The sequence below is a fragment of the Zeus faber genome (assembly GCF_960531495.2).
Source record: "Zeus faber genome assembly, chromosome: 3".
Classification (NCBI taxonomy): domain Eukaryota; kingdom Metazoa; phylum Chordata; class Actinopteri; order Zeiformes; family Zeidae; genus Zeus; species Zeus faber.
This window is the reverse complement of record NC_137190.1, coordinates 23529513-23799512: the sequence shown is the minus strand read 5'-3', so window position 1 is coordinate 23799512 and position 270000 is coordinate 23529513. Positions and strand designations below refer to the sequence as shown.

The following is a 270000-nucleotide window of genomic DNA, read 5'->3' as shown; positions in this document are numbered from 1 at the left end:
AAATTCTTACGGTTTGGAAACTGATAAACAGTTAAGAGCAACCTCACAGGTCAGGGCGTCTAATAGCTCAAATGGACGTCAATCTTCACCCTGTGCTTTTCTGCGCCACAGAGGAGGAAGATGGGGAGCTGTCCAAGCTAGCCGAAGTTCCTGCTGCTAAACCCAGCAGAGTCAAGCGACCGCAGCCCAAACTGGACTCTCAGAGGTACGCAAAATATCAAAATATCAGTTTTGAAGAATCCCCTTGGGTAAAAGCCAGTCTAGTATGAGATCAATGATAACCATCTAATATAAATAAGTAACACATGCTATTGGACAACATATGAAGTAAACATGTGATTTGCCCAAAAAAAAAAAAGATATTTATGCACCTGAAATATTTCAATTATTGTACAATTGTATTACACACTGGTGGCTGCGGCAGTACACACACACACACACACACACACACACACACACTACTCCCCTCCACATGCACACACATGCAGTCTAACATCTGTGCAATATGGATATTGATAATTGACTTTTGATTGTATATGCACCTTTTTACTTCTTTTTATAATCATTGCTGCTCTACCATTTTTATTGTTTTTAAACCTTTTATTGCTGTTATACCTTAAACCTATTGCTTTTAATTTTCTGTTTTTAGAATTATATGTATCCGAGCCTCCCAACCTAAGAATTTCTTGAATGATCAGATTGATGTCGCTGTTTTTTCATTCAAGGCTGATTTCCGAAAGAGGACTTCCAGCTCTGCGCACACTGTTTGACAACGTCCATTTCAAGGGCAAAGGCCATGAGGTAGGTTTGGACAAGGACTTAAGGATCACGCTGACTCAAAAAGACACTGTTGAAGGTGCGTCTGCCTCCTTCCAGGCCGAGGACTTGCGGCTGCTGATGCACAAGATGGAGAACTGGGCTCACAGGCTGTATCCCAAGCTGCAGTTTGAGGATTTCATCCAGAAGGTGGAGAAGCTGGGCACCAAAAAAGAAGTGCAGGTGAGATGAACAGACAAAACGTTTTGGCTGGTGATTGCGTCAGAGCGCACGTGTCAGTCACTTAAAAAGGGACTTAATATAATAATAATAATCGTCAAGCATATCAGTATAAATAATTTAGAAATCCGTTGAATAAAAAAAGGACTTATATCGGATCCGATCATCGACCAGGATCACGTGCATTGGGTCAAGGGGCCATCGCTAATTGGCCCAAATTTGAATTTCAAAGGGCAGATGACATTCTTTTTCCACTGCTACACTGCTCAAATAAATTGAAATCTTAAACTCAAATCAGTACAAAAATAAAAGCGAAATGGAATCATGTCACTTTTACCTGCATTCTAAACATAGCCATCCTCAACATTCTGGACATTTTCATTAGGGACTTGTTTTAACTTTTTACTGTTCTTTTTCCCCCTCAGACCTGTCTTAAGAGAATCAGACTGGACATGCCGCTTACGCACGACGATTTCATCAGTAAGGACGGTAAGATGTAAAGCAATCAAGATGGCCGACATATTATTGTGGATAAATTATTATTTGATGCCGTTTATACGAGGACAGTGAGCTGAAAATTAGGACAAAATGTCACTCTCTCTCCCCCTCTCTCTCTCTAGGGGAGGAAGATGCTGGTCCAGCACAGCATATTCTGGAGGAGCCGGATCCCTTTGCGAGCGAGGGTTTCCCTGATGACCGAGGACCAATCCACTCCACCCCCGCCCCCACCCACGCTCCCCCCACCCTGACAGAAGAGCAGCGCAGACGCATTGAGCTGAACAAGCAGCTGGCCCTGGAGAGGAGGCTTGCCAGGAAGCAGCAGCAGCACGCAGGTTAGCGGCATGATGCTAACAGAATGGAGCAGCACATTCTGTCCGTGGGGTTCTTACCCCTTGAAGTGCTTGAATTTCATCCTCGGAGATTTAAGTGCCGGGATACCTTGAAAATAGCCCCACTTGTGCTGAAGTGCTTGAAAAGTCATTGAGTTTTTTTTTTTTTCTTTCAAACTGTAATGTAATAAACATTTCCCAGAATGTCGTGCCAAGGAAATGTTCATTTAATCCAGCGTAGTTGGAAATAGACACTTATAATAAGTAGATGACGATGAGATTAATAGATATTCTAATATAAGTAATTTAGAATATTAATATTATATTTTAATTGATAAAGTGAAAATTAATTATAATTGTTTTGTCGTAAGTTCTTGAAAATGAAGAAATTGTGCTTAAAATAGTAGTCATTGAAATTAATTTTGTAATGCCAGAATTAACCCTGCTAATTATTTTCTTAATTAATTTTTAATACAATATAATAGTGAATTGCCTGTAATATATCCAGCCTCAATACTCAAAATTAAATTATTGTTTTGCTGTCTGTTGTTTGAGAGCGCTGCTTAAACAGGACTGTGGAAATGAATGAAGCAATTCTGCAGATGGGCCAGTTCACACGGCTTTGTAAAACAATGTGCAAGAATTTTGAATTAACAGCTGGAATCCAAAAACATTTTCTTTGACCAAACATTTGTTCACTGCCCTTTTATTTATTTTTTTATAATTTATTTATTTTTAAGGGTGTTGTGGCTCCATCACTCATGCCGCTGTGCAAATCTTTGCGTCTGGCAGATCTGGCCGACTCTCAGAACACCTCGACAGCAGGTTACTCTTCGCAGGCTTCCCCCCAGCGGGACCACCAGGACCTGAACTCTGACCCGGCCCAGAGCAGCAGCAGCAGCAGCAGCAGCAGCAGCACAGAGCTGCACCACAAAGCTCCACCCGAGGACTCTCCACCGCCCCCGAACTCACCCGATGGTGTGAACCCAGAGGTCAGCCCTTCTGCTACCCAAACCGCCAACGGCATCCAGGACGACGATTAGCTGCCGTCCGTCCGTCTCACCCGCTCTGACTTCCACATTAGTCATGGGCAGCACAGGATTCATTTTGTTTTTGTTTGTCTTTGGTCACCACAAACCAAAGCATCCCTCACACTGCTCCTCTGGACTTACACTCGATGTATTTGTTTTGTATGAGGAACTATCTTTAACAAAGCAATAGATGTGTTTTTCTGTGGTGGTATCATTTTGCCGTCACTGGATGAGCAACAGTTGTGACGATCCACTCCTGTGCCACACACTCTACCATCGGCTGCACTCAGTTTGACTTTACCATTAGATTATTGCTGCAACGACGCGGGTTTGTACTTTGTCATCCTTGAATATTATGACTTAAAAATGCGATGTCAGACATTTCCTTTCGGTCTAAAGTTGGTAATTGCATTTAAAAACCAAATTCTAGTTCCTATGGGTTGTGTGGTTTCAAACCCAGATTTGAGAAATTCCTTTGTCGTTGAGGAGGGAAGCAGACAAACCTGAGATTGGAGAGTGATTATGGCGAGTTTTGCCTGTCCCAAAAACTTGCTTGGCATGGCTTTGAAAAGATTTCTACGGGGTTCCTAATGAGAAGGCTAGCTTGGAGAGATTGTTCTGGTTTTATGTTTCCCCATTTAGAAGTGTCTTGTTCAATGTCGCTCCTTAGAAATTACACAATGTTAATGACACTGTTCTGAGTTGTTACCTGAACTTTTCAGAATTTGTTTCATTGAGTTTCTATGTTTGTTTTTTGTTTTTATAATCACACTCAGTCATAATAAAGGCTTATATATTTTTAATTTTAAAGTGTAAATTCATTTCTGTGGCATACATATGGATGATAAACTGTATAGTGATGACCTTAAATCACTAACTGAAGCTTTCAAAGTTATTTAATACAAGACCACCACTAGGATCACTTCTTTACAAACTCCAGTTGAGTGTGTTCTAAATCAGGCACTGGAAATAAATTGATGCAAACTTCTGTATAAAGGTGTTTGTGGATGAGGATATTTTACAAAGTCCACCTCACTTATAGAGAGGTCACCATGGTGGATTGTAGGCTTGGGCAGATTTACGATTAAATCGTCTATTGGTGAATATGGATATTGATGACACTATACAACAAACAAATAATTTGCCAGGAAAAATCCGAGCATTGAAACGGGGAGAGGGGTCGGAGGCTCTCGCCCTCTGCTCAGAGCTGTCGATTAACCACTGGTGATGCGATCTCACTTCCCTGCTCTACAGTCCTGTGCAGAGACTTTAAGAGGGGTAGGTGCTTAAAAATAAAAAAATAAAATAAAAGCCCAACTCCTACTCCAGTTCGAGGCATTTTGCTGCTCTGGGCACATCACGCCCACGATAGTGCGCATCGGGATGCCAGTGATCTGCGCCGATGATTCGTTCCTCATTGATGTACATATCTTGCCCAGACAATCCGCTGCTTCCATGACCATTCACACCTACATGTTAAATGAAAAATAATGTAAACCCAGAGAATCGGAGCGGAGTTGTTTTTTTTTGTTTCCCCTCCAGACAGCAGCGTGCTCCAGGCTCCCGTGACTGTTTATTTATTTATTTTAGATGTATTTATTTCCGTTTGTTTCCTACACATATGAAACAAAAAAAATGTAACAATTGAGTTAAGGGACTTTCCCGCTCTTGTCTTGTTCCAAAAGAACCTGTGGAGAGGCACGGCTCCCTGTTGCCTTCGGCTGCTTTGGGACTTAATTGAGTAGAAACTGATGTTTTTGTGTAAATACTTTTACTTGTAAATAAATCCTGCACTTCTGGAACAGGGAGACCGCATTTGACACATCACATTACATTTTATACGCGCTCCCCGATAAAATAGTAATAGTAATTATCAGCGATCGTTGCCCCCCCCCCCAGTGCTCAGCGATTGGAATTTTGCACGATTGCCTGGAAGTCTAGAGTGTTGTATCAAACATTAAAACATCAAATGCCCCCAAATCTCAAACATAAACCGAGACACTGGAAATGACATTACACTTTAATTCCCCAATAACAAAACTGCAGGGTAGGCCATAGAATTCATATTCACAGCCCGCACTCTGAAGGCCAGCCAAAAAATAGATTTGCGCTAAAATATATACAGTACAACGTCCTTACTGCTAAATTTAAGAACTGCCTACATTATCATGTTGAATTCTAATGGGATCCAATTATCATGTGGTATTATGAAGGAACCACACCAATGTAAAGCTTAATTGTACATTCAGTGCTAAGTAAGAATAAAATCCCAACTTTTCCAACCCGTCGTCCTTATTCCAATCCTAAAAAATCTGAAAATAAAAAATAGTGGCGAGAAGAGGATCAAAAAGAATCACTCTTTATAATCCAACTTTTGGAAATACGATTTTTCCAAGGCAGACCTTATTATAGGTGCGTGTTGCTAAAACTCGGCATATAATATACTCTGGTCTTTAAAAAGTCTAAATATAGTAACAGAATTACAACCATCGGAAAAACACCTCTGCAGCATTTTAAATGTTCATTTGCAGTTGGTACACTTTTTTTGTGCACGGCTCTTTGCAGTTTGTTTGGTTTCATCTTCATCAAGTCTGTACGGACTTAAAATGTACAAAATATACCAGGATCTCAAGGGCTGTTTTTAAGTGTCTTAACTCCCCACCCGTTTCAAGACGGTCCTACGCCGATGTAGCGCAGGCCTGGCCAGTGCTTCCCAGGTCCCCTCCAGCACCCCCAAGGCCCACCAGGTCCACCAGTGCCAGCTCCCTCACCTCCTCCAGGAGGGAGTACAGGTTGGGGCCTTTGCTCTGTCGGAACTCCCGCTCCTCCCTGGAGAGTGTGCACCCCCGGGCCGCCTTCTCCTGGGCCTGCTGCGAGGCCTCCTCCACCAGGCGCACCACCTCCTGTACCAGCTGGCTACGGCCCTGCGGCGGGGCCCTCTGCGGCTCTGGGGGCTGGTGGGGCTTGTTGCTGACCACGTCCATGCGGAGGCTGTCCGAGTGGCAGCGTGACGGATGCACCGAAATGCGGACCTACGCGCGGGGGGGGGGGGGGGGGGGGGGGGGGGAGACGTGTTTCCATGAAAGCTCCCATCTTTAAAATAAAACTAATGTTATGCTGTGGGTTGGAACACGTGGTTCTCTTACAGTGATGTGGTCAAACAGGCTGAAGGTGGTGGTGCCCGAGCTACAGACGGTGCTGATGCGGTCCAGGTATCGCTGGGTGGAGCCGCTCTGCCACACGCAGCCGCCGTCCGGTCCGACGGCCGCCACCTGGCCCTCTCTGTTCCTCACGTACACCGCCCCCTTCAGGCCGTACCTGCCGGTGACAAGCTGAGCTCAGCGTGTGCTGCATCGCATCGGGTGGAGGTGGGAGCGGTGCCGCCGGTTCCAGAGTTACCTACCTTGTAGATTTTACCGCTGCTACCAATGTTTCAACTCAGTTTGGAAGAAATGTTCGCATTTTTCTGTCACTTCGGCATTTCAAATAGCACTGAATAACACCACCCACATGTTGATATTCCCCCCCCCCCCCCGCTGCTGCCGCAAGATTTCCGTCTACGTTCAACATAGTCTGGTCCGCTCACATGAATGTGTTAATCAACAGGATACATTCCCCCCGGTGGAGTCGTTTTCTTACTGTGGGACAAAGACCAACATGCCGTTGGCCCGGATAGCGTACACGACGGCATCGGCCACGCAGCGGGGGTCGGTCTGAGGGTCTTTATCCTTAAAGTACAGACACTGGAACAGCTCCGTCGAGCACTTCTGGGAGCGCTGGGCAGCCTGACGAGGAACGCACACAGAAAGGGCGTAGGAGGGCGACATATTTTTAACCCTTCAATGACTGGCAGCGGAATTCACACCTGTAGGACCGACCTGGTTCTTCCTGTTGATGTGCTGGGCCATTTCCTCCAGCTCCCGGTTGCCGGCCCGCGCCTCGCTGGGACCCAAGCCCCGGTCGAGGGCCGCCGTGAGCAGACGATGCACCACCATGTCCGCGTAGCGACGTATGGGTGAGGTGAAGTGTGTGTAGCGATCCAGAGCCAGACCTAGGGAGAGGGGGTGAAAAGAAGAAATGAACGCCCTGCTGCATGTATAAGCATTATACTGATCAGAAATCTGCCAAAATGGGAGATGATTGAACTGATGTATTATTTTCTTTTTAAAAGAATGTGAAGGCAATTCACTAAACTGACCTTGAGCAAATATTAGCAGATTTCTACGATTGAAGCTATACAAATAAAACCACATGTACTATGTAATTCCACTGCATCTATGATAAAATGCGTCTTGTGTACCGTAGTGGTAGTATTGGTCCTGAGAGCACGACCCTGTGGAGAAGTAGAGTGCGTTGGACATGGCCTGAGTGGCCATCACTCTGAGCAGCCTGTTCACCAGGGGGTCCTGGGGGTCCACGGCACAATCCAGAGAGTCCGCTAAAGCCTTGTTGGACCTGAGGGCACGGAAAAAGCAAATGTGTAAATAAATATACTGCTCACAGTAGCCCTTGATTAAGGATGGAAAGTATAGGACAGTATAGAAATTCTATGTCACCATCATCATCATCATCATGGTTTTCAGTATTATACTGGTATCGTTATCATTGCACCACTAGTTTGACGTGATTTTATTTTATTATTTTTATTTCATATTTTTAAATACCTTTGATGATAGACAGCAAGCTATTTTCCCGAAAAAACCTGCAAATCTTTGAATGCTGTGGTTAAGGTCCTCGATCGCAACGGAACCTTGTATTGATGGTGAAGCCCCTGGCCTTGGCGCTGTCGACGAGCTGGCAGAAGAACTCCTGCCGTGGCGGCGGGTGGTGGCGCAGCAAGGCCTGCTGGGGGAAGCTCTCCTGGATCTTGCGTGCCACCCAGTGGTTCGCATAAATCATACACTCTGCCACGGTCTCGTGGACCTCCAGGGGCTGGCGAGGGACCAGGGCCGTGATGTTCTTCTCCTCATCCAACTGGGCACGCACCTATGTTCACATGGGAGTAGAGCGGCTCTGAGACCACTTGAAAAGATGAGTGACCCTCGATACACATCCAATCGAAATCCTGAAAACGGCACGACATTAAAACCACCACTAATAACCACTAATATTGTGTAGCTCCCCCTCGTGTGCACGCACGCTCGCACACACACACACACACACACACACACACACACACACACACACACACACGATCTAACATCTGTGCAATATACTAGTTAAACCACGTTGTGGTTTAATTAGTAACCTGTTATGGTTAAATTTTGTCACCCCACAAGAAAACCCACAATATGTTATACCAAAATCGATGCAAGAACAACTATCACTTAAAAATAGACAAAAAAACAAGACTGCGATTGGCTCAAAACATATTTTTGATCATTTTTGGACAAAAAAAGAAGCGAGATATGTAAAGGAGCAAAAAACGTTGTTATTGAAAAATGTAGCGAATTTCACATTTTCCAGTGGAGAGCATCTCCGATGGGGTTGTAGATGGTGGATTAGTAAGTCGATCAAGAGTGGAGAAGAGCACTTTACTGTTGTTGATATTGTCACTAATGATTTTTGAGAAGAAAGACTGGCCTGTTTAGTTTCTATGTAGTATTGATTGAGTATCATTGTATCCTTGTAATGATGAACCTGAAGTTTCGTCTTTCTCCACTTTCGTTCTGCCTGGCAACACTCTCTCTTTAGCTAACAACCGCTCCATTTTTCCAGGGGGCTTTTTTGTTTCTCTATGTTTTTAGTTTCAACAGATGCAATGTTATCAATGATATTTTGTATTTTTGAGTTGAAGTTGTTCACAGGATCCTCAGTTGATGATGCCATGAACAGCGGTAATTCATTTACAGTTAGTTAGTTGTTAATGATACGTTTTTTAATTGTTAAGGTACCCCTCTGTTGTACAGGAAAAGCAGACACGTCAAACAATATGCAACAGTGATGTGAAATAGCAACATCCATGACACAGGGTACAGTGATATTAAGTCCTTTTGATATGACTCAGTCCAGAGTGTGCCCTTTATTGTGGGTGGGTCCTGAAACATGCTGAGTGAGGTCAAATGCCTCCAATAGGCTTATGAAGTGTTGAGCATCTGGGTCTGTTTGATTGTCAACATGAATACTAAAATCACCTGAGATAATAACACAATCATAATTAGTGGAGTCTTTGGACAGTAGCTCAGAGAATTCATCAAGAAAGCCACATTTGGATTTTGGTGGCCGATAGACAGTGATGATTAAAATCGGAGCACTGCAGTTTATAGATATTGAAAGGTGTTCAAAAGATGTGAATTCTCCAAGGGGGATTTCCTTGCAGCTATAGATATCAGATATATCAGCAGCTATTCCACCGCCTTTCCTATCAGCTGCAGTGGTTTGGATGAATTTTAAATTAGGAGGTGCTGTCTCAATGAGTGCATCTGTGCCATTTCTGTCCAGCCATGTCTCAGTCAGTAGTGAACTCCAGGTTATGGCTACTTATAAGGTCATTAACTAAAAATGACTTCTTCGTTAGCGACCTGATGTTTAATAAAGTCATTTTTATTGTTCTAGGTGCACGGCTTTGTGGGGGACTAATAGTTGAAGTCCAAACCGGTAATAGCTTATTAAGATTCCTGTGTGTTACAGTGAAGTTACGTGATTTGGGTCTATGGTTTATAATTACAGGAATTTGTAAAGCAGAGTAATAATTGTTAATGTCAGTAGAGTTGATCAGACTCACCAAACTTCAGTAGCGAACAGAGGATTTTAACGTAAGTTCCATGTTCATTGCAAGGAGACGTGATCCGTGAAAGTTTGGATGTACTCCATCATGTCTGAAGACGTTTGGACCGTTTAAGAGGGTGCCAAAGGTGTCCACAAACAGTATGTTGATGGAGCAGCAGTATCCCTTGAGCCATGTGTGTAGCTGAAGGACACACGTGAATTTTACGCCTCCAAAGCTGGGACACGGCAGCGGGCCGGAGACGATGAACCGGTGATCCGACTGTAGAAGAATGTCAATGAGCTTCGTAAAGTCCTCTTGAAGTGTCTCAAATTGTTTGTTCCTGAGATTGTTGGTTCCAACGTGGATGAGAACAGTGGATGCAGACAGGTTTTGATCCAGCAGCTGTGGGATTTTGTAGTCTATATCCTGGACGCGGGTAACCGGGTAGCAGAGGGTTTAACCCACAGGTAGGGTGATGTATCGAACCATGGAGCAGCTGACGATGAGCATGGATGGAGGTCCGGCAGCAGAGGAGTTCTGAGGGACAGCAGCAGCAGCCCAGCCAGGGGAGTACCGTCCTCCCGGAGGCGGCGCAGGCAGGCAGGTCCAAATCAGTGGCTGCAGGGCGGCCCCGACGGGCAGAGATCCCGCTGCGGGAACCGAGGCGGCGCTCTGCGGCGTTGGAAACAGCGGGGTCCGCGGCGGCGTAGGAGCCACCAACCGGCTTGGGAGCGGAGGCCTGGGCAGGTCCATGCATAGTCTGGCGGTAGTGGAGACAAGGCTGGTGGCGATAGAGCACGTCTCGGTGCCCGCAATACCCCGGTGGACTGTAACCCCCCCTCCCAAAGGGGGAAACTCCTGCATATCCCATCGACTATGGGCTCCAGGGCTTGGAATCTGTTCTCCAGCCAGACAGTCTCTGACAGAGTGGCGCTAGGAGCGCACACAATGCCGGCCATGGCTTGCCGCCAGGGTTCAAGGCTCTGGGGTGGAGCAGGTCCGGGATTTGGGCCATGGCTCCTCTATCACAGCTGGCGGGGCGTCAGATGGACCCAACTCATCCACAGCGAGAATGGATCCGGGCCTTGGGAGAGTGGAGTCTAAGTCTGGTCCGATCACAGTTGAGGACATGGAGGAGGTGTGCTTAGCCTGAGTGCTGGCGAGGGAGGTCAGACGCACAAACAGTTCATCCTCCACATCCTCACGCAGGTTGTGGATGTCTTTAAAGACCGACTTCTCAAGAGAGCTAAGTCTGTCGACCAGGCGCAGGCAGTTCCCACAGTCCGAGGAGGTAGGCATCGATGCCGGCATAGTTAGCAATATGCTAAGCTAACAGGCTTACTAGTCTGCTGCTAACCGAAGTCCATGTTCCAAAATCCGAAAAAACAGTTCAGGTGAGGGTCAAAGCCAGGAAATAGTAAGGATATTACAGTGCGAACAATCTGAAATCTGTAATCCAATATCAGGTAAAGTTGGGAGCGATTCAACGAAGTAACGCACTGACGTGAAGTAACGCGCTCACAAAGATAGCCTGAAATTTGACAAGAGCATCTGTAATGATCAGGTTCAATCAGTGTCATCTGCATAACGATGAAGATTGGCTCCGTCCACCGTTTTTTTATGAGGTAATTACGCATTCTGATCTTCACTGAAGTGGTTTTCTTTCCCAGAAGGTAAAGGCCCCTTTATTTTAATAGTGCATAAACTGTACATTCAAATAGACAACATCAATCACATCTGATGGATTCCATCCATGGCAAACCAGTTCATGGACCGTTTCAAATCAAAAACACAGCGATTGTGTAGATTCAAAACAAATGCTTGGAAAACTATTATCCTAGCTCAAATTTCTGACCATGCCGTTTGCCTCCCATGATGGAGGAATCAAACTGCCTCCAACTTCTTTCTTATGCCCGATGAATCAACTCCTACCTCCAACCCCTCCAGCTCCAGCGCTCCCTCTCGGTCCCTCTGGGTGCGGAGGTGTCGGGCGATGTGTGTCAGAGTGTCCAGGGCCTGGGTGAGTTGGGCGACTTTGGCGTCCCTTTCATCGGGGGCGAGACCGAGAAGTTCCGGAACCTCGGCCTCCTCACCATTCAGCAGCGCCTGCGCCAGCTCGTAGTGCAGCTGGTAGGAGGAGCGGATCACAGTGCGACCGTACCACACCCGGTTGGTGGCCAGTGTATGCATGTCCAGCTCCCAAATCACACTCATGGCATACCTGAATGGTCAAACGAAAGCAGATGCATCCAGGAGGACGTGGAGGAGTTTGTGAATATGCTGAATATAACTTTAAAATAATGTTTACACACATACCTTCATAAACAATTTAATATTTAATTAGATAATAATAATGGATTTGTTAGCTTATTAGAAATAACTGTAATAGAGGAATACATTACTGTTCAATATACAACATATATAAAATGAAAAGTTGATCGTTGTTGATGAAATTATTATTTTCAGGTTTAATCCAGTAATATGAAAGGACTTATACCTAGTAAAGATTTATTTATGGCTTGACAGGGGTGTTGATCCGAAGATCTTTGAGTTATCCATCCATACATCTTCTAAATCCACTCATCCACCTCAGGTCTATAGTTACCTAATTATTAATAGTTTGTTCACATTCATGAGCAATAGGCTTTTAACTATTTCAAATTAATATGGCCAATAAAATTTTAAAAATATTACCATGATGCATGCACAGCAAGTAGAGGGAGAATTTGCTGCAGCCAAAATAGTTGGACAAGTACACTGGCAACTGCCCATTATGACATTAAGGACACCAGTTTGGCAGGATTTCACTTTTTCACTGCATGTCATACCCCTGTGCTGTACGCACTGCCGAGTATCTTGATGCTCCCGGCTGCATTTGAGAGAAAACTCAACTTCCGCCTGTGAACCTGCTATCACGATGGCAACTGGGGAATTTAGGGCGATCAAGGCGATACGCAGGGCTTAACCACTATTTAGCGGCACTATGATTAGACCCCATTCAAGCACAAAAATGTGGTATGTCAAATGAGGAGATACTATTCAAAGCTGATGAATGAATTATCAGGGCTTAGTTTATGCGGCCTGCACATTTTATTAATGAAGGAAATTGGAAATGGTGTCCTGCGAACAAAATAAAAGTTTGCATTCTGTAACACCACCTTATGCAGCCCACTGACCTGTCCACGCCTCCCAGCAGAGAGCACAGGTCTGCACTGAGGACGGCTGGCAGCATGTCATATCTGCGGTCAGCCAAATAGTAGGTAGTAGCCCTGGTGTGGAGAGGAGAATTACATTTCTCAATGCAAAAGTCGTTTTTTTGTTATCAAATACAAATACATATCAAATAAATAAACATGCTTATTGTTTATTTGATGACCGGCCTGCGCAATAAACATACAACAATTAGTAGTAATTCACACAGGACTCCTACGAATAAACACAACTGGAGTGTAAAGTAAAAACAGGTTCTCATGGTCATCAGAATTTGCAATAATCAGTTGTATTCATAGTATGGCCATGTTTGGTACTCAACAAGGTACTGTACTACCTCGCTCGTGCCTCCAGGTCTGTGAACGAGCCCTCGGTCACAAAGTGGGTGACGTCGGCGATGTGGACGCCCAGCTCCAGCCGCGTCCCACCGGGGAGGCAGCGCACGGACAGCGCGTCGTCCACGTCCTCGCAGCCCTGTGGGTCGATGCTGAACACTAAGTGGCTCTGGCGGAGATCGTGCCGCACTGCAACCTCGGCTGGGTCCACCTGCCACGGCTTCTCCGAGGAGGTGGTCGGTAGCTCCCTTAGCTGCTCGGAGACAAGGGAAGTTTTAGTTTATAGGTGCAGCCTTATTTATTAGGATTGTGTATTTATTATTATTGCAATACAATGTGAATCATGATAGGGCGCGCGTGCGCACACACACACACACACACACACACACACACACACACACACACACACACACACACACACACACACACACACACACACACACACACACACACACACACACACACACACACACACACACACACACACAAATGTATAAAAAGGTGTTTCATCAAATATTCGACTAGAAGGATAGTGCCGATTAATTCTTTGGAGTATTATGATTGTTGTCAGAAGGAAAGCTGAAAGAATTGCTTATTTAATAGAGTGAGCAATTAGGTAGTTTTCAGAGAGAGACTGAAACATTTTCCAGGAAAGGTTCGATTTGAAATATTTAAAAAGGCCAGGTTTAAACAGGCGTTGAGCGTGTGAGTAAGTTCATAAAAAGGGCTGACATTTTCCTCTCAAAAAGGCAACTCTTGCAATTATGTTTGATGAGAAAGATACATTTCTAAACAGTTGTAGAAGGTATTCAAGATTCATGAGGCTAGGTTTGGAATAAAGATGTAGCATCCATCTTAAGACACTTTTGGTCACATTTCAAGTCACTCAATCCTCAAAGATTTCAAATATTAAATAATTGTGCAATAGCACCTCACAGATCGTTTTAAGAAAAGACAAGTTTTTGAAAAAAAAAAAAAAAAAAATATATATATATATATATATATATAACACTTTTTGCAAGTGGCGACTGTTTGAGAATGTGCTTCTATCGCCATTTCTTTTCCGTCCTTGTTTTTTCACACACCTGGGCTTCAGAGAAGGGTGCTACGTGGATGCAGTTCTCTATAAGGATGGTCTGGACCTCCGTCTCCAGCTCTCCGGCCCGACCCAGCACCCGCACGTTGTGGCCGTTGGGGTAGAGGGACGTGCTTTCCCATGAGTCGATACGCACCACCACCCTGTGGTCCTGGTACAGACACACACGTATTTGGGACACGCTATTTACCCTTGAGCGGGAATAGAAGCAACAATAAGATAAAAATCAACACATATGCAACAAAAACCTTGCACTGACCTGTAGAGCGTCAGCCTGCTGGGTGCTAATTCGGATCTTGGGGACACGCTGGTCCCAGGGGGTGACCAGGATGCGCTGGGAGTTCCTGCTCTGGGACTGGGTCTCCTCCCTGGGAGGAAAGGTCACCACGTAGTCCCTCCAGTTCCTCTGCAAGATCCCCACCACGCCACCTGCGGCCAGTGGACCACTTCAGCAGCAAATAGCTTAAATACCACTTTATACAGATAAATCGGTATGGTTTGTTCAATGCGAATCTCTTTCAAAATGCAGTCTAGTTAGTTAAATAAATTTACAAGAATTAACACGTGCAAAATGACATGTTATCTAAATACTGTAATGTTTATCAATACACTAGATAAGGAAGATGTCAATAGCTTGGTTATAATTTCAATTTCTCTCAGAATTAATGCATGAGTTACTCAATGCCAGTGATTCATTTGTGTTTATGCAGAGAAGCTTTTCGTTTCATAAATATTCACAATTAAGCCATAAAATATAAATAAATAAATAAATAAATAGAAAAACAACAAAAAACAACTCTGAGAGTTCCCTGCATGTCAGAGTCCCACCTGTAGGCATGGGCTGGCTCTGGGCATCCTCTGCGGTCTTATCCTCTCCATGTGCCTCACTCAGAGAAGTGGTCCTCCCGCTCCACTCATTCTTTGGCAGCAGCTCCACCACCACCACGTCGCCGTGCATGGCCCTGTTGCGGCTTTTGCTGCCACGCACCAACACGTCGCTGTTCAACTCTGCTGAGTCGGAGAGGACAAGGCGTGAACAGGGGGACAGCGTGCGGCAGGATGACAGGTTGTTAAGGGACGGGGAAGATGACAAACGCCTGGATTGAAAGAATAGTCATTCACAGGAAAAACACAGAGGGAAACCAACGAAGGAAACTAAAATCAAGTTATATGGAGTGTGGTGTTGTTCTTTGTTGACTTTCTGTGTGCGATATGAAAGAACAGGTTTGAGGATAACAAGACCAGACTGCTTAAAGACTTTATAATGCTTCTATAGACGTGCCATCCAGCACTCCATGAAAAAATGACATTGTCATTCAAGACAATTGCTGGATTTTCCATATATCAACAGACAGGGTGATTATCCAGTTTGGTTGCCGCCATCTTCCGCATTGCTGACATTCCCGCTAAAAAGAAGAATTGATCTGGCTCCTCTTCTCTATAATACTGTCTCTAGCACATATATTTTTTGATTGAAAAGTAGAAACTCCTCTTGTCCTGTTGTTCCGCACCTGTGTTTTTATTCGTGGAGCCTTCCAGTCTGACAAAAGCCTCGTACTGTGCCCGATGCTTGTTGACATTCAGGGTACCCTGCAAATCATATGTGGAAAAAAAAAAAAACAAAGAAAAAAAACAAAAAAAAAACAAAAAACACACACACAAGAAATGAAGGTCTAGTTGCGGCCTGAAGTTGAGAAATGTGAACTTGCAACTCCACAGCTGCTTGTTCTATTCCCCTGAGCAGCAGATCAAAACTGGTCAAATGGTGACACTGGGGCAGCTCAGCATCTCTCCCATCGCTCTTCCATACTCAGGTGAACCCTTTCCATTGGTGGAACCCGAGCCCTGTTCCTGCATTTTGAACATCTCACTAGGGAGCTGTCCGGTACAAACAGAGTCTCAACAAATCTGAGAATAGCTTTATAACTCTAAATAGTCTTGTTTTTAATCTTTCTATTGCTGTGCTTGTGACAAAGACATGGAACCACTGGAAGTTAAACTCACACTTTTACGACAACAAAAATAATATGCTCTCTGTGATTAATGTATAACGTCTTTCAACGTGATCTCCCTTTCTCTCACATATCAACACCAACCACCGTACCTGAATGTATCGTCCGGACTTGATCCCAGCCTCCAGGACCTCGGAGGGGAGGTGTTCGCTGTACTCCTTCTCCGTGCCCTCACACTCCTTCTCCTGGAAGGCCTGAGAGATGGAGCAGTAGAGCTCCTGGGCTGCCTGCAGCTCGGGCCAGAAGCTCTGTAGATAATCCTAATGACAGAGGAACACATGGGACAAAAAATAAATTCCTTAAGTAGTGGTATTGTGGGTAATTTTCCTTTAACTCAGTGGTGAAAGTGGTTTGGTTTAAAGTGGTTTCACAAGAAAACTGACTCAAATGTGTAAATTGATATTTCAGTTCATTGTTGAATGGAGAATGGAGATACAGTGTTGTGGCAAAGCAATAAAATATGGGATATGATTCTTCTACAGTTTGCGCATATGAATGTGTTCAAATGGGGAACATTTTAAATGTATGAAACACAGTAACTAAAATATTACTGAAGACATTATATATGCAAATATTCCCCCCTCTATGTCAACTGGATTGATAACAAAAAAATCTGATTAACTTCAATTATTTGAGTATATCACCAGCAAATGTTTCATATCATGGTCTTGTGGAAACCCCATTAAAACTTCTGTCTTTGAGTATTAACTTTTCTGGCATACACTTCCTTCATTATTTCAATTATAAATTGGTGTTCAGAAAGCTCAAAGCTCTGTTACGGATGAATGAGAAATACTCATCCGTAACATACCAAGCAGGCCAGTGCAAATAAGTTATTTGCCAATCACAGCTGCACTCTAAGCTGTCCACGCTACTGTACAATAATAAGATACAGGACTTAAGGAGTAAACAATTAAGGCCATTGGGAAATACAAAAACCGGGCATAAAGTGATTACTTCAGCATGCCGATATTTGGGTGGACATAAGTCCTTTGATGTTAAGATTTACTCTACTGCTGTGACCCGATGAAACTGCAAACGTCCTCAATCTGATGTTTTCCCGAAGAAAACAGAATGGTCTGGAGGGGGAAAGGAGTTTGATTTGACTTACAGCCAACAATGGCTCAGCATTTTTTTTTGCTAGAAATTGGACATTCATGTGCTGTTGACTAGTTTCATTTTGGTGGTAGAAGATGACAAATTTTCTCTCAAAATTGTTCCATCAAGGGGAGCACCCCTTGAAGGAACAGTTTTGTCAGCATCCTCCTGCTTGTGTAGTATATCATATCTAAAAAAATATGTATAAAAAAAGAGTCAGGAGCGACAAAATATTGGTGGAAAGATTTGGATGTTTGAAACATACCCTGGTCTCGGCCTATAAATCTAGCAGAGAGGGCTTCATCCCTATCAAATCACTCTCCAGGTGCCACTCTGGAGGTCTCATCAATGTAGAACAACATTTAAAAACATATACATATTTGTGCTTAATATGAGGTAATAAACAAATCTAGAGAGCTAGCCTGTGTGTTTAGGATTGCAGTGTGCAGAGCGCGTGGCTTGCCTCCATGGAGATGACATAGATGCCGGAGTTGAGGCTGCTGTACTGGGTCACGGCAGCCTGGTCTTGTGTGATCATCACAACAGGCTTCAGACTGGCCAGGTGGTCGTGGTACCACACTGCTGCATAGTACACACACCTAGGGGAACGACATGCAGACATAAATACACACAGAAAGATACACATATACACATCAGACAAACAAAATTCACAAACAGAAAGAAATGGGAATTCTGAGGGTCTCTGAATACTGAAGATTAATCTCACACTTCATAAGGACATTTACACATGGAAAATGAGTGCAAGCCGGCAAGAATCCCCCACTGTCGTGGATTGCGAGATGAAATGATCACCCCTGTGTCATTCAGATTCAGCCAGCGTGGACTGTCAAATAACGTAATGATGTCACAAAATGCTAATAAGATCTTGTCAACTGTAGAAAGGAAATCTGGTTAACAGAGCAGATTTGGTGTCCCCGCAGTGTGAGTGTGGCCTAAGTGAAACAGACAGAGCTCCAACGAGAACTAACCTGGTCTGCCACTTGTCTTGGCTTTCTCCCTTCTCCCGTGGACAATAGGAATACTCCTGGAACTCGTTGGCAAACAGAACGCACTCATGGCGGGGGTCCTTCAGCAGGCTGCGCAATCGATTGTACTGTCTGATCCACAACAAACAAACCAACAACAAGAAGTAATAATTCAGCACGATTCAACCGCTATGACAGTAGAAAAAAGCTTGTTCCATAATTACTGTTTCATGGTGAGTCACAAAATCGACAGTAACACATCATGAGCATGTGGGGTTTCAATATTTTGTAAATAGTTCAGGCTGCCAAAGAGCTGGTCAACGAGGGGCCTACTTATTCACACTATCCATTGTCAAAAACACTATTGCTAGCGTGTGCAAGAAAGAAGGCTCCATCCCCTTTAGCTTGATCAGCATGGCTTTGTCATGAGGGCGACCTCAATCCACTCTTTATCCATACTTGCTCATGCAGGTTTTAATAAAGGTTAAGTGTAAAAGAAGCTTTTCCAAAATGTGCCCTGACCCACAGGAAGATAGATAGCGGTGCCCTAAATGTGCCTGTAGCAGACTCCTTTTATTTCTTCCAGCGTAACCAGCGTATTTGTTTGAGCGCATCATAATCCATAATTGCATCAGTAGTTAAATCAAATTATTTAAAATTTAAAATTCGTAACAATGTTTCTCTGAATGGAAGCTCAGTTTTTCAAGCTGTATCAAAGATTCAAGAGGTTTATTCATACAGGTAAAATAAATTGGTATGGTCACAAATTGTGTAGCAGTACATAAGAGATCAGACTGTACCTGCGTCCTTTGCTGTGATGCACAGCCTGGCAGGCAGTCTGTGTGAACACAATTCCTCTGAGTTCTTGAAACTCCAGGATCTCCAAATAGTCCACCACTACCCCAGCATCAGGTACCACATAGTGGGTCAGGTCGCTTGAGAGCAACTTTCCTTCTGCAGCGGAGGTTGGGAACAGTAAAGAGTAACAACAGAATGCTCACATCAGTATACTGTATGCTTAGATTATTAACCGTTTCAATGGAAATCCATCTTACTAACAAACCATTTAAACTTAAAGTCGCTATGTCGAATGATTCATTTCCACCTTTATTAACTTACACAGAGAAAAATTTTACAATTTTCCTAAATATTTTAACAATAGTTGTTTGGCTTGCATCAATTTGGCAAATTTCAATTGACATTTAAAGCACATATTATTCTTTCATTTACGCAGACATTGAGAAACTTGCAAATTCAAGGATTCTGTTGGTTGTTATTGGTGTTATTGTATTGTTCATGTATCAGAGAGTTAAAATTAAGACAACTTTTTTGAAGTTATGACAAATCTTTGGACAATGCAGCTCTCTAGTATTGGTAAGTATTATATATTAGTACTATAAGTACAAAGGTAAGTAGCTAGGTATTCGTACAGTAGGTTATGAACGAGATAATTCTATGAAATGTTATTATAACAGTTTCATTCGGGTCAGATAGTAAGTAAGTAAAGTAAGCGATTAGGAGCCGGGATCAATCTAACCATTAATGTGTGAATTTCAGCTTCATAACATCACAAATGTTGGCTCTACTGAAGAAGAACTTGACTCAATCTCGAAAGAAATCTGACGAATTGTTTATGTTGAAACAAAGACCTTGTATATTCGTTACGTAAACATTCACAATAAACAAACCCCGTATTAGCAATTCAAACGAGCTATTCACTTTATAGGCCGAATATTAATATTATTATATCCTAAATAAAAACTGAATTGAATAGATTTCATACTGATTAGGGACCTGCGGACACCCTGCAACCTGGTCCACCAGGCTATTCACTGCTAGCTACCGCTAACTTTGCACTAGTAACTGGTCGTGTTAGTTTACCATTGGCACAGTCCGCCTGACATAGGGAGCTGTAGCAGGGAACACCCTCTCTCAGGTAGTGCTCCCGAACGACACGAACCTTCCGCCCCCGGGAACTCTTCAGGTGCAAAACCTTCTCTGTCTTAATCATATTCCCGCCTCACTGAGCAGCCATGCCGGGCACTCCGGTGTTTACCTCCAGTCAGTAGTAAACGCCGAGCAGGACGCTCGGGATAGGGAGGGAGAACTAGTGCGCATGTGCAGCTACGTTTTCAGACCCCGCCCCAAAGTTGTCGTTTGAATGACATATTTATCTTCTTTTTTTAATTTTTTTTTTTGTATTACTTTTTTCACTTGGTATTTTTATTTTTACGATTTGATTTGTGTTTTGGGTTTAATTCAATTACCACTAGATATGGTTATCGCAATCCTATGTATATTGTGATAATTGGAGAAAGGTTCGACTCCCTTTGGACATTTGGTTCCCCGTGAATCACTCAATAAAAGAGTCGCTCAATAGTTCACGTCCGCGTTCATTTCAGTACGTCGGTGCAGGGGCGTCAACAGGGGTCGAATTACGGAATCGTAACTTAAATTTGTAATTTGTTAATTAAATTCTGCCGAAATTATTTGTTTTGACGGAACGCAAAGGATAAATCAGTCACATTCAACCTTTTGCTTTGGACTCAAATCTTTCGCCGGAGCGACGATCGACTCTCCGCTGCGAACGAATCGTTCACGCTTCTTGGATCCCCAATTGTCATTGTACTGTATCTTTTATTGGCTGCTGATTTTCTACTCTGGCATTGTTTTATGTTTTGTTTTTGGTTTAAAAAAAAAAAAAAAAATAGAAAAAGGAAAATAAAGCTGTTAAGACTCATATCTCTGAGAGGAAATTATAAAAAGAACACGTAGAAATGCTATATTCCAAATACAGTAAAACATCGTTCTTGTCATTGTCTAAGCGTACGGCTATTATTTTATTACGTCCAGGATAACGTTGGATCTAAGTCGGTGGAAGGCACTATGTCATGGTGAAATACTGTGGAAAGCTGGTTGTCGGTGTCGTTCCAACGCATTAGGGGAATCAGCACGAAAGCAGCATGACACCTGCATCACCCTCCAGAGAAAGTTGTGAGAGCGCACCGTACAAGCAGGATTCTAAAAAAATCCACTTCCTTCTTGTTCTGCAGCGAACTCAGAAAGAAGTTTTGCGTAATTGTTGTTTTTTTTCTTCCCCTCGTTTATTTTTATATTTAAACTTTTTACAAAAAAAAACAACAACAACAACAACCTAAAAATATCCCCTGTCGTTATTCGCATACGTTTCTTAAGTAAACGCCACGCTTCCCGGCCTTCGGTTTCGCCCAGTGTTTCCTGAGAGTCGTGCATTCAGGTGTGCTGCGGTTTTCACCTTCACTCCGCACACACGCACACGCAGACGCACGAAGGCTGTGGATAACAACGTAGGTGGAGTCAAACGGATGAATAAACGAATAAATAAACGGTCAACAACAAATACAAACAAAATGAATAAACAGAGATGAAATACACAAAATCTGTTATATATTATCTATGTCATATACTCTAACCACATACTAATCTCATAATGTCACCAGTTACCCGACCAACAAAATACTATAATAATATAGTATGTATAATAATGCAATATAATCGTATAATATAATCAATTCTATAACAGAATAATAACAATAATAACAATAACTCGTAGAACCCGAAGCCGTGAGCTGCAGGTTATCCGGCCGGAAGTGAGCGAGGCACGCTGCTCGCCCCCCCCCCCCCCCTCCCCGGGACCACAGGCTGAGCTGGAGCGCAGAGGAGGGAGGCGAAGTTGGGAGGATGCTGTGGAGCGGCGGCTGTTCCACAAGAAACAGTCCACATGTAGATTAAAGACATTAGTTGCATGTGGTAGTAGTAGTAGTATTTCTTATCACTATTGCCGCAGCATCGGCAGTGTTTAGTTAAAGTCTTTTTTTTTAAATGTATTTATCATTTTTGCAAACAGCCGGGGTCTCCGTTTTTTGGCGGACGAACACTTTTTGACACGGCGCCGGCCCGCCTGACAACTTGACACGGTAGGTTCTAACAATGTTATAACAATGCTAAACTCTTAATGGACGTTTGAGACGCACCTGCTCAACACGCCATAATAATTGGGAGGCGGCTTCATATGCACTTGTCCGCGGTAGAGCGTGTTCGCTGATAATTGAAGGTGTTGTCGAGCCGTCTGGCGTTGCCAAAAAATGAGGCGAATGGATTTTCTACTCACTTCGCAAACACTACAACGCAAGACGGTTCAGCCCCCTGGAGACGCGCTCTGCTTTTCTTTATTCAGATCGTCGATGGTCGTTCGGGTTAAGCGTTCTCCCCAACTCAGGTACAGCCTCAACTAAAGCCGATGTTATTTTCAACAGAAACATTGTGCGACGGAGAAAACACCAAGTCCGAGTGATTACGGGTCATTTTTGGGGATTTCCACGGTAAGCCCGTCACTCTTCGCGTCGTTCCCACCGTGAGGCTGTTTTAAAGTGACTCGGTGTATCAAGTCATGTTTTATTCTGGATTCAAAAACGACTCGAGACAACCGCCACTGTAATGTCCTTCTTAGGACAGTAGTTGGGTTTTCTTTAATCTCACCTATTTTGTAGAAAAACACTCTTGCCACTATGTGCATAATGAATACAATGCGCGGTGATTAGAAAGCGCTGCCGACCATCGCACACATTAGCATTTCGCATTGAAAGGTTTCGGACGGAATAACACTAGTTATCGCCACTAGATGGATATCTTGAGCAAATCTCATGGTGGCCTGCGTTTGTATTTGTGGTAGTTTTGTAATGGATGCAGGCTAGTGTACGCACACACACACACACACACACACACACACACACACACACACACACACACGCAGGCAGGCAGGTAATGTCATAACATTAGAAAATAAACCAATTTCCGAGATGCCTGGCAGATGCTTTGTTGAAGTTAAGCTCAGCTCATATTCTGCTTGGTTCTCTGTTTCTCTCTCTTTTCTAGCAGTGGACGTTTACCTTGGCGTGGTTTTAAATTGTGTTGTGTCGCCAAGGCATTTGTCACTAATGTTCTTTAGCAATAACAGTAATGCAACTTTTGAGGACTGTTGAGCTCTTACTTTAATTAAATAAGTTTTCCGGAGAAGGGTCGTGATTGGGTTTTCAGTTTTGGGGAAAGATCTTTTTGGGACTATGCAAACCTGGTGCCCTCCAGGGTAAGATAGACCTTCATCTGTAGTAAATAGATACAGTAAACAAATGGGACTCATCTATCTATCTATCTATCGGTCTGTCTGTCTGTCTAGTTATCTGTCTTCTATTTATCTTTGTCTATCAATATAATAAATGTAGATCTTTGGCTTTGTTTCTCTTGCTTTAAGTTTTTTTTCCTTCTATGAGAATATAATTATTCTCAAGGAACAATGTGTGTGTCGTGTGACAAATAAAGAATCTTAAATATATTTTAAAAATTGTGAACTCAACGGATTGTATTGTATTCAAGATTATTTGTCACATACATATACATACCTTCATACATATATACAGTGAAATGTCATTTCAACGATGGCACATATTGAGCCTTTAATTCTAGGGCAATTTAGTGGCACTTTTAGGGGCAGGGGTGAAAAGCCAAAGAAAGGGCTCCTCCCTGCTCTTCAGAGGCATTGACTACCAAGGAAGAAACCAATCCAAAACATTGTGCTATTCCTTATGACTTCCCTGAGGCTGAGACTACATTGTCTGACTGAGACCCAGACGATGGAGTGGGGCCCAGGGAAGAAGATTTGTTTCAAAAAACAGCTGATAAAATACACATTTTTTTCTAACTCTTAGAAATATATTTTATATTTAAATCAATGAAGTCATATATGTGATGTATAGAGGGACATGGTGGATAGTACCTATGGTGGACAGGGCTCAGGGGGGAGAGATGACACAAACAGCATAAATCAGTCTAAAATATATCACTGGTTATGTCTTTTTAGCTAAAATTCATCAATCATTTAATTTATCAAGCATTCCTTTGGCCAGATGATAAAGGCAAAGTGATCTGCCATTGAAAGGGACCCTTTTGCATGTGACTGCACGGCACTGGATGCATTTCACATCTTCGTTATAAATATCCTAAATCTTAAATTTTGAAGTGACATAAAGGTGTACTTGGTATTCTCAATACCTGTTGGTCCTTACAAGTCACTCTGTAAAGTTAACTGGATGACTTTAATTTGACTGCAGATGGTCCAACTCCACAAATCGTTATTCCGAAGTTGTACATTTAATGATGTTTGTGCCATTAGATCTACGTAAGTGTGTTGTGTTGTATTGCGCTTTAGATTAAATCTCTCAAGTCTAAAAAGGTAATTAGAATCCAGGTTTATCAAGGGAAGCACCGTAGTGAACATAAATATAAATAAACATCTGCACCATATTTCTTTCAAAGCCATTTCAATGAATTTTCAGCGAAACTAATGGTGAAAACACATACAGTATATGACTACTTGGAGTACCAGTCATCCAAAATTCCATGTACAAGCACAGAAAGCAATTAAAATGGCCATTTGCTCTACGGAATTTTGTAGTGCCGAGTATAAGAGTGTTTGATGCGAATGTAGTACAAACATTTCAGTTTTGCAGTAAAATTGCTCATGTAACAAAAGGTCTGTGAGCTTCAGGGCAGAATGTGATTGTCGACATTGAAGTCCCATGTTTCCAGTCTGGTGAACCCCAACTGGGACTCCTCCATGTTCTACTAGATCAATATATGTAATCAGTGTTGATTAATTAAGAGATCACTGGACATTGTTTCTCAAGGACATGTCGCGGTGCGGCACCAATATGTGGATTGTTCTTCTATACTAGACCAAAACTGGGGCTCAAGCCAAAAACACAAAAAAAGGTCCAAATTATAATTGTAAAAAACTTCACAATGCTTGCCTTTTGAGGTTTAAGTGAGCTTGCTTTGCTTCAATTTAATGGGTTGTTACAGTTTAGCGCCACAACATAAAAGCTTTATATTGGGATAGGACACCCAACTACCCGGAAAAAAGTGTCTAGTCTGAGGCTTTTTGGCTGTGTTATGCTACACTAGTTGACAAAGGTAACTCATGTTGTAGATCTTTGTTGTGAAATTATGTCATAATCATGTCAAATCTGTGGCAAATTATTGTCTCTGAGAGATTTATTTCCTGAGGTTTACCTTTCTTCTTCCTCAATCTTGCTTTGCCAGACATTATTACCTTGTTTAATGGTTGTTTATCATGTTAGATAGAGAGATGGAAGCCTGGCACTTCATTTATGTGGTGTTTCAGAGAATAATCAGCTGGTCACAGAGAGCAAAGATGTTATGAATTATGGAATGACTTTGTCAAGAAGTTCCAGCGCTATTCTCTCATTCTCCGGCTGAGACGATGGCAAAACCCGGTCATGAAATTCAAATAGCTCATGGTGTGGAGGTAAAAGGGAGAGAGCATTAAGGCCAGGAGCCCCTTGGCTTTCTCTGCCTTATTCATCCTGCAACAAAAGGCAAAGTGGGGGGGGGGTAAAATAAAAAGGGAGGAAGAGTGAGAAGCAACATGAAAGACTTCTGAGTGGTCCCGCCTTGTAGGCATAATGGATTGCACAATATTTGGGGAGGAGCTATGGAGTGGACCTCAACAAAACTCCATGAATGACCTTATGGCAACGGGCGAGTGGCACAGACAGACGTTACAGTACACTGTTGCCACGCAGCTGTAGACCAATTGTAAAGTTGGACATGGAGCAATGCATCCTGGGATTGGCTGGCTTGGCTGGTTGAAGGGGTTTTTTGTGTTTTCTTTACTTTGGGGAAGACGATTTGTAAGTCGTGGCGCTATACAAGAAATGCTGCTTGGTATTTTTCAGTATGTTTATTATTTTCCAAAGAGAGTGACCTCTGACCTGCAGGTCAGTGGCCCTTGCCTCAGTTTGGTGTCGGTTTGTGGTGTGGTTTGAGCTACACCTGTCTTAGGTCTCAGTAATTGGGCTCAGGGTCAGGGTGGCTGTATGCCTGTTGCTAGTTCGCGTAAACAACGAGCGACAGGTAAAACACACAGGAGAAGAGCCCTTGTCATGACGTGTTTTACATCTGCTCCAGGCTTGTTCCACCTTGCCCACTCTCTTCAATAAAACTGGTCTGTTTTCAACCCGCTTGCCTGTGTCTTTGTGTTGGAGGGCCCTGAAAAAGCCACTTTGGTGGCGTGCGGCAGGCTAAACTGCCACAATACCAATCAGGATCAATAAAATACTATCTCATCTGTTCTTCATAACAATAACGCTAGAATTCTTCATCTTCTTTATAATATTAACAGAATTACTATGTACAAATAATAATAATAATAATTTATTAAATGAACAAATACTCTGCCCCTTATTTTTTCATATTCAATATCAGCTACAAAGGCTTTTGTCATCATCATTCCATATAAATATTCAAAAGAAATTCCGAACGAAAGAAATTCTAATTTCTTATTCATATTCTTGGATCCCATAATGTAGCTGTACTCAAATTTGGAGTGGTACCTTTCAGAAAAATTCTCAATTCTACTAGTAGGAGTAGCACCACTTTGGTTTGAACAATACATCAATTATATTCTCCACGTTGTAACATCTTGTCTAGTGAAATTATATTTTATGCGTTTTCATCACTATATCACAACAGCAGAGGGTCAGAATCACCATTAAGACAGTGATGAACATCTACCTTGCCAAAAAATGGGAGATCGGAACTGAAATCACACTAGGAACCATCCAGCATCATGGCACAGCCCGGATAGCCAAGTCTTAAATCTGGTGCTCCATCTATCTTGCCCTGCCTTTCCATTTATGAGGAGAGTTGCATGAAATCCAACGCTGAGGTTTGGGTGCTGAGATTTGGGTGCTGAGATTTGGGTGCTGAGATTTGGGTGCTGAGATTTAAGTGCTCGCTGACTTAATGGCTCAGTACTTACTTTTTAGACCCCACCCACCCTCCGCCATGGGATTGGAGCTGTTGTTGACTCCAAGTTAACCAGCTTTGACAACTTCCCTCGTGAGAAAAATACGAGAAAATTAGGCTCAGGGAGCGGAAGGCATTATAGCAGATTATACTAAGTCCAGCTGAGAACAGTGGGGAACGGCTCACTGAAAAGCGATCTTTCTTCATTTCTGACAATCAGTATTTCACGCAAGGTATCAGCGTGGCCAGTGATGGACAAGGCCACGCCGGCTGCCTTGTCTTTGTTGTCTGGTTCGAAATGTTATGCTGAAGCTATGTGATACAACAGCACATTTATTTTACCCTTGCCTGCAGTCATTTCATATGGGGACTCAAGGCAGCTGTGTTTTAATAAATTTTTTCTCTATCGAGATCTTGGACCGTTGTTAATAACTCCTTTGTATCCTTGAGTAGCCTTGAGGAGCATAGGAGGGAAAAATTCAGGATGGTTTGAGGTTAAGTGGCTTATTTATGTCAAACTTATGCAACTCTCCAGTCTTATCTACACCTCTTTTACAACTTCTGCTTCCCTTTCTCGAGCAACTTTGTGGCTTCAAAGCAGGATCTTTATCAAGGTGTCACAATTGCTGTACCACACACTAGCCTACGTTTTAGGAGTCAGTTAGTTGGTCTATTAGAAATAAATTTTTCCTAGGACATATTGTGTGTTATCACCGGGTGTGTTGCATTACATTTCACTGCATATATGTATGAAAGTATGTATATGTATGTGACGAATAAACCTCTTGAATCTTGAATCTTCTGTGGATTTGTTGTTAATATGAGTTGGAATAATTTCCGATGACCTTGGATCTGTTAATGAAGTTAGGATTGCCCCTAGGACGCACGACATTGAGTTGTAAACCTCTCTGAGGCGCTGTGATACCTCAGGTAAAGAAAAAGACAGAATAATATTATTGTTGTGCAAGCGTTAGACAAACAAGCTTTCTATTAATGACAACCTCGCCACACCGACATGTTAGGGATCAACAGACAACACTGCAGAGCCCTGTTAGCTTGAGTATTAAATATTTTATTGGGAATTACTTTAGGATTATTTGCCAATTTATGTAAGAAGAAAAATATGTAATTGGATAATTTATGGCAATAAACCTTGAAAGAAATCACATTGTTTTGTACGTATAGTATCCATGTATTGTTATCCCTTAGTGTATTTGCCAGTTTAAAACAATGCATCTTCAACAATGTTTTATTTTCCACTGTTTCCTCCCAGGAAACAACAGCAATCCAGTTCTCCATCGCCACAAATACACTGCTACTCAATGGAAAATGGCATGCGTTTATATACCCTTTATGTAAAATCCATTTTACTTACTTTATTGGAATTGTTGATCTAATAATTCCGACACAAAAATGAAAGAAAGTCACCATGACTGCACTGTGTGAGATCTCAATCCTTGCTGAGTGAATGTGCGGTTCATATGGTTTCGTTTTTATTTGGTGTCAATATCAATACAAATATTACCTAAAATTCAAACCATTTACCCTAGTTTCACCTTGTTGAGACTACTTTAACAACTGCCCATGAACAAAAATAATTTGCAGATGCCTGCCGAGAAACCTCAAAACTTTTATTTGAATTACTATTCAGCAAGTGGACTTCCAAAGATACTAATACCACAATCCAAAACCATTCCTTCCTTTAACAACAGGACAGCCGAAAACACACACACACACACACACACACACACACACACACACACGCACACACGCACACTTTACTTGAACCCTGCTGCCCTCGTTTCATTTATGTGACGATCAATTATTTGGCAGTTTATCTTGGTGACAAGTGGAGCGTCCTCCACAGGGCTGTGTGTGTGACTTTTTACAAATAGTGCTGATATATCTTCTTATGGCTGTGGACCTCCCTCCAGGGAATATCAGGGCCAGCCCACAGCTTTCTGACTTAACTCCTCTCTGTCTCACTGCTTCAAGGGACTTATCCGGAAAGAGTGTTTCCATTCACGCCGTCAAGTCAATACGCAGTTGATTCATAAAAATTGGGCATCCTAGAATTATTCTATGGATGCATCTTTATAGAAGGTGGGATATTGATCGGGGAGGCTATTCTTCCTTGATTCAAGCGTTAATGTCCGTAATTATTGGTTTAGTTGACCCTTCTTTGCGCTAGATGTGACCAACATAGCTCTTAAAATATATATCCCACCAACTGGATATAAGTGTGTTTGTGTGCGTGTGCGTGCGTGCGTGCGTGCGTGCGTGCGTGCGTGCGTGCGTGCGTGCGTTTTTGTCAAACTATGCAACTACCATTATGCATCAATTGCTCTGAAATAAGAAATTGGATTCCCTCCGGCAGGGATAAAGGATTTATGCCACTGGTAAAAGTTGTACAATTGTTCTCTTCTGGGTCAGCACAGGTAAAACAATTCTCACAAAAAAATCTTGTCCTAAATCCCGCGATCATAAACCGTTTAGTAAATATCTAAAACCCGAAATCGAGAAGAACCCCTCAGCCAAACCAGAGAGTTAAAAAAAACCCCACAGAGAATATGTCACTAAACATCTGGTGCTTCAAAATTGCAAAGATTATTTTCATATCCTTTAACCTTCCTTGGTACATGTGTATTCTTTATGTCTACAAAATCCAGTGGCTTGAAATTCCAGTGTGTGCGCAAAGGTTTCTATAAAGCCCCTTTCCCACATGGAATCCATAACATTGATGGATAGAAAATATCCGGCAAAGGCAGCAGGTAGTCATTCCCACATTGACCTTCTTGATGGAAAAGTTCCGTATGGAGGCTGTTCCCACATAGTTGACTGTACTGTACGTAATGCTCGGTAGAGGGGTGTCTAATATCACGCGAGACGAGGCAACTACAATGCAAATTTAAAGGAATTTCAAATAATCGTAGACCATATGTATATGTATGTGACAAATAATCTCTTGAACTTGAACTTGAACTACATTAATTGATAACATAAAAGATATTTAACGTCACCAGGGGGTGGCGGCATAGCGCGCGGGGACCTACGCGACGTCACACACCTCCGAGATTTTGTAACTTGGCGCGAGGAGCGTTTCTCCTCAATTCATTTCAAAATGGAGAAGTTCGAGGCAAGTTTTATTTTATTTTTTCTCAAAAAAAAACCCTGCACCCCAAACACCCCCATTAATACAATTACAACAAGACCGCACATTGTTCAGTTCTTATCGATAAGACAAAATCTTAATCGATTAAATTCTTATGAGCAATTAATCGATAGTCATTGTTAACATCCCTATAGGCATCAGACTCGGTTTAGTTTTTAGACCAGCGCGCCTCCCCGCCCCTCCCGGATGGTTCCCTCCGCTGACGAAGCCCTCATCCCCGGACATAATAACCCTAACCCAAAGTTATTAAATCAATGTGATCATTTTCAACCTGTCCTACACGCTCCCTCGCCCTGTCCGCTCGCTCCCTCCTGCTCCGTGCTGTAGCGCAGCCGGCGGGCAAGCGAAGCACTGGGGCCCGATGTCCCCGCACCGCACCCCTAACTCTACAAGACACGTCTAGGGTCTGCATGTCTAAGAGGAAAACGAATACAACTTGAGAATATAAAAACCTGTCTCTGTAGAGACTGGACGTGTTTCAGTTTCATCTTTACAGCCGAGCTCTGCGGTTCAGATCGGACTGGCCGTTTTTCCAAATGTTTTTTTTTTTTTTCTACCGGAATTTTAATTTTTTTGTTATATTTGTGTGAAATAAATATAAAAACTCACTATTTGTAAATTATTTGGATTCGGCTCGACCCCAACTTCACGGCAATGTTACTGCTTTCAATCCCACCCACTTCCATTCACAACCTTACCAACATTTTCCTTTTATGGAACATTGACACCGGATTCCTTTTCCACATGTCGCCAATACGGAACATTGCCAGTAGATTTACGGCTTTCAGTGCAAGTGGGAAAGGGGCTGAAGAAAGTTGCATAACACGGACCATTATGCGTTTACTTCCACTCTTAGGCCCATTTATACAAACTTTTACTGTTTGGAACATGAAGCATTAGAACAGCCAAAAACTTTGTCCTGTGATTGGAGGCTATTATTTATCTCTGTGGAGCCAGACATAAAATTCTCTATCCATAATTACAAACACTTGGTTTGAGGTTGATTTAACATATTTAAAAGGTCAGCTTTGCTGTCCGAGGCTATATTATGTGTAAAATAGGGCGGTTTGGGAAAATTATCCAATTGCGATTGCGACTGTATTATTCACTAAACACAAGCAATAAATCTTTCTATCGTATGACCAACAAAACATTGGATACAGTCAACATATAAACTGCTCTTTCCTGAATTGTGATGAATAACATATTTTTATTTAACTATTGAATTGTAAAAACAAAAACCTTGAATCACAGATTATTGACTGATTGGTTTAACTTTAAGAATTGTTGTTGTTTGAATCTGAAAATTAGCATTCAAAAAATATGCAGAGTTTCAGCAAAAAAATCATTTTTATAAAAATGTTGCGCTCGTACTTCCACATACATGTGGCGCTGCTCTCTGTGCTCAGGGACAGCCTTATCCTTGTTAAATTAAAAAAAGGTAATGTGGCCACAGTCGCACCGCAGCCCCGGCCGGAACACTGGGCCTCCCCGGGAAAGTGATTGAAAGCTGCCTGCCGCATCTTCGGTACAGTCAGAGAGGGAGACAGATCGCTCCCTCTCCGTGCCCGCCTTGGGATGGTGCGCTAAGCGGCCGCCTCGCAGCCTTTGCGATTTGAAATCTGCGTTCTATTAAATTGCGATGTCGGTTTGAATTCCATTAATTGTTCAGCCCTAGTGTAAAATACAGCAAGAATGTTAGATTTTAAACACAATATTCATTACAGGTATATGTGACAACTCACACCAGCGCACTAGGTTGTTGGTAGAGTGAAACAGAGGAGTTTGATTAAAATGTAATAATTATATTTATTTGATTCAGCGAAAGCAAGACAGTTGTAGTTTCTCTGTGTGGATGTTCTCCTTATTGGGGAAGATGATTATTATTATCATCTTCATCGTCCTCATCGTCATCATCTGCTCCACTGTGTTACTCCGTCCTACCATCTGGAACTTCACCACACATTTTCCCATTCCTCTGCGTTGACTGAGTGATTTGGCAGGTTTTTACATTGTACCGCTGATTAGGTAATTAGGTACACTTGACACTTGGACATGCGGGAATAGGCAGGAATGGAAGTGCCATCCTTCCCATTCTGCACCGTGTTGTCCTGTTCTACCTGCCAGTCTCCTCAATTTGAAGTACAATTTAATACCTTGTTTCACAAATGATTCATTTTTAAACAATTTGTTTACATTTGGGGTGTTAACAGCATGTGTGACTGAATAGATAGATGGATAGATGGATAGATGGATATATGGATGGATGGATAGATGGATGGATGGATATCTTTATTGATATCCAGAGGGAAATTTCTGTCACAGCAGCTGGCATCAAAAGGGCAATAATAATAATATCATAATAAGAACACAAATAGCAAGAGAAAATGCCAATATGGAATAAACAATAAACCCGAGGATCACCTGAAAGAATTGGAAATATACAGTAAAGCTAAAGTAAAGGTTAAAATAAAAATGGCTATTACAATAACCGACTGAATAATAACCGTCTGTGTTGGATAGATAATATTATAATACGAGTAGAAAAATCTGTACAATGTAAATGGGGTGCACTTACTGTATATAGTCACATGACTCAAAGTGCTTTACAGTGCATACCTCACATTCACTGATGTGGCAGCTGTGCAAGGAGCACGCCAGCTCAATGAGAGTAGTTAGGGGTTCAGTGTCTTACTCAAGGACACCTCAGCACGCTACCAGGAGGAGCCGGGGACTGAACCAGCAACTTTCCAATCACTAGACAACCCCCGCTACCTCCTGAGCTACTGCCCCCTAATACATGCATATATATATATATATCTCAGTACATCTGTCATGTAAACAACAAAGAGTTAAGCCTTTTAAAATTCACGGACAAGGGAAAAAAAAACATGTGACAAATTGTGACCTTTTCAAGATACTTTCCTTTAAAATACACAATGCAAAAATGTACACATCCACTTCCTCTGTTCCTAACCTGACTTAACTTCCATTCAATATTTCGACTGACTAATGAGCCATGTAAACTCAGCAGTTTGACAGAATCAAAATAATGCAAACACATGTAAACATCTCATTGAAAATATCACATTATGATGGTTATTAACGTCATACTAATAAGCGTGTGTGTGTGTGTTCTGTTTGGATCTCAGTCATCAGCTGTAGCGCTTCCAATGTGTGAGTCGCATCGATATGAGTGACAGCCGTACGGCAGCGTGCTCACCTGACAGGCGTCGCTGTTGAAGTGCAAAGCTGACAAGACAGCGCTCTCTGGAGAGAAGTTTCTGCTGGGATGTCTAGAGTTTGCGTCAGTAATAATGGTTCCCACAGACCTTGATGGGGGCTCATCTCCTTTCAGGGACTGCAGCCGCAGACATGGAACAAGGACTTTCAAGTCTGCCATGTGTTTGAATCTAAACAAGAGGATCTTAACAAGGAAAGCAGCGTGAGCGAGCATGCTCATTGCCATGAAGGGTTTGCTGGTTCCCCAGTGACTCGTCCTTTACCCCAGTTCATCACTTATCCTTGATTAGATTTTTTTTGGTTTGGCTCACTCTTACAACGAGGTATGAGGTGGTTTATGCGTGCGACTGAGGTGCACAACAAACTGGCAAACGCGGTCAATAACCCCATCCATTGTGGACGTATGGAGGCATTTTGGGTCAGTCCCATCGCCAGCCACTCCCGCACTCGACCTTTCATTGAGTATGTTTTTTCAAGTACGCTCCTTTGTTTTCAGTCCTTTGGTAAGATTTATAATACAAAAGTGCAGACTGGGATAACCTTTCTCAAGAAACCCCTCAGTGTGTGTGTGTGTGGGGGGGGGGGGGGTTGTGTGTGTGTGTGTGTGTGTGTGTGCATGTGCATGTATAATCTTGAGTTTTTGTTTGTAAATGTGAGACTGCATGAGAAAGACTGAGGCCACATCAACTATTAATGCTCTGCATCCTCATTCAGGCAAAGGTTCAAAGGGAGAGTAACCATCAGTAATTATAGAGCGTGTACTCATTATACAGCATTGTACATTGATCCTGCTTTTAATTTGCAGAATGTGTACTAGTTTGTATATTAATTACACACTTGAAGAGCGTGCATGCTCAATGTCATTTGGGAAAACAGGTTGATAATTAGAGAGATTTCCCCCATCAGCAGATGCATTGCAGAAATTAAATTCTGATGAGAAGAATTATTGTCATAGGTTAAACATGCCTCCTCCCTCTTTTGCGACTGTTTGATGGTTTGGCCAAGGATAGGACCAAAGCGACAAACACAATTGTCAGAATTTAAATCCACATTTTGGGATGTAGAACATGGAGAAATTAACTGCACCCTCTTCTAGTACTTGCATGTGCTTTGCATGCTGTGAAGCCCAGCAAGACATATACCGTACGTATACAGTACATACACTTAAATCTTAAATGTGTCACGACAAATTTTTATGAATGAAAGAGTCCTACATGATAAGGAAATGTGGACAAATCAGATCATGTGTTTTCATTGTTGTCTAAGAGAACAAAATGACACAGGCACACCCGCCACCAGCACCTGGTTTGAGCACGCTTTGTCGAGCAAACCCCCAGCACCCCCCTGGTTACATCCCTCTCCTTTGCTCCCTCATTTACTGCCATAAATATGACAGGAAGAGACCACGTGCCGAATTGCTCTTTCAGTTTTTCTGGACTCGATTAACTGTGTTTTGTCAATACGTTGATATGTTGTCATCTGACGTTTCTATATTTGTTTTTCCATGTACATGTTGTTGTTTGGTTCTATGTTTATTTGTCTCACCCGTGGTGATTCGTGGGTTTTTTTTGGAACAAAAAGCTGTGCTCTTGCAAGGAACTTTATTGTGCTTGTCATGTTGACTCGTTACTTAGCAAACATTCTCAGGATTACAAGGATGGCTTTGTAGAGCATCTACAGGTCACAGAGAGACCAACAAACAAGTATATCGAATCCATGTCATCTCTGGGACCTGTAAGAAAGGTGAAGGTGAAAACTGAAGCCTGTTGCCTTTCTGCCAAAATGGCCCAGCATCAGCATGCTGACACAGCAGCCAAAAAAGTACACACAACTCAGTCCAAAAGTAGTATATGTAAATGTAGTGGAGGTCTATGGAACTTTAGAGCTTACCAGTAATGAGCCAAGAACAGCAGCCGTGTGTGTCTTCTGCTGTAACAAAGTAAATGAATCACCTGTAATTCATTATAATTGGGTATCCATCATAAGACTGGTTAAAGGTTGTTAACTGGATTGTATATACATGATATTGAGCATTTATATTGTTTCAACTAATAACGTTAAATAGTGTAAATTTATTTTGTTAATGCGAATGTTTTGGGAATGGGAATGATTTCTATGGGATATTTTCTTTGGGATAAGATGGATTTAAACTGCACTTCCCCCGCAACTTGATTGAAATTTTATTAAAATTTAAGACGAATAAACACATTTAATCTAAAATGATGCGATAAAAGGACATTATTTGACCAAAAATTCATTATTACATCTATTCAAATGTTTTTTTACATACTGTGCAAACAGTCTTTTGCAGTTCCACAAAGTACAACACTGCTTACTGTATGGTAGGCCTAATCGGCCAAATTATAAATAATTTGCACCGAGGAAATGCGCTTTGCACTTTGTCCTATATGTGGTTGCAGACCTGTAATAATCTTCAGTGAAACATGTATTTTGCAATAGTCTCAATGCCTGAGAAGATGCAACAATGCATTTAAAAAAAAAAAAAAACAACCTTTAATAACCAAAAAAATCCCTGTAAATTATTATTTTTGGAGTGAGCACATTGCCATTGGCAGTTCTTACATAGATTTAATCAATTTCAAGCTTTAAAAATCTTTGAGAGCCTAATTGTTTGCCAGGATTCCCAGGATCAGGACAATGGATGCATTACATTACATTAAATGTACCCGGAGACTGAGAAATATTACAGAAAAGTGAATTATTATGGACAGGTGGGGAAGCACTGAGACAAGAAATAAAAATAAAAATAATAAAAACGTGTGTAACTCATGTTAACATATGTGATTGTCATTGTCATGTCGATATCGGTATGGCAATTAAAAATATATTCAACATGAAATTGTGATGCTGAAGTGAGTTGATTTATTTATTTTTCATTCCATGCCTGTGAGGTTTTTTTTTTTTATCCAGTTTGCCTCCAAATTTAAAAAGTTTCTTGACAGAAACGGGGCTCACTGTTGTAGAGACAGGGGAGAGCAGTCTATTGGTGCTGTCATTTTGGAATAACAAGCAACATATGGTTCCAGATGAGAGGCTCTCAGAGTCTCTGGCCCCTGGGGACCAAAGGATGCACTTACTAATTTACTTAGCTTTAATTGTCGCCGCAAGCTCAAAGGCACCGAAGGATACTGTGTTACGGAGGAAGGAATGTGATTTTTCCCGGAATCAGGACTGCAATGGACAGTGGAGTGCACACCAAACCCCTGCGCTGCTGTGACACTCCCAAGGACATGTGCGATGGCATGCGTAAACCAGTGGGAAGCTTCCAATAGGGCACAATTACTGCCTGCGAGCTCTTGCCAGGAGTTGTTTTGAATACCGAGAGGGACCATGTTTCCCGTTCACTCAGTGATTGAAGTTCACAGGTTAATTGCAACATTGGGGGATGAATCAGCGGGGGTATAGAATAGTTGTTTGGCTACAAAACCATGACTCCAAACAAACAACAGCGTCCTAGTACTGCGCTCATGCAAATGAAGCCAGCTTGTGCAGTATATTCGAGCATTTGTACAGTGCACTACAGTACACTAGTCATTAATTGGAACTATTCAACACAATTCCAGAAAGAAAAAGCGGTAAGGCTAGCTGTACGTTTGGTAGCAGTCTGGAGTGTGGAGAAATGAAACAATTGTAAGTCAGGGTTATCGTCATTGATCAACATTGATTGAGTGGGATCATTTAAGTTGTTGTTTCGTTAATAACGAAATTAATAAGAACGTTGCATCAAACCTTCATCATAAATAGAGAAACACTGTTTTAAATTACCATCATTAGCTCATCGTTATGAGATCCCTCTTCATGTTCACGCCATTCCCAATAACTTTGCAAGACAAAAATGAAAGGAAATGATCTCATCGATAATCAAAGGCAAGAACCGCCAGTTGCTCTATTCCTTGGTTAGTCCCCAGCCGATGCCTGCCACAACCATTTTGGCAGAGAACACCCTAACATCAAAGAACTCAACCGGCAAACTTTCTTCCATTTTGCACGATGTGGGACATAGTCAGATAACGCCGAGTTGCGGGACGACAGGCTGGATTTGGTTGGCCGATGTTAAGGGGAATGTGTTGTCCTGTCGTCCAGATCAGTGCCGTGTGTTGTGTTTGGGTGATGGATTATTTTCAGTCTCCCATTGTCCTCATGGTGCTTCACGGTCCTGGAGGGCAGAAATGCTTTCTCAGCTCTCTCCTTGTTTCTCTTGATCTCATGTCTCTATATCTAACCCCCCGCAAAAAAGGCTTTTACTTGATTCCAATGAGAGGGTAGTTGCAAAACAAATCTAATTTTAGCCTAAGTTAAATGGCCCCAGGAGCCAGAGATGCTATGGACTATGAGAGGGTACTGAGTCAGACCCATATTTTATTACCTGTTATGCTCTCCTTTGAAAGGTGGATATCCTTTTTTTTCTCCCTCATTTCTTTGTTTGAAACCCCAAGAAAGCATCACGCTTATGAAGAGATCTCAAACTCGGTATGTAATTTGCTTACGTAAACCTTACTGACTGTAGTCCACCATTGATGACAAGATCATGTGAGGGAGAGACAGGTCAGAGGCTCCTCTTCCAGCCACTCTGGTAATATGGATGTACAGCGGCAAAATGCGACACTGTGATCGGTGGTGACCGTGGTCACTACAGTATATACAGTACCGCCATGAAATATTCATCCGGGCTTGTCTGATGTCAAGGTGGAAACTCTGTTATGCTTCTTATCACTATAGCCACGGAACAGCGGTTACCTGAGACTCATTATAGAGTATGATGGATCAACTGGCAAAGGAGACCAAACTTGGACATCCGTGTGACAATATGTGCACGATAATGGTCTACTTACCATACCTTCCAGATAATGACACACATACCCGTCACAATTATATTATGACCTTTCAGGCACAGACAGCTACAGTGGCCCTTGCCTTATGTGCCAGTTTCGTTTAGCGAGCTCATTACAGATTCTGCAGCGCTGGAGGTGAGTTCCTACCTCGCCGGTTGTTTACCTGAGAGATAGAGATTTCTGAGCTGTCGATGAGTCTGCGCCACAAGCTCAATTAGGCCTGGACATAAAGTTTGAGCCTACCAGCGACACCACACAGGAACCCCTTAATCAACACGAGTAACATGTCTTGAAGATAGAAAGCACTAAATGGACCAATTTATTGACTAGGCCTCATGGCCATCAATAGCCATCCCTCCAGCCCCGACTTCCCGAGCCGATAGCTGTGCATTGATCAAGGCAAAAGACGGATGAATTGGGGTGATTAGGTTGATTTCACAGATTGGTCCGATGCCAATTGTGCATAGCTATCATACTTAAAGATATAGGACTGAAAAAGGGACCCTGCTTACTCTGGGTCACAGAGGTTAATGACCACCTCTTTACCACAATATAAGCCATTCAGTATGTACAAAATGTAAAAAAAAATATATATATATATATTTACATCTTTGGCTTTATAGATATGTGGGGATAATAACCACTCACCAGGGGTGTTGCTAGGATTTAAAGACATCGAGGGCTTCGAGCCCAAGCGTCACATATTTTGCCATGCGTGACGCGGCACAGATCACGCGGTGCATTTTATTTTTCTTTCAATGAGGAACCCGAGGAAGATAAATACATGATCTGAAATAAAAACACACGGGTGAATTCACAGAGGGATTGCGGCCGCTAAACTTGTGCAGATAACAGAAAAAGCGAGCGTCTAACTCACAAAGCACCAGCAAACGGTGAACTGCACGGCTAACTGCGCTGCCACACAAATAGCGTCTCTCTGCACGGTGCTATTTGCTTGTATTTAAATGAGGTATTGTTCGTACGTTTGCCCCTTCCTATGCAAATGAGCGTCATTACCTAAACTTCCAATTCATTGCCTGCGCAATCAGATACGTCATTAGGATTTGAAAATTAGGGAAAATAAGGGAAATTTGGAGAAGCAGCACAAATTGGCAGAGAGGAGTGGAGAGGACACAGCTCCCTCTCAGGGGCATGGGGACGCGCAGTGGAGCTCCCTACTTGCGTTTTTTATCACAGTATGATATTATTTTCGAGGGCTTTAATGCATTATCGGAAAGACAGATGAATAGATCAGGGGCTATTCATAAAACATTTAGGGCTGGAGCCCCAGACGCCCATCCCTAATGACTGCCCCTGCCACTGACCTTTGGAAATAGTAAAATATGTACCATGTTGAGGTGTAATTGTAATGTCCACAAAGAAACTTTTTTCCGCCTTTATCTCTGGAGAGTATTTTGGCTTCGTTGGAGACTGAAAACCAAAACAATGAGACGATTCTACAAATGCCTAAGCACCATTGGAAATACAGTATCTCACCATTTCATTGCATAGCATGGAATGGTTTCATTGTAGGTTACAAAAATCTTAGTGGATAGAGTTTTAATCATTAATTTTTTTTATTTGCAATTTTGGAAGAAAGTCCTTTGGGATGTTTATGTTTGCAACCACTTATCGCACCTTTTCCCTCTGCTTTCCTACCCAAAAGACGTCTACTTGGATTATCTCCAGCCCTTAAAAGGGGTTTTACAACAACCCCCACATGGTATAATAAAGCTGCCAAATGGCTTGGTTCAAGGTTGGATACATCAGACAAAGAATCGGCGTCTCAGATTACCTTACCGTACCTTCCCTTTCGCTCACCTCCTATCGTACCAAGTTAAAAGAACAAACGCAAACATATTTAAAACACAGTGGGAATACAGCCGTCTTAATGTGGCTAATCTACAAAAAGAAGACTTTGATATTACTTCCTTAAAGTACTGTAATTCCATCAACCTGTAAGCGATGACATAGGGAGACTGAGAATGTATTTGATGATTCACCGATTCAGACCAAAAGTCATTTTGACATTTTAGAGAACTTATTTTTATCACTAAGTTTGAGCAGAAAAAAAGTGTTATTTTTCCATCCTTATTTGATAATGCTGCGATATCACTGAGAGGCGATAAAGGCAGATATTGAATTATTGCCCGGCCTGGCTCTTCGATACTGTTAACAATATGACTTGCAATTATCAAGGGGTCCTGAGAGACGGGTGAGAAGAATCGACTGGTCTACTGTCAGCAGAGTTGAACTATCCATCACGGAAGCGCTGATCGCTGGTCACGCAGTGGGGCGGGGGCGTACAGGTCAATGCAGCGTTCAGTCACAGGTCGAAGGTCTGAATGCTTGCAAAGCTGCAGGAGTCTTTACTGGTGCACTGGTCACCATTTAAGAGCGCAGGGATTTCGTGGCGGGGCGTTTTGTGTATGCACGCAACTGCTCGGTGACTCGAAGTTGAGGTTAACATAGATATTGGCTTGGGATATTATGGGATGGACTTTGTGCTTTGGGTGAAATAGGGGAATGCGTTCCTGTAGAAAAACTCATGTTCACAACACTGAGACTGTTATACCTGAAATGCAACATAACCTACCGCAACATCTATTCTTTGACAGGCAGCTTTGAGCTTCTTTCCCATGGCAAATGTTACAAATTTCATAAGTCCACCTAAAATGGAGGACTGAATGGACACATGGAGGCACGATTTGAGGATGGATATTCACTTTCACTTTCACTATCTCAATTCAAACCAGTGAATGTGCTCGAATAGACTCCTCGCCAGCGGTCTGACAGCACAATCCAACCTTGTTCTGAATGTGATACATGAAACAGGTCACGGAAAAAGTGTTTGACTAACAATAACAGCATTTGTATTGATTTTCTGTCTCCGTGAGTTGGCGCTTACATGAAACAGGAGCTGCTCAAAACGCATACTCGTCAAACATAGACACACACAAGACGCACGGAAGAACCACTAATCGAGTTTCCAGCTAGCCGGTGCTTTAGTTCTTATCTGCCGTTTTAATGAAACAAGGCATCGGTGGTGATCAAATGAAGCTCTATGGCAACAGAGAGCGTCCGTGCCTCCGGGAAAGATCTTCACTCCGAACCGTGGTTGGATGATAGAGATAGCTCACCCTCAGCCCTGGTCACATCAAAACAACCCCAATTTTATCGGAAACCAACATTTACATATCTGTCTATGTGTGAGAGAAAGTGTGTGTGTGTGTATGTGGGGAGGCTATTGTTTGGACGTCTATTAATTCTGTGATTTCTCTCTTCTCTCCTCTGTAATATAGTAATACTGTATATGTACACTGGTTTTACACTGAACATACTATAATAATAGTTTGTTTTTAGTAATAGTTCACACTTATAATTCATACCCTATATTCCCATTACAATAATTTATCGTGTGCATAGTATCGCATTTTTCTTTCTTTCTTTATTTATTTCATTTTCATTAATTTACTTATTTTACGCACCAAACCTCGCCAGAAAAAATCCCTTGTATTTGTAAATGTGCCTGACAGAATAAACAGATTCTGATTCTGATTCTCCACAGGCCGACCTGTTATCCAGTTTCACTTTAGGCTTCTGCCGTTGGATCGTCCGTGTGATTCTGACCCCTGAGCCCTGCACACTTCACCGCTGCAGGTAACCTCTCCTCTGCCTCCACAGGGGCTGTGATGCAATCAGGCTGAAGAGATTAGATGCCAATATTAGATCATAATATTGATTATATGAATTATAGTGTAAGGTAAAGTCCAGAGTCCAGTGTGGCTGTATGTCTAATATGTACACGCTGCCATGAGGTACATTTACATACTGTATATCAGGAATTTAGCAGTCCGAAAAAACGGAGAATAAAAACAATAATACAATTAAATTGAATAAAAAATGAAGTAAAAATAAAAATAGCCAAAAAAATACAAACCAGAAACAGTCAAATATATAACAATATACAAAATCCAAAATGTGCTACTATGCACGGGATACCTTTTTGTTATGGGTATATAGGGTATAAATTATAAATATAAATTATTACTGTGCTATCTTATTACAGTATGTACAGAATAATACCAGTGTTACACCAGTGTTATATGAGATGCTATACTAACTAAACACACAAATGAGAGGACTGGCCCCCACCATCTTTCCCTCTCTCCCTCTCTCTCTCTCTCTCTCTCTCTCTCTCTCTCTCATAGACACACACACAAATACAAACTAACACACATAGACACACACACATACATGCACACAAACATTGACTGACATTCAAAAGACAAAGGCAAAGACAAACAGGAGCCCTTACTTGAAGCATTTCATGTAAATTAAGTTGTTTTACCAAATTGGACTCTTTTACACTGTTCACTCACTTCGTCAGGGCTGACTCAGCATTTCCATGACTTGACGACTTCTGCAATCTTTCAAGTCGATGCAAGGGACTTTTTACATAAATCATTCATTCATCTATCACAACAGACTCGAAAATAAACAGAACAGTGTCAGTGCATAACAGTGGGGAATAGTAAAGGGGGATTGATCATTTATCGTGTTTATTACTGCAGGAACCTCGACATTTGACATAATCCATTCATATTCTTTTATTACTATGTATTCTTTCTGTGAGGTCATGTACATATTCGAGTAGTGCTAGATTGCTGGATAAGTTATGTGGGAGATTCCGCCTTTATTCTGGGCAACACTTCTGGTTTTCCAGTTCTCCTCATAACATCCTTTGCAACATCCTGCAACACATGTTAAAATTGTGTCGTAGGTAAAAAAAAAAAAGCATCAAAAACAAAGAATATCCATAAATTTAGACGACAACACTAGATAGACAGATGTTAGACATGTGCATTTGAGCCATGGCCTTTTTTTTTGTATATAGGGTTAATTTCAAGCAGTGAGAGATTTCTATGAAAACCAATACAATTGCTTGTGTTGAGGCCCTTTCTCCACATTGTGTTTTTGTTAGCAGACAGACTTTTTTTTAACCTGCATGCACTAGAGCGGAGCTCCCATCTGATTCCCTCAGAATACAGTTTTCAACTCTTTGCTGTTGTTTTCTCCTGACCGCAACCCCCCACCCCCCGAGCAAAACATTCAAAATAATTACTTTAATGCAAGGCTGGCTTTATATAACTCACAATCTCATGACATCTTCTGTGGATAGATGTGTACATGTTATTTTTATATTTTATATATATATATATATATATATATATATATATATATATATAATTTTTTTCTCCATCTTCTTCTCATCCCTTTGTTGACTCGCACTGTTTTTTGCTGCTATGACACCTCAATTTAACCCCGGGGATTAATAGAGATCTTATCTTATCTATTTATTTTTTATATTGACACTAATACTGGCTTCATTTGCCTGTTAATTATTGGATGTTGTGACCGTCCCTGTAACTGTGATTATTTATATAGTGTTTTTCACCGTATTGTCTGATATTTAAATGTAAGCGGCTCGGGTGTTAAATGGGGAGGTGTTAGTAATTTTAGCTCCGTACATTAAAATAATAAATGTCCTACTTTGACATCCTCATCTGTATTGATTTTCTGGTTCATTAAACCACTCCTCTGTAACTCATCTGTTCCACTTCATGAAAATAGATAGAACAAGAGAGAACGGATGAGAGAGTGAATGACTCTTTGGTAATTCATGATATAAAGCAACTCGGGGTGAAATTTCCCTTTTTTATCCTCTCTTTCCTCCCTCACTCCCCCGATCTCTCTCTCCCCCCACCTTCTCCTCTTCATCGGGCAGGGAGACTGGGGTGGACGATGGGGCCAAACGGGGCTCAGTCCTCAGTCCTGCCGTGGTTGTGCCTCGTGGTCCTCGCCCCGGGGGTGTCAGCGCTGAACCCGGACGACCCCAACGTGTGCAGCCACTGGGAGAGGTCAGCCTCCGCCGCTCCCTCTCGCCTCCTCTCGTCCTCCCCTCCTCCCTTCAGCCGCTCTTACACGAGGCCACTCAGGATGCCGCGCTTAGCTAATGGACTCCCCTCCACAAATCAAAGCTGAGACTTTGCCAATAATCATAAGCGTTAAGGGGAGGGGGTGGGGGTGGGGTGGGGTTTCCGTCCCAGGCTTTAAATTCAGAGCGATGTAGATGGGGCTGCTCGAGTGCTCTCGATAACCCGGGGCTACGCTGAGTGAAACGAATGGCCCTTCTCATGCGAGGGAATGGGAGTGGACAGGTGCTGTGATCATCTCTCTCTCTCTCTCTCTCTCTCTCTCTCTCTCTCTCTCTCTCTCTCTCTCTCTCTCTCTCTCTCTCTCCCCCTCTCCCCCTCTCTCTCTCTCTCTCGTGGAATGAGACATTAGAAATTGTGGAACTAGACGTTGGCTCTGATTACTATTGACACCTTTAATGTTTTTGAAAAGCTACTGTGAAATTCAATAACAATGACATGGGTTGCTGGGCGCGTTCTTTGGTAACCAGAAACCAGATACTCCCATCAAAAAATGGGAGTATCTGCACCGTCAATTCGCTGCACCTTCTAACCCCTATTCTCCGTCCCTCCAGCTACGCTGTGACGGTTCAGGAGTCCTACGCCCATCCGTTCGACCAGGTCTACTACACCCGCTGTACGGACATCCTTAACTGGTTCAAATGTACCAGACACAGGTACAGGCATTGGTAGATGGTCGATGGTAAACGGACTACATTTACGCTCTGCAATTTTTTCCCAACATTCACCCATTTCGCACCCACATCCACACACCGAGGCGTCAGCCGCTTATTGGGAGGAGTTCTAGCGCAAGGACACTTTACACGGGGAATCGAGCCAGAAATCCTCCGATATGAAATGAAATAATCAATTAGACTCGTTAAATTACTTTATCAGACCCAAGCAGATTGTCTGGGTCTGTTTTGGTGACACTGTTACTCTCATGACTCAGTGAACCACTTAAAACAGCCTCAGTGATAACTGGCCCGTAGCCACCCCAGTTTGTGTTTATCTGCCAGTCACCCGCTGGTCTCTAGCGACTGACTGGCGCCTGGAGGTCGGACAGTGCTGCGTGCAATGTGGTCGCTCCGATGGGTCACCGTGGGGGAATCAGCTTTTTATGACCCTATTAAGCTTTATGGGAAACACCCCCACCTTCATTATTGATGTTGGAACAGAACAGGTGTCCTTGATTAGGCAAGAAAAACGTCTGCTTCACTGTAATACCAGTTTTATTGTACAGAATAAGCCAATCATTATTTTTTAAATTTTTCCGGAAAAGTGTATTCCGTTAATTTTTCAAATGAATAAACACGATTGTAATGGGCCTTTATATTTTGCCATGGATCCAGTGGAAGATTTGTGGGCTGTGTCAGCCGGTGGGTTAATGGTGCTCCAGAGGCCTGAAAATAAGTCACATGCAGCACATACACTGGAACGTATTGATTAAAGCGTGTGTTGAGAGCACCCGAGGGCCCCCGAAATGGAGTCTAAGGTGGAGCAACGGTAGAGAGAGCGGTTGTGATTGAAAGCTAAGAGTCAGACAGACGGTCCTCCTGGGTGCTTCCAAACTGTTTTGATGAACCAGGGAAAACAAACTACCAGCTCATATCAGGACCGCTGCAGCCCTTCAAGGGTAAACCCTCACTGTGGGTGTGTGTGTGTGTGTGTGTGTGTGCGTGTGTGTGTGTGTGTGTGTGTGTGTGTGTGTGTGTGTGTGTGTGTGTCTGTGTGTGTGTGTGTGTGTGTGTGTGGGGGGGGGGGGGGTTTACAGGATCAGCTATAAGACGGCGTACAGGAGGGGTGTGAGGACCATGTACAGAAGACGCTCCCAGTGCTGCCCGGGCTTCTATGAAAGTGGAGACTTTTGTGTTCGTAAGTTTCACCACCTGCAGCGGCCATTCACACCTGCCAGGGCAACGGCAAAACAACAACTTTAACTTCAACAGCATCAAATGCAGTTCAGCTTTGTGTGTTCAGCTTTCTGTCTTATACCAAATACAGAATCGCATAGATATCGTACAAATGTCCATTGAGTTTTACAACTTCTTGTATTCTTACTAAACGCCACTTTGTTCAGTTAAAAGGTCTGGGAACAAGAAACATTCCTACAGCTTGGACATTTATTTTTGGGATCAACAATTTGGTGAATTTAGGCAATGGAATAGTTCCAAAAAATCAAAAAAACGGTCATACTCAACTTAATAAACACTATATAACTATCATGCTTCTCACTTAAAAAAATTGTTAACCTACATTTAATTTTGTAAAAGGCGTTTACGAATCTGCGGTTTTTTTTTTTTTTTGTTTTTTTTTTGTGATTTTTTTTGTGATGATTTTTGTCCTTTTATTTTGCTAATTTAAATACCTGCAAAGCCCAATTCAAGGCGTGTGTGAATAGGAGCTGGTATTCTACGTCTCTGCTTTAACCTGGTGCTTTTATCCTCGTCTGGAGAAATTGTGTAAAAAAACATATGACAATTGTGTTGTCATTCTGAAACGGCCTTTCTCTCTTTCTCTCTTTCTTTCTTTCTTTCTTTCTCTCTTTCTTTCTTTCTCTCTCTTTCTTTCTTTCTTTTTTTTGGTTCGGTTCAGTTCGGTTCAGATATTGGAGGAACAAGACGAATGACACTTTTGTCATTCTTTTGTTTTGCTACTCCGCTGTTTAACCTTTGTTGTGAGATTTTGGAAAGCGGCCCCAAAAAATGGAAAAGAAAAAAAAAAAACGGCCAGTTAAGCGATTGTTTCAGCCGAGCCTCCTCGCTGCGGCCGGGGGGACCCGGTGCTTGGTCCCTGGCCACGTTGGCAAATTGCTTCTTTTATGTCCTTCAGGTTGCCGTTTGGGTCTGATTTTAAACTAAAAAACCAAAATAATCCATTATAGGATCGCAGAGGGAGAGGGAGACAGGGGCGCATGGAGAGGCGCATCAGGACGCCCGCAATCCCATCTGCATCCAATTGCTGGGCTGACGGTTGCCGATAGGAACATTTTGACATATCGCCCAACCCTATTATGTATACGGATGTTTATTTGGATACATTGGCGGCTTCATAAAAATCTGAGCATTCCATATCTGATGTACACATTTCAAATTGTTAAATTGAGTTGTGTTTATTTTCCCAGTGCTTTTGCACGTAAAATGAATTTCATTTGGTTGAATTAGAATGCTATAGGTGCACAGAAAGTGAAAGTCTGCATGGAAGGCTCATTGACTCGGTTTGAGGTGTGTGATACCTACATGTTATATGATACAGGTCAAACGTGTTGTGACCATGGATTCGACTCCAACCCAGAGTAGAAGCAAAACTTTTTCTGGGAATAATACTCCCACCAAGGATAAACCATGAATACAAGCTGGAGTACGTGTCTGAAAAAACAAACTGCAGAAATATGAACCCACTCCCACTTTGTGTCTAAGTTCAGGTTTTTCAATCCCAGAGGTTTGCTGCGACGACAGTAACAGAACACGCATGATCACACGAGAGCATGTATGTGCAATAGGACCATCATCAGACTACCAGCTTTTTCCCCTGTCACCCCGCCAGCTGCGCCGGTCGGTTGCCATGGAAACATGGCATCAAAATAGAAATTAATTGTCTGTTGTCAATGACACATTGATAGATAAAAATGTATGGCTTGTCATTAACAGACACAACTTTTTTGGCTCCAGTTAAAGTTACAGTTACAGCTGAGGTATTATCGGATGATTATCAGGGGATTACCTGTGGGTAAACACAGGATAAGGTTCTGTTGTATTTCTTATAGCAGTGGTTATATCTGACCACGTATGGTAAACATTAAGATTTATATATGTATGGACATTATTTGTATGTAAAGATTGCAGTACTTATAATTCCATATTTGTCCTGGTATGAAAAGTTTTGGAGCTGCTACTTTAGTGTCACCTTATGTGGGTTTCACAACGAACATAAGTGATGTCAATGAAAAAATCAACTGCTCTAAATCACATTTTAGTGCACATTTTTTACTTTTAAGTTTACTTTTCTTGATTCTCTTTTGAATAATAATAATATTCTTGAAAATGTAATCAGGCAAACACTGATATGGTTTTGTCTGACTCTTCTCCACTAAACCACCCTCACTGTCTGCTGTTACAGCCGTCAGAGGTATGGTACATAGGTCATTATTTACGACAAAGTCCCCTCTTCTTCTCATCATGATCATTACCAACTCACCAGTCTTCAAATTTGCCCTATGGGGTCATGAACTCAACAAAAAAATGTCCGACAGGCACACCATCTTAAAACTTGAGATAGGAAGCATATTCAGGCGACTTTGAAGTGCTCATTATCGAGTTCCCACCATATTACTGATTATAGGGAGCCAGGCATTGTTGTATATGAATCTTATTAATATTTAAGATTTTCTTATCAGGTTGAATAGGCAATATTTTCTTGTCCTATGAGGGTCAAAATCTGAACGGAATTGTTGGCGTATATACAGTATATGGAATGGAAATTACCTATAACCTATTTCTCTATCTACCAAAGCCTTGCTTTCCAAGGTGGATTTAATGCTTTATAATGATACAAAATACACTCCCCTATACAATCCTTTAAAAGATTTTTTCAAATTCTTTGAAAAAGGTTATTGCTGAATGAATTGATCTTTTTGAGCTTTGTGAAAAAACAATATTCCCTGAACTTGATATTGTTCACTGTTATAATAATACATGTACAGTCCCAAACTCTGATGCTCTCTATTTTGGACTCACTTGAAAAGCTGGTCCTTTGTAAAATGAATACATTTTTGGAACTCTCACTGTAATTTCTTCCACATTAATTAAATAATTTACAAGTTACTCCATTCCAGAGTCCATTTACACAACCCTAAAATGTTTTTCATGGATAAAAACCCAAATGTATTCATTCATTTAATAAATGATTAACTCATTAATATAGATAAAATTTAAAAAAATATTGCTCGGGGCCTTGGCATCATAGTGGTGAAATCACAAAAGTTATACATTCGACATCGATATTCAACCTCCTATTCAACAACCTAACTCCACGGTGGAAAAAATTTAAAATAAAAAGGAAAAACATTAGCATGAATAAAAATCCAGCCGTTCAGGAAAAGGAAAATCAATTATCCACTCCAGATGGTAACTTCTATAGTGCAATGCTGCCTCCTGTTATTTGGGGGAGGAAGTGAATGGGTGAGCCTGAGGGGGCGAGTGTGTAGAGAGGTGCATTGTGCTTCTCTACTCAAGATTGCCTTGTAAACATCTTCTTTCCATTCTTCCGCTTCTTCCCGGAGGCCATAGAAGTATGACCCTTGATTTTTATTGTGGGATGATGCACCCCCCCCCTCCAAACATACTCACACACACACACACACACACACGCACACACACACACGCACACGCACACACACACACACACACACACACACACACACACACACACACACACACCTAACGCTAACCACTTTGGACAACCTTTTGTTGTGTGATATTCATGGCATGGTGGTTATTGAAAGATATCCTCCTCTGGGTGGTACTGTGGACCATCTTTAGTTTATCAGAAACTCCATGTCTCCCTTTGACAGTTTATCTCACCAGCGTGTGCAGCTATAGCCTATAGGTGTGTGCGATTGTTTTTGTGTTTAATCATGTGAAAAAGATACAATGAAACGGCCATTACTATGAGAGACATGTTCAGTTTGGATGTGTTTTAAGATCCCTATCTCGATCCCTAACTAGATCCCTCTCCATCCCTAACCCTATTCTGCTAGAGATGAGTAGGTGAATCATTTAACGTGTGCCTAATCCTTTCATCCTCCTTAACTAGATCCCTAACTAGATCCCTATCTAGATCCTTAAATAGATCCCTAACCAAATCCTTAACTAGATCCTTAACTAGATCCCTATCTAGATCCCTATCTAGATCCCTAACCAGATCCCTATCTAAATCCCTAATGAGATCCCTACCTAGATCCCTAACTAGATCCCTTGAAGGTCACTATCTAGATCCCTATCTAGATCCCTAACTAGATCCCTAACTAGCTCGCAATCTAGATCCCTTGAAGATCCCTAACTAGATCCCTATTTTGATGTTTTACTCGATCCCAATCTAGATCCCTAACTAGATCCCTTGAAGATCCATAACCAGATCCCTAACTAGATCCCTTGAAGATCCCTTGAAGATACCTATCTAGATTCCAATCTAGATCCCTAAATTGTTCCCTTGAAGATCCATAACTTCCTCCTCGATTGTCCTTTGTCCTGTTCTCCACCCCGCCAGCACGCTCTTTAGCCGGCCTCTTTGACAGCGCCTTTCCGGCTGTCGAACCCTGAGCCACTCGTCCATCCCCATGACCTTTGACCTGTGTCTCACTTCTCCAACTGCCGACCGTCCCTCACCCCTCGGCCTGTTCCTCACGTCCACTCATCTCTGCCACTTACCTAATTTTAACAAGCCATTCAACTCTTTAAACTCATTATTGTTTTATAAATGTTTAATATGATTAAACCATCAGTTTGTTGTGCGATTTTAACAGTTTGCATTGTTTTTTTTTTTATTGTTCCCACGGGGACTTTCTCAGCGGATAAGTCCATTAGGTTCATGTTGTTTATTTCCCAGTACAAACTAATCTGCATATTTAACATTGCACTGTGCATTAGTCACAAGAGACAATATCAATTGGTTTTGATTAATGTGCATCCCGCTCTTAAACTTCAACCACGGTTCATGTTATTTTCCTTACAATTTGCGAGAGCTTGAAATGTCAAATGTTCAATTTATTTCTTGAACAATTACAAAATAATGAGCAGAGATTGTATTTATTGGTGTGCTCAGACATGCTCTGGGTGAAATTACTCACCCAGTGTGGTTTTTCCCAGTGATTCCTCCTGCTCCCACTCCTGGAGCAAAAGGGTAAAAGAGCACTGACTAACTCACTACAACTATTCACACTACTACAATTGAGTAGATATTTATTTTCTGCCATTTACTGTGACCTTCAGTATCCATATTTTTTTACAATTCTATATCATTGACATTACAAATTGAAACCATCAGCGTTTAAATGATTTGACAAGTTTTATATAATGACCAGATATTGGTCAAGTAGTCATACTTCTATTCTGGTACGTGTTTATTCTCTCTTACATTTCTGCTAAACACCACTCCAGCATGCCAAGACAAAAGCAATAAGAAGTGATCGTGTTAATTTGATATCTATAAATCAGAGTGGTATCATCCCCTTTGTAGCTGATTCTGCATTAATCCAGGAGGATGAAAGGATTAGGCACACGTTAAATGATTCAGCTACTCATCTCTAGCAGGATTACAGAAACATGTGTCTCCTGCGTCTTTATCAAAAATTGGCTCTGCATTCCCCAAACATATTCTTGACTCCTTTCAAATACCCTGGATAGAAAACTTAACAAAGTTCACTGTTTTTCTGAAAAGACTGTGTATTCTCAGGGCCATGGTGGTCACTTTTAATCAAGCAATTTTTTCTGTTAAGGCTATTCATTGGCTAATATTTAATAAATTATAAAATAAAATAATGGATAAGAAAGGTTTGGATATTCAGGTTTATTCAACATTAATCAGTATTAAGTTGGTAACACATGCATTTTGATTTCTGTAAACACATTTAGGAGTTGAAATCTCAAGTTCATCTTTTCTTTTTATGGAAATCCTTTTTTTTTTATTTATGAAAACAACAGCCTGCAGGCACGTTTTGCACTTTTATCGACAGACATTCTATCTGTATTTGAGCTCTTGTCCTTAGACGTTTGTAAGAAGTCTTTCAGAATTTATCTCCTGCTTTCCTGCTTTTCAAATATATCTTTACTCATCTTTAAAATTATGCAGTGTAGGAGAATGTCTCAGAGTAAGATTGGGGTGTAAAATGTGGGTAGAAATTATTAATCAATCAATGGATGGATGGATGAATGGACCTGTTGATTTAGCTCAGAGCCTTTCTGTGAGTAAGATACCAAAATGTTAAAATGAAAATTGGAGGTGGGATTGCCAGATGATTGAATGGATGCTCCATATACTGTACATGTGTGTGGTTGTGTCCTCATTTGTGTCCCATGTCTACTGTTAAGCAGTAGACTTTACAATAAGACAAGACTTTAAATGGCCATATGGAATTATTATTATTATTACTATTAGGGATTTATTGTTTTTGTTTGGGAAATATTCTCAGAATTTTGAAGTATAAACTAACTACTATCTGGAACACCAACTTCAGCATAACACATGGTGGTTTACATTTTGTTTGAACCACGTTGTCTCAAAAACCTTGTGGTTGAAGTTTCATCCAAATCGATCCACATATGTAGCAGATATTAGTGAAAAACCGACCAAATTTAAACGATATTACAGACACAGGCCCAATGCATTTAAGCCAAAATCTGTACAACCTGCTATAACTATCTGGAAGATATACTTTGGCAGAACCTACAAACAGGCTTGAGGTGTCGTTTTAACCAATATATCACAAGGATCTGGTGTTTTAAATTTCATCCAAATCGATCAACATACGGAGCAGATATGAATGAAAAACCGAACAACTTTGTCCAAAATTTTCGGCTGTCTTGGTCAACTGACACGTCAGTATTCGTAAATTAAATGAACTAGATGAGATTTACAGTAAGATGCTTCATGAGGACATCATATTATTTACTATAAATGTACAGGTTACGATTGAGAATGTCCAGATGGACCATGTCTAGTGTGCGGCATAGATTGCGTCGCTCTGTACTTGCATCGCTCTGTACTCGCTTTGATTTACATGTGTATTTATATATCTTCTTACCTGGTTGCCGGATTAATAAAAAATACAATAAAAAGAAATCCACAATAAATTGTCAAGGCGTCCACTCCAAACCACTGAAATGTGCGACTGAGTGATGCTTTCAAAATCCAGCGAGATTTTGAAAATTAGAAGCCGTGCAATGGTAATTACTTACAGAAATACCACAACTTTTTTCGTATTACATTGAAAGGTAACTTACTGAAAATGTAATCGAAGGAAAAAACGTGCCCGACACGGCACCAAATGGCCACCTGTCACTGAGAGTGCAGCTCTATTTCCACAGACAACACAGTGAGTTCTAACAATAAGAAGTACTGGTTTACAGGCAAACATGGACGGTTGTTTTAAAGATAGGAGAGTTGCGCTGTGTAGACCGCATAGTGGTGGCACCGCGAGGCGAGCAACCAGGAGACGACAGACTGGGGGGAGCCCATGCGGCGGTCAATGTAAACCCTGAAAATTGTGTTGTGTTTCAGAGAAGCCGGGAAACTGTAAAACGCACCCAACACGACTAAACTGGACCCCGTGTATAACTGTGGTGGGCTGGTCGGGATAAAAAAGTCTATGGCATTTTTTAATTCCAGTCCGTCCATGACCCTGTACCCACCACTGATGAACTGATGCCGAAACCCCATTTTCAATTTTGTTAGTACATTAGTTATTAATTATTAAATAAATATTGGTTAAATGTCAGTCCTTTTGTCGCCTTAATGATATGTACCTGTGGTTTTTATTTGAGGTTCATAACAGTACAGTGTACTAAGCAGTTTTTGGCTCATTAGTTATAGCTATATTTGTTGTTGTTGTTGTTGTTGTTGTTATTGTTATTATTATTATTATTATTATTATTATTTACTTGATACATTTTATTTATAAACAAAAATGCTATTAAGTAACTGAGTTAAATTTCACAATCTGTTTTTTTTCCTATGGCCAATATAATTCACAATTCATAAGTTCTCCACCTGAGATTGAAGGGGCTGAACTGTGTTTAACATAAGGGGTGGGTGATGATTTTGCTGACGGTGTGTGTGTGTGTGTGTGTGTGTGTGTGTGTGTGTGTGTGTGTGTGTGTGTGTGTGTGTGTGTGTGTGTGTGTGTGTGTGTGTGTGTGTGTGGTTGTGTGTGTGATAATTACAAGTGTTAAAAAATTGATGTAGGTTCCCACCCATCCAACAAATTTTATATTGAAGAAAGATGCTAAATAATTTATCTCTGCCTGTGCTTTCTCTCTGATGTGGTTACAAAGTGGTTCTTCTTTGTACATTCTTCTTATTTAGTTACTCGATTCAATTAATACATTCTGATACATGATATATCTTAGTGTGATAGGGTCTCATAAAATAAATACAGTAGAATACTGGGTTTTACCATTATGGTGGCTTTCAGGACTCAAGACTCAATCTATATAAAGCAGCAGTGTGACAAAACACTGGTCACCTTATTGTGCAGGAACAAATGGTACACAAGAGTGTGTAATTTGCAAAGAGCATTGCACTTTTCTGGAAATGGAAAAAACAAGCTTATATTATTATATAATACTTGTATGCACCACTGGTTTTTCAGATATTTTTTTAAGTCTGGGGAGCTGCCATTTCCACACACGCTTGCGTGCGTGTGTGTGTTCATGCATCTGTGTTTATGTTTAGCAGTATGTGTACACCCCTTAATATCTCTTTTATCTCTATCTAATTTAGTGTCTCTTACTCTGTGTTTTGTTGCTTTATTCTTGTGTTTTTTTTGTCTCTGTTTTTTTATTGAGCTCTCCTTTGACTGATTGTCTGGGTGTGTGTGTGTGTGTTTGTGTGTGTGTGTGTGTGTGTTTGTTTAGGTGGGTTTGAGTGAGTTTTTATTTGTCAGTCTCTCTGTCCATATCTTTTTACAGCATGTCCTTATATCCATCTGTCTGGCTACCTGCCAAGGTGTGTGTCTCATACAGTATGTCTCTCTGTCTATACGTCTGTCTTCTCTCTCCTTTCTCTACTCCTGCTCTTTAACTGTCTCTGGGTTCATCCACATTATTACTCTTTCCATCCCTCTGCTATCACACTAATTTCTGCACCAGGTTAATGACAGGAGCAGACCCTGCGAAAACACAGCATCTTTTTCCTATGCCATAATCGATTTCTATACCATTTATTTTTAGGCCATTCCGATAGAGTATGACAACCGTTTAATGCGAGATCATGTCATAACAGTGGAACAACTTCTGAAATAACAAAATGCTGAAATATTTTTGCACTGGTGATTATATATTTTTGAATCCACAGTCAATTACCAATGTGTTCCTTGGAATATATTCAAATTGTTGCAAACAACTTAATGTTGTAATCTAACACAATAGAATTGACATTTTTCAAATAACACTCAATGCATTTTTATTATCAAGTTTCATTTTGTGCTGCATCCACTGGGTAAATGTGTGTAAAAACGAAGTTACTAGTTCTTATCCTAATCAACATTACAGATAGTGAGGGTGGCTCAACAAATCATCTACTGTTCAACAGCACAAAGCGAGCAGGGAGGATGAAGAATCATTCGAAGACCGCATTTTAGATGTCCATGAGAAGGTGCTGTCCGGGATTTACTCTGCCAGTTACAGCAGAAAATGGAATAAACATCCTGCTTATGTCAGATTTAGGTCTAGACCTTACACTATAGTAATGTTTTCTACAGTAACTAATTAAGATTTATAGAAATATACCTTAACGATCCCACTGTTCTATAGCATTCTGTTGAATAAGTCACTCACCATGACTAATTGTTCCCAACATTTCAGTCCGAAGGAGCCACCATTATGAATATCAAGCTCTTCAGAAATAGTTAAACTTGAAGGTGTTCTACAAGGGTCTATATTGGGCCCATTACTGTTAGATTTCTATATATAGGTGACATTTACTTCCAATCCTAATGGTGTAATATTCACAACTATGCTTATGACACAATCAATCACACCAAATTAGTCCTTTCCTATTTACAGTCTGTCTGATGAGCTCCAGAAATCCTTAATTAATCTTAGATTTATGTTCAATTATAAAAATCACTCCCTTTCCCATGCATGCTCATAATAGTGAATTTAAATTTTACCATTTGATGAAAACTTTAGAATTTGGGGCCATAACCATGTTGCCCCCAGTATGGACTCCCTGGGCTCCACCCTGACACCATTAGATGCAGTATGGTGTAATGCTATTCGATTGATCACTCAGTTGTATGAAAAATGTTAGATGGTCATCATTAACATCTAGAAGGAATCTACACGTGATTATTTTCATGTACAACGCCTTGCTATCAAATTGTCATTATCTAACATATCTAAGGTTTCAGCTTACTGCTGGAAAGCACGGCAAACCATCTTGAAAATGGATTCACTGATGATGATATACGCTGATATTTTGAATAGGTGTGTTAAAGGGTCTGTGTTGCTTGAACATTCTTTAACGTGTTTGTTCTCAGGTCTCATTGACTAATTAAAGCTTTCATAAAATATGTTTTGGGTTGTTCTTCACACGTCCTTCTCCTCCTCTCAGCTCTGTGTACTGAAGAATGTGCCCACGGACGCTGTGTGTCTCCTGACACTTGCCAATGTGAGCCCGGCTGGGGAGGGCTGGACTGCTCCAGTGGTGAGTACACATTATCTGATCCGTCCTCTGTGTCCTTCACTAACATTTGTTTTATTACATTTTTAAAAGTGCCCAAAATGTATGTATTCATGTTGGGCTTTTATTTACAAGGTTGTCATTTGATTTGATGGCCTTGGGGACGCAAACATGTATTTTTGAGCCATGGAAACGAGACCTACTATCTTGTATTTGAATATTTTTTGCACTCACACTATTTTCTAACTTATTATCTTGCTGCCATTTATTCTTAATATACAAAGGCTTCTGTTTGCATTTCTGTTTGGTTCTATTTTAAGTAGTGTGAAGATCATTGTAACCATGGTTCAAAAAGTTATATTTACATACAGTAAAGTTACTTACATTGGTAGGTATATATATTGGTTTATGTTATGTAAATAATATTTTCTAAGTAAATGGTTCTGTAGATTAGAGCTGCATTATGTCCTTGTTGCTAGTATTCGTGCAACACTGTACCCATGTAAAATTCACAGAGTTATCACATGTGAAAATAGCTGATACAAGTGAAGTTTGGTAATGGTTAGGGTTTGACCAGTATATTTTTCTTCAGGGTTGATGCCAGTACCAATTATTTTTAATTAGGGCTATCAACAACCATTATTTGGGAAAACTTGGTTTCAAACTATACAGTTATGCAAATGTTTGTTTTTTGTGCTTATTATTTTTGAAAATATTTTTTTTTTTGGTCTGGCACATCAAGTCTTGAGTCATCTGCTTGGTCATTAATTCACTTTCTGTGTTAGTTTGTCTTGTGATAAATACATAAGCCTGTGGTTCTCAACCACTGGTCCCAGACCCCAGACCAGTCTGTGGAATATTCCAATAGTTCATTCAACGGTTTTATGGTGCTTTAGTGTGCTGCCCATTTTAAAACGTCAGAAAACCAAAATAGTCAAGTGTCCGGCATACTTCAGCATTGAGTCTCCCTGCACTTGCCAATTCAGAGTCTGAATTTAACATCATACCCCTATCGCAGCATGTCATTAATGCAGTCATTCAATCTCTAGTCTGTTGTTAAGGCTCTATCTGTTAATATCAGTTCAGAAACCAATACATTTTCTGCTTATTTTTGAGGTTTGGTGTCACTAAAGTCTGACAGCGCTGCCTTCTCATAGCAGTTGGCCTGATTGTATTGATAGATTATTGATCTGAGGGAATATTTTCATCACACTCAGTCTGAATACATCTCTGTGTGGCCAAAGCAATAAAAAAAATACCCTTTATAGTCTGTGGAAATTTGAGTGTTATGTGGCCAAGTGAGTTTGGAAACATTTCTAAGCCTTCAAGCTACAATTGGGTTTGTGGTTGTCGCTGCTGAGCAGAAGTTCTAGGAAGTGTTAGAGGCTGATGTACTTTGCAAACTAATGCGATTCTTGGTTCTTTTGAATAATAAAAAAGTTTGTCCGGGTCTCAGGTGAACGGACCCCCCTTTGTTTTGACTGAGCTCCAGTCTCCTACCGTTTACCTCTTCTATCATTGCTCTGGGGCCAAGGTAGCGAGGCCGACCGTCTGAGACCCCAGTCTGGTAAACCTAACACCTGTTAGACTGAGACGGATGAGTTATTGACTCGCCAATAATGCCTAGTTAAGGAAAACCGATAACCTAACATGTTTCTCTCTGGAATTTCAGAAGGCTTACTTTTTGTCATTTTATATACTTGGCTCCCTGTCTCTGCATTGGACTTTCTTTTCATCACTCTTTGTATTTCCTTGGCTTCTCTTATGACTATCAACCTCTGCTTTGTCTGAGTATTTGCCTTGAGTCTAATCTCAAATATTGTTGAACTATGAACTTTTAAAGGCAAAAATTTGAGCCTCCTTCTATAATTGAATCTCCATTAACATATAAATTTTGCCTCCTCATTCCCCCAGGATACCATTTGCCATTACTTTATTACCAGTCAAAACTGATTCTTTTTAAAGCCAGCCTACCTGTTGGGATATTTTGTCTGCATTACATCCATGCATGCTGTTACCTGTCTCAAGAGACTTTCTCTACGGCCAATAATAGATTCCACCACACGGGGCTTGTCACAAGGACCGAGGCACTAACGTAACAGAGTGTTTTCTGTGATTCAAATGTCACATTATCTCCTCTGTGCTCTGAGTGAAGGACATTGTGAGGAACAGACGCACTGAAAGATGGATACCCACAGGGTTGTCCTTTTATGTTGTCGTCTAGGTAACACGATTAGCGCGTAAGGCAGAGAGCGTAAGCCTCCTGCTGTCTCCGTCTCCAAACTCAACTTAGTCCAGTTAGAGGGGAACTCGGTTGGTATGCCAAGCCACCTAAACAGCTTGGAGAGGAGTGAGTCAAGGCAGTGAGAGGAAAATAATAGAGGAAGTGGAGGGAAAAGTGGCTGGAGGAAGAACAATGGAGATAACTGGAGAAAACCTAAACTGCTCTCACTTTCCAGGTACCTCAGTAATGATAGTGTTTAGCGGTGGATATGTTTCAGGTATGTATAATGTATAACTAGCAATCAATGATTTTTGTTGCAGCAGTCTTGCCGTACTCAAAGGTGCAGCATGACAATAAACTGAATCACTTACAGCTACCCGTCACGTGGAACCACGTGTATGCCATGTCTCCCTTATGCATATCGACAATGGCATGCCATTTCTACCTTCTAATGTGCGGCAAATTCATCCTAAGCTGAACAGGTTTATAGAGTTTTGCAAGTTATTGACATGGCTAAGTCGTGCAATTGTAGTTTGAATTTAAAAAATAGGATTTCCACTTAAGGAATTAAAAAATATATTAAAACAGTAACAGTACAATTAGGGCCCAGGTAAACTATTTAAGAAGAGCCAGGGGGGATTTAATGCATGAAAATAAGTGTATTTGTTTTCAGTAGAGAATATTGTTTCATTGTGTTCTCTGGATTCCCCGGAGAATATTAGATATCAGCAGTTTGAATTATTTAGCCTTATTCAGCCTTCTTGGAAAAGGTGAAACCTAGAGAGAAAGAGAGCGCAAGAAACCTCCACCTTATGACTCTACACTTGTACTGTGGGACTTTGATGCTCATATCGAAGACCGGGAAATCTTTAGGGGCGTCTTAGGGAGGAACAGCCTGCCTGGTCTGAAGCCAGATGGTGGAGTTCTGTGCGAGTTAAAGTTTCTCCGTAACAACACCATGTTCATCTTTAAGATTGCTAATAGTTCTATGTAGCACCACAAGAACCTTGGGCCAAAGGCCGATGATTCACTTTGTGGTCATTTCATCAGCACAATGTTGACACTTGGGGTAAAGAGAGGAGTGTGGAGGGGGGAAGCTGCCAGATAGACTTGTAGTACTGAAGGTTTTCTGGGAACACATTGACTTTTCAGAATGTGTTAAACTCTCAGTCAACTCTGACAGAGGTCCTCTCGCCTCCCCCAGGGGGTTCAGAACTTGTACAGGATGTCCAAAAGCTTGTATGACTTTTCATGACAGCAACTCAGTGAGAGGTACTGTTGCCAGGGCCTTCCGGTTGGCGTGGGGTCTTTTATTGCGACTGGTGGAAAGACAGGCAAGAGGACTCAATAGCACGACTCGGAGACAGGAACTTTGATGAAAGAAAACAGTCTCTACCTGAACAAGATCGGTTCACAGGTAGGCAGTCAGCAGAGTAAACAATCTGACAAGAAGTAGACAAGGTGAGGCGGTTCGGTACACAAGTAGTCACAGTAGGGCTATACCCTGAAAGTTGACGAGTCTAATCATCAGTCGGAAACCCGTCAGTCGACTAATATGCTTCAAGTCGAGCAGTCATTTTTGTTTTTTGTCAGTCAGTGTGCGTGACAGTAACAGGATAAAATGGATAGAAGCTTACAAAATTTGCAGTGATCATAAATATATCTTTATATGTGTGAATCGTCCACGTCCTGATTCGGACACGAACACGGCTCTCCCCAATCGCCGTGCCCCGTTCCTCCAAATAAAACAACTAAAAACATTGTGGGGACGGGGCACGGAGGAAGGGGGGCGCGGCTCGTGGGGATGGGTTTGGTGAAGATTTTAACGGTACCACTACTCTTACCGATACTGCTTATCAATCTGGTACTCTTATCATTTTTAGTTGGTTTTTTTTAAGAGAAAAACTACAGCAAATTTAAGTTAGAATGAACACTGCTTTATAGTCTGTGCATTACACATGGAGAGGGGGCTAACAGGGCGCAATCTGCGCTCGCCGTGCCATTGTCACTCACTCACAGAAGGGTCTCCTCGCGCATATCTCCATATCTCCGCCGATGGAGCGGGAAAGCGAGGACAGATGTCTCTTCTAATAATACCGAATATGCTTCTTAGAGAAATATCTTAAATCTTATTGCCAGTTAGAAACGGGTTATATAGCCTAAATAAATATAATTTTTAATTTATCCAATACCGTTAACAGTGCCGTAAAGTCAGAGCTTATGGATGCCACGGCCTTTAACCGCCCCCCCGCCGAATTTTCGAATATTCCCATTGAACAGCCGGATCCGATTAGACTGACAAAATTCTGAGGAGGGTACAGCCCGAGTGGTCAGTAGACAGGGCAAACAATCTGGTGGGGAGAAGGCGAAGGCGAGATCCATGAAACGGATAAGGGAACCGAAAATACCAGGAGACAGAGAACTAGGGAAAAACCACTGGAGCGCCTGACACATCGTACAAAGACAGACCGGCACAGAGAGAGGGAAACACACCGAATAAATACACAGGGGAGGGAAGGTAGGCCAGGGACAGGTGAAACTAATCGAGGCAGGGAAGACAATCACACAGGCGGGAAACAACAAAACTAGGAAGGGAAGACCCTCGGGCGGGACATTTCGACTTCTTATTAAGCAGGCGTTGCTGGGGTGGGTTAGGATTTTATAGAGGTCATGGACACCCCAGGAGGACACCAGCAAGTTCCCAGTGAAACTCCAAACTCAACTGGAGATATTTTCCAAAGTTGGAAGAAACACACTCCTAATAAAAACCTAATGAATCAGGATAATTATTAGATTAGATTAGATTACATTAGATTAGGAATCTAAATATAGCTTGAATATATATATATATTTTTTACAACATTTAGCTCATTGAATATCTTCAATCAAAAGGTTTTTTGCATGCATTGCTGTATGAAAGGATGGAACATTGCACAGTCCCCAAAATTTAGGACAAAAACAATGATGAAAGGAAACAAGAATTACAGCAGGTGGTAACAGCCTTATCCTCTTTCTTTGGGAATCCGGAAGGCAGGATTGAAATTAGACGTTAAAGTATTCAAATTTTGAGAATATAAATTTTGTGACAAACTTTCTTTGGTCATGGGTCATTTTAGCAGGCAGTTGTCACTGCTTAGGGGAATGTGTGTTTTCCATTACCTTTCTTCTTCATCCTGTTATGATGCATGCTGCTGTTGGGCACTGGAGTGTTAGTATTTGGAACACCTCAGGCCATAATCCACATCAGATTAGGGGGATGAATGCATCTGGATTCAGGTCTGCCTACCCCTGTGAAGCCCACAGGATGGCTACCCCGGCTCCCCTGCTGCTGCATATGAAGATGCAATCTATTATCAACAAGCTCATTGGTGGGTCATGTGGGTGTAGAAGGTGCTAAGATGAGACGTTATTTTTATACTATTGCTGTAGCCGAATATTGACAGTGGAATTCGGTGATTCTGAATAATGGAGGGGAATTACTGTGCTTATAGAGCATTAATTCATCAGAGAGAGAAGCATGTGAGGACAGCCGCCTTGAAAGTTCTTTTCTTTTCGTTCTGTACTGTGAGAGGGAAGAAATCAAAAGTTTCAACCTCTGACAGCTTTACTCTCCCTTCTGACTCTGATTTCCTTCCCCTTGCCTTATTATTATTAATTATATTATTATTTATTTTTATGCGGTCACCATTATTTAAAACCTGACAAACAGTGTGCTAGCCTCCATTTGTCGTCAAGGAAACCAACAATGCCACAGGAACACCATGCTGATGTTTCCGAGAACCTCTCAAAGCTTTCAATGCGGCTAAGAGTTACTTTTGTTTGTCAGTGCTCTAAGCGGTGGAGTGAAAATCCCCTAATTTGCACGAATCCTGTGGGGGGACCTGGGCTGCCACCCTCCTCGAGGCTGGAGGGTGTAGACCCCGGGGACGGGCCACGGCACCCCGTCAAAGCCGGCGGAGGTCCCTGCACCGCCCCCGCCACCGCTGGGCACAACGGCCCCAATCTTTGCACGGATCCCTTGGGGGAGCTGGTAGAGATAAACCTTCTTACGTCTTGCTGCCATGAATAATATCTATTTATTTTTGTATATATTTACCAATTCCAAAAACATTTATTTTATTACACAATGTGGTGATCTGGCACGGTTGAGTTATCCTCTAATCAATTCATTGCATCCATTCGAAGCGTTTCCTGTTATTTTCAAGATGTATTTTTGCAAGGGGTCACAGTTATGTCACAGTTGACCGGTTGAACCCAAGCGAACACGATCTGTTTGTGATGTCTGGTGGTTGCTTTATTTACTGTATTTAGCTTTTAGCGTTAGCCGTGAGCTGACATGACAGCGTGTGGAGGTGACATTATCCAGATCGCTGTTCTGACATCTAGGGCTGTCAAACGATGATTCAATATTTGAATGCTATTCAAATTGGAAAAAAAAGGACATTTGAACCCCAAAAAAAATGTAATAAAAAAAGTGCAGCGTTTCAGCAGAAATGTATTATTTTTTGATAAAATTGTTGCGCGCATACGTCCACATACATCCTCTTTGTGCGTGCAAGTGAATGAGCTTTCTCTGTGCTGCCTGCAAAACGGCGATTACAGATAAATTGACACATTTTATCTGCAAAGATATGTGGCCGATTAACATCTCACACTGGTCTGGATTTAAAGATTTCATCTGCAAACTTGAGCCGAGGTACACGGTCCCAAGCCACCCTACCATCACCGACAGAGTTGGAATGTCCTCTAGTGCAGAGGTTCTGCCCGTGAGAACGCGGGCTTGATTTTTCCAGACTCGATCTCCGATCTGCAGCAAGAAACAAAGTAAATTAGATAGATCTAAATTCATACAGGAAAATTCGAAACATGATTTTTGGTCAATGTTGATAGCGCAACTGACAACATGGTTGCCCACGTCTCCACTGAAGCCTGACACGTCATTTTTCAGAGCAGATATAGGCAACGTGAGCGCACGCATACATGAATACACACACACACACACACACACACACACACACACACACACACACACACAGGAAGTTAGCAGCAGACACACATGCCCACACCAATGTAATCACACCCTTCAGCGTGCCTTGTCGACAGTGATGTATTTCTCTCCCTTTTCTCCCGTTGGGTTTTCTTCATTCCGTGGAAGTGGGTTGGCCTCTAAGCTGCGCTGCTGGCACTCACGCTGGAAAAGCCTGTCAAGGTGTGCCGGAGCACAATTCATTTTCTCTTTCTGCTCAAATGTTCTTTTCTCCCTTTCCATTTCTTTGACTGACTCTTGTCCGTCTCTGTTGCCGTACACACCCCATGCAGTATGTATGTGCACGGGTGTGTCTGTGTCTGTCTGCATTAGGCCCATGAGCGCGTGACACCAGCGGTTAACAATGTATTATTTAACAGCTCCTTGTGATAAATTTGAACAATTGCTTAATGCACTTGTTTGGGAGGTGAGAGGTAAGAGCTAAACATAGGCAGGTTTTGTTGTTGTTGTTGTTGTTGTTGTTGTTGTTTTTTGAACAAGAATAAACAAGAAACAAGAACGAAGGAACGAAGCAGAGGAAAATATAGGGAGGAAGGGTGATGAGGATTCATTCTTCATTACTTATTACTTCAAACTATTCTATACTATATGATAGCTAGGTAGATGATTTTGGAAATTTTAACAAAATGGTGATAAATCAACCTTAAAATGATCTCCTGGTCATGCTAACAATTACGGTAACACATATTTTTGTCAAAGGTACTAAATTTTACCATATGTTATTTTTGTTCCACTAATTATTCAACTCCAATGCCAACAATCACTAATTACATTATTAACACTCATCCTTGTTTATGAACAAATCACACTCCTGAATCAAGAGTTTTCTGTATGACATAATCTGTCACTCGAATATTTGAGAGACACTCAAACTAGAGGGTAAATGAGACATGCTCCACGGTAGGGCTGAACGGAGCGCAAGGGTTGAATTACTGGAATTCAAACCGACATTGCAATTTAATAGAACGCGATTTTCCAATCGCAAAGGCTGCAATTAAAAAAAAAAAAAAAAAAAAAAAAAAAGTATAGATATATTTTAAATGTTACAACACAATGTCTCATTCTTCATCCCGGGGGAGGGCAGGGGAGTGGGGGTCAATTTGTGCAACTGTCTCCCTCTCCCATGGTTCCGAAGATGCGTGTGCCCGCGATCGGCACACCAACAGTGCGTTTTTGTTTTATTTTGCGTCTCCTTATGGAACACACCGTTCATGATGGGGACACTTTATCCCCCCACCTACCGCCTATAGTGATTGTTTTAACCAAACTTCAGCACTGCCCCCCGGTGAGACCCAGTGGCCTGCGCATGTGTGCCGCTGGCGGAGCCCGAAACACCTGCAGAGTCCGGACGTAGCCTCTTCCAGAATACTGTCAAATTATAACACTAACACTAATAACACTAATTCAAATAGATTGACTTTTTTATATTTTTTTATATTTAATAATCAACTGTTAGTGTGCTGTAAGTCACTCATTACAATGTCGTATACTCATGAATTAATTCATTTCCGCATTTTAAATGCAGCTTCAGACATGGAGGTTAATGTGAAATTCCTCAAAAGTTCTTAAAAAAACAAAACAGGATGAGATTTCCTCAAAAAAATTATGTTTCCTTTGCTGCGCTTTTAAAGAGCGAAGAGCACAGAAATAGCATTCGGCTTTTATCTTTGTGGTCCAGAACATGCAAACACATATTTGCCAATAATTACCTGTATGTGACTAATCCTTCCCATTAACGAAGAAGCTCAGAGATTCTGTTATTTCTGACAGCCTGACAACAACATGACAGCCCAGAAATATATATATATAGATAGATAGATAGATAGATAGATAGATAGATAGATAGATACAAAGTTTAACACTGGACTATGTAAAATATATGTTGTTTATTAAAAATAGTAGATTATTGTTTATTATTATACAGTAGGAGCCACTTGGAGAGGGCAGCTGGAACATGACAGGAGCCAGGCAGATCCATGATTGGGGCGTGGCTGACCCATGCAGGGTCCCTGTCGGGTCCGTGCTTGGATCTTGCCTGTAATTATATCCCCCTCGATGACGTAAATCACGCGCCGGCGCCTGGGAATGCCCTCAGGCTGCATTTGTGGAAAAGCAGTTGCAATGCTTTATCTGTCCTTCGGGAAAAGCAGTGGTTCAAAACGTAAAGAAACTCTCCAATATGGGATAATCTTGCATTTGATCGTGCGTTTTCGCACCACAGGAACCTATTTCATAGTTCTTAGGACTTTTTGGGAGGAACCGTCTATTTTTATTGTGTCCGCACTGCAGGAACTACTGTCGGAACAATCGTTGTTCGTAGAACTCAGTTTTGAGCAACTTTTTTAGCTCCTCCTCCTGGGCAGGGACTGACCGGCACAAGAGGAACCTTGAGTGATGTGAGTGCCGGTGATGGGTCCAGTCCTAAGAAAACGGTCCCTCGGTCCCTCGGTCTGAGTCTGCCTGGTCAAGTGGCATCGCTCTAGGTGGGAACCAGCCCACGTAAGCTCAGTGGTAATTAAAAACATGACAAATTAAAAAAATATAAATAGTATCTTTATTGTCGATGCATCTTTTTAATTTTACAACGTTAATTGAATGAAACAGAAAATCCCAGAGCGAGTGAGCCCTTGCCTTACAAAAGTGGGAACAAACTTTAAAATTTTATCTTGTAAATCCAACATGAGTGAAGATTCAGCAACTGGGTTGATTATTTCGCGCCTCAAATTTGTACAGAAACAAATTTTAGTGGAATGATAAGGTGAGATCAGTGAATGTTAAGGAGTAATTACAACACGGAACTCGTGCTGAAACCCCGATGGATGACGTCACATCAGCGTCGCCGGTGTCAGGTGATTCCCACCCCTATTTGATACAAAGGGTGGGGATATATAATATATATATATATAATTAATACATAATATATGTATTATATATTATAGCCTTATGTATTATAGAATTTTGTACACTGTATACAATTGTACAAATAATTATTATATCCCTGGTGTTGATTTTATTTTGACTTTTATTTATTGATTTTTAACAGGTTATTGTACCATTGTTGTTTTCTGGAATTTGGAAAATCAATCTTTTAAATGGGGGGGCTGATGGGGGACCGTTTCTCAGAGAGAGAGGCTCAAATGCATACATTTGTTGTGATATTTCACAATTATTTTAAGTAAAATAGAAACTAGATAGTTCAAAGACCCTCATTTTGAAATCAAAAGGCCAAAGACTTTAACCTATAAATCAACATACATACTGCTGTTTACATCATAAACTACTCGTCACTTTAATGTATCAAGAATTGCATTTTATACCTGTTTTGTCTTACCTCTTAGTAGTTCATTGCAGTGTTTGTCTTACAACACTGTGTCTATCTTGCCATTTAGTCTGTCACTGCATTGTTGTGGCCCACGACATTAAGATGTCCACTATCAAGTTGACTCACTGTCATTATTGTCTTCATTTTATTTTATCTTTCTTTTAGACAAATACTTTTATATTACTTATACTGCACTACTCCTTTGCATTTTAGATTTTTTTTAAAACTGTTTTTAGATACTGTTTAAATACTCTTTAAATTCTGTTCTTAAATACTGTTTTTCTTGAATCATTACCATGCCCTTATTTTACTTATGATGTAAAGTTGAGTTAGCTCTGAGACTAAGAATCTCATTACTGGTAATGATGCTTGCATTGTTATCAAGTATTTGACAATAGACTTGAAACTATAATTACGTAGACCTAGTTGGAGTGCTCCCATGAAAAAGCTATTGAACTTTGTAATTAAAAAAATGTAAAAAAAAAAAACAGCTTCTGTTTTGAAATGAAAAAGCTGTGCAACATTAGACAAGAACAGATTAAAATAAAGTATTAAGACCTGTTCTCATTCATCTGACAAAAAAACAATTGAACTTTGAAAGATGACCTCTGGTCAAGGTTCAAAGGACAATATCTCAGGTCCACCGAAATCTCTCTCTTAAAATGTAAAATTTAAGATGTGATTGTGTTTTTGTGAAGTTAGCACCAGCTCATGGTGACACACTGTTTCCTGGTGGTTGCCTGGAAAATGGCCGGAAGTTGGTTGCAATTTGGCTGTCAGCCGGCTGGGACAGCCCTCTTCAAGGGGCTCCTACTGTAGTTAGTATTGGAGATAATAGCTGTAGCACAAGTGGTGCAGTTACAGTATAAAACCACACTAATCCCATAATCCCTCAAATAGTAACAAAATCTTAAGTGGAAAGTAAACCGAAATAAATGACAAAATGCAACTAATATATTGAAAATAAAATATGTGCTTTATTCATTCAGCCATCCACATTTGTTGCTATGTGGGTGGAGATTATGAGAAAATGTTTTGTTATACGGTATGGAAGGTCTAGTAGGAGGAGGACTGCAGTGTGTAAATGACTCAATAGCTGATATTAACCAATACTCAGAAGACCACGATGAGAAGATAGATACCGTTTGCTGTAGATATGCAGTGAGAGGAAAAACTATGAGATTCTAGTCCAAGTCAAATCCTATATGAGGTCTAGCCCAAGCTTGCCAAGCACAGCAAAAAAAATGCAGTATGTCCAAGGATTCCCAGTGCTGTTCATGAGCATCAAGTTCAATAGGAAGTTAATACCTGTAGCCCAGCAGGCCAGAGGGCTGGGACTGAGCGGGAACTGGCAATTAGATACTCGATCCTCTGGCCTTTGGCTCACTGTGAACTCTGCTCAGGAGAATGGACTGGAATTTTATGACCAAGTGTCACCAGTCATTGTCGACAACCGAGTTCAACAATACTTAAGTACAGCGTTGTTATCATGATTTGGGTCATTTCAATAGGGAGGAAATGGTAGAAGAGAGGCCAACGGAAGGTAAGATGTATTTAAAGGTGTATTTACAGAGCTCAATGCAAGCTAGGAAACGGGGGATGTTTCAGGAGACCTTTGTATTATTTATACAACTAGTTCAGTGCCCCTTCAAAACATGCCTGTTCGTGAAAGTCATGGGGACTCGCGGTGAAAATCACCCGAGGAATACACTCTTTCTCACGGGAAAAAAAACACACCAAAGTAGCGCTTTTGCATAAATTCGCTGTTCACTTGTTTATTCAAAGTTTATAAATATTACACATGATGCCTGTCCGCACCAAACCTGCCTGTTCGGAACGGGCTGACTGCTTTCACCAGAGGCCCCACACCCGCTGGCTCGCTGTTTCTCACAGGAATTCCCGCCCCCCAGCTGGCTACCTGTTTGCTGTTTATTGAAAGTTTCTTAATATTACACGTGTCGCGTGTCCAAATTGCACCAAATTCGATACAGCACGTCCTTGGGTCCCCAGCAATACACCTGCCAATTGTGAAGTAGATCGGGTGAACGGTTGTCGAGCTAATCGAATGACATACAGACGGAGATTGGACAGACTGAGAACAGAGATTCCTTCCTTTATAGTAAGATGTGTGTGTGTGTGTGTGTGTGTGTGTGTGTGTGTGTGTGTGTGTGTGTGTGTGTGTGTGTGTGTGTGTGTGTGTGTGTGTGTGTGTGTGTGTGTGTGTGTGTGTGTGTGTGTGTGTGTGTGTGTGTGTGCGTTGATATGCAGAGTGGTGTTCTTAAGTCAGGCACGTCGGCCTCTCCAGCTGCTCTCCTCTGGATATTAACCCTACATTTCATTTAAGTCTGCACTGATTAAACACGATGTCTACAGGGACATTGATTGTCCTTCCGGACGTGCACAAGGGCACACAAACACACAAACAACGGCGCACATGAGGCAACACACACCAACATGCATATAGACATTACACATACACACACACACACACACACACACACACACACACACACACAAATGCAAATCTAAGAAATGGACTTAGCAATGCCCCACTGCCAAGTTCAATTAACAGCTGCCGCAGCATCAGCAGGGCCCTGGTATTTAGTCAAAATGAAGTTACCAACAAACTTTTAATCAAATCCCGCCGCAGCTCCTTGGGGGTGACTTGCTGTTTGGATCCGAGAGGCCTGGGTCCGGAAAGCAACTCCGCTGGAGGCTATAGCGCTGAGGTTTTCACATGTTTTTCTCTTTGGTATGGCTGTAAGAAAAATGATCTTCTGGCATTCTCCACATCCTTTTTAATTTTCACCATGCTGCACTAGCGCCGCCTGGCACTGAGTCTGAGCTGTGAAATGCCCTAATGTCACTGCTTGTTTTGGCTATTTAATGCACATGAAGTCAGACGTCAGATCATTTGTACACAAAGACGCTGAAAATGTCAGACACTTGCTATTGATATTATGATTTAATTATTAAGATACCAAAGCTGTGATTTATACCAGAGTTTTTCTGGCGGATGTAACAATAAATCAATATCATCTGATAGAAAATGTGAACAAAAACAACCACAGTTAGAATCTATAATGAAACACGCAGAAGTTGCTTCAAAAACTTGGGGGATAAATCTCAAAGCAATTTTGGAGCTCATGTCGCACTGAAGAATCTCAACGACAATTGAAAAAGCTTTGTTTAATTAGTGTATTAGTGAAAGTATTAGTAACATTGTGAGTTTTTGTTATTATTTACATTGTATATTAAGTATTCACCTTAGAATGAATATTAGTAATTGGTTTTAGTTTAAGAATTACCTGTGAATGTGTTTTTCGGAATCCCTCTGTGTTATGCTTTGCATATTGGCAAAGGATGAAGACTTTTTTTTTTAATTGATAGGCTTTATCCCTGAATACAAATGAAAGATCTGTACTTGATGAGAAGATATATGAATCTTTGCACTGTTGATGCTGTTTCTTTTGTGAGTGCTTTATTATAACTGTTATATATCTGAGATACTGCAAAAAAACACGACGATTTCCCCGACAGTCTCTGTGGCTCTCTACCAGAAATAGTTTAAATAAGTCGAAAGGCAGGAAAAGTAATGGAAAGATAAATAAGATAAATCAGTTACACCTCAAGTTTAACACGATGGTCTTAGTAACTAATTAGGAATAAAAGCCATTAGACGAGCAGTCGCTTTTATAGAGGTTTCACTGCCCGTTATTGATGCAAAATACACTTTGAAGTCAAATTAATTTGGAGTAACATGAATCAAATGGGTGGACTCTGTACAATTGCAAGTGTTTATTAGTTTATGTGTTTTCCTTCTACACATGAATCCACAAAGAAAACTGTAATTCACCCACCCATCCATGCGTTGCGCTTAAACCTAAAAAACATGAGAAATAACAGCTTACTCAATGTTTTAATTACTGAATTACCTTGTGAAATCTCGGGCTCAGACTGTTCACAGAGGTCCATAGACGAGCTCTATCTCATGACGTCATAAACAAACAAACAAACTTAAAAATTAACTGTACACCGATAAGATATGGCAATTTACACTAAACCTACTTCAGTGATAAACAACAGATATAACAGAAAAAACCCAATACAAATACAAGATAAAAAAGACCTAAAAAATGAAAAGGTCATATCCAAAAATATCATAACCTGACATTAAATATGAGCTTGAACAGTAAACAAAATGTTGGCGGTAAGCCCATCAACCCTGCAAGAAACATTTTCCACAGTAAACGTAAACCAACACACAGCAAATCAATCTTATAACGTTGTTCCCCGCACCAAAGAAATGTCAACACCGCGCTCGATCTCTCCCCCTATGCCATAAATCTTCGGGGGTTGATACTGAGATGGAAATGGTTGGGCATCTCACCTCGGAAAGCCTCTTGATTACCCATTTTCCTCCTAATGCCACGCCAGCCCACACCGGCCAAGTCTCATGACAAATAACCCATTAAGACATTAACGAGTTGCCCACTACTCTTCCCTTTAGCCGCCTGCCCTTACCCAACTTCACTTCTCCTCCTCCACAGCCTTGCGCTCTCTCTCTCTCTCTCTCTCTCTCTCCATCTTCCTTTTGCCCTCTCCCCTTCATCACATCTCCTTTCTTCCTCCTCCTCTTACTCATTAATGTCTAATTTTTCCTCTCTCTCCCTCTCCTTTCCTGTTTTTCTTCTTCCACCTCTCTCTCTCTCTCTCTCTCTCTCTCTCTCTCTCTCTCTCTCTCTCTCTCTCTCCCCTTTGACTCCTTTGTGGCTCTCTTTTTTCCCCCTCCCCTACTTCATTTGTAACATCCAGGGATGTTTTTGTTTCGACCACCTCCAACCATCCGCAATTGGACCCATTGAATAAAATAAATCAATTCCTCTTCAGACCGAAGAGCATTTCTACTCAAAACGTCACTTCTCTTGATGCAGAAATATATTTTCAAAAGGGGGCTGCTACCGTCTTTCTTCAGCCTTTTTTCCCCCCCTGCTCTTTATTTGCCGCTGAAGTGGCCTGCACAATGGCTTAGTTCTCGGCGGACCTCTGTTTTAACCTTGAAAGGGGGAAGGGAATAATTCATCTGCCTTCTTCTCCTGCATGATGTTTTGCCCAGAAGAGACGGCTCGTTCCTTCCTCTCATCCACTTCTGTCTCATGATTTCACACTTAAAGCCATTTGGATAGACCTCAAGAGGGGCTGCAGAGTGGCGGCGGAGGGTGGTGTGACCTCCGAACGAGAGGAGAGTTGATTTGCCGACGTCACAGCGGCTTTAAGACGAAATGCAGATCGGCACGGCGGCTGCTCGAGGTTAAGGGCGAGGAGAGGGACTTAATTTCTGTCATTCAACCGCTCTCCAGAGAGTGCAGTCTATATTAGCAATTCTGAAACAATCTTCCAACGAAAAAAGGCATTTGAAAATGATGATCAGCTTTCAAACGACAAAATACATTTGGGCAAAACGAATTGAACTTCTGCTATTTTAGGTCTCTGAGTTTTTTGCTAAAAATACCACTCAGATTATGCATTAGAGCCATTCTATCATACCTCTAAATCCATGGTGTTCCTGACGCTCTGTTTCAGTGGGAGGAGCCACCCTCCTGAGGCCACCGGTTCTCTGAGCCAATGGGGTTTGAGCATGACTTCTGGGTTTCGTTCTATTTACTCTAGAACTTTAACTTATTGCATATTATCAGTCAACCTAAATCTGTTTCTGAACAAATTTGTGGCAGGAAATAAGCAATCCAGTTGCTGAATCTTCACTCATATCAGATCTACAAGGCCTCATTAAGAAGTTTCTTCCGACTTTTGTTGCCGTGCTCCAGGCTTGTGGGAGACACGGACACCGCACCGCGACGCTTTGGGACTCTAGCATGGGGGCATCTTTTTGTGTCATGTAAACGTGGGAAAATAAAATAAAATATATACATCTACAATTAAAACACATTTTTTATGGGTTTCGTTTGGAGAAACGCACAGCACACCGGATGGAGCAGATGACCATGTAAAGAAATCCGTGACGAGCTGACATCAGCTCGTGAAGAGAGTAGAATAAACCTTTGAAAACCGAGCGTTCAGAGCCGCCGGAAGCCTGAGCATTTTGTTCACAGTGATTACTTTGTCATTAGTTTACCTCATTTTTTGACACTTCTATGAACATCCGACATTGTAATATTATATATACCACAGAAAATTAGGAGAAGCATCATAGGTCCCGTTTAAAGGAAAGTTAACTTCACATACTATTTGACAATGTATTATCCAGTCACTATCAGGCACTATTCAACATTTGATCAAGTTGAGAGGCAGCGTGACACCGTTTACAATCGACATATTACACACCTCACAGTGCGATGACCACACCTCCCAGCTTGCCTCCTAAATAGAGCGTCGACCATCGGGCATTAAATGTACACATGACGCTCATGACATCACTCAACATTTTGGTGGGAGGACAGCCACCTGCTGAGGAACATCAGCTTCTCCGCGGAGATGGCCATTGTTTGTACCAGAGCAGATCATTAAAAGACGATTTGCGCACAAGGAATCAGGACGGCAAACGTCTGGACCAAAGCTTTCCAAATCTCATGCATCACTCCGGCACAAATGTGTTGGTGACCGCTAATGACAGCAATTATTTGCTCCTCAAACGCAAGGTAAAACTGCAGCTCCAGATAGTCGGCGAAGAGCCGTAGAATAAGTATAGGCCTGGCTGTTTCCAAATGACAGTTTTTTAGGATTGATTAACTCGATGTCAGCTCAGTGTCTTATTATCGAGACGGGGAAATGGGCTAATTAAATGGGAGATCCTTTACAGACGGCAGCATGCACAAGTACACAACTATGCATACATCTAAGCGCACACTTAGATATACACCCATGCATAAACCCTTCCAATTACAGTATACACACATAAACATACACATGCATGCACACACAGAATCAGTGAGGCCGTCAGTGGCACAGCAAATTGGAGCTGTAAACTGTGTCACCCATGTCAATTGTTGACCCCCTGCCACACAGACACACACACACACACACACACACAGACACGCATGCACGCACAATCGACCCGTTGCCCCTTCCCATGAAATATTTTGGCACTAATTACAATTATTAATTAAATATTGGTAATCAATGTTTTTGGACCCAAGCAGTGTCTGTTTGCATATGGGTCAACCGTGCATCAATTTAACTTTGTGTTTATTGTTCTGAGCCATTTCCTGGACTCTTTTCAATTACCATCCACAGGAGTACACACACACACGCACACGCATACACGCACGCACTCACTCACACACACACACACACACACACACACACACACACACACACACACACACACAGTGCTTCATGCGCCCCTTATCAGCGACCCTCACATGTGTGCGTTGCGAGCGGCTCACCACAGAAAGGGAGCGAGACACCCACACCCATCGTTTCCATTAATAAAATATTGTTTACTCATTTGTCAAGGGAGTGCGGAGGCACCGGGACATCAGACACTTTGCTGATAAAGAAACTTTTTCTCAAAGTACCAGCATAGCCCTGAATTAACCGGTGCTCTGCTGGGTTATGACTGAGTATATATATATATATGTGTGTGCATGGCATCGTGGAGGGATAAAACCCTAAAAGCGATCTCTGGTGGTCGTCTATCACATAAGAAACCAGCCGAGTTTAACTCGTTGCACTTTAAAGCACATTTTGTGCATTCCTTTTCAACACCGATCCCTCCTTTTATACTAAATTGTCGACAAAGGTGGAACTGAATTAAGGATGTCAATGCCGTGCGGTGGTGGAGGTACTCAGGCCCTGACACAAAATGAGTAAAAGTCAAAAGTACCACATAAGTTTAAGTAAAAGTAAATAGCTATTTACTCTTAAATGTACTTAAAGTATTAAATGTAAAATACTTGTCTCTCATATCCAGTGTGCTGATATACCGTAACAGTGCTGCAGTAATAGTGTTACGATAGTTTTTTTCTCTGCAGATGATGCTCATACAGATCCTGACCTCAGTACGCAGCAGGCACGCACGCGTACGTGCTGCGTGCGTGCTGCATGCGTGCTGCGTGCGTTGACTGTGCGGTGGTCTATTGCCGTTCGTTTGAGCGAGGCAGGGGGTCCGGCTGAGGAGGCGTTTTGAGAGAGTGATGTCTGGAAGGCGAGCCGGATGACAGAAACCGTCTGAATTTAGAATCATTAATTCATCGCTGTAACAATCCATTTAGCAGCTCTCACTTCAGAAACCCTCCTGTCCGGGGAGAGAAGTTTCATCTGACATTTGGTGCTTTTGTGATTATTCTTTTTTTTTTATTCCATGCGATGTATGCAGATTTATGTGTGTGTGGTGTGTATGACCTACTCAAATATTTTTAAAACTTTGAAAGCCAGCTTGAGCAAGTCCTTCAGTGTGGCTAATATATTTGCATGTGTGCATATAGTAAATGAAAGATGCAGTGCTACCTCTACTTACAACTGCATCTACTTACGACTAATCCAAGATACGAGTAGCAATAGTCGTGGAAATTTGTATCAACTTGCGACCGGCTGCTCCAAGATACGACCATGGAAATTTGCACTTGGCGCACTTTTTCATATTTACTGTGTTTGTGCTGTGTATTTTGTTTATTTTCGCCCTTCATGAAGAGTCCTAAGAAGAAGGATAATGGGAGAAAGAATAAGGCAATGACTCCCATTGAAACTAAGAAGGAAATTATTGAAAAATATGAGCGTGGTGTATATGGGAAAAATTGCTTCGACATGCGACTGTTTTAACATACGACCGTTCTTATAGAACGAATTACAGTCGTAGGTCGAGGTACCTGTGTAGATAGATCGATAGATAGATAGATAGATAGATAGATAGATAGATAGATTTGCAAATAAAGATAGGAAAAAATGTCAATATACAAATCTAAAATAAACCTCTCTATCAACAATTCACATTTTGGTAAAATAGGATTGTGCAAGTTTGCATAAATATACAGTATCTGAACATATACTCGCACAGCATAAGTAAATATACACGTTAATAGCATAAGGACAACAAATAAATACAGATAGTGAATATAAATATAAATCCCCATATGTTTAAGTATGGCACCCCTCAGCGCTTCACTCTGTATCGTGCCAGTCAAAACCCCCCACGCTGCCTGAGACCCAGAGTGTGATCACCGGGCTGCAGCCAAGACAAACGAGCGCTGAGCAGCTCCATAGATCAACAGATGTCCTTGCAGGGCTACGAGAGACGCTGGGGTTCCACCATTCAGCACTTTTCCTTCCTGACCCATTAAATCCATTTTCCACACATACAAAGGCATGCGCGCGCACACACACACACACACATGTGCCTTCAATTCCATGAGCTTATGTCACCAACAGGTTTGTTTTCAAGCCCGTTATATTTCAGTCATCATGGTAAAATGTTTTACCACGATACTACCGACACTATTGAGAGATGATGAAAGTGTGTCTTGTCCCGCTCGTGGTTGAGGAAGATTTGCGTCAGATGATTCCCAAAGGTATTTTTTATTTTCTGGAATGCAGTGAAGTAGCCTCGTGGATTGTATTTTCACAAATTCACCGCTCTGCTTATTCAGTTTTAATCAACCAAAAGGTAACCCACCGATGAGCACCATGAGAACAGCAAATAAATATCACTGCAAAATTGCAACAACAAAAAAAAACAAACATGCAGATGTGAATTTTAAATACAGCAATTTCAGCATCGTCGTTTGAGCGGGCGCGACTTATCTGCATGTCGCCGTTTCCCCCGTATTCTCACAGATAAGGATGGGTAGTCAGATCGCACCCTAATATGTTCTCTCTGTGATTAGGAGATCAAACGGCTTGTCTGGGCCGAGCTCCACTGCAACCCTGGACCTGCTAACATCATCATAGTGGGGAAGTAAATGAGAAATGCTCTCGCAACCCAGAGCCATAACCTGAAAGACCCCAGTCGGGCAAAGGCAATTAACTCCCAACTCCAATTAGACAGACAGCACAATGGAATTTTGTTACTATAAAAACAAATCAATGACGCTCATTATGGCCAGAAATTCATCTGTGTTTGATGTTCAGCTTTTGTGTTTTCTGCGTGGTTCATTATACGTGCTTGGCCGGACTGTGAGTCGGAAGAGTGTGTATCGTTAAACAGAACCGTTTAATGAAAAGGAAATAGTAAATTGGAGCCCTTATAATTGTTTTTCTTTCCTTTCATTTTTTTTTCCGAGTGAACTATTTTACTTGTGTGTTTGTTTTGTTCTTTTCTTTTCTTGTTGTTCCTTGCTCGCTCGTACCAAATGATCGATTTTGTTCGCTTGCTTGCCACTGACTCTGGAGTTCACCGCTGTTGTAATTTTTATTTTATTTTTTACAAAATAACTTTTATGAGTAGAATTATTTCATGGCTGTTTTTTTTAAATAGCACCATCGATGCAATTTCCAAAGGGAGCAAAAACATCTCTGTTGAGACGGTCAAACTAATCATGCAAGTCTTAATTCGTAGTAGCTGTAGTGGTCATTATGGGCCAGCTATCACATTTTCAGAGTTGAAGCGGCAGGCTGTGCATTAGAAAAAAGACACTCAGCCGGCGACAGCTGAAGTGGATGTGAGTCAGGGGAGAGAAAAGCCGAAATATGTTTACTTTGTCGACTCATCATGGAGTCCTTCCGCTTGTGCAACAGGGATCAGCACGGCTCCCACTGAGCCGCTAAGTCTCTAGTGTCCTTCATGGAGACTCCAGGAATACATTAGAGGATTGCTTCTCTTTCGTTTTTCTATTCTTTTTGTACTTAGTTGCTCTATGTCTCTCTCTCTCTCTCTCTCTCTCTCTCTCTCTCTCTCTCTCTCTCTCTCTCTCTCTCTCTCTCTCTCTCTCTCTCTCTCTCTCTCTCTCTCTCTCTCTCTCTCTCTCTCTCTCTCCCCCCCCTCCTCTCTCACCCCTATCACACACAGTTCCCCGTTCACTATTCACAAGTGCATTCATCTGTACATTCAGACGTACGATTCACACGTACATTCAGGAAAATTTCCTGAATGTGTGAACATTTTCCACACATGCCATCAGAACGCCGGAATAGATGGTGCACCCACCTCCCCGCCAGAGAGCCACGGACAGAGCAGCATCTCCCGGAGCGACGCACGGACAATTCAATAATATTACAATATTGTAACAATAATATTAACAAAATTCACTTGCGTGCAAAAACAGGATATAGGTGGACGTGCAACGGTCTAGGGTCTAAGTGGCATTTTTATTTAGCAAAAGAATACATTATAAGAATATAAAGACTTTTAACCGGTAAAAAAAATTCTCCCCGAAAACATTGTTTTTTTATAGTTTTTGTACAAAATACATATACATAAAAACCCACTTTTTGTGCTTTGTCGATACCGTATTTGGACTGGGCTCCACCCCTACTTCACGTGCTGCTTACTGCTTCCATTCGCAAACACACCTGTACCGGCATTTTTTAGGAAATGTCACTTGGTCTTGAGGTGAGAAATTGCCGGAAGAGATTTCCTGTAACATCTATCCCTGCTCCCATTCACACACAACCCCATGCAGGAACGCTTCCGGAACTTTGCTTGGAAAGACTGCATGCGGGAAACCAGCTTTTCTCTCTTTTTGTATATCTTCCTCCGTCCCTCTCTCTCTACCTCTCCCGCTTTGACCAGGGTCACACTTTGCTGGAATCTCCTCTGATGCTAAACTCTCACACACACACACACACACACACACACACACACACACACAGTTGGTGTGTGTATTTCTATGTGTTGTTGGCTAGTTAAAGCCCTGCTCTACATCAATGGAGGATGTACTGTATATGTTAGAAGCATGATTGTATCGATAGAACCTTTACAACCACATGCACATAGTGGCAACGAAGGCAGAATACTGTTGTTGTTAATTCCTACCACAGTCTAGCGGGTTCTATTGATGAATCCCAGTAATATAATTGGAAGACAATCTCCAACTGTTGCATCTCATAATGTAAGAGTTCATATTCCGCAGACAAGACACATGGATTATATATAATTAAATCGGGATTCCTTTTCAGCGACTGCAGAAGATAATGGTTGTGAGCCGTGGAAAAAAAATAAAAATACATCCCATGTAATGACATAAACCCCAGAGTACAGCATGGTCATTGACTTTAATCTTAATACAGAACATGACAAAGGAAACGGTTTAATGGCAACTGTAGCACATCGAATTTTCAAAACTGATTTGTAATATAATGTCGAACACGCATAGCTGATTCCAGTCATGGCACAAATGTTAATAAGGCTGTGCTTTAATTGCTCCCACTCATATGCTATATTCATTATTATGGAAAACTATGAAGTAGTATGAGTGTTACATATACATACTGTGCGTTCTGTTTAATAGTGAACTTCCAAGACTGCAAGCTTGAGAGGCTATGTCTTTCTCAGTGCTTTAGTGTTTTCCACTTCAATACAGAGGCATTTCCTCCAATCTTCTCTACTAATTTTCATCCATTTAATGGATTGCTTATGGCTGGGACAGACAAAAAAATAATATGCAGAACTCAGAGTTTGGCATATGATTTGGCATTTTGTACAGGACCACAGACTTTCTATTCTTGCAAAGCTGAGGACTTTGGTAAAGTGGCCTCTCAGAAGAGCAGGAGTCAATTTCTCTCTTCAACTCGATTTCTGTTGGTAATGTAAGTTGAAATTAAATATTGCCTGTCCAAAAAGTGCTCATTAGTAAAAAAAGGGTTTTATTGCTGAAATATGCATGTATCCTTACAACTCCAACATCGCTGACAATTTATTTGAAGAAGTTCTATAAACTATACCATATGACCATTATGGTATAAAAGTATATAATATATTTTATATATATATATATATATATATATATATATATATATAAGAATATAACATTACTTTGCTTGCAGCCTATTTTCAGACAGAAGAATAAAAAATAAGCTGTTCTATAATAGAGCTGTTGGCCTCTGAAAGCTCTGCTCTAAATCTTAGTGTTGGGTAGGCCAAGTGCAAAATTCGCTATTATGCAGGATCTGATGAAAAAGATGTTCTAATAGAAGCATGTTATTTTTAAGTCACAATACACAATCGAAGAAGACACAGCTTCTCTAGACAAACACACAGTAAAAATATCGAGTTCCCAGAGAGGAAGCCTTGGCGCTCTGCTTGTATTATGTTTGACCTTCAAACACACCTTAAGGTCATTGCAAAATTTATTTTGTTAAAATCTAGGAATTAAAAGTGCAACTGAAAGCCTAGAATTCATGCTGTAATCTGCAAAGGGAAAAAGGCTTTGGCGAGACATCAAGAAAAATCTTTTGGATTAATATTTGATCCAAGCATTTTTATATCCCTTAATCAGGAAAATTTTGGCCCGTTAATAAGTTTAGCCCGAGTGGCATACTATTATAGAAACACTGTTAGAAATGGAAACCGTCCTGAATTGATAAGTGGAGTCGTTAAGGCCCCTTTTACACCTGCCATTGAAATGTGAAGTCTGTATCTGGATATCTTATCTGGATGAGGAAGTACGCATGTTATTGCAATGGGAATGCTATGGGATCTTCCAGAGCACCTCTGGAGCTGGTCTCCTTGCATTGTGACTCGATCTCAGCAGATGGAAATGCAATCCGTACGGCTCGGCAGCATCCGTGAGAAAAAATTCGCCCACAAGTTGAAAACGCCACCTACCTCTGCCTGTTCCCGCTCTCTCCAAGGACCGCGAAAGTCTATAATGTAATGGAATGTATAATGTAATGGAATGCGTTTCGAGTCATTCGCAAGTTTGCGATCCAATCAGCATCATTGAAGGACTGAGCAATCCACTCCCACTAATCATCACCAGTCCTTTGGCACGTCCGCAAAGAGTGATCTGATGTAGTGGCAAGCAACTGCTGCAAGAAATATTGGTTTTTTCGTCGATGTTGTTTTCAGTGTTATTGCAGTTGTCTTCCTCTGCAAAGGAAAAACAAGTGAAGACCATAGAGCAGCATCGCTTCCTTTAACCCCGGACGCACCACGTTTGTTGAGAGTCCAGCTACCTCACTTGCATACTAAGATCCGACCACAATGCTGGCAGATAATCAAGATAATCAGAACCCTTATTCATCCCAGGTGTAAACACAGAGACCCGTGATGGGATGTCATTACCCAGATAACGTATCTAGATACAGATCACATTTTAATAGCAGCTGTAAAAGGGGCCAAAAAAGCCATGTGCTGTGAACAACACGCTGCGCCCACTGTCCACTCCCTGCAGCACTCTGATCCGGGGCAGCGAGAATTTACAGAAATGTTGAGAAGGAATACGAGGTCCTTGAAGATAAGCAAGGAAAAAGCAAAAAGAAATACACAAAAAACTTCCCCAGCAAGCTCGGTTTCGTTTATTGCCAATTAAAGAGCAGCTTTACCATTGGCAAACCTCAAAATTTTCCGAAAAGAGCTGCTCCGTGCCAGCGTATATTATTCAGCTCTTGAATTTAGTGCAGAAAGTTGGGTACCAGCGTGTCGCTCTTGGTCAAAGTCATTAGTCACTTGATTTGGACTCTTTGCTGCTGAATAATTGAGGCTGCGCGAGGATAAAGGAGTTGACTACGCTGTTTCACTAGTTAAGAGAGAGAAAGAGAGCTCCTGTCTTCCACGGAGAGGAGAGAGCCGGGGTACAGAGGTGAGAAGAGAGAGAGGGGTGAGGGGAGGGAGGAGAAACAGAGGGGGAGAAAATGGAAAGAAAACGGAAATCAATGAATGCAACATTTAAACAGAGAGAAAGAAAGACAGAGAGGGAGGAGTAGAGTTAGAGGATGAGATGGAAGATGGCGGATTTCCACTTTGTCTTCTCATGGTCGTGTCCAACGCTCTGCTCAGTACTGATGAAACATTTAATGTGATGGTTTCTGGTAAACTGCTGCCCGCCTCACGCAAATCAAGTCTCCAAAATTTCGGGTTAGGGTTAGTACTAATACTTTTCATGACTTTCTCTGTTTTCGGCTTCATCCAAAAACATTTTCAGAGCAGCGGAGTGCAGATCGCAAAGATCCCCTGCCCCGTTCCTACAAATAAAAGAGATGAAAACAGTGTGTTTAACTTGCGATATATTTATTTTACTCTGTTTCCTTATTGAACGAAACAAAAAAAAATCCCCGTACATAACGGGGACTGTGGTGTGGGGGAGGTGTGGTTTGAGCAGCACCTGTCTTGGGTCTCGATAATTGGGCCCAGGATCAGTGTGGCTGTATTCCTATCGCTCGTTAGAGTAATCAGCGAGCACCAAGTAAAACCTCCATCCACACACACACAGGAGAGTCATGAGCCCTTGTCATGACATCTGCTCCGGGCTTGTTCCACCTAGCCCACTCGCTACAATAAACTGGTATCCTTCTACTGCATTGCCTGTGTCTGTGTGGCAGGCAAAACTGCTAAAGGGACACTTCAGTACACTAAAATCTGTTTCTGAACAAATTTGAGGCGAGAAATAAACAATCCAGTTGCTGAATCTTCACTCATATTAGAACTACAAAATGTAAATTTAAAGTTTGCTCCGACTTCCATGAGGCAAGGGCTCGCTTCAGCACAGTGCACGGAGATTACGGGGCGCACGTTAAATCAGTCAATTAATGTCGGAAAATAAACAAAATAAAATGTACATCTACGATTAAAAAAAAAAAATTGTATTGGTTCTTTTTTTCGACCGGGGCAGACTGTCTTCAGTGCGCTGTCCACTGTTTCACGCTGATTGGATAATCTCTTGGTTCTTGTAATGACAAAAAAATGTATATCACAAAATGTACAGTATGTCACAAGAACCATCCTTTTCGTTTCCTTTGCGTTTTCAGGTGTGTTCCTGTGTTCCCTTTGCAGTGTGTTTACGGGGTGTGTTCCATGCTTTCAGGGTGTGAGAGTGACTTCTGGGGTCCTCACTGCAGTAACCGCTGCCAGTGCCAGAACGGAGCCAAATGCAATCCCATCACGGGCGCCTGCGTGTGCACCGACGGCTACCAGGGCTGGCGCTGCGAGGAGCCCTGCACAACCAACTTCTATGGGAAGGGATGTCTACTGGAGTGCCAGTGCTTCAACAGCGCCACCTGCCACCACCAGACCGGGCAGTGCCTGTGTGCGCCCGGCTACACCGGGGTCTTGTGAGTGGTCCTTGTGGTTGGGGATCTGCGTTGTTTTTTCTATGAAGTCTGTGTAGAGGTATTTTGGTAATATCTGTACATGTAAATAGATTTTAGATTTTTGTTGTTTTTTCAATATCCGGTTTTACTTTATTTTCTCTAAAGTTCGCCTTTTTCTCATTGATTGATTTTCTTTCTTTGGTCACTTGAGGTGGTAGGTATATTTTCCCATCACAGGGTGCTGTTCTTTTTTGTGAATGTTCATCCATATGGACATTTTACAGACCACAACTAGCTACGCTGCCTTATCAAATTCACCGATGCTGCCTGTCACTTCTTGTTTCTGATCTTTGCATTTTTGCAGGGAAAGGCGGACTCCGCCACCAACAATGGAATCACTGTAGAGAGGAGCACATAGTACATAATACAAACACATTAAATAACTGTTTCTTATAAAGTTCCAGCTAAATAAATATCAGATAGATCTCAAACATGGGATTTTTTTAAACAAAATTATTTTATGTATTACCACTTTAAAATTTGATATGATTTTATTTTTTTTATAATTTTTGTGACCTGTTTGTTTTTCACGTTTCACATTTAGTTCTACTTGTCTCCCCGAGAAATAAGGAAGGATTTGCTTTCCTCCTGAATGAAGGTCTGTTTGTATTTGTTACGATCTTTGGTGTTTTTCACCTCTTCTCAGCTGTGAGGAGCCGTGTCCACCCGGGAGCCATGGCATCCAGTGCGAGCAGCGATGTCCCTGCCAGAATGGAGGAACGTGCCACCACGTCACAGGGGAGTGCTCCTGCCCTGCCGGCTGGGTGGTACGACCCACACCATAGTTCATACAACTCATTATTATTATTAGGGCCTGAGCACCGAAGGGGTTGCAAAGGCCCTATTGTTATTAATTATTATTATGTCTACTAAGTTGTAATTCAAAACTTCACTTCCAAATGTTTCTACTTAATTAGAAACCAAAGGAAGTTTCATCTTGTTTCACCTTTGCTCAACTCCGAAATTATTGATATGCAGCATGAATATGTAGTTAGATAGGTTCCTGGATTAATAGATGGAAAGAAAACAAAAGGAAAGGAAAAAGATAAAACCTCAGAACAGCAAACAATATGTACATATGTTCAGAGAATATACGTTTAATAAAACAATACAGACCTGCACATAACACTCGACAAGAACAATAAAAAAAGATGCAAAAAATATACTATCTCAGGTTACAATATTTAGATAATTTAAATATTATTTATTATAACAAGTTAAATATTCAGATAATTATGATCTAGAATAAACTACTTTTTTTTTCTAAATATTTTTTAACTAAATAATTAACCTATACATTGATGTATGTATTTATTTATTTAGTAATTCATTTATTTATTTATCTATTAACTTGTTTATTTATTAAATGATTTATTCATTCAGTCATTTATTTATGTATTTATTTATTCATATGTACACATACTATATTAACACTCACTTATACATCTTATGTGTCACTGTGTTACGTTGGTTTCCAGGGCTCAGTGTGCGCCCAACCTTGTCCTTTTGGATCTTTTGGAATCAACTGCTCGCTGGAGTGCACATGTCGCAATGGAGGCCTGTGCGACCACATCAGTGGACAGTGTCAGTGCAATGCTGGCTACACCGGAGAGCGGTACATACACTTATTTTTCACATACATATACCATATGTGTTTCAATCTTTTTCACTTCATACATGTTTACCTGCCATGGAAGGCAATTAATTGTGGGTCTGGTGTTTCGGCTCGAACCTAAAGCAGGCTGCACACCACAAGATAATAAAACAGATTCTTTCCCCCCCTTCAGACAATTGTGAGCAAAATCGCAAGTATTAAACATGTCCAATATTCATGATCCGATATCCTGTCGTGCGGGAGGAACCCGGAGGACGACCGAGGACGCCATAGCGGCAAATGCGGACGCTGCAAAGCATAAAGCTTGTGCTGCAACGTGTACAGCCAATCAGTTGTTTTTTCCTTCTGGATTTTCTGTAAAAGCATAGTACATAAAATAGCATAGCTAATTCTAGCCTGTCCTCCGCCAGGTTTTTAACCTTTTTTGAGAGGCGGGACTCTGGTTATATCGCGTAGCCACATTTCCGTCTCAAATCTTTGGTGAATGAAATCTGTTAGTGTGTGATGCTGTTTGGGAAAATTGTTCCTCTCCTCACAGTATGGGAACAAAACTGTAACATTTATCCTGACATGTTTTGTGTGGGCTCTCTCACATTTTCAAAATCTGTTGTAGTGTGGGCCAGGCTTAAACAACAGACTGTGCTGGCTATTCCCATACAGATAATATACTGTATGTGTATGTTTGAGCTAAAGTTCACTTGCTTGGCCATTACAGGTGACATATTATGCTCTTCCTTATTTCCTGTCATATATACAGTAATGTTACAATGTGGGATGTTCATATTAGACACGGCCAAAGTTTCTAATAATGAGGTAAACTAATGACAAAGTAATCAGGTTTACACACTATATACAACGGAACCCGGAAGTTGTGTTTAAACCCCATTGGCTCACAGAACTCGGGGCCTCAGGAGGGGGGCTCCACCCACTGAGACAGAGCATCGTGGAAAAGGATGGTTTAGAGGCATGTTCAAATGGCTAGAATGCATAATCTATGAGTATGGTCGGATTTCCAGCAAAATAATTCAGGAACAAGTCTTGGGGAGGTCAGAGACCTATATTAATTTGTTGAAAAGGAGAATAATAGGTCCCCTTTAAGTTCACATATGCTTTTTCTTAACATGTCATTCCTTTTGGTCAAGTCTTGACCAAGATACTTCAGATAATTATACAACAATGGGTCAGATTCCACTAAAATTTGTGTTCTGTTACCCTGTGATGCACTGACGTCAATGTGATAAATGCAATATTTTTTTTTTATGTATTGTATAGGTATGTGTGTGTTTTTTGTAACATTCAGTTTGTATTTCTTTTTTCATTGCGGTTGTGTACATTACGGTCGGCTGATTTATTATTTAATTGCCGGTTTATCGTCTAAACCCTGCCATCATTTGACATACTGTATGTCATTGGAGGATTTTTACTAAGAATCAATTCTATTCCTCTGTATTTGCATTTATACTTCACATGTCAGCACATAATAGAATCTATTTTATTCCAGACACTGTCTTAATGTCAAAAAATATTTTTCTGAATTTTCTTCGCCCTGTACCTCGCAGAAGAAAAATCTCTCTCTCTCTCTCTCTCTCTCTCTCTCTCTCTCTCTCTCTCTCTCTCTCTCTCTCTCTCTCTCTCTCTCTCTCTCTCTCTCTCTCTCTCTCTCTCTCTCTCTCTCTCTCTCTCTCTCTCTCTCTCTCATTATTCTCAATAGAGCCAAATTACCTCCATTCATTTAGGCCCTCAGACAGGTGAATTAGCCTACATGGAATAATTTCTGGAGTCTACCCCCCTCCTCCCACACTTACACATTTTAATGGAATCAGCCCAGATAAGGGCCAGAAGAAGTGAGCATGATTTAAGCGTGACTCAAAACAGACGTCCGTGCGGAGCTATTTTAATTGAGTGATTTGTCTATTTCTTAATGGCCTCGTTTGCAGACGTGTGGAGAATGATGCACAAAAGTCAACTTCACTTTGGCTTTGACTCATCTTAACCATTATTTCTTTCCTCCTCCATTAATGTGTTCCGTGCCCCTGCTTTGGCTCCGAATTGTGACGATTATAATTCATATAGGCACTTTGTATGGGCACTTTTTTAAGCCTTAACATTGAACACTGCTTGGGGGTCCCGGTGTAAGGTTCAGCCTGTTAACCCCATAATAGTGCAAAGGACATGATGGCACAGGACATTTGTGAAGAAATCTTCTCTTTTATGATAATGGAGTCATACATAAGTAATACTGCGGGCATTGGTGATAATAACAAAGTCCCTCAGTGCTCCCTATAGGTGAGCTGGGTGTGAAATGTACTGGAATCTGTGCGCTATTATCACCTATATGTTGAAACTGCAAATGTGTGATGAATTGTTATGGGGCAGGTAATTCTTTTTTCAAACCAAGAAAATTTGCTGTCTTTATTGTGACCCAGATGCCAGGAGGAGTGCCCCGTGGGCTCCTACGGTCCTCAATGCTCCCATAAGTGTGATTGCCAAAACGGCGCCAAGTGTTACCACATTAACGGGGCCTGCCTGTGTGACGAGGGCTTCAAGGGCCCGAGCTGCCAGGACCGATTCTGCCCCGCCGGGCTGTACGGCCTCGTCTGCGACAAATACTGCCCGTGCAACACCTCCAACACAATCAGGTAATGCTGCCATCCGCTGAGCTGCAGCATCAGCAGCAGGAGTCATTGTCTGGTGGAAATCCCACAAGAGCATTTCCAGGCTTCTTGTCGATTTGCCAAAGCCTGCAAACGCTGCATTACTTAAGTGCTGTGTGTCGTTCAAAAATTACAGACTGACTTTGTTGTTATTGTAATGCCTAAAGGCTATTTCTCACCCACTAATGCCACATCCGTAAATCTATTCATTCATGTTGTGCTTCTACAGCCAGCTGTAGCTTCAAGGCTACATTTTATATTGACAATCTTTGTGCTGCGATATCAAAGAATCCGTGTACTCTGTAGAATAGTATGTATATTATATTTTTACTTCAATTCCAAGGTATCTGCCATGTACTACAGTGTCCTGGATCAACCACTAACACTCAAAAATGTGAATTAGAAATGAACCAAGAAACCAGGTGCTATTCAAGGCGAACCAATGGTCTTCCACTGGGACCCAATGGTCCTCCAGTTGGATCCATGGTACTCCAGTGGGCTCCAATGGGATACCATGGCCCTCCAATGGGATCCATAGTCATCCAATGATATCCACTGGTCATCTAGTGGAATCCCATGGTCCTCCAATAGGATCCAGTGGGTGTTCACAGCACGTGCACAGCAGATATGATGTCCAGCCTTTATCTGAAACTGGATAGGAAATTAAAGATACATCCTAATGTCTCATCCATCATCTTGACCGCCTCGAGCATATTTCTGTAACTGACGGTGATTGTGGCTCCAAGTCTTGTGAAAAAAATTCCAAAAACCCATACCTGATAACTTGGCAGGTGGGAAAGACTTTTAGTTTGAGACATTTTGCATTCATCAGATGCTGGTTCTACTGTTGAATGGAGAATCTAATGGTTTTAAACGATTTCTGCTCCCAGTTGTCACCCACTGTCAGGAGAGTGTACTTGTGCAGCTGGGTGGGCGGGGCTTTACTGCAACGAGACCTGTCCGCCAGGTTACTATGGCGACGGCTGCAATGAGCCCTGTGAGTGTGCCAACGGAGCCGACTGCGATGGCGTCGCCGGAGCCTGTTTGTGTGCACCGGGATACATGGTGAGTGTTTAGACACAGACAAACAAACACAGAAACACACACATCTGACAACAAATCCCCAATCCACAGCGTATGCTTTTGCATATACCACTGTATAACCAGTGTTTCTCAACGTGTGGTCTGGGGACCCCCAGGGGTCCTTCAAGAGGTTCCAAGGGGATTCCCAGCAAAATAGTTTCATTTACCAGATGTTGGTGCCATTAGAGAGTATAATAATGATGTTTTGATCATAGTTTACCTAACTTTCCCAAACCTAGACAGGTATGGACCTTTGGTCTGATATTTTGAGATTGGGGTCCAGAGACTCAATCTTGTCACATAGGGACCATGGCCTAATGCATGTTTAATTGTGGATCCTTGATGTGAAAATGGTTGAGAATCACTGTGCTATAGCACAGTTTGTAAAAAAAAAAAAAAAAAAAAAACTCAAACATGTCATGGTTGAGTTTTCATGATTTTATACATTTGTATAAATAACATTGTGAAGTGGGCCTCAGAAACCCTCTGCCTTGGACACATGAAGGACCAGGTTGGTGTCTTTTCTAAAACTCCAGCATGAAGGTTTTATTGAGGAGCTTCAACAGAAAACTTTGCAACAACTCAACTCTTGAGGCCAAACTAAACAATACAGAAACTTTAGACTCTCCATAGTATTCACAATGTACTCTATGACCTGTATCACTGTTTACTCAACGACGCTGCCGATACATTTTTGCTTAAGCTGAGGTGCATAAAAGCCCTCTGGCCTTCTCACTCACTCCCTCATTCTCTCTAAAACTACGTACAGTGTGTAGGAGAAGGAACCACCAGAACAGGTAGTTTCTCATCTCCAAAACAAGGCTCCCAGCAGCAGCACTGTGCTAGTCTAAACCACAGCAGAGATGTCCCCTCCTGACACTCCGCTGACATAATGAGTTTGGGCTTCACAAGTGCAGGTGCAGAACACAGTTGTGTTGGAAAAGTTAATTTGTGATGACGGAGGATGAACTCTCATTCATGGAACATTGTAAATGTCCAGCTGAGCAAACTATTTGCTCCCATTTTCCCTCACATATTTTGTGATGCGAAACTCAGACACAGTTCATCCGACGGACACGAGGGGGAGGATCCGACTGTCGGACACAATTATGTCTCGGTGAAACAGCAACAAAAGGGGACGCTATCCACGGGTCTAATTCAGCGATGCAGTCGTATTCTAGTTATAGATCTTTATTGAATATTCATAGTCATGTGCAGGGGCGGAACTAAGGGGGGAAAACAATTCCTGGGAAAAACAGAGAACTGACCCCCTCAATTTATCATTGTAAACATAACAACATCATTTTAAATAATCAAGCTCTGTGTCCTGATCGCTCCCTATCTGATGGTACCGACTGTGCCCACAGCGCGGCAGTGATTGGGCGCCCATAATTGGTGCGCCAAAAGTGTTTTTCAGATTTTTTTTTTAAGTAGGTTTTTTTTGTTTTACTCCGTTTCCTTATATAACTTAACAAGCACTGTGTGTGATGGGGACACACTCTCCTTCACTCTTACCGTTCTCCTTCACTCTTACAAGGGGGTATGAGGGGTAAAAGTCCATAGTCCACAACTGTGTGTGTGTGTGTAGGTTTCTTTTGAAAAAAATTCAAAACAATTTTTGGAAATGTCTTTATTTATGTAAAGGAAAACACAAATCTCTGGCACCAGGTGACAACAATGGAATACAATGGCGTAGTGCTCTCAGGCATTCTGCATTGCTTTCAAATATTTATTCTCCTGTAGATCAACTTTTCTCATGAATTATTATCCATGTTAAGTCCACACACATATAGGCACGATTTACTTTTCTGTCCTTTTTGTGTTTGGGGAAGCAACCTCTTTGTGATGTGCACGTGGCATTTATTCACGTCAATGATAAATTAATTATTTTTAATTGATTTATAAACCCAAACTTTAAAAACCCTCATGTGCTTTAGCAAGATTTCTGCTCTCTGCACATTCAAAACATATCATACATACCCGTGTTTTGGGGTGATTTTTAGGAATCATATAGGCCAATCAATAGGCCTCCAACATATTTTCGCCATAAACGATTTAACATTACTCAAATCTATTAGAGAATGAGACCTTGCTTAAGCTTCTAAATAATTCTGGAAAACATTAATCATAATCATATTTTGGGATTAAATAAAGACCCAGTGCTGAAGAAAAAAGAACCACCCCTGTCGGAGGCACTATGAGTAACGTTATAGCGTTTTTTCAAAATATCTTCTCTGCTATATTCATGTCTTTATCGGGGGGGCAAATGCACGTATTCTAAATTTTGAGGGGGGACCTATCCTCTGAGTACCACCCTTAAATCTTGTGTGTGTGTGTGTGTGTGTGTGTGTGTGTGTGTGTGTGACGGATGGATCCAAAACAGATGGATTTTATCAAGACCAAAAAACACAGAAACTGAGAGGGTGCCTCCTATTATGACACCTTTTGAATGCTAACTGTTCACACTGCTGGGACATCTATCAATCTATGAAATGTGTGGTTCTGGGTGTATGTAAAGAGTACAGAGTAGTTCCAAAGAAAAGATAGGATTCCAAAATATGAATCTTTTCATCTGCGTGTGTGTGTGTGATGCGTCCCATCTCTTCCGTCTTTTATGCGTCACTTTGCGTCATCCTCCCCCTTGTTCAAGTCAAAGCAAAGCAGTTGAAACTCAGTAGCAAGTTTCAGACTTTTAGCAATTACAAAAATGTTTTACTGAATATACTAAGAAGTGTGTGTGTGTGTGTGTGTGTGTGATCTCGGCCACCTCTGCTACGACACATTGGGTTTCACAGAGAGACTCACCATATCCATTGTCCATGTCCAATGATGGAGTTTTACAAATTGAATGACCGAACTGGAGTCAGACTTGTGAGCGTAAAGAAATAATAAGTGGACCATTCATAACGTCATTTTTGTGTGTGGGTGTGTGTGGGTGGGGTGGGGGGGTGACCTCCTGGACACAGGGTTTTAAGCATACGCACACAGGTTAAAGCCTAGATCTGAACGCATTAAAACAGTATTTTGGAGCACCCACCTGTGCGTTTCGGAACTTCTCTCAGTTATTCCCTCTTGCGTCCCATGCCGGAGGCGTGCACGGCGCGCGCAGTCCAGATTGGAGACCTTCATCTCAGTGCGGCAGGCGGGCAACCTGGCGGAACACTCGCACAGTTCCGGTGCAGAGAGCAGAAATGCTGTTTGAGAAAGGGACAGCAAAAATCTAAAAGACAGATTGGATGACTGACCAGCGGCATCTTGGAACCTGGTAAATAGACAGCCTTCCAACAGCCCAACAGTGTGTGTCTTCCACAGACAGTGTGTGTGTCTTCCACAGAGAGAAGACACACACACACACACATACATGCAGTGAAGGGAAGGCGATACGTGTGCTCACTGTTCTACTGATGTCGGGACCATAATAGCTCCGAATCGCTTTTGTTCTCGTGCAAAATAAAATTATGAATTAAAAATAAATAATTCACGAGGGCTTTTGGTGGACGAGGCCCCAGGCAAACGTGATTTGGACTTGATAGTACCATTTCATACCTGATCACACCGCGTTACAAATTATTATGCAATGAGATTTTTCTCTGATTTTCCTAAATAGTCGATGCAAATGACAGTCAGTATAATTTTCAGGTCATCAACCATTAGGGTATAATTTGAATGTTATTGAACAAACCTCCCAATGATAACAGTATTTCTTTCAAAAATAAAAAACTCAAAATGCACTGTTCCAAATTATTATGCACAACAGAGTTTCAAAACATTTTATAGGTTTTAAAGAACTGAAAATGGTCATTTGTTGAATGTGCAGCATTAGGAGGTCATATTTACTGAAATCAAAAGCTATTTCAATCAAAAACATCTTAACAGGCCAAGTTACATGTAAACATAGGACCCCTTCCTTGATATCACCTTCACAATTCTTGAATCCATTGAACTTGTGAGTTTTTGGAGAGTTTCTGCTTGAATTTCTTTGCAGGATGTCAGAATAGCCTCCCAGAGCTGTTGTTTTGAAGCAAACTGCCTCCCACCCTCATAAATCTTTTGCTTGAGGACGCTCCAAAGGTTTTCAATAGGGTTGAGGTCAGGGGAGGATGGGGGCCACACCATGAGTTTCTCTCATTTTATGCCCATAGCAGCCAATGACACAGAGGTATTCTTTGCAGCATGAGATGCTGCATTGTCATGCATGAAGATGATTTTGCTATGGAAGGCACGGTTCTTCCTTAGGTACCATGGAAAAAAGTGGTCAGTCAGAAACTCTATATACTTTGCCGAGGTCGTTTTCACACCTTCAGGGACCCTAAAGGGGCCTACCAGCTCTCTCCCCATGACTCCGGCCAAAAACATGACTCGGCCACCTCTTTGCTGACGTCGCAGCCTTGTTGGGACTTGGTGGCCATCCACCAACCATCCACTACTCCATCCATCTGGACCATCCAGGGTTGCACGGCACTCATCAGTAAACAAGACTGTTTGAAAATGCGTCTTCATGTATTTCTGGGCCCACTGCAACTGTTTCTGCTTGTGAGCATTGGTTAGGGGTGGCTGAATAGTAGTTTTATGCACAACTGCAAGCCTCTGGAGGATCCTACACCTTGAGGTTCACGGGACTCCAGAGGCACCAGCAGCTTCAAATACCTGTTTGCTGCTTCGTAACGGCATTTTAGCAGCTGCTCTCTTAATCTCATGAATTTGTCTGGCAGAAAGCTTCCTCATTATGTCTTTATCTGCACCAACCTGTCTGTCTTCTGAATCAGCCACAAACGTCTTCACAGTACGATGATCACGCTTAAGTTTTTGTGAAATATCTAATGTTTTCATACCTTGTCCAAGGCATTGCACTATTTGAGGCTTTTCAGCAGCAGAGAGATCCTTTTCCATATTGCTTGAAACCTGTGGCCTGCTTAATTATGTGGAACGTCCTTCTAAGTAGTTTTCCTTTAATTGGGCTCACCTGGCAAACTAATTATGACAGGTGTCTGAGATTGATTTCAGTGATCCAAAAAGCCCTGAGACACAATACCATCCATGAGTTTAATTGAAAAACAAAAAATTTAATGTTTATGACACTTAAATCCAATTTGCCTAATAATTTGGAACGCGGTGTATGAGCGAATAATTTTAGTTAACTTTGTAGTGTCGCACAGTTTCACCTGTTCTCTGGCTCACCTTTAAAAAAGCTGTTTGAAATTGTCGTCATTACTCACCAACTTCCACATGGTGTAGCATCTGTTATCCAGCTCACCTACCGCTGTGCCACACCGCTTTGTCTCAGCTGTCCCCCCAAATTGTATTTTTTTAAGTGGAGGATTTATATTTAAGAGGGGGTGGTGTTCATTATGCTTGTGACCAAAATCGGTCAGATTAAGTGGAAAAAATATGCAGCAAGAATGAGGTATGAATAATTAAGGGAGATAACGTGTGTGGGTGTGTGTGTGTGTGTGTGTGTGTGGGTGTGTGTGTGTGTGTGTGTTCTCGGTTTTCCTCATTAATCTGTTCATTTTAATGGTAGATGCTTGAAGCTGCATCAACGGAGATCTTTGATGTGGGGTTGCGCGAAAAAAAACCAAACAGTTGAACTTTGCAGCCGTCTGTTCAACAGTTGTCAGCCCTCCGCCTTTCAGATATTAACCACTTGTCACCGAGCTCCGTCCTTAATCAATGAAGTTGTCGGAGTATGAGGGGAGAGAAAGGACATTTTTAAACATTGCTTCAACCTTTTACGATATCAACCGACCGCCTTGATTTGGTCGGACTCTCTTGGAAAAACAGACTCGACACACTCTAAAGGCTAAAGTGACATAATTAGGGTGGCGACCTCAGTGCTAGGAAAAACCCTGTCACCCTGATGGATGACTTAAAATAAATTATGGTTATCATTTTAAAGATTGAAGATACTTTTGTGACCATATTGGCCATATTTTACAGAGGAATTGTTTTCCTCCTGACTTTATAGCTACCAATGGTTCACGTTACAAAAACACCCATGACAACTCCAGGCTCAATTATTATTATTATTTTAATAATAATTTATTCTAATTAATTTAATAAAAACTATAATTAAATGTAGAATAAAATACATGTATAATAATAATAATAATAATTATCATTATTCTGTTTTTTATTTTTATTTCTCTCCTTGGAATTTTTCGGGCTAAAAGTGGCCCAAGACACCCAACGAACCCACGGACATGGTTGGGGTCTCATTAGAACTGGGACGTCTCAGACAACTTGTGGTTCAAGTTTGATCCATATCGATCAATGTTCTACAACCCCACGGTCGGGTGGTGGAATGAGATGATTTTGTGGAGCTTTTTGACATCATCTTCTAATTTGTTATGTGCAGGTTGTGGCTCTGGGGGGGCATGCGCATCGCACAACACACACATTCGTACGATGCAAATGCCCCCCCATACAAACTGTCGGAGCCAATGATGCGTTTCAGGGAAAATTGTAACTCATGTTAGTAGTAATTCTGCATGTCACCAGGACTCTGAAAACCATAATTAGCCACAGAGAGTCTTCACCATGTTGTTACATCAGTCCGTCATCGTTGCCCCACACGGCACACAAGGAAAGACACAAACTCCCGAAATGCAAGCAATTTATTAACCGTCCGAGCAGAGAGGAGAACGCAGTGGATCACCGCTACACGGCCGTCCACAACTCGTATCACAGTCTGCATCACAGACGCTGATCATCATACAGTATATCAGCCTCTAAGAGTGCAGATCTATACCCATTTATGGGAACTCGGAGAACTGTAATTTGTATCTAACACGACCAACCTAGACCCTGTGTATTGATGCCTGCAGCTATATTTATTATTTATTATTATTACTATTGTTATTGTTCCGAATTGTATTATTATTATTCTCCTTGACACTTTTCGGGCTAAAAGTGTCTGGAACAGGACAACTGCTGGAGCTACAGACATGGTTGAGGTCTCGTTAGAACTGGAATGTCTCAGACATCTCGTGGTTTAAGTTTCATCGATCCACATACAGAGCATGAATTAGTGAAAAACCAATTCAATTTGACCGAAAGTAGCCTAATGTTCATGTATCACCCACACGCCAAGGTTCTAAAACTTCTGGGTGGAGGTTCAGGTGGTGAAGTGAGATGGGTTTGTGAAGTAAGAGCATTTGTGACATTCATCCAATTTGTTATATAGGTGTAGGTTGTCGCATCGAATGCACATTCGCACAATGCAAGCTTCGTGGTGTGAACTCCATCAATCTGTAGTGGTTGCAGACCACGTGTGTGTGTGTGCGTGTGCATGTGCATGTGTCTGTGTGTGTGTGTGTGTGTGTGTGTGTGTGTATCCTCTTACCTGCTTGACATTGGCTTGGGCCTTTCGTATAATATTTTATCTCTTTTGCCCTTTTTGTAAATATAAATGCATTTTGTTTGCCTCTAACCCGTCTGTGTCCCTCCTCATTTTGCAGCATTCTGGCCAGTCGTAACACAAACTGTAGGAGTCAAACATATTCTGTGTTTGTGTCCTCACACATGGAGTTTGCTTGCAGCTACAGGGCAAATCGTATCCGTTACATTTTAGTCCCAAAAGTTTAAAAAGTTGATGAAACGTCTCTAAGAGACATGCAGTGTTTAATCAGTTTGAATGGAACCGTGTTGTTGGGAACTTCCACAGGGAGTGATTTCCTTCCACAGAGACACTGTGAGGCAGGACTCTGTGTACCACAGGTAGTAGACAGCCACCTTCTCATTTTTAGGATAAAGTCATAAAACGCAACAAGTGTTTCAGCTTGTATTAGGAATTCTGCGTGTCACCAGGACTCGGAAAAACTTGCGTCACCACGTTATTACGTCAGCCGATGCTGCGTTCAATGGAAACTCGGAAGATTGTAACTCGTTTTAGACGTAATGCTGATGTAAAGACGAGCAACAGCACAGGCTGATGCTACGTTCCAATGGGAACTCAAAAATTTGTAATTGGTTTTGATAAGGGACCCTTTGCTGCCTGCAGCTATATTTATTATTATTATTATTATTATTATTATTATTATTTATAATTAAACATATAAAGTGGTTGATTTAGAACATATTATCTTATTTATGTTGAGCTCTTATATGTTCTTGGCTTAACCAATGAATCTGCTTCATCTAGAAATCATCTGATAAGGTAAAATTATATTTGGTCATATTTGGAAACCTGCTTAACTCACCTTCTTAGTAAGGCTCACCTTTACCCCGTTAGGTTCTGCCTAATATCAGATCAATAGCATTTTAATGGCAGCAGGATGGTGTCAGGCAGAAATAATTATCACAACTTGAAGGTGGAAGATTCAGATCAGAGATGCAGAGATTCAGATGGAGTCTTGCGGAGACGGGAGCGCAGCAAGCATCCCCGCCCCCAGAGTGGTACTTTCCATTAATGCCAAGCGTCCCGTCTGGCGGGGAGAGCAGTGTCCTCTGCTGATTAGACAAGAGCAGACTCCATGTATCCCTGTGGGGACTCTCATCGAAGCTTGTCTTCCTCATTCATTATGTATGTGAAGATGCTGGTCTGTGACTATTATATTTTTCATACAACATTGGGCTTTTAAGTGAACTCCCCTAAAAATCTAAAATCCTGCAGAATTTGTTTTTTCATGAGGGAGTAATAGCACCGACCGACTATGGTTTGAGATTTAAATTGGACATTTTGATATATATATATCAAAGAGTGAGCAAGTTCAGCCTAAGAATCAACAACAGTTGTTCAACAGAAGTTATTTTAAAAGCCCCTGTGACCTATGTGACTCAAGTGAGGATGGCAAACAATACATGAAACAAACCCCTCACAGATTAAAAAGGACTGTACATGCCTCTTTTGATTTAAAAAATAAAGTTAAAGGGGACCTATTATGCTCCTTTTAACACAAGTTAATAGGTTAATAGGTCTCTGAGGTCCCCAAAACATGTGTTTTAAGTTTGTTGCTGAAAATACCACTCAGATTATGCATTCTAGCCATTCTAACATACCTCCACTGTACAGTATAACCCTCTCGTTCCAAAACGGGCTGTTTTTGGGACCCTCCCGAGGCCCCAAGTTCTGTGAGCCAATTGTGTTTGAGCATGGCTGTCGGGTTCCATTTACTCCACTTCACTCATATTAAGTCTACAAGGCCTCATTTAAAAGTTTGTTCCGACTATTGTTGGCGTTCTCCAAGGTTGGGCTCTCGGACACGAGGATTTTTTGTTTCATGTAAACGGTGGGAAAATAAAATAAAATAAATAAATACATCTGCAATGGAACAACACAATTTTTTTATTGGTTTTGTTTGGAGAAACGCACAACGGATCAGATGGAGCAGATGACCATATAAAGAAATCCGTGACTAGTAGAATAAACCTTTGAAAACCGAGTGTTCAAAGCTGTCGGAAGCCTGAGCGTTTGGTCCACAGCGATGACTTTAACTTTACCTCATTATTTGACACTTTGGCCAGATCTATGAACATCCCACATTGTAACATAATACATATCTTGTTGAAATATCGTTGGGAACTGATGGAGCAATGCATCCTGGGGGATCCACTTAACCTTGTGTAAGCTGTGTGCTCTGGGACGTAACTGTACAAAATCAAATGTGAAAATTAGGAACTTTCAGTCCATTCATTGTAAAATAAATTTTAACTGTATTTAAAGTGAAAGGGTTTTCTCACATAAACTACAGTAAAACACCAGCACCTTTTTCAGAAAAGTCAATCTTTTCATTTCTAAGTCTTTTTATCAACTGAGTCAAGAAATGTAAGAAAAGGTCAGTTCAAAATGTTTTCAAACATACCCGTGTGTATCTGTACACCCTGTAAAAACAGTCGTGGATAGGAATAAGCATGACAAAACTCAGAGTTCAGGTTCTGATCAGCGGCGGTCTCTCTCTCTGCAGGGCGATGACTGCTCTCTCAGCTGTCCAGCCGGTCTCTACGGCACAAACTGCACCTCGCCGTGTTCCTGTAGCAACGACATCTCCTGCTCGCACATTGACGGCTTCTGCTTCTGCAGGGAAGGTATTTCGGCTTTTCTGTGGATCCTCTTGTCAACCGCCACTTCAGTCGCCTGAGAACTAACTTTGATGGCAGCTGTGTGTACCAGACCCCACCACTTTGCTGCAAAAAGTACTGCCTTTTTTTTTGTAAACAATGCATTTGTAAACAGAATCCACAGTTTTGAAGAGTTTTTTTGCAATTAGTCACCAAGGAGGATATTTTGTTCCTACTTGTTCCCGTTACTACCGCTGAGTACGAGCGCGCTAAAATATTCATGTGGTTCCTGGGGAACATGGGTAATTAAACTACTATTATTATTAATATTATTATTACTATTATAACTATTATTTGAACAATTGTATAGATGGTATTGTAGCACAAAGTCAAACAGTTCGGAAGCTCAGAGAGTCACCAGAGAAGTCAACGCAATATGATATCTGTGATTTTGATTTTATCCCCGCTCCGCATTGTCCTTCCAGTTGGGCCAGTCCTCCACTGTTCAAAGCCTAGGCTTAAATAGTTGAAATAGTTGAATAATAATGTGGCACACAATCCAACAGAGGAGTTTATCACAGCTCTCTCTGGATGCAAAAATGCATTCAGAGAGAGCTGTGAAAAACACAAACAACTTATAACAATTTATTTGTAAATTATGGCTTAATTGTTGATCCTAAATGTGTTTTTTTTCTTAATTTGATCTATTATCCTTAAAAATAAGTGTTACCCTGATACTTGAATTTTGTTGGAGCAATATATTTCCATGACAGCATCTACCGTTTCTGTGTGCGCGCTATCTATCTGTCTGTCCGTCTGTCTGTTTGTCTGTCTGTCTGTCTAGAATTGAGGCGATGATGCCAATGCAAATGGACGAAAAAGTGATTTTAATGATCTGGTTGTGTGTAATCATTTAAAAGCTTTGCTCCAAGATGTTTCTTATGCTCCATACACTGTCAGGGAATCTTAGGCTCGTCGCAGACACACGCTTGCCTGTCTGAACTCGATAATTATGAAAATGGCCCAAAAATGTAAAGGATTAAAATGAACAGCAGATAATGCAACTGCCTTAATGTCTTGTGTCTTAATGTCCGCGGTGAGAATTGGTGACGGACAGAGGCGGCTTTTGCAATGAGTCTCCTTCCCTCCCATCTTTCTGTGTTCAGTGACTATAGAATGGGCAGCCAATTATTACCTAATGTTTTAATAATATGACTTAACACTAACATTAAATATGCGGTGCCGCAACATATTTTCACATACATTAATTCCTTTCTTGACAACAGTAAAAGTAAATTATGTGCATGGGCAGTTTGGTTATTTAATCTCTCCACTTTCATATTATCTCATCCAGATGATTGGCATTTCAGAACAAATTAATTTTACACAAATTCAAGGTTTTCAGCATCTGCGAGGATTGTCAGAATTATATAACAAAAAAAAACAAAAAAAATAATAACTGCTGTCAAATAGCTATGAAGTTCTTTAGCTGTCATATGCCTTAATGTCAAAAGTAAAATGTATTCATGTGGTGAAGGGAGTAGTACATAAGCATGATCTTATAAATCAGGATATTTTGGCTGTATGCACTTTATCTATCTTCTCTGTGTGCAAGCTTTTAGTTGCGTATGCACACACAGTTTTATGAATGAGGCACCAGGGCACTCATTTATCAAGTGAGATTGATATCATTGGCAGCTGTAATGGCTTGATATGGATATTACTTTTCGTAAACAACTTGGGCTGAGAGTCTTACAGTATGTCGCCTTTATTTCAGCAAAAACAATTGAATGATTGATTGTTATTTGGTTGTATGTTAATTGGTGCAGGTAAAGACTGGCTCCTTTTATAATACATGGCAGTCACATTATAAAAGAAGATAGATAGGAAGCATTTTTCAAAAGAAAAAATTTCCAAAAAAATTCTTCTTTCTGGGCAACTTTCACAGGGTTGTAAAGGAAATGAAATTCACATAAAAGGCTTCCTGTTCACACTCAAATTTGTGATTTTTGGCCACTGGCGTAATCTAGACTAAAACTGGGGTTAGATCCTGTATTGGCCGCATCATGCCGCCAGTTTGCTTGTACAAACAAATACAACATTGTCCTCGCTGCGTAGAGTGTGTTTATCCCCAAGTGGCTGCCCTAAAACGCCACTGGTGTCGTAGTTAAAAAACTGTCCTTTTTTTCTGAAGTTGTGGAAAGCAGAATATTTGGTTGCAAAGTCAAAACATATTAATGACTAAGAGTCATTTGTGCCTGCTGCTTCCATACCACCGCAAAAGTTCCCAATATCATTTTAGGGATTGATTGCACACAGGTTGAAATAAAAACACTCATACTAATACACGAATACACACAAATTCTGCGCAGGACAAATCAAGCTTTTGTTCATAGAAAACGCTACTTTTAAATTAACATATTCATGTGAGCGTATGCATTGGCTCAAACCTTTTTTTTTTTTCTTCCTTAACAGTGCCAAATCTAAAATTCTATATCTTAATTCTGCTGCCAGATGTTGTTCTCAATGCTGTTGTGTTGTATTGTGGCTAATTGTCTAATGGTGTGGGTGCAGGTTGGCAGGGCGTGGACTGCTCCATCCCTTGCTCCAGCGGGACCTGGGGCCTGGGGTGCAACGAGACGTGTCAGTGTTCCAACGGAGCCGCCTGCAACCCGGTGAACGGAACCTGTACCTGCTCTCCCGGATGGAGGGACAACTACTGCGACGCCCCCTGTTACGTGCGTGCTGCACGCCCCCTCCGGCTTGTTCTGAACCGTCGTTATTTCAGCCATAATTTGATCCGCTATTTATTAATTTGCTTTGTGTTCCTGAAGTGACCATAACAAGTACAAACTGTAGATCATTCATTCAAGGCCAGCTGTAGACTAATCTTCGGCGAAAGGTGCAGTTCATGGAGCTCACTCATTGCCATTGCTGTTTAACTTCAACTAGTTCCCTTGGATTTTTTTATATTTCACCAGTTACTAATTTCCTTCAAAAAGTAGAATATGAGCAGTGCTTCCTATTTTTGGTGGGTTAGGGTTAGGGTTAGGGTTAGTGGTGGGTGTAGTGAAAAGAGATTTATCTTTATTAAAATATATTTTCTATATACTCTTGAACCTATTTCTAAAGCTGTGGCAATTCTTACAAAAGATAGAAAAAATTATATAGAAATATAAAAATGAAAAATGTCAATATCTGAGGAAAAGGTGAAATATACAATAAACCTCACAGTTAACTGTGCACAATAAAATGTGGCAGGAACATAGATAAACATAAATAAACCTGACACTTTGAAAATGTAGGCAATATAAATCTGAAAAATTAACTTACACAATAAAATATAAAATATGGCAGGGTGATGGAAAATAAATCTGAACATTGAAAATATTAGCAGTATAAACGTGAGGTATCTACGTAGCAGTGGGAGCAGAATACCAACGATAAACCTAAAAGCTAAAAATGAACAGTACACAGCAAACATACACATTAAGCAGTGATGATTTTTTGTTCAGTTGACTGTAACATGGTGAGGTTGTCCTCTGAACGGGGGGTTTGGTGGCGGCCACAAATGTATACAAAACAAAAAAGGTGGGGGAGATGAATCCCCATTGAGACAGTTGTTTTGCTGTGCTACGGTGCTATTTTGGTGTTTGCTGTCATCAGGAGGGCTCGCACGGGCTGGACTGCAGAGAGCGGTGCGACTGTGTCAACGCGGACGGTTGTGGCCCGGTGACTGGCGAGTGTCGCTGTCTGGCGGGATGGACGGGTGAGTTCTGCTGCGACCATATTGGATCCCCCCCCAGTCAGTGCTGAAATGGACACATGGGAGTTCAACGTACTAAAATGCTTCAGAAAGGTCAGACCTACTGAGCGCGTGATGCACCGGTACAAGTTTTCCAAGGAAACCGGCCATTTTGGGGAAACAATGCAATGGATTTAACTCCATATATCTTGTAACTGAGTGTTTACCGTGTAGGTTTACTGGAGCTGCACTTTAACTGAGGCATCAAACAAACTTCATAGGAACTGACATCAAATCTGTAATTGCTGAGAAGCGATGGAGATGAGATCTGCTCTGATGTTAAACTTCAAAAGGAAATTACCCGTGGATAAAAGAGCAGTATTAAACATGTTTCCATGAACAACTGGCTGTGCTCCTGTAGCACAGTTCTCGTCATTGTGGATGTGGTCCTCGCCAGGGTTTATCGACTGTCATCTTCTTTCCTTTGAAAGTTTGTTTACAATAATGATCGCTGTGTTTGGGTTGCGGCACCGGATAGTTTACCCTATAATTGTCAATCAGTGCGGCTGTGATGAGAAGTGATCAATATGAGATCTGATGAATATGGAAAGGCCTTTTTAATTCACTGCCAGGGATAACTGCCAATGGCTTGACATTGGGGCAAACTTGATAATTATTTTGAAGAAAATCAAAGGTGAAATAGTTGGTCTAAGCAGCATAACTTTGGGTTTGGCGAAAATCAAAAAACTTTGCATTCCTGTGTTATTTTGAATTGAAACCCAGGATGGTGTGATGCTAAAATAATTACTGTGTGTACAGTGATTGTGCTTATGAGATTATTTTGATTTTCACGACCCTTCAATCCAGTTATATTTTCCAAAATCTACATTGGGTAAATTCTCTGCAATGTTGTCCCAGGCAGTTATTTATTCTCCTGTTGACAGAACTCAATAAAGCAGCGTGTTTAAAACTTTCACAGGCGGCAGTAGCTTTCAATTTTGCCGCACATTCACCAGTCAAAGACTAATATCGATATTTCATCAGGAATAGTCCTTAATCGCCACCCTCTCCCATTTCTTCCCAAGCACTGCGGCAAAATTGGGTTAATCCTGAAGAGGAAAAAGTGAAGCCACCTCACACCTACCAGTTCACTCAAATCATTTTAGACGTGAGATCAGGTTCTGAATCCGGCATGTATATTTCTGCCTCATTCCCTCTGTGAACCAGTTCCTTGGAAGAGTTCCTACCTGACAAAAGAAAATGATATACAGTACAGTATATAGAGATATGGATAACTAGACATGTGGACTGTGCGGGAAGGTGTAAAAGCATTCTAGCCACGGCCCAAAGTCAAAGTAAGGTGTAAAGGAGGATCATTAGGACCTTCCCACTGGGGATCATCTACTGAATGTCTATTAGATCCAGTTGGACGGTGAGAGGGACCTCCTTGCGCAGTCTCTCCCGCTACTGTTCCAAAAGATGTTGCTCGCTGGCTCTGAGTCATCGTCAAGGTCAGGGACCCGCTGTCTTATCAAATTAGGGCGGGTCAAGCACGTGTTAACAACGGTGAGGCCAATCCTACATGCATGGAATCAGACAGCACGGACGACTGGCAATTCGGCACTGGCTCCATGGTCTCCGTGCTCGGTTGATTTCCGTGATTTCTATTTCATATTTTATATTATATTATTATTATTATATATATTTAATATTTAGAAAATGAAACAAAAGCATACATTTCTCTCTGGTTCCGGACTAGGCAAACACACCACTAGCACCCTAGGTAATCCGACTTTAATAGTTAATTAATTTCATGTTAGTCCATGTGAGGGTCTGATGAAGGTCCTTTGGGCAAAACTTGCTTTATTTAATAAATGTATTTCAATTGCAAGTTTAGACTGCGGGAGGCTCTCTTTTGAATTTGTTGGTCCAGGTAAATTCAATGGTATTCAATGATATTCTATGGTTCATGGAGAAACTGGGCTGTGATTATCCCCTTTCACAACCTCCTCTGTATTAGCTGTTGTGTTAAGATTTCAATAAAGTTTCATACAGGACTGGAGGCTTACAAAACATTGTGTGTTTAATCTCTTTTTGCTGTACCCTATATTCTGCAGTGCTGGACCCTTGGGAAAAGGCAAACTGATTATTAGCTTTAATGTATTTTGGGGTAGACTCTCACACAAGTCCTACTCTACGTCGACACTCTCTAGGTTATGTATTTTTTAGTTCGGCCTGTTATGTTGTGACTTAAAACTTTTGCTGCTTGGTTCAAGCTGACCACCGAATGCCCTCCCAATTTTTCACCTCTCAATCCCACTCCCCGCCCTAATCTGTACCTTTTGTCTTAATTGTGCAGCATCAGACCTTAATGACCCAGATTGATTGATTTCCACCCGTTTCTCAGTTCTGAGGTAGTTTATTAGTGGAGTTGTAACAGCTGGCCCACTCTTGTATTCTGTCATATTCCATGTCAAAAAAAGTTTGCAATGAGATGTAGACAGCCCAAACTGTAACGTTGGAGAAAGTAAAGAGTCTTCTTGTGTGTTTGCAAACACACCACTTTTTCTTGGTGTGTTTGCAAACACATACATTTCCAATGAGTGTATGTGTCAGTCCATCCTTGCCTGATATCAGATAGAATTGTCAACTCGTTACACTCAGTTTCCATCTTCAGTCGGACATTGCCACCACTCTGATTGATTTCCGTGGGGGAGGGTGATTAGATTCCCCCTAACCGATCACTAGAGACCAACGTATCCGCATTAATCGAATGTCATTTTAAGTCAACACTGACGCGTAGCCATGCCAGCATACGGGTTTTAAGAGTGGAGCGGAGCGAAGTAAAAACAAACTACGAGTGCTGTTCGGATTTCAAAGTAACCTGTACTTTTAATCAATTCATAACAGCCTCGATAGCAGCGTCCATCTTGTCGGAGGCCATTGTAGTTATTGCTCCGCCTTGGTTCCGGGCGGCGCACAGCTGTGACAACTCTTGACAACAGCTTGACAGCAATGTTAATCCCGCCCGCGGCGCTGATTGGCTAATCGCTAGTCCCCCACGGCACTCATTGGACCGATATTTCAACCGAGAAATCGCTGTTTCAATGCATTATACCAGACCAGAAGAATCATTTAACTCGGCGGTGTGGGCGGTTTCAAAGGTCTGGACCCAGGCAAAGTCTGTCCCCCTGTCTGACTCACATCGTCTATTTTTAGACAATGTGAGTCAGACAGGGGGACAATTTGTGTGTGGGCATGTATACTCTTAGGCGCAGCCGGGTTTTGTACTTGAGGCTGTGTAGCTGGGAGTTTTTGCCGAATGTAATGGGAGTCTCTTTGGCAAGACAATTTTCCGGTCGGTCCCCGGTGGCCTTGCCGGGCTCAGATCGTTCTTGGGGCCAGATTTTGCCAAGACAGACTCATCTCTCTCAGGACACCCCCATGCAAGACTGATGAAAGATGCAGACACTTCAACAAATGATTAAAGGGCAATAAAGTCTGAGGCGGAATTTGGGAGAAAAAAAAATGTTATCCCTAAGATGTCTGTGCAAATCAACTGCTATTCATTGGTGAAGATGTGAGAAGAAACACAGTGAATAGGGGACAGTAATTAAAGTGCGACCGAGGAAATGTCGAGATGCTTCGTGTCCTCGTCTGTTTCAACCTGTGACTAAATTCTCTACATCTTCTTTGATTGTCAGCTGTATTTTTTCACTCACAAATACAGGAAATTAACACAAAGGATATAATACGTTTTGCTGGCTTTATAAGTTCATAACCTAAGGGCTGACTCTCTCACTCTTTAGGGAGTGTGTCTTTATTTGGGCAGATGACAGATGGATCCAAAACTGATGGATTTATGTATCTATCTATCTATCTATCTATCTATCTATCTATCTATCTATCTATGAAATGTGTGGTTCTGTGTGTATGTAAAGAGTACAGAGTAGTTCCAAAGAAAGGATAGGATTCCAAAATATGAATCTTTTCATCTGCGTGTGTGTGTGTGATGCGTCCCATCTCTTCCATCTTTCATGCGTCACTTTGCGTCATCCTCCCCCTTGTTCAAGTCAAAGCAAAGCAGTTGAAACTCAGTAGCAAGTTTCAGACTTTTAGCAATTACAAAAATGTTTTACTGAATATACTAAGAAGTGTGTGTGTGTGTGTGTGTGTCTCCTGCAGGTGTTCACTGTGACAGTGTGTGTGTGGAGGGCCACTGGGGGCTGGACTGTTCCTACAGCTGCACCTGTGAGAACGGAGGTTCCTGCTCTCCGGAGGACGGCACTTGCATGTGCATGCCTGGTTACCGTGGCACCAACTGCAGACGCAGTAAGACACCGGGATGCACACACACATACAAATTACTCTAGTAAAAGTGAAAGTACCACATTTAACACATTACATAACAGTATACACCGATCAGCTACAACATTAAAACCACCTGCCTAATGTGTAGTGTCTCTTTTTTTTTTTTTTTATTTGTATTTACCTGTGCTCCCAGCATGCTTGGCATACAACACAGAGTATTTGTATGCCGTTGCATCTAGGACAGAGTTAGTCTGCAATCATCAAACCAGGCCACCTTCTTGCATTACTCCATGGTCCAGTTCTGATCCTCACATGCATGTAGCACAATTTTTGCAACAGTAGCTCTTCTGTGGGATCGGACCAGACAGGCTAGTCGAGACTGTAGAATCTGGTGAACGTGCGTGGGGTAGCGCAGAAAGCAGCACCACACACTTCCTCTACCGGAAACCCTCGTAACAACGGTCACAAGGTAGCCACACCCCTAGTAGAATGCGCTTCAAGACCCTCTGTGAGTTCCTGCCCCACAGAGGAGTAGGCCAATGAGATCGCTTCCACTATCCACTGAGAGAGATGATCTTTGGACAGGGGTTCCCCATGGTTTTTGTCTGAGAGCCATAACAGACAAAAAGCTGGTCGGATGCGTGTGCTCCACATAGACCAATAGCGCCCGGACAGGGCACTCTTGTCCTCCTCTGACTAAAAGGGAGGCGGAGACAACAAAGAAAGATCAATCATGGTCGATTCGAACCCCACTTTTATGTTCTTGGGCTGAAAAAACAGATTGGGTTTTAGGTTAACCCTCCTTTTGTCCAAGGAGAACACCGAGCAGGACTGGTGGACAGTGCGGCCAGGTTTCCCACACGTTCTGCCGAGACAAGTGCCAGAAGCAGTGCTGACTTCAACGACAAAAATTTGAATCCCACCTTCTGTAGAGGTTTGAATGGGGGTTTTGTTAAAGCATTCAACACCAAAACCAAATCCCATTTCGAAGTGACTGCACCGCATAGCCAGCCACCCTGCATGAACCTAGATGCCAAAGTGTGACTACCCGGTGGCTTGCCATCCATTCCATTATGACAGGCCGATATCGCGGTCAGATACATCTTGAGGGTGGACGGTGCCAAGCCTTTATATGCAGGCCTTGTAGGAAACTGAGTATGACCCTAATATCACAGCATAATGGGTAATCTCCACATGCCACACATGCGCTCAAAGGCTAGCAATGGATGTGTAAAGCGCCCTCGTTGACAGGGCTCTAGCACTATGAATTATTTCCACCGCCTCCATGGGTAAACTTTTGTTTAATAGTTGGTCCCGCTCAGGGGCCAGGCGATCAGTTTCCACTTGTTGGGTGCGGGATGGAAGATGTTCCCTGCTGCCTGTAGCAGCAGGGAACATCTGTAGCACCCATGGCATATCCACGATGAGGGACCTCAGGTCGGCGAGCCAAGTCTGTGTTGGCCACCAAGGTGCCAACACAACACGTTCGCCCTGTCCTCCTTCACCTTGTCCAGCACCTGCTGCAACAGTGGGAGGGGAGGGAATGCATAAAAATTAGCCCGAGGCCAGTGGTGAGCCGTGGCATTGTGACCCAGTGGAGGGTCATCGTTCGAATGGAGTACCATAGAGGTCAATCAGCCGTGAAGCGAACAGATCCACCTCGGCTCAGCCGAATCAACGCCAGATCATGTCCGACCACCATCCAGCCCTCGCAAACAGTGCCCCAGCCATACAGGGAGGCATCGTTTTTATCAGCACTCAACAGTGTTACCAGACCCAGCCGGATCCCTTTTATGAGGTTGACGGAGGTCAGCCAAAACATCAGGCCATTAACCTGGGCCAGGCTTTCGATGGCAGCAGACGGTCCAGCAGCACAAATCCTCTCTCCGTAGCGGTTCAGGTCCTCTGCCCCTTCCAGCCTGCGGCTGCTGAGGTGGGCGGAAGGGATTTCTATTCTAGCCCCTCATCCCATCAGCAGGGGGAGGCTGGGATGTCTCACGGGCCGAAGCCTGTCCCCTCTTCGACAATGACGATTTTGGGCGCCATCTGGATCCCAACTGCTTCTGCAATGAGCGCAGGGACCAGGTCCTCCTTCTGCTGCCGCTCTAACTTGTGCGTCATGTTGTCCACAATGGGCCCAAAAAGGCCCGACACCTTCATGGAGCATGCAGGAGCCTGGTCTTTTCTTTCTTAGAAATCTGAGATAGGTTGAGTCACAGGTAGCGCTGCGTTACCACTGAAAACCCCATCACACGCCCTGCGTCCTGCCCTACACCCTTGGCCATCATGAGACAGAAGTCAGTGGCCTTGCCTAGTTTCACGTAGGTCTTAATGTCGGACCCCCCCAGAAATTATTAAGCAGGGCCGCAGCCTGCCCCCCGGCCTTGTAGGATTCCGTCAGCCTACGCGCTTTGGACGGAAGATGAGGCCGTTTTGCTGTGAGGGACGGGTACAGGTGGGCAGCTGCCGACTCCTCCAAGGGGGGCATCGATCGTATCCCAACTCTGGCTCAGTGTCCAGGATCGACCACTGGCTAAATGCTTGGATGAGGTACCGGGTCTTCTTAGGAGCACCCCAAGAGGACCTTACCTTCTTGGTGAAATCCTCCAGCACTGGGAGGGGACCCGGGTGGGAAGGCCGATCCCCAGCCACAGTAAAATACATGTACACCCTGGACAGCAGGGAGGGAGGAGCAGATTTGGGGTCTGCTCATGGGATCCCCAACTTCCCCCAGCCCGCTCCAGGAGGCACAGCAGCTCCTGGTGGAAGGACCCCTGAGATGGTTGCACCTTTGCCTCCTCACCCGGCTCTTCTCCTTCCCCCTCCTCCTCCACCTCGGAGCCCACTGGGCTGCATTGAAGTCCTCCAACTTCGGGTGTGTGGCCAACTTATCCTGATCCACCTGGCATGGATGCTGAGGGAGATCCAGAGAGGCGGGGGAGCGTGGCCTCGAAAAAAGGCCAGAGGATGGGAGAGCCAATTCCTCATCTTCACCCTCCCCCAAGAGGTTCATAGGCCTTTCGGCAGTACGTGAACGACTAGGGAGGGAACAATAGATATCGGCTATGTGTATGGTCGAGACAGCAGGCGCACAGTGGGTAAGTATCCTTGCAGGTCATGTGCTTGCTGCAACCGGCAAGAAGGCTTGCTTCCAACAGTGGAGAGCTGAATAACCAAAGAGGAAGTATGACAGTTGGTGACCCCGTATATATACTAGGGGGTGGGCCATACAGTATGATGGGTGTCCGAGCGGCCCAATCACAGCCTGTCAGGGCCAAGTTGAGACTTGGTTGGTTTAAAGGGGCTTTCAGCTTTATTCAGTTGAACTTTCTGGAGACAGATTAAGGCATAGTAAGAACTCAAGATCGAAATTAGGTAAAACCCCGAATTACCAGCTGGTGGTCGTGCACTACAGCTCACATGTGGCTGATGGATGCGTGGAATCACAGTTCACAGTTTGGGAAAATTGTCTTAATAACAAAGATGTTGTAGCTGAGAAGGAGTGAAACAGCCCACACATATCAACATTCCCACTTAGGCCTTGTCCACGTGTATATAGGTATTTCTGAAAATGTATTTTTTCCTGTCCACTCCAACGGTGTTTTTGAAATATCTCCATCTACATGAGAATGCAAAAACAATTGAAAATGCTGACATAAGAATGCCAGGCCAGTGGGTGGGCAATAAAACACACACAGAAGAACATTGGGAGCATGCGCATTGATATAATAATAATAATAATTATTATTATTATTATTATTATTGTTAATATTATTGTTATTATAGCTGCAGGCAGCAATACACAGGGTCCAGTTTAGTCGTGTTGGGTGCGTTTAACGGTTTCCCAGGTTCTCTGAAACGCAGTACGATTTTCCAAGTTTACTTGAACGCAGCATGGGCTCTCTCGGGCTTGTTGTCTCCTGGTTGCTTGCCTCGCGGAGCAGCCACTATGCTGGACACGGTCCAACTGGACATTCTCATTCAGAATCTGTACATTTATGGAAAATATTATGATGACCTCATAAAGAAGGAGACGTGTGACGTGTCAGTTAGCCAAGACCAACTGAATATTTCAGGTCAAATTTCTTCAGTTTTTCACGAATATCGGCTCCCTATGTAGATCGATTTGGATTAAATTTGAACCACAAGATCCTTGTGACATAGCGGTTTTAAAGCCACCTCAACCGCGTTCTGAGCTTATACCGAAGTATGTGTTCCAAATAATTTTAGCCGGGTTGGACAGATTTCGGCGTCAGATGTACTGGCTCGTCTGTGTTAAAATCCTTCAAAATTCGGTCGGTTTTTCGCTAATATCTGCTCCGTATGTGGATCGATTTGGATGAAACTTCAACCACAAAGTGTGACAGTTTGGTTCAATCCAGTGTTCGTGTTTTATGCCGGGCTGAAAATGCATTAGTGAATACATGTGCACATGCATGAATGTGGAGAACACTTGGCTCCTGGTTTGGGGGTTGGTCACCCTACATCAAACCAAACAGTACTAGCCACACGTAAACACACTGGCAGTCCCCCATTTTTTTTACGTTTTTGGCACATGCTCAATGTTGGAAACAACAATTGCGCATGTGTAAATCGAGGTCATGACATCATTGTCTGGCGCAACCTCCATTTCACCGATCCACATGAATACACAGAAAACTGAGTTTTCAGTGACCTAAAAACCGTTTTGGTGTGGACAGGAGGCCAAAGCTCCTAAAAGAGAAAATACTATGTCTTTAGAAATACGCATATACTTGTGGACAAGACATTAGAGCAACTTAATGAAATCAAATTAAGAGAGCAATTGGCTCTGAGCTGCAGCTAAATCAAATCAAACAAAGCAAAGCTAACGGGTCTAATGGATTGACTGTGGAGAAAGATAATAAGGGGCAACAAACACAGACAACAAAATGAATAAAAACAAACACGTGCCCACAGTCTACTGAAGACAATTTATGGGGCGAGATATTGCATAAAAACTCACTAATTGTGTGTGTGTGTGTGTGCGTGTGTGCGCGTGTGTGTGTGTGTGTGTGTGTGTGTGTGTGTGTGTGTGTGTGTGTGTGTGTGTGTGTGTGTGTGTGTGTGTGTGTGTGTGTGTGTGTGTGTGTGTGTGTGTGTGTGTGTGTGTGTGCGCGTGTGTGCGTGTGTGTGTGTGTGCCCGCCAGCCTGCTCTCCTGGCCTCTACGGGCAGCGCTGCAGCCAGCCCTGCCCTCAGTGTATCCACAGTGACGGAGCCTGTCACCATATCACTGGACACTGCGAATGTCTGCCCGGCTACTTTGGCTCCCTCTGCAACCAAGGTGAGTTGTGTGTGTGTAGGGCTAGAATGTGTTGAAGTGATAATTCAATAATCTTGTTTATTGCAGCGATTTTCAGCTTGCAGTCAAGGAGGGTACTGCAAGTGGGCTGCCAAATCAAGACAAAACATAATTTATTTTTTTTATGAAAAAAATGTGTTTGTAGTAAAGCTTTGATAATGTTTAGAAAATTATTTTATTATATTTTTCTTTAAACTTTCAGAATTTTCACCACTGTGATAAACCAACCTAAAGGAAGTTAATGCCATGGGCACACTACATGACTTTCTAAGTCGTCAGATGACGCAAATGGCCCAATACCATACGTGTGACAGGATACATTTTTTATTATATTTTTGATAACTGTAAAAAACAAATAAAAGCAGAATTTAAATAAGAATTATATTAATAACCTAGAGAAGAAAAGTGAAATAGGTGTGTTCTGCTCTGATTGGCTGTGGCTCGTTGCGTCACTACCGACTCGATCCTGACACGACCAGATATTAAACATGCCTGATATGTCACCAGCGCTCGGATCGCGTCGTGCACAGTTAACACCACACGTTCGTCGCTATGATTTTCCTCCTCCATCCCCAAAAACCTTTCGGCGAGCAGAAAACCAGGTCAGAATCACGTAGTCTAAACTCGGCATAAGGAACACTCCGTCGATGCCATGTGGCGCACCTTCGATCGTCAAGATAAACTCTGAGAACACACCTGTTTCCCCTGTGACCAGTGGTCAGATGTGGCCCAAAACCCCTAGAAAATTCCAGGGGATGGTTATAATAATAAAGTATATTTTGAGGTTAATAATGGTCTACCTCATCCCCCGCCGACATCTAGAAACATCTCACGCCAGCGACAATAACCTTCACTGCATTTAAATTGCCTTGCTCACTTTATCTTATCCAGTTTTGGAAGTTCAAAGTCTTTGTGGGAATGTGAAAGCTTTGTCCTCAAGCCAACAGGTTTTTAAAGAAAAGCCTGAGTCCTTCTTTTTTTTTTTGTTGTTTTTTGCATCAATAATGTGTTGTCATTATTAGAACCTTTGACGGCTGCTCTGGCTTTCTTTAGACAAATTGGTCCAGTCAGCAGAGTTCCTCAATTCTGCCAACCTGTTTGTGAGTCCCTCAGAAAACTCCAAATGAATGACTCGCAGCTGAAGACACACACATACACTCTTACACACACCTTTTCTCACACACACACATAGATACACACAAAAATCTAGCATGAGCTTTTATGAAGATCATCTTTTTGAATGCAATTTGGTGAAAGATAAGGGTAAAAAAAAATAATCAAGGTCATTATTTTCTTAAAATAACCTGATAACACTAAAATCTCCATTCATTTTATATGGAATGATAGACTACATATGTACATGTCCCACGTGTTACCACACAGGTTACTACAGTGTAATGGGTCCGTAGCTAAGTAAAGTTTGTCCTTCATCCTCAGTCTTACCCAGTATTTTTTTGTAAGAGTTTTATAATTAGTTCCTTCATGTTCGTTTTTGCCGGTTGCTCTGCAGGTTAAATGGCAGTTAATTCGCACACCGCCACGTTTGGCTCAAGGTTTCTCACCAAGTAGATTCCAAAATGAAGGAGACAGAGCAGGAGGCCGCCATGAAATATTCATGGTCATTAAACATGGAGGGAGGCTTAGTTAGGCCCTGTCCTACATTAGCCATTCTGCTGGCTATTGCATCTTTGATAACTGGAAGAGCCTTGATAAATCAGGTATCCACCATGTTTTTTTGAACAACTTACCCCCCATTAACCAGTTGCACTGTGTGTGTGTGTGTGTGTGTGTGTGTGTGTGTGTGTGTGTGTGTGTGTGTGTGTGTGTGTGTGTGTGTGTGTGTGTGTGTGTGTGTGTGTGTGTGTGTGTGTGTGTGTGTGTGTGTGTGTGTGTGTGTGTGTGTGTCCGTGTGCACGTGTGTGTGTGTGTGTCTGTGTGTGTGTGTGTGTGTGTGTGTCCGTGTCCGTGTGTGTGTGTGTGTGTGTGATGAATTCATTATGAACTAACCTAAGAGTGTCACCACAACAGTGATGTCCTTGTATTATTTCAGACTTTGCTTTATATGTGATTTTATTGAAAATAGTTAGCAGCCAGATGGGGAACTGTCTTTAAGGCTTGTTGCCTTATTTTACACAAAAAAATGGCCCAATGGGAATGATAATCCCATTAATTGAAATTGTTTAATGTAACAGAAAGTAAAATAAGGAAAGAATGTGGACTCAGAATCAGAAATACTTTAATACTTTAATAATCCCAGGGTGAAATTACTTGAAATGGATTTATGAACAAATATACATAAAAGCATCAGTATATTTCCTGTGTTCCTGTGTCATTTTCACCACATTTCTAAGTAATTCCCTTAGAATGTGTTGAAAAGAAAACGATAATGTAATAATTTATTACATAATGATGTGTTATTATGATGTGTATCTTTTGTAACACCAGAATTTTTATCTCATCTGAAATACATGCCATTTACTGAAGTGAAGTTGCAAATATTTTTGAGTGACTTATGCTCAGGTCAGTGGTCCAGTAGGGTCCAAACGGGAACTTGATGACAACTTAATATTCAATATTTATTCATTATATTCATAGAGTATTACAGCCACATTAATGATGCAATAATGGTAGATCAGTGAGGAAATTCTGTTCCCCAGTTAATTACGACACACCAGTTTTTTGAAGTGTTAAGTCTGGTTGTCCTCAAATGTAATTAAAAGGCGCTTTAATTAGTTCTCGACTTTTGAAGCAACATTTTAAAAGCCCAAAGACAGCAGGAATATAAAATGTCAGGTGTAATCTGGCTGCGGGTTTATGTCCATGATCGTCACTAGTTCTGCCGAAATGAGCAACTCAGTGAAACACGAGACACAGCGATTTTTGGCAAGTTTTTGTCCTGATAAGAAACTCTGTCCTGGTTTGCTCTGAGTTCAGCGCTCGATGCAGACAGACACAGGGTGACAAGTTTGTCTCCCAAAAACAGAACCTTTCCCCGTGCAGTTAATGATCAACGGCATGGCTTTATTTCGGGGGGCCTCAGCGTGAGTTTTCAAAAGAGCAGCATGTATAATGTGATGTAAGAGCTCATTTCTCCTGATCTGAAAAACAGTCGGATTTAAAGGCGAAAGGCGGCAAAAAAAGAATGAGGTCACTCTGCGACCACATTAGATCCAGAAAACATTTTTTTAACTGTATTTTCTGCTTTTGCAGAGAGATCCTAAACCATTGTAAAAAAAACAAAAAAAAAACAACATTCATGCTTTTTGAAATCTTTTTGAAGCTCCAGTATTTTGCTTCTAGGTTGTATCATCGAGATTTACCACTAATTTGTGACACACGCCAACATGAATGTCGTTGGCCGGCCTACGACATAGGTCTTTGCTCTCCAGCTACGCTGTTTCCTAAAACAAGCGTCCAGACTGGACCGTCCGTACATAGAATCCGATTTCTCTGAGCTATTTGCAGTACAGTAGGTGATAGTGTCTGCTGTCCGCTACCTCAAATCAGCTTCCAAATCAAATCAGCATGAGAGTCACTCAGAGTTTTACCGTGTTGTATGTTAAGTGCTTTGCAATTCTGTTTTTCTAATTGCTTAATAAATTACGTGTGTTATTAAATGATAATGTGTGACCTAATAGAGACTGAAAAATGAATGTCACTTTGTTTTTGTGTAATCTTTTTTCATTATAGAGAAAGGATTTGCGTGGTAGCATTTGGAGGGAAATTGATTTCCTATTTAATTTGAAAAGCCGATGGTACAAAACAGAGCATATGTCATATATTTGCAGATTATTTATAAAAGAACCACTCTGTGAGAGTCAACCTTAGAGATGAGTGGCAGCACTTGGTGTTGGAAGTGTTGAGCATCACTGTGGTTTGCAGCTTTTCAAGTGTTTTTGCCATGAATTGTGGTGGTTAAAGGGTTAATTGGAGTACATAGTTTGGATTCACTCAATTCATAGATTCATTCATTGTGCAATTATGAGGCTTTATGATAACTAGTGAGCACACGTTAGCATTGATCATTGATCTCAACTGGATACATACATTTCACTTGCGATAAGTTTTAGCTTAGATTTAATACCATTTATATGGGGGTTCCAGTTTTGCTACCTTGATATCTCTAATTAGCATCCAAATCTATCATGAAGTCATTACCTGATAACTAAAATATAACTGCAATTATACAAAAATGGCAGTTTAAGGCCACCGAAAGGAGTTTGCGACATTAACATATCCGTGTCTATATTTATTTTCATCTGAATAACTTATATCACAGAATTGGACCATGAGACAGGCAATTTCTATATTCCATACTTATACTGTACTATACTAAAGTGCAATACCTTGTCATTTTTAGGTGGTGATATGATGATACAATATTAAAACACACATCAAAGCTATCTTTACGCTGTGGAACACTCCCATGTCTGGTGTTGAAAGGGAAACCATAACGCCTGAAAATCGATTTCCTCGACCTTTACTTATCATATTTATTATCACTGGCAGTACAAATGAGTTCTGACGCATAAATGTCATGGTATCAGCTGTATGGAACATTTTGGAATGCGTGTTCCACTTTCGTCGCTCTCAACCTGTAATCACAACCAAATGAATCGCTTTCGTGCAGGCGCAAACTCTCAGATATCACAAATGCGAGAAAAACATAATTTGTCAGGTTTCTCGCCTCACTTAACAGCCAAGAAATCTCTAGGTAAGGAAATGATGCTTGTTGTGATGTAAACAAAATAACACCTTCCTAACCCTCTTGGTTGTCCAGCCCTAACTCTTTCAAGAGGAAGAAGAATCTTTAATTGTCACACAACACACTACACTTGCAGATGGTGGCCAGTGAAATGAGGCCTCTGCATTCGACCCATCCTGGCTTGTCCTTACTCTGGGCAGCATTTGTTGATGGTACCAAGTGTTCCATGTACGGGGAGAGTACGGGGAGAAAAGCTCCACACAGGGACATATCCCGCCGGAGCACAGGGCCAACAGCAGGCCAGGCGGGAATTGAACCCAGGACCTTCTTGCTGTGAGGCAGCAGTGCAATGCACTGTTATTTTAATTTTTTGATGCGAGCTAGAGGAAGAGTGGGTGGGTCAGATTGGTTTAAAAATGTTTAAAGAGATATTTGTACATTTGTGAAGTGAATTTTGCAACGGGACGCAGCTTGCACAATGGAGAGAGGGTTCTGTCTTCTGGATATATCATGTGCTTATTCTTATTATATGAATTAGAAACCATATCCTCATCAGGCTGCACAAGAGCCTATCACAGTCAAACTTTTTTTTAGAAAGGCCTATTTTTACATGTGGAAAAAAAGAAAACTAAAGACAGGGTTCTTGCCAGGTCCTTGAGGTGCTTGAATTTTATCTGGAATACTGGACGTACCGATCATTGCAAACTAATGATATTCCTCCTGGTTTTGTTGTTCAAATCGTAACGCAATAAAACATTTCAAGAATTGCTTTTGCGACATAGATGATGCCAGGGAAAAGTAAATTTAATCCAGCATGGTTGGAAATAGATTTATTATAGTAGATGACAATGAGATTAATAATGTACAGTATGTATGTATGCATATATATATATATATATATATATATATATATATATATATATATATATATAGCACAACATCAACAGCCACAACATCAAAACCACTTCAGGTGATGTGAATAACATGAATCATCTCGTTCCAATGGCACCTGTCAAGGGGTAGGATATATTAGGCAGCAAGTGGACAGTCAGTTCTTGAAACTGATGTGTTGGAAGCGTGATGATCTGAGCGACTTTGACAAGGGCCAAATTGTGATGGCCAGAAGACTGTGTCAGAGCATCTCCAAAACGGCTGGTTTTGTGGGGTTTTCACCGACGAAAGCACCTGCAATGGACACGTAAGCGTCAGAACTTCACCATGGAGCAATGGAAGGTGGCCCGGTCCGATGAATCACGTTTTTTTTTACATCATATGGATGGCCGGGTGCGTGTACATAGTTTACCTGGAGAAGAGATAGCACCAGGATGCACAATGGGAAGAAGTCATGCTGATGGAGGCAATGTGATGCACTCGCAATGTTCTGCCGGGAAACCTTGGGTCCTGGCCTTCATGTGGATGTTACTTTGACACAAACCACCTATATAAACATTGTTGCAGACCAAGTACACAGCTTTATGGCAACGGTATTCTCTGATGGCAGTGGCCTCTTTCAGTAGCGTAATACACCCTGCCACACTGCAAAAAATGTTCAGGAGCGGTTTGAGGAACATAAAGAGTTCAAGGTGTTGACTTGGCCTCCAAATTCCCCAGATCTCAATCTGATTGAGCATCTGTGGGATGTGTTGGAACAACAAGCCCAATCCATGGGGGCATCACCTGACAACTTACAGGACTTAAAGGATCTGCTGCTAACGTCTTGGTGCCAGATACCACAGGACACCTTCAGAGGTCTTGTGGAGTCCATGCCTCTACAGGTCAGAGTTGTTTTGGCGGCACGAGGGGGACCTACACAATATTAGGCAGGTGCTTTTGTTGTGGCTGATCGGTGTGTGTGTGTGTGTGTGTGTGTGTTTGTGTGTGTGTGTGTGTGTGTGTGTGTGTGTGTGTGTGTGTGTGTGTGTGTGTGTGTGTGTGTGTGTGTGTGTGTGTGTGTGTGTGTGTAAATCATAGACTGTTGACTGACTAATGAGACTAAGATTTTATATTTTAATCAATAAAGATCACACTGAAAATTGATTATATGTCTTGCGTCATTGAAAATGAAAAAATTGTGCTTGAAAAACTCATTGAAAGTCCTTGAATTTGTGTGTGTAAGAGACTAAAGGAGTCTTGCTTGTACGCTGCTATCCTTTCACAAATACTTCAATGTGTGTGTAAATCTGTGTTTTTGTGTGCGTTTCCACCACTATAGCGTGTCCCACTGGGCAGTTTGGTAAAGGCTGCACTGACGTGTGTCTGTGCACAAATAACGGAACTTGCAATCCCATTGACGGCTCGTGTCAGTGCTACCCTGGCTGGAGGGGAGACGACTGCTCTAAAGGTAACACACCACCACTCTTCTTCCCTCTTTCTATCGCCCTCTCTATTTCTCTCTCTCTCTCTCTTTCCATCATACACAGACATTTGCTTTCCTTTAGGACTCTAATTCTTCCTCTCCTGGAACAACCTCACCACTCACTCGTGGAATCGAATGGACTTTTCATTGGTTATGACAGTGGGGAAAAAAATAAAATTAATTTTGAATTTAATTTTATTGCCCCACTGAGAAGAAATACACCAAAAACCAGATTGCGGTGTGGGGATAGTGTGGTTTGACCATCCACGCCTGACCGTGATCTAGGTAATTGGTGGATCCAGGATCAGAGTGGCTGCATACCTGTTGCTTGTTGGTTGGTCTAACGAGCAGTGGGTAAAACCCCTATCCCCTCACACACTCAGGAGAGAGGAGCCCTGTCATGACCTGTGTTCTATCAAGCCCTGGAGCCATACCATCCCCATACACACTGACACCAAACTGAGGCCACGGAGAATACCTGGCTGAAGCCTACCCCTACCCACCAAGCAGAGGACAAAAAAGGGAAAAAAAAAAAGCCTAAAACAGACTCTGAAACACTCTGATGCAGGGTTCCTATACCTTAAAAGGATAGACTCTGACGCAGGGTTCCTATACCTTTAAATGATAAAACACCGGACTCTGAAACTGGGCTCCCATACCTTAAACCAACAAATGTCCAAAAAGATTAACTGGTCCCTTCCAGGGGACCTGGTTCCCCAGAGCACCACAGTCGACTGGCATCCTTCCCCCAGGGTGACCACAGACTGCCCCCTCCTCCCTTCCAGAGAGTGGGGCCTCAGGCAGCTGTGCTGGCTGGTGAAGTCGTGGCCGGACTTGGCTGTTGCAGGGGGCTGCTTGGGGGGTTGTCCTGGCTGCTGGGCTGCTGGATGGTCCCGGCGGTGGCTGCTGGGCGTAGGCCCTAGCTACAGGCAGTTACCCTTGGTGGCTGCTGCGGCTGCTTCTCCCCTGGTCCTCTGCCAGACGCCCTGGATGCTGCTGCTGCTGCCAGTAGGGAGAGGGTTGGTGCTGCAGGGCGTCTTCAGACGGCCCCTCTGTGTCCCTTCCCCGTGCCAGAGAGTCCCTGTTCAGGTGCCAGTGTGGCAGTTTTGCCTACCACCCGTCACCCAAGTGGCGTTTTCAGGGACCTCCGGCAGAGAGACACGAACGACGGGGTTGGAGACAAGTTTATTGTGGAGCGGGGGCTTGATTGAACAAGCCCCAGAGCAGATGGACACAGGTCATGACAGGGCTCCTCTTTCCTGAGTGTGTCTGTAGGGATGGGGGTTTACGTGCTGCTTGTTGGACTAACCAACGAGCAACAGGTATGCAGCCACTCTGATCCTGGATCCACCAGTTACTGATATCCAGGCCAGGTGTGGCTGCTCAAACCATACCATACCACACAGAGTAATTGGGTAAATGAAGAAAAAGATTTTAAAAGTGGTTGAGTAAAAAAAAAAGATATATTAAAAAAATATATTAAGACATTAATAGTTTTGTATTTTGTACAAAAAAAAATATTTTCTTTTTTCAGTATTGTGTGTTAAGTTCAATTTTAAATTTCTTACATAATTCTTAAAAATGCCAAGCGGTCCAATCATAAATGAAGCCTTGTAGGCCTTTAGTTTGTCTAAAACACGGTTGTAACGGTCTTTTGTTGAGCGTGGGGTCGAGAGATGGACCGGGAGGCAGGTACAAATGAAACCAGACTATGCTGGGCATTTATTTAACAGAATAAATGACTTTACGTTTCAGACAAACGTCACACAGCACTGCAATAGGAGCACAGCCTCAATGTCAGGAGAGAGGGGGAGTTGTGCTAGAACCCTGATTTAACGATTAAAGAACAAAAGTTCTTACTACGCCTTAAACTTTCTCTATATATATATATATATATATATATATATATATATATATATATATATATATGCAATACTGCCTGTCATACTTCCTCTTTGCTTATTCAGTCCGTCATACTTCCTCTGACATATTATTCAGCTCTTGAGCAAGCTGGTCAGTGAGGCCACCGATAAGATCATCATTCGTGAAAACAGTCACAACCCAAATGTTTTACTTAATTTCAAACTCAAGTTCTTTCTATTCCATGTTGTATACCCACCACCATCACTGACGGCGAAGTCAGAACCGATGTGTCCTATGCAAGTCCCCAAAGGGGAGACTTAGAACCCGAGTCTGGGTAGTCCTTTCCAACGACCAATTGACAGATGTGACCTCAAACCCCAATTTCAGCATATAACAACCCATTCATAGATTGCAGAGGTAAATTATATTGACCCACCCCCCCCCTTGCAACCATCCCCTTGATTATAAGTCCGCTCCCAGGTTCTGCTCCCAGGTTCTGCCTGCCCTGAATGTGATATGACGGCAGGGAACAGAGGTGGAAATGGGCCCACAGCAAAATCCTTGATGCATGGCTAGGGAGCAGACGCCACCTTGACAATTGATACAAGTAATTGTCACAGTGTTGTTGGAATGTATCAGGACGTGTCCCCTCACCCGCAGTGTTAAGTCTAACAGAGCCAACCCGACTGCCTCCAATTCTGTTTCTGAACATCTGGCCCTCGTAAACAGCGCTCCAGCCGTACAGGGGGGCATCGGTTTATGTCACCGGACCCAGCCCGACCCCTTTCATGAGGTGCACTTCCGCAGGGACAAAGTGAGAGCTGCAGTGAGGACAGTCAACCTCCTTGTTGGAGTCAGTAATGCACACGTTGACCGTGAGTCCAGATCAAGACCCAAATACAGAGAGTGCTGGGCTGGAACTAGAGGGCTCTTTTCCCATGTCACCAGAAAATCCAGGCTGCGGAGATGGTCAAACAGTGCCCCCGTGTGGGAGTGTATCATCTCCTTGGACCCCGCTATTATTTGGAGATCATCCAGATATGAAAGAACCTTTATTGCCTGGGTGCACAGAGGGGTAATAGCTGCCTCCACACAAATAGTGGATATTTTCGGGGCCAGAGGGAGACCGAATGGGAGAACACAATACTCGTACGCTCTGTGCTGAAAGGCGAACCATAGATATTTCCTGTCTTTCCACATTTGGTACTTGAAAGTAAGCATCTTTCAAACCCACCGACGTGAACCAGTCTCCCTGTCAGATAGATTTGAGCAAGTGACGGTGTGTTAACTTTCAAAGCAAAGCTTTCTCAATGTTATGTTTAAAATTCTGAGATCCAGAACTGGTCCTAAGAGGCCGCGCACCTTTGTTGGATTTCTCTGCCAGATTTGCTGTCAGCCTTCACGCTTTGGACGGAAGCTGAGGCCTTTCTGCTGTGAGGGAGGGGCACAGTGTTCATCTACTGACTCCTCCAAGGGGCGTATAGCCAGGTATCCCAACTCCGGCTCAGTGTCCAGGGTCGACTAATGACTGAACGGCTCGATAGGGGAGTGTATGCTCTGAGGAGCATCCCAACACAACCTTATCTCCTTGGTTTAATCGTCCAGCATCAGGAGGGGACGCGGGCGAGAAGGGCCAATCCCCAGCCTCCATAAAACACATGTGCGCCCCGGACAGCATGGAGGAAGCAGGGGTTCGGGGTCTGCCTACGGGATCCCCAGCTTCGCCGCAGTCCGCTCCAGGCGGTTCAGCAGCTCCTGGTAAAAAGGCCCCTGGGACAGTTTGTGAGCGGCACCATGTGCCTCCTCACCTGGCTCTTCTCCTTCCCCCTCCTCCTCCAACTCGGAGCGCTACTGGGCTATGTGGAAGTCCCGCAACTCCTGGGCCTCGTAGGCCTTTCGGCGCTACAGGGACGACTAGGGAAGGAACCGCAGATGTAGACACTCTGGCGGATAATTCCCAGGGGCAGACTCGAGCAATCCACGCAAAAGAACAGGTCTGACAGAGGGCTTGCTTCCAACAGTGGAGAGCTGAATAAGCAAAGAGGAAGACAGGCAGTGACCCAGTATATATACTGGGGGGCGGGCCATATGATGGGTGTCCGAGTGGCCCATTCACAGCCTGTCAGGGCCAAGTTGAGACTTAGCTGGTTTAGTTGGGGTTCTCAGCTTTATTCAGTGGAGCTGTCTGGAGACGGCTTAAGGCATAGTAAAAACTCAAGTTCAAAATGAAGTAAAACCACCAGCTTTTAATCTCCTGCAGCTGTGTCCCCTTCCGGGTTACCAGTGCTGGCTCTGCCCACCTGCAGATGCCGCCATAACCCTCCCTCACTACCACAACGTTTTTTTAGCCACAACAAAACTCCCAAAATGAATACATTTTGTTATAACTGGTTTCAAATTGAGGGTATTAGATATTTTTGTATTTTACATGTCTTCATATCGTGTTTATTTGAATAATAATTGAGTCGGACACTATTGTGTCAGACACAACACAACACAACTGTCCTCATGGGGCAAAAAGAGAAGCCAAAGAAAGGCTGGAAGAAAGAGATCTTTGTGTGAGGTCCTAATGGAACTCATATGATATACTGATATATCTATCGTCAACTAGAACCGAGCACAGTGAGCGGAGCCACTCGATCAATAATGGCAGAGTGACCTATTAACCTGCTTCCCAGCTCCGCACCTCGGGCTGTTGACATTTACAAGAGGTCTGAGGTCAGGCCGTGTGTGTGTGTGTGTGTCTGTGTGTTTCTTTTATACTTGTACTCTTTTGTTCTGTGCTGCAACAACCAAATTTTCTGCTGAAGATTAATAAAGCACTGTGGTTGCGTGTGCGTGTGTGGAAGGGAGGTTGTGAGTTTGTGGCTGTGTGGTTTTTCATCTGTGCACTAAACTCATCCAGCTCTAGTTGAAGTTCAAAGTTGCAGTAGTTCCTGTCACTGAAAGGGCTCCCGGCAACAGGGTGAAGGAACAGAGATGATAATTACAAGTGTAAAAAGAAAACTACACAAAAGAAAAACTGAATATAGTACAAATGCCAATGTGAATGAAATACCTGTTCAAGTTATTGTGTGTATACCGGCAGGCACCATTGATGAAACCAAAGCAACCCGAGTATTTTGTTGCCAAATAAACACTGACTTGTCATCACTCACAGAGGTCCCTAGCATGTGTGTTGTCTTACTTTTCTCTCTGTGTGTGTGTGTGTGTGTGTGTGTGTGTGTGTGTGTGTGTGTGTGCGTGTGTGCGTGTGTGCGTGTGTGCGTGCGTGCGTGCGTGCGTGCGTGCGTGCGTGCGTGTGTGTCCAGTGTGTCCTCAGGGCTCATGGGGCCCAGACTGCATCCATACATGTAACTGTCACAACGGAGCCCAGTGCAGCGCTACTGATGGGGAGTGTCACTGCCAGCTAGGTTGGACGGGGCTCTACTGTACCCAAAGTAGGCCACACACACACACACACACACACACACACACACACACACACACACACACACAAAATACATTAGAAAGACACACTCATCATCATGTAAGCAACATGTAACACTTGCGACTTGGAGCTGAGTTCAGTTTATGTGCAGTGTTTCAGCGGCTCAACAACTCAAATCAACGTTGCCATCCAGTGGCTGGTACTGGAACTCAACTCCTTTCAGTTCCAATGGCAGAAACAACGAGTTGTTTGTTGTAAATCTCTCTATACTGTCAAATTACCTTAGATCGGGCTTTGATACTTAGTGCTTTGATACTCACCTTCATTCCAAAGAACCAAAACAACATTTAGATAGACGAAATAAGGAAATCTGACTATATATATTTTACCTCTTCTAATTTCACCAAAGTTCAGATTCGTCAAACTACTTGTTTGATGTGCTGAAATACCTTCAGAACTCTAAAAATGTACTGTGATACCACCTGTTGCTTGGGTTTTCAAGTCATTGTGATGTGGTTGATAAAGTGTTGTTGGAGATGATGACAGATGTTTTGATAGGGGGCCACATGCTGCATGTAGGCCCACAGAGTTGCATCAGGAGATTTTAAAACTGACAGTATTTTTCCCACACGGCTGTGCGTTAGTGACGCCTATCTCCCGTCTCCCAGGGTGTCCGACGGGCTTCTACGGCAGCGAGTGCGCCGAGGTGTGTCGCTGTCAGAACGGAGCCGACTGTGACCACGTCAGCGGACAGTGTTCCTGCAGGACGGGCTTCACGGGACACAGCTGTGAGCTGAGTGAGTGGAGCGACAGTTTCACAAATTTCAAGACCCCGTGTCAGTCTCATCAGGAATCACGTCAGACTCTATACATAGTGAATGAGTCAGTGATAGCTGCTACCGCTGGGGCGTGATGCCATCTTCTGACAAAATAAAAGATTTACTCACTGTTAAGTAGTGCACCAAATGGATGAAATGAATTCACTTGGCAAATTTGAGGCAAGCAATATGCCAGTTGGAAAGAATGTTTGCAAGAGGGAGTAAAGCATGGAAACTGGAACAAAGTCCAAAATGAGCAAATGTTTGAATGTTTACTTGTGTATCCCCGCCAATAGAATCCAACCTAAACATATTCCTACCCTCTGCTGCAGAGTGTCCTGCCGGGACGTTTGGCTACGGCTGCCAGCAGCTGTGTGAGTGCATGAACAATGCCACCTGCGACCATGTGACAGGAACCTGCTACTGCAGCGTCGGCTTCAAGGGCATCCGCTGCGATCAGGGTTCGGTTCAGTTCGGTCACTAAACATGAATTAAAGTATAAACTGTAAACTGTCAATGTGGAAAAAAATGTTCTAGGTGTTTTTATATGTTGTATACATGGACCATGCACTCCTAATTAATAGAAGCTCAATAGAGTTAGAAAAGTGGTGAGTATACATCTAACTGTTGATGGTTCCCACCCATGAGCCTCCTCTCCCTTGCCCCCATCCAGCCGCTCTGATGATGGAGGAGCTGAACCCCTACACCAAGATCAGCCCGGCGCTCGTGTCGGAGCGCCATTCGGTGGGCGCCATCCTGGGCATCGTGGTGCTGCTGCTGCTCATCATGGCCATGTTGGGTCTGGTGGTGTGGTTCCACTACCGGCAGAGAGAGAAGAGCCACCACGTGCCCAACGTCACCTACACGCCGGCCCTGCGCATCAACGCCGGCGACTACTCCCTCTCTGGTGAGAAGCAGACGAGTAGACACGTAAAGTCTGTAGCGCCCCGCAGCCGACGGTTCAGTTTTCGCTCGGTGTTTTAACCTCTAAATGTCTAAAGCGGGGAAGTTGTGTACAGCAGTGTGTGTGTGTGTGTGTATGTGTTTGAGTGATTGACCCCCCCCCCGATGAGCCGCCGGTGTTACTGTGTTGTGTGGTGGCTGTACACTGCAGGGCTGCAGTGTACAGGCTTGCTCTCTTCTCCAGAGTCCTCTCCCCGCAGCAGCGCAATGGGACACTGCTTCTCCAACCCCAGCTACCGCACGCTGGGGCCCTGCACCTACGCCGCGCACTACGCCAAGCCCGACAAGAGGAACTCCGCCAAGGTGGGCTGCGAATCAACACCTGGCAGGGCGTTTGATTCAGGTTTCTCCAAATTCCCTGTCAAATTCCTTGTCGGTTGTGTCGCCCGAAGGGTCCAGATGGGGCGTTGAAGAACGTGAAATCAGTCATTTTTCAGGTGTTCCTTCCTGGGAAAAAAAGTCATAATACAAAAGAACCTGAGATTGGACCTCCCTAGCATGCATAACAACCTGCTCGTGAGGATTAAAAACATTAACCTCAAATTCACTTAGCGGAATTGCAGAACGTGGCTGAAATCAGAATATGGGTGATTCATTTTCATTTGCATTGAAAAACTTTTTAAACTTTTGTGATCAACTAGTTTAAGCCATGTTATGTCGAACACAGTTTTTCATTAATGTCATGTATTTTATGAATGTAATCTAGTGTTCTCCGTGGGTCTTTATTTCATTGGTTTTCTTTTTTAGATGAAGACCAAGAAAAGTTACAGGAACAGCGCTCCGGAGTGGGGAGCATACTGTAACCTAAATGACCTCGGTCAGTCTGCCTTACAAAGTCATTATTTACATATAATATTTCATACAAAATGAAAATAATGTATTATTCCATTGACTTAGCCGAACACAACGGGACAAATGCATCTCTATTTATTGTAATTTTTGTATTATTTTGGTAATTATGGTTCCAGATGATTAGATGGGTAATAGATTTGCTGCTTTTTGCTGCTGCTTGTACAAAAATTACTTGTGGAACTTTATCCCCTGCTGCTGCAGAAATGCAATTTTCTGGGGTTATTAAAAAGCAACCAAGTTTTAATGAACTCATTTAGTTGCTAAACACTAGACCAGTCACTAGGTCTTTTAGTTTAGAGACCATGTTTTATGCCCGTTTACCTTGTCCTCCTTCACATGGTGTGTAGGTGTGTACTGCTTGGACAGACGGTACAGCTATCACATGGAGCAGCGCTACAAAGGTACCGTTCATATCAGCAAGTCCCTGTATCTTCTGTCTGAATAGTCTCTGAGGAGAACCGTCTGCTTCACAGATAAACCCCATGTAAAACCCTGCACGTCCCTTGTAAAATAGCACATTATGTTGAGATGTAGGGTGGTGAAGTACTTCCTTCTGCAGCTACGTGTAGTTTGATGAAAGATAGCCAATAAGTATTGTTACAAGTCTGGTCCAATTGGATATGAATCCTCCAAAGCAAAATTAGAAGAACAATTAATCTGCGTTTCAACCACACACTGCTGTGACCAGGCCAGTTGTTTTTTTTATTCCACTTATTCCACCTTGAATAAAACCCCTTGTAGAACATTCACTGATTATTGATACGGCTATGGCTTTGCTTTCATTGGAGGTCAGTGAAGTGTCTTCTTTTCTCTTATTCAAGATTCTGGTTTTTACTCCGAGACCTCAAGTTTTCTCTTTCATAGAATTGTAATCCGCCTCGACTGAATAACGAAACTAAAAGAGGTCTGGTTTGTTTTTTTATGGAGTAAAACTGACAGATGTTTTTGCAGAATTAACTGAATAGGTTGTGTAAAAATCGCTTTAATTGTATAAAAAGTGAATCATTGCTATGTATTTTGAATATATATGTGTATATACAGTATATCGGTGTGGGGTTGGGGTGGTTTGAGCAGCCACACCCGACCTGGATCTAGGTGATTGGGATCAGGGTGGCTGCATACCTATTGCTCAGTGTTTGGTCTAACGAGCAACAGTTAAAACCCCCATCCCCACACACACCCAGGAGAGGAGCCCTGTCATGACATAATGTTCTATCTGCTCCTGGGATACTTCCAACTGGCCCACTCTCTACATTAAACTGTCTACAACCCCGTCTGCTGTGTCTCTGTGCTGGAGGTCCCTAAAACGCCACTTGGCACGCGGGTGGTAGGCGAAGCGGCCACGATAGTGTTGAAATTGTTGTATTTTTGAGAGTCGGTGAGCAGGTGTAAGGGGATTGATCAGAACTGCGGGAGGAAATAATGCAGATTCCAATAAGAGCCTCAAGGCACTTGTGCAGTTTTTATCAGGAAAACAAGAAATTGACAGTTTGCATCTTGCTACGATCGTCCTCCTGGAGAGAAGCCGCACTGCGACTGGTGTGTTGACCCATGTGTTTGTCTCTCTGCAGGACAGAAGAGTGTGACTTGTCTCCTCAGTGTGTGTTCCCTCTGCTGGTCTCACACGCCCTTCTGCCGAAGCTCCGCCTCCCCTTCTGAAGCCCCACCCCTTGAAGCCCCGCCCCTTTCTCCTGTCACTAACGCACTGAATGCTGCTTATTTTCCTTATATGCTCTTGTTATCGCTGCTTATCTCCTGATATCTTCTCCAAATGTGCATGCTGTTTTCACCTTGAGCATGTTTACAGTAATGAAAACTTTGTTCATTTGTGTATTTTTAAGATGTTTTCATTGATAAGGCGGTTCATTTCTGTCAATTGGTCTTGATGATCTCCACATCACAAATTAACCTGGTTTTGTTCAGTTCTTGTGTGTGGATATTTCATTGGACAAGAGGTGTGTTTTATCAGAAACTTTAATTTACATAAAACTACTAATACTGTGCTCATCAATCAATATTTACTTTTCCAATGCAGCAAACTGAAGATCACATTTAATTCAGAGTACAATAGAAGTGTGTCCTTAGCACAGGACAGTAGGTTTAGCGTGGAGTCAATGATAACTTTTATTGTAAACAAGAGCGTCATGTATGAGAGCTTCTTTGGACATACAGTACTGAGAGTGTGTGTGTGTGTGTGTGTGTGTGTGTGTGTGGGTGTGTGTGTGTGTGTGTGTGTGTGTGTGTGTGTGTGTGTGTGTGTGTGTGCGTGTGTGTGTGTGTGTGTGTGTGTGTGTGTGTGTGATATCTGTCCTCAGACTACATGAAGGGCTCCCTGTCCAGCACGTGCTCTCTGAACAGTGAGAATCCGTACGCCACCATCAACGACCCGCCGAGCCTGGCTTGCAAGCACACGGAGAGCAGCTACGTGGAGATGAAGTCTCCTGCTCACCACGAGCACATGGCCTACTGCTGCTCCACCGCCATCGTCACCACCACCAACAGCGCTGCACCGCCCGCCAAGAACGTCTATGACATAGGTGGGTCTTGCGGAGAGAGGGGAGTGACGATTTCGTCTCATTGGCTGTACGTTCATGTTTATCCCATGACATCATGAGAATCAGGGAAAAAGATTGACTGAGATTGAGTTAATGAAGGGGGCGCCCTTTTCAAAAAAGAAAAATAGAGTCAAGGTGAGCCCACCCACGCCAACAGGGCATGAAGAGTGAGGTAAGGAGAAAAAGTCGCTACAACATTATATTCTATGTTGTCAAAGACGTAGCAGTAGTGTCAGATATACATCGCTCATTTGCCCAGAAAAGCTCAAACGTGTGAATTTCATCAAGTCACGCTGTTCGGAATGGAATTGAGATTTGCAGCCTGATTCAGAGTCACAGTCTCTCAAATGGCACGACCGCCCTGTTCTCAGACGCGGACGTGTAGGAATTATTTCTGTGTGGTGTTTTGTGGGTTTGGACCACATAACAACTCGGGGAGGCGCAGAGTATTGAAGAGAGTGGTTGGTATTCCCCTTTCACCCTTCTTCTTTCCTCTCCCAGAGCCCACCATTAGCATTCTTCAGGGGGCCAACGGCATGGTGCTGCCCAGCTACGCTCAGAATCCTTACGACATGCCCAGGAACAGCCACATCCCCAGCCACTACGACCTGCTGCCCATGCGTCCCAGCCCCTCGCACAGCCAGAGCATCACGGTGGGGCTGAGCCATCCAGGACCCAGTCCCTCGCTGCCGGGCAGCCCCACCAGCTCCCTGCTCTAGAGACCCACCAGGACCCCAAAATGGACGCAGGTACTCTGATCTTTCGGCACCGTCAGCAGAGGAAAACCGAAGTGGTACAACATGTGGAACACGTTTCTCTTATTTGTTTTTCGTCTACTTGGGGGTCTGATGTTTACTCATTCGCTTGGTGCTGGAGGACACGCAGCGAGAGGTGTTTACGTGGAATCTCTGGAGCCCGGGTGGAGGGTGACCAAGGTCTTTCTCCTGGAATGATGAAGTGGCTCCTTTCGCCAGCAGGGCACTCTGCTGCTGTTTGCCACGTACTGAGAAATTACAACAGAGCAGTTTTAGGACTCGGCAACGGAAAACAGACTTTGTACAGGTACGACCCCTCCGCCTTCAGCGAAAATTTGAACAGAATGGACTTCCGCACCACCTCCCACATGAGTACAGGCAAATATCGCTTTGTCCTGCAAACGTTCTCAGCGCTGGATTAGAAGGTGGACGGACAAGGACCTTATGGACAGAAAAAAAGAAAAAAAAAACGCAAACATACTGTTGTGGCCTGAACATCAGGCGTCATGGAGCTCGAGTGTCCAGCGTCCTGGGCGACCTTCCCAGCGCTTGGACGACCAGTCAGTCACACAAACCCGGAAACCCGAGGCCTATCCAACACTGTGAGCGGACCAACCATCCACGTACCTCAAACCAGCACCATGCAGGGCATTTAAAGCAGGAGGTTTTGGTAGAACATTTTACATTAGCTGCAACACACTGCAACTCTGTTGGGCCCGTCACCACTTTGCTGTGTGGAGAACTAGGGTTTTGTTTCCGCTCTCCACTGACTTCATTTGCTCCTGTGAACCAAGCGACCGTGTGAAGCAGGTGGAAACGTCCATGCAGGTCTATCACAGAACGACTGTATTACAATGTGGGGTGTCAATTATTGATAAGATTACTTTTTTTTTTTTTTTTTTTACTAAAGATGATCAGATAGAGGAGATGAAGCAGCCTGTGGGAAACCTCCAAAACGCACCCTACAGAATTCTTTCATCTGTGATATATAGCCGACCTTGAACTATGGAGTCCTTCTTGGTACCCGTGCCTTGGGCGTTTAGACCGGCTTCATTCTTTTCGTCGCATGAGCAGAAAGAGAAACGTTGCCTCATCCTTGACACAGAAACCGCTGGTAAGCGTTTGAGCGCTGCCAAAACTACCAGACAACTTTGAAAAACTGTCACTCATTTGCCTGATATTCACCCTGTAGAGGAGGAAGAGAGGGACCCAAAGCGTTATCAAGATGTTTGAATGGACCGATCCACTGTAAATGACCCTGTACAGTTCTGCTATTTTTTAATATTGTTTCTTATTGGTGTTTACATGTCAGAAGGATCCTACTAGGGTCGATATTTTCTCTCTGATAAGTTATCGTTTTGTATGTATTTTAAAAATATATATATTTATTGTAGTGATAAATGTGAGTTTTTTCCTTAGGTGTGACGCTAAAGCCACGTGCATGCCAGTGAGCTGGAAATACCCTCATGTACTTTGATGCAACTAATTCTTTATTTGTTTAAAACTCAGTAAGAATCAAGTCTGAGCGTGAAATGATTTCTCTTGCAAAGACCAACATCTGTAGGGAAAATACTTTTCAGAAATGATCATCTGTCATGTCTTCAGCGCAAAATGTGGTTCTCATGTCAAATGTGTAACATGGATTTCTATTTTCATGACACTACCCAATCAAAATTACTTTCCTAATTTTAGGTTGTCTTTTTTAAAGATACAACAAAATGTTGAGAATTGTTTTTTAACATCAACAAACAGCAATCACACGACATTGTTGACAATCAGGTTGAGAGTGAAATATGAACAGAATTCAGCTGGCTCCTGTTGCATTACTTTGTTTTTGATGTGTCCAAATAACAATAGTTAGGTTTTCCACTAGACGTGTCTTGGTTTGTTTCAATTCCTGATCCCAATAAAGTTTTCAAAGCTCAGTGAAGTGAGTTCATATTTCTAAAAATGCACTAGCTGTCGTGTCCTGGAGATGATTTAAAGTTTGCATTGGTAACATTTTCCACCTGTCTGGCATCTTTAAACAGAAATTTGAAGTACCCATGTAAGACTTAGTCCTGAGTGAGTAGAAGCAGAAAACTTTTTTTTTTTTAACTGACATTTTCTTTAAAAATATTCTAAGTGAGCTTGAAATAAATGGTATTTCTACTAATATATGCTAATGTTGCACAAGAAAACAAACTTCAAAAAATCATTTGAAGTTTTATGACAGGTGCGCTTTATTAAGATGAACTGATAACTTAAGATATGAACACAATTGTACAATTTAATCAATCTGTACAAAAACATAACACCATTTAGTTAAACTCCCCCCTCTTTTAAACCTTCAAATTCATTGAAATGACTCAGCTTTTAATCGTACACATTTTCATCGCAATTACAGTCAGCTATAGTGACAGCACATTTCAAGTTTCTTAAAAAAAAAAAGTAAAACACACTTCTTTAAAAAACAATGAAAACAAAAAGAAACAACGGAGGTATGTGCGAAGATTATAAATTATGTTTCAAAAGTAAAAGGAATCACTTCTCTATACTTGCACAGATTGCTAGCTAGTGTGTCTGGAGAGATGAGGCTGGCAGGGCCGTCAGTTTGAATAAAATAAAGCAAAAGAACAAAACGCCGTCGGACTTGCCAGCCAAGCTCACGTACTCGAGCTACCTTTCTAACCCGCCTCTAAACACACACATACAAACTCAGCATGGTATATCTGCTTGACAACACCTCACTGATACAGCTAGAACTTGGAAATGTAACAGAACAGACACTCTGAACAGTAGTCAGTAGTTTGTTAGCAAGGCTTCTGTCGTCGTTTTAACGTCTGGACCTGTCCTAAGAATAGGCCGGCTCGACCGTCCGCTGACCATCCCCAAGCACGTCGCATGAACAGTCAGGACTTTGTTAGAGTAATAAGGCATTATGAAATGGAGTGGGGAGTCTTTACAAAAAGCCATGCATTGTGTCAGAGGCAGTGCGGTGTACATAGGCTTTCTGTGACCGTGGCACAGCACAACGTCCCGTCCCGTCCTCGGAGGCCTCGTGGGATAGACAAATGCTATGCTGTTGGACATTTAAGGAAAAGGTGAGCACAGGGGTGTGTTGTTAGCAGGTGGAGACTGGGAAGTGTGGTGAGAGTAGGCACTGAAGAGAAGCTAACGCAACAGTTTTGCCAGAAATCACTAAAACATGTCTATTTACAAAGCTCGACAGATGACACTCACTTCCGTACAGTAGGAGCTACCGTTGTTTATGTACCAGGTAGCGATGACTAAGAATATGACCGAGCCCGACAAAGCAAGCAGCAGGAAATGGTGGCGGAATCCGTGTCCTCTAGATGAATGTGATCAGTGCTAGGTTGTGCAAAACAGAACACTTGGATTTTATTTTTTTTTTTGTATTTTATATATTTTTTTTATATTTATTCATGGTCCTAATGAATAAAAATACATATACAGGTGGAATTAATGCTAGAAAGCTGGTTGGATAAAAATGTCACAAGGGTCCCATTTGCTTATTTTTTTTCCGATACAGTTGCCACATAGGTTTTGTTACTACACTTGGAGCATGCGTGCCTTAGCAGAGGTGTTCAATTATAGAAAGGGGACATATGAATACTTCCTCAATGACTTGCATTCCCTCGGTTGCTATACAAACCTAAACTCAGACCTTTGCAAATGGCCATCGGCTGCATAGTCGCAGCAGTTTTACCTGTTTGCCATTATTACAGTGCGTGGCTAACAACTGCTTCATGTTGGACCAGGAGCGTTCAGTGGAGTTCCCCTGAAAATAAGTTGTTAATTAAATGAACAGATATTTTTCACAAGCCCCCGTCGAGCGTCTAACCGTGCTGCACTACTTATAGAAGCAGTTCACGTGAGTGACAGACACCCACTCCCCTCCAGAAATCATCAAATGCAAGTGCAGGAATCTTTTTCAGGTTTCCACATGGAAGGTGTAAGATGTAACTCGGCCTCAAACCAACGGTAGTGTTACCCTCTTCATTCTAGATTGAGCCTTTTACCCGAAACAAGCATGCAACAGTGTAGAACGCCATCTTTAGAAACATGCAAGGCCGGCCCGATCATGTCGCTCACTGTAAATAAAGTGGTAATGCGTTACGAAGCAGCTGGCTACATGCGACTTTACACCTGCTTGAAGCTGAGCCAACGCAAAAGAAGGGTCTACGTTTCACTAGCGGTATTTTCACAGCAATCAGATCACTCTTATTACACGACCACGAGAGCGCGTCTACACCGCGCTCCATACATCCAAACGGTTTCCACGACAGTACATTGCACTAAAAAGGAGGGAGCTAGCTTTAAAATGACGGGAGGCGGATAGAGAGGTTTCCGTACGGGAATACACATCGGCGCAGCGTCAATGTGCCGTCGAATTTATACGCCTGTAAAGAAAGTCACGCGACACAAAGAAGGAACATGAGAAAGAGAGGAACAGTGGAAACCAACGAGAGCAAAACAAAAAGAAAACGGAAAGGGTGGACTGGGGGGAAAAACAAAACAAAAAAATAAAAACAAACAAAGAGGAAAACAAATCACATTCATATATTAAGACATTTTGTGACATGTCAGCGCATCTAAGGAAATTAACTTGTAATGGATAAGAAACGCCCGCTGCCCGTCACCCTGCAGCTGCCGGAGGGGGAGGAGCTCGGCTCGGAGGGCCCAGCCCACAGTGACTCTAGACTGGGAGGGGGGAGGCAGGGAGGGAGGAGGGGTGTCAGGGTTGGAGACTATCAGCTACGGATCCCGATCCCGATAACCGAGGCAGTCTATTTTAAGACGGCGGGGGTGGAGGGGTGAGGAGACGGGGTTGTGGGGGGCGGGGCTAGATGTTCTGACAGCACTGCATCTTTGGTTTGTTCTCGGTCGGCTGCACCTGGATGTTGACCACGTTGTTGCTGGGGGACATGTCGCTCTCCTGACGCTCCGACATCTGCTTCTGGGACACGATGCGGTAGATTTCTGGAGGCGCGAGCGGAGCATATCAATATCATTCTGCTGCTTAACTGCCGCCAGTCTGATGAGTTCAACCTTTATTTTGGACCATGGCGACACCAACAACTCAAATCTCACATGTACGCACACACACATGTGTACTGGTGTCAAGGTGAGGTCCGAGTAAATACACCTGCTAAGTGAGGACCCATTTTCCTGGTGCACTTCCAAACCAAAAAGTTGTCTTCCAAAGAGACCAGTCCCCCCCCACACACACACACACACACACGCGCACACACACACACACACACAGACAGACAGACAGACAGACACACACACACACCTGTGAGAATAGTCTGGAACGCCGTCTCGACATTGGTGGAATCCAAGGCCGACGTCTCCAGGAAGGATAATCCATTTTTCTCTGCAGCGTAAACACAAACACCACGTTTTCGACAGAGGGAATAACAACGACACATTCATAATGTTCCAGTTATGACCGGCATTCATAACTGTAAAGTACGAATGCCATAAGCCGATGGCAGAGGCAGCCGCAGATAATTCGACATGTGACAGATCAAAGCAGCAGGAACCAGCTCCACCGCCTCAAAACACCAAAGAAATGCAGGACACCACCTGGAGGAGAGGTTTGGAGATGCTTTCTCATCTCTAAGCAGTGGGATCGTAATGCATTCCAATTAAAAATATCATCATCCCGTTTTTCCCACCTGATAGCCAAGTGTGTCAAAATGCCAAATATTCCAATTCGATTCAACTCAGACCGATGCTCAAAAGCTCAAACAGCGCGAGTGACCTGACAGTCCAGGAACCTTCCAACAGAATAGAAACACTGAACACAAGGAACATCAAAGGAAAGTTTGCAGCCCGACCCAAGTCCAGCAAGCCACAGACGAAGCCACAAAGAGTTACGTTATTTATCAAATAACGAGATGCGAGCTACAACCGTAATGGATGACGGTGCGGTGGGGTCGTGCGGGGAAGAAATGCATTCAAATTGTCAAGTTAGAGGATACAAATCTAATTTGCCAGCGCGCATGTTTCTGTATTTGTTTGCTGCACATTCTTTGTCGTTAATGCAGCTAAAACCAGGCACTGAAGGCAACATATGCCACCGACGCAGAGTAACTTCATAACCTACACCAGTTTAAACTAGTGCGGCTGCTTGGTACTGGCTTCGTCCCAGTACTTCTGGACTTTCAGCTCGAAGGAACGTTGTGTCAGCTCCACTGTGGATACAGTGGATTATTCAGAACAAATCAGCTCCGGATAGTAAGATAAAGCAGCCAGAGCGTCACCTGCGAAGGCCCGGGCCTCGTCGGTGGGGACGGCGCGGAGGTGCCGCAGGTCGCTCTTGTTGCCGACCAGCATGATGACGATGTTGCTGTCGGCGTGGTCCCTCAGCTCCTTCAGCCAGCGCTCCACGTTCTCGTAGGTCAGGTGCTTGGCGATGTCGTAGACCAGGAGAGCCCCCACCGCACCACGGTAGTACCTGCACGTGAGGGAGAAGGGTAAAGGTTAATATGGACTCGGCTCTGATTTTTCGGCTCTGAAATGTTAAATACATTTTTTGTATTTGTCTCAATTTTAAAGTGTAACCCAAAGTATCGAGTGGGAGAAAGACAAAGACAGGAGATGCCGTGCATCACGAGCGCAGAGTATGTTTCCGAAGGTTTCCTAACGCCTTTGTGTTGCGCACACCACATAGAGAGGTCATTTCAGCAGAAACAAATGACTGCAACTGGCAACAGTTAACGCGGACATAAGGTTAGCAATCAAAATGAGTTCCTCTGGTTACATGCTTCTGCTACATGCTTTCTTATCAAGCTACCGAACAAACCAAGCACACAGTGTTATTGTTCAGTGTTATCTTTGCCAACAAAGATAACACTGAACTTTCAATAAGCTAATAAAGCTAATAATAAAGCTAATAAAACATTTATTAACGGGGAAACTTGTTAAGTCTAGTAGAGTTGGTAGATTTTAGTTTTGTGAAATTATTAAAATACAATTTGTATTTTTGTTATTGAATTATACCACAATGGACACTGACTGAAATGGTTTTGAATATTTTGCATTACATTTTACTAAATGCAATTATTTGGCACTGTTGTTACAGCAATGAATATAACCAAGTCATGCCCATGTATGACTTGATTATATTCATTGCTGTAACAACAGTGCCAACAGCCTCACACCTCCTACTTCTCATGGTGGGAAACTCCAAATCCAAGTTTTGTTTTTCTTCAAATTTCCACTAAGCATCCCGTAGTACAAATTTTCAATGCATCTAAAAGTAGTCAATCCCAGAATGTATGATTTGTGTGGGCCACAGGGTTGCCTTGGTGATGCAACAACATAACACAGTTGTTGCAAGATAGGCCCCAATCAATGCTTAAAAATTACATACTGAGCTGTTTTAGAAGTAAAACTCAACTAAATTTCCAAAGGAATAGGTGTTGGGTGGTTTTTGACACAAAGAAAAAAGCTTTGTTGACCTTGTTTTAGAAGTAAAACTCAACTAAATTTCCAAAGGAATAGGTGTTGGGTGGTTTTTGACACAAAGAAAAAAGCTTTGTTGACCTTGTTTTAGAAGTAAAACTCAACTAAATTTCCAAAGGAATAGGTGTTGGGTGGTTTTCGACACAAAGAAAAAAGCTTTGTTGACCTGTTGTGGCTTCCCCCTGCACTCGTTACCAAACAGGTCTGAGCAATTATAGGGGAAACACTGAACATCCTTTCATTAAAAAGAAACATTTTACAAAAAGTCATTATATTATCTATCAATGCATCTTGTTCACTGTACAAGGAGGGGTATCGAGGGCTATTTATTTAAGACAAAGTGTTCATGTTGAATAATAGTGTCATTGTGACTTGTTGTTGATTATATTAACAAGGGAAAACTTTAGGGCAGATCACTGAAATGAAAGAAACCATAGAAAGAATGACGCTATATTTCAAGTTCAAGTTCAAGATGGGCGGATGGAAATATGTACACTTTCATACATGGCACCAGAGAGTCATCGCCTCTGACTCACGCAGATGTGATGGCACGATAGCGCTCTTGTCCTGCTGTGTCCCAGATCTGCGCCTTCACGGTTTTTCCATCCACCTGAATGCTCCGCGTGGCAAACTCCACCCCAATGGTGCTCTTACTCTCAAGATTGAACTCGTTGCGGGTGAAGCGGGATAGGAGGTTACTCTTGCCCACACCCGAATCGCCTATCAAGACCACTGAAAGAGAATGGTGACAAGTTAGCATTCAAGTTAAAAAAATGTAATGTTGCTAAATATAGTAACACTGCAGCCTCGGTAACTGATCAAAGCTGAGTGACCACAGGCCTAAATGAAAGATGCAAACTGCAATATACTGCTGCATTACTAGTAATGCAAGGTATCGTGATCCATTGAATTAAGATGCTTGTACGGTTTAAGGCAGGGATTCTCAAACCTTTTCATATTAAGGACCGCATTTGATAAGTTTTAACCTCTGGGATCACAATCTCTGAAGTTTTTTTTTTTTTTTAGTACAAACGTCCTTGTAACTATGTACTATAGTTAGGGAGATAGCAGTGACTTACTTAAAATTCAATTTTGTGATTATTTAGATATTCGCGTGAAGAGCAGCCCTTCCATAACGTCCAGTCGTGTAATACAGATGACAGATGTCATTTACGACTGAACGTCATGTTATTATTACATAAGCAGAAGACCCAACTGTGCCATTCCATGACCTACTATACCATTCTGCTCATGACACAAATGACAGTAGTTTGTCTTGGTTAGGGGTGTTATTATGTTCAAGGACGCTGTGACTCAAACCACAGTATTGACGCACACACACCTGACTGAAAGCTACAACAACCACGCTTCCTAATGCATGTCTGTTTAACTCTAGTACATTTTCATAAACAAGGAATACGTTTTTGATGTGGTTGGTTCCATTGGCATATAAAGCTCAACAGTCTTAAGAACAGTCAAGCATACAGAAATATACTGATTATACTAAATGTGATTCTCTGCACAGCATACATTAAATCAAAAGAATATAGCAGGGTCTAAGCATATACCCTATGCAATACCTATACAATAATAGACATGATAGGTCTAAATTGTTACGAAGTTATTACTAAATTATTACAACATACAAGGTTTAAGTTTTTACAAAACGCTATTTTATCACTCTTACCATATATTGCACAAGTTGTAGTGTGTGCGTGTGTGTGTGTGTGTGTGTGTGTGTGTGTGCGCGCGCGCGCGCGCGCGCGTTGGGATGTTGTTCTATGTCCAGAGCCAGCAACTAGTAGTGATTAGAAATGATTCGTGTCAGAAATATTAAGTATAATTAACTGTCACACAGCTCAGTTGGATGTTCCCCAGACAATAGGTGTGTCCTATCCGCTAACGCTAGCCAGTTAGCAAAACCCCGTGTCGCCTCTTCACTTCGCCGAAAGGCCATTTAAACACACAGCTCGACAAATAATCGCCTTCGTGTCGTTAAAATAACCACCACACGGCGGTTGGTGCAACTCGGTCGCTTGGTTCAAAACAAAGCAGCTGACAGGAGACACGGTGCCCAGCGGCCTGCTCTGCTAGCTGGAAGCTAACTAGCAAACACACGGAACAGCAGAGATAACAGGAACGAAGTGGGCTCCATCTTTACCTTTGAACAAATAGTCGTATTCGTCATCTCTAGTGCCCATCTTGTTGTGGGGGAAGAAACGTCTCGATATGTAGCGCTAATAAATAAAAAAAAAAAAATTACGCGAAGTGAAGCATTCACTTCTCACACACAACTGAACGGGGAGAGAGCGTACTTCCGCAATGTCTCCTTGGCGTTAAGCTTTTACGACAGTGCGAGCATATTGTAGTCTTTTTGGGTGTATTTTCGTAGTCTTTATTTTTAGACCCCACGCGTCCTTGGTGTCGCCGCAGGGCGCTGATCCTAATCCTGTGGCACCTATCGCCGCATTCCATCGACGTCGGAACTCGGAACAATCCGACCCCCACTGGCAAAGGCGCAAATTAGCTGCCATTTAAATCAGAATCCCAAATTGGAATTTCGGGCCGATCTGACGTCACAACCACAAGACGTCAGTCGCAACGGGAAGCGAGGCCTCGAATAGTGACGAGGTGGCACGTTAATGACAATGGAAGTCAATGGAAGTGGAACACATTTAGCTCGGAAGTGGGGAGACCTGATCTGATCCGAGTTCTAATGATTGAGGATTCAAGATTCAAGAGGTTTACATAAACATGCTTTCATACGTATATGCAGTGAAATGTCTCTGCAACGCAGCTGGAGATTATCCGCAATAGTTACTACATACCTACCTAGCTAAATAACTGAAACTAACTGATTGTTAAAACGTTATGCAGTTAGTGAATAGAATGATATAAACAAAATAAAAATAAATAAATAAATAAATGAATGAATAAATAAATAAATAAATGGATAAATAAATAAATAAATAATAATAATAATAATAATAATAATAATAATAATAAATAAATAAATAGATAAATAATAGAACGCAGCATGAAGCAGCTGCCACTCCAGGCAAACCAGTGATTTGCATAACTATTCTGTTGTTGTTTTTTTACCTTACCTTCACGTTGGGCGATGGGGAAATGAGTCAATCTAATAATAATAATAATAATAATAATAATAATTAATATATCAGGCTTTCAAGTTTTCAACTTATGGTGGTTTGGGAAAGAGTGAGGAAAGGTTTCAATATTTTGAAATGTGGGCTGGCGGACCGAAAACATAGAAATAAAAAGTTGGCCGATCAAAAAAAAAATTGAATAAAGACCAAAAAGTCTAAATAAATATGATATACGTATAGTCAAGTATTTACCTCTTAAGGTCAAAGGTAGAGCCGTCTAAACTGCTGTCGTCTTTTGATGTATTTATTTATGTACGGTACAATTTTTTTGCCTTCAAAGTTACTGCAGTGCGTGACAGTGCAGTGAAGTTCGCTTTTATTTTCACCAGGTACATTTATATGACCATAAGCATTAAAAAAAAATGTTGATGTTGATATATATATATATATATATATATATATATATATATATAGTAACAGTAACGTAACAGTCCGTAAAAAAGGATAATGAAAATAATATTAAAATTAAACTAAAATGTCTATACAATATATATACAAATTACCACAGATGTGCACCATCACTTCAGTTTATCATTATCATTGTTTACTAATAGAGTAATAGTTTGTATATAAGCACATGGAACACAATGCATAGCAAAGATTGCAATATACAATATGTTAAAGCTTGATAAGGTCAAAAGTAGACGTAGACTGTACTTTACTAGTATTTACATTGCTCGGGAATGGAATTATTAAGAGTTAAAGCTGAGAAATAGATTGTTTTGATTAAGTTCGGGGTCTCCCTCTCGATTGCGCCCCGATTGTTTTCGGAGCCTTGGTCCTTGTCCACTGTGGACACTCAAATTTTGATATTTCATTTAAAAAAAAAAGTGAGGTGGGGACAGAGAAGAGCTCAACATGTTATGTTGTCAATTTCAACAGAGACAGAATTTAGCATGGATCTGCATCATATAGAGGTGCTTTATACTATATTTAGTGAAATATTTAAAAAAAATGTGAAAGCTTTTTCATTTTAAAATATGAAGTTAATTAACTATTCATTGTTTTCTTTAACCGATAGTAGTTGATCATAATAATAGCTGTATAAATTAAATATAATCCTTTTGTTTCCAAAGCGAGGGAATAGAAAACCATCTTCGTCCTCGCTTCTACTACAGGTTCTTTGTATAGATTTCATTTTTTCTTGTATTCAGGAAGAAATTTCCGCCATTTGATATTCTGAAATTAGAAAATAGAAATCATTAAAATCACCTTTCAAACATCAACAACTTTACTCTGAGCAACAGTAGGGACCTACACTTTTTCCCAGGGTGGATTTGGGTTGCTTGCCCTTCACATCTTCCAGCGTCTCATAGGTGTTGCTCTGCGCCGGACACGCCGCCGAAATTAATTCATAGTCGTTCTCAATGGGACGGTGGCCTGGGAGGGTTGGACCGGCGGGGACCTCAGCGTACACGCTGTCTTCGCGCTGTGCCGGAGTCTCACCACAGCACTCAGAGGCCTGGTAGAGTGGATTGGACTTCAGCGAGTCCAGCTGCTCAGTTTGGACGTCATCGAGCGTGGTGGTCTCTCTCAAGCCGCCCCTGGGCACATGTAGGGAGTAGGTTTGGCAGGTGACTGTCTTTAGGGCAGCAGAATCTGATTTTGGGGGTGTTGAGCACATGGGATTTAGTCGATTGGTGTAGGCTTCCTCCATGTTTGCATCATCTCTCATGCTGCCCCTGGGCACGTGAAGGGAGTAGGTTTGGCAGGTGACCGTCTTTAGGGCAGCAGAATCGGATTTTGGGGATGCTGAGCACAGGGGATCTAGGCGGTTGGTGTAGGCTTCCTCCATGTTTGCATCCCGTCTCACTACAGACGTGCTTCTGTCCTCCATTAGACTGTCAGTACTTCCAGAATCAATGCTATTGAGCGATGACAGGTTTTCTGCTATTATCTCACTGTCTTTTTCCACTGGGTTTAGGAGCATTGATGCTCTTGGTCTTTCCACGTTTTCTTGGTCCATGAAGTTGGGTTGGATTTGGCTGTGCTGTGCGCTCTTGTCAGTAGGGAAAGATCCACTCAGGGAGTGGCTGAGGGGTATGCCTCGTCTTGGTACTGGTGGTACCTATGAGAGAAAGTGCCACAAAGAGACTATATCTGCATACATGTGGAAAAGAGGATTCTTCCAGCCTGAGCCTTACATTTCTGTGGTCTTGTCTATTGGCAGTGAGGGGACAGTTGTTGCCAAAACCTTGGAGTGACGCATGTAAGAAAGTCTTTTTAGTGTAATATTCCGATTTGAGAAATCATGGAGTGTAGGACTCGTGACAAATCTTATCCTCCATCACTGGGTTTATTTATGATTTTCCCTTGACCTAATGTTTGTATCAAGATATTCCATATGTAACTCAAATGCGACATCTAGATTACAATTTTCACAATACCTGTGAGAGGGACATTGTATCCACCGACACTGTTCCCGTCAACTTCCTTGTTCTGGATTTAGGAGGCAGCGCAGGCGGTTGCACGGTGGGAAGCGCCGTTTGCTGCTTTGCCTTCCGGGTAGTCTTCCTGTCGCCGCTTTGGTCGTTCTTCTGGTCCCATAGACTCTTCAGTGCTTGTACGCTTAGCACCGACTTCTCTTGGGACTCCACTTTTACCACGTCATACAGTTCACTTTGGTTGTTCTGCAATACAAACACCAGCCAAGATCAGTCGCAAATCTGGAGTCCCGCCTTACTTATCAGGGATTTTGTCTCGAAAGTCCCTCGTCCCGGGCTTCTCGTGGGATATACTGAATGGAAACATCCTATTAGCTATTTTGGTCATTCTGGAAAACAAAAGCAGAAAATAAGCCGGTGCTTAGTGCTCCGTCTTTACCTGGTCGCTGCAGGAGGTGAGGTACTCTCCAAACGGCTGTATGGGGCTGGCTTTGTAGTGTAGTATGAGATCTGTGAGACTGTGGTGGGTCTGAGGGTCACCTGCTATGACAAAGTGTCCCGCCTTGTTCTGATTGATGACAAAATGGCGACACCGGTCAAGTCCCCTTTGGCAGATTTGCGTAAACAGCAGAAAAAGCCAACGAAGGCAATGAGTCACAATGAAGGAAGGATCTGTCAAGTTCTAATGATTGTGATTTTTCTCTTAGCATCATCCGCATCATTTCATCAAATAAACTCCTTAAGAGATTGTATAGGCCTCACTTGTACGAGAGAATGTAGCCAAGGACTTTATCACTGAGCCGAATGAGAAAACAACCCAGAGTCTGATCTCTTAGTTGGTCTTCTGCATCCCTGCATGGGGCAGAGAGGACGGAACGATTAAACAAGGTCACAGTACAGCACTCGGAGGGAAAAAGGCAAATACAGAACATGGAGGTGGAAAAAAACCAAAACCCGCATGATGTTGTGGCTCCGATCCTCCTTGCACTTACCGTCTGGTGACGAAGCCCCGGAACCAGTCAGGAAAGTTTCCGTTGTGCAGTATGAGTTGTTCCTGTGTCTCTCTGAACCATCTCAGCACCAGCTCCCGCAGGCCTCCCTCCAACGCCTCCATCTGAAGATCCACATCCAGCATCCTGTCCATCCTCACGCCTTTCTAAAACACTACTACAGCAGGACACACACCGTCCTGTCTACCTTGGCGCTCGGGTGACGTTTATCTTGTTAATGAATGTCCGTACCTCATTTGACTATTTTGGTTGAGCATCTCTCACCTGAATGGTGCCATTGTCTACAACCATTCACACGGAATTGCATTTTACTATTGCTCTTCCGTGTTCCAAATTTGGGCGGTGAGGGTATGGACTCAAAACACAGGAAAAACAAACTGCAAACTGAAAGATATGTGGGCCTAGGCTATGTAATATGAGGTGTCTGGAAGGTTTGAGGTGAATAGGTCACTGAGCTCCCAGGGCAGAAATATAGTGCGGGAATAATAGTAACGTATGTTACTGTAGATTTACTGCCTTGTTGTCATAGGAAGAGCGAAGACAACAATGGGTCTAATCAGAGGTTCTATGGGGGAGAAATGTAGTTTCCTCCAGCTTGACCAGAGGAGGAAATGTTTAGACTTATGACAGGACATAGGCTGAGCAGGCACGTATGGGTTGGAACCAGATGTGGTATGTTATCTCTGTAAAGCTTTAAAAGCGAATGCTGAGCGTCACTGGGGAGAGATTCCTTCTGGCTCGGGTCTCTCCCAGGACATCCATGGCAAGTCTGGTTTGATGCTGATTTGTGTAATAAAACTATTATTTGAATCAAGTCAGCGTCAGCGGTCACTCCTTCATTCTTCAACACATCACACCCATCAAGAAACTAAACCACACCCCATAGCGTTACCCATAGTAGCTATGTGCTTAAACAAAGCGCGCCCTCATCCAGGGTAACCTGAAAGAACACAAGAAAACAAATCACATAATATCCTGACCTACTGGCCGCATAGTTGGTTTGTTGTCTTCGTTTGCTTACCTGAGCCAATGGGGACTATTTAAAATGTTTACAAATACCTGTACACATATTGTAGTCCTGAGCTCAATGTTTATTTAGGTCAAGACCCATTTGTATCAAACTATAGTTCTATTTAACCTTTGAACCCTGAATGAACGATGTGCCTCCACCTCTACGCTATTTATAGTCATTTTAGGGATTTTAAATGCATCCTCTTAAATTATGGACATATTGGATACATTGGATATATATGGATATATATTTTGACTTTTTGATTAACCCTCATGAATTCACATGAATGAAAGCTGCACACAAACAGAAATTCCAATAAAAACGTGTTTTATAGTAATAGCTGGGATGCAGCAGCATTGCTCAGAGGGAGGCAGCCTGGAAAGCAGATTCAAAGCGGCAGCCGGCAGGTGTCAGGCTTTCATGCTGCTCTGCCCCGACAGGTGGCCTCACTTGGGCTGCACTAGAAATAGGAGCGCACTTTGACCCCCTCCACCAATATGGTGTGCCTGCTGTAATGTCACCCGTCTAGCCTGCGTGCTGTCACTGTGGCAGCTTCCACCCTGCAGAGGACAGGCCCCTCTTGGTGCCACAAGCTCCAGAAACATGGCACACGGTAAGACCATCTTATTCCCATATTATTAATAAAGTGTGACATTTTCTACTGCTGTTGGGTGTGAGGGCCGATGCAGTCTGTTTGGTCGGACACAAATTGTTAACTGTAAGCTTTTTGTTTTCACACCCGACCGTTCTAATACATTTACAACTCCTACGGAGATATTTGTTCATGGCTTTATTTATTATCGCTATATTGATTTTGATATTGTTGGACTGCCCTTGTTTTATTCCATAATTATCATTAAGTAGGCGTGTATCAGTTACTTTTGTGCATTAAAGTCACTTTAGTGTAACCAAAGCCAAGCTGGGTCATGGGTTATGGAATTGTAACACTAGTTATCTTTATATATGGAAAGTGGCACAAGGATTCACGCACATCCTTGATATGCGTTGATTTGTTTCCCACACGTTGCCTGTTTTTGTCTTGGAAGACATAATGTCAACCATTTTGTGAATTGTATATCAAAGACTTGCAGATTTATCAGTCATTCGTTTTGAGCCAGACTAGTTGCACTTTTATTGTACATGTGACATAAGAAAACTTAAACCGGGTGCACAGGATACAGACTTAGTTGCAGACAATCAAAACTAGTCCGCCTTTCAACCCAATAGTGGTTCTTTAAGCCTAATGTGGAGTAGCAACAGTGTGACTATTAACTATTTATGTTGCATAGAGTCACTGCTACTATACTATTAGTATATACTCACTAAACTAGTACAATACTTCAGGGCAACGTGCCCAAAAGCTCAGACAACATTCAGATCCATGCTTTGCTGTTACAGGATGGGCCTGATACCATGAAGTGTGAACCATAACTGTTTACCACCTACGGATAAGGATTGTGGAAATGGCCTTATTTAAGCAACAGAATGTGGAGGATTTCTATGAAATTGGTGAAGAGCTGGGAAGGTAAGACTTCTCATCATATGAAGATGTATACTAAGATAAGCCCCTTGGATCTCATTTAATGCTCATTATTTTAGCATAAAAAAACAAAACAATCCCCTGATGTTCCTTTCAGTGAAACCTTTTCCCCAAGAGCTGCACACTGTCTGCACGCAGCTCTCTTAATTTTCTTGTACTTGTCAAAACAAAATGGAATATTCTGCTATTGCATCTGCTGGGGCCTAGCTGTGTAATAATCTGTACTTGTTAAAAGCAATCTTAATAATTGAAACAGGGCCTACTTAAAATCAATATTAAACAATGTGCTTGATATGATCTGTTAAGGTGCTGATTGTATCAATAGGTGGCATATTGCGGGCACCAAAATATTTTGGTGATAATGACAAAATAATAACAAAAGATGTTGTTAAGATGTTGTCTCTGATATTCCGCGTGTCTAAGTTCACCACGGTTTAACTCTATGCAAACTTTCGTAACAAATGTATTCACTGCCAGACGCAAATGTTCTGATCCCGATATCATAATGGAATGATTTGAACTTGGCGCAGAGATTCACATGTAACCAAGGTCTTATTTCTTGATTTTCTTGAATTTCACTTAAGGGGACAATGAAGTACTATCCTTTATTATCTTATCTTATGCAGTCTTATAGAGACACCATCTCACTACTGATCTAATGGAATCAGAAAATTACTTCAACTACTTCTTGTATGTTGAAGTTAAGGTGAAAATGTGTTGTTTGTTTTCATGGAGAATGTGCTTTGTACCCAAGGTGCTGTGTTATGTCAGACAGACAACTGTCACCATGGTGCTGTGGCTTTTTAAAGTCGCTGGATCATTTTAGCTTTCCCCACTTGCAGCCCCACCGTGGTATGTTGGCTCATGACACGGTCCTTTTCTCTCTCACTCCAGCAGGGAAATCTGATATTGACATTCAACCTTTGATTTCTTAACAGACAACTTTGTTTGTCTGCCTCCGTGGTGTACGCTACGACAAGCAGTGATTAACCACAGAGATTTAATGATAACTTGTCATGTGCGGCTCTTGACATGTGAGCAGAATCAGCCGGCTTATCACATGCCGGTCAAACACCTCACTATGAATAGACTAGTTGGAAATATCTACGAGACCAAGTTGAAATATGTGAGGGTACAAAAGTTAGTCGTAAATACTATGAAAAAAATTATATTGACACTATATTGACTATATTGACTGAATTATTGCAGCATGCTTAACAGATCTTCCCAAGAGTTCCTCTACAAGATTTTCTTCCCCCTGTTCAAACCCCTCCAGCGGGCAGTTTGCCATCGTGAAGCAATGCAGGGAGAGGAGCACGGGGCTGGAGTTTGCCGCCAAATTCATCAAGAAGCGGCAGAGTGTGGCCAGCCTGCGGGGGGTGCGGCGGGAGGAGATCCAGCGGGAAGTGAGCATCCTGCGGCAGATCCAGCACCCCAACATCGTCACGCTGCACGACGTCTACGAGAACCGCACCGACGTGGTTCTCATCCTCCAGCTGTGAGTAGCACAAGGGGAAAAGGGCCTCGGAGCGCAGAGGTGAGCGACAACACTGAGACAATATTGTGACCGTTAACTTTGTACGAGTCGAGTAAATGGCAAAACTGGCTGGACCGTGATAGGGCAGCAAGATTTAACAGCGGAGAAGTTGCCGGTTGCAACTTGTCCAACAAAGGGGCACGAGGCAGTCCGTCCTAATAGGTTATTTCCCCACCGGCGTAGTTCACATGTAAACACATGCACTTTACAAGAAGGGTCAGAGCAGACTCTCTGCTCAGAAGACTTAGGTCCTTTGGAGTGCAGGGGGCTCTGCTGAGGACCTTCTTCGACACCGTGGTGGCAGCCACGGTGTCAGCCATCTTTTATGGAGTGGTCTGCTGGGGCAACAGCCTCACCACAGCTGATAGGAAGAGACTTGACAAACTGATCAAGAAGGCCAGCTCTGTCCTGGGGGGCCCCCTGAACCCAGTGCAGGTGGTGGGAGAAAGGAGGATGATGGCTCAGCTGTCATCCATGATGGAGAACAAATCCCACCCCATGCATGAGACTCTGACAGCACTGGAGAGCTCCTTCAGCAGTAGGACGCTTCACCCAAAGTGTGGGAAGGAGCGCTATCGCAGGTCCTTCCTTTCTGCGGCTGTCAGACTGTATAACCAACAGCGCAGCCGGTACGCACACGCGCACACACACACACACACACACACACACACACACACACACACACACACACACACACACACACACACACACACACACACACACACAGAGTGCAATTTCTTATTTAAAAAAAAAAAGGAAAAGTAGAATCCCTGATGTGCAATCTGTCAAAATATGTGCAATACGCTCAGTACTCTGGTTCCTATTTATAGTGTTTTTTTTCTATATATTTTATATTGTTTAACGTGCTTACCTTGATACTCTATGTTCTGCTGTCCCTTTTTTTGCTTATCTTATCGAGAACATTTGTTAAACATGTCACAGTGGACCCAGGTCGCCAGATCTTGAGGTGACAGGTGTCTTTGCGGCAGGGTGTCCGGAGGAGAGCTGTTTGACTTCCTCGCACAGAAGGAGTCGCTGAGCGAGGAGGAGGCCACGCAGTTCATCAAACAGATCTTGGAAGGGGTGAACTACCTCCACTCCAGGAACATAGCCCACTTTGACCTCAAGGTTCGTCCGCGCAACTGATGTCGCCAACCACGCTTTTGTCATGTTGCTGGATATCGAACACGTCGTTTTGTTCAGGGTGCATTTGTGGAAGCCCAGTCATACTTTCGAATCACTGAAATGGACTGATCTGATCTCTGCACAGGCCATACTGTGTGACGCGCGCCATAGGTTTTTTTTATTTAATTGTCATCGAGTGAGGTTGCGTTCTCAGCTTTCACATTTGAACACTTTGGCAGATAAGTTGCCATTTTTGCTGTGTGGATTCCAGGGCAAGGGGAGCGGATCTTTGTTTGTCGTTTGAGGGGTGTAGTAAATGTATTATACCATCCCACAGAAGTACAGCAAGGACACTAAAACATCACAGTATGACCACAAGATGGTGCAGTTAGTTCACATTTTACTGTACAGGGCCGAAATAAGGCCCGGGATGGGTACACACAATTAGAATGTAAGTTTTGTCATTTTACTATACACGGCAGAAATTGTTGATATCTCATAGCTGTGCACAATCCTCTAAGAGTTCATTTCAGGAAAAGATCCCGTGAATGCAGACAATCTCTAAAAAAGACAATCTCAATAGTTGAAGGTCTTCTTTTAGATCATTTATTTACCCGATCATTTCTACAAGGAGATGTCTTGCTCTGTTGTACCATGAGATTTTTGTGCTAAAGAAAAGCGGAAACCCCTGTTTCCTCCTGTGCCTCAGAGATACTGCTGTGTCAGCTTAAAAAACAGAACTCAATAAGGGTGCAGTCGTTGGGCGTGATAACAGAGATGTGCCCAGGATCTGCCAAAATAAGGACGCTAGGACAGACAGAGGGAAGAGAAACAGCAAGCGGTAAAAATAACATAGCTACCAAAGGCGTCCCCTGTCCATTCCTCCTTAATGAGACATATACATGTACATATACAGTTGATCTTCTACATGAATACATCCACATGCACATCAGTGTCAGGGACTATTTTGCATATTCTGATGTTAGACTGGCAAAGTATAGCTTTATGCTGACCTAGGAATAAACTAATAATTCATAATTATGCCATTTTCAAGACTAGGGACAGACCTTCCTCGGAGCAAGAAACAAATCAGCTTTGTGTTATGTATAATCTCTGTGTTCAAACCAAAGAGGATGTATGGCCAGATACATCTACAATTTCACATTACCTAGACCTCTAAACGGCCTAATTACCTAATTAATAACTTGACAAATATATGTCATAAGAAATCATTTTTGATACCGATTGTCATCACTGTGTTTTTTCAGTCATTTGTATTGCTGTCTTCATGATATTTGAAATGGAACGTGTTATTTTATATTTATTCTATCTCACAATTGACTTGACTGCTTTACTTTAGTGATCATGAAGCAGACCTTAAAATGAAGATCACTCCTAATGAGTCGCTTAGCCATGAAAAACATGTAACAGAACTCAATAATTATAATTGATAAAAAAAGAGAATACCATAATTGAAATACAATTTAACTTGCAATTCAGTTGTTGGAGTTTTGTTTTTTTTTACAAGGGAGTGAAGAACAGCACTTAATTCGAATGCAGAGCAGTTATCATGCTTTTCCATTAGTAAACCATGTTATTTTCTGCCGTGCAGCCAGAAAACATAATGCTCCTGGACAAGAATGTGCCTTTGCCTCGAATCAAACTCATTGATTTTGGTCTGGCTCACAAGATTGAAGCAGGAGTTGAATTCAAGAACATCTTTGGAACTCCTGAGTTTGTGGGTAGGCGTCATGACGTTTTGTCATTATTATTATTATTTATTTATTTTACTGACTTAGTTGCTTTTTTTTTTTTTCCTTTTATACTTCTTGACATGAATAATTGTTCACCTATGTTTGAAGGCCATATCATTAATTGACATTTGAACCGCCTCAGCAAGGTTCGGCTCCCGCTATGAACGCCACGTGTGTCTTTCATGCAAATTTGCCCATTGGCTGTTTTGAAATCCTGATAATCTTCTTATAATCATCATGATAATCTAATAGAATAATGATAATCTTGAGCATACCTCAGCAGTGATCTCAATTACAGCAGAGTCTCTCTCAACAGCTTCAAATCCCTTTCCAAAAGTAGGATCTTTTCTTGCTTTCTGATATTTGTCTTAAATCTCTTGTGCCAACTCATTAACTCTCAGCTCCAGAGATTGTCAACTATGAGCCACTAGGACTGGAGGCAGACATGTGGAGCATAGGTGTCATAACTTACATCCTGTAAGTCAAACAAATTATAGTACCACATTACAACTCCTCCTTTATCTTGTAAAAAAGTGTCATAAAAAACCTCATGTAATGTTTTTTTTCCAGACTGAGCGGTGCCTCGCCCTTCCTGGGAGAGAGCAAGCAGGACACGCTGGGGAACATCTCCGCCATAAACTATGAGTTTGATGAGGAATTCTTCTGCCACACTAGTGAACTGGCAAAGAAATTCATCAGGCAGCTGCTGGAGAGGGACAAAGAGTAAGAGGTCAAATGTAAACAGAAAACATGGCATGTTAAAGTAGGTCTCAAATCCTCACCAAAATTGTTTCATAAATTGCACACTCCATGCAGCGTCAATTTTGTACATTGTGTATCTTGCAGAAAAAGGTTAACTATCCAAGATGCTCTTAACCACCAATGGATTAAGGTATTTGGGACACTTGATTTCGGTTTCAAAAGAACTCCTGTACAGTTGTATGTATAGTTGTAGATGGGTTGTGTGTGATGGTGTTTCTGTTGCTGCAGAGTCCTTATTTAACTTATGAAAATGCATGCATAATCATTGATAATAGATATCAGATACACTACACGGATCGGTTTGGTCTGGTTTTGCCGTGTTAGATTAGGCAATCACCCTTTGGTTTGTTTTACATGATGTCCAGCATTGATGAAAGCTTCCTTTTCACCTAAATGTGAACGGGCTATACTTACGGCACGGCATGTGGCAAGCGTAAAGACACGTCATCTGCAGTGTATGGTTGTGCTGTGCCGTAGATCGAGGGATGGCACCGAATGCATTTCACCTTTAAACTTGTCAAAACTGCATCTGCATGATGGAGTACGTCCACGGTAGCAACGGTATCGATGCATGCCCAAAGCTGTTAGGGGAAGCTTCCAACGAGTATTCCTCTCCCCTCAATGACTATTTATTTTCCTCCACTCAAGTCCAATGAGCACAAGGACGAAACCAAGGCACCGCAGACCAAGAAACGTGAGCGCCGTCAGCTCAAGACCAAACGCCTGAGGGAATACACCATCAAGTCCCACTCCAGCATGCCGCCCAACAACACCTACGTCAACTTTGAACGCTTTGCCCAGGTGGTGGAGGACATCGGCCAGATGGAGGGCTCCTTCGTCAGCCTGGCAGCCGCGCACGATTCCTTGCAGGATGACATTGACGCCATGGTCTCCATTTACAATGACAAGGAGGCCTGGTACAAGGAGGAGAGTGAAGGGGTCCGCCACGAACTCTCCCAAATCCGCTACGAGTTCCGCAAGGTGGAGGCCATGAAGAGGAGCCTGCAGGACGACATGCGGAGCGTCGACGTCGACCTCGTCGCCATCACCAACCGCTACCAGGAGCGGAGGAGCCGCTTCGAGTCGCTGCGGCAGGAGCTCAGCAACGAGCTGAAGTGGGTGCAGGAGTTGGTGGGCTCGTTTCCCACGGATGGGGGCAGCGGTGGCGGGGGTCACCCCAACTGTAGTTTTTCCACCGTGTTCAACAACGACGTGAACGAGGCCTTGAAGGAGCTGCTGAGCCACTCCTGCGGAGGAGAACTGCTCTCTGGGATTAACCTGGACTTCACCGACAGTGGACAGCACAGATAAGACTGCACGGCTGACAGAGTCCGAGAAGATTTTCCGAGCACAGGGGGTTCCCAAAGCGTTTTCCTCTGTGACCCCCTAAATCAAATCAGATTCACTCTGAGACGCCCCCCATTTAAATGTATTTAAATGTATTTATTAGTGGCAGGCTGTAGTTTTTATCTGAATTGGTTCCATTCTAAATTAAGTGAGAGAAAGGATTTTAGGGAATAGAATAATACAATATTATACATATAGAAAACATAAAGTCATGGATTTTATAACCAATATTTAAGCATTAGGAAACATTTGCCTCAAATCATCCAGCCTCCATGACCCCCCTCTGGTGACGCCCTGTCTGGCACCCCAGGTTAGGAATCACTACTCTTGTGCTGTGCTATATTTCTGTATAAGGATCTCCCGTGCTTGTTTTGTAACACTCTTAATGTCTGTGCAGTCGATGGTACATGGACACGAGAAAGAGCTTTCGTTTGTACATCTACCTTTCTTTGGATTGGAGGGATGGCTCTCTAACTGCCTGCAATCAGCTTTTTATAACCTCGTGGGACAATAAATTCACAATTTCCCCTTATTGTTGGCTGTGTATATTTGGATTAGCTGGATAGTAGTTTCCCATAAACTTAATTATGTGTATTTATAAGGGTTTCTGTGGGTATTTGTGTGTTTCAGCCCTTATATATCAGCCTTTATTCTTGGAAAAACTATAGGAGATAGGGGTTTATTCAAGAAATACAATACTACGGCACAATTTAAACAACAAAATCATTTTTATAGACGGGATGTTTGGAAAGGCTATTTGTCAGCACAGAGCCATGTGCTAAGCCGCTGAAAAACATCCATAATGTGATTATTTGAACAGTAATCTCGGCCACTGGGCAAATAAGCCCAAATCCTTGTGAGACAGTTGTTTATTTCCTCAAATTGATTATGTAAGCCGCCCCAACCACTGGAATGGTGAATGTGTGCAACAACAAGCCCAGTTCAAGTAAAACACGAGAAAAACAAATAAAACGAAAGAAGGCCACATTCTGCAGGACTTCTGTGCAAAAGGTCATTCTAGGATGTTGTGTAAATTCGTTCCTTTATAACATGTGCAGTAAAATAGGGATGGATTCACTCCGGTCAATCTGTTGCGCTGTCTATGTTTAAAAAATAAATTATTTATATATAATTTATTTATTTTTAACTGAAAAGCTTTATTATAACAGTGACCAGCTAACTGCTTTCTTCCTATCAGTGCTAAAGTATAGTTCTGTGTCTGAAATCAAACACCCTGAGTGCTGAGTTCCACACCAGATGCAGATACACGCTGCTATTTTCAGAGCGTATGAATTCAGGGGGAATCCCAGCACACGGAGACTGAATCCATGGACTAACTGAGCACACTTCTGAATGATAACGCAAAGTGATTATTGAAAGAGCATTTGAATATACTGTATTTGATTAAAAAAAACAAACAAACATGTTTTGTTTTTTATGCTAAACACTGGTTTCCCAGATAGATGCTGCTGGTGCCACCAAATGTAACTATTATGCTAGCTACTTCCATTAAATTAATCTCAAATAATGATCCATGATGATTTGTTTTGTTATACATATGTTATGTCACCCCAGTGCAGTCGTACCCCAGTAAAACCACATTTTCCTCCAATTATCTGTTCAGGTTCTCCTTCTATGGTGGAGTGAATGGTAGCTCAGGCTAAGCAGCTTTCCGAGTGGATGGCAACAACGTCCCAAGTTGTGCGTTTTTTTTTTTTTTTTTTTTTAAAGAAATCTTGCTCCCCAGTTGCATGAAAAACTGGAATGTCTGGTTTGTGGCACCTCAGGCTCACTAAACCTGAGCCAGAGGTCACTCTTGTTAAATCCGCGGCATTTTCCTCTTAAAACCAGTTGTGTCAGAACATTTACAGTCGATAACGGCTTTTAAGTATTGGCTATATTTTTGCGTTTTTCATAAATTGTGGTCATTTGCAAAACCCTGCCACCTGGTATTGTGAACTGGACATTTAACTCAACACCCTCACACTACACTGTGATAACTAGTGTAGTCAACACAGTCTAGTGTCCGCATTAACGCAGTGTTCACACAGCATGTTCACACAGCATGTTCATAGAGACGGGCAGTATTTAAATTACATCTGTTTGAAAAACGTAAATGATCTCTCTCTCTCTCTCATACAGGAGCTATATATTGTTGATATATTGGTAATAACACTGGAGCCATTGTATCTTCTTAATATTTAATAGTGTCACAGTATAATTACACCTCACCCCTTACTCACTTATTTGGGCTCATTCTACATCTATACATTCTGTTTTTGTCCAGTTGCTACTAAAAGGAAAATGGTGGTCAGAGGTCGTTGGTGCTGCTGGAAGGTGTCAAGACCAGAATTATAAATGACACGTATTTCAAATAATAATAAATGACTTACTTTCTTACTACTACTACTACCTACTCACACTATCACTTTGTAATGTCAGTATATAGGTTGTATATAGGGTGATTTTGTATTTTGTTTGATTGTAAAACTTCACAAAATCAAATATTGGATGCATATAAAAGTGTAAATAGTTTGTACATTTAGTGTGAGCTACAATGGGAAAACATGATCTTGATTTTAAGTTTTGGGTAAGGCAGTTGTCATGCCTGGCCTCCGACTGTTTGCTCGTCCGAGATAAAGCCCCGAACTAAGCAGGCGTCGGCGCAGATAGCGGTTGTTTCAACAAGTGGCTTCACAGAGAAGAGTTGGAAACACATTTTAGCGAAAAGGGAACAGCAGGTTCGCATGCGTTCTTTATAATATTTGCATCAGTTGGATCATACATGAACGCAGATACTGCCACTTTGCACCCAACTGCTCGGATTTGGAAACAATTTTTTGCAACATCAGCTAAAACATATGAAAAAAAAAAAAAGATGAATCGATAGATGGTGTGTGTGTGTGTGTGTGTGTGTGTATAAACGACGACGTTTTCCCCCAACATGCATGTTTACACTTGTATTCATTCCATGTTGCATTCCATTGAAGTCGGAACTCGGGAAAACCCAACTTCTTCCGTGAAGTCCAAAAGGAGTGGCCCTTTAAGACAGAATTCCAATTTGGAATTTCTCTGCAAATGACTTGGGCCCGATTGAACCCGAGACAACAGACCTGAGGTCACAGCAACAAGGTGGTACGTAATAATAACACCATAATAATAATGGTGAACAGTGTTCCTTTTGTATTGTTTTTGATTTGAATATGTGTCCACCTTCGATCCAGTAATTTTGAGCTCCTGCGCAATTGCTCGTAGAATTCAAACTTTCTAAAAAGAAGGAAAAAAAAAACCAAAAAACAAACAAAAAGACAAGTTTTCTGCGTGTGGAAGACATGGAGCTCAGTAACGGGAACCACCAATTTCAGAGTTGAGCAGGAAGGCAGTATTAGACTTCCCGGACGTTTTCTTCTTGTCATTTGAGGCTTTGGGGACACAGCGCCGTGTGGCGGACCCCGCCACCGACCGTGGGAAAACAGCACGACAGGCCCAACGGGACGACACAAATATATGGAACAATTGTTTCTCATAAAGTGCCAGCTAAAAAAAATATATATATATATATTTTTTTTTTTAACAAAATAGTCTTCGGGGTTTCCACTTTAAGTAGCTACGCGCGCGGCCCCGCGCCGTGTCGTCTCGTTGGCCCTCGCGTGGATCCGGGTCTGATCGCCGCTCAACCCCCGCCCCCTCTTTGTCCACGCAAGGCGCGCCCCCACGTCACAGCCGGGCTCGGCTCCAGGACGGACACTGGGCTACTTGCGGTGGAAGGTGTAGCGCCGAGGGGTGGAGACAAACATGGATATTCATTGACTACGTGCACTTCTCACCGCAAGTCTTACCCGCGCACCCAGCGTCAGCTCAATGGAGTGTCATTTGGCGGCCGTTTAGGCGGCGAGCCAGGAAGAGGAGGCCCGTCGGCAGCTGTCGGTAAGGGGCGCTCTATGCTGGCTGGAGCTAACAGCTAGCTGGCTAGTTAGCATCGGCATACCTGGTTCAGAGAGGCTAACATGCTAGTGACAGGGCCTTTCTGACAGGTGAGTCTGGCGGCGGCTAGCTGGCTGTTAGCCTCACAGCTAGTCCCCCCCCCCCGTTAGCCTGCTGAAAGCTTAGCTTCTGTCCGAGGGGTAAGGTGTCAGTGATTCGCGGGTCGGTGCCTCGCCGCCCATCCTCCTTTTTAGGGAAAATGTCGTGAGTGAGTCTGCAAAGTGCAGGATCACTGCAGCTTAACCTGACCCGGCTTGTTCAACAGCCTCAGATCGCGCGGATTCAATTCGGCGTGATTGCGTCAGAGCCATTAAAATCTTTTAATCAACGAGTCTTGTGCTCCATCTCGGTAAAAGCAGGAGGTAATGTCACTGAAATGCATCGGGGTGGTGCTGCACATTGAGGGAGCAATTAATCCATTCACCTTCTGAAGGTAAATTCTGTTCCCATTCACTTGGTAATGGATCAATAGGTATAACCTCTCTCTTTATAGGTGGAGTTGTTTGTTTGCATGATGAGTACCAGAGCCTCACCCACGATCAATAGGTGGAACCCTTCTCTTTATGGGTGGAGTTGTTTATTTGCATGTTGAGTACCAGAGCCACACCCACGATCAGTAGGTGGAACACCTCTCTTTATGGGTGGCGTTGTTTATTTGCATGTTGAGTACCAGAGCCACACCCACGATCAGTAGGTGGAACACCTCTCTTAATGGGCGGAGTTGTTAATTTGCATGACGAGTACCAGAGCCCTAGTCCATCTTGAGCTTCTATCCACAGTTTGTGTGCGTTGTTGAGGATGAGTTTGACGTCTTGTTCTGGGCGACACTGACTCCTTGGTAAATCTGAATATGAGAGTTGAATAGCCAGATGTCTAATTCATTGAGTGTGTTTGGGGCAGCATCTATGTCATTTGATATCGTTCTTCCCTCTAACTCAATGACTTTTCAAAAAGACAAAATATAATGCCGTGAAAATTGTGCTAGGTGAGATTCAAGATGTTTATTTATCACATACATACGAGTGTACATATGTATTGAAATGACATTGCAACGCACCCGGAGATGATGCACAATAAGTAGCTAACTGGTCAGTAACTAACTGGCACAATAACTAACTCAGTGAAGTGATTTCTAAAACGCAATTCAGATCGTAAATAGAATGAAATAAGAGTAAGAAAAGGGTAATAAAGGAGAGATTGCACGAACAAGACTTAAGAGCATTTGGCCTGACTCCATGCATCTCACAAAATGTGCCGGGTAAATATTGCGTGTACTGTTGGGTTTGAGATGACTCAGCCCCTTTTTTTCTGTCCTGGTCTATGGATGACCTGAAATGGATCATTAACTGCTCTATGTCCAAAGGACCTTTAAGTAATCGCCCTATTTACGTGCCAATCGGGCTCAGCATGTATCTCTCTGATCTACCGTGTTGTGTATTGTTATTAATGCTACCATTATTGTGTTTAAACCAGCCTGGATTTTGACTGTGGCTATGCAACAGACATCTGTTTGCATGAGAAATAAAAAAACCTTAGAAGCCTTAGTTCTCAATACAATGACATCACCATTAGAAAAATATTAATAATTATGTAGTACAGTATTATTAGGGGTGTCACGATCCTCCAAATCCACGATTCGGATTTCAAGGTCATGATTCGATTCAAACATTTTTTCCAGCACTGATTGCCAGGCCATTGTTAGATTATCAAGTCTCGATTTGTAAACAAAAACACTTGTTTCTCAATAACAAACACACCTAAACGGTTAAGAGCTTTAGCAAAACTTAGACTTTAGAATAAGTAACTTAAACTACTTTTAAGTTACTCGCCAAAATAAGTGCAGAAAAACAAATGCTATTTTTGCCAGAGAGGAACACTGGTAGTAAAAGGCAAATTACTACCTGCAGCTCCGATCAGAGTGATCTTTTCTCCACTTAGAGCAAATAAAAACTCTGGATGTATTTCATTTATTCAGTTTCCTGCTGCTGCGCCACTGCAGGTCACTCCTGAAAAAATTCCCCCTGTGTTCTCACGGACCGGTGGCAAATACCCTACGAGCCGGTGGTTGGTAACCTTTTCATGAGAGGACATTCTGACGGTGATGGTCGGGTTTATTTCCCAATTTTATCACCACATCTGTGGAACTACTGGACATTCTGGTCGAAGGCGCAATCTCCCTTGTACAGAGTGAAACACCGGAGGAGAGAGCGATGCGTGAACGCGTCTCTACCAACGCGGACTTCGCACACGGTTACCGGGACTTCGCACACGGGAATATTACGTGCGTTCACTGTGCAACAAACTGGATGAACTTATATTAAACCTTGTCAAATTTGAATTCTATTTGAATTTCATTCCCTAAGCCATAAGGCCAAGTGGCCACCCGTGCAGTCTACGTTGAGGAATACGGCGCAGCGAATCCCTCTAGAGCCGACCGCAGCTTTCCAAACTCCAATTAGGTTCGGAGCCAGGGGAGCCGCAGTCGACTCTGGAGGGGTCCGCACCCCCCAGTGCACACTGCATTTGTTTGCCGGCGGATCTTGACCACCCCAATATGGGGACCATGTTGGACATTACTACCCACAAAAATACGGGGAGAATAGCAAGCCTGCTTGTGATTTTGAAGTTCAAAATCAAGCGCTCTTTTAGGTTGATTTCAAAATGGAACATACCCAATTATATAGTGTACTCTATTTACTCTATTTTGGGAAATTTGGTATTCAAACTAGAATCCTCTGTGAAATTGTAGAAAATCAGTTGTGTTTTTGATGTCCATAAAGTCTACTTATGCACTACAGGCTTATTTTGAGTTTCCAGTTATGTAATTAATCATAGGGACTTGTGAAAAGACAGGCACGAGGACTCAATAGCACGACTTTGAGACAGGAACTTTGATAAAAGAAAACAGTCTTTACCCAGACAGGATCGGTACACATGTAGGCAGTCAGCGTAGCAAACAATCCGACAGGGAGTAGTCAAGGCGAGACGGTTTTGATACACGGGTGGTCAGTAGATAAGGCAAACGATCCGCCAGGGAGAAGGCAAGGTCCATGAAACGGAGCAGGGAATCAGGAATATCGGGCTACCAAGGCGACTAGGGGAAGGCCCTGGCGTGTTTGACCCACGGTACAAAGACGAACTGGCACAGAGAGAGAGGGAAACACAAAGACTAAATACAAAAGGGAGGGAAGGTTAACGAGGAACAGGTGGAACAAATCAGGGCAAAGAAGACCATCACACAGGTGGGGATTTAAGTGAAGACACAAGGGAGCAGGGCAGGACATTACATTAATTACATTTATTCTGCCAAGAAATGTATGGAAAAGACTGTAGAGACAAGCTATACATAGTGAAATGATCATTTTCAAGCATCCTCCTGTGTTTGCTGCTTCCATGTAGTCTATACCTGAGCGGTTTATGAGAACTATTTTTATAAATGGTTATTTTAAGTGCCTATTAGAATGGTGGTGTTGGCCTTCATCTTGCACTTTTTCTGCTTCCTCTGGTTTTCCGATTTGAAATACTTCCACAGGGCTGACATGTCTGTAGCTTGTCTGATAAGGAGCTGTATTTGCCTGATTGTATTTTCTGTTGGCGGTGGCAGAAGAGGGAAAATAAATAGTTTGGAATTGCATGTGGTTTATTTGAGATGATAACAAATAAAATATCTCTTGGTCCTGATCTTTGGTATCACCAAGACATCCCTACATTGTGATGGTATTCTTAAATTTTAATCTAAAGCTGCTTTCACACATGCACTCCGGACAATATCCGGATAATCAGGTCCGGACATTGTTCTGAGTTACTCTTTTACACATGTAGCATACAACCGAAGATTGTCTGTGTCGGAAGCATTTACACTATCTGTAAATACTCTGTTTGATTGAGACGAGGGGCGGAGCCTGGGTAGAGCATGCAGGAGGCAGGATGTGACGCGATGACGCTGCAGAGTTTTAGCATACCCAAGATGGCGGACGAGGTTACCGTTATTATTATTTTTTTTTTTACCGTTATTGAAAGAGTGGAAAGGAATATACAGGAAAGGAGTATGAAGCAACTACGCTTTGTGCACGAAGTTATCCGCACCAAGGTAAATAACTGGTGCATGATAGACGTCATCAACACACGACACACCCGCTCGCTGTGAATGCACCAGACAATCAACCGCTCCGTTCATACCTATCGCTCAATCAGACATTACACTGAGACACACATTACACATTAAACTCAGACATTACCCTTTGTCTTAACTCGAAAGGGTGCCCTTTCAAGTTAGATCAGACAAAGGGCTGGTCAGTGCCAAAAAATCGGCTACAAACCTATAGTAACCTGCCAGCCCTAAGAACCGCTTTACCTCCTTCTTGGTCTTGGGTCTCGGACTGTTTGCGACCGCCGCCATTTTATCTATCTGGTGTTGGACTAGTTGCCCACCCAAGTGGTATCCCAGATACCGTACCTCCCTCCGTCACAAATTGGTACAACCCCTGCGGAGTGGAGAAATCCGATTTCTCCTTGGACTATGGTGACAAGGGAATCTGCCAGTAACCCTTACTTAAATCCAGTGTCGTAAAAAACTGAGCTGTGCCTAACCGGTCAAGGTGCTTGTCGACCCAGGCGGCATGGGATACGCACCGTACATCAACACCGCGTTCACCTTCCGGTGGTCTACACAGAAGCGAACCGACCCACCTGACTTACCTACCAGCATGATGGGACTACACCAGTCGCTTGTACACTCCTCTATCACCGCCATGTCCAGCATGGCCTTCAATTCTTCCTGCATGACTTTGCGTTTATGTTTGGGCAGGCGATATGGCCGAGAACGTACTTTCACACCTGGGGTCGTCTCCACATGGTGGTGTATGAGGGACGTGCGGCCCGTCAGGGTGGAGAGGGCGTCAGAAAACTGGCATTGTAACATCGCCACATCCATGCTCTGGCTAGGCGAGAGATGGTTACTGGCAAGGGCCGTGGTGGAATTGGTCATTTTTGGAACCTCCGGCCATAACTAAGCGGCGCTGCAGTTCCCGGGCCTGGAGCAAATTCTCCTGTGAATGCTGTCCCAGAGCATGTAGCTTTGCTCTCAGGTCCATAACGTACTGTATGACAAATGCTGAATGTTAACGGGTGTTACCGGGTTTTTAGTGCAGTGGGAAAGGGATTTTTGCCTGTGTCTCTGTCTCACTCTTATACCCACATGTACAGTATATGCTCACCAGACAGACAATAAGATTCTCAACAGTCTTGTTTGTCCCCTTATTGTTAACAATGGTAAATTTAAATTTTCATCCTTCCATTTAAAAGTAGCTCTCCACCAGAGTTCTGAGCCATGCTCATTATTAATGCTGTGTCTACAAAGATAAGAACTGGTTATTGTATTGTAATGGCTATATGTTAGCAAATTTGACCAAAATGACTAGAAAAAACACTTAAACTAAAGACATTTCCTGTTTTTTTTATTTTAGTTTGTTTTGTAAGTACACTATCATTTCAGCTTTGAGCTACCGGTAGTTTTTCCCCACCTAATCTAGTTTTTAGTCTAGCTGTAGTTAACTGTGGTTGCAAACACAGGTATGGCGAAAAAAGGACTAAAATATACTATTTGGGCTTGTGCGATCGTGCAAAATTCCAGTATTAAATAAAATCATATATCGGTGATCTCTATACAATTTAATAGGGGGGCTCGCATGTGCGTAGTGGGGTTCGCGTGCGATTAGTACGTAATGTGATGTGGCAAATGCAATCTCCCCGTTCCAGAGGTGCAGGATTTACTATAATAGTAAATCTAAAGTATTTACACAAAAACATCCATTTTTTACTAAATTAAGTCCCAAAGCAACAGTGAGACGTGCAAGCGAAGATAAATAGATCTAAAATAAAAAGACAGGCATGGGAGCTCGGGCGCACCGCTATCTGGAGGGGAAACAACTCTGAATTAGGTTTACATTTTTCATTTTCCATACAAGTAAGAAACTAAGGAAACAAAATAAATCTTAATTGTTGCTAGATTATAATCACATGATTTGCATATTGAATGGCAGGTATGTGCAGGGGGGTGGTGGTGCTGGCGCCTACCCTACGGACCCCACGATACCCTTCTTACCAAGCATGTATCGAGGTAGCGGATTGTCTGGGCACAATGTTTTCACGAGGAACTCCTCATGAACCTTGCACACCTGTGATGTGTGCACAGCGACTCTGCTGTGTTTGCCCAGAGTGGCAAAATGCCTAGAACCGGAGCTGGGGGTCCATGTGCCTTTTCTATTTTTATTTTTATTTTTTTTGAGCACCTGCGCCTCAAAGTCTCTACAGGACTGTAGAGGGGAAGTGAGACGCGATCACCAGTGGTTAATCGGCAGCTCTGAGTGGAGAGGAGGAGACCCTCCGCCCCCTCTCTCCCTCCCTCTCCTCTCTCTCTCACTCTCTGCTCCAGTTTTAGAACATGGTAAACTGCACTTACACCGTTTCAATGCTCTGATTTTTCCTGGTGGAAAAAAACAAAAAAACAAAAATATGTCTGTCATCAATGTCAATCATGATTGATGGAGTCGATCGCCAATAGACGATTTAATTGTAAATCTGCCCAAGCCTAATACTTATGGTGGTAGCCAACGGTTTACCGACTTCTAATGAACGCATCACTTCCTACTCGTATTGCGGTTTTTGGATCTTGTGAACGCAAGCCTGGCTGTTTGGAGTGCTAAGAGCCTTGTCCACGTCTTAGTTCTAACGTAATATCAGAGAACGAGTCCAATAGTTAATTGATCGTGGATGGCATTTTCTCAGATGGATAAAAAATATATAAATAAAAAATGCTAAAATGGGTTGCCACACCCAGTTTGGACGATTCATGCAAGTCACCCAAATTGACATGAAAAAAGCAACATTCATTGAAAAGCGAGTTGTTCGCATCACTGACTGTACTAACCTTGCTCTACTGCCGTCCACTGGTTGACTCTTTCGCTGGCAGAGCTGTCAGAAGCCCAGCAGGAGAGACGCTCCGTGGTTTGCTGGGATTTTATAACTGAACTATGAGCAGGACGCACTCTTTTACTATAGGACTGTGTAGAAATTAGATCTTTCCACATCGCAGATGACGAAGAAAGGCATTAAAACATGAACAGGTGCCTGTGCGCACCGGTGCACATTTGAATAAACGCACCAACGCACGTGCAGCATTCTGGTTCCGACTGTAACAGTAAAGTATCGCTAATGCAATCAGATTTATAATCTATTTCAAATAAAAGCCAAATTTCTTGATATTAATGGAAACAAACCACAGCTCTAGAAAATTATTCATTTCTACATGGGACAGCAAGTCTGAATTTCGTCCTGGTAACTCGTTATACGGGATTAAAAAGAAGGGCTTTTGATCAGCTTGGTCTTACCTTACTTTGTTCTGCACCCTATCTTTACAGGACTGATGGGTCCAGAGTGACATGCCATGGCTTTGATGATTCCCCCAGTGAAACTCAAATGGCTTGAGCACCTCAACAGCTCATGGATCACAGAGGACAGCGAGTCTATTGCCACACGGGAGGGAGTTTCTGTGCTCCACTCCAAGTTGTTGGCAAATAAAGAGGTAGTGTTGCTGCCACAGCAAGTATTGTGCCTCAAGGGCCCCCAGCTCCCAGACTTTGAGCGTGAGTCCCTCTCTAGCGATGAGCAGGAGCATTATCTGGATGCACTACTCAGCAGCCAGCTGGCCCTGGCCAAAATGGTCTGCTCTGACTCACCATTTGCTGCTGCATTGCGTAAAAGGCTGCTGGTGCTCCAACGTATCTTCTACGCACTGTCCAACAAATACCATGACAAAGGCAAGGTCAAGCAGCAGCAGCATTCCCCAGAAAACAACTCTGGTTCAGCAGACATGTACTCTGTCAGCGAACGGCCACGCTCTAGCACCGATGCCCTTATTGAGATGGGTGTTCGCACGGGCCTCAGCCTCCTCTTTGCATTGCTGCGCCAGAGCTGGATGATGCCGCCTTTGCCGAACCCCGGTGGAGGTCCTGGAGGCAACCTAAACCTATGTAACGACGTTATCCACACTGCAATCGACGTGGTAAGCTCTTTACCCCCCCTTTCTCTGGCCAATGAGAGCAAGATCCCTCCCATGGGCTTGGACTGCCTGGCCCAGGTTACCACCTTTCTCAAGGGTGTGACGATGCCAAACTCCGGTGCAGATATCCTGGGTCGTCGACTTGCCTCGGAGCTCCTGTTGGGCCTAGCTTCACAGAGGGGCTCCCTGCGCTACCTGCTGGAGTGGATTGAAATGGCCTTGGCCGCCTCAGCAGTGGTTTGCACCATGGAGAAGAGCAAGGTGCTTCAGAACCAAGAGGGCCTGATTGGATATGACTGCTTCATGAACATCCTAATGCAGATGAGACGTTCCTTGGTAGGTTTTCACCAGGCACAGCTATGTAATTAAATTTATATACCAGGCAGTCACGGTGCTTAATTTTAAAGAAGTAATTTGTAAATTAAGTTGAGCAAAATCCGTCATGTATATATTAATCATGTTGAAGTGTGTCCAATTGCTTTAGGGTTCCTCAGCGGATCGAAGTCAGTGGCGAGAGCCCACACGCACATCTGATGGCCTTTGTTCGCTGTATGAGGCTGCACTCTGCCTTTTTGAGGAAGTAAGACATGATTACAATTTCTTTGTCAGTGATTATTTTTAATTGGGTGTAATTTTAGACCTGTAGCCTGACTGAGTGCTAAAATTAGGATGTGGAAAACAACACTTGTGTCCTGGAACTGAAACAATAGCTACAAAACAAGAGGAGAAAATAAATAAACAAACAAACAAATAAAGAAAAAACTAGCTGGAATACTATGATGAATACTCCAAATTGCAATAACCACAGTGTAGACACGTCTTAGAAAAATGTAGGTGTTCATCCTCAATTACATTTTTATTTTTCTTCCAGGTATGTAGAATGGCTTCAGACTACTCCCGTACATGCGTCAGCCCAGACAGCATCCAGACCAGCGAAGCTCCCCTGGTGTCTGAGACCTGTGAGGTTTATGTGTGGGGGAGTAACAGTAGCCACCAGCTGGTGGAGGGCACCCAGGAGAAGATCCTACAGCCCAAGTTGGCCCCCAGCTTTGCTGACGCACAGACGGTATGTAGTCATCGGTACCAGAGCTACGAAGTGTGCATGTAATGAGTCGTTGCTTCCTCTTCTTCCAACAGCAACTTTATGGCTGTTCCCTCATATCCAGCATAGCCAGTACAAAACACCGTCAATCATGGTCTGACACTGACTTTTAGAAGTTGTTGCCAAGTTGGCAACCATACATCAGCTTGTGGTTGCTAAGACTGACCAAATGGTTATTGAATATTTAACATTTTGTAGTTGAGTTTCATCAATAGTTATTTATATTTAGACCAAGCAGCTACGTATGCCATGCTGTGACTGCTGCTGACAATGAAGCAAGCAACCAGACAGCACAACATGGTTCACATTGCCCCAAATGTCATGGCCCAGAGTGACTGGGGAACTGTTATTGCCGAGCCCCGCCGATAAAAATGTACAAGAGGTGTAGTTAATAGTGTTAAATACTCACTGTAGCTGTGTGTACTGAAAAAAAACAAAACAGGGTTTTTATTTCAAGGAGGTGTGGTATTGACACTGAATATGATCCAGGCTGATAGCTGATATCCTGTTTTGTGGGATCCAAAAAAGGAAGTGATCCCTGGTTCTTCAAATTAGTTACGGCTTAACTGCATTAAAAAAATTGCATAATGCTCAATCTACTTTGAAGAACATTACATTGACTTGATCCCATCAATTTCACTTGCGTTGTGGCCCTATTGTGCGCAGATTGAGGCAGGCCAGTACTGCACTTTCGTGATCTCCTCTGATGGCTCAGTGCGAGCCTGTGGAAAAGGAAGCTATGGACGCCTGGGCTTGGGGGACTCCAACAACCAATCAACACTCAAGAAACTCACCTTTGAACCTCACCGCTCCATAAAGAAGGTGTCATCCTCCAAGGGTTCGGACGGCCACACGCTGGCCTTCACCACTGAGGGAGAGGTGTTCAGCTGGGGCGACGGTGACTATGGCAAGCTGGGTCACGGAAACAGTTCGACACAGAAGTACCCAAAACTAATTCAAGGGCCGCTGCAGGGAAAGGTACACTATCAACCTCTGTGCTACCTAAAGAATAATGGTTTTAATCGTATAAATGCAATGTTCGAGCTGGCATGTTGCAGAAAAAAAAAAATTCCCACCCATCAATTTTTGAGTAGAAGAATCACTTCAGTCTACACTTATTGAATATTGGTTCAGACAAAAGTTGACCACTCCACCGTTCTGTTCATCCACCAACTAAATTGCTATTTAAGTACAAATGATTGCATCAAAAATAAATAATAAAACTAAAGTCCCTCACACAGATATAATAAGTAATAATAATAAAACATTTCATTTATAGAAATGTCTGACTCATTTAAAACAAGTACAAATGGTGCCCTTTCAGTGAGTCTATTGCTAAAACTTTTTCACCTTGTTGAGCATTTTGTTTTTCAAATATTGATCTGCATTACTGACGTGTGCTGTTTCTCTCTGGGTCAGGTGGTGGTTTGTGTGTCTGCCGGCTACAGACACAGTGCTGCAGTCAGCGAGAGTGGAGAGTTATACACATGGGGGGAAGGAGATTTCGGGAGATTAGGTAACTATGAATAACCGTTTGACCCTCAATATTAAGCATTTTTTCGATCCTTCGTATCCAGTTACTAGACGACAGACAGATTATACATTTTGGAGCAATGTCATTCCCCTATTTACACTGGGACAAGCATGGAAAAGATGATGATATGCTCATTATACATCAAGTGGCTTCCGATCAGCTTCTGTCAACTCACATTTACATGACGTCCTCATTGGTTTACCGTGTGCAGGTCACGGCGACAGCAACAGCCGAAACATTCCTACCCTGGTGAAAGACATCAGCAATGTGGGCGAGGTGTCCTGTGGGAGCTCCCACACTATAGCGCTGTCAAAGGACGGCCGCACTGTATGGTCCTTTGGAGGAGGGGACAATGGTGGGTGCAGAACTTGCATAGACATTGTGCTTTAATGGCCGTTTGTCTCGATGTGTGCATGCCTTCTTGCTTGTTATTATTTCTTTAGCTGTACTTTGCCCTTTTTTCAACAGTTCAGTTTTTTTGCTGTTGCCCAAATTCATAGTATGAATCTAATGATGTGTGGAAAAATTCCAGGAAGGCATACTACATCTAGTGAGTGATCAAAGTATGCAATAGTATACCACAATGCATTGCGAGTGCAAGATACAGGTAGGGTTGCCATGTGGTGTTGTCCCCAACCCACAACGTGTTGGAAGGCTGCGGCACAGTCATGTGACAGTGTGGTGTGTCCGAAAAAGCCATCACACATTTCACTTTCATACACTCATATGTCTCGTCTTGTTCCCACAGGGAAACTCGGACACGGCGACACTAATCGGGTTTATAAGCCTAAAGTGGTGGAGGCCCTTCAGGGAATGTTCATCAGGAAAGTGTGCGCGGGGAGCCAGTCATCTCTGGCCTTGACCTCAACCGGCCAGGTAGGGATACATTACTGCAACTCTAACTAACGAAGAAGAGAAAAATTGGAGCTATCAGTTCTGAAGTTTTGGTTGATTATGTGTTCTGAAGTGTCCTGGATTTTAGCAGCAGACGCCATGACTCCGGGCCGCTGTTTGGACGCTTCTAGTGACACATTTAGTTGTAACATAACAAACATTGTTTACTCTGCAACAACCACCTTTATTTGCTGTGGAAAAACCCGAATCTGATGTCAAGCCTCAAATCTGGTTATCTATTTGGTTAAAAAATAACTTTTAAGTCTTGGGCCCTGCTGACAATTTTTTAAAGATTCAATCTGAAAATTATTTTTCATTGTATTGTTTTTTGTTTCAGCAGAAATCAGATATTTTCCATCTGTTGTACATCACAAAAAACATTTTCACAGAACAAATTGAGTCTAATAAAGAAATAAAATATTACAATTAATTTGTGACTGGTGGCGATATTAATTATAAGCAGAAAATCGTTGCATAACTCCCAAACAAAGTAATTATAATCACATTTGTTAAATTGATTCATAAATTGAAAGGATAGAATTTAATTGTATCAGATGTAATTTTGTATTTTCAGTATGAATTTTTTGGATGAATTTTTAAATCTTTTTATAGCACTAATGTTGCCTCAACACAACTTGGAAACATTCCTAATTTGCATTCTATGTGTTGTGGCGTTTTCCACATTACATATGTTTTCTACATTTTACATATTTTACGTTAATGCAAAATTATTGAATGGTTAATTGCGATCAGACCATAATGTAATAATTGCAACGGCTCTAATAATGACCAATAATTAGACTTTTTCTTTTGTGTCATCACCAGGTGTATGCGTGGGGCTGTGGTGCATGTCTGGGCTGTGGTTCCTCAGAAGCCACCGCCCTGCGGCCAAAGCTCATCGAGGAGCTGGCGACTACCAGGGTGGTGGACATCTCTATAGGGGACAGCCACTGCTTGGCCCTATCACATGGTAGCACCCTCTTCCACATCTTATGTCTCTGTGTCGGTGTCTATTTCTTCTTTTCTGTCATAGGTTACATATATCAAACTAGTTCTCTCTAAACTGTGACGCACGTTTGCACACTGTTTGGAGTCTCTCCTCGATGTGGAGCATGTGATTTATTCAGAGTATGTTGTTTTCCTGAGGATCAGTGCTTTGCTGTTTGTGAAGTTCAGTCGAAGCACAATGTTTTTCCTGTCATGAAAAAAAAGGCAGCAAGGCTAATTTGTTTTGGCAAAATGGGCGTGTCATGCTTTCATGTTGTTTTTGTTGTACTTTGTTGCAGTTGCATAACAGCATAATTGTATCATATTTTTCAAAGAAATTGAACCAGCTTTAAATCTTTCCATGACTTGGGTTCTTCCTGCCCAGACAATGAAGTTTATGCCTGGGGCAACAACTCAATGGGACAGTGTGGCCAGGGAAACTCCACAGGGCCGATCACCAAGCCCAAGAAGGTGGTGGGTCTGGATGGAGTTGCGATCCAACAGATCTCAGCAGGCACTTCCCACAGCCTCGCCTGGACCGCTCTCCCCAGAGACAGGTAGACGAAACACACGCAGAGGGGCGGAACCATGTTTTAACAAAATGAAGGATAATAGTTTTGTAATTTCTTTCCCATAATATTTCTATTAGGGATGCAACGGTGCACAGAATGTTATTGAATAGTTTGGTACAGTTCAATACGTACACGATACGATATCACAGTAGAAGTCCACCGGACTCGCTGGTGCAGTGTACGGCTCTCGGCTTGGCGTGCCGTAAGTGCAGGCTTCCTATTAAATCAATGTTAATCCACTGTTGGAGGTCCACTGGCCACATCAGCTGCCCGGGGTCTGTGTGGAGCCACGCTGCATTTCTCTATTTTTGCGCGAGAGAGTATTTTTTGTGCAATCAATTTAAATGTGTTTTGAGTCTACACTGTACCAAAGACCTAGAGTTGCTGTCAGATTTGCTTATTGATCTAGACCGGTGTTAAATACAAAGAACAAACATACATGTAATACGTAGAAGTAACGCATTACAGTAGAAACATGTCCCACTGACCAATTTCAACAATTATAGTTGTATCCCACATTTCCATTATATTTTGACACTTGGCGGGGTCGACCAGACAGACCAGGGCTGAGCAATTTGGGAAAATAACTAATTGTAATTTTTTTAGACCAATATTGCGGTTGCGATTTAGTATGCGATTTTTTTTTTTTAGTTTCTTATCTTCTGTATTATTCACTAAACACAAGCAATAAATCTTTCTATCGTATGACCAACACAACATTGCATACAGTTAACATATAAACTGCTCTTTCCTGTAGGCCAGGGTCACGTGTTATGATGAAATGAGATGAAATGGTATGAATAACATATCTTAAGTTAACTATTGAACTGTAACAAGAAAAAACTTCAATCACAGTAGAATATTGACTGATTTATTTAACTTCAAAGTCTTGTAATTGTTCTGATCTGTAAATTATCATTCAGTAAAAATGCAATGTTTCAGCAGAATTTATTTATTTATTTATTTATTTGGTGGCAACCCCTAACGGGACAAGCCGAAAGAAGAAAAATATTTTATTATTTTATTATTTATTTGTATGTTTGTTTGTTTGGTTGGTTGGTTGGTTGTTTATTTATTTATTTAATTTAATCAATCGAATTTAATCTATCCAATTGAATCAATCAATACATTTATTTATTTATTCATTCATTCATTCATTCATTCATTCATTCATTCATTCATTCATTCATCCATTCATTCCTCTATTTATTTATTTATTTATCTATCTATTCATCTATTTATTTATTTATTTATTTTATAAAAATGTTGCACACATACATCCGCGTACATCCTCTTTGTGCTGCAAGTGAATGAGCTTTGTCCTTTCGCTTTATCTTTTTTTTTTGTCCCTGCATCTGCAGGGACAGCTTTATGCTCATAACATGAATAAAAAAAAAAGGTTTAAAAAACAAAAATAACAGACGCAGTGTTCTGCACGAGGCTCCGTCCGGACTCTGCAGGTGTTCCGGGCTCTGCCAGCAGCACACGCCCTGCGCAGCGCCCCGCGGCCTGGGACGGAGCGTCGGGTCTCACCGGGGGACAGCGCTGAGGTTCGGTTAGAGCAATCCCTTAATTAGCCGTTTTTTTTCTGTTACATTTTTTTGGGGCTGCTCTCTGAAATCTCACAACGAAGGATAAATTGCAGAGCAGCTATATAAAAGGACTAAATCGCGCAATTATCCCGGAGAAAGGAGAAATCATCCCCCCCCCCCATCTCTGCTCTCTGGGGGGGAGAGGTGGATTTTGAGGCAGCGGACACAGCCTGAAAGTTTGTCAAATTGTAACTTTTTAAAATTATAATGGATATTATAATACTGTGGCACCTTGATTTACGAGTGCACTAACATACGAGTTTTCCGAGTTACGAGCCGTCGTTCCGTTGATTTTTTTGTATTGATTTGCAAGCAAAAATGTGAGTTAGGAGGAGCGAGCTTCAGGTACGCCGCCGCTAGTTGGCGTGGCGAGCGAATCCGGCCAGCATCCCGCGTCTCACTCCTTCACTTCACGTGGTTACCTGACCATGGAAGCATCTCTTTTGTGTTTTGTGCTCGCGATTTGTGCGTTTTGTGCAGTTATTTTGCCAAAAATAACCCAATTCTAACCATGGGTCCTAAGAAAGTAAGTGCTGAGAAGAAGAAGGGGATGATGTCGATTGAATTAAGTTAAGCGAAAGTGAAGTGGAAAAAAAAAAATTTGGTAATTAGGTTCAGCAATAAAGTGTAGCAACAAACGAAAGTGACCGAAAAAGCACAAAACAAACTCCTCCAACCTCCTCCGCCTATCTCCTCCACCCTCCACCTCCGCCAGCATCTTCCGTTAGTCCAAGTCGTCTGATCTCCAAGGTAAATACACTTTATAAAACCAGTTTATTTCTTTACATTCTCTTTTATTATGTTTTATTATGTTTTTATACAATATTTGTTATTTATAAATACGTTTTTATTATTTAAAAACACGTAAAAAAAATAAATTGGGGTGGTTTTTTGGGGGCTGGAACGGATTAATGGCATTTCAATTAATTTCTATGGGGAAAATTGATTTGCTATACGAGCAGATTGAATTACGAGCTCTGTCACGGAACGAATTAAACTCGTAAGTCAAAGTACCACTGTATATTCTAACTGCGTTTTTTGTGGATCTGGTGTTTTTTTTCAGGAGGAATATTCAAATGTGAATTTTGGCCAATGTTGACAGCCCTATTGGTTCCATTGAACTACCCCAGTGGTTGAGGTGTCCAGTTGGAAAATAACCCCCTAGGATGGCCATGTCCCTTTTTATTACAAACTTCTCTTCAGACACTCACTTTCACTCGCACCAGGCGCTTGCCTTGCTTCCCTCTCCTCTCGTCTCCTCGCCTCCAGACTCCCTCTCTGCTGGGAAGACACCTTGGCCAATTGCCCACTATCCTCCCCTCCAATCAGATGAACTTATAAAATTTATAACAACCCACAAATAAAACTTGAACCCCCCACAGTCATACACAAACAGCGTTACACTATTAAGTTATTTACAGTTATTTCTGGCAGACGTTATTTCTACGATACAATTTTTTTTATGCCTTTTACCGTTTTTATTTTTTAAATATTTGCCACATATTTTTATTTCTTAAATATAAAGATTCCGAAACTGCACCATTACGGTGGCCCCGAAACCGTGATACATAAAAATATAAATTACGGATGCAACGGTACAGTGGGCACGGTTTGGCCACTGTGCTGTTGCATCCCTAATTTCTATCTAATATATTCTTTGTGGAGAAATTAATCTAAGGTTAATCTATAGTTCAATTTCATCTTGACATTTAAACCTTAGATTATATGTGTATGTGTATATGTGTTATATGTGTATATGTGTACTCCCTACACAAAATAACAGGAACACAGAAATATATCAGGGCTACCCTGCCTTTAAAACAGCAGTAATATAAATCATGTACAGAAGATCCTGAATCGTGAGTAGTGGGATATGACACCATTCTTGAAGAAGAAAAGTCTCCAGTTCTTTATTTGTTTAGCATTTGTTATGGATGCATTATCATCCTTTAATATGGGAACATCATGAAGGAACACTATTTGCACCTTAGGGTGCACCTGGTTTTGTATACTACCCTCATGGTTGTTGACATTTATATGATAATGCCGTAAATACTGCACCCAATGACACCCCTTGGATGGCTGCCCATACCTTTACGGATCCCCCAGTTTCCAAATGGGAGCCCAGCCATAAATTCTGCCATTGTGAAGCTCGCAACGTGTATTCTTTGTTGAGCCCGCTCCACAGAGCTTTTCATCCCGTGCTGTTGTCAGTTTGGAGGCTGTACTTTTGAGGCAGTTATCCACCGTCCTGTAAACTGTCCGTCCCTGTCTGTGACCTTCGATCTCTTAGCTGATGCTGTCTGTCCATATATGAGGATGGGGAGAGAGATTTTTAAAACTCATTGCCATTGACTCAATCTATGCTTGAGCCATTGACACACTCAATCATAGATTTTGTGACCGTTGCGGCTGTAATTCAGGTGATGAATATTTGGCTTCTGTGACACTGCTTCTTCTTGTCTGAAAATTGTTAATTGTTTTTGAGTTGACACATACAAATCGATTGGGCTGAACGATTAATCAAATTCAAACCAAAATCACAATGTAATGGAATTGAAATCGCAAAAGCTGCGATTATAATTTATTTATTCATTTATTTAATTTATCCATTTATTTATTTATTTATTTTAATGTTATACAAATAGGGCTGTCAACATTGGCCAAAAATCACCTCAGAACATTCCCTCTGAAAAAACACATCAGTGTGAATATTTTTGAATATCTATTACAATTTGAAAAAGTTTTTGACCAACTTTCGGGCTGTGTCCGCCTCCTCCTCCCCCTCCCCCTCCCTCTCTCCCTCCCCCTCCTCCTCCTCCAAGGGAGCAGGGGCGGGGGGGATTCGGTCCTTTTATCCTTTTATACACTTTTTGGTCCCGCCGCATTTAGTTTTTGTTGTTAAATTTTAGAAAGCGGCCCCAAAAAATGGAAAAGGGAACACCCCTCTCCTAATTAAGTAGTTGTTTTAACCGAACCTCCACGCTGCCTCCCAGTGAGACCCGGTGCTCCGTCCCAGGCCGCGGTGTGCTGTGCGAGGCGTGTGCTGCTGGCAGAGCCCGAACACCTGTGGAGTCTGGACGGAGACTCTTCCAGAACACTGCGTCTGTTTTGTTTTGTTTTGAACCTTTTTTTTTTTTATTTAATGAGCATAAAGCTGTCCCTGCACATGTTTGCGTGCAACATTTTTATTAAAATTAATAATATATTTTGTTAATTTTCCGATTGGAAATTTATCAGTCAATACTCAGCCGTGATTGAAGGTTTTCCTTTTGACAATTCAATAGTTAAATAAAGGTAAAATATATAAAATATATGTTATTCATATCAATTCATGCCTCAATTCATCTCATTTCATCATAACATGTAGGCCTGGCCTACAGGAAAGAGCAGCTTATAGCTTGTCTGTATCAAATGTGGTGTTGGTCATACTATAGAATGATGTATTGCTTGTGTTCAGTGAATAATACAGAAGATAAGGAACTAAAAAGCATTGCATACTAAATCGCAACATTGGTCTAAAAAAATTGCAATGCGATTATTTTCCCAAATTGTTCAGCCCTACTAATTGGTGTTCAACTTGACACATGGTGCCTTCATTTGTAATTGTGATTTAGTGACTTTATTATACTCATCTGTTGTTTTTGTTATGTAATCCACCATGGATACAGACAGAAAAATCACATTTGTTCACTGTGGTTTCACAGACAAGTGGTCGCCTGGCACCGACCCTACTGCGTGGACCTGGAGGAAAGCACTTTCTCTCACCTGCGCTCCTTCCTGGAGCATTACTGCGACGGCATCAACAGTGACGTGCCCCCTCTTCCCTTTCCTTCCTCCAGGTATGTCAAAGCTACCTGCAACCCTGCAAAACAGAATGACATGCTAAAACAGAATTCTAGCTTCCGTTTTTAGCTTGGTGTATTGTTAAGCTTGCTGTTTACTCACATGGAACCTGTTTGTTGGAATGTTGTGCTGTCTGATGTGTATGTATAACCTTAATTACCCTTATTCAAAGTACAAATTCAGTTCATTCAGTTAGGATTCAACGGTTCCCTCTGAGTTAGAGGGATTATACCATTTTAGCCTGCACCAAATATAGTCAATAATGTTTTACAGTTTTGAACTATACCAATCAGCCACAACATCACAACCACTGACAGGTGAAGTGAATTGCTCATCTCGTTCCAATGGCACCTGTCAAGGGGTGGGATATATTCGGCAGCAAGTGGTCACTTCTTGTAGTTGATGTGTTGGTAGCAGGAAAAATGGTCAAGTGTAAGGATCTGAGCGACTTTGACAAGGACCAAATTGTGATGGCTAGAAGACTGGGTCAGAACATCTCCAAAACGACAGGTCTTTTGGGGTGTTCCTGGTATGCAGTGGTTAGTACCTACTAAAAGTGGTCCAAGGAAGGACAACCGGTGAAGCGGCGACAGGTTCATGGGCGTGGGGAGCGAAGTCCAGCCCGTCTGGTCCGATCTCACAGAAAAGCTAATCCAGCACAAATTGCTGAAAGAGTTAATGCTGCTATGATAGAAAGGTGTCAGAACACACAGTGCATCACAGCTTGCTGTGTATGGGGCTACGTAGCCACAGACTGGTCAGAGTGCCCATGCTGACCCCTGTCCACCGCCCAAAGCGCCTACAATGGGTACGTGAGTGCCAGAGCTGGACCATGGAGCAATGAAAAAAGACAACTTGGTCTGACGAATCACATTTTGTTCTACATCATGTGAATGGCCGGGGTTAGGGTCCGATCCGGTCGAGCATCTGTGGGGGGTGCTGGAACAACAAGGCCCATCCATCGCAACTTACAGGACTTAAAGGATCTGCTGCTAACGTCTTGGTGCCAGATACCACAGGACATTTTCAGAGGTCTTTTGGAGTCCATGCCTTTATAGTTCAGAGCTGTTTAAGCAGCACAAGGTGGACCTACACAATATTAATGGTTATTAGTGGTGATTTTAATGTTGTAGCTGATCGGTGTATTTGAACTATGTGGTCTTCAAACAATGTCCACGAGGGCTGTCAAACGATGCTTCGATATTAGAATGCTATTCGAGCAGCCCCTTTTGTGTTGATATGAAACAAAGCAGCTCACATGTATTGTATCCAACGGGTCCTTCATGGTTTCTCTCCGTCTTTGTTGTTGTTAAAACCAGCCAGCATCTTCTTTGTTGTGATTGGTCAGATGATTTTAACAAAAGCGGTGACATCATATTGAGCCGTCTTCGGCCAGATAAAGTAATGGCAATGACAATTTGACATTTGACATGAGGTCATACAACTTAATGTCTTAATGGTGACCAAAATCACCCTCATTGTTTCATTAGGGGTTAAAAATAACCTTTGTAAATTATATTAGATCTATATTATAGCTCAATTACTCTATTATGAATAATGGAGTCATTAACAGTAATTCAATAATAGCTATGGCAAAATTGCTAGCCAATAGCCAATGGCCAGTCGAAACACTGTATTTTCCTCACACAGTAAAGCCATATAAAACAAAACTTAGATAGAATAGGAGTAGATAGCCTGGTGTAGGTTTTACTTCATTTCAAACTCTGGTTCTTACTAAGCTTATTAAGCCGTCTCCAGACAGCTCCACTGAATAAAGCTGAAAACCCCTTCAAACCAACCAAGTCTCAACTTGGCCTTGACAGGCTGTGTTTGGCTCACTCGGGCACCCGTCATAAGTATATATACTGGGTCACCGCCTGTCACCCTTCCACTTTGCTTATTCAGCTCTCTGCTGTTGTAAACAAGCCCTCTAGATAAAGAAAATAAGACAAATTCATTATGTTGGCTGTGGACCATGAAGGCAGGTGCGGGCTGCTACCCACACATGACCCGCATGGATACCCGCTGTACGTCCGCTGTCTCGCCCATGCATGTGTGGAATTGGCACTCTTGGTTCCGTTCTTCTGTCTCGACTGCTCGGGTCTGCCGCTCACAGTCATCTGCCATCAGGCCAACATCTTTGGTTCCCTCCCTAGCCGCCCTCGTACTGCTGAAAGGCCTATGAGCGTCTTGGGGGAGGACGAAGACGAGAAATCGGCTTCCCCCTCCTCTCTGGAGGCTCCCCCACCTCTCTGGATCCCCCGCAGCATCCGTGCCAGGTGGATGAGGAGTTGGCTGCACACCAGCAGTGGTGAACATCCGTGCAGTCCAGTGGGGCTCTGAGGTGAAGAAGGGGGGGGGGGGGGGGGCCAGGTGAGAATGCACAACATGCGACTCACAGACCGTCCCCGGGGCCTTTCCCCAGGAGCTACTGCTCCTCCTGGAGCGGGCTGTGGCAAATTTGGGGATCCGGCTCACTGATCCCCTGTCAAACCCCGAACCCGCTGCTCTCTCCATGCTGGCCGGGACATATTTTACGGAGGCTGAAATTGGCCTCCCTGCCCGCGTCTCCTGCCCGTGCTGGAGGATTTTACTAAGGAGGTCAGGTCATCGTGGGGCACTCCGCACAAGACCTGCTCCCCCATCCAGGCGTTTAACTAGTGGTTAACCCAGAGTGGGGGTACCTGGCAATGCCCCCCCGCGGGAATCGGTAACTGCCCACCTGTGCCCATCCCTCACCGCGGGAAAGCCTCAACTACCGTCTAAGGCGGGTAGGCTGATGAGGAATCTGGCGGAGAAACCCTACAAGGCCGCGGGGCAGGCTGGGGCCCTGCTTAATAATGTCTGCCTGGTACAAGCCTACCAGGCCACGCTCCTACGGGAGCTGAAAGGGAAGGCCACCACTGAGACACATGTGGAACTGCACAAGGCCACCCACTTCGGCCTTACGATGGCCAAGAGTGTTGCGCAAGATGCGGGCTGTATGATTGGTTTTTGGTGGTGATGCACCACCACCTGTGGCTTACCCTGTTACAGATCTCTGAGAAGGAGAAAACACGCTCCTGAATGCTCCGGTGAAGGTGTCGGCCCTCAGCGGGGAGGGGCAGGAAGGCCTGGAGGACCTAAGCCTCGTACTACTGGACCATCTGCTCCACCTGTTGTTTTAGCACGAAAAATACATTCTACTGTACCAATTCCCGTGCCAGCAAAAACTGTGTGGTTAATGTACACAAAATACACACACAGTCTTTATTTCCTCTCCTTCCCTCCAGTGTGTTTTCCCAATGTGTTTATCGGGGGCCCCCGTCCACTTAGAAACATGAGCATCCGGGCCCGAAACGAAATATACGAGCCCAAAGCCTCAGGAGAGGCAGGGACATGTCATCAAACATATGAACACAGGTTTGAGACTCCCTGCCCTGAAAATGTGGCTGAAGTCTCAATTTGTGGGCGAATCGCCCCTGGTGCCATTGCCACCAGTAACCAGAGCATGCCTCTCCGCTTTTGTAAGCATATGGAGAGGCACATGCACCACAGTTTGCACTTCGATCACTAAGGATGTGCTGGAGTGCGGCTTTTTCAGCAGATATTTCCTCATAGAAAATAAAAAGAGACAGCTCTTCTTCTTTTTCTGGATTTCTGGATCTGAGATGGTGACAGGATGATCCGACTCAATGAAAAGAGCCAACTCTTATGGCTCCCAAGCATTTCTTTTATCTATGAAATTGTATGAAATATTTTGTTTATATTTATTCCACCACAAAAAAACTAACATTATTTATATGATTTAATGTGACTGGACTCAAAGTTACTTATTAAGAAACGAGTATTTTCTTTACAAATCAGGACTTGATAGGGTTAGGGTTAGTGCTGAAAAAAATTCATATGTTTAAGTAGAATCGAATCATGTATTGAGAGATACAGACTTCTCTACAACAGCAACTGTAACTTGCTTAATTCTGAAGCGATTTTCATGAAATTTAGTTTGTTATAAACATGAAAAATTTAAGATGATACTGGTTACCGTTACTGGAATTAAATTCAGTTACTGGGGGCGGATCTAATCATATTTTTTAATTCACTACCATGTTTAAAGGAAGAAGGTATCATGAGAAAAAAAAATCATATTGTATTTTCATTAAACAACTGAGTATTGAATATTTTATACATTTTAAGACTTTATTTAAACATTGGACTTCTTGAATGCTGTTTTCATTTAAGCACATGGGCAAAAGTTCCTCGCTTTAAGTGTTTTACAGAATAAATGGAAAGCAAAGTTATATCCCCCCCCACCCTTTTTTTTTATTTTTTTTTTTTTTTTTTTTTGCTGTTCCCGAAAAATGGTCCGATCCATGACTCGAAACCATGATATGATCTGAACCGTGAATTTTGTGATCCGTTGCACCCCTGGACTGCTGTCATTACTTCTACAATAGCATTATTGTTTATGATATTATTCTTTTCAGTTTCGTTTGCCCGTATATGATATTACATTCATTATATTTATATATTATATTGCAATATTATATATGTCTTCATATCTTATTTTAATCACAGGGAATTGTCATGATCATTTATTGTAGATTGGATTTATTGGCCATTTGTCATATTTCGCTAATCTCCTCTACATTTAAAGACACCTGAACACCTTGTCTGCCCACTTGGTAGGAAAGCTGTTAAAAATCGCTAAAATCAGTTTGTCCTCCATATTGCACGGATACTTCCAGTTTGCTTCACCTCTTGTTTCTATTGGTCCAGCGGGGATTCCGACTTTCCGACTACGTCAAAGTTCAACCAACTTGAACTTTTGCGCTGTGCGGAGTTCCTCACACTGCTGTGCCTACGCTTTGCTCAGCGCAGATCTTGCACTGTACAACCAATGCACACTAGTGGAATTTACAGCGCACTGTGTTCTTTGTGAAGGGCCCTTTATGGTGTAAGTGCACTCTGAATGCCCTGGTCAAAAAAAACATTGCAATTCTTTTCTTTTATATTGATCAGCCATAATATGCAGCATCATTATACTTAATATTTCAAGGTCCACTAGATGTGCAATTGTGTGAAATGGATGAAACATGCATTGTTATAAAATGTGTCACACTACAACAGTAGTTGAGTGGCAGTGTTGGTGATTTTTCTGTCTGACCCATTTTGTTTGATTGGCAGGGAGCACCACAGCTTCCTCAAGCTCTGCCTGCGGCTTTTGTCCAATCACCTCGCTCTCGCGCTGGCTGGAGGCGTGGCCACCAGCATCCTGGGTCGACAGGCCAGGCCCCTGCGCAACCTGCTGTTCAGATTGATGGACTCCTCTGTGCCCGACGAGATTCAAGAGGTCAGCCAGATTGACTCAACAAGACAATAGAATAGACAATAGAAAGCTGTGAGAACTAGAAGGTGAAACTGGTCAAATATGCAAAAATGTATAATCCATGTAACCTTTTAATAGTAGATCTGAAAAAGAAATACAAAAGATACTCTCATAAATAAGGCCGGTGTGTTGCCTTACAGGAGCACAGTATGACAGGCGGTGTCTATCTCATCTGAGTGGTATCCAATTATTCTCTTTCTTTCTGTCTGCTAACTTTAAATCTGCACAGTTCTTTTTCGATACTGCCTGGAGTTTGAAAATTATCTCTTAAACCGCTGCAAATGTGTTTGTTCTGCGGTGATCCAAGGCGGTGATCGACACGTTGTCTGTGGGAGCCACGATGCTGCTGCCTCCACTAAGGGAGAGGATGGAGCTGCTTCATGCCCTGCTGCCGCAGGGCCCCGACAGATGGGAGAGTCTTTCCAAAGGACAGGTCAGTTTTATTCTTCAACATTCCTATTGTTGTAAAAAGTACATTTCCTTTTAATGTGAACTATGTACACGTGTGTCTGCCTTGGTGCAGAGGATGCAGCTGGACATCATCCTGACCAGTCTGCAGGACCACACCCACGTGGCCTCTCTGCTGGGCTACAGCACTCCCGCTGACTGTCCGGAGGTGCTCTCCTCGGGCCTGGGCTTCGGCTCTCCCCAGGACCCCTCATACAGCACCACAGCAGGCCACCCCGACACTCACCTGGCCGAGATCCTGATGAAGACCCTGCTCAGGAACCTGGGCTTCTACACTGTAAGGAAACGCTCTGAGCTGTCGTGTTCGTAAATGTCACATACCAAAGGTTTACTTCATGTAAACATTGATCCACAAGAGACGTTCTGTACAAGGCTTGTTTGGAGTGAGCTGCGTGTTGAAATTCATTCTTTATAATATCCACCAAGTTGCATTGATATCTACTATTGCATATTTTGTGGCATTTAGCCATAAAAAATGTTTAGGTTTCCCTGCCTTTCTATCAACCCAGCATTGAAATGATGAATTAATCATGATCATATCAATGAATTATGTTAAGTCATTCAGCGAGTTCTCCATGCAAGTTGCACTCACAGACAGAAGTTGTGGCAGTGGGCAGAGATTCAAAGATAAGGTCCGCAGGCAGGATTTGACTCGTACAGGGGGGCCCTGGGAAGATTTGGGGAAAACTAAAAAACAATTTGAATAAAAGAAAATACTTTCATTAAAATATTCACATTCAGTTATCGTCAGTTACATGTGCCATTACTATAGATACAACTGAATATATTATTAGTGAATCTAGTCCAGGGGTGCCCACTCTTTTTCGGCTTGCGAGCTTCTTTTAAAATGACCAGGTCAAAATGATCTAGCTTCATTAAAAAATGCTAAATATATTTATTTATATGTATATACTGAGTATACTTCATATATACAATATATGTTGGCGTACCTTGCATCCCTGCATGAACCCTTACGGCACAATAGCATTAAATACATTTATGGTCACTACGTTACTCTGATGACTTGCACTGAATGGAGCTGGCCAGGGTTGCATAGTCCGGACAGAAGCTGCTGATAGCCAGCCTCAAGCAGGCTTCCAAATGATCATCCGTCATGGTGGAACGCTATTTCGACTCTATAATCTTCATGTGGGAAAAGGCTGACTCACATAAATAAGTAGAGCCGAATAATGCAGTCAAAGAAGTAGCACATTTCCTCATGTTTGGGTAATTTTCCTCTGTGAGTAAGTTCCAAAACGGTCCATGAGCTGATTGTCAGCCTGTAGTGTCAACATCTCATCCTCCACTGCAGACCAGTTCAGGTGAAACAGTGTTGCACTTTTTGATACGAGTGAATCAACCTCAATATCTTCCCTAAATGGGAAGCACAGAAATGTAGCGATTGGCTTGAGTATTTTTATTTATTTAGAAGTCCCTAAGCCAAGCAGTTGCCTCCTGGTCTGCTGTATGGAGGGTGACTAATCCTCCTTTCAGTTTTTGAAGAGGGCAAACTTCTATGATGTGTTCCATGGTTTGCTCCTCTCCACAAGCACACAGTGGAGTGGGGCTACTGCCCCATTTGTGAAGGCTGGCCAAGCAGGGGCCATGTCCAGTCCTGAAGCGATTGAGCGTAGACCATTGTCTCCTTGGGAGGTTGGTGCCAGGGACCTGTTGATTGGGGTCTGACACCAGATGTTTGTTTGGGACCTCCTTGGACTCCCATTCTGCTTTCCAAGCCTTGATCCGCCCAGATAGATGTTTAGTTCTCTGGCAGCTTTTGCGTTGTGGAGGTGGAATACACTGGAAACAGTTTTTGCTGGACTTGGTTTTAGGCGCCAGGTTCTGCAGAACTGGTCCAGTTTGGCAAGGTCATCAGTGAGCACCAGTCCAGTTCATCAAAGTCTGGTGCTTGAATTGCCAGACCAATGTCATCTGCATAGATGAATTTGTGAGATTGGCTTGAGTAAAGCACCTTGAAACCATTTGTCAAAGTCTGACAGACAGATTTCAATCTGCTCTGTGTAGCGCGCACTGTCGGGGCGCTCCTCGCACCCCTCCCCTCCCTGCCTTCCCTTGGGTCTCCAGCTTTGATGCAAGGTTTTCAAAGTTCCCCAAATCATGGCGCTGCAGCTTTGAGGACAGAAGTTGCACTACTGTACTGAACTGATCATGGTGACCACGGTTTTGTCTTTTCCTTGTAGATTTATTTATTTATTTTTTAAATTTTATTTTATTTTTTTTGAATGGCGTGCGATCTACCCGCACTACCTTCGCAATCTACCGGTCGATCGCGATCGACGTATTGGGCATTCCTGATCTAGTCGATCTTCCCAAAATGAAACAAAATCCTGGAAAAAAAAAAAAAAAAAAACACTACACCGTAGCTATAGCAGGGACGTGAGAGCAGGTTGAAGAAATAGCAATTCAATATGTCTCATTCCAAATTGATTAACCTGAAAGAGCATTTAAGTTGCAGGACCACCTGCTGTTCTGCCTCAAGAGAGGCAGAGCAGCAGCTTTACAGAAAACAATGTGGGGAATGTGCATGTAGGCTTCTACTAGAAAAAAATAGCAAAGAACTTGAAATGGAATAGAAATGGAAATTTGTGTTTGTCTTCACAATAATACAATAGACAACACAGTGAACAATATCATGTGCAGTTGAGCAGTGAGTTAAATACACCAAATATAATTAGCAAATACCAGAACCATATGTACCCTCACGACTACTTGTGCTAATTTCTGGTGTGTCGTGTGGTTTGTCGTGCTCAGGATCAGGCGTTTGGCGAGCTGGAAAAGAACAGCGATAAGCTGCAGCAGGGCACTTCCTCATCTGACAGCAGCCAGCCAGCGCACCTCCATCAGCTCCTCTGCTCCCTGCAGAAACAGCTGCTGGCATACTGCCACATCAACTCAGTCACCGAGGTATGGACGCCGCACAAGCAGTGCCTTCCCACACGACCTATACCTGCTATTAGATGGCGGCCAGGTGCTTCATCTTGTACTTGCTCTGTGCGAGGTCATACGAGGTACTCACTGAGCAGTTTATTAAGAAAACTACACTATCAGTTTTTTTCTTTTAACCGAGCCCTTATAGATGGGCAGTTATGGATAAACCAAGATTTGCCAAATATATATTTGAGATGATGGGAAGGTAGTCTAAACCATCAAGTTCTCTGTTTATCATAACCTTTTACTAAGTACTAAGTGAAGTCCTAAAGGTTGGAGATGTGTGTGTCTGTGTGTGTCCAGAACTCAAGCAGCGTGGCTCTGCTCCACAAACACCTGCAGCTCCTGCTGCCGCATGCCACTGACATCTTCTCCCGCTCAGCCGCTCTGATCAAAGAAAGCTCCTGGAACGGCAGCATACAGGAGAAGCTCCAAGGTGAGTAGTCAGGGATCAGGCCTGAGTCAGCAATGGACCTTTGCATTTAATTTGGAGTAACAAATGGGCTTTGTGATGCTAAAATAATCAATCTTTGTTGGATTTAAAAGCACATCATGGCACCTACACTGATAAGCTTTAACCACCGTTCCTGTCATGTCCAGATGTGATCTACGTGTCGGCGGCAGGCAGCATGCTGTGCCAGATCGTCAACTCGCTGCTGCTGCTGCCAGTATCAGTGGCCAGGCCTCTGCTCAGCTACCTGCTGGACCTGCTGCCTCCTCTGGACCGCCTCAACAGGCTGCTCCCTGCAGCCTCTCCTCTGGAGGACCAGGAGCTGCAGTGGCCCCTTCACGGTGGGCATCAGACTACATGGAAAGACGGAGTGAAAATCAGCGTTGATCATTGAAGCTGGTTATTGCCACAATAACTGTATAAAAATACTTTCATTATACTTTTAAGTACATTAATTTATCGTGGCGGTTAAGTGTTTTCAATTTGATCACTTTTTAAAATGTTTGTGCAAAATATGGCCCCTCCCCTCCATGCACTCTCTAAATCACAATACCCATACGGTTGAGTAGTGACTACGGCGCCGGTTCCTATACGATCGGTATGTACCGGACCGGACCGCAACTCAGATTTCGATGCTTCATTTCAGTGCCGTGCCCCAGCTGCCGATTGAAATATCCGCCCTCCGGTGTTTGCCGAAACTGCCACACATGCCTTTGCTAACATTATCGTTTGAAGCGCGCAGCTTGAAATCGTCTGTATGACACACCAGTGCTTTCCTCTCCCATGCCAAACAGCAGCAGCCATCATCAATGTCACATTATAGTCACTTAGCCAGTCAGATAAAAGAGGCAGGTTGTAAAAGTATTTTACCACTACTGATAACGTCCGCTTTATACAAACTGTTAGTTACTTGTTAACATGTAACTTGAAAACTATGAAAAGTGATTAAGGAAAAATGGGGTTAGCTCATAAAAAATCTCTAAAATAGCCCCCTATATATATATATATATATATATAAATAAATAACTACTTTTTTTTTTAAACACAATTAAGAATAGTAAAAAGATATACCCGGATCTATTCATCTGTCTTTCAGATCATGTATAAAAGCGCTCAAAAATAATATGATATCGTTGATCAAAAACACAAGTACGTTCATGCGTAATAGAGACATTGGAGCGGGAGCGATCAGGGGCGATCATATGTCCCGTTCCTCTAAATAAAGCAAATCAAAAAATTGTGTTTTTATTTTAGATGCATTTTTTTTGACACAATTTCCTTATTGAACGAAACAAAAAAAAGTACCACCACCACTACCACCCATATTTTTGAACCCTTTCAGTCCGCCAAACGTTTGCGTCTGCTTCTCCAGGCACTCCAGACTTTGCCGAGCCCATCTCAGGGGCCTCCCTGGCCCCGGTGGCCCTGTCCTGGGTGTGGCTGGTGGACCTGGAGAGGACGGCCGCTCTGCTGGTCGGCCGATGTCTGGGGGGCATGCTGCAGGGATCCTCCACCTCACTGGAGGAGCAGGACACAGCTTACTGGCTCAAAACCCCACTGTTCAGCAACGGCTTAGAGATGAACATCCCGCAGCTGGGTATGGAAACCAGCCATTTAAACAAATTGTATTCAAAGCAAAATAAATGTTTTTTCACTGAGTCAGGATTGTGTTTGAACATATACGTAGGCTCTTGTTTCATTGATTTATATAATTTTTCTAAATTAATATTTATCCATTTCTTCCTTTTTAACCTTCATTACAGTGTTTCATTGTTAATTTTGTTTGCTTTAACCAGTGTTTTTTGTTGAATGAGTATTTGTGTCATTTGACCCTCACTCAGATCAAAAGCTACTTGAAATTTGGGTCCAAAACAATAGCTGATGTTTTGAATATAGGCCTGGATGAGTACTGGTATCTAATATTGGTGCTATACCAGGCTCAAATAGTTTATTGTATCTGCAAATATCCGAAATCTAACAATCTGAAAGAAAAAGTGACTTATTTTTATTCTGACAGGCAGCATGTTAAATGTACCAAACAGAGAAAATGGATTATTTGTGAAAGGTTATGATCCAATGACCCTAAACTATCAGTCTATACGTTTCAGAAAAGGTAGTGAATCAGAGGATGCAGCAATACTCGTAAGTTTATAATTGTTATCTGGAGGTAAATGTGGTGTTGTCGTCTGATTTCTAGAAGCCTGCATCACCTCACTGCTGGAGGCAGCGCTGTCCGGTAACGAGGAGCAGAAACCGCTTGACTGCACTCTGCGTGCCGACCTGAGCGTCCTGGTGGACCTGGCTCTGGGCTCCACCAAAGAGCCCAGCAACAGCCTCTGGATCAACATGCAGGACTACGCCATCAGCAAAGGTCTGTTTAGGAGCTGGGCTGATCTAAGGTTTTTTTTTCTAGAACTGTTCTTTTGTTTTACCTGAAACAAAACTGAAATTACGATGTGATTTCTACCCATTGAATCAAGTACAATATGGTGAATTCATTCTACGTTTTGTTACAGATTGGGACAATGCATCTCTCAGTAATGAGTCCCTGTTGGATACCGTGTCCAGGTTTGTGTTGGCAGCCTTACTGAAACACACTGCTCTGCTGGAACAAGCCTGTGGGGAGGGGAGGTAATTGCCCGCGCACGAACACACGCACAATCACACACACACGAACACGCGCGCACACACACACACACACACACACACACACACACACACACACACACACACACACACACACACACACACACACACACACACACACACACACACACACACACGCACACACAAATATGAATGGCATGGTATTGTGTAACAACTCACTCCTCTTTTGTTCGCAGAGGAGCGTGTTTTCAATAAAAACTGATATAAAATAAAATATACTTATATAGACAAACATACATTTATTTTAATTCGATGTTAATTTGGTGATTTTGTGATATTTTTTGGTGGGACTGTTTCAATATCAATGATTACAACTCGTAGTCTTTTAGTCGATTAGTCACGATTAATCACAGCAAATTATGTGATTAATTAGTTTAAAAAATATATTTATTTTATTTGTATATTCGCTTGTCCCCAATAAGGTACCAGCCCTGTAAATCCCTTGCAGAGGTGTATCGCAACGTGTACAAGGTACGAAACCGCCTCCTGGCATGCAAGAACATGGACTTCATCCAGACCAGATCCTCCTCACGCGACAGACGGGTGAGTAGAACGTCAATCACTGTCACACACATACAAGTGGTCGACCGATATGGGTTTTTTAATGGCCGATGCTGATATTTAGAGAGCACGGCGACCGCTGATATATAATTCCTGTATCATGTTTTTTTTTTTTTTTCTTTGCATCTGATAAAATACAGCAGTTTAATAATAACAATTACAAATGAGACACAAAATTGCTGAACTTAAATGAACATTTGTTTAACACTTATATGTCCACAGGTGATCCCAAAAAAAATAATTCTGAATGAAAAATAAATAATAATAAACTATAAAAACATTTTTTTTAAATAAACAGCGTCATATTAAAGTCTGGTCGGAAAAATTGAGAAAGTCTCCCCGTTACAGAAGTGCAGGTAAAGTATTTACACTAAAACATCCAGTTTTTACTAAATTAAGTCTAATAGCAACGGACAGTCCTTCTTGGCGCGGCTCGGAACAGACAGAGTTTTTTTATAACGTGACAGGACAGTACCTTCATTGAGTTATGTTTAAAATGTTATTTTCATACAAGTAGGAAACACACGAAAATAAATAGATCTCAAATAAAAACACAGGAAAACAGGCATGGGAACACACGCACGGTGCAGCGCTGTCTGGAGGAGAAAAAAATTCATTTCAATTCTCTGAGTGAGGTTTACGTTTTGTTTTCAAATGTGAAGTATTTCCAAACAGCACTCCTGCTGTTTTCTTTGTCAACCAAAATCAGTCGCGGAGGCTCCGCACCTGCAATCTTTAATGAGCTTACACCATAACAAACCAGCGCGAGTGAGATGAGTGACGAGAAGAAGACAGCACTGTGAGAGAAGGCGGGGCTATGTGGCCGCTGCAGCGGTGTGTGTGTCAATTCGCTGTCTAAAAGAAGAGTGAGAGAAAGCGCAGCTAATATATCGATAGTGTGGAAAATGAGTATTGAAACCGTTTCAAATATTCAGAATTGATACGTAAAGAAAAAATCAATATTTTTGACAGTATTCTGCAGACATTTTTTGTTATCGGCCTTGTGAGCGCAGGCATCGACTGATGCTGAGTATCTCAAAATGCGAATATCGGCCCAGTTAATCGACCGACAGATTAATCGATCGGCCACAAACAGATACACATTCAGACACTTCCAAGGGGGGAGATTTTTCAATTGACAACGTCCTCCCCGCTAGATTTCGGACAACCAGGACTCTCTGGAAGTGGACCCTCAGGAGCACTCGTTCACACGCACCATCGATGAGGAGGCTGAGCTGGAGGAGAGGGCCGACCGTGAGCGAGACGAGAGCCACCAGGAACAGAACGACGAAGATGACGAGCGTGACCACGAAGTGATGACGGCCGGTAGTAAGTCCCGCCCCTCCCCCCTCTCTTGGCGTGAACGACATTCGGAACACCAGCTCAACATGGAGTCATAGCAAACGAGATTTATTCCAATTATTCTGGGCCTGCTCTCACTGCTATGTCATCATCCTTCGTAAATTTAACCGTGACATCAATCGGACAGTGGAACTCAACCCTGGGTTTAGAGAGATGTTGTTTCCAATGGGGTGTTGTTTTGTGCTTGGGGTCTTGTTGTTCTTGAAGCATAATCTACTGAATGTCGGTCGCAATTAGACCCAAATACACTATACACAAATACATAAATACAGTTTTATATACTGTTCTTATTAGATGATTTATAAATAATGGTCATTCACATTGTCTAAAACAGTGGTGCTCAATGTAGGGTTCCAGGGCGTCTGCTTCAAAGTTATTAATGGCTAAACTTTAATTTAATTCATTATTTAATTCACTTTTGCATCATTAGAAAATGTACAATAATGATTGTTTTAATCATAGTTTCCCTGTTATCTCTAACTATACTACAGTAATGGAAATTTGGACTAAATCATACCAGCAACAAAAAATCTTCTCAGATTGGGGTTCCAGGAACAAAATTGTATGAAATGCGGTCTGTGTCCTAATGCGTATAGATTTAGGGTCCTAGAAGGGAAGGAAGTTGAGAATCACTACTCAAAATGTCAGCAGAAAGATGTTTGAAGTGTTTAAAGTTTGACGTGTCTTTAAACTGGATACAGTGTTGTTTCTTTTCTACATAGACATTGGCTTGATGAGCGTGTTTGAAGGCACAAACAAAGTACTGTAGGAACAACTCTGCTCTAAGAAGCTGTTCGTGCATTTGACAGGAATTCATTACTTTAGGTTAACTTTGCACCCTAATTAACATGGCTGCAGCTTGACCCCCCCTAACCTTTTGCGGTGCCTGTGTGTGTGTGTGTTTGTGTTTTTTGTTGTGTGTCTGTCTGTGTGTCTGTGTGTGTGTGTGTTTGCTGCACGACACAGAAATATTTCAATGTTTCCTCTCAGCGCGGGAGGCGGCTCGCAGCCGGGAACGGGAGCGAGCCAGCAGCAGCACGGGCCTGGGCCCTGGCTCCAGGACTGGGGGCGTCGGGGAGGAGGATGCCGCCACCTCTCAGGGGGAACGAAGGGGCAGCACGGGGCTCCCCGAGGGACAGGACCTGTACACAGCCGCCTGCAACTCTGTGATCCACCGCTGTGCCCTGCTGCTGCTGGGGGTCAGCCCAGTGCTGGGCGAGCAGAGCAAGCAGAACCAGGAGGAGGGCCAGGCCCAACCCGCCAGCGGGGGCCCGCAGGAGGGCCTGGGCTTCATGACCAGGTCAGAAGACAACCTTCTACACAGCCTTTAAAATTTATAGATAGGGCTGGACCAGAGACATTGGAGTTATTACTGATGACTTTAAGTGTCATCCTGAAACCAAGATAATTGTCTTACTGTGATGCACAGTTTTTTTCGGAATTAGTTACATTAAGATAAGACCAGATTTCAAATCTTAAGGTCCAAATAAATTATTCCGTTGTTTTCACTTTCAATATTTATCAGAATGCTCAGTCATCATGACTACATATTTCAGAAAGGTGTAGAATTTTTTTTTCTGCATAGAATTGGATTAAACCCCAGCCGCTGAGGGGACCACTCAGTTTGTCAGCACGTAGTTCGAGTGACACTGTCAGCTACGGTTCCAAAGCGTAGGCTCCTATGGGGGATAGAAAGGGCAGAGACCATCGTGTCGTATGACTCTGCCCTGGCGTTGCCATGCAAACTGGATCTGCTACACCTCGTCACCACCATGAGCAGTAAGAGATGTGAAGCTTTTAGGAAAAAAAAAAAGTTTCTGTTTCAGCTATCGTACTGTGTCCTGGGTGTTGCCATGGTTATCCAGGATGCCGTGGGGCATTCGTTTTAAGCACTACTTTTTCATTTTGAAGGACTTCACGAAAAATACATATTATACATTTTCAATGTAAATATTTATAGAGTGTAATGAAATGTGGCAAATGCAGTCTCCCCATTACAGAAGTGCAGGATTTATTATTAACAAGTGAAGTATTTACACAATCACATCTAGTTTTTACTGAAGTCCCATACCAACAGAAAGCAACGGGGAGAAGTGCGTGATGCAGCACGGGACAGTGGGGACACACAGGTTTTTTTGGAATGGGACAGTCCCTTAACTCAGTTGTGTCGTAAACGTTACGAAAATAAATAGGTCTATAGATGAGATCGAGATGTGTCTTTAACAGTGAGGGGTGCAATGCGGTTCTGAAACCCCAGTAGGCCAAAAAATGTCCCATTGCACTTGGGAAGGTCCGATGACATCATTCTGCATAATAATTAGCCGTGTGCTTCTATATTATGTGTAAAAAGTTAACAAATCAGGTTAACTATATTTTAATCAAAAATTCCAAATTATAACTATAATAAAATAAAAGTACTCTGAGGCAAATATATCTTTGAAAAGGCGCAAGACCGAAATTTTCCGGTATGTAGCCGCATGTGTGAATAGTGAAAATCACTAGCAGTGCTGGAAAGATTATCCCGGTAATTTACTGGAAACTTTATGTGGAAGGGACTTTTAAATACCCTGGTTGGAGGACCAAGGAGATTGGCTTGTGGTGTATGGGTGCAGGAGGTCCATGATATAATGAGGAGCCTGGCCATGTAGGGCTCTATACATGAGCACCAAGATTTTAAAATTAATTCTAAAATTAGCAGGAAGCCAGTGCAGAGAGGTTAAAATAGGTGTAATGTGCGACCATCTGTAATAGCATCCCCATTACAGCCCTTGACACAGCAGACACAAGTTTGCCTACGATTCCTAAGTGAAAGAAACATCATCATGTCCATCGTGGGCATTAAAACTTGTTAAAAAATCACACCAAGATTACATCGACTAGACCGCAAAGACAAGGATAAGGCACCTTTCTGCCTGATCACTGAGTCAAGGTCATCGTGAGCAATAATCTGTTAGTTTTATCTGCATTTAACTGCAGGAAGTTAAATGCTGGTACTGGTAAACGCCAATAATCTGGTCGCTATTATTGCAGAAAGATGAAATAAACATACATGTATTATTTTTTGGAATTCAGATTTTGACCAAAATAACTGTGTCCATGTGTCCATGTCCATGTGTATATAATTTATTTGACAAAAATGCATATTGATTTCCCTTGCACATTAAGTATTAAAGTGAGGTTGGAAATATCGGCATTTAAAAAACAACTGCAGGCCGCAGGCGAGAGTGGAAACTCGATCTTTATCTGTCTCCTCTATCAGGAGTGTACTGCTGCTGGAGTGTTTGACCCACTTTTCACTGCTTCAAAAAACTATCTTGGCAGTGACCTATATTTTCAACCCTCAACTTTCAAGGCTTTAAACTTGTTCTTTCTCAGTTTAATTTGTGGTGTGCTTTTGCTTTCGCAAGTTTTATATTCAAGCGTCTTTGAATGAGGTAGTTCATGAGTTTGAATATGATACAGTCTGGCTCGGTTTTTGTTAGGAGACACATAATTGGCTCCGTGACCAACGCAAATATAAATGTCTTTACCTCCATAGCACTGAAACTGTACGATCACACACCGTGTCTTGCTGCATGTCAACATTGATGCAATGGGAATTGTTTTGGGTGTCTGCTGGATTTAGGAGTGAGAGTCTGAGTGCAGAGAGCCGCTCGGTGCAGAGCAGTCCCAGCTACAGGCTGATGAAGTCGAGGAGCGAGTCTGACCTCTCCCAGCCAGAGTCTGATGAAGAGTGTTATGCTCTGGTGAGCCATATTCACACACATGCACACGCACTAACAGACAGACACACACGCTGTTTTGTTGTAGAACTTCAATGCTAGCCAACAAGTAATAACTTACTCTTACTTCTTTCATGCTTATCACATACAGTGCAATTGAATTTGCTCATAGCAAATACACTGTAGGTATTTTGTGTTTATTTTATCAAATGCCTGGGTAGTGACTTGTGTAATGGGATTTAATGCTCTCTGTTTGTCTCTGTTTTCTCTCTCAGAGTGGAAGGCGAAATGTTGACATGGATTTGGCTTTCTCTCATAAAAAGAGAGGTATGGTACAGCAACAGATGCTTTATTAATTACCATCTTATTATTATTATTGCAAATTATGGTGATATAGGTTTAAAAAAAAAAAAAAAAAAAAAAAAAAATCTTCTGTCATGTGTACTCTGTTTCTCTGTCCTGTGATCTCTGCGTGAGATAGTTTATTTACTGCTTTTGGGGCAGTTGAGCCCTAAACGCAAGAGGAGCTCCAAGCAAGTAAACGATGGCATGTCTCCTCTTTTTGTTTCTGCCAGCCCATACCTCCATCACAGTGATTCCCCATCCATCCCTCACACTGGCCTATTAGCTCCTCATTCGACTTTCAACTCTCGTATTCCAATGTCACGGACATGTGTTATTTGTGCAAATACCGAAGCAGAAAAAGAAATCTAACCAGTGATATTCTTGCATTAATTTCCACAAGTGCAGTGTCGTTGCACAATTGTGAATACCCGATTTGATACTTTACAATCCTTTTATTGGAAAAACCTTTTCGGAACATTATACTAGAATGTATTGTAATGTATTTAACAGTCAACAATATTGTGCTTGCATTAATATCTCTTTATTGTCATTGTACAAGTAGGATATAATGAAAATTGTCCTCTGCATTCATTGGGAAATTTAAATTTCAACTGTTCTGCTCAGAAAAAAATCACCATTAACATAATAATAATAATAATAATAATAACAACATTATTATTACATTATATTATTATCAGCAGAAAAAAACCAAACTGGTTGTTGGTAAGTAGGTAACATTTATTACTTTACTGGGTATTTTATTACATTGACAGCATTATTACATTATAAGATTAATCTTTTAATGCATATGCAAATTATAATGTTATTGGTTTATTACATTCACAGGAAGTTGTTGCGTTGGCAGTTGTAACAAACCTTTATTCAAATCAGATCAGACAGTGCTGGCATTCATACAAATTCGCTCAGAAAAACACTACATATTCAATGTACATCCATTAGTCTGCAGATATTTCTCTAAAGTGTAGCTTAGGTTATATTTTTATATTTTATATATTTTTAGCCTCCTACAAGCTATGTTTAACTACATATCAATTCCAGCCATCTAAAACCAACATAAAAGCAATGCATGTTTCAAGATAGGAACACTATGACCATACATTATAATGCTAGTTGTTAATATAATGTTAACATGAATTCAAACTCTCTCTCACTTGCTTAAACCCCAAATAAACCAGGAGGTCAGTCTTACAAGGTTTAATGTTGGCAGACTGGTGTTTCAGCATCTGTAGCCATGTTTCCACCGCAGGGACGTCCCCCAGCAACCAGGAACCTTTGGAGGAACTCAGTGCGTTTCCACCACAGGGACCAGGTTCTACAGTAAATAAAGTCCCCGAGACCAAAAAGTCCCTGCTCAGGTGGTAGTACTTCTCAAAAGTCCAGGAACTTTGGGGGTGGGGATTGCAGCGCTGAACATTTCTGATTGGGTCGATTACTAGCAGCATTTTATTTCAGCCACCATTTTTTAAAAACATTTGGTTTGTACAAAAAATTTAAAACGACCCATTTTCCGTATTTTGATGATAAAAAATGGAAAAACAACCGAGTGAATATATATCTATGAACGCACTAATTGCGGTGTGGTGCATATTGTGTTGCAAGTAAGATTACATCCACCTGCTGCACACATTAGACCCAGGTTCGATGGTGAACTCATGTTTTTCAATGTCTTTCATAACTTGATAATGAAATCTTGATTGCGAGAGAGGTTTTTTTTGACAGAAAATACAAGGACAGAAGAATAAAATGGATAAAGAAAGACAACCCAAGTGATATTTCACTATCAACTAACCTACTGGACTGGAGTGGGGCAGTTTGTTGTATACTTTAGTGTCGTGCAAAAATGACGTGTAAAAACAGCCGTCCCTTTTTCCCTTTTTCCACAGCGGTGGAAACTCAGACAACGGGCTGAAGGAACCTTTTAGTCCCTTAAAAAAAGTTCATGGGACTAAAAGTTCCAGGCACTTTTGGGTGGAAACGTGGCTTATGATCATGAAGTACTTCCATGCAGACCTCTTGCTGCTTTTATTTGTCACGGGTGTACTGGACGGAGCCGTTGCTGCAGTCTGCACTGCAGCATATCTTAGTTGTGTGTTAGTTTAACATCTTTTGGATGTTTTTTGTCTTTGGATGTCATTGATTGTGCAGCTTTAATGGACATCACCGCTTGTGGTCAGTCAGACAGCAGTGTGGTACCAACTTATACTGCAGAAAAGCTAGTACAGTGAAGTCTTCCCAATTTTGGCATTGACTTGTTAGCAAAGTATCTGTTTTACTGACGTTCCCATTTTGTTTTTGTCCCACTAAGTGACTTGCATGGAGTGACAATTGCAATGTCTCATGAATTTGTCCATGACCTCACAGGGGGTAACCGCTGAATGCCAGCCCTGCTCCTCATTTCATTTCTCCACAACTGCATTTCTACCATGGTCCAGTGTGATATATTAATGCTCACTGGAAGGTAATTGCTTATTGACTGCTGAAGACTTGTGGCAGCATGAAGTTTCAGCAAAAAGACTTGATAAACTCAGACAACAATAATGCATCGCATTACCTGCCCTCTGAAATAAAATCTCCATCCAACCATCCACCCACCCACCCATCCATCTGTCCATCATCCTGTATCTGAAAAGCCTCTCTCCTTCTCCTCTCCTGGTCAGGACTGCTTTACAGCTCTCCGGACTCTCTGGCAGAGTCCTGGTTCCGGGCCAAGCTGAGCCGCCAGCGGAGCTACAGCTCGGCACAGTCCTACGAGGAGTCAGACCTGGACCTCAGCCGCTCGTTGGGCGTGCACGCCCTCATCGACAACATGGCCAGCTTTATCAGCGGTGATGTAGGCCTCGTGCCGGCCTTCAGGGAGCCCGAGGAGAGCATGTCAACCAGCCCCCAGGCCACCGTGCTGGCCATGGAGCAGCAGCAGAGCAGGGCTGAGGTATTTAAATTACTTTATTTCTGAAATTTGTGAAAAAAAAAAAAAACATTAATTGCAACATGATGTGGTGTGATATGATGTGACCTGCATATGTCTGTGGGTTCTTGTATTTGGTTGTAGCTGCGGTTGGAAGCACTCCACCAAATTGTGGTGCTGATCTCTGGAATGGAGGAGAAGGGCAACCAGCCTGGGGCTGCCAGTCGGACCAGCACCACCTTCCAGTCCTCCTCCCTACTCACATCCGTCAGGCTGCAGTTCCTGGCCGGCTGCTTTGGCTTGGCCACGGTGGGCACTGGAGGGCTGAAAGGAGAGAGTGTTCAGCTTCACCACTACCAGGTAAGAAGCCAATGCTGACATAAGCCTGTTTCCATGACAACAAACAACATAAGCTGAATTTATTGATCAACCTTAGAGGGAGGATTTGCTCAATGATTACGGGCGGTGTTGTTATTGGTTGGTTGGTAAATCTGACATCCAATGCTAGGCCCTCCGTGGTACATGACTGCCAATCTCTGCTCAGAAGTCAAACTGGCCCTTTCAACAGATTTTGTGATTCACTTAGTTTTAATGTGTATCCCGGCCAAATTTACAGGACGGTGTGAAGGCAGCAAAGAGAAGCCTTCAGATGGACATCCAGACTGCGGTTCATAAGATCTATCAGCAGCTGTCCGTCACATTGGAGAGAGCGCTGCAGGCCAACAAGCACCACATCGGTAAAGCTACAGCTGTTGCAATTACTATGTGATCGCAATTTTTTTACTTCATTGCTATCATTTGTCAATTGTCATTGTTTATCAGTTATTTTTCCTTTAATTTGTTTTTTCCTCATCCTGCTTCCCTCCTTCATTGCCCTCCTCACACTAGAAGCGCAGCAGCGCCTCCTGCTGGTGACGGTCTTTGCTCTGAGCATGCGCTACCAGCCTGTGGACGTCTCCCTGGCCATCTCCAGCGGCCTACTCAACGTGCTGTCTCAGCTCTGCGGCACGGAGACCATGCTGGGACAGTCCCTCCAGCTGTTGCACAAGCCTGGGGTGTCCCAGCTCAGCACCGCCCTCAAGGTGGCCTCCACCCGCCTGTTGCAGATCCTGGCCATCAGCACGGGGTGAGAGAAGGAGAAAGGAAGATTTTGAGAAAGTGTACCAGGATTATAAAAATTACACTCCTACAATGTAGTTGTTATTAAATATGTACTTATATTCATTTATTTTTTTGGTGTATAATGTAATTTTGCCAGATATGTTTAAGGTGCATATTTATATTACACTTCCCCTCTATTAGCGGTCAATTAATTTGATGAGTGCAGTGTGGGTGTCGACTGCGGTTTGGTTTGTAGTTGGGCGAGCTGCGGTCGGCTTTGCGAAATCCCTCAACGCAAACTGCACCCTCCCACCTGGCACTATGGCTGCAGGGATGAAATTTTAATAGAATTTGAATATTACAAAAAAATAACGATAATGTTCAATATAAATTCATCCACTTTGTTGTGCAGAGAATGCACATTAGAGAGAAATATTCCCGGTAATGGTGTGTGAAGTCCACGTCGGCGGAGATGCATGAGTGCACTGGCATTTCTCCCTCTCCTCTGACGTTTTACTGTACAAGGGAGAGTACGCTTTTGTATGCCCAAACACCGGCTGGCGGACCGTGCCAGTCCGCGGAGCATTTGTTATCGGACCGTGAGAACACGGGCGGGATTTTTTCAGGAGCAAGTGGAGCGGCAACAGGAAATGTAATACATTTAGAGTTTTTATTTGCTTTGATGGGGAGAAAAGACCACTCTGATCGGAGCTGCAGGTAGTAATTTGCCGTTTACTACTATGTTCCCCTCTGGCAAAAATAGCATCTGTTTTTTAGGGCGTATTTTGGTGAGTAACTTAAAAGTAGTGTCGTAAGTAACTTATTGTTTATTATTCTAAAGCAACTCAACTGTTTAGGTGTGTTGTTTAAATAATCTCATATTTTTCTTATTATTTATAATTTTTAATATACAAATAAAAGTTACTTATTGAGAAACACGTGTTTTTGTTTTCAAATCAAGACTGGATAGTCTAACGATAGGCGTTTTTGCACCGCAGGAACATTTTCATAGTTCTAAGAGCTTTTTGGAGGAACATTCCCTTTTTTTGTGTCCGCACTGCAGGAACTAGGAACGATCGTAATTCTTATAACTCCATTTTGAGGAACTTTTTTTAGCTCCTACTCTGGTGCAGGGACTAACCGGCACAAGAGGAACCATCAGTGACATAAGTGCACGGTGGTGGGTCCAGACATAAGTCCATGGTCCCTCGCCCAAGGTGCACTGAGGACACTCGGCCCGGTCAAGTCACATCAGACCAGCCAATGTACACTCAGCACTCAACACTCAACCATTTTTCCTGCTTCCAACACATAAACTTCAAGAACTGACTGTTCACTCGCTGCCTAATACTGTATATCCCTTCCATTGCAATGTGCCTTTGAAACAAGATGAGCAATGTTATTCCTTTCACCTGTCAGTGGTTTTAATGATGTGGCTGATCAGTGTAAACGTAGTATAAGTATTATCTCATCATACTCAAGACAATTGGTATTGTCTTGAACATGGAAAACGGTTTTGTATTTTCTCTGTTTTGTAGGACGTATGCAGACAAGCTGAGTCCTAAGGTTGTTCAGTCTCTGTTGGATCTGCTGTGCAGTCAGCTGAAGAACCTGCTGTCTCAGGCCAGGGTCAGCCTGCTATCTTCTGGGAAAGACCCTGAAGATGACAAGCAAGACGAAGGCGCCGATTTGGAAAAGAAAGACTTAAGAGGTGATCTAAGAGCATCTGCTGCACAGAACTCAATAAATGGATTTGTATGCCACTCTGATGGACCACTAATGCAGTCCACTGCCAGAAATGTATTTATTCTGGTTATTTATTTTGTTTAGCTCTGCTTCGGAAGCAGCACACGGCAGAACTCCATCTGGGAGACTTCTTGGTCTTCCTGCGGAGAGTGGTGTCATCCAAGGCCATCCAATCAAAAATGGCCTCCCCCAAATGGACGGAGGTTCTGCTTAATATCGCAGCCCAGAAATGCTGCTCGGGTACACAGAACTTTCATGGTTTGACACACATTGAGCTCTGTGCTCAGTAAATACAGTCAAACTGTTTCACATCTGCTTGCTTACTGTGATACTGTGATTGCAGGAGTCCCTCTCGTGGGAAACCTTAGAACTCGGCTTCTTGCGCTCCACGTTTTGGAGGCCGTCCTTCCAGCCTGCGAGGCCAACGTAGAGGATGACCAGATAACACAGGTAGGTTGCTCTCCCTGTCAGTCTGATCCATATTGAGCTCGCAGTGTGATAATGTCATAATGTACGACGATTAATGTGGTTAATTAACCTCTAGGTGGTGGAGCGTCTCTTCTCGCTGCTCTCTGACTGCATGTGGGAGGCTCCCGTCGCCCAAGCCAAACACACCATCCAGATCAAGGAGAAAGTGCAGGAGCTGAAACTGCAGGTGCTACATCCGTACCTCTCTCCTGCTGCACAGGAACATCACTAGTTTAGTTACGGTTGGATTGGTCTCACTACAGGGGGAGTCGGAGGATGAAGATGAGAACATGCCCATCCAGGAGGTGTCCTTCGACCCGGAGAAGGCCCAGTGCTGCGTGGTAGAGAACGGTCAGGGCCTTACCCACGGCAGCGGGGGTAAGGGCTACGGACTGGCGTCGACCGGCATCTCCTCCGGATGTTACCAATGGAAGGTACGAGAGGTCTGCACTGGGAAAGAACAGGAAGTGGAATGTACCACATAAAGGCCTGTTTAGAAGCGACAAGCCTGTTTTCTTTGACCATTCTAAAAGTTTCCTCCTACTTTTTCCACTTAAGGTTCTATGACAGTGTTTTTTTTGTTTTTCTTGTCTTGCCAAGAACAAATTCTTCAAAAGTGTTATGTAATTCCGCTCTGCAAATGTTGTGTGTTAAAGCCGTTTGAGAATGGGCCTGCGATTAGGGGCATACATATTTTTAAATCAATAACATATTATGTTATTGATTTAAATTGTCCATTGTCCAATCACCATTACGTTTTGTTAGATTCTCAGATGTGAGAATCTGCTTTTTTTGTGGTTTTGGATGTTATTGATTGATTACATTTTTTGATTCTACTTTTTTATTTTCAGACGCATAATAAACAATAGATAAGGAACACAAAAAAATTGCTCTTAAAAATTCTAAACAAAATAAAAGAAAGCGTTCACAAAAATTTGCGACACTCAATAAATAAAGATACATGTGCATGCGCCCGTGCGCTTTTCTTTAATGCCCCTCCTCTCTCTGCCCCTTCCAGTTCTACATCGTGAAGGAGAACCGTGGCAATGAGGGCACATGTGTGGGCGTATCCCGCTGGCCTGTGCATGATTTTAATCACCGCACAACATCGGACATGTGGCTATACCGAGCCTACAGCGGTAACCTGTACCACAATGGGGAGCAGACGCTGACCCTCAGCAGTTTCACTCAGGGAGACTACATCACCTGCGTTCTCGACATGGAGGCCAGGACCATCTCTTTCGGCAAGAACGGAGAGGTCTGAGCAACAGTGTTTCACTCCCTCATCAGGCTCAACTTTCACTGTGTAGATAGAAAGCCTCATTGAATAAATAGCTTTCAAAATATGATTTCTAATTTTCTAATCTTGATCCACGGTTGAAAAATGAAATCTTTGTCAACTGAAAGTCATCAAAACCTACAGTTGTTTTAAAGTTTTCTCTAATTCTGAAATATAAAATATTGAATTGAAGTGACAATTTACGTTAATTGGCTGACATTGGATTCACTGGATCTCCACAGGAGCCCAAGTTGGCCTTTGAGGACGTGGATGCCACTGAGCTCTACCCCTGCGTGATGTTCTACAGCAGTAATCCAGGGGAGAAGGTAGGAGTATGGAGGCTGATGCAGGAGATCTGGATCAGCTTTTTAATCATTCTAGCTAAACATTTGTTGCAGGATGAGGAAAGGCAGCTGCTGGTCGGTTTTTTGCAAGTATGGCTCTGCAAAAAACATTTAAGCAAATTAGATTAGGGCGGTGATATTGATCTATCTTGATATATTGACATTTGATACATAATGAGAATTGCTACAGACTCAATAGTATACCATCTGATATATGATATAAATACTGTTTTATATCAAATATACTGACACTTTCACTGTAATGCAGAAATGAAATATTTTCAATTCCTCTTTGCTTTTATATTTATACTGTACATAAACATTGCTTTGCTAAACTTTCAGTATTATATGTAACTTATAAATTAATAAAAAAAAAAATATATATAAATTTATATATAATAACTACACTCTTAACTTTTTTGTTTTAAAACCTCAATAAATTGCTAAAATGTTTCAAAATTGTTTCAAAATATTAAATTACTTAAAATCAATACATCTGTGACTCGGGTGACACCTAGAATAGCAGTATTTAGCAGAGTATTTAAATAAATTGCCACATCTTCCAACCAAAGTATTTTTTGTAATCTATTCAGAGACCAAAACGATAGAATTGAATCCTATCCTAGTATTGAATTTGTATTTTATGAATTTATTTATTCAGCCCTAAATTCAATAGTTTGACTTCTAAGTCCACAGCATAGGTAATAGGTAAAGGTAAAAAATAAAAGTTGTAGTGAAGTTGAGTGAACCAAGCTGACCTGAATGTCTCCAGGTGAAAATATGCGACATGCAAATGCGTGGCACCCCAAGGGACCTCCTCCCCGGGGACCCGGTCTGCAGCCCTGTGGCCACAGTCCTTGCCGAGGCCACCACGCAGCTCATCCGCATCCTGCACCGCACCGACCACTGGACCCACCGCATCAACAAGACTATGGTGCTGCGCCTCCACAAGATCAAATCCTGCTTCCGGGAGTCGGGCAGCACCGGGGGCAGCGGCGGCCAGAGGCTGAAGAAGAGCCGCTCTGTACAGAGCCGCGAGGAGCACGACGCCCAGAAGGAGAGCCACGACACGCCCGGCAGAGCCGAAGAGGAGCGGGGCCGCCATGGCCGCCAGCATGGCCTCGGAGAGCTGTCGGATCATCACCTGAGGACGCTGTGCACTGAGGTGTGGCCGGTCCTGGCGGTGATCGGTGGCGCCGACGCGGGGCTCCGTGTCGGAGGACGCTGTGTGCACAAGCAGACGGGACGTCACGCCACCCTGCTGGGCGTGGTGAAGGAGGGCAGTACCTCGGCCAAGGTGCAGTGGGACGAGGCCGAGATCACCATCAGGTACCGCTGGGGGCAGTGGGTGGGGGGGGGGGGGGCTGAGATTCACAACTCATCGTATTCCACAAGAAATGTATTCCCGCAATTTAGGAATTGTCATGGGAAAGGTAAATACCTCGACAAGAAAATCACTCTAGTAAAAGTGAAAGTACCACATGGACATTTCTACTCAAGGAAAAGTAGTTGCATTTGGTTTTAAATACACTCAAAGTAATAAAAGCAGAGCCTAGAATACAATATAATCACAGGATACAAAGAAGCCTACAAAAATGCACAATGAGGAATTATAGATAAGGGGAATCATAAATATATTTTTGTGTGAATCGTCCGTGTCTGGACACAGATTGCGGAGAGCCGTGCCACGTTCATATTGGCATTGAACAGCCGAATCCAATTAGACTCACAAAATTCTGAGTCGAAATAGATTATAATTAATTCATTATAATCGGACACACACACAAAATAAATCCCCCATATATTTAACTGACTGTCTCTCCTCCCTCACGTGGCGCGCAAAGCTGAAGTGACGAGAGGGGTGACTGAAAGTTTAGTTTCTCCAGAAGCCCTTGATATAAGGATGGAAGGCAGTTAGTGATGATAATTAAACAATGATTATTGTGTTTATATTTCATATCACTCCTGTAACTTTCACCAGCAAGCACCGTGGTAATGCGAATATTGTCATAGCCCGAGCAGCAACAGTTCTCTGCATGTTTTTATTGTACAATGAAGGCACATTGTAAACACAGTGTGCTCAATGTCAATCCTGAACACGTCTTCTCGAACATTCTGCTGAAGCCTGCACCCTCGTCACCCTCGCAGCCTATATATCATACATCATCCCATAATGACCCCCTTTCTCCGTTTCACATCAATCCACTATTAATCAGCCCTCTCTGTGAAATTGTTCTCCATTTAATGCATGATCTGAACTGCTGCCTCGATCGAGTTTTTATTGTTTCCATTCCATCCTGACACTCGCCACCTTTTGATTTGTTGTCATCACGCATGCTGTTTTCCTTCTCTCCTGCCCTTTCCCTCACTTTGTTTTTCCTTCCCTTGTCTTTTCACTCTTTTGCTACCTTCTATTAAAGCTTCCCAACTTTTTGGTCACCTAGTGACACTCCGCTGTACAACCTGGAGCCGTGCGAGCCGCTGCCGTTCGACGTGGCGCGCTTTCGCGGCCTCACTGCCTCGCTGCTGCTGGACCTTACGTACCTGACGAGCATCCACGAGGATGCTGCCGCCAAGCTCAGCGCACGCCGCCACGACAAGCGGCACCGTGGCGCCGCCTCCGTGGGGCACGAGTCGACGAGCAGTGACGATAGGGCGGACAGCGACGGGCACCAAAGAGACGGCAAAGACAGCGTGGGCCCGGTGATGGCGACATCATCCGAACTGCGAGTGTCCCACAGCCTGGACGAGGTGAAGGCGCACGCAGCGCCAAACTCCAAGTCCGACAACGAGATCTGCTCGTACGTCGGAGCGGGGGGCAGCGAGACCCTCCTCGCCGTGCCGTCTCACGTTCCTGCCGAGGGAAACCGGAAGAAGGGCCCCGAGCACGGCACCCGCAGCCATGACCCCTCCGCCCTGCCCTCCTCCTCCTCCGCCTCCATCGCCACCCAGTCGGAGATCCATGCAGTGCAGCTGTCCTACCTCTACCTGGGGGCCATGAAGACCCTCAGCGCCCTGCTCAGCTGCAGCAAGTACGCCGAGCTGCTGCTCATACCAAAGGTACAAACAAGATTAAATTAAGATTGTTTGAGTTGCAGCCGGACGATATTGACAATCAAATATCATATAATGATAATGATTATTTGGCGATATTTGGGGGATGACTATTGGTGCTTTCATAAGATATTTACACATGAGAAATATTTGAGAACCAATCACGAGTAATGTAAAGTAATGACAGAGCAGGTAGGGGCGGTCATTCGAACAGCTAGAACAATCCATAGTTCACCACTTAAAGGCAGCACAAGTAGAAAATAATTGTAGCAGGCTTGCTACCGCATGGCGGAATGACGGAGAGACACGCAGGTTTGGCTGGAGGTTTGCCGGCACAGCAGGTTTTATTTGGGACAGTTTGACATAAAGCGCTCCAGTGTGGAGGTAATTATAAATGATATAAAGATATAAAGCAGACACAGAAACATGGGAGTCCCTGTGGCAGTTGTGGAAGGCTCTGTTTCGCACCCTCATGATCCCTGCCTGTGAGTCTCCCTCGCTGTTAGACAGACACATCAGAAAACTTTCCAGCCGCTGCGATTTGCCTGTCAACTCAACCAGACACAGCTGATACTGAAGAGGGGAGTGTCGGTCTACCATGCTGACTTCCCCTGGCCTCCCTGCACCGGCTCGACCCCGCTCCCAAGTCGGCCACAATAATTAACAACACTTATTTCTTTAAACAGAACAAAGATTTAACATTTCCAAATGTTTTGGAATAAATCAAATAAATGTTTATTTTTACAGTGCTAAACAAAGCAGGTTAAAACAAAATAAAACAAATCAGCATTGCCTGTCCAGGGCATCTTTCCGCCCGCAACGGTTGAATTAAGTCAAATAAAATTAAATAGGCTTTACATTCTCAGATATGAAATAAGAAACAATATAAAATTGAAGTATGGTAGTGTAAATAAATAAAACAATCAAATAGATCAGCATTGCCTGAAGGCATTAGGCCAAACTTAGGCCAAACTTAGACCAAACGCTTTTTCTGGGACAGTCCCTGTTTATTTCCTATTAGTTCCTGTTAAATAAACAAACAAGCAAACAAACAAACAAACAATTAAAGAAAATGTCTGGCCTGTTTGATTTTCAGTTGACTTTTTTGAGGTTCCGTGCCAAGAAGACCAGTATGTTCCCCTAGGGCTGGGCCAGTCATGAAATTTTCTGGAACACAGGAAAACCAGAACGCACGGCGCAGCGCTGTCTGGAGGAGAGAAAAAGAAAACTCCACTCCAATCCTCCGATTATGTTTTTCCTCAAATGAAAACACCGTAACAAATGAATCAGACTCTTGAGACAGCGAGTGAGTGAGAGCAGCTGGGGTTATGTGGGCAGTGCGGCTGTGTGTTTGTGACTCACTGTGGGAGAGAAGAGAGAGCGAGGAAGCGCTGCTGGTACCGGTGTCCAGATAGTGCGGAAAAGCCCAATTAATAAGCAGACCACTAATCACTATTATTATTATTATAATTATTATATTTTTTTTCATAGTCTACTGTAAAAGGTAGATGCTATTTAAAAATAAAAACAAAAAACAATGCTATTTGTAATGCACAGTAAACTTCAAAGATACATGGAATTATTTATATATATTTATAGGAAAGGTTGATTATTTTATACATTTTATAATAACGTCAATAACTTTCTATTATGACGTCTTTATTGCATTTGTGTAACCGTCAATCGCTCGATTATGAAATAACAGGCCCAGCCCTTTGTTCACTTTCTCCGGTTTGAGACACGAGTGGGGGGGGGGGGGGGTGTGACTACATTTCCAGCGGTACTAAAAACATGTTTGGATCTATAAATATTATTCTTAGTAGTAGTACTGTAGTAGTAGCCTAGTTGTTGTTTTGATTATTATAAGGCTATTATTAGGGGTCCAGCCCGCAAGGCTGGATCTCAATTTTTTTTATACAGATTTTTATTATTATATTCCTCCTTCGCATTTTTTGGGCTAAAAGTGTCTCGTTTGAATCAGGACGTTTAATACATCTTGTGGTTCAAGTTTGATCCATATCAAACATTTTAAAAAGCCGACATTCTACAACTCCTGGTTGGGTGGGGGCGCGAGATGAGTTGAGTGCATGCATAGTAAGGATAGTAAGCTGGCGGAATTTAAGTGTTGACTTTCCCTACTCACCCACAAGTCAGTCAAAAACATTCTGCGTTTGTGTCCTCACACATGGATTCGCTTGCAGCTCCAGGTCCAGGTTTGAATCGTGTTTGTTTAATTATAGTCCCAAAAGTTGATAAAGTTGATGAAACGTCTCTGAGGGTAATGCAGTGTGAACCATGTTGTTGGGAATTTCCATATGGAGTGATTTCCTTCCACAGAGACACTGTGAGGCAGGACTCTGTGGACTACAGCTAGTAGACAGCCAAATTCTATATTTTAGGATTAAGAAATAACACACAACAAGTTTATCAGCTCTCATCAGTGATCTCTCCGCCATGCGCAGACAGACAAGACAAAAAAAACACAACATTTATTTTAAATCGCCATGTTTAATTTGTATTTATTTAATTATTGAAGTTGTTTTCCCCTTGTTTTTTTTTATTTCAAGGGATGTTTTATTTGATTTGATTCTATATTGATTTTATTTTATTTTATTTAACCTTAATTTAAACAGAAAAAGTCTCATTGAGATTTAAAATCTCTTTTACAAGAGCCCAGACAGGCATATTGGCCCAGACATAATAAAATAAACATGTAACAATTTACAATTTACAATGAAAATAATAAATAAAATATCAAAAAAGTTCATAATCAACATCGGGGATCAAACAGGCGCAATATGAATCAGTCAAAACAAGCCAGATGTGCCTGCCTCCAAATCATTTGGAATTACTTTTAATGCATCCATTTTGTAACTGATTCCAAGCGGAGTGAGCAGCTTACTTAAACACCCTTTTTCCCCCGATTCAGCACGCACTTCAGGGACAGATAGTAGGAATAAGTCCTGGAAGCAAGGACAAAATCTTCCCATACTTTTCTGGACGATGTAGATCCGTAAGTAAGATGAAAGAAGACCAGGAATAGCCTTATAAATAAAAATATGCCAATGTTTATGTCTACGGGTGGACAAGACAGACCATCCTACCCGAGCGTACAAAGCGCAAAGGTTTCAAGATTCAAGATTCAAGATTCAAGATTTTTATTTGTCACATACATATACATACTTTCATACATATATGCAGTGAAATGTAATGCAACCGGTGTGCAGCCGGTGATAGCACACAATATGTCCTAGGAAAAAAAAATAAAAGTAGAAAATTCCTTTCTAATAGACCGACTAACTGACTCCTAAAACGTAATACAGTAAGTTGGATACTTAAAGAATAAGATAAAAATATATAGAATAAAATACAATAAAAATAAATTGAAATAAAATGGAATAGATAGAAGGAATATGCCTATGTATATACAGATATGTGCATTAAAGTGGCATGTGAATTAAAGTGGCATGTGAATGTGAATAGAGTGAGGTAGTGTTTGGGATAATACAGCACAGTATACAACAGTACGGCGCAGCAATATGGCATCACGAACAACCCTGAACAGTGATACAGTATGCGGTACAGTATGCTACATACAGTACAGTAGGTAGTGGAGCCTAGTGCATGGCTCAGTTAGGACCCCTGGTGAGGTCAGCGTTGACAGTTCTGATGGCTTGTGGGAAGAAACTCCGTCTCAGTCTCTCTGTTCTCGCTGTGTGACTGCGGAGGCGCTTGCCTGACCACAGCAGCTGAAACAGTCCGTTGTTGGGGTGATGAGGATCCTTCATGATCCTGCGGGCTCTGCTATTACACCTCCTGGTGTATAGCTCCTGCAAGGGGGGGAGGGTAGTTCCAGTGGTACGTTCAGCTGAACGCACCACCCTTTGCAGGGCCCTCCTGTCCTGGGCAGTACAGTTCCCAAACCAGGCAGTAATGTTGCCTGTCAGGATGCTCTCCACTGCTCCAGAGTAGAAGGACTTGAGGATCCTCACGAGACCCGGAATTTCCTCAGTTGTTTGAGGTGTGTAAGGGTTTAAGGGTTTAAAACGTGGTAATAAACCTCAGTGCTCCGTAGTAGACAGTATCTAGCGTGTATAGGCATTGTGAAGATGCATGCATGGATGTAACATCTCCATAGTCCAGCACAGACATAAAGGTGGCAGCAACACGTTTCCTTTTGGCCTTGAAGGAAAAGCAAGACTTGTTTCTAGAATAAAAACCCAAATTTCAACTTCAGTTTCTTCACCAATTGCTGAATGTGAGGTTTAAATGGAAGAGAATCATCACTTACTATTCCTAGATATTAGTAGTGAGATACAAACTCAATCTCAAAGCCCTGAAAAGTGGTGGCAAATGGAAGGTTCGGTAGCCTTGATTTTTGCAAATGAAAACATCATGAGGTTTGTTTTGCCAGCATTCAAAACAAGTTTTAAATCACACAAGGTAGGTTGTACAATATTAAAAGCAGGTTGTAGCTGGCAAAGAGCCCGGTTTGGTGAAGACTCAGAGCAGTATCTATCACAGTATCATCGGCATAAAAGTGGAAATTTGCGTTGGAAACATTTTGATGAAGACAGTTGATTTTAATATTGTAATAATAATAAATTGCAATTATTGCATACATCATGCTTTTCATTCCTTAACAAGATATTACTAGTAGCCTTATTTTAAAATGCATAATGATTTGATGCAGGAAAGGGAAATTTCAGGAAATTTGGCTCTTGGGAAAAGTATTTTTTGTAAATGTCGCTTCTGAGCCGGGAAAGGTTGAGTACCACTGGCATAGACAGACAACCTGAGCCGATGCTGCATTTAATGGAAAATTGAAACTCGTGCTGCGTTTCACAAAACCCCAAAAACTATAATCGGTCATACAGTAGAAGGCGTTTTCAAACCATAAGAAGTTGTAAGATTGTTAATACCTTAATAACAGACAAAAATAAGATTACTTAATTTAAAGTAAACATGTATTCATCCTCAATTTATTTTAAAATATAAAATCATCTACAAAAACAGCATCCCTTTGCCCAACCTAGATGCGAACACTGCGGATTCGGAGCAACCCTCGATCCGACACGTTTTCCTCAGTGCGACAGAATCTTGGAAACCGGAAATGACTAAATTGGACCTGGTGTATTGCTGCCTGCAGCTATATTTATTATTATTAGGCTATGATTATTATTATTATTATTATTATTATTATTATTATTATTAATAATAATAATAATAATAATAATAATAATAATAATAATAATATTATTACATAGTCTACTGCAAAAGGGAGGCTAAAACAAGGTTGACCAACCCCTCCTGGAGCGAAGGAGTATATTTATATTTATATTTATTATATTATGATGTATATTTATAGGAAAGGTCGATTATTTTATACATTTTAGAAACATTCACAACTGGCGATTATGACATTTTTTTTGGGTGTGTATCGATGACTTTGATGACCGTCAATCGCACGATTATGGAATAAATGTGGCGCCCTAATCACAATACCAATGTTATATTTCTCAGCCCCCTAATTAAGTCAACTACAAAACAACTATAACTACATTTAATTTTGCTATCTCAAGCAGACAAAACAATAACAACCTGCCGTTGTCAACAATACACAACTGCACCGCTTGACATCCGATTTGTGATCAAGATTTCTCTGAACACGCTGACGATTAATTGTCACACAAATCATTGCGATTAACAAATTAATTTTATTTTTTGTTCGTTTTATTCATAAAATAAAACTTTTTGGATTTTGGTGGACAGTTAATTTTCCTCAACCTAACTGATGGAAACTCACCTAACTCACATTCTATTTATTGTAACATTTCTAACATTGGTTTAAAATTCCACTGAAATTTGGATCGAAACATATCATTTTGGGATCTAAGGATTTTAGGAAAAGATCTCAGTGTCAGGGTAAAAAGGATACGGCATTGTGTATTAATTGTGTCAGCTCTAACAAGCATGCCGTCCTGGCGTCAAGGTGCTACCTGAGGCAGCGTCCAGCGGGCACAATGCCGACCTGAACTCGGGCTCCAGCGGAGGTGCGGGGGCCACCTCTCCAGTGTGCCAGGAGGAGGTGGAGATACGGGCGGCGCTGCAGTTCTTGATGCGCCACATGGTGAAGCGGGCAGTGATGCGTTCCCCCATCAAGAGAGCTTTGGGCCTTGCGGACTTGGAACGGGCGCAGGCCATGATCTACAAACTGGTCGTCAGCGGTCTTCTAGAAGAGCCCGGTGGGGGCAAGGCCAAGACTGGTGAGGAACTTTATCATGCCACACATGAAAGATCTTTGTCGACAAATACTGTAGCTTCTGGGTCCGTCTGTATTGACTGCTTTCCATGATGATACTTACATTGTTGACCTGTGCTTTCAGTAGTAGTAAAATATAGTCCTAAAAGATTGATAAAATGAAACACTATATTGTATATCTACACATATAAACAGAAATTAACAGGGAGTAACACATGTAAAGCTGACTGTTAAATTATCAGTCCAATATGAGCGATGACAGATACACTAAGTTTAAGTACACTGTTACATAAGTATATTGTAAATAGTGCATAGTAACAGTAGTATTGTAGTGATAATGTGTGATAAGTGATTGAAGGACATCTATTCAGTGAAACATGGAGCAGGTGAATGTTACTGCCTCTCTTATGGTCTTATGGACTATACTGACTTTTAGCCTCATATTGTCATGGTGATCACCTGCTAGGAGTGTCTTGAATCTCCGAATCCATGATTCGATTTGACTTTTGGTTTTAAGCTCACAATTCGACACACAATACAAGTAACCTATTTGAATATTAAAAATTATGAATAATAACAAATATATGAAAATATTTAAACAACACACCTAAACAGTTAAGAGCTTTATCAAAACTAGACTTTAGAATTATAAACAACATGTTACTTATTTCCCTACTTTTAAGTTACTCACCAAAATAAGTGCAGAATAATGGGTGCTATTTTTGCCAGAGGGGAACACTGGTAGTAAAAGGCAAATTACTACCTGCAGCTCCGATCAGAGCAATCTTTTCTCCAAATAAAGCAAATAAAAACTGTAAATGTATTTCATTTATTCAATTTCCTGCTGCTGCTCTGCTGTGGAACAGATCACAGATCACTCCTGAAAAAAATCCTGCCCTTGTTTACTACAGTCTGGTGGCAAATGCCCTCGGCTCGGCATGATTCGAGAGCCGGTGGTTGGAAACCTCTACACTAGAGGACATGCTATCGGTGATGGTTGGGTTTATTTCCCACATTCACCGGCACATCTGTGGAATTATTGGACATTCTGGTCGAAGGCACACTCTCCCTTGTTCACACAATGAAACGGCGGAGGAGAGGGAGACACGTTGGTGCGCTGACTGCTCATGCGTCTCCACCGACGTGGACTTTGCACACCCTTACCAGGAATATTTCTCTCTAATGTGCATTTATTTTGCAACTAACTGGATGGACTTGTATTGAACTTTATTGTTATTTTTTTTGTAATATTTGAATTCTATTTGAATTTCATTCCTGCAGCGCTAGTGCCAGGTGGGCAGTGCAGTGTGTGTTGAGGGATGAGGGGCAGTGGACACCTCCGCGGAGCCGATCGCAGCCCTCCAAACTCCAAATCAAACTTCATGAAAGTCGGTTCGGAGCAGGGCGAGGTGTACACCTCACACCCCCATCGCACACTGCATTTGTTTACTGGCGGATCTTGACCCCCCCAATATGGCAACCATGTCGGACAGTATTACCCACAAAAATAGGGGGAGAATCGCAAACCTGCTTGTGATTTCGAAGTTCGAAATTGAACGCTCATTTCGATTTTGAATCGGAATCCTAACAACCCTATCACCTGCAGTCTTTTATTTTTTTAATTTTTCTGACTGACGCTACTATGCATATCCTGCTTTGCAACACACTGAATAGTTCCATCATATCCTGCGTATCGGTAAATATCAAACTATAGCATCTTCCTCTGTGGTGCAGGAGGGAGGAGCGAGCCAGAAGGAGAGGGTGAAGGGGTTGAGGGCGAGCAGCTTCCCCAAACCCCGGTCACCACCAGCCCCTCGGCCTCCAGCACCACCTCCTTCATGAGCTCCTCTCTGGAGGACACCACCACCGCCACCACGCCGGTCACCGACACAGAGACGGTTCCGGCCTCGGAGTCACCTGGAGTCATGCCGCTCAGCCTGCTGAGGTTCGCGCACATGTGTTGTTGAATTGCACAGGAAAATGTGAACTCAACTGCAGTGCTTCCGCTTATTATTATTAGCATTAGCCTATTATTAGCATTATTCCTTTCCTATTGGCATTCTTTTCTCTTCTTCTCCATACAGACAAATGTTTTCCAGCTATCCGACCACCACACTGCTTCCCACCCGTCGGGCTCAGACCCCTCCGGTCTCCTCTTTGCCCACCTCTCCCTCCGAAGAGGTGGGTCGCCGTCAGAGCCTCACGTCGCCCGACTCTCAGCCCTCCCGGCCGCAGAACAGAACTGGTACCTGTAAGTGTTGGCATCACGTGTGCCAATTCACACCGACACGCGCTGCCTATGTGTTTCTCACCTGCTTTGCTCTGGTCCTTGTCCAGCTCTCTCGGACCCGAGCAGCAGGCTGTCGACCTCTCCCCCACCTCCCGCCATCGCTGTCCCCCTGTTAGAGATGGGCTTCTCACTGCGCCAGATCACCAAGGCTCTGGAAGCCACCGGTCAGTCTCCCTCCAGCACCCCAAATGTACAGAATCCTGACACCGACATTTTTACCCATCCTGTCCATTCTAGGGTTAATGTATTACATTTAGCATTTTATTTTCGCCTTTTGGAACGAATCCCGACGATGACTAAGCCGTCTAGTTGCTATTTGACCGTCCCCAGGTGCTCGTGGCGAGGCCGACGCCCAGAACATCACGGTGCTGGCCATGTGGATGATAGAACACCCGGGGACGGAGGAGGACGATGAGCCCCGTTCTGGGGGGGGCGGTGGGGGGGGGATCCCCTCCTGTCACGGTGCTTCTGGCGGAGGAGGTAAATCCCTGGAGAGGAACCCCTACCTGTGTTCTCCTGGGGACATATCCAGCGCAGACACTGCAGAGCTGGAGGAGGGCTTCAGCGAGAGGTACGGGAGGGGGGTGCTCTTGGTGTAACCGTCGTCATCTGCTTAATCTTCCGTGTACTGTGTTCTGTGTATTTTTATCACATTTTCTTTGCATTGGCTGTGTACATTGGTTTCGCATGGAGCTTATTTGTATTGTGCAATAAGTTTGTAAGATGACGCGTGTTGAAATGTACACTTTTGTTCTTTTTGCAGTCCTGAGGGTCTGGAGCAGGAGAGTGCATCGGCCTCCAGTGGTCCCCCCACCAGGGGGCGCTCTGCCGTCAGCAGAAAGCATCGCTTTGACCTGGCTGCACGCACCCTGCTCGCCCGAGCTGGTGAGAGTCTGGCACGACACTGTTAGGGCTGTCACGACCATAACATTTCATCGTCATGCAAATAACAGCCATTTACAATTATAATAATACACTGTCGTAGTATAAGCATATAACGGTGTAATAATGCATGTCCACCTCATGAAGAAGTTTACTGAAATTGAACATTAGATCATAAAACATTCTGATACAGTTAATTTTCCCCAACCCATCTAATGGAAACACAACTTATTCCCATTTTTTTGTGACACTTCTAACATTGGCTTAAAATTCCCCAGAGATTTTGATGGAAACATGACTGTGGAATTCACAATTATACAAAATGTTTGTGATTATGTGATTTGTGATTCAAGATTTATCCCACGCAGTCATGCAAATATGGTGCAGTGAAATGATAAAAGGGACAAACTCTACCATGGTAGAAAGAAAAATAGAAATTATGATTAATCTTTAATTAATCTAAATCAGACAAATACAAAAATAGATGCAAAAACAATATAGGCAAAAGAATAGATATTGTAAGTAAAATGAATACGATTATATGATTACATCTGAATGTAATAATGTGCTGTCCCGCCTCCTTCTTTCACTCCCTTTCTCTCCCAGCTGGCCTGTATCGCTCGGTACAGGCTCACCAGAGCCAGTCTCGCCGCGAGGTCTCAGCCCTGCAGCAGCAGGATCCGGGGGCCCTGTACGACTTCAACCTGGACGAAGAGCTGGAGATGGAACTGGATGAGGAAACAATGGAGGCCATGTTTGGCCAGGACCTCACCGGCGACACAGACATTCTGGGAATGTGGATCCCGGAGGTATTGGACTGGCCAACATGGGTGTGTGTGATTTTCTGCTATGGCCAGAGGGCTACCATCACCATTCTGCTGCTCGCCTGCGCTGCTTTAACACGCCGCTGCTACGCTGTAGTAGTCCCACGTATGCTCAAGCATGTCACCATTCTTAACCGGCATCACGTAGCAGAGCTTGACAATAACTGTTTCCCGCTTGCCCTGAGCAACCAGATTAAGGCCATTGGCCACCATCTTGTTGCATTGTGGTTTCCCTGTTGTCAATCTTTTCATACATACAATATATATAAAAAATAACAATAAGTGAGGGATACCTGCGGAAAATGTGTTTTCCTGGTGCATTGAGCTACTCTGTCAAAAAAAAAAATGGTGAAACAAGTGAGGATATTAACATCTGAATTATAATGATATAGTATCCTTATCATTTCTAAAATGGTTTAAGTTTGCCAATCGTTTTGTCAGTGTTGGCAACAAACAGCTCATGTTTGGTTGCCAACTGGAAATCCACTTCTAAAATGTAATGTCGGGCCCTACATAGACTGGGTTTGAGAGGCTTGCGACAGATGATAGGATAGCGGTTAAAGATGCTCCATCTGACTTTTGTCATGAATTCATTATTGATCCCGTTTGACGTGAAGCCGTCATCGATCCACCCACGCTTTATGTCATGGCATGGACTCTTAATGGTTGACGTATCGCACCCTAACGTCATTGTCCCGTGTGTCTGTGTGGATGATGGTGCCTCGTCACGCTCCGACACGCTTGTCTCCTGTGTGTGTGTGTGTGTGTGTGTGTGTGTGTGTGTGTGTGTGTGTGTGTGTGTGTGTGTGTGTGTGTGTGTGTGTGTGTGTGTGTCTGTGTGTGTCTGTGTGTCTGTGCGTGCGTGTGCGTGCGTGCGTGTGTGTGTGCGTGTGCAGCACGTGTGTGAGACGGAGGAGCGTGACGAAGTGGTGGTGTGCGAGCTGTGCGAGGCAAGCGTGGCCAACTTCAACCAGCACATGAAGCGGAGCCACCCAGGCTGCGGGCGCAGCGCCAACCGCCAAGGTTACCGCAGCAATGGCTCATACGTGGATGGCTGGTTTGGCGGCGAGTGCGGCAGTGGTAACCCGTACTACCTGCTCTGTGGGAGCTGCAGGGAGAAGTACCTGGCCATCAAGAGCAAAGCCAAAGTGCCGCTGGTGGAGAGGTATGGACCACGGGGTTCGAGATCTTTGAGACCCTCTGGTTTAGTGCAGTTACCTTTTCACGTTTTACATTTTTAGTGAGCTTGGCGATTGTTCCTTTTGTATTTTCCCATTGGTCACACTCTAAATTTGACACTAACTTTGCCAAGTCGTTACTACTTCTCCGATAGTAAAGTGGAATGCTTATTTAACGTTGAAATTAATTATAATCAACAGTCACATTACTCTAATGTTGTCGCCTCATATTGGAGTGAGGGCACCACTCCCTAAACGTAGGTGCTGCAAATAGGGTAGTCACGATTAATTGTCATACAAGTAATTGCAATTAACAATTTCATAGTTTAATTCAATTGTCTTTTATGTTAATATTGTGCCAGTTTAATAGTGTAATAATACACTGATCTACCTGAGGAAGAAAATGCATTCACTTTGGAACATGAATATTTTAGCGACAGTTAATATGCCTCACATCAGCTGTTGAAAGTGTTCTATTTATTGCGTCATTTCTAATATTGGATTAAAATTCCCACAAAATTGAAAACAAATGACTGGAGAATTATGATTTCAGAAAATTGATTAGCTTAAAAAATTGCAAGCAGACAGTTATGTAATAGTTGTGACAGCTCTTCTCAATTGTAGTCACCATAGCTTCATTTAGCAACTTTGACACCAACAAGCATGTCATCAAAAGCCGTTGAGAAGAAATATAGGAGCGTTGCTGAGGGAACCCATGGCTCAGCAAGGCTAACTTTCGTATGCCTTTTAGGAATAATGTTAGCAATTCATTTCAAATCTGTTGGTGTGTACTCAGATATAAAGGCCAGGCCCCAGACCTTTTGGGAAAGCAGGACAGCGTCTATGAAGGTAAGATATTATGAACATTAACAAGTACAGTATGTTTAAGGATGGCGGGATGAAATGGATTTACCCATATATTGGAATTTTATTTATATATATATATACACTGTATATATATATATACTGTATATATATATATATATACACTGTATATATACACACACACACACTGATCAGCCACAACATTAAAACCACTGACAGGTAAAGTGAATAACATTGCTCATCTCGTTTGCTGGCACCTGTCAAGTGGTGGGATATATCAGGCAGCAAGTGATTATTCAGTCACTTGATGTTTATGTGTTGAAGCAGGAAAAAGAGGCAAGCGTAAGGATCTGAACGACTTTGACAAGGGCCAAATTGTGATGGCTAGACGACTGGGTCAGAACATCTCAAAAACGCCAGGTCTTGTGGGGTGTTCCCGGTATACAGTGGTTAGTACCTACCAAAAGTGGTCCCAGGAAGGGCAACCGGTGAAAAGGCGACAGGGTCATGGCCGCCCAAGGCTCATTGATGCAAGTGGGGTGCGAACTCTAGCCATCTGGACCGATCCCAAAGAGCTACTATAGCAGAAATTGCTGAAAGAGTTAATTCTGGCTATCATAGAAAGGTGTCAGAACATACAGTGTATCGCAGCTTGCGGGATATGGGGCTGCCTCAGACGGGTCAGAGTGCCCATGCTGACCCCTGTCCACCGCCGAAAGCTCCTACAATGGGCATGTGAGCGTCAGAACTGGACCATGGAGCAATGGAAAAGGGTGGCCTGGTCTGATGAATCATGTTTTCTTCTACATCATGTGGATGGCCAGGGTTAGGGTCCGATCTGATTAAGCACCTGTGGGATGTGTAATAATTATGCATAATAATAATAATAATAATAATAATAATATTAATAATAATAATATATTTAGCTGAAGGCAGCGATACACAGGGTCCAGTATTGACACCAATTCCAATTTTTCGAATTCCCATGGAACGTAGCTTCAGTTAATTCTGTCGCGCCTCTTTATATCAGCATTCTGACTAAAACAAGTTAAAATTTTTTAAAGAGTTTTCAGAGTCCTGGTGACACTCACAATTCCTAATACAAGCCGAAACACTTGTTGCATGTTATGACTTTATCCTAAAAATGAGAAGGTGGCTGTCTAATACCTGTAGTCCACAGAGTCCTGCCTCACGGTGTCTCTGTGGAAGGAAACACTCTGTGTGGAAGTTCCCAACAACACAGTTCCTTTCAAACTGACACACTGCATGTCTCTCAGAGACGTTTCATCAACTCTTTAAACTTTTGGGACCAAAATAAAACGAACACGAAAATATCAAACGCCCCGCCGAGACCCGGCAGGTAAGGCGATACACACGTGTGCAGTTTGTAACCACTACAGAGAGATGGGGTCTACACCACCTATCTCGTACGGGGTGTTCTTTCGTTGCCACAACCTGAACATATAAAGCAAATTGGATGATGATGTGACAAAGTGTCTTACTCCAGAAACCCATCTCGCTTCACCACCTGACTGGAAGTTCTAGAACCTTGGCGTATGGGCAATGCACAAACATTTGGCTACTTCCGGTCAGTTTTTCAATAATTCCTGCTTCGATTGAAGATCGATATGGACGAAACTTGAACCACGATGTCTGTGACGTCCGGGTTCTAACAACACCTCGTTAGAGGAGAGCTATGAGTCCGTAGTGCCAGCGGTTGCCCTGTTCCAGACACTTTTAGCCTGAAAAATGCCAAGGAGAAAAATAATAATAAAAATCAGATGTTCAGACAATAGTTATTATTATTAGGGGTCCAGCCCGCAATAGGAATAAGAATAAGAATAGTCCAATTATCCAGTTGGTGATTTTATCAAATGAGAAAGTTGCTGCTTTTTTAATTCAACGCTGTGTGTCTTCACTTTGGCAGAGGACTGGGACATGCTAGATGTCGATGAGGATGAGAAGCTGACGGGAGAGGAAGAGTTTGAGATGCTGGCCGGCCCACTGGGGCTCAGTGAGCGGAGGGTCGTTCCCGAGGCAGTCCAGTTCCCTGACAGCGACCCACTGGGAGCCTCAGTCGCCATGGTGACAGCCACCAACAGCATGGAGGAGACCTTGTTGCAGATTGGTGAGGGGGCAGGGTTGGTTGATTTCTGACTATTTCATTAAGTGGTATGTTAATATAAATGCATTGGATTTGCTTTTCTGTTTCTTTAGGATGCCAAGGTTCAGTAGATAAGAGTTCTTCCGGCAGGGTGACGCTGGGGGAGCAGGCAGCGGCCCTTCAGAACCCTCACGACCGGGTCATGGCCCTCCGCAGGGTGACGGCTGCAGCCCAGGTTCTACTGGCCCGGACCATGGTCATGAGGGCCCTCTCTCTTCTCTCTGTCAGGTAGCCATCAGCAAAACATACCGTAGGCCAAAAACCCAAGTATCTATAATATACTGTATATTGTTTGTCACATTTCCCTTAATTTGACTCCCTCTTCCTTTTTTTCCTCTTGTTTGACCCCCACCCTTCCCACAGTGGTTCTAGCTGCAGTTTAGCAGCAGGCCTGGAGTCCCTCGGCTTAACTGATATCCGTACTCTGGTGCGGCTGATGTGTCTCGCCGCGGCAGGGCGTGCCGGCCTCTCCACCAGTCCTAGTGCATGCTCTGGCCCTGCCGAGAGGCCCCGCAGTACCACCAAGGCCAGCAAACCCATCTCCTGTCTGGCCTACCTCAGCACGGCGGTAGGCTGCCTGGCCTCCAACAGTTCCAATGCTGCCAAGCTGCTGGTGCAGCTCTGCACCCAGGTAGACCAGTCCCCATTCCATTCCAAAACAATTGACAATTTTTACATATGGAGAATTGGTAACTTTTCTGTATACCATCTGACGTGCATATCAAAAATATTTCACAGAACAAATTTAGTCTCATACAGAAATGAATATTTAAATTGATTTACAACCTTTGTGGTATGTAATATAAGTTGAAAATAGCTACATAACTTCCAGACAAAGTAACAATGTTACAATTTTCAAATAAATTCAGAGACTTAATCTAGAATAAAAGAATTGAATAGAAATGTTCTGGTTTTACTTCATTTCAAACTTGAGTTCTTATTATGCTCTAAGCTGTCTCCAGCCAGTTGAATAAAACTGAAAACCCCTTTTAACAAACCAGTCTGAACTTGTCCCTGACAGGCTGTTGTTGGCCACATTATATATACTGGATCACCACTTGTCATACTTCTTCTTTTGCTATTCAGCTCTCCGCTGTGGATGCAAGCCCTCTCTAGGAAGAACAAAAAGAAGAATTATGTCTGCTGCGGAGCTGAAGACATGTGCAGGCTACAGCACATGCATGATCTGCAGGGATACTCACCCTTTGTATGTCCGCTGTCTTGACCATTCACACATGAAAGTTGCGCTCTCGACCCGTTCTTCTGCATCGACTGCACGAGTCATCTTCAGCTCCACTCCTTGTTTCGGGGCCATGCTGCCCCGCCTCTCTTGATCTCCCTCAGCATCCGTGCCAGGTGGATCACGATGCCGTGCACCAGGAGTGGTGGGACCTCCACTCAGCCCAATGGGGAGGAATCAGTAGTGGCCCACCTGTGCCCCTCCCAAACCACAGAAAAGCCCGAGCTACTGTCCAATGCAAGTAGGCTGACAGCTACGCTGGCTGTAAAGTCCTACAAGACCGCAGGGCAGGCGGCAGCACCGCTCAATAATGTCTGCCTGCTGCAAGCCCACCAGGCCAGGCTCCAACAGAGTTCCACGTAGGTCTCAGTAGGAGGCAGAAGTCACCAACATCTGCCTCAAGATGGCCGCGGGTGCAGTGCAAAACACAGGGCGTGTGATGGGGTTTCGATGGTGACGCAGCTCCATCTATGGCTAAACCTGTCACAGATCTTGGAGAAGGAGAAAATTGGATCCTGGACGCTCTGTTGAAAGTGTCGGGGCTATTCTTGCCCATTGTGGACACCATCACCCGCGAGCCCCGACAGAGAACCCGTTCATCGCGGGAGCAGACAGGAACCAGGCGGCCCCCAAGTGTGAACAGAGCAGACCGGCCCTTCCTTTCTGCCCCCCACCGCTTCGGCGGTTAGAGGCAGAAAGGCACGGAGGACCAGACATGCTATGTAGAGGGTATTTTTGTTGCAGGACCGACCGCTCGACCTTGAGTTTTAGCACTAAAAAGACATTCTGCTGTACCAGGTCCCGTGCCAGCGAAAGCTGTGCAATTAATGTACACAAAAGACACACACAGTCTTTTTTTTCTGACTCCCTCCCTCCAGTGTGTTTTCCCAGAGGCCCCCTGTCCACTCAGAGACATGACCGTCATGGCCTGAAATTAAAACATTAGCCCCAGGCCTTAGGTGAGGCCGGAACATGTCATCAAGCATATGAACACGGGTGTGAACCTCCCTGCCCAGAAAATGTGGCCGGAAGCTCAATTTGTGGGCAAGTCCACCCTGGTGCCATCGCTAACAGAAAGCAGAGCATACCTCCTCGCTTGTGTGAGTGTATGGAGACGAGCATGCATAGTCTCTCTCTGGGTAGAAAGGATGATTTGAAAGGGCTAAGTGCTGCATGCAGGTAGAACTGTTCCCTTCACGAGGTACTCATTGTCCTCTATGGTACTCTATTCGGAACGACGACCCCCCCCATTGGGCCATGATGCCCTGGCTTACCGCTGGCCTCTTGCTCATCTCTATGCATTCCCTCCCCTCACACTATTGCAGCAGGTGCTGGACAAGGTAAGGGAGGACAGAGTGGAACTGGATCTGGTGGCCACTTGGTAGCCGACACAGACTTGCTTCACGGACCTGAGGTCCCTCATCGCGGGTACACCGTGGTTAGCCCCTTTTTGTTCTGACCTCCTGACGCAGGCAGCGGGGGAAATCTTCCATTCCTCTACCCACAAGTGGAAACTGGTTGCCTGGCCCCTGATGGGGACCAGCTTTGAAGCAAAGGTTTACTCATTGTGGTGGTGGAAATAATTCAGAGCGCTGGAGCCCCATCAATGAGAGCGCTTTACACATACAAATAGCTAGCCTTTGAGCGCTGGCGTGTGGTGTGTGGAGATGACCCACGCTACGTTGTAATATTGGGGTCATACTCAGTTTCTTGAAAGAGGCTTGGCGCCTTCCACTCTCAAGGTGTACATGGCCGCTATATCGCCCTGTCATAATGGAGTGGAGCAAGCCACCTGGCAGTCACATTTTGGCATCCAGGTTCATGCAAGGCACCTGCAGGTTATGCCCTTGTACGTGGTCGCTGACTCTTAAATGGGATCTAGTTTTGGTGTTGAATGCCTTAACAAGACCCGCATTAGAACCCCTCCACGAGGTTGGGTTACATTTTGTGTCGTTGAAGTCAGCACTGCTTCTAGCGCTTGTCTCGGTAAAACGTGTGGGAAACCTGGCCGCACTGTCTGTCCACCAGTCCTGCTTGGTGTTCTCCACAGACAATCGGATGGTTATGGTAAAACCCAATCCAGCTTTTTAGCCCAAGAACATAAAAGCGGGATTCGAATCAACCATAATTGATCTCTCTTTGTTTTCTCCTCCTCCCTTTCGGTCAGAGGAGGAGGAGAGTCTGCATACTCTGTGCATGGTCTTAAAGCGCATTCAACTAGGGGTGTGGCTACCTCGTGGGCGTTGTTACGAGGGGTTTAGGTAGAGGAGGTGTGTGCTGCTGCTTCCTGGGCTACCCCACACACGTTCACCAGATTCTACAGTCTCGACATGATAATGACAACTGCCAAGTGTTAACCTGTGTACAGAGTTACACTATGTGGTTGAGAGGGGTTATGGTCAGGTGATATATGCTCAGCTGTATGCGGAATCCATACCCATGAGCATTGCAGTGGGTCTGGTGGAGTGGTAATATAATTTACCTCTGCACCTTATGGATGGGTTCTTATACGCTGGGATTGTGGTTTGAGGTCACATCTGCCAGTTGGTCCTTAGAAAGTGCTACCCGGACCCTGGGTTATATGTCTCTGCCTTTGAGGGCTTGCATAGGAAACATTGGTTCTGACCTCGCAGTCAGGGAGGGTTGTGGGTAAACAATATGGCATAGTAAGAACTTGAGTTCTAAATAAATTAAAACTTTTGGGTCGTGCTAAAATCCTAGTTTTACAAATGAAGAACGAGAGTTCTTACCAGTGGACCCACTGATCAGCTTGCTCAAGAGCTGAATAATATGTCAAAGGGAGTATGACATGCTGCGACCCAGTACATATACTGGGGGGCGGGCCTTATGATGGGTGCTTGAGTGGCCCAATCACAGCCTGCCAGGGCCAATTTGAGACTTGGTTGTATAAAAAGCACTTTCTGCTTTATTCAGTAGAGCTGTCTGGAGACAGATTAAGGCATAGTAAGAACTTGAGTTATAAATGAAGTAATACTGGGACATTTCTATTTTATTATTCTATTCTAGTTTAAATCTCTGAATTGATTTGAGGTTGATAGTAATAATTCTCGTACTTCATTGGTAAAACCAGTGTTGTAAATTGTATGTTTTTTGTTTTAATCGCAGCCCTACCAGTCACCACGGTGGCCTAAATTCCTTGTACTCTGACCACATTGGTGAAAACTGCTACTTAAATACTCATCAACACTTTGAGATCAATTCCAGGATCAGATGATCTCATGCTTATAAAGGCGGAATGTACATGAGTGTCCTGAGTTTACAGAACCAAAATTGAAAAACGAAACAGAATGGTCATAAAATTATTTGAGGTTTTAAAAAGCGCCTTATGTACAGTTCTTTGTGTAAGTTATTGAATTACTTAATATAATGACTCATAACCTTTTTTATATCACGCATCCTCAATTAGATATGGATTAGGCCACATACCTCATTTAATAGGATTTTGTGTCTGCGACATACCTGTCTTTACCATAATTGGGGACATAACAGGAAAACGTATTATAACATTCATTCAGTCATTATTGTACATTCTTCAACTGTACTAATGTCTTACAAATGAAATAATGGTGAAGTTTAACTATTATTCATTTTGGTTGGGATCTCCTAGAACCTCTTGAAGTCTCAACAGCGTTACTGCATTTAAACGTATTGGCCAGGTCTCCTAAGTAGTAGTAGGAGTAGTTAAAAAATCATTTTAGATGTAATTCTCAACCAGCAGTTGTCTGTCAGTTTCTGATCAGAGTCTGTTGTCTGCCCTGCTAGAACTTGATCTCTGCTGCTACGGGCATGAACCTTACCACTGTGGACGACCCCATCCAGAGGAAGTTCCTCCCTAGCTTCCTGCGTGGCGTGGCAGAGGAAAACAAGCTGGTCACCTCTCCTAACTTTGTGGTCACCCAGGCGCTGGTGGCCCTGCTGGCAGACAAAGGAGCCAGACTGAGGCCCGCTTATGACAAGAATGACTTGGAGAAGAGAGGTTTGTGGGGTCTAAAGGAGTTGATAAACATAGGATCGGTGTCGGGCTCCTTTGGTTTTGTTGGTTTGATTTGTCATTGATTTCAGCATTTTATTTTCTGATTAGTCAATAATAGTTTTTGGTTGTATTCTGTATATTGGTATTCAAAGTAAGTGTAGATTTAAGTTTCTACTGGTTTGAAACATCCAACTAATCTACATTTGGTTAATGTTGGTTGGTATGTGTTTTTAGTCTGTTTCGGTTATTATAATCATTGGTCTTAATGTTACTTATTAAAAAATGTGAATGTAGTTCCTCTGTGCTTTGTTAAAATATCTCATATATCTCTGCCTGGCTCTTATGCAAGCTAAAGCTATTTTGTCATTGTTTTTACTTCACGTCACCATTCACCCTTTTTTTGCCATTCTCTTGCGTGTCCTTTTTTTATTGTTTGTTTTTGTTTTTTCTCGTCACTCACCGAGCGCCCTTGTCACTTTTTGTTTTGTGTCGAGCAGGTCTAATTGCGCATTTGTATGCCCATCCTTCCCACAACCCCTCCGCTGTAGGACCTCTGGAACTGGCCAACGCTCTGACGGCCTGCTGCCTGTCGTCCAGGCTCTCTTCGCAGCACCGCCAGTGGGCTGCCCAGCAGCTGGTGCGTACGTTGGCGGCTCACGACCGTGACAACAACCATAGCCGGCCGCAGACCTTCGCCGACATGGCGGGGGACCTGCGTAAATGCACCTTCATCAAGCTGGAAGCCCACCAGAGCCGGGTAGGGGACTGTGTGGAAACTGTGAATGGGGTGTGTTACAACACATTATGTAATAATGCTGCATTCTTGCGGCGTTTTGGCAAATTATTACAAAATGTGTCTCGAATACATGATGCAGACCTGCCAACCTGCACGCATTTTGTGTACCAGCTACACAAGTCTTAGTCAAAATACGCAGGTACGAAATGCCAGCTGAAATGATGCAACAACAACAATTTTTGTTATATATATACTGTATATATATATATATATAATTGTAATCTAATTATGGAAAACAAAGAATCAATCAATACAAACCACTACCGTACATGTATTCAGTATTTAAATGACATCCGTCGCCAGAGGCTACGACCTGTGGTTCTGTGAGCCCTCCCCTCCCTCTCCTCTCACTCAGTCAACATCCACTGTTACGCAGCGCAGCGGTACTTTATTATCCTCCGACACTGCCTAGCTGAGGTCAAATGGGAAGTGGTGTAGTAATAATCAGGCAATGTTTACATATAAAACATGAGATGCACCAATCATTCGGCTGGTGACTGGAATTGGCCGGTTTTGAGCTTGATCGGCCATTACCGATGACCGGTGTCAGATATATTTTCCAATTCTGTGCCAGTCTAATTTACATGCCTGATACTGCTCATGTACTGTACTGGTAAAAATGCTGCAATACTCAAACCCGATACTACAGAATGTAATTTAGTTGCGTAGTTGACGCTCATAAAAGAGCGAAAGAAAGAAAATGCGATGAGAATCGCTGTCACAGCGGAGGTCCGATCGTGATGTATGGTTTGACTCTTTTTTTTGAGACTCGGCTCTTGACGAGTCACTCAGTAAAACGAGTCTTTGGATTTGATTCAGTTGGTTTAATTCACGGTGAGGGAAGGAGGACTTTCAGTGAACTAAATGACCGAAGAGTCTGCCAGTTATTTTCTTTTTTTCCTTTTTGTAATAATTGCAATTTAATTTGGAAGGGCAAGTACCATATAAATATAATCTAAATGTATATTTGCACTTAAAGTGAAAGAGACTTTAATTTGAAGTTTGAACTAGACATTTCCAGGATAGCTATATGATGTATCCTACTAAGACTCCGTGGGAGTTACAGGTTGCATTATACTAAAACTTAGTTACAGTCCCATGTTCTATTTTACTAGAAGTTTTTTACTAGACTCAGTGACCATTCCATGTTATATTCTATTTTATTGGAACTCTGTGACAGTTTTATGTTCTTTTTTTGTTCCATAATAAATAATGAACAATAATAAACACACTGTCAAAATCAGCAATATCACTAATGTGGTAACTGAATATTGCAGCGGTAGTCCATATGTGCAGCTGTCTTATCACATGAGCGTGACAGATCATGCAATGTATTTGTCATTGATGTAAAGCAGATCAGAAATCTGAAAATGCAGGTCTGACTTAAAAAAAATCGGAAACAGGAATCGACCAAGAAAATTTTAATCAGTGCATCTCTAGTCGGCAAACATGTTCGGTAACTTCACTAGATGATGTATTTCAAGGGATATATTCAAATGAGATAAATTACGATATATAGTCAGCCGTAGTAGCTCGCATACAATATGATTATCCTCGTTATGAGAAGACTACGGTGTGAATAACTGATGGAGTCATTTAGCTGCAGTAACTCAAACGCCACGAAGACTCCCTGTTACACTATTGTGGTACTCAAAATATTTTCCCATGGTTGGCAGGTCTGCATGATGCATTGTTACAGGGTCTTCTACAAGAGCTATTGGATGGTTTTTAAATACGAAAGTGTTCTGCCCCAAGAAAATGTAGCTTCTCTTCCCTTGTTGCTGCCATATTGACAGAAGATTTGAGTCCTTCCTCTGGGGCATTTTGATTGATCAGTTGGCCCTTGAGTATCTGGTGGCATGTTACAGTCAACATATGGGCATTTTTAACTCTGAGCAGCCCTGCGGAGACAGAGGGAGTTGGAAAGAGCCTAACCATTACTGTGTTCTTGATTTGATAAGCTCATGTGCTATATTTATTCTTCAGGTCATTACATGTGGTTGGTGCACTAAAAAAGGCCTGTTGGCCACAAGTGGCAGCGATGGGACGACCAGGATGTGGAACGTAACCAGGAACCAGTACACTCTCCAGCAGACCTGCATCTTCAACAAGACGTAAGAGAAACTTTGAGAAACCAAACTCTTGCGTCAATCATTTTCTATAAAATCAGCATTTAGCAGTCTGCTTTTTGATTATAATTAGTATTGATGGGTGATTGAATTACGTTCCATGCCTTTTGATCTCTGTTTTTGCTCTTCCTTTGGGTTAGTGACAGTTCTTCGGAGGAGGGCTTGAATTGCTTGGGTTCCCCCGGTGACCCCTGTCTGTCTCCTCTCGCCTGGAGCCTCACTGGCAAATACCTGGCCTCCGCCATGGAGAAAATGGTTAACATCTGGCAAGTCAATGGTAAATAAACCTCCTCCTTTAGTTTCCAGATTGGTCCGTTTTAGTTATTTGGAGAACCTTTCAGCGTGTGCAAGACAAGCTATAAATCACTTGTTTATTGATAGAAATATGTGGAAATAAATGTGTTTGTTGTGTTTGGTGTGGTGGTGGACCACAGTGCATGAATGAGGGAGCATTAAAAGTGTATTAGCTGCATTAAAAATGAATAGGCCTCAGGGTTGGATGTGGTCCAGTCATCAGTTCCTGCCTCCCACTGTAGAGCCTGCAGCCTCTGCCATCTGTCCTTGGCAGCTTTCATTCGCCCCCCCCCCCCAGACTGGAAGACCGCAACCAAATTTCTGTTGGCTTTAATGATCACATTTTTCTACCGTTGTCATTGACATGTGAGGGTGAATGAAGAAGTGTTCTTCTACCCCCAAGGCCATTTGTCGACACCTTCTATAACTAACAGCTTTGATTGGAAAGAACACTGCCCTTCATGACTCATGTCGAGCACCTTGCCCATGAATTAAAAGGCACAGAATAAAGCATGCAAAGCAATTACCATAGCGCTATGTACTTTTGCATTCTTAAAATATATTTTGGAAAGTATTGTCTCCATGAGACTCTCTCCATGATATAACCTGATATGTGGTTATAACCCTGATAAGGGTTACCCCATCATTTACCCATAAGAACATCTGTAAGGTGATGTTGACGTTGTAAATCTATTGATTTGCTGTCCTCTCAGGCGGTAAGGGCATTTTGGACATGCAGCCCCACTGGGTGTCGGCGCTGGCCTGGCCCGAGGGGGAGGCCGTCTCCCTGTGGTGTGGCGAGCCCAAGGACCTGCTGCTGGTGGGACGTATGGACGGATCCCTGGGGCTCATTGAGGTGCTGGATGCCTCCAGTATGCGCCGCACAGAGCTTGAGCACTGTTACAGGAAAGACGGTATGCATTCTGTAGTGCCATTGGTTCTATTTCTATTGTGAGGGTTTTGACCACTATTGATCACTATTGATAATTTCACAACATGTTATGCCTTAAGTGTTTTTTAATGCTAATGATTTTGTCTGGTCTCCCAGTGGCAGTGATGCACATAGCGTGGTCCAGTGAAGACAAGCCATTTGCTGTGGGCTACGCAGACGGCAAACTGCTGATTGGGTCAAAAGAGCCGCTAGAAAAAGCAGCTATCGTGGTGATTGATGCTCATAAGGTAAAGTGCCATGACAACATTACGAGAATATCTTTACCAGACCTCTACATGATAAACTTATTATGTGCAAACTGGCTATAGATGTGTATTTACTGTCCTCCACGTGCTTAGTACGCTGGATTGAATGGTGAGTAGGATGGGGAGGATGAAAAACGGTTCCAAAACCCACTGTCTTTTCTTCGACTAGGAGTCCATTACCAGTATGAAGTGGAATCCGTGCGGGCAGATCCTGCTGACCTGTGCCAAAGAGGAGACTGTGAAGCTATGGGCTAGCCCGGACTCTGGCTGGCGCTGCCTGCAGAGCCTCAGCCATCCCTCTGTGGTCAACGGCATGGCCTGGTGCAGCCTGCCTGGACACGGCTCCAAGCCTCTCAGCATGCTGGCCACGTACGTCACTTGTATCACTAGACTGCAGCAAAGCAAGGACGACGTAGATGTATTTATCAATCAGTCGGTAGAAAGCTGGACTTACAGGGAACTGGTTTTATCGTCAGCACACTCTCCATACTTGGCGAATAAGAAAAGTCAAATTATTAACACTAGTCAGTGCCACATTTTGCGTGTCTGTCACCCTGGGGTGGTTAGCAAGTCCGCAACCTACAGCCCACATGCTATCGGAAAGCTTTCTCACCTCCACTGTTTCCATGGCAATTGATCTGCCCCACTGTGCCAGCAAATGTTTCAGCAGATCGTTGTGCTGCAGAAAATAATTTTCCTGCAAATTACCACTTGGTCAAAGCAATCTGTTTGTCTCCCTGTGAAATGGGCCATTGGATTATTCAGGCTGCTGCCATAACACCCTGGACTAAACTCCATTTAAAACCGTTTGAAAATGTATCTGAATTAATTGTTCAGCTCATTTGCAGGAACAAGCTACTCTCTTGGTGAGTGGAGCAATTAATCAGCTAAACAATATTTTCACACAATACAATTTTTCACTGGAATAAATATTACATTACATTTAGCAGACGCTTTTATCCAAAGCGACTTACAATTATTCAAACACGGCGGATGCAGCCATCAGGAGCAATTAGGGGTTAAGTGTCTTGCTCAAGGACACTACAGCATGCTAGCAGGAGGAGCCTGGGTTTGCTTGAGTAAAGCAGTGTCAATAAACAGACGTTCAGACCCATGCTTGCTTTAGGCAGCAGTGCCCAAAATTGCCCACATGACCTTCACAACAAAGTAGCGTTTCCAACCAAGTACTTTTCTGTGGCCTTCGGTTATCTCTCAAAGAGAAAAACGTTTTTTTTTTGGTTTGTGTATGTTTCAGATGCTGCCAGAATGGTCTCGTCTCAGTCTGGACTGTTCCCCAGGAGCCGTCTGGCTTCCCAGATTCCAGTTCATCTGGATCAGAGGGCTGGTGGGAGAGTGAACCAAAACCTAAATTCAAGGTAGAAATTGCCTTCGAATTTAGTATTTTTGCCTTTTTTGGACTCCACCTGTGATTTGATACAGATAAGAAACAGTTGCTGGTATTTTTTTCACTATTGGCTAAAGGTACATAGTCGCCCACGTGTCGATCTCTGTTAGAAACTTGTCAACCTCTTACAGGGAGATTATGTCCTTAACTCAGGTTAAACCCAGCTACATTTCCCTTAAATATGGCTGTGTCCAAGAAAGGAATGAATTACCATGCTGGATGGACTGAAATGGAACTAGTCATTCTGCAACAAGTGATTCAGGAACTCATCTTATTCAGGGTCCTTAAAATGTCTTAAATTCAGTTTTACAGATATTAAGCCTAAATTATCAAAAGTTCACTTATAACTAACCTTGTTATCTTATCTAATAACAGTTCAAAGAATTATCTAGTTAACCTTCTTCACCTCCTTAATACCCACCTCTTCACTGTACCAAATATATAGTACTTACCTTCAATATGTTTGTCAATATGCAATAATTCAATTAAATATGAATGTTTTCTAGAAATCAGGCTTGGATTCTCTTAATATTTGTCTTAAAAAGGTCTTTAAATATATTAAATGTAACTATCTTAGACCTGCAAACACCTTGTTATTGCTGGATTAATTTGAATTTTAAACATTTTATCCTCCATAGACACCCACGGATAAACACTGGGAGGAATGCTTGCCGTGTGACTCGCGTCAGACAATGTGCAATGTGCATTTTGGATTCTTGGCAAATGTCCCTCATCTATTTATCGTGTGTGTGTGTGTGTGTGTGTGTGTGTGCGCGCGTCATTTTGGGTTTTTGTCTTGTCGTGCAGTGCTCTCGCCGGTGGGAGCATGGCGCCCTGTGTGTCTTCCAGCTTAAGGGCCACATCACCCCGGTGAGGACGGTGGCCTTCAGTCCCGACGGCCTGGCACTGGCCTCTGGAGGGGTGGGAGGCCTCATGAACATCTGGTCCCTGCGGGTAAAACACAAATCCACTTCACGTACACAAAGAAAGAACACACGCACACACGTAAGAATACAAAGGTAAACCCACGGAACACACAGAACAACACGTGTCTCTGCACAGATGTTTGGATAAGAGTATTTACCTGTGAAAATACTGCTCTATCTTATGTATACACTGAATACATTTTCAACTTAAGTGCGTATGTGTGCGTGCGTGTGTGTCCCTAACAGGACGGCTCAGTGCTGCAGACGGTCGTCGCTGGATCGGGGGCCATTCAGAACATCGTCTGGATCCCAGACGTCGGTGTGGCCGTCTGCTCCAACAGGTCAAAGGTAAGAACTGCTCCTTTGTCCACAACCTCCTATATTTCCCACAATGCCTTGTTCCCACCAAGTTCACGGTTAATTAGTGTATACATCATTTCCAGTGTAATAAAAACAGTATTTATGAAGGTACTTGGTGCTTTCCGTCACTGTTTTGTACATTTGTTTGTCTCCCTCTTTAGGATGTGTTGGTCGTCAACTGCTCCACAGACTTCATGGCCTCCAACCATGTGTTGGCCACCTGCCGCACTGCCCTGAAGAAGCAGGGTGTGGTTGGGCTCAACATGGCGCCATGCATGAGGGCCTTCCTGGAGCGTCTGCCTGTCATGCTGCAGGAGCAGTATGCCTACGAGAAGGTACCGACATGTTTCACCCAGTTCTCGCATGCATCTGTTCCTGTGGCCAAAACCACATTTTAAGCCATTCTTTTTGCAAAGATAAGGGTTAAAACAATGGGTTGCTGTTCTGACTGGTGGGAAATAAAATATTTAGGGTCTTGCTTGTAGGCTGAATTACACAGATGTATTTTGCTGACTTGGGATTATTCACCACAGGCTGTCAGTGCTCAACACTAACTTTTGCCAAGTTGGCAACTGTGCATCAGCTTTTGGTTGCCAAGACTAAGAAGACTTGCTAAATGATAATCATGTTATATGTGATTGATAATAATCCTATCTAATTATAATCTATATTTCAATATTATAAGAGTGAAATCAAGAAAAGGGAAACATGGTCAATGTTTTTAACTGTACATACTGTGGGGAGAACAAGTATTTGATACACTGCCCCCCCCCAGCCCCATGTGGTCTGCGGGGAGCAGCTGGTCCACAGCCCCTACATGCAGTGCCTGGCCTCACTGGCTGTGGGCCTCCACCTGGACAGCCTGCTGTGCCGTGCCCCTGTGCCCCCTCACCTCCAACACAATCCACCGGAGTCGGGCATAGCTTCGTGGTGCGCCAGCGAGTGGGCCTGGCTGGACTGCTTCTCCACCACAGTCAAGGCGGCGGAGGCTCTGGCACGTGGTGCCACCTTCCCAGAATCCTTTTCTGTGCCCGACTTGGAGCCGGTGCCTAAGGAGGAGATGGCGCTGCTCATGGTGAGATGGAGACTTCTTCCTGGGCACTCGTCTGTTAACTAGAAAAGATGGCGTTCTACAGCCATTGTGTGTCTGTATATCCTTGTGAAGAGAACATTCAATTTCTAGGATGGCTTGGTGTCCAACATGCTATTGTAAAAAAATGACAAAAAACACTAAACAGATCAAATGAAAACTGCCATTATCAACTGGAATGGCCATACAACAAGAAAGCACCTATGAAGGCCTATGCATGTACTATGCTGTCATGGGCAGCATAGGTCTAGTCATAGTTGAGTATGGATGATTGTATAGTCTTGGGTATTTATGTAGGATATAATATGTTTTTATATTTTATGCAGCTTAGTAACTTGTAATGAACCACAATTTCTCTCTGTCTCTCCAGGATAACAGTAAATGGGCGTCTGGTATGGATGAACAGATCATGTCCTGGGCCACCTCAAGACCAGAGGTAACTGGTTTCAAACCTTGTTTTGTGATTGTAATGGACTGTACGCTAATATACCATCACAAAGTTTGATGGATTGAAAGAAGAATTTAATTCTAACATTTTAGCCATAATATCATTCAGTATTTTGAGCTTTATTTATTTATTTATTTTTTACCAGGTACTTTTAATGGTTATATATATATATATAAAAAAAAAAAGACAATCTTACCCTTGGTAGACAGAGATGTGCGGTTCAGTCAACGAATTCCATCTTATAGTTGTGTGTGTGTTGACAGGACTGGCATCTGGGAGGGAAGTGTGACATGCACCTGTGGGGCGCCGGGCGGCACGGCCAGCTGGCAGAGGTCGGGAGGAACGTCCTGGTGCCAACGGCTGCACCCTCCTTCTCCCAGGCCCAACAGGTAAAGGTGCTAAGTGCTAACACTCCTTTTAAAGGAGGATAGAAACAAGCCTGGGCCTTGAAAGGTCCGCGATCACAAACGCTCCTCTCGAGTCTCCTCAGGATGTCCTGAGAAACCTACATCTCTCCTGCAGGTGGTGTGCGGTCAGAACTGTACATTTGTGATCCAGCCCAACGGCACAGTGCTGGCCTGCGGAGAGGGAAGCTACGGGCGACTGGGCCAGGGCAACTCTGATGACCTCCACATCCTCACTGTCATCTCCGCCCTGCAAGGTCAGTGTCTTCAAATCAGGATTCTTACCTTGACTTGCTCGAATTTCATCCTCAGTAATTGAGGTACTGGAATACAATGGAAAATAGCCACTTTTGTTCTGAAGTGCTTGAAAAGTCCTTGAAAAAAATTCGATAATTGAAAACCGGTGATATTCCATGTTTTGTTTTAATTTGTTTTTTCAAATTGTAACTTAATAATAAATTTCCAGAATCGCTTCTATGGCATAGGTGATGCCAGCGAAATGTACATTTAATACAGCCTGGTTGGAATTAGACACTTATAGTAGATGAAAATGAGACAATATACTATCATATATATATATATACATACACACAGTATATATACTGTGTATATATATACTGTGTATATATATATATATATATATATATATATATATATATATATATATACTGTATATATATATACTGTATATAATAGATCTACTAATGTAAATAATAGACAATGAGACTATAGAAGATAGAAATTATATTATATGTTAATGAATAAAGATCACATTGAAAATTGATTATATTTGTTTTGTCTTAAGTCCTTGAATATGAAAAAATTGTGCTTGAAAAAGTACTTGAAAGCCCTTTAATTTCATTTTGTAATGCTCGTAAGAACCCTGTCAAATTGTTTGTGAGAATGTTCTGGATTTTTAAGCCTGCATGTTGTATCCATAACATCAAAGCTGATGCTATGATCCTACTATTTACACTTTTCTCTGTTGTGATTGGTCAGATGCAAAAAAATGAAAAGTGATAATTTAGAAACTTTGGAAAAAAGTTGAGCTGTTGCATTCTACATGTATATCACAAAAAGGCAGTTTGTAGAAAAGCTCTATTCTACTGTTATTGTATTTTTTAGTATGTGTATTGGTAATTAATTGCCCTTCCATCAGTTCCAGTTGCTTCTCTTTAACTAGTTATCCTGCATATATTTGCTCTTCGTCCCCACCAACGAAAAGGTTTTGTGGTGACCCAGTTGGTGACGTCATGCGGCAGCGATGGCCATTCCATGGCTCTGACGGAGAGCGGGGAGGTCTTCAGCTGGGGGGACGGCGACTACGGGAAGCTGGGCCACGGGAATAGCGACCGCCAGCGGCGCCCCAGGCAGATCGAGGCCCTGCAGGGAGAGGAGGTGGTGCAGGTCGGTGTGCAGCGGAGTTTGTTGTTGTGATTCTTGCCACCAAAGATGTTTTTTATTGCAGTAAAATTATAGGAATTGTCAAATGAAAGGAAAAAAAATGATCTAATACCAATAAAGAAAGAGTCCTGTGTATTCACTTCCTATGATAATCCTCACTCTGCATCTCACAGAAACAGCTGGAAATGTATAGTAGTTATCTTTTAGTGTAGTGTGATAGATTATACGGTAGATCAGTAATACAGTGCTTAAAAGAGTTCTGCTTTTGAAACAGTGATCCAATATAACCTCTTTTCCAAGACTCCTAGTAGCAAAGGAAAACAAGCACTCCAGTTGTGTTTTGTTAACTGTTGTTTGCTCCTGCAGATGTCCTGTGGATTCAAGCACTCTGCTGTGGTGACCACTGATGGGAAGCTGTTCACCTTCGGCAATGGTGACTATGGCAGATTGGGCCTTGGCAACACCTCCAACAAGAAGCTCCCAGAGAAGGTGACCTCTCTGGAGGGTTACCAGGTTGGACAGGTAGGAAACCAACTGAAACACAGACCACTCCCAATCATTGATGGTTCTGTTGCCATGAAGCTGTCTGTAACTTACTTAAGGCAAAGAATTTGGTGGCTGGGTGTTGTAGCATGTACTTTCCATCTTCACGTGGGGTTCCTCCCGGTGCTTGGATTTCCCTAAAGGCCCTTCACAGACATGCATGTTAGGGTTAGACACTCCTGCCAATATCTGGTGTTGGTTCCAGGGAAGCGCTACATGGCAGCCCACTGCTCCTAGATTTGTAAGATACTGGGATGGGTTAAATGCGGTGACTAATTTCTCCACGGGGATTAATTATATAAAATGAAATAAATAACTATTTGTGATTTCTTGTGTCCTCATCTTGACAAAGTGTTAACGTATTGTCTCTCTCCCGTCAAGGTGGCCTGTGGTCTGAACCACACCCTGGCTGTGTCCGCAGATGGAATGATTGTGTGGGCCTTCGGAGATGGAGACTATGGAAAACTGGGACTCGGCAACTCCACCGCCAAGTCCTCCCCTCAGGTATGCAGCACTGAAAGCCCCTGTTGGTCATTCAGAAAGCAAAGATTTTTCCTCTTTGTCTATTGATTTCTGTATCAAATTTATCTCCCACATATATTTGCACATAAACCAAATTTGAAGAGAGTGTTATATAATAAATCACAATTCCTTGTGATTTCAATGATTTATATAATAAATAACAATTCCTTGTGATTTCAGTGCATTCAATTAATGTATTATTTTATTTTTTTTTTTATCTTCACATTTTTAGAAAGTGGATGTGCTCTGTGGAATCAGCATCAAGAAAGTGGACTGCGGCACTCAGTTTTCTGTAGCCCTCACCAAAGATGGCAACGTCTTCACCTTTGGCCAAGGTTCAGTCGGATTTAAATTTTACTTTAGAGTTCTTCCAACTGATGACGATTACCACTCCGCTTCAAAGGAAGTTGTTTGTGCTTTTAGATTGAAAGGCGTTGAATGAACTCGCCTCAAGGTGCGGGTCATTAACTCCACAGACTGCTTCACCCTTGCGACGGTGGCACAGGAGGTAGAGCGGGTCGTCCAGTAATCAAAGGGTTCCTGGTTCGATCCCCTGTTCCTCCTGGCAGCGCGTCGAAGTGTCCTTGAGCAAGACACTGAACCCTGAAGTGCTCTCGATGAGCTGGTGTGCACCTTGCATGGTTGTCGCTGCCATCGACGTATGAATGTATGTGTGAATGGGTGAATGTGAGGCGTGTATTGTAAAGCGCTTTGAGTGATCGCAAGACTGAAAAAGCGCTATATACTGTAAGATGTAGTCCATTTACCATTTGTGATAGTTTCTGGCGGGGCACATCAATCAGATATATTTATTGTGGTTTATTTCCCACTCCTAGACCGTCTGATTGGCTTGCCTGAAGGCCGCGCTAGGAACCACAACCGCCCCCAGCAGGTGCCCGCTCTGTCAGGGATCTTCATCCAGGATATCGCCGTGGGGGCCGAGCACACACTGGTGCTCTCCTCTACGGGGGATGTCTACACCTGGGGAAGCAACTCTGAAGGACAGGTAACACACACAAGCACAGGCCTAACCCCCTGCAAGGTTGTCAATCAGCCCATGCATGAATATTGTCAATTACACAGAAGGAAGGTTAATGAAACTGTCGTGGATTGACATCAGTAATGGAAAAAGTCATCTAAAAGAGCAAATACCAGAATGATGGAATAATTTGAGCATTTTTTCATCAATTTTAACTTGTGGTGGGCGATAAAACAATAATGCTAATAATCTCAATTTTTTTTTTCTCCATGCCGAAATAAAATAGGCTTTTTCTTGATAAAGTCCTCCCAGGATTTGTGAATTTATAGAACCAAGTGGCAACAGAAAGCCAATCAATTTGGACAATCTAAAGCTGGCCTTTAACCTCTAACCGATTAGGTTTGTCGATATGGAAAGAAGCCCCGCCCTCTCTTGTGGGTAGGTTGCACTAGTAAACACACTGCAGTGGAGAAAGACGGAGGAGAACCCTATTGTTACTGTTCGGGAAAGATTCTCTGAATTTTGGATTTTTTAAGTTTTGACGTTAACAAACTATCGATGTACCTGCGCATTTATATAGCTTCTTACCTGGTAGATGTTGGTAGATCTGTTCGAGTGATATTTTAAATTGTTAAATAACTTAATGCAGGATGCTCTCTTTTTCTAAGGATAGTTAAAGTAATGGAATACTTACTTTTGAAATGTAAACCTCTTGCTGGCTCTCTGGTCGGCAGGATGTGAAATAATTTCCATGAATGCGAATTGCAGATAGGAATCTCAGTTGGTATCAGTTGCAGTTTGTCTCTTATGTAGAAAATAGTTCTCATCAAATGATTTGCATTTATTTTCAGCCAGTGACTTAAAACTCATTTTAGCTTCAACCAACTGCATCTGTTTGTTTTTAAGTTGCTAAATTTGAGAATCTTGTCTAGCTGGGACTCGGTCACACCAACCATGTGAGGGAACCCACTCTAGCGACGGCACTGCAGGGTAAAAACATCCACCAGATCTCCGCAGGACGCTGCCACAGTGCGGCCTGGACAGCCCCCTGTGTGCCACCCAGAGCTCCAGGTGAGACACACACACGCACATAAAACCATTTAAACCTCTTAATATATTATTAAATCAATTTATCTGAAATAATGGCCTCAAATTACATGAAAATGTTTGTATATATATATATATTTTTTTTTTTGCATAATTAATTGTATGCTTCTTATTTTGAAAAACAAAACAGTAATGTTGACATTGACATACTTGATCGATTATTTTGTGAACATAAAGACACACCCAACAAAAGCGTACACGTGTTACGCTGCAGACACACACTTGTGAATGACCCTGCTGCTGTTGCTGCTGTGTCGTGGATAGACAGTGAAGACAGAGGCTCAGATTTCACATGACACCGCTGGGACATGGAGTCAATGTCCTAGAGAGGATAAACACTTTAAAGATACAGGAGACCACAGAGAACCCAATCTGAGGAATATAGGGTGGAAATAGAGATAAGACAATGATATATTGAAGTCTACATATTATCAATATATATCAATATTTAAGTCTTGTTTATTTATTCAATAGATGTGCATGATAATAGAAGGATAACGTAAAGTAATTGTATTTGATTTTTTTTATATAACCTTTAGTATTCCAGACCTTTACCAAAAATATCTAACTATCTAAATGTTAGGTCATAGCTTTTCATCATTAATTTAGACTACAAAACTGTGCATCCCAATACATCTTAATTTCATCATAATAGAATATTATTATAATATATTATATATATATATATATATTATAATATAATATAATATTCTGGCCTTTTCCTTAACTCGTATTTACATGTTTTTTTCCCTTCTCTTGACAAACCCGTGGTCTCTGCTGGTCTCTCTTGCCAGGATCCTCAGTTCCTCTGCAGCTGGGCCTGCCTGTGGCCACCCCCCCACAGTACAACGGTCTGAAGGAGGTGAGCATGGAGGCGGTGAGGGCGCGCCTGCGTCTCCTCTATCACTTCTCAGACCTCATGTACTCCTCATGGAGGCTGCTGAACCTCAGCCCCAACAACCAGGTGAGCAGAGGCTACACACACACATACTAAAAGAGGTCTTCATATTATGATAAAGACTGGAGGTTAAACTGTGCAAATGTTGCACATACCTATTCTCACCAACATCGCACTGAAATGTGAATACGACTCCCTTCCAGAGCTGCACCTCCCACTACAACGCCGGCACCTGGGGCATTGTGCAGGGGCAGCTCAGGCCCCTGCTGGCCCCCCGGGTCTACACTCTGCCCATGGTGCGCTCCATCGGCAAAACCATGGTGCAGGGGAAGAACTACGGCCCTCAGATCACCGTCAAGAGGATCTCCACAAGGTGCGTCCGACCCTGGAATATGCGTACGTGCATACCGTGTGCGTGTTCGTGTAACCCTTTCCACATGTGGACCTGGTTGAACAAAGGTCTTGAACCAGGAGGGGCAGCAGAGTTCAGGAGGAATTCATTCAGTTAATCACAGTAGCTCCATGTTTGTTGCCACGTGTGACTGATAAGCGAATTAATCAAATCTGGTGGAATCTAATCTGGAAGAAGAAACGCAAAGCACTTTGCCAAAAGCAACATAAATCTGAGGAATTCAGAAAGCTTCAATGCATTCTTACACAATGGAGAGAAAGGTGTAATTTAAAAACATTTAAAATGGTTAAAGGGTAGGGGTGGGGGGGGGAAATTGATACGGCATAGTATCGCAATATTTTCCCCAACTATATTATATCTATGCTCTTAATGGCAAGAATAAATTTTTTATATATATTTATTTAAAATACGTTTAAAAACACTGTTTTTGGCCACACTAGAAACGCCAAAAAATGCTTCCATTTTTTTAATACACATGCGGATGAAATCAACAGTAATGCAACAGATTTACTTAGTTTACAGGCGCGAAGAAGCAGTGTTATCGTAATGCGGTTAACATCTGAAGTAATTTAAGATTCTCAACATGCTCAAATAACAAGACGAGCAGAGAAAATCTCATGACAAACGTAACTTTATTAATCCCTAGAGGCAAATTCAGGCGTAACTGCAGCAACAACAGTGCAGTCAGTGATCATAACGTTCATACACAATACGGTATGGGCGCAATTCCTCAAGTTGGAGAGACTTTAACTTTTAATAGAGACACCGCAAACTAATTGAATTACTTTAAATTGTGTAAAAGGAAAAACTCCCATCAGCAACGGATCCAGAAAGCATTTTTAAAATTGTATTTTTATTTTTGCCTTTTGCCTCTTGTATGTTGTATTGCTTCTGGTGTTGAAACCACCTCTCCCTGTACCCCCCCCCCCCTCCAGGGGGCGTAAGTGCAAGCCCATCTTCGTGCAGATTGCCCGCCAGGTGGTAAAGCTCAACGCCTCGGACCTGCGGCTACCCTCCAGGGCCTGGAAGGTCAAACTCGTGGGGGAGGGGGCCGATGACGCGGGGGGCGTGTTCGACGACACCATCACAGAAATGTGCCAGGTACCATCATGGTGCTGTTGTCTCCTTTTAAACATAGAATGCATATGATGGGTTAAAAATTTCCTGGGCTTTATTTTTAAAACACACATATTTACACACATATTTTATACATCTTAAATTCCAGGAAGAGGCGTTTTTTGATTATATGCATTTATTAATTTTCAATTAGTTTCATTAAATAAGTAGGGGACAGTAGCTCAGGCGGTAGAGCTGGTGGTCTAGTGATCTAAAGGTTGCTGGTTCGATCCCAGGCTCCTCCTGTTAGCATGCTGTAGTGTCCTTGAGCAAGACACTTAACCCCTCATTGCTCCTGATGGCTGCGTCCGTCGGTGTTTGAACAATTGTAAGTCGCTTTGGATAAAAGCGTCTGCTAAAATGACTAAATGTAAATATTAACTATTTTGATATACAGAGAATAATAGAACTAATTATAACCCATATGCATTCTAGAAGGGGTCAAATTGCCGATGCAATGAATTAATGTATTTATTTATGTATTTGTTTTATATTATTTTAATAAAAATAATTTGGCTTTAATATCTGCCCTCCTTTGTAAGTCTCAGTCGTGGAACATTAAGCTTAAAATAAATACTATGACATCAGGATTTTCATCAAACTCGTTAATGTCTCAATCCTGTTTTATTCAGAGGAGTTCTAATCGCCTGTAATGAGCTGAAGCAGGTGAAACCTGTTCCAGCAGGTCGATTTAAGTAACTGCCAGAGTAGCTGCCAATGAGCACAGAGGTCAAGAAGTGTTTCCTGCTTATCTAAACACACGTTTATTCAGCTTCCTTAAATTCATGCAGTCTGATAAAGCTTATGAGACATTTCCATAATATACTGTGGGTTTTTTTCTGGCTTGTGTGTGTGTGTGTGTGTGTGTGTGTGTGTGTGTGTGTGTGTGTGTGTGTGTGTGTGTGTGTGTGTGTGTGTGTGTGTGTGTGTGTGTGTGTGTGTGTGTGTGTGTGTGTGTGTAGGAGTTGGAAATGGGAGTGGTGGAGCTCCTCATCCCCTCCCCTAATTCCACTGCAGAGGTGGGCTACAACAGAGACAGGTGAGAAGGAACTAAACAGAACACACTGTTCATTTAAATCCTGAAAGAATCACCTTTTCATCTGTCATCTGCTTAAACCCTGGAAGTCAAGTGACTCATTCCCTTTGTGACGCCTTGCTGAGCGCATGCATCTGACACCTGCAGGTTAACCAACTGAAGTTGTGGGGAAAAAAAGAATACAAGATCTTGTTTTTGTTTTTTCTTTCTTCCTCCATCAGGTTCCTCTTGAACCCATCGGCATGCTTGGACGAGCAGCTGCTCCAGTTTAAGTTCCTGGGCATCCTGATGGGCGTGGCAATCCGCACCAAGAAGCCCCTGGACCTACACCTGGCCCCCATGGTGTGGAAGCAGCTGTGCTGCATCCCCCTCCTGCTGGAGGATTTGGAGGAGGTCGACCTGCTCTACGTCCAGACACTCAACAGCATTCTTCACATTGAAGACAGTGGCATCACCGAGGACAATTTCCATGAGGTGAGGGAGGGGAGGTGTGGATGAATGTACGATCACAGAATATTAAAAGTATCAAGTCCAGCTCAGGTTTATCACTTCAAACTATATGGCTATTATAGAGTGATATCACAAAAACAATCATCTTTTTCTCATAAAACTCATTTTCATAGGCTCATTCACAATTGCGAGACGTTTTAGGTGGTTTTGCACAATATGATGTCTGAAATAGCCTTTCAACCTATTAACTATTAATGGCCTAAAGAGCCTATCAACTTGTTATATCCTCTTATCTCATTAAAATGAGTTCAGACTACAAAGTGGTGTATTGTGATACAGACAACGCTATCTATAACAGACTGAAACATGCCAAAGAATATTGATTTAGCTGATGGGAGCGATAAATCATGTGTAAAGATGTACTGGTGTGGTTTATAACGTACAATGCCATCGTTTTAATATTTTGTAGTTGTTTAGTTCTATAAACAAATAAAAAAGATTTCCTGTGCACCAGACTCAAACAGGAGCGAACCTGTGAGTTTGCATGTTGGTTGAACCGACAAAAGGAAAGGAAAGCGCAGCCGGCAAAAGGAGCTGGTCTGTGGATCTATGTCCTGCTCAGCATTTCATTACAGAGGAACTTACTAAACTGTTCCGTTTATGAACTGAGTCACAATGTGTAATTATTCTCCCTCGTTGCAAGACTAAAGAAAAGTTACCTTTTATATGTGAACTGAACTTTACATTGACCCTGTTCATTTAAAATAAAATCTGTGTTAGCTGTTTGCGTATACTATCTTGTCTCTGAATCAAAAAGTAATCGGTAGACTTCGAATTTCACATCTGAATTGTGTGGCGGATCAATGTTGTCCAACATATCAGGAAAAAAAAGAAAATACTAAATGCATTTCCAGGGAACGTCCCTCACACCAAGTAAAAAAAAAAAAAAAACATGACGAGGGTGCGCCACCTCGTGCCGCAATGTCGCACAGGTCCCCACCCACCATGGCACCGCCCCCTGGTGACGTCAGGCGCTCCCTCGCGCCCTAGCATTTGCAAGTATAAACCTAGCTTAAGGCCACCGACTTCTGTCTCATGATGGCCAAGGCAGCATAAAAATGCTGGGAGTGTGATGAGTTTTTTGGTGGTGACACAGCGCCACCTTAACCTGTGACAGATCTCTGAGGAGGAGAAAAATGACTCCTGCATGCTTCGATGAAACTGTCTATTTGGGCCCATTGTGGACTCTATCACCCACAAATTTGAGCGGCGGCAGAAGGAATCTGTGGCATTGAAAAATGTCATGCCCTGACGGATCCCGGTTAATCGGGGCAGCAGTCGGGAACCAGACGGCCCCCAAGTGTGTCTCCGGCCCAGGAGAAGGCCCAGCCTCTGTCTGCTAACTGGATGAGGGGCTGGAATAGGAATCCTTTTATTGGGCAGCCTCCCTGACCAGAAACGGCGGCCGGAGGCTCAATTTGTGGGCAAGTCCACCCTGGTGCCATTGCTACCAGAAAGCAGAACATGCCTCCTCGCTTGTGAGTGTATGGAGACGCACATGCGTAGTCTCTCCCTGGTTAGAAAGGATGATTCAAAAGGGCTGTGCGCTGCAGTTCACCCTCCGTCCACTGGCATTTGCTGGAGTCACACTGACGGAAGTCTTGGATTCAACGTTCTTTGTCCTGAAACAGGAAATTCAGTCTTTGCTGGAGAAGGGTGCCATTTGCCCAGTGGTGGGCAGGAAGAGAAACTGCATTGTTTACAGAAGATTCAGTATTTCCTCATTCCAAAAAAAAAAAAAGGCTGCTCTTTTCTGGGACCAATTCTGGACCTTAGATGTTTACACAAAACATTGAGAAAGCTCCCACTACAAATGTAACACACCTTCCCCTGTAGAAATCTATCCGATGGGGAGACTGGTTCACGTCGGTGAATGTGAAAGATTCTTCTGTACCAAATGTGGAAAGACAATATCTGGGGTTTGTCTTTCAGGACAGAGCGTACAAGTTTTGTGTTCTCCCGTTCCGTCTCTCTCTGGCCCCCAAAATATTCACTATTTGTGTGGAGGCAGCTACTGCCCCTCTGCGCATCTAGGGAATAAAGGTTCTGTCATAACTGGACGATCTCCTGATAATGCCATCGCGGCTACACATGGGTGCTCAGGTCAGACCTCCTTTCGCAGGCAGCGGGAGAATGCTTCCATCCCGCCCCCCACCAGTGGAAACTGGTCGCCTGGCCCCTGAGCAGGACCAGCTATTAGACGAAGTTTTACCCATGGAGGGGGTGGAAGTAATTCAGAGTGCTAGAGCCTCGACAACGAGTCTACTTTTCGCATCCAAATGGCCAGTCTTTGAGCGCTGGTGTGTAGCACTTGAAAATGACCCATTACGTTGTAATATTGGGCTCATACTCAGTTTCCTCAGTCATAATGGAGTGGATGGAAAGGCACCAGGCAGTCATATTTTGGCATCCAGGTATATGCAAGGCACCCGCCGGTAATGCTCGCGCACGCGGCTGCTGACTCAGAAATGGGATCTGGCTCTGGTGTCGAATGCCTTAATGACACCCACATTAGAACCCCTCCAGGAGGTGGGGTTAACATTTTGTGTCGTTGAAGTCAGCACTGCTTCTGGCACTTGTCTCGGCAAAACGTGCGAGAAACCTGGCTGCACTGTCTGTCCACCAGTCCTGCTTGGTGTTCCCCACGGACAATCCGAGGGTTACGTTGTAACCCAATCTGGTTTTCAGCCCAAGAACATAAGAGCTGTATTCAAATCATTCACGATTGATCTCTCTTTGTTTTCTCCTCCTCCCTTTGGGTTAGAGGATGACGAGAGGCTGCATACTCTGTGCCCTGTCCTGGCGCTTTTGGTCTATGTTGAGCGCAGGCTTGCTATACGCCAGTCAGACCAACTTTTATGTCTGTAATTGTTCTAAGTCAATCGGGAAATGCCTGTGCAAAGATCATCTCTCTCACTGGATATTGGAAGCCAGCGTATTGGCCTACTCCTCCGTGGGGCAGGAACCCCCAGAGGCTCTTAAAGCACGTTCTACTAGGGGTGTGGCTTCCTCGTGGGTGTTGTTACGAGGGGTTGAGGTAGAGGTGTGTGGTGCTTGCTTCCTGTGCTACCCCACACACGTTCACCAATTTCTACAGTCTGGGGATGACGGCGTCAGCACTGGCGCATGCTGTTTTGACAGCTGCCAGGTGTTAACCTGTGTACAGAGTTCACTATGTGGTTGGGGGGGTTATGGTCAGGTGATATATGCTCAGGTGTATGCGGAATCCCTACCCATGAGCATTGCAGTGGGTCTGGTGGAGTGGTAATATAATTTACCTCTGCACCTTATGGATGGGTTCTTATACGCTGGGATTGTGGTTTGAGGTCACGTCTGCCAGTTGTCCTTAGTAGGGCTACCCGGACTGGGTTCTATGTCTCTGCCTTTGGGGGCTTTCATAGGAAACATCAGTTCTGACCTCACGGTCAGTGAGGGTTGAGGGTATACAGTATGATATAGCAAGAACTCAAGTTCAAAATGAAGTTAAACGTTTGGGTCGGGTTACAACCCTGGTTTTACGAATGAAGAACGAGAGTTTTCACTGGTGTCCTGACTGTGCGTAACTCAGTATACATACTTGGGGGCAGGCCTCATGATGGGTGCTCTGGTGGCCCAATCACAGCCTGTCAGGGCCAAGTTGAGGAAAAGGGCTCTCAGCTTGATTCAGTGGAGCTGTCTGGAGACAGCTTAAGGCATAGTAGGAACTCTCGTTCTCCATTTGTAAAACCAGGGTTTTAGAAAAACCCATATATATTCAATTCCCATCGACCAACTCCCCTTCCTCGCCCTGGGCAACTCCAAAACAAACCTCAAATAAAAAGTTGTAGCGCGGCCCCGCTCCACCCACTCAGCGACAACTAGAGGAAACACACGGTCTGCGGTGCGACACGGTATGTGATCGACACAACCATGAAGCACGGCTGCTCGAGTTGCAGCTTAACAAAGAAAATCTCAGGACGAGAGTAGGGAACAGAAACCAAGGACAGTATTAGGGTTATAAACATTTCATTTAAGCATGTTCAAAGCCTGACAAAGGCTTCTATGAGAACAACCGGCTTTTTTGGGAACTTCCTTTGCCTTCTGATCTTCTAAATAAGAGCTTAGTTTGCCTCTTTTAGGGCTGCATGTAAAAAAACAAAAAAAAATCCATCCATCTAATACATTCAATTTGTTTCCATTTCTGCATCTATTTAAAAAAAATTGCGATATCTTTACTGTGTTGGCAAACGAATGCATTTAAATATTACATTTCCGTATTACACTAATTTTGTTCCTTGGGATATTTTTGTAATGCACGTCGGATGGTAAACTGAAAAGCTGGTAGCAATTCTCATTATGTATAAAGTGTCAAAACATCGATATAGAGTCGTATTGTAAGCCGTCTCATCAATATCGTATTTAATCGATATGGAATTTAATCGTGACCCTTTGTATTGAAATCCAACAATTGTCTAAATCAATTGTGAGAGCCTGCCCAACACCCAGCTCTGCCCTTAGTTCTAGCCCCGGTACACAGCGTGAACCTCTCTCCCTGCCGATGAACTCTCGGCACATCAGTGCGTCTGGCTTTCCCTGATAGGATCAGTCACACAGACCACCCCCGTCCCGCCCCACCCAAGCCCCACCCCAGCCGAGACCAGCTCAATCCAGCCCAAACCACAGGAAAGCTAACGCGTCCCGTAGACCGGGCCCTGTCCAAACATCCTCGCACAGCCCCGGCAGTGTTAAAGCCCGCTGGAATGCCGGGGCCGTTGTTGATGCAGTATATCCCGTCTAGCGGGGACTTGGCCACGTTCCCGGTCCCGCAGAGAGATGGCGGGGGCGGCTGGAACCAGAGCCACAGCGCCGCCACGGCCAGCTCTCTAGGCCCGCTGGGGGGGAGGAAGGGAGGAAGCGAGGAAGGGGCTGCATCTGCTCTCTTGGCATGAAATGAGGAGTGGGGGAGGTCGGGAGAGGGAGGGGGGGGAGTCTCCTTGTGCCCGGTCTCTTTTTGGGTTTTTTTTCCTCCCGCTGCTGGCTTCAGTTTCCCGGGTGGGGCAGATGTGTGATTTGTTTCCCGCGAGCTGCAAAATGCATTGTAGCCCCTGTGTTGTGATCCCTTCGCTAATTGCTGGCGAACTAATAAATGAAAAAATGTATTGATTTATCAATTGATGTAGCGGGGAACGTCGGCGTTCTGAAACGGAGCGAGGATTGTCATCTTCATTTAATTTGTCGGGTAAAGCTCCAAGACAAAGTGTATTATGGGATTCCAATGGTGTTGTCCGACGGTCTGAGAATCCGCCGACCCACTTGGATTAATTTGGTCTTTGACGCCTTCGTATCCACGTCATGTTGACCCACTACATTTCTGTGATTGTGTTCCTCCTCCTCCTCCTCCGCAGATGATTCCTCTGGATTCCTTTGTTGGTCAAAGTGCAGATGGTAAGATGGTGCCAATCATCCCCGGAGGAAACAGTATCCCTCTGACGTTCTCCAACAGGAAGGAATATGTGGAAAGAGCCATCGAGCACAGGCTTCATGAAATCGATCGCCAGGTTCGTTCTTTGCCTTTCCTTGTTCCTTGTTCTTTGTAGCCGAGGAGCTGAAAATGTCTTGGAATGTTGTCTGGAATTCCTGATTTTTCCAAGGGTGTCTTTTCAGCTTCACCCAAGTGTATCCGTTTGTTTTTGTGAGTGAGATCGAATAGTTAAATGGTGAAAACGTTTAATTTTTGAACAATATTATTGGCTCATTGTCCACTAGTAGCCAATCACAAGGAGGTGTTTGAATTTGACCTTCTGTGCTGGAACAAAACCACATTGTTTCCAATTTTTTATTTTTTATTTTTTTCCCCCCCAAACCATTTATTTGTCAAAAAAACCTTTTTTTTTTCTCATCAAGGACCCTCAATTTGATACACAATAGGCTACAGACCGCATTTGACAATATCTGTCTCGGGGAAGATTTTTTTATCGAGATATGATTTAGTCCAAACTTTCCGCACCTTTCTATAGTGTAGTTAGGGAGATAACAGTGAAACTAGGATCAAAACAGTCATTATCCTACCACTACACTAATAGTTCTAATGTTGCGTAAATGTGGGAATAGTGACATTGAATCATTTTGCTGGGGACCTCCAGGAACCTAAGGAAGGGCCTCGTTTTAGAAATGTCGACGTGTTTGGTCCCTTCCCGAAGCTAACCTCGCCAGCTTGGTACTGTTGCGCAACACAAACAGTCCCGACAGGCGACCTTGTAGTTACACAACTCCCTGTGTGAGAACAGGGTGTTATTTAGCAAAGTAACACTCCAAAGAAAATACACCAGCCCCTCATCTTACAGGAGGAACCAGCTCAGCTCAGATGTTTTCCTGCGATTTAATACGTGCCAGTTGCCTCAACAAAGGGAGATTCTGATAAAATGAAACGAGGCTGTAAACACCGGCGTGTTTTTTGTTTTTTTTCAACCCCTTCCACGCCAGGTGGCGGCGCTGCGCGAGGGCATGTCGTGGATCGTGCCGGTGCCGCTGCTGTCGCTGCTGACGGCCAAGCAACTGGAGCAGATGGTGTGCGGCATGCCGGAGATCTGCTGCGACGTGCTGAAGAAGGTGGTGCGCTACCGCGAGGTGGACGAGCAGCACGCGCTGGTGCAGTGGTTCTGGCAGACGCTGGACGAGTTCTCCAACGAGGAGCGCGTGCTCTTCATGCGCTTCGTGTCGGGGCGCTCACGGCTGCCCGCCAACACGGCCGACATCTCGCAGCGCTTCCAGATCATGAAGGTGGACAGGGTGAGTTTTCAAAATACCCATCAAAATGGAGTCAAATGTGTTCAGGGCTGGGAATCAATTAAACATTTAAATTAATTTTCCCCTTCACACCAAGCCTTCTAATCGATATTCAAACCTAGAATCCTAGACCACCAAATTAATGTAGAACCAACACAAGGTATAGTATAAAAGTATATATTTATATATACTGTATAAGGTCAAGTATTTTAAATCAAATTATTCCTCATGCCATTTTTTTAATTTAACAGGTTTCCTTATTAAGTAACCTACACATTTACGGAGGACAAACAAGGGGCCGTGAATGATAGATGAGCAGCACAAGCGGCTGCTCTTTTCCTCATCAACGACAGCTAGATTTGCGGTGGAAAAAGAAATACATTAAAGTAAAACGAGTGCCCATGAGAGGGAGGGAGCATTATATTTCTTTCTGGTTGATTCACCTTTCTTTTTTTCTTTGAAGAGGTACTTTGTTTGAAAATTCCCTCTGCGTCTGTTTTGAGACGCTCCCTTAGTGTTCACTTTCGCCTTGACTTGAGAGATTGCGATGCGAGGTTGACACGAATGACGCCCATCAGAGGAGGAGTGTCTCATCGTTCTTTTTATATGTTTGATTGCGTGAAGAAGGATTTTCAGTTTAAAGTGGGGAAGATCCAATACACATCTCACTTTACCGCAGTAGTACTAACGTCCGGTGTATTCCCAGCCCTGGTTTACACGACTAGCAATCACCCCTCAGCCACCTGAATCTCTGTCTGACGGTTGAGTCCTGTCCCCCCGCAGCCCTACGACAGCCTGCCCACCTCGCAGACCTGCTTCTTCCAGCTGCGCTTGCCGCCCTACTCCAGCCAGGCTGTCATGGCCGAGCGGCTGCGCTACGCCATCAACAACTGCCGCTCCATCGACATGGACAACTACATGCTCTCCCGCAACGTGGACAACACAGAGGGCTCCGACACAGACTACTAGCACGGGAAACCACCACCACGACGCGCGCACACACGCTGTGAACCTTCTGATATAAGCACCACACACACACAGCTGCTACAATAGGAACTCCTGTGCAGACGTTTTAAATTCATTCAATACTCACAAAACACACAACAAATTGCTGTTTTCATTTCACCTTGTGGTACATTAGTTTGAATACACAGTGTACCCTGCGAGCCATGTATTGCACATTGATTTATTTTTCCTCATTGCTCCACATCTCATTTTCAGGGTTTTTTTTTTTTTTTTGCATGGAGGTCCGTTTATTTTGTTTGGAGCCGTGTATAGAACATGGGACGCCAGTGGAGGTGGTTTGAAACAAAAAAAAAAAAAAAAAATTGTACATTGTGTAAAATGCTTCATTAGGAAAATGTTTTACATAATATCATATTTATTTTGTTTTAATTTCAAAATTGCCTATGCCGAGTTTAAGCATACAAAGCATACAAAAACAACACACAATAAATACTTCAGAATTGATGTGGTTTGTATGATCTTTGTTTGAAGTTTATTGGATTTCAAAAAACTGTCCTGAAAGGAATGATTCAAAGTAAAGCAAAAATACTTCCTTTCAAAAAAAAAAAAAAAAGGGAAAAAACATCACATTTATTTCATAAGTATAAAATATGACAAAGGCCATCCTTTAGGAGCAGGTGAATAAATCCTAAAAAAAAAAAAACAATATGTACACTAAAATAACCTTCTACATTTCAGCACCAGCTCATAGTGTCTGTTAGTAGGACAAAACATCCGCTGGACGCTGCCGCTCCGGTGTCTTCAGTCCCTGGAAGTTGCTTCATATCAGATTAGAGGCAAAACTAAATAATTTGCAGGCACCAACGCTGTCAGTACTCGGACAATATTTTTTTTGCCCCCACACCCCCCCACACATACACTTTCACAACAAGCGTTCTGACTCTCACCCACGAATGCATTTCGTCGAAGGATAAAACCAAATCGGCAAACTGTAGATGTTCCCATTCGTGTGTGTGATACGGTCAAAACTGCGGCGTGGTATTGGCATGAGGTAGAGGAATCGATGAGCAACCTAAGGAGAAGCAGGTCGACAAAGTAACAGTCAGAAGCATTTGTCCGTTGAAGGCGTCTTTCTAAAGCAAAAAAAAACACGGCTCCTAACATGAACACCCGCTGACACTGCGCTTCCCTTCAAATGAAACTCCCAAAAAAGAGCGAGCTAGACATCCAACCTTTACTTTGTATATGAGAGCAATGAGCACATTATGTCCTCCCCGCCTTTTAATTCAACTTTTTTTTTTTTTTTCCTCTTTTTAATTATTGAGACCCTCTCTATCCCGATGGCCGGAGACGTTTGGCTGAGTGGGCGGATTCAGATGTTTTCTAAACATGCTTTGAAGGGCGCCACGGCCCCGCTGAACCGAGCTCAGCTCTTGCGCCAACCTTTTTAGGGCTCGTGTGGTGAGATTCTGCCTCCACTGACCTGGAGATCAAACCCCGACGCCTCCCACTGCAGCGGTTAAAGCGAAACACCACGTGGGCACATGCTGTTCATGAGTCCGGGCCGCCCGTGCTATGACGACCAGCTCGGCTCCTCCACAGTCCGGGGGGCGATGATGCTGTCCTTGGCCTGCAGGAGGCGCTCCAGGCAGGGGGAGCGGATCTGGAATGGCGGGGGTCCCTGTCTGGAGGTAGGGGGGCCAGTCTGTGTGTCGGTGCTGGAGGAGACGGCGTTGTCCTGCGTGGCCTCCAGGTGGCAGCGTGCCGGAGCGGGGGGCGAGGCGGCGTGCGGCCCCAGCGTGGGCCCCGAGGTTTTGTGGGAGCAGATGGGCGCCACGTGCAGCCATTTCAGCCCTGCGGCCGAGCAGGGGCCGCCGCCGGTCCGGGAGGTGTGGTTCACGTCGCAGGAGCACAGGGAGGAGGGCGGAGCAGGGCTCGGCGAGGTCTGATGCTTCTGGAAAGAGACGAGAGTTAATCCACCAATTTGTAGCAGTAATGAAAGTAGTACTCAGACCTTTCACTTGAGTAAAAGTACTGATATCCTGAAACAAAATGACTTCAGTAAGTCTGAGTACTTGCTGTTAAATGTACTTAAAGAGTATAAGAAGTACTAGAGATTGTAGTCTCTAGTACTACCAGTATTAGAGGCTAGAATACAGCATAAAGTGCTCCTGTATCTTTCTTCTGCAGAAAAGTGCTTATACAGATCCCGATTGCAATAAAAAAATCTATATATATTTTTTAAGTGACTTAAAAATATAGTATTGTACAAGTCTGACGCTGAATATACTTAAGTACAGATACTGAAACCTGTACTTCTACTTTACTACGTTCCGATCTAGATTTTTAAATTTGCATATCTGCAGTGGAGGCACGTCGGCTTTAGAAAGCAACGTGACCTTTAAAGCACCCGGTGTGTTTCCAGGTTTTAATTTCGTACCTTTTGCCTCTTGGCCGGGGTCCTGCCGGGGGTCGGGGCGGCGGGCGCCAGGCTGGCCCTGACGTGGGGGAACCAGCTCTGGAGCATTTGTTCGATCTTCATCAGAGTGCTGAGGAAACGTTCGCTAGAAGGGAGAGGGAAAAAACAGAAAACGGCCGTGAGTGGACGATCCGCCGCTGACGGGACAAGGTGATGTCATGCGCTGCGGGGGAATCGGGGCGCGGGCGCCCGGGAACAGCTCAGCTGCCCGTCGGCTCGGGGGCGGCCGCCTTAACTGGAGCGAGACACTCCGCTCAGACGGCTCAGGAGGTCTGGCCCACGGCCGTTACATAAGCCCCGTAAAGCCCCTGGAGAATGATTTGATTGGAGGACACTAAGTGAAATGATTGAACAAAAATGCAGTTTAAAATAAAATGAATAAAAAAATATATTAAAAAAAGGGGGGGGGGAGATGATGAGGTAAAGAAGAAAGAAAAAAAAGACAAGGGCAGGTCTCTTTCGCGTGCGACCGCATTCCCGGCGTGCGTGCGTGCGTGCGGAACATAATGTTTAGGAGGAAGACAAGCGGAGCATGTTCAGGTCCACATGAGAAATGTGACTCCGGCGCACTACGCTGCTGCAGCCCACACGTGGCAGCGGGGGGGGAGGCCCTCCTTCCATTCAGCGGCTATAAATAGCGCGCTAAGCCCAGAAGCGGTGCGCCGTGGCCTCCGCCCACAGCTCCCAGCTACGAGGAGGATTTCAAACGGTTCCACCGCCGGAGCCGTGGGCCAAGCCCCTCCACCCCGTGTTCCGACCCCATCCCATCCGCGCCCGCCCGCCCTCATTGACGTCGACACACTTCGGAGCGGGGGGGGGCCGTGGTCGTCGCAATTAGCCCGGTGCCCGGCCACCTGCTCGGCCGCCCCGCGCCCCGAAGCGTTCCCGTGCCCCATGCGGGCGCGGGGGAATTGAAAACAAAAAACAACCAACAAAAAACGAAAGAACCCGCGTGGCTAACATTCCTGAAGAGGAATTAGCCGAGGCTTGTTGTTCTGTTCTGCCGTCACGCAGAGCCGGGTCTACGTGATATGCGCTTCACGGAGGATGGTGGTGTGCGACGTGCGACGGGGGGGTGACCTCGGGGAGTTTGCGCCGACGGCCGCCAACCGTCAAACTGCATCTCACTCCAAAAGAAAAAAGCAGGGGCGCACCGATATGCCGTACATCGGCATCCGTCATTATTCGCCTTGTTACTGCCATCGGCGTATGGGCAAACGAGATGACGTTCGCCGTGGACGCGGCCGATGTTTATCCGGTGTTTCCCCCCCCCCCCCACACGTGGGAGCTGACGGTGGTTTCCCACACGACTCCGATGTCCAAAAAAATGACGAAGAAAAGCGTTTATTCCCAGTTCCACAGGCAACAAAACACGCCCACAACGACATCTTCAACAAGAGTAAAAATCCAAAGTGACGTAATAATTCCTTAAAATAATGCGACTACGGTAAAAAAAAAATGACGGTGGCTCCGCCTCCGGAACGAGAACGAGCGGCCAAAGCTGAACCCCGTCAGTGTGTGCGTGGGGAAGTACGGAGCGACAGGAAGGACAAAAAGGGTCAAATCACCGCTTGGACGAGGGGAACTGAACCGGGACAAAAAGGGTAAAAAGGCTTTGTATGTAGAATAACTGAATCAAAGGAAGGATGGAAAGGGGCTTCCCAAGCTCGTCATTACCAGTTTTTAATTTATATATATATATATATATATATATATATATACATACATACATATATATATATATATACACACACACACACACACACACACACACACACACACACACACACACACACACACACACACACACACACACACACACACACACACACACACACACACACACACACACACACACTCATTTCAACATAAAATGTGAATGTAAACAGATCTTGCGATAGTGGCGCCGCCCCTTGCGGTCGCCGGCGCTCCGGTCGATGATATTTAACCGCATGTACGTATGAAAGTATGCACCTGACGAATAAACCCCTCGAATCTTGAACGGATAATCAACATGTCTAAGGTGCCTTGGCGCCGTCCTCGATCGGTTTCAGGAGATGTGGCTCTCTTCAGCGCTCCCGAGCATGAAGTGATTCCGCACCCACTGGGACTCGGAAAACATCAGCCAAACTGTTAATTAAAACATCGGTATCGGCCCACAATTTCACAATCTGTGAATCCCCAGAAAACAAAAGGCGCGATTGACACAAAAGCGTGATGAACGCCTCCTCGATGAGTTATCGCGTCAAAGTGCTGCGGATCACGCGCTGTTTTGGCAACTCGGCCAGGCGGCGTTACCGAGCATCAATAATTCTGTCTCAGGGGCGACAACGCTTTACAGATGTTCTATTGAGCTGGAACATCTTTTTCCGTCCAGAGTTCAAATGAATATTAAAAAGATGAGCACATTTAGCACGTTCATCAATCATTCACAGCCCGAGGTCGAGCGGAAAGGATTGACGTTATTTTTTTCAATATTCATGCTTTATGATTCTATAAGCATTACGTCTTTGCCGTCTGCTTCGGGGGTGACGTGCATTTTAATCCCCCCCCCCCCGCTCACAAAGTTTCTCACTTCTCAGCAACGAGAGCCTCGTGGACACCTTCTGTGCTCCCTATCTGGAGGAAACGTCCTCCGGGGAAGCCGTTTAATGACGGAACTAGGAAAGGTGAAAACCTGGCTGAAAGGACGCCGTACAAAACGACGTCTCTCTCTCTCTCTCTCTCTCTGAAGACGTTCTTGCAGCGTCATACGCCACCCCTCCCCCACTGCAACGTGCATGGGCTCACAGACATCCCCTAACCACACCACCATTAAAATAAATAAATAAACCCCCGCCGCCCCGGCCACCCATCGCTCACGTGAGCGCTATCTAACGGAGCCGCCGTGGAAAAAAGGAAGAGGGGGGGGGGGGAAACAAAAAAACAGCCCAATGTGGCCGGAGAGGGGGGGAGGAGGACACTGGAAAATAATAACGTGGGACCAACGGCTCCAGCAAGTTAAAACAGCAGAAGATTTTAAGGATTTGTTCAGCAGCGTCTCACATTATTGTTATTTTTTTTTTTTTTTATATAAGATTGGAGAGGTATTTGTAAAAGGTATTTACCCCCTGTTGGGATGCTGCAGGACCCCCATTATTCTCTGGATGCGATCCATAGCCACGCTCTCCTGGAAGCTGCTCAGTCCTGAGAAAGAGAAAGAGAGAGAGAGAGAGAGAGAGAGAGAGAGAGAGAGAGAGAGAGAGAGAGACAACTAAGTCAAATTATAATTGTTCTCTTTGTGGTACTGCATCATAATGAAGTTCAAACATCGTCAAATTGCGATTCCCACTGTGTAAATGTCTAATGAATGTCTTGTGGTCTGATCTGCTGAGGTGTAAAATAAAAAAAAAAAAATTTATAAAAAAAGTGTGAAAAATCTGGAGAGGAAAGACAAACATTTGTGAATATCTTTTGCAGTGCGCAGATATTTTCCTTTCTTTCCCACTTTTTTTTTTTTAATGGTTGTTTTTTTTTTTTTTTTTTTAAACCACCCGCCTCTACATCGTCGGGGTGGCGGACTTGATGTTTCCTACGTGACCCTTAACTCCAGCCCAACTTGCAGTTGCGGCAATTCGAGATTATACATGACGTGGCGGCAGGCGCGTGAGGGCGGGCCCCGCCAGGCGCTTATCTCCAACGCCGGGTTTCCAGCCGCGGTGTTGAGCGGCGTGATATCAAAGCTCCATCTCTCAGAGCCTGTGCACAACAGACGCGTCTTTCATCTCGGGACCAGTTGGAGGTTTAAGATGACGCTGAAGCCGACAAACGGAGGCTCCACGGGGATTTGTCATGTCGGAGGCGCACTTTGTGTCGGAGTATTTTAGATGAAATAAACAACGCAATTCTAAATTCAGGGTTCATTCTGGCATTACAACATTTAATTCAGGGACTTTCAAGCACTTTGTTAGGCACTATTTTTTTCCCCATTTTCAAGGACTTCTATAATATGATCTTAATCTCATTGTCTCTTATTTATATCAGTATATATCTATTATGAATCTCATTTTAATCTACTATTGTAAGTGGCTATTTCCAACCATGCTGGATTAAATTGACATCTCCCTGACAAGATCTATGTCATAAAAGTGGTTCTGGAATATTTTATTATGTTACGATTTGCACAACAAAACAAGGGGGAACATCACAGTTTTTTCCACGATTCCAAGTTAGGTTTTTTTCCATGGACTTTTTAAGCACTTCAGCACAAAAAAAACTGGCTATTTTCAAGGTATTCCAGTGGTTACATTTCTGAGGACGAAATTCAAGCATTTCAAGCTCCTCAAGGAGAACCTTGTAAATTGCAAAATGAAAAATAAATTAATAAATAAAAATCGATATTTTCTTTTGCAGCCGTGAAACTCTGCCCACAATTATCATTGCACTCGTGTGACTGATTGATGTCACCATGAGACTCGAGTGTCTGGGGACGTTCCCACTTCCAGTCACGCTCCCCGTTGCACCGCAGATTAACTGCAGACGCCGCCCGTGTTCGGCGTCACGGTCGGTGGCACAACGCGTCCATTCAGAAAGCCGCCCCGTGGACGCCTTGGCCGTACACGAGCTCAGGGCGCACGCGGACCTGAGAGATTGGGATTAGAGGACACACTTACGTTCAGAGTACCTCCCCGCCTGCAGGCCGCGCAGGATGGATGACAGCGGCTGGACGTAGCGCTGCAGCTCGGCGCACTGGAGGGAACAGATAATTGGGTTAGCCGCTCATAGTATCAGTACCACACCAAATTAAGTGCTTTCAAAACAGCCACTTAACCGATCCCGCCCGCGCCTATTCCAGGGGGGCGAGGAACGGCGCGAGCGTCTTACCTGTGTTGCGTAAGGCACGCGGCCACATCGCTTCACTTCACCGAATTACGAGCACTAGAGTGTTTACGGCACAGAGCCGCTAGACGAGCTACAGCCTGTTAAGCACCTGAATCGTTTACAGAGCAAAGTCACTTTATTCTCTCAGTTTAAGAGCCATTGATTTATGTCTCGGTGACTGATGTGCACATTTACTCCCACTCCCTCACTCGGCGATTTGAGCCTAACGTCAACGCTTCAGTGAGCGAATGAGAGTCCAATTAGCCCCTGACACAACGCTAACGGGCAAACGGAAAACAATCAACAGCTTCACACGCGCCACATTGTGCGACTCTGGAAGCCTCGGCAGAGACCTGAGGGCGTCGCCAAACCCCGAGGTTAATACGACTGTCATGACAGTGGGGGCGGTGTACTGAATCGACCGTTTGGTTTCCCCGCACCCATGCATGTCAGAGGCCGCGAGCGTGTGCATGTGACTTCCTACGGGGGAAAATGGAGGAACGGCACTCACCGTCTGTGTAAAGGGAACTTTTTCGGGGTCCTGCGGTAGAGTCTTTTCACAGTATCCTCTGTACTCGGGGCTGCGTGGCCTCTTGTTCGGGCGGTGCCGCTCTTGGGCGGCCGCGCCCCTGGCATCGGTCCAGAGGGCCATAGAGGCCTCGTCGCGAGCCACGCAGGTAAATCCCCGGACCGAGGCGCCGGCGGTCTCAAGACCCGTCGCCACCGCCGCCACGCTCGCCGTTCTTTCCCTCTGTGGCCCATCGCCGTCGGCGCGAGTGGCTCCGGAGCAGCGGCGGATCCGGGGAGAGTCCCTCAGTGGGGAGGACGTGGTGGAGGACGGCGCCGGCTGAGTGTCTCCGCTCAGGGAGTCGTAGTCCTCCTCGTCGCTGGCCAGCCAGTCAATGGAGTAGTCCGAGTCCGAGGTCGACATCGTGATTTGGGTCCTGTTTAGTCCCCTAACCTGCAGCGAGCATCCCGGACCTGGAGACGAAGAGCACCAAGGTCAGAAAAAGGTCTGTGGTAGGTGAGTTGGAGCCAACTGAACACTTCTCACCTCTAATAGTCTGATACTGTGCAATGTGGTCCCACCTATATTTAGCACATATGGAGATCAAATATATTGACTGCGTTTTTTGAAACGTGTGTCAACTGAACAGGCATGACTTCTGCATATTAAAAATAAATGTAACTGCATTTGCAGTTGCATACTTTTAATTTACTATATATATTGAAGCTCTTGCATGTATTACAAAAGTAAAACATATAACATATATATTTTGCAAAACATATGGTCATACATGTTATTTAGAATATATATATATATATATATATATATATATATACACACAAAAAACATGCTATATAGAATATGTTTTTTTTTATTGGATGACAACTGACATTGTCAAGTTATTATATTTTATAATATATCCCCAAAATAAAATTACAATACATTGATATATTGCTAAATATATGTGGAGTACTTTTGCTAAATTGCCTTTTTTTCCCCACATATAATCACATTTGACTTTTCAGTATATAATAACGTGTTAAAAGGCTCTGAAATGTTTTTGAAGACAATGCTTCAATGCTTCATAAATACTTCAACGACAAATACAGATCCGTCGCGGCTCCTTCACTTCTAAGCAGCTGAAAAGCCTGTCAAAACAGATGGAGAGACAGATCCATCCCAGCTATGTGACGAACATGCCGATAAATTTAATAACCTTCCCCAGCATTACGTAACGGTAAAACAGGACCGATCCACCCCGCCTGACCTTTCGGTCTGACGGGGGGGGGGGGGGCAGCCCTACTTCCAGCGGGTCCGTTCCCGCGGCGCACGCCCCGCAACCCCCAAAATAAAGGCGGAGGAGGACGAGTTCCCCGAGACGAGAAACCGTCACAATTACGACATAATCGCCCGATCGGGACGATTCTCGGGGATCGGCACCGCTGAGTGGAAGCAGCACGTGTGCGACGATCCGAGCTCAAGCGACGTTTTAGACCCACGCGAGAAACGTCGCAGCGAACAAAACGTGGGAATCGGCGGAGGTTCCGTCGGGAAAACAAACCCCGATTCCACGTCGATCTCCGGCGCCGACACAACGACACGCGGGACAGGTACAGATGCTGCTTGACCGCTAGCGTAGCGGAATAAACGGAACAACAAAACAAAAAGGCAATTATGGTCAATCGCAAATTGTATTTTTGGAAAAGTAATCGTCAACTGAAATGTCACGATCGCAGGCAAACGACACTAAAAACCGCCGCGTGACGGAGTAAAAAAAAAAAAAAAAAAACCGAAACCGCAACACGGCGCCGCACAAAGCGACTCGGAAGGTTTAATAATCGATCCCAGATCGCCCGTACCTACTTTAACAAGCGACGTATCGATCCCCCGATTCTTAGATGGAAGACACCTTGTTCCGAATCCAAATCCACGCGTCGCTATTTGAAAAAGAAAAAGGGGGAAAAAAAAAACCCAAATCAAACACAACGGGGATGACTCAAAAGGAATTTAAAGTCCGGACCTCCCATCCGCCCCGGTGAGACGCGAGCTCTTACCGGGAGCGAGTGTGTCTGAGCTGGGGACGAGCCGCTCGGCGCTCCGCGTCGGACTGTGGCGTCGGCGGAGACCGCGCAGCCCGTTAGCGATGCGAGACTCCCGGACGATTCGTTTCCAGCGAACGAATCGTCTGAGTGACTCGGGGCGTCGCTCCGACTCGAGAGGGCGAGGCCAAGCCAGCGGGTGAACCTTTCGGACTCACAAACTGAAACTAATCGGCGAGGACGAGGCATGTGGCGTAATTTAGATCCAAGGTGATTGATTTTCAATTTCACAAAATTATTTCCACCAAAATAGATAATTGTGATTATGAGTGATAACGAGTGATTGTCTTTCTTTTTTTTTTGTGTGTGTGTGATTCAAAGTTTGCAATTCTCCGCCGAGATAAATCTTTTTTGATCTTTTTGATTCGGCTACCATATTTCACAACCTCCACTGTTGCAACTAAATAGATCGTTTTGACAGAAATAAATGATTACTGCGACGCCTCTATTTGCAAGTCGACCAAAGCCGGCGACGCTTCCAATTGCGGCTCATCTCGTTCAGCCGTGCTCAGAGGTGCGCAGGTGCGTCACGCCACGTTTTCCAATCCCACGGCGGGGCAACATGGCGGCCTCCGTGGAAGAGACGGCGGCCGGACACTCGCGGAAGAACGCCGAAGTCCCTCTCCGGAGCCAGTGTTTGGTCTGTCCATTCCGGGCTACTGTAGAACAAAAACCATGGCGCTTTCTCAAGCTGCGTTCTTGTCTGTACTTGTGTTCTTGTGGACTTGTGAAGCGTCATCAGTCGCAGCCCGAGTACTGTTCCGGTTCAAAGTACGCATCAAGCCAAGTGCAGTCTAAACGCCCGGACGTGGACTTGCTACGCCCGTTTTATGGAGGACGCATCTGCGGTGACTTGTGTGGACCTGGGACAGCCAAAAATCCCAAGCGGTGGTAATGGTGTCGGTCCCCCGGGAGCCCGCGCTCCCGAGTCGAACTTGCCAAGTCTGAACTACCGAGTCCGCAAGTCCGGACTTCGCGTACTTGGTATTGAGAAACGGCCCATGAAAGAAAACATGGCGGCCTCCGTGACGCGTGCCCGCTCCCTACGGTGGGTGGATAAAAAACGGCCCATTCCAAGGTAACGCCAACACAAGGATTCTTATTTTTCATGGGATCGTACACTAATTGAAACGTTCTTATGAATATTATATTCCATTTCTGTCCCTTCTGTAAATTCTTCCCGCTACACTGCGCCTTAAATCAGCACAGCCCGGCAATGTCGACCTCCATCGTTTTTTTTTTTTTGGTTTTTTTTTTTGGGGGGGGGGGGGGGGGGGGTTGAGCGGAATTTGAGACGTTTCCACGGCACGCCGGGCAATCCCACGCGGCCGCGGGGCTCGCACGACCGGAGGACTCTTTATCGTTGGCCCCCTTCCCCTCCCGCCTCGAGTGACTCGCGAAGGGGCGAGTCTGGAAAAAGGAGCCGAACCTCTCCCCGCTCCGCGCCCCGTGCAGCGTCTCACGGAGCAACGTGTCTGGGAGGGGGCGGGCCTAAAGCGCCGCGGCCGCTCCGATTGGTCGCGCTCGCGGCCGCGTCCGACAAATGGGACATTGCGATAGAGGCGCGCGCGAGGCGATAGGCGAGGGGCGTGGCCTCCGTATTTAGATCCGAGGGAAATTAAAAAAACACGTGGTCACGCGGAGCGGTTGCGTGAAACAATGGCGACCTGACATTTACGTCAGTGCCAGGCAGACGCTTCGGGTCTGTAAATAGTTGGCGCTGTTTGGAGACATACCATTAAAAAAAACAAAAAAACAAACAAAAAAAAAAAAAACACGCGCGGAAAATGAACTTCCAGGACGGATCGATGCGTTTGACTTGACAAGTAGTTGCCAGTCCACAACAAAAACACAAAAAACATAATAAAAAAAAAATAATAATATGCCATAACGACGGTACACATTTTTGAGATAGGATATGGTCATACGAGACACCTCATCTAACAGGTGTTACAGCGGACGAGTTGACGTAATAGTGCAGAATAAGTCAACAAAATAGATCATAAATAAAAAAATATATAAAAACGCCGAGTTATCACCACATACAATACGTTGTGTCATTGGCAGCACCAACGACCACAGAGTTGTTAGTACGTAACAAATCCACTGATGCCTTGTCTTAAGTGTTGTTCCTGGATATGGAATTGACCAGAACATGCTGTATAAAACACACACACACACACACACACACACACACACACACACACACACACAGTACCATCTCATTGTTCACTTTACAACACGCTCCTTTTTGCTCGGGCAGTGACTTGCACTTCCATGAAGTTTAGGACCCATAGAAACCACAGTTTGTTGGAGCGCGTCACATCCTGTTACCTCCAAACAAGACTGGAAAGAGGAGATCTTAATCTTTCTGCACATATTTTCCAACAATGCCCCTTTACATCCAACCAGTTGAGCTGCAGCATCGTCCACAATAGGTTCATTTTAGAAGGTTTTTCTTGGGGGGGGGGGGGGGGGGGGGGCTTACGCTTAAGTTGACAGGTGAGGAAGTTTAAAAGTGAACATGTGGGATTTTACAAATCAATGGGATCTATCAGCGGAGGGTCAGTGCTGCCTGAGTTCTCTGATGACTCACACACAAACACACAAACACACACATAAACACACATACACACACATAAACACAGCACCGACTGGAAGTCACGTGTTGGATTTAAGTCTCTCTCTCTCTCTCTCTCTCTCTCTCTCTCTCTCTCTCCTTCTCTGCCCCCCTCCCGTTCTCTCTTACTGCCAGTCAAAAGCATCTCGATGGTGGAGGTGGCGCTGAGGGTACCGTGTGTCATCCACATTCAGTCCAGATGTGAGTCAGCCTTGAAGTGTGTGTGTGTGTGTGTGTACGTATGCATTGTGGTTGTTTGTCTCCTTTCCTGCAGATGAGTGGGGTTGGGTCGCCATGTGATGCATTTTATCCCATTCTAAAGGACCGCCCCCCAACCACCAGGATCACACCGGCGTGGGGATTTTTACAACCGATGTTCTGTCGCATTAGCATCCGTCCCCTATTTGGTTCAGATGGCTTCACTTGTTTGTGAACAAGTTAGTGATGGGAGTAACATGGGGCGGGCTATTAATAAATCTGAACAGCACATCATTTGTGTCTGACGGCGAGGGACTATTTAACAAACCATATCACAATCACAATCAGTTTATTCTGCCAGGTACATTAACCTACACCAGGAATTTCTTCTGGTGACGTTTGGTGCGTTTAACTACAGACCATTACCATTTAAAAAGAAAAAGGTTAATCGTCAAATTATGGTGAGGGTTAGGGTTTAGGGTTAGGGTTAGTTCAAAAACAAAAAAAAAATAATGAAAATGGTCAAATATACACAAATAGCCCCCAAAAAATACAAAAACAATAGTCATATATATTCAAATAGTCAAAATTATAGAAAAAGCGACACTATGCAGGGGATGAATTATTATTATTGTGAGTAGTATTTAGGGTATAATGTTCAGTCTGAATAGTGTTTTTCGGGGGGGAAAGTCTGCAGACACTAACGACCTTTCTCACGCTCAAGCAGTTTTCTTATATAAGAGGAGATATCTTGAAATCGTACTGAAGCAATTTGGATAGATAAACAAGACCACATTCGGGATGCACACACACACACACACACACACACACACACAAACACACGTACACACACATCCTTCCTCGGTGCTGCTGCCGCTGACTATTTCTTCAACTGTTGCCTAATCGGAGGCATAAACTCGGTGCCATTCCACCGAGCCTACGGCAGGCCTCTCTCTCTCTCTCTCTCTCTCTCTCTCGCCCTCTCTCTCTCTCTCTCTCTCCTCTCTCCTCCCTCCTCCCTCCTCCTCCCCCTCCTCCTCCTCTCCTCCCTTGTCATGGAGTCACGTGTTCCATCAGCCAGCTCCCTGCCCTTTTGTCCACAGACATTTCACATGGGCGGGCAGAGTGCTGCATGTCTGCGTTGGCTAGCGAATCACACTTGAATCTTTAATGAGTGTGTGTGTGCGTGTGTGTGTGCGTGTTTGTCTGTTTTACTGCAGGCCTTTACTATAAACATGTGACTCCAGACCTGGTTACATAACCCAAATTCACTCTCCCTCCCTCCCTCCCGCCGTCTCACTCTCCATTCCTATATTGATGACCTAGGTGGCTCATGATGCCAAAAACAGTAAACGTCCACACAGCACACCATCTTTACAGCATCGAGCGAGTTGCCTAATTGTCAGTGCCGGGCTGGAAACTTTCTGTCCGTGGATGACACGGTTTGACTTCAACCCAATGAAGATTTATTTATTTATTTATTTATCTATTTATTACGAGTGCTGAGAGAAGTATTCTAAGCATGGGGCGTGCCGTGTGCTTCAAATAATTTGGATGGTGCATCGGTATTTCAATGTTCCTAATCTGTAGCCTTTGTTGAAGTCGTCACCCCCACCCCGGAAGTCCTTGGAGAGTGGGCGGGGGGGGAAGGAACAGCCATTCAAGATCCAGTCCACATTAATGTTTTATGACAATTTTTTTTGCTTTATAGTAACCATGTGTACCCGGGTATGTGCGATTCAATATTATAAGCCACACAAGCCGTACAGCGTTCATCAAACGTCATTGCAAGGGACGATACAAGTGGTCTGTCTAACACTTTTAGGCAAAAATTCATTCTAGATTCATTGACATGGGCTTCATTCCCCTCTATGGTCCACTAATGTGTTTGTACTTAAAGGAAATAAAAAAACGGATTGCTGACCAATAGACGCCCAAATCAATGTTTTTACTTGTGATATTTGTGTTAGCATAAACCATTGTGTGAGTGATAAATTCAACTCTAGATATTATCAAATCTATGTGTTTATTCAGCAGTGATCAACCATTACTGGGGTTTTCCTGTCAACTGATCCCTCTTCCGGCCATGTGAGCAAAAGAATATGGAAAAAAAAACAACACGTCCACCGAACAAATACTGTACATGTCAAAGTAATAACCAGTTTGGTGCAGAGGCGCTGTCAGGCTCGGTCTCATTGTCACAGATGTCAGCGTGAATGGTGGTGTTGTTTCTCTTTACCCCCCGAATTGAACTAAATCCACTCTAAAGGCAGAAGCCTGAGCGGAGTGTTTGTAGTCCTCAGCTGCAGAATACGAGTTCTAACATATGACCGAACAGAGCTTTTAGATCTTAAAGCACGTGCGTCAATACGGCCGACGCAGGCCTCCCTAAAAAAAACCACATCAGTCGAGTCCCAACTCTCTGCGCTTTGCTGCAATAAATCAGAACTTTTTACGACAATTCCAGGCAAGCGGCTCTGAAGTCACGGCGTCATTAACGTTCGCTCGGTTTGTATGTATCCCCTCCTCTCCTGCTCTTTGTTATGAGACGGAGGAAGACGGCGGTTTTCACCCCGAAACTACCCAACGGAACGGCTGTTATCGCGCACTTCTGTATCTACTGTTGTTCCCACTAGAATATCTTCTTTGAGAACGTGGGTTGATGACCGAGCTCTGACCTCATACCCACCAAAGCGAAAATGTGGCAAAAGGCACAACGTGTTAAATGAGATAAGAAGAGATGATTCACCAGATATGAATTTGTACCCGCGGTCTGATAACTAGCTCTTTACGGAACTGCGGCTGAACAAAAATGTGATCATTTCAGTTCTTAGCGGCGGATTACATCAACGTGATACCGCTAGATGGACGCTGCAGATGGGTCATAATAACCCTGGCCCACATTGTCACAGCACAAACGTGAACCCTTTCTACTGATAACCACAGACAAATACACATGTTCTGTGACGCTCCCCGAGGCCACTACCTGTCGATCCCAGAGGCGTTTCAAAACAAACTAAAATGTGACGCAGACGGTTGAGAGGGGTTAAAAGACAGAGCAGCTTGGGTCAACATGGTTAAAATAGGATGGAATTATAGCAATCTATCCACCATTAGGGGGCTGAAACTTGTTTGGAACACAGAATCTCCCGATTTCTTTCGCCCTCAAGGCTTTTATGGTAAGGCGCATCGAAAATCCTTTTTCTCTATATGGCATTTCACTTTAGAACAGATATTGTCATGCATTACGATGAGGGCTGTTTGAGCTTTGTCGTACAGGGGCGTAAAAATGTAACGCAAAAAACAAATGGCAGTGCGTAAACTCAGTAAAGTCGGTAGAGGTGGAAAATTCCAGGTCCAGAAAGTTAAAGTCCTGCCGTGTTGCTCTGATCCAGCCCATTGGAGCTCTGGCTTGATGCTAATCAGCGAGTCGACATGGTTGGCTTGAATCCCGGAATGGAATAACTACTTTCTGAACCCGGATTCTCCCACCGTTGAGTAGTGTCCTTCACTTTCAAACTGTGATGAATTGATATAACTACAAACAGGGAGAACTATACACCGTTCAACCACAATATTAAGAGTACCTGCCTAATATTGTGTCGATCCCTCTCGTGCCGTCAAAACAACTCTGACCCGCCTAAACCCTATGTTTAGGTAGGTGGTACGTGCAGATGGTGTTGCCGTTGGTGTTGAAAAGTACCAGTTTATTGAAAAGAGTGGGCAAAATGGAACAAGCCTGGAGCAGATGGAAACATGTCAATGTTTTTACTTATGATATTAGTGTTTTTGAACATAAACCATTACAAAAGTGGGTTATAGCTGTGGAGGAAGTGAGTGATAAATTCAACTTTAGAGCTTATCAAATATATGTGTATATTCGGCAGTGATCAACCATTTTTGGGGTTTTCCTCTGTCAATTGATTCCTTTTCCGGCTTTGTGAGCAAAAAAAATTGAAAAAAAAAAAAGACGTCCACTGGACAAATACATGTCAAAGTAATAACCAGTTTGGTGCAGAGGCGTCGTCAGGCTCGGTCACATTGTCACAGATGTCAGCGTGAATGGTGGAGTTGTTTCTCTTTACCCCCTGAATTAAACCAAATCCACTCTAAAGGCAGAAGCCTGAGTGGAGTGTTTGTAATCCTCAGCTGCAGAATACGAGTTCTAACATAGGACCGAACAGAGCTTTTAGATCTTAAAGCATGTGCATCAATACGGCCAATGCAGGCCTCCCTAAAACCGTCTCAACAATGTTTAAGCCCATGACAAGTGCTCCTCCATGTGTGTGGGGATGGGTGATTTAACCCGTGCTCGTTGATTCCTCTGACGAGCAACAGGAGCACAGTCACCCCTGACCCGATTAACTAGACTCAAGGCGCAGGTGTGGCCGCTTAAACCACACCACACCATAATATTTGTTTGTGTTGACACTTTTAAATAGTCCTTTCTTAAAAACAAAAACAAGCCAGTTTGACTGGTACATGGTGCATGAATACACAAGTTAACAAGGTAATCAAACACAACTCCTCCACTTCTAACCCTCCCTCTCCTCCCCATACTGAAACCTACCTCAACATTAGTTATTACTCCATGTGATTATTTCTCTGGCACTTACAGTATCAGTTTGAATGTTTTCTGCCGCTATTCTAGACTAAATATGCGCCGCCCTTGACAACCCTCCCATCCCTCCTTGTTGGTCTCGCTGTCTTGGATCACCACGGCAACACACACAAAGCGCGGAGTTAAAGGCGCCAAACAGAAGCCGTTACTGTGTCGAGTGGAGTCGTCAACGCACGCCAACATCGAGCCACACACGTCTGCAACGTGCATGGGGATGGGAAAAAAAACAAACCTTGAGTTCTAGAGTTTTCTCTCACCTGGTGCCCTGCTCTCCACACTCAGTGGGACCTCAGCCTACCCCCCCCCCCCCCCCCCCCACCGCCTCCGTTGTCAAGATGAGCCATCAATCTTCACACAGCCTCCAAAGTTGTTTGGTTTCCATGTCTCGCACTAGCACATGTCCCCCTTGAGTCAAAACGCTCAAAATAACACTATCACCACGGTGTTGATGATCCGCTGTGTCAAGTAATCTAATAGGTGCTGTAGTCAAGCTGCGTCAGGAGAGTTATATTCAGTCGCTAACTCAGAGAATTGTAATGACGAGTGTTCAAAACAATTAAAATCATTCGACACTTACACTCGTGTCAACGATTACTTCAGCAACCAATAGTATTTACAAAATCACGCTGAAAATATTTCAATATGGCCTATTTTTAATAGCTTATCTTGACACTTTGTTAAAATACCGGTCTGTATAAACAGGTTAGTGGATGGCAATGTTTTACATTCACAGTATGTACCATGGCATTGAATTATTTTTCTGTTGATGGATGTAAGATAAGTTAGAACAGATTTATGGAAGGTGAATTTTGGAAGCTGTATGTTTAGGTGGGTAGGTGGGGGGGGTAGGCAGGCCCTGAAAAAAGGTGTAATTCCAAGGGCACATAAATGTCATGCTATCCATCAAACATATGCTTAGGCATCATTTACAATATGTTACTGACATGTGGAGGTCACCGAACAGCTCATCTGGGAACAAGGAGCATGGAGGGGCTACACTTTCAGTTCCTGTCTGTTAAAATAAAGTTATTCTATAATATTCTATTTTATTCTAATTCTTATTCTTATTCTTATTATTAATACTAATACCACTACTATTACTTATAATAATAATAATAATAATAATAACAATTAATATAGCTGCAGGCAGCAATTCACAGGGTCCAAGTCAGTCGTGTTAGATAAGAATTAGTTTTCAAGTTCCCGTAAAAAACACTTTGTATCAGAATCAGAATCAGAATCAGAAATACTGATTTTGATACTATCAACTTCAGTTACAAATTTTCAAGTTCCCATGGAACGTAGCGTCAGTTTGTGGTGTCGCTTGTCTTTACATCAGCATTACCACTAAAACGAGTTACAATTTTCCGGGTTTCCATTGAACGCAGCATCGGCTCCGGCTGTCTGTCGTCTCGGACCAGCGCGGATCCTGCGCGAATCAACCGCTACACACCAATGGCACCACTACCACACCAAACCTTTGAATTCTGTGGGCTGGAATGGTTGTCTCTCGGCGTATGTTTTTGCTACTGGATGCTTCGTAGTGTTCACTAACTCGGTTCTGTCGTTAGGTGTCAATAACATCTGCATGTAGTCCAGTGATTTCAAATATTGGTTGACTCCGACTGAATGAATGTGCAGGATTGCAGAAATTCCTATGGACAGACTCATTGTTATTGTTATTTTATTGTGTATTCTACAAAGCTGCTGGGTGAGTCATACCGACGGTCTCCCAACTCTGCTGCTTGCGTGTGAATCAACAACCTGTACACTACGATCCCTGCTTGACAATTGCACATGTATTACCATAAATTGTTAACAGCATGCCTGATCATCATTAAGCAGTGATCTCCAAATAGCTTTGTCAATTGGCATGGCTGCATTATATAACACTGTCATAGTGATCAACACCAATACAGCCAGAAAACGCCTCAGAGCGCGTTATTTTGAATGTTGTATCACAGAAAGTATGTCTTCTTGGCAATTCTGTTATTGCAATATAATCTCTTCCTGGAGCATTATCTTTTATTCTACCAGACCTTTTCATACACCGATGAAGACTAGTTCCTTACCTTTTGCAAAACATCATCGCTACTTGTTGTCCATGTGCAAACATTCTGTAAATTGCTTTTAAATACTGCTGTTAAACTGAAAGATGCACACTGTTTGTCCCCTGCTCCAAACTGTGAATCATCCTGATGAAATGAGCCTCTTAAAACCGATATGTATGGGGAATGAACAGTTATATTTAAAGACATTTCATCTACATGATCTTTTGTCATAGATGTTGTTGCAGCTTTTCTTTTTGGCCTTTTTTTAAGTTGTTATTTCCGGCATTTTCTCGACTTGTCTCTGAGATTTTTTCAAGGTTTAGTGAATTTTGCTTCGTATTTTCTTTAAGAAGAGTGTGACTGTAAACACAAATAAATAAAGACAAACATTACAATTATTTCATACCACAAACAGAATAAGTAAAGATTACTTTCAGTGTGTCATCTTGTTATACTTATTGTGATAACAAACTAGAAT

The 270000-nt window shown here is 43.1% G+C and overlaps 7 protein-coding genes across 12 annotated transcripts in view; 4 read left to right on the top strand and 3 right to left on the bottom strand.

Annotated features, from left to right (window-relative positions):
* Positions 1-3660, top strand: part of tipin (timeless interacting protein) — a 4986-nt gene extending 1326 nt beyond the window's left edge. The window contains exons 3-8 of one of the 2 annotated variants that reach the window (XM_079997145.1): positions 112-205; positions 726-801; positions 877-999; positions 1422-1485; positions 1617-1829; positions 2619-3660. In XM_079997145.1, coding sequence (XP_079853271.1) covers positions 112-205; positions 726-801; positions 877-999; positions 1422-1485; positions 1617-1829; positions 2619-2869 — 821 coding nt within the window. In that variant the 3' untranslated portion in view covers positions 2870-3660. The remainder of the gene's footprint in view (positions 1-111; positions 206-725; positions 802-876; positions 1000-1421; positions 1486-1616; positions 1830-2618) is intronic. The other variant, XM_079997146.1, reaches the window with a different exon arrangement.
* Positions 3661-4793: 1133 nt separating this feature from the next.
* Positions 4794-20314, bottom strand: dis3l (DIS3 like exosome 3'-5' exoribonuclease; the record flags this gene model as incomplete). The annotated part of the gene is made up of 18 exons (XM_079998185.1): positions 4794-5889; positions 6004-6175; positions 6497-6642; positions 6736-6908; positions 7158-7312; positions 7608-7843; positions 11499-11787; positions 12743-12835; positions 13114-13364; positions 14197-14358; positions 14467-14636; positions 15036-15215; positions 15719-15797; positions 16312-16479; positions 17781-17916; positions 18307-18435; positions 19104-19257; positions 20185-20314. The coding sequence occupies 18 exons, from the start codon at positions 20312-20314 to the stop codon at positions 5536-5538; spliced, it is 3177 nt and encodes a 1058-aa protein (XP_079854311.1). The 3' UTR covers positions 4794-5535.
* A 24693-nt stretch (positions 20315-45007) lies between these two features.
* On the top strand, positions 45008-130589 carry LOC307227852 (multiple epidermal growth factor-like domains protein 10; the record flags this gene model as incomplete). Its single annotated transcript, XM_079997296.1, has 23 exons — positions 45008-45088; positions 46186-46286; positions 56742-56834; positions 83318-83564; positions 84250-84370; positions 85082-85218; positions 87645-87857; positions 88763-88937; positions 98858-98978; positions 101526-101689; positions 102618-102720; positions 106882-107028; positions 112176-112310; positions 119246-119374; positions 124564-124692; positions 125351-125479; positions 125833-125961; positions 126174-126407; positions 126615-126766; positions 127211-127280; positions 127663-127716; positions 129631-129852; positions 130372-130589. Exons 2-23 carry the CDS (start codon positions 46226-46228, stop codon positions 130587-130589), a joined length of 3183 nt encoding a protein of 1060 aa, XP_079853422.1. The 5' UTR covers positions 45008-45088; positions 46186-46225.
* Positions 130590-132832: 2243 nt separating this feature from the next.
* Positions 132833-140410, bottom strand: LOC307228486 (ras-related protein Rab-11A). Its single transcript, XM_079998156.1, has 5 exons — positions 140263-140410; positions 138638-138833; positions 136898-137091; positions 135925-136005; positions 132833-135608 (listed from the first exon to the last, which is right to left on the bottom strand). Exons 1-5 carry the CDS (start codon positions 140300-140302, stop codon positions 135472-135474), a joined length of 648 nt encoding a protein of 215 aa, XP_079854282.1. The 5' UTR covers positions 140303-140410; the 3' UTR covers positions 132833-135471.
* A 5775-nt stretch (positions 140411-146185) lies between these two features.
* Positions 146186-155382, top strand: dapk2a (death-associated protein kinase 2a). Its single transcript, XM_079998178.1, has 9 exons — positions 146186-146287; positions 147073-147199; positions 148491-148712; positions 149741-149879; positions 151489-151618; positions 152032-152107; positions 152201-152353; positions 152477-152522; positions 153041-155382. The coding sequence occupies exons 2-9, from the start codon at positions 147138-147140 to the stop codon at positions 153701-153703; spliced, it is 1491 nt and encodes a 496-aa protein (XP_079854304.1). The 5' UTR covers positions 146186-146287; positions 147073-147137; the 3' UTR covers positions 153704-155382.
* A 2146-nt stretch (positions 155383-157528) lies between these two features.
* herc1 (HECT and RLD domain containing E3 ubiquitin protein ligase family member 1) lies at positions 157529-250590 on the top strand. The gene is made up of 79 exons (XM_079997737.1): positions 157529-157666; positions 165142-166118; positions 166267-166362; positions 166654-166848; positions 167551-167862; positions 168304-168400; positions 168630-168773; positions 169167-169294; positions 170138-170282; positions 170685-170856; positions 176171-176305; positions 181476-181641; positions 181985-182110; positions 182201-182422; positions 184918-185070; positions 185398-185530; positions 185695-185886; positions 186918-187142; positions 187743-187916; positions 188062-188176; positions 188635-188755; positions 189931-190102; positions 191126-191435; positions 193761-193881; positions 194133-194184; positions 196881-197152; positions 197273-197488; positions 197745-197865; positions 198017-198254; positions 199768-199940; positions 200060-200215; positions 200319-200425; positions 200520-200630; positions 200707-200877; positions 201462-201701; positions 201965-202048; positions 202839-203395; positions 204511-205126; positions 211113-211386; positions 213117-213327; positions 213467-213633; positions 213720-213836; positions 214003-214243; positions 214436-214557; positions 215161-215384; positions 216275-216543; positions 217353-217405; positions 219309-219509; positions 219599-219773; positions 219909-220176; positions 224569-224782; positions 225328-225536; positions 227562-227689; positions 227845-227981; positions 228712-228912; positions 229047-229177; positions 229365-229564; positions 230451-230571; positions 231408-231554; positions 231773-231874; positions 232048-232221; positions 232662-232961; positions 233347-233412; positions 233688-233813; positions 233947-234085; positions 235054-235235; positions 235599-235754; positions 236157-236279; positions 236530-236632; positions 237134-237303; positions 238209-238347; positions 239178-239347; positions 239485-239654; positions 240629-240794; positions 241772-241848; positions 242067-242319; positions 247740-247892; positions 248818-249123; positions 249904-250590. The coding sequence occupies exons 2-79, from the start codon at positions 165168-165170 to the stop codon at positions 250087-250089; spliced, it is 14790 nt and encodes a 4929-aa protein (XP_079853863.1). The 5' UTR covers positions 157529-157666; positions 165142-165167; the 3' UTR covers positions 250090-250590.
* A 2-nt stretch (positions 250591-250592) lies between these two features.
* On the bottom strand, positions 250593-260035 carry LOC307228172 (uncharacterized protein). 5 transcript variants are annotated; one of them, XM_079997732.1, is made up of 7 exons: positions 259988-260035; positions 259797-259870; positions 257937-258406; positions 257218-257293; positions 255673-255751; positions 252527-252650; positions 250593-252040 (listed from the first exon to the last, which is right to left on the bottom strand). In XM_079997732.1, exons 3-7 carry the CDS (start codon positions 258354-258356, stop codon positions 251660-251662), a joined length of 1080 nt encoding a protein of 359 aa, XP_079853858.1. In that variant the 5' UTR covers positions 258357-258406; positions 259797-259870; positions 259988-260035; the 3' UTR covers positions 250593-251659. The 5 variants fall into 5 exon arrangements, with proteins under 5 accessions (XP_079853858.1, XP_079853860.1, XP_079853859.1 ...); XM_079997734.1 differs by lacking the exon at positions 259797-259870 and having other exon boundaries at positions 259988-260030; XM_079997733.1 differs by lacking the exon at positions 259988-260035 and having other exon boundaries at positions 259797-259905.
* Positions 260036-270000: the final 9965 nt, after the last annotated feature.

Bases quoted from the DNA above. Each gene is read 5' to 3' on its own strand.
- herc1 (XM_079997737.1), top strand. From the start codon at position 165,168: ATGGCTTTGATGATTCCCCCAGTGAAACTCAAATGGCTTGAGCACCTC. The intron at 211,387-213,116 runs GTGAGGAACTTT...TCTGTGGTGCAG, and splicing joins TGGGGGCAAGGCCAAGACTG to GAGGGAGGAGCGAGCCAGAA. The intron at 249,124-249,903 runs GTGAGTTTTCAA...GTCCCCCCGCAG, and splicing joins AGATCATGAAGGTGGACAGG to CCCTACGACAGCCTGCCCAC.
- LOC307228172 (XM_079997732.1), bottom strand. From the start codon at position 258,356: ATGTCGACCTCGGACTCGGACTACTCCATTGACTGGCTGGCCAGCGAC. The intron at 252,651-255,672 runs GTAAATACCTTT...TCTCCCTTCTAG, and splicing joins CTGCAGCATCCCAACAGGGG to CGAACGTTTCCTCAGCACTC. The intron at 252,041-252,526 runs GTACGAAATTAA...GTCTCTTTCCAG, and splicing joins CCCCGGCCAAGAGGCAAAAG to AAGCATCAGACCTCGCCGAG.
- LOC307228486 (XM_079998156.1), bottom strand. From the start codon at position 140,302: ATGGGCACTAGAGATGACGAATACGACTATTTGTTCAAAG. The intron at 137,092-138,637 runs GTGAGTCAGAGG...CCTCACGTGCAG, and splicing joins TATCGTGCCATCACATCTGC to GTACTACCGTGGTGCGGTGG. The intron at 135,609-135,924 runs GTGTGTGTGTGT...TCGCGCCTCCAG, and splicing joins GTTCCAGACTATTCTCACAG to AAATCTACCGCATCGTGTCC.
- dapk2a (XM_079998178.1), top strand. From the start codon at position 147,138: ATGGCCTTATTTAAGCAACAGAATGTGGAGGATTTCTATGAAATTGGT. The intron at 152,108-152,200 runs GTAAGTCAAACA...TTTTTTTTCCAG, and splicing joins GGTGTCATAACTTACATCCT to ACTGAGCGGTGCCTCGCCCT. The intron at 152,523-153,040 runs GTATTTGGGACA...CCTCCACTCAAG, and splicing joins TTAACCACCAATGGATTAAG to TCCAATGAGCACAAGGACGA.